We start from the raw sequence: 288,358 nt of genomic DNA on the forward strand, positions 1-288,358 counted from the left end.
GGTGGCCCATGTTCCGCTCCTTTCGCCACTGAGATACCCAGGAGAGCGCTGCAGTTCAGCAGGTTTCTATCCACAGATATCTGCATCCACATATAAATTTGTATCTGTGCAGGGCTCTAGTCATGAAACATTTTTTGTGAAAGGGGGGTGGGGCAGGGTTAGGGGTAAGTACTGTACCAATAACAGTTAAAAGCTACTTGCACCACTGGCTATCATAGGTCAGGACAGAGTCTTTTGCCTAGAGTTATAGACAAGGATAGACTCCTGCATTGCACAGAACCCCCTGGGGTTAGCACTGCAAGTTCCAAAACTCTTATTTGGTGCTTCTAATATTGCTTAATCCAAGTTACCATTTGAATCATCATATGAAGGAAATCTTAATTATCTTGCCTCGCTTTTATTTCAGAATATTTGCTAGCAATCAAGAGTGATGAATATTTGCTAGCAATCAAGAATGTTGCTATCCATGTTGCTGAATATAAATCTTAGGGGTTAAGGACTATATAAATGGTGAGATTTATTCAGAGTAAGTAGATCTTTTTATACCATACCCAAATGAAATACAAGAGAATCAAAATGTGTCTGTTATTTGCTACTCTTAATTTTGTTGAGGCTTCACACTGACTAGATCATTCCTCAAACTTTTTCCACAGATTATATACTTTTACAGACTAAAACTTTTCTGGGGTCATAAAAGAAGGTTTATTTTTATTACTAAACCAACATTTTAATAACTTCTGACCATGTAGTAATGCTATTGCATTTTATTCATAGAACTGTTTTGATTCTGAAGTCCTAAATTGAATCTATAAAACTATTATCCAACTAGCTAGCAAACAGCTGACTAGAAAGTCTCTGCTGTAGAGTGAATGAGGTCAGATGGGAGAGAACACAACAGAAAAAAAAAGCAGCAGCATTGCCATCTGTTAGTGATTGGGCTGGTAAACAAACTATTTAAAAATCCCCATAAATAGAAAAACCCTAATTATTAGAATGATGGGAGAGTGATCTCCAAATTAACCTTTTAAATGAAGGCTGTAATAAAACATTGCAGTGCTTATTTAGCTCTTTTAATCATTAATATGCCAAAAGACACTTACAATTGATTTTAGGCTATATCTGACCTCCAGTAAACATAACAAGATTAATGATTCCATCTCCCCCAGCTGTGGGTGGAAAAAGGTAGTTTTGCAAAATTTTGCAGAACAAATAAGTCTCCTCTTTCCTATCTACAGTTCCAATTAATCGGTACTAAATTGTTAGGGGGGATATGAGAGGTGACATACTGCATAACAAAGGAACCATGCAATTTATACAAGATTTCTTTTGGTACAATGCATCAGACCATTGAAATGGTTAAGTAAAAATAAGAAATTTGACCAGAGCTGATCAGAAAATATATCTACAATAAATTACTGAATTCTAATTTTAAAATGTTATAAGCTTGAAATTGGTACAGCTTATGACTGGCTTCTTGCAGCTTTTTGTTTCCAGTAGCAGCTATACTTCAATAATCATGCAACTATTTGCAGTTGCCATAAAACTGTTGTCTACCTGTGATCACATGCTGGTTCAATTTTCCAGCTCAAAATAAGGTATAATGCTTTCAGTTCACTCATTTAGAATGGTCTTCTTAACCACCATAAGAGCCAGGAAGTTCCCAGAAGAACAGCAGCACAAAAAAAATAAATAAATAAAAAAGAAGATATTGTACAAAGGCTTGGCAAATTCTCTTTATTTTTTTACTGACTGCAGAAACAAGCTACAGAGATTTCAGCAATCCCATGAGCTATGAACTTCTAGACCATCCTCTTTATTACAAGAAAACAAATCATGCAACTGGAATTCTCCTATTCAGGTCCTCTTGATACATCTATACATATTTCATAGCAGAAGTAAGCTTATCACTAAGGCACCAAAGATATTATATTCTCAGGCCATTTATATGCATAGATCCCTGTATATGTTAAAATATATATTTTGGTCCAGATTACATTGTGCAAGGGGAGTATCATATTTTAATTACTACACTAATTTTGCAGAAGTATTAGGATAAAAATTATTAAAAAGAAAACTGATGCTAATGATCACAATTCTTTATTTTTTCCTCGTCCCTCCATCAGTGATCAAAATAGGATTCTAGTAGCCATTCCTCTTTCAATCCATCAGATATATATAATTTATTATTTGTATTACAGAATGGGGGAGCCTTAGTAATTGACTGGGACCCCATAATACGTAGCACGCATTTATTTAAATTAACCCCTACAGTCCTATCAAATTTAGTAGAAGTGAAGCCAGACACACTTCAGGTGAAATCCTGATCTCACTGAAATCAATGGGAATTTTGCCATTTATTTCAGGGGGCCAGGATTTAACCCCCAACTACAGTGATGAGAACTAAATACATATCTAAAGAGAATCTACAGAAATTTTATAAGATTTTATACTGATTACTCTAAAACAGATAATTTTAACACAATTTATTTTCTGTCTTTTTAAAACCATTCTAGGGAATTCTAAATCAGGGATATAACTCAGTTAAATTCTGTAGAATGGTACAAAATATCTAGAGAAAGATGATAATTTTCTATTTAATTATTTAGGATTTCTCCTTAAGGAAACTGGCCCATGCCTAGAATTTAACTTAAAAAGGTCATCTGTAGGAGTGAAAAGGCAGTTCTCTTAACATGACTGTTCAGTCTTTGGCATTACAGGAACCCAATCACCTCAACGAGATGGCAGGATCATACAAAGCAACAAAAAGAATATGAACGGAGACCAGCTGATATGTAACAATGGAGGAATAGCCACATTGGATCAGACCTGAGGTCGATCTAGTCTGATACCTGGTCTCCCACAATGGCAGCACCAGGTGCTTCAGAAGGTGTAAGTAGTAAAATGTAGGATAATCTGCCTCCCACTTTAGGTCTTATCCTGATCTCTAATTGTGGTTGCCTCAACACCCAAAATACATAGTTTAACATCCCTTGCAACAAACGTGTTAGCATTAACTGTTATAACTCTAGATACACTTATGATTATATGTATCAAATCATTCAATGTTTAGCACTTATTTAACATATGCAGAATATATATATAATACTGCACTGAATTTTGCCAGCTGGAGTTCAAAACAAGGCTTTTTATACAAATATCCACATAGTAACATTTCATCTAATGATACACCTTAAGAACCTTTTCTGTATACAGATGGTTTTCTCATTCTAGGTTGATTTTCTTACTGGCTTTCCAAACCTTTGCAGCTCCAGATTTCTTGCAATTTTGTTCCTTCACGGCTCTTTTTTTTCTGATAACGTCCCCCCCACACACACACACTCACTTTACTCCTGCCCCTCTGCCTGACACGCAAACAACTTCGAAGATTCCTGTTTAATTTGGTCATTTGAAACCAGGCTCACTGTAGACCAAAGGCTCCCCTGCCTGTGAATAAACTCTAAGCTTTGTTTTAATTATTTGCTTTCTGAGGAAAAAATTACATTTGCTGAAAATAAACGGTCATATAATGTCATCCAGTTTAATTACTATGGTAGCAGCACACTGTGATGTAAATTAGAGGTACTGAGATTAGCAACATGCTGGTTGGTGAATAATGGGTTACTTTACTTGCTTTTTTAGCGGGATGTTTTCATTCCCTTTAGGGGATGATTTCACTTCTTCACAAGCTGGTTCATTATGAGGTGATCTTGAGGAAATAATTAATCTTTCAACATAATCTGTGTATTTAAATGATGAATATGCCTTGGCAGATTCTTCTCTGATTAATTAAAAAACATCTTTTTTTAAAAAAAGGTCAGGTAAATCAGCATTTATAACAAAGATTTGCCTTAGCAAAGGCTAAACTGTCTACTTAATGCCTTCCTCTCCCCCCTTTTCTGGTTAACAATTACCGTAGCAATGAAAAGGAAATAGCAAAACATTAATTAAGCCTTTGATAGCTACAAAGGAAAAAATACAGCAATCAAGTATTTCCAATAAAGTAAATACATTTTTAGACAGAAATGTGAAGAACATACCTAAAAAAAATCCTCTTAGCAATTATGTGTCAGCCAATAATATATCATTGTACAGGTTATATCTAATGAAGGACTCATGATTGCAATGCCATTCAAACTCTGGGCCACATTCTGGTACACTGTCAGCAAGCAGCACCTTACTCTGAGTAGTCTTACTGATTTAAATGGAATCATTGGAAAAGTAAAATACCACTGCACATAATATAGCATAATCTAGCTCATAGTTTTACAATGTCAGCATATATTCAAGCTAATTCCATGTGGATAAGATTCAGAAGAGAGCTACAATTAGGATTTGAGATCTGAAAAACATACTTTAAAGTGAGAGATGAAAGAAGTACAATCTCTTTAGTTTATTGAAGACAAGGTTAAGAAGTGACTTGACCACAGTCTACAAGTACCTACGTGGGGAAGAGATTTCTGATAGCAGAGAGTACTTTTATTTAGCTGAAAAAGGCATAACAAAATCCAGTAGCTGGAAAAGGAAGCTAGACAAATTGAGTGTAGAATTAAGGTGAAAATTTTTAACAATGAGAATCATTAGCCATTTGAAAAAAATACCTTGGGATGTGGTGCACTGTCCATCACTTACAGTCTTTAAATCAAGTCTTTCTGAAAGATAGGAGTTTCTTTGGCCTGAGTTATGCAGGAGGTCAGACTATTATCATAATGGTCCCTCCTGGCCTCTTTTGTACTAATGCCATCCCCCGGTGAGGCCCATATGGCCCATTTTTGCTATCACATTTTGTAGTTTATTGGAGAGTAAGTGAATCTTGATTTTCCATGCCCAGACAATATTGTTACAGGGCAGAGGAGCTCTGGAATGTTCAATATAATGTTGTGCAATCCCTCTCCTCTGCTCATTCCAGTTCATCTGCTCACCTTAGCATAACACAATCACAAAGGTAGTTTACCTAGTGCAAACGTATCCAACATAATACTAACTGCATCACAAGGACTTGTCACCCTCCAGTGTCAAGGAAAGACTATACAACTGAGCATCTCACCAAGTTTAAGTATGATCATTACCATTACACACATGAATTCTCAAATTTCAGAGTAACAGCCGTGTTAGTCTGTATTCGCAAAAAGAAAAGGAGTACTTGTGGCACCTTAGAGACTAACCAATTTATTTGAACATGAGCTTTCGTGAGCTACAGCTCACTTCATCAGATGCATACCGTGGAAACTGCAGCAGACTTTATATATACACAGAGAATATGAAACAATACCTCCTCCCACCCCACTGTCCTGCTGGTAATAGCTTATCTAAAGTAATCATCAGGTTAGGCCATTTCCAGCACAAATCCAGGTTCTCTCACCCTCCACCCCCCCACACAAATTCACTCTCCTGCTGGTGATAGCCCATCCAAAGTGACAACTCTTTACACAATGTGCATGATAATGAAGTTAGGCCATTTCCTGCACAAATCCAGGTTCTCTCAGGTGCAGGAAATGGCCTAACTTCATTATCATGCACATTGTGTAAAGAGTTGTCACTTTGGATGGGCTATCACCAGCAGGAGAGTGAATTTGTGTGGGGGGGTGGAGGGTGTGAGAACCTGGATTTGTGCTGGAAATGGCCTAACCTGATGATTACTTTAGATAAGCTATTACCAGCAGGACAGTGGGGTGGGAGGAGGTATTGTTTCATATTCTCTGTGTATATATAAAGTCTGCTGCAGTTTCCACGGTATGCATCTGATGAAGTGAGCTGTAGCTCACGAAAGCTCATGAATTCTCACTGGTTTCCATGGTAGTCATATCCTACAGAAAGGGCTGCAGAAACAGGGCTATCAATGCTGGTTGGACATATTCCTAGAGGTTTTATCACATGACAATATTTAGTTAAAGATTAATCTTTTATTCCTGGAAAACTCCAGGACAATCCTGGAGGGTTGGCAAACCTATGCAGAACCCTATGTTGGCAACCCTATGAGCACATGTAATAAAATATATTACAAGTGTATTTCTAATGTCATCATATTTTCAGACATGACAATCATGAAGTTCTTGTTAGAACAAGAACTTAACAATATGTTAACATGGTCTTTTTTGTTGGGAAAGTCAAACATGATTAGAGTTGGCTGAAATATTTTACTTGAAATTGTTTCGTGGATTAAACAAAAGTTTTGACAGAAAATTATCTGCTTTCCATAAAAGAATATTGACTTTTCTGCAAAAAAAAATGGTGACAGGTTTCAGAGTGGTAGCAATGCTAGTCTGCATCAGCAAAAACAATGAGGAGTCCTTTTGGCACCTTAGACTCCTCATTGTTTTTTCAACAAAAAACGGTTTTCCGATTTTCATTTTCTGAAACAAAAATCAAAATTTTCCAGAGGATGGAAAAACAAACATTTTCAGCTCACTCTCCTAGAAAAGAATAGATCTTTGTTCTCTTTACTGAGTACAACTGTGTATAAAGTATTTTCTCTAGCCTTGCATTTCAATTAAATTTAACATGATCTTGGACAGGGGTTCTCAGACTGGGGGTCGGGACTCCTCAGGGGGTCAGGAGGTTATTACATGGGGGGCGCCGCGAGCGGTGAGATTCCACCCCAAACCCTGCTTTGCCTCCAGCATTTATAATAATGTTAAATATTTTAAACAGTGTTTTTAATTTATAAGAAAGGGAGGGTCCTGCTATGTGAAAGGGGTCACCATTGAAAAAGTTTGAGAACCACTGATCTTGGACCTTAAATTTGGTACTGGTGACAAGTATTTTTTTCTTACTCATGTGGGTAAGACTATATTGAGTTATACTGACATTTTTTAAATGGAATACATGAGAGGGAGGTCTCATTGAATAGGAATTTGTTTACTCTGTTCTTCCCCTCCCCCTCATCACCTTTCTTACCCTTTCTCCTTGCGCTTAGACATAATATTTCACTTTTAATAATTCTCATCTCCCCCAAGTCATTTTAAAACCAGTTTTAAACTGGTTTTAAGAACTCCAGTAAAAATGTGTTTTCTTTCACAGCTGCTCTTTTACTGTGCATGAAGTTAGCTCTTTCTTTGATTGCAACACATACTGTCCTTGCTAACTATTATATTGTTAGAGATCATTTTTATTACAAAACAGTATTTTGGTGGAACAATGGTGTATTGTGATATGACAATTTTATAATAAGAAAAAATGTTCTGCTTTCCTCAATGTGCTAAGTAATATGTATATTTAATTATCTCCTGGGAAAACATACCACTGCAAATTTACATTTTTTAGTATTAAACATATTCTAGGGCTTCAGGAATGGCGCTTTCCATCCTAACAAAACTGGTTGAATGGCTTAACTGAACTAGCAGTACAGAGGATGTAGAACTACATTTTCAAAGGGGCTTGATTTGCAGAACATGCTACCACCACCTGCCCTGTGAAATGCAGCCACTTTAAGGTATTTCAAGTTGGGCACCCAAGCTCCGCAGCATTCAAAATCACAATTCATAGCCTTTTATGTCAACTGAATTTTAAGAGGTAATGTATTATGTATTTACTCATTCTAATCATAATTAGACAGTTTTAAATATTCCATATGCATGAGGTATGCAGTAAGCAGCAATGCAAAATAGCTATATGAATACTTAGGCCTGTTTACAATGAGCCTTTAAAAAGGCACTGAGAAGTCGAGGTCTCATATGACTGTGCAGCTGCATAGATCACATGCAAAATCAGTTGTGTGTGTATGAGATGGGTAATTGTGCGTACAATTTCCAGTTGTATGTGGGAAACTAACGCTGGTGCAGATCTAGCGCCCAGATGCTCAGCACAGAATAGCTAAGGGGAGGCATGCATATACTTCTGATTCTGGTCTGGCTGTTGCTGGTCTGGCCCCATTTACATCAGCTTCCCATACCCCAAGGAGCTGATAAAGCTTGGCAGGGAAGCACTGGCTGGGACTTTCTTCTCCTACCTGGGCCTATACACCGGCAGTAGCAATGGCAACCAATGCATTGGCTCAGTGTTACAGGAGAATTACCTTCACTGGCTACAACAGAGCTGCATCCATGTACTCCAGCAAATAGATTAGCACAATATCTAGAGCTGTAGAAAACAGGCCTGATTCCCAACTGCCTGGCATCTTTTTCAGTCACATCCATCCATGCAAACGGAGTGTAAAATGTTGCCAAGTTACATTGGAAGCATTTTGCATATGTATAATTCACTATACATGGTGAAAGGATTTAAAGAATCAGGTTTGTAGGGTGAAATCCTGGCCTAAATAAAATCAAAGGGATTTTTGCCAATGTGGTCAATGGAGACAAGATTTTATCTATAGTTCTTATCAATGGGGTCTGGATTTAATCCATAGTCTTCATAATTCAAACTGTATTACAATACATGTCAGCAGAGCAATATAGCGCAGAGGTAGCAACATGCAGTACAGCAGTAGTGCTATGCACTGTAACTTTGACCTTTTTAATGGTCAGTATTTTGACTGGGTGACTGTTCTATTCCTTTATGTGATTACTTAATTTTATTAATCTGTAGTATATAGTGTCATGGTCAGCTAATTAAATTAGAGCATACAGCACAGGACACAAAGTATCACAAATTTTCAAAATGTAAAAAAACAACGAGAACAAAGCCCTCTTGGACATAAAAATTCAGTGACGTCATGCCCTTGAGAACGGTGATAAAAGGAGTAGAAAGTCATTCAATAGTGGGATATTCTTAGCTCCAGGTTGATGACAAAATAGAAAAGAGAACTGACTTAAATCATTCGCATTTAAATCATAGTACACAATTCTATCGTTCTCCTCAAATGCATTATCGAACATATTAGCAAATGCCACGCACAGACACCCTAACATTTTACGTAGACATCTTGATTCACAGCAGGAAGTGTGACAATAAGTCAGAAAGGTTCTGTAATTCATCATTTTGTCATCACCATCATTTATTATCTTACTTTAATTACAGATCAATGGGATTCCTGAGAGAATATATGACTGAGCCTTAAATTGCAGGAACATTCCTGGTAGTGTTCGACTCTAACTAGGTTGCTTGCTCTGTTCTGTTTTGCAGGCTTTTCCATGTGCAAACTATGCCTTCACTATGTGCACTCAACTTCACACATGCTTAATAGTGGATAGGTTTGTGATAATTAACAGTAAGCTAGATCCTCCACTGGCATAAATTAGCATAACCAATTTACAACAGCTGATGATCTGGTCCACTTTTTTTTTCCCCTTCAGTGCATTATTTCCATAATAGAACAATGTTTTTATAATATTCTATTCTAATTAGTTACCAATGTTATGATCGAAGAAGGTACCATATCATGCTCAGGTTCACCAGCCTTTTTATTTCTTTACATACACGTTACACATAGCACATGCCAGTAGTTTGATATATTTGAAAGTGTAAATCTGTCAGAGGATCTAACACCACATTTCTCCTGTATTCATGTAGGTGACATGCTGTCTGATCTATAGTAGCAGTACAAGTGAATCAGTGAATTATTCTATTAATGAGTTTCTCCATATCACGATTAATGATCATTAAATGCAGGTGTTAATGGTGCTCACAGCCATTTTCATTGTGACTCCATAGTCAGCATAGATGAACTCTCTTATATTTATATTAAAGGGTTCTCAGTTAGAAAAAGTCTGACCCCAGAATACAAATATCACCCTGTTTGCCCTTCTCCACCCTGCTTGGGGAACCCATCTCAGATGGGATGGGAGTGCCAGGGAAGCCCACTCTTCCACTCTCTCTGAGCCTTTCCCCTAAAACTGCCCTTTCAGCCTGCCCCAGCTCCCTGTCTGCTTCTCCCAGCTTACCAACTTACCTGATTTTTGGGGGTAGAGGCAGTGACCCTTCATCCTCTTCCTCATAGAGTCAGAGTTTAATGCCATAAGGGGCCACTAGATCATCTAGTCTAACCTCCTATATATCACGGACTACCAATACCACCCACCATCTGCACACTAAACCCAGCAACTGAAATTAGATCAAAGCATTACAGTTCACAGGAGATTTTTATGTGCCACACGCAGAGAACAGGAGCGACCAAGGTTCACCAATTCCACAGGCCCCTGCAGAGGCAAGAAATTGGTTAAGTGAGACATACCTAGATGATCCTGCCCAAGGCCTCACGACACAGAGGAAGCTGATGTCCTGATGTCTGAGTTGGATGGCTGGTATCCTCTATCTTGAAGGCTCTTACAAAAATGACTGAATCCCCTTCTTCTCTGGAGGGAAACAAGTATGCCCACCATCCCACACGTTTTAGAAAAGCTCTCCAGCACAATACTTTTTTCCCCCCTTAGTTTCAGAAAACTCTGGAGTTTCCCTATTCTAGGGACAATACAAGGGCCAGCCAGGTCAGGGGGGACCAGGAGTGTTTCTGTATAGTAATTCTAAGGGCTACAGTGGGAGCAAGCGGAATGAGGAGGCATTGCACTTTTTATACAAGTAGGATCTTAATTCTACAAGCCCCTTCAGAACATGGAACAAGGAGAACAAGACATATGCTCCAGTATGAGGCTGTGAGTGGTGATAAGTGAAAGAGTAAGCACATTTCCATAAGTTGAGTGGCAGAGTCTCTCAAGCCCCTCTTTCACCCACTGTTTCACTCTTGGGATGGTGGGGAAGATGTGGTCAGAGAACAGGCATGTCTGAGGAAATATGGGTTTAATGCAATCCCCAACATGCAAATGATGTATTACACTATGGTCTTGTTACTAGCAAGGAGTTACTCAGCCAGCATACCGCACCACTCTTGTTAAGGCAAGATTGAGCTCCCCTGAGATTCCTGTTCTTGTCAAAGTTTTCCCCAGGCTTTTGCAATATGCTGTGAGACAGTTGTTTGTCTCATTGCTGTGTCTCTACCTCTGAGGTGGATGCATTTTAGCAAAGAGTGAAGTAATTCTATCCTGTATGCAGTTTTAAAGTATTTTGGGATCCTTGGTATTGTAGAAGAAGTACTAGTTGACAAATTGCACCGTATGCATTCTGAGCACCTCAGAAGTGCTATAAAAATGAAAAGTATTCTTATATTATAAAACAAAGCTCTGGAAACTGGTCAAAATTTGTTTAAAATTCGACTGCCTTTCATCTTCCCATGATTAAAGTCTTTGTACAACATAACTGGCACCTTATTATCTGTAGTCAGCAAGATAGATACAAACCACGCAATGGCTGGAAAAGAGAAATGCAGAGCTCTTTTCAATGTCAGAACCAATTCACGCAGACTTGTAGTAGGCCCTGAGTTTCAAATAGGTGGGGAAATGACAATCTTTCTTTGACAATCTAATTTTGAGCCAATAGGACTGAGGTCAAATGATTTCTCACACACACACACACGCACACGCACGTATGTTTCTTCACTGAATTGCAGCAGCTTCATATAAACCCTATAGGCATCAGTGGTATTCAAACCCAGACCACTTGAGCTAAAGGTCTAGCAATTGTAGTTGGAACTCAATAGCGGGTATTTCTACGAGCCATACTGAAAGCTTTCACACAAAACGTGGTTCAAACTCCAAATTCACCAGTGAAAAGCTGTGTCAAAATATGTATGATATTCCAGGTAGGTCAACTACAAATGTGCAAAAAGCTTTGATGGACATTTTGAGAATACAAGATTTTCAGAAAACCCTTGCAGCTTTACAAATGCAAGTCAAACTTGAACCAAAGCTGCTTTCAAGTACTTTTATAATTTGAGCTGCACATCTGACAGTAACCAACATGAACACAGAATACAAAAAACCTCTGAAAGTCAATAATTTAAAGTTGCAGTGTACAACCCTTATCCAAAAGGACCAATAATGAAATCCTCGTGCACATTTATTTTATTTTACATATATATGTAGTATTTTTATCAGTCTTTTGTTCCCAGTTCCTGTTAGTTGTGGTTCAGATGCAGTAGTCAACCATACATAAACACACTGTGAAGAGCAGAATGGGACGGGGGAAGATAGTAGGATAACAAATCAATTCTTTGCTGCATGCAACAGATAGACAAGCACCTCGTCTTTGCTTTGTTTAGATAAAAGCAGCTATGCAAGTGAAAAAGAAAAACATATTTTGAATTGTTCTTTAAAAATACATCTCACTCTTGCACAAGCAAAGCACAGGAATCAGAGAAGAGCTGTAGATTTACATATTATGTTTTTTGAATTTCAACATGTGCGTTAGATGTGGAACTAACATGGTGGCTAGCTGATCAGTAAGAAATTAAATGGTTTCCATTTTACATATTATATAGCAAAGTATTTGTAAAGGGTCATTATATTGGGTGTTGGGAAGATTAACAGGCCCAATTCTGAAACTCTTGCTCAATTTCATGAAAAAAATCAACTAAGGGTTCAGAGATTGTTACAGTTCTATGGTAACAATAACTATATTCTCTCATTTCTCTAGTGGAAGTTCTGTCTCTGACAGAACCAGTGAAGCGCTGAGCATGCATTTATCTGTACACGCAGGATTTCAGTGGGTAGACTCTCAGTTGTGTAGCTACATTACAAGTGCATGCCTCATAAATATATCCATACCCCTACATCTAAATACCCATTTTATATGTAAATACCACTAGAATTGGCCCTCAGTCCTTGAGACATCCAGCTCCCCGAAAGAGTCTTGGGACTAACTCTACCACCCTTATTCATACTTTAATGGAACAACCTGCAGAGTAAGCCATGATCAGTGTGTGTAAACATGGCCCCTTGAAAATATTCAAGTGTTAAAGAACATTACTCTACATACTTCTGGTACCTTTGCTTCTAGGCTCAGTAAAGAAGTTCTCTTAATATTGTTTGATTAGAGATTGTGCAAATATTCTGAAATGCTTAAGGCACTATATGCAAGAGCTATTTCAAGAAGCCTTAAATTGGGGAATTAATAAAGCTAATATGTTTATTGCTGATAGCCAATCATGTTGCTTTCTTCAGCAATAGAAGAAGATAAAATATTTGTTCTTTTGCATCCATTCCCACTATTGATATATCGTTAATGAGTGAAATAGGAACAGGAAGGGACACTGGGCTGTTTGAAGTTCTCCGTTTACAACATGTTTCTAGCTTACAGCTATGAATTGTCAAGAGATAAAGCTTTTCTTGATGTAAAAAAAAAAAAAGATAACTTGAATCATCGTCTAGATATATTAAGGCATATGTATCACCAGCCACAGTAACTGTAACTAGAACTGCATTTCACATTCACCTCCTTGGATAATATATGTTTTATTAGCCAGCCAAACGATTCACACTTACCTCCATGTCCCAACTTGGGACACAATTACACTAGCTGTATTACACAGACCACAACTTAATACCAGGACAGCTATATTAGCTATGGAATATATTGTCAATAGTGGAAACAAGATAAAAACATGGTAGCTGAATGAGAAGTTGTGTCAGCAGATGGTGCTTTTTTCTTCATCCATAGACACAGGACAAATAAAATGGACTCAGTGCAGTTTGATAGTAAGCACTGTCAACTCCCTTTGCTTCCAATGGGAATGGAGAGCCCTCTGCTCCTCTCAGGAGATGCTGAACCTTGCAGAATTGGACCCTAGGTAAAACATTTGATTGCATACAAAACAATTATTTGAAGTTACTCTGTTAGCCTGAAATCCTCAGAAAATCTGCATGTTAAAAGAAATCCTTTATAGGCACTTGTAAAACCTTCTGGAACCTTAATAGTTCTCTTTTAGAATACAGAATGTAAATGTATGGCAAATTTACATGACCATTTTGAAACAATTTACTTTTTCTGTGAAAGTGTCTTGTACTGTATTTGTTTCTTGAAATAAATCAACTTAAATGGCTTTTTCTGAAACTAGAGAAACAAGGAGCAAATTCTGTACAATCAAAATAAAACTGCATACAATTGGGTTTGTGATTGTTTTGTCACATTTTTTGAAAAGTTAGCTTGTGCCTGGAAAGCCTATTTACATGAATAAGTGACTGGCAATCTAATGTTTTCATGTTTTGCAGCAAAGCATTTTAGAAACTGTCAGAAACCCAATGGCTAGAAGTGGTACATAAAACCTCCACTTTTTAGTGCATCAAAGAACAGAAATTTGTAAAGGAGAGGAAAATTATGGGCCAGATCTGGGCCTTTGGTCACCCCACCTACCTCCCTTTCTGCAGATTGAACAGTGCAAAGTGGCTGTAAAACTGGCTTAGACAGCCACCTTAGGGTTCCCCTGGCCTGGGAGAATTTCTGCATAGTCCTCATAGTTGGCTCTAAGACACCCCCAGGGATATGTATGTGTCAGAACACAATGAGGGTTAGTGTGTTCCTGGCATCTTGTTTCACTCTAACCGTTGCCCTGGGCCACCATTACTATCCAACCCCCTAGTTCCCCAGTTCTAGATCAACCATGGATTAAGAAAGACTAATCTAGAAGTGGCTTCGCTTCAGGGAGGCCTTACATGAGTATGCATGCTCACACACACACACATATATAGTAAAGCAATGGAAAATTGTACAGAATTAAAAATGCCATATAAATGTAAGACATTTTTAAGATCATCATCTAATTCAACATCACTGCTGAGCAAGATGATGGAGATGGGGCAGATTTTAAGTGTACAACTGCATGCCTACTGTGCAAGTTCAAGTATAACAATTACATGCCTAAAACTTTTTGGAAATCTGATTGATAGCTACAGCAAAATTCAGGCAAATATTACAGATTGACTTTTGCCCCCTTTTTTCCAACCCTTACCACATTTCTAAAAATGTAGTTTTACTTTTACACTGAAATGTATGAAATAAACATAATATTTTAAATGCAATGTACTGCACTAAATTGGATGAAAAGAAAAAGAAAAGAAAAAAGAGTTAATCTAATTAAAAATAAAAATAAGCATTCCTCTTTTTTTCTGTATATGAAGCCAAAATGTAATTATCAAAGACATGCTGTACTAGGTGTTGTCTTTGCAAATGTATGTGCCCAGCATTGCGGTCTGTTTCCTAGTATTGTAGATATATTTAGGTGTCCATTTGTAAACATTTTATTTCATTGATTTTCAGTGTTCAGAGTCAGTTTCTAAGACTTTTAAATGGAGTTAATTAAAATCCATCAACTTAAAAACAATGACCTTCTTTTCGCTTTATAATAATTTTAATGGCAAAATGTTTGGTAATTTCAGGTCATTAAAAGAAAGTGCAAAGTAATTGGGAGAGAAGGTATAGTGGTTTAAACTTACCTCAGAGAAAGCGTGTTAATAAAAGTACACTAATACGTTAGTTTAGGCGAAACTGAAGGCAACTAAGTAATGGTCATCTATGTATATTTTATTCTGACGCAAATGAAAGCTGGTTTTGGTATTCACACTTTTTTATGTACTGCTGTGAATTCAGCACAGAGAGAGATAGTAGGTTGTAGAATAACTTCCCAAGAAAAGTGCTGGGCATTCCATCATCTGGACACTGAAAATTACAGCAGATACAACACTAGAAAAATGGAGTACGGAGTACTGTCATACACTGGCAATGAGATGGAGTGGTCACAACACGTCTTGTCCATTCCTATCTTCTAGGATTCAAACACAATCCTGTGACAGTTCTTTACCATCACAAAGGGCTGACTCTAAATAAAAGTAAAACTGATCGGTCTAGTTTCAAATACAATAAAAGAAGGTAAATGCTAGCTCAATTGCCATCTTGTAGAGATGCGAAGCCCAAACGAAAGTGGAACAAAGAAAGTTGTGTTAAACTGAAGGGTCCAGGCTTGGAGATTGTACATTCTCTGTGTACCACAAAGCACTGCTGTATGGTGGTTCTCTGTGATCCTTAACCCCACTAGAGTTTAGGAGAAGTTATGGAGCAGGTGTGCAGTTTGTTGCTTGTTGGGGAGATTTCATTCCTCTACAGCTATTGTGAAAGTGCCCAGAACAAATCTCATTTCTTTGTGGGGGGGACTCACATTTGATCATAAATGGTTAAAGAGTAAGTTAGTTTTTAAGACTATATTCAGTTCTGAACATGGTAAAAATTTACAGGGTTAAGGAACATTTGTAGAAGTTCACGAATATGGTCAAGATTCTCCCATTGAAGTGAAAATGAATCTAACTATGGAACAAACAATGCAAACAGTCATGATGACAAATCAAGATTAAGAAGATAAAACATTCATTGCTTACAGCTCAGCATCCTCTTTGTCAACACTGTGAAGCTGTAGATAGCCTGTGAAATCAAATCCAATTAGGGAACACACAGTGAAAACTCAAAACCAAACAAGCAGGCCTGAAGACAAGATATATACCTAAATATATCCAAAGACTGAAATCAAAGAATGTGAGGAGGAAGAGAATTCCATCAATAAAGCCATATCCAATATACCTCTTCCCCACTCTAAACATGGAAGTTTTCATAAAGTCATAGAAGGGACCACTAGAACATCTAGTCTGACCTTTTGTATATCACAGATCACCAATGCCAGTACATGCACACTAAATCCAACAACTAAATCCTGGAAGGGCAGACAGTACTCTTCAAACCTGGGCCTGTATCTCCTTCCATGCAGAAACAGGGCTCAGCCTCCTCTGTGCCTACTATCCCCCTTCTTTTGGGCCTTGCAAAGGCCCCTCTGTTAGTGTAAGTGTCTGTAAAGCGACTGGAAGAAGTGGATGAAGCTGGGGGAGTAGAGGAATGCATATTATCCACCTTAAGGCTTCACAGAGTTTCCATGGCTGTATCATCTTTTTCCACAAGCAACCTTTCACAGTGAGGATCCGCTTTTAACAGGGTTCCCAAAGCAGCTCTGGCCCGTCCTGATACCACAGATCCAGTGGAGCTGTGCTATAGGAGGACAGGACTTTTGTGGAGGCACAGGGTTCCTCATCCAGATATCACTGACCTCCCACTGCTGCCCCATGATCCACACACATACCAGGAGCTCTGAGCATTTGGAGGTAGATAGCAAAGCCTGTTATGTGAAGGTGCTAACTCCATCCCACCACATACCTAACCCATCAGAACATTATGGGGAATGTCCTCAAGTTTCCCACCAGCTGAGCCTCCTCACATGTGTTTTACTGCCAGATAGGACGATATATCCCACACCCCAATCCTACTGCCCTTTCTCATGCAAGGCTGCACACTGGTTTAAGTTTTAGGGTTGCAAGTTGGGACCATTGTATTTTTGATCTGTTATTGGATTGACTTTGTTTTATACAATGTGTTTGGCTTTTTTAGTTTGCTTGTTTTGTTTTTGTTTTTTAAATGTGTATGATTCCTGCACCTACTGTTTGAGGACAGGAACAGTCTTTGAATAAAAAAAACCTAGATAATTAAATATATGGACATAACAGCTCCTTTTCAAATGGACCTATCTATAAAATCCAGGCTTCAGAAGCAGAGGAGATCCCACAGACAGAGTGCATCACGATGCAAGTGGTAGAATCTTTAAATCAATCTTTTTCTTTGCATGAAACCAACCAAGAGATCTCTCAATAGAGGAGTAATGTGATCAGGAATTGTGTTTCTCATGAACAATAAGGAACTGAGAGATATAGCAGTGAAAAAGAAAGTCAGAGTAGAGACCCAAGCAAAATTTAAAATAAAAGAGCACTATAATCCTGGCACTTCCAAGCACTGGAACTTTATTCTTTTGAATAAGCCTCATTACTCTAATTCCACATTGTAAAACAATGTAAAATGCTGCCTTCTTTAGGGAAACATTTATAATCAAAATATAAGGAACTTCTTTGTCTTTCCAAAAAATGTTGTGGAGGAAGCAATGTAGAGTCACTCAAAACCTGCATCATAATGATCTACATGCCCTAAGGAGCATACTTTCTCAGCACTTTATATCGTTTTTATTAATGTTGACAATTAATTAAAAAGTATTTTCAATGTTTCTATTTTATTAATAGACCAACAAATGAGCTCTGTGGTTGCCAGTGTAATGGCCAGTACTTAAGCTGATGTAAACCAACATAGCTCTATTGATTTCCGTGGGCTTTTGAGGCTACTGCCTTTACATTTACTTCTACCAGAGTTTAGAAGTATCACAACTCCTATATTCTGCAAAGGATGGCTAACAAAAACTGCCAACTCTAGCAAAGTTGGACCTAACAGAATGGTAGGGAAGTGCATGTCATCAAACACAGGATGAAATTGTTACCTTAGCTGTAATGAGTCACTGATCTGGTAGCTTCTCAGGAGAGTCTGTAACTGTTGACATATAGGATGGGGAGACCTCCTATCTTGTTTCTGAAGACCTCTGATGCTGCAGATTTGTCATATTGTTCCAATACCCTATGTGACAAAGATATTTCCTGATTATGTTTTAAAGTTTTGGATGGAACTATTATACTGAATAGCTTTTCTCCCCATAATATAATATTAATTGCATGAGAATGACATTTTCCTTAATCTAGAGAAACTGCAGAAACTGAAATAAATAGGATGAAATTCAATAAGGACAAATGCAAAGTAATACACTTAGAAAGGAATAATCAGTTGCACAAATACAAAATGGGAAATGACTGCCTACAAAGGAGTAGTGCAGAAAAGTATCTGGGGGTTATAGTGTACCACAAACTAAATATGAAACAACAATTCAATACTTTTGCCAAAATAGTGAACATCATTCTTGAATGTACTAGCAGGAGGGTTGTAAACAAGACACAGTTAGTAATTCTTCCACTCTAATCAGCAATGATAAGGCTGCAACTAGAGTATTGTGTTTAGTTCTAGGCACCACAGTTCAAGAAAGATGTGGAAAAATTGTAGAAAGTCCAGAGGAGAGCAATAAAAATGAGAAAAGGTCTAGAAGAATATGATGTGTGAAGAAAGATTTAAAACAAACAAACAAACAAACAAAAAACGTTGTTTAGCCTGGAGAACAGAAGACTGAGGGGGGGCCTGGTAACAGTTTTCAAGTACATAAAACCTGTTATAAAGAGGAGGTGATAAATTGTTCTCCTTATCCACTGAAGATATGAAACAAAGTAATGGGCTTCGATTGCAGCAAGTGAGATGTAGATTAGACACTAGGAAAAACTTCCTATCTGTAAGGGTAGTTAACCAGTGGAAGAAATTATCTGGGGTAGTTGGGGAATCTCTGTCATTGGTGGTTTTTAAGAACAGGTTAGACAAACACCTGTCAGGTATGGTCTAGAGATAATACTAGAGATAATACTTAGTCCTGCAGGGGGCTGGACTAGATAACCTATTGAGGTCCCTTCCAAGCCTACATTTCTATGATTCTATTCTATCACATTGCAATCAAAAACTGCATTAAAAGAATGTTAAGGTTGCAAAACCAAGCACTCAAAAGTTAGGAAATGCCAGAATTCTCTTTGCCTGTTCAACCTTGATTTGGTCCATTTGTGTGTCTGCATTATGATACAGTCATAAAGTACGTGAGCACATACTATTTTTTTCCATAAGACTCCTACCTCATTCAGTGAATGCATAGTTATCGAATAAAATTTGTTTTTATCTAGCTGTTGCAATGTGAGGTCCCAGAGTCTATTTTATGTGCAAACCTTGCACTGAATGCAAAATTATGAATGTCCTCATGTTGTTTCTATGGTACTCACAACACAGTGTCTGAATGTTTCCCACACTCTGTGTGGCTCAAAAGTTTGTCTCTTTCACCAGCAGAAATTGGTCCAATAAAATATATTACCTCACCCACGTTCTCTCTCATACACATTAATGAGCTTATTTTCACAACACCTTTATGACAATAAGTGATTATTACTCCTATTTTACAGTTGGGAAACTGAGACACTGGGATACTAAGGCTGAAATTGTCAAAAGTATCTACTAATTTTGGGTGCTCAAATTGAGGTGTCTATGGACCGATTTTTCAGAGGGCTCTTGAAGTTAATAGAGCTATCCTGATTTAAACCAGCCAAAGATGTGACCCTTAATGTGTATATATATGTGAAAGAGGGAGGGGAGAGAAGGTACATGAACAAAGGAAAATGAACCTCCCCCCTTCCACCAAAACACAAACAAGAACATGGTGTCTCTGCTTATATGTTGTATCCCTTTCCACCCCTTGTTTATTTAGATTGCAAGACCTTTGGGGCACAGATCATCTCTTATATATATATTTGTACAGCATCTAATATATGGCACCCTGATCATAATTGGGTCCTCTATTCATTACTGTAACATAAATAGTAACTATAGCAAATGTCACCAAAGCTATTTCTAAGTTTATGCAGTGTGAAAGTAAGGTTGGATACCATAATGTATCCATCAAAGTCAATGACAAACAAGGAATATAGATAATGGTATTGAGATAGTCCTGTGAGCTACAATTCATTCTTTTCCGCATATAGAAAGTTAGAGGACATCCATTCCAAACCATAATGTCAAAGTCAATCATGCAGCGAAGGGAGAGTCAGCACTGGGTCAGTAGGTACTAAAAAATAGATGTGGGAGTTGTCAGCATAAATGGAACACTAAAGCCTATGAGCATGAATAATAGTGCCCTAAAGAAGCATATAAATACAGAATAGAATGGAAACCAAAATGATCCCTGTGTGACTCTATGAGCAATTTGGGACACACTAGAAGCATAAGGACAAATATTGCATAGTGAGAATTAGCATCTCAAGCAGGCCAGTGTATTACCAGACTTAATACAAAAATCTCAACTCATGAAACAACCTCATGGCCAATAGAACAAAATGAACTGGAAAAAATATATAAGCTCCAATTCATGGACACAACATACTGAACTATGGACAGGTTATCATATAGTTGAATAAGTACAGCATTGTCTATTAGCAGGCCATATATTCACCACTTATCTATTTCTTTACATTTTCAAGGCTGTACAACAAATCCCCACAACTCCCTAGTGAAGGAAACAGGTGTTTTCCCGTTTTTTTTTCCAGTTGGGGAAAACAGAGACCAAGCATTTATGTTGCTTACTCAAAGTCACACTGTGAAGCTACATTGGAAGTCAGAAATTTGTGGCTCCTAGCCTGCTGCTCTGTCCACTAGAGCATACTATCAATTCTACTACTTGTGAACTGATCAGATGCCCCTAAAGACAGACAGCAGACACACTCTCAGCAGCACTGAACTCTATAAATAGAACAATAAAAAGGAGAGAATGATGATCAAGATTTCTTAAAGATCATTTAAGACCGTTTCACAACACAGAAGCCTCAGGAAAAAGTGATATGAGAATTTAAGGAGTTCAAGCTGACTTAAAGCAACCAGGTTTGCCAGTGAATCCATGATTAGGTTTGTGGTATTAAACCTGAGAATTTATTCCATCCATCTGATCAACAATATCTAAGACAAATTCTTATATTAAGAAAGTGTGGGGGTAGCAAGGTAAACCCCCAGCAGTTGAACTTCAGAGGGAAAGGCGGCAAGAGGGGCAACAGAACATCCTCAACAGAGAACCTGTGGCTCTGTAGATGTTCCCGCTTATGATTCTTCTGAACGTAAACATGGCAGACTTAGGAAACAGTGCATGATAAAGGGTTTTTTTTTGGTTGGGTGTGAGTGTACATAGGCTATTTATTGTCATGGAGGCAAAGTAGAAGCAGGGCAGCACAGAGAGTTCTTTGGGTTAATGGCCAAATGTTGGCTATAGGTATTTATTGTTTGCTATTTTGCAGAAGCAACCAAATGCTGTTTGAAGAGCACAAATTAATGCCTATCAGGTCAGTGGCACTCAAGAAGAAAATGAATGGTTCTAAACAACATAGCGTCTGGCTGGCTTCAGCTCATATCTTTAACTATAATGCTTATACTGTATTCTACTTAGTTCATCCTTATCCTTAGTTCCTTCAGTTGTAAACTGAAGAGATACATCCATTGCCCTTCAGCTGTATTCTTAGAATCTCCACTATGCACTGGCCATCATACATGACAATGCCATCAATAAGGCGGTTTAATGCAAGATGGTGTTGATCTAATGACTAGAAATCAGGTGCAGAGATGGGGTAAGTCCTTTGCAGAAGACAGGTCATAATGAGTCAGATTCTGATACCCTTGTTCAGGCTGAATAGTACTTTATATCAGATATGGTCCCATTGAACTCAGCGGAACTACTTATGGAAGAAACTGCTACTCCGTCTGATTCCGAGTGTCAGAATCTGAGGCAACTATAGCAGAATATTTTGAAATGATTGTAAATCAGGGAAAAGGACAAGAAATGAATAAGAGAGCAAAAAATTAAATGATGAGGCAGAGAAGAGGGTGCTAGTGAAAGAAGAGAAGACCTAAGGCTATAACCCTGTCAGTAAAAGGGGACTTGATACAGATCTGGTGGTGAACATGTTTAGGTTTTAAAATATAATCGAAATGCTCTTAAGTTAATTCATTAGCAAGTGATCAAAAGAATCAACGTGATGAAAGTCAGTGAACATAACATATACACTGTAGGTAACCAAATCTAAAATCAGTTCAAAGAATTCCCCAGTGGATTTCAGTAAATTAATACATAATGTTAAATGGGTGATTAATAAGTGAGAGTAGGAAGACTAAAGAAAATGACATGAAAAGACAGGGTGTTAAAAAAAGAGAGAGAAAAGGTTTGTCAAAGACAAAAATGATGGACAGTTGTAATAACCCTATCCAACAAGTAGCTGAACAGAAATCTACCAGACAAACCTAATTAACAGGAAATCTGTTATAAATTCCCTGTGAGGCAAAATTCAAGACAAATATCTACAAATCTTTATCTATCTTCGGTATTTATAGAGACCCTATTACTGTAGTGTCCAAGCAGTTCACATTTTTATTTTGTATTTATGAAGGGTTCATGCAGGGTTCATGCACCTGAAAACATTCAGGGCACACCCTGAGTTTTGTGTAGGAGCAGTGCACACACTGCTCCTTCCAAGGACATGGACCATGGGAAGTCGCCCAGAGGACATGAACCGTGGGAAGCTTCCTTGGACTGGGCTCAAGGCCTGAGAACAAGGAATGTAGTAGATAGAAGCTGGTAAATAAGAATATTAATCAAAGTCATATTATTCCTTTTGTTGTTTCTTTTTGTGGTTGGAGTATGTAATGCGCATGAGTGGAGAAAGAATAAAAGAGAGGGTGGAAGACCTTCCCGCTTGCTTGCTAAAAGCTTTGTTTGTCTTACATTTGAACCACACAGTATTTATCCTCAACACACCTCTGCGAGGTAGGACATTGTTATTCATCCCATTTTAGAGATGGCAGACTGAGGCACTGAGAGGCTAAGTGACTTACCCAAAGTCACATAGGAAGTCTTTGGCAGAGTAGGGACTTCAATCAGAGTCTCTGAAGTCCTAGACTAGTGCCCTAACACCATCTTAAGATCATAAGAACAGACATACTGGGTCAGACCAAAGGTCCATCTAACCCAGTATCCTGTCTTCCAACAGTGGCCAATGCCAGATGCTCCAGAGGGAATGAACAGACCAGGTAATCACCAAGTGATCCACCCCCTTTCACCCATTCCCGGCTTCCGGCAAACAGAGTCTAGAGACACCCATCCCTGCCCACCCCAGCTACCTAAGGGCTTGTCTACACTGGCTCTTTACAGCACTGCAACTTTCTTACTCAAAGGTATGAAAAAACACCCCGCTGAGCACAGCAGGTTTCAGTGCTGTAAAGAGCCAGTGTAAACAGAGCACTAGCACTGGGAGCTACGCCCCTTGTGGAGGTGTTTTTTTATAGTGCTGGCAGAGCTCTGCCACGACTACACAAGCCACGTTAAAGTGCTGCCATGGCAGCGCTTTCACATTGCCAGCGTAGACTAGCCCTAAGAAAGATTTCCAACATGGACGTTTCTCAAGGACTACTTACTGGTTTTTCCTCATGCTAAAATTAACTTTGCACCAGAGCCAGCTTTAAGACAAAATTCTCACCTTATTTGTGTAGGTACATGATGGAGCCAGTGTTTTAGAACTAGGGTGATAAACAAATATGTCTCTCCATCAGTTCTGTTTCTACCAACTTACATTTGTGGCACCTCCTACGTTACAGTCCCAGGCAAAAACAGAATTATCAGACACAGATGAACACAATATTTTGGGAAGAGTCACAGTTTTTGTAAAGGGAAATCATGCCTCACACATCTATTAGAATTCTTTGAGGGTGTCAACAAGCATATGGACAACGGTAAGCCAGTTGCTATAGTGTATTTGGACTTTCAGAAAGTCTTTGACAAGGTCCCACACCAAAGGTTCTAAAGCAAAGTAAGCAGTCAAGGAATCAAAGGGAAGGTCATCTAATGGATCATTAGCTGGTTAAAAGATAGGAAACAAAGGGTAGAAATAAATGGTCAATTTTCACAATGAAGGGAGGTAAATAGCAGGATTCCCTGAGGAGCTGTACTGCTCAACATATTCATAAATGATCAGGAAAACAGGGTGAATAGTGGGGGTCACAAAATGTGCAGATGATACAAAATTATTCAAGATAGTTAAGTCCTGCGCTGACTGAGAAGAGTTGCAGAGGGATCTCACTAAACTGGGTGACAAAATGATGGACAAAATTCTGTGTTGATAAGTGCAAAGTAATGCACATTGGAAAACATAATCCCAACTACAGATAGAAAATTATAGGGCCTAAATTAGCTGTTACCACTCAATAAGAGATCTTGGATAGTTGTCTGAAAACATCTGCTTAATGTGCTTTGGCAATCAAAAAAGTAACAGAATGTTAGGGTTGGGATAGATAAAACGACAGTAAGTATCATAATATCTCTATATAATTCCATCATATGCCTACACCTTGAATACTGTGCACAGTTCCAGTTTCCCCATCTCAAAAAAGATACATTAGAAACGGAAAAGGTACAGAGACAGACAGCAAAAATGATTAGTGATATTGAACAACTTCCATATGAAGGGAGATGAAAAAGATAGGCACTGTTCAGCTAAAATGACTACTAAGGGGGAATATGGTAGAGGTTCATAAAAACCATGTATGGTGCAGAGAAAGTAAGTGTTATTTATTTACCTCTTCAAATAACACAAGAACCAGGGGTCACCCAATGCAATAAATAGGCAGCAGATTTAAAACAAATGTAAGGAAGTGTTTCTTCACACAAGACAAAATCAATCTGTGGAACTTATTGTTAGGGGATGTTGTAAAGGTCCAAAGTATAACTAGGGTTTAAAAAAAAAAGGTAAATTCACAGAAGATAGCTAATAGCCATTGATGGATCTAAGATTGTTAGGGATGCAACCCTATTCTCTGGGTGTCCCTAAACCTCTGACTGCCAGAAGCTGGGGCTGGACGACAAGGCCTGGATCAGTCAATAAATGATGTGCTCTGTTCATTCCCTCTGAGGCACCTGGCCCTGGAAGACAGGATACTGGGCTAGATGGACCATTAGTGGGACTCAGTATGGATGTTCTGATTTTCTTATTATTGCTCTCTAAGGTAAGGTGGGTAAGAAGGTAACTCCCCAATCCACATTAAGGGAATGAAAATAGAACAAAAAACTGATAGCATCAGGAAAGGTACAAATAGGGCTTGATCAGTGACATGCACTAATCGGGAAGAAAAAAATGTCATCGTAAAATAGCATAGCATGAGTATATAAACTAAAATGAACAACTGAAGCAAAATTGGTATAAAAATAATCAAAAGAAGAAACAAGTGTTTATTTCCAATAATAATGCTGAAGTCAGATAATAGCAGCTGTGGCTTCCCTTAATCCCAAGGAGTAATCATTCACACCCCTGAAGAGCAGCATCTCCTCCTGGAAGAAGTAAGTTTCACGCCTGTAGAATGGCATCTTTCATACACAGGGGGACAACAGGTTTCATACACACCAACTGTAAATAAACTGTACTCACCAGTGGAAACCATTGATAAATTAGGGTCATGGATTGTCTTACTCACTTGCAGCATTAGCCCTTATCATTTAGCTCTATTCACCAGCTGAATCTACTCAACACTCAGTCACTGCTTTTCACACAATCAAAGTTCCATATTACTTTTTTCCTTCACATTTCCTGCCCCCCACAATGCTTTCTTCTTCCTAGTGGGGATGTTTGTCTAAGTGCTAATGCCACGACCTTCTCCCTCTTCTTGTAATGTTTCTTCCTGAGAGATTTTAGCACCCAGCTCCATATCTCCCTGCCAAAAGCAATTTAGCTGCTCATATTGTGATTGCACTGAAAATGGTGATTGCTCACATGGTGATTGCATCTGTACTGTGACAATGAAGAACACTGACAAACACAATTGACTGACAGAGTCAGTGACAATCAACCTGAAAACAAGCAAAGAAAGCATAGCTCCATGTTAACAAGAACATTCAGAGGCAGTATTGCCAGCCCTTGCTATTGAAAACATCTTATACCCAATCTTCCTGTCCAGGTTGCTGCTGCAAGCTGGAGCATTAAATGTCAATAAAAGGTGCCAAAGTGTTTTAGGATGTGTGCAGTAAAATCTTCATATCAAATTTTGCTTGAGTGACAGCCAGATACCACAGGGTCTGTAAGAACATTTACAGTAACAACTCACTGTTAAACTTCAGCAACACACCAATCATCCTGCAATCAATAGCACAGGTTCCTAGCTCATTTTCAGAAAACCAACTTTTCATATAACTACAGCAACAATCTCCATTTGAGCTACAGTCAATATCACAAAGCTCTACAGCATACACACTGAACTTTTAAGTGAAAATAAGGCCTTATGGTTACTTGGCTAACTCCATCCCTTTCTCTCTAAGTGCCCCCTCCTCAGGTCTTGGTCCTCTAGCCTCTATCTGTCTCAGGGTGGAATCTCTTTCTCTATTCTTTCACTTTTGAAGTGCACCTACGCTGCAGTCAGTGGTGTGATTTGCAACTCAGGCTATACAAGCAACTATGTATGCACGTGTGCGCGTGGGGGGTGTGGCAGGCTTGGGTAGCCCATGCCACCACATCTCCACCTGTTTTTAGCAAGCTAGCTAAATTAACAGGGAAAGTGCTGCAACAGATAGCTTAATTTGCATAGTTGATTTACCCACAATTCCTATAGTAACACATGGTGAGTCACCATAACTAAACATGAACTTGGATGGGAGATTTGTGGGCTCCCAGAGAGGCTCTAAAGGAAAGAGCTCTTGCTTTTCCCCCCTATTTCCTGGCCTATTTCCAAGCAGCCAGGACTCTACTCAAGGGTCTTAAGGACTCTTTGTTTCCTTCCCATGGGAACTTTGTTCAAAAGATGATACAGAAGACAGGAGCTGAGTGGGCTCTGGTGAGCTTCCACCTACCCAGCACCATAACACTACTGATTCCTTCAACTGGATTAGGCAACAGCACATCCAGGCAATATCTCCCTTGGAACTGGAGACAGATCTGTAGAGACACTTACTACTCACTGATGAAAACTGTGTGGGGTGAGTGGATTAGGTGGTGTGGTCATGGGTCTGGGAGTGTAGAGGTTTATTTTACTCATTATCTGCATATCTAATTTGTTGTTGGGTTTTCCCAAGTTCTGTTTTCTCTAGCAAAGATATCCTTGTTTGTATACTCTCAGAGTGCTTGGGAATAGAGAAATGCTGCCTGTTAAGAGAACCTGGAAGGGAGTGCTTAGTTCCTGGGGTGGGGGCTTGAGATAGTTTAGTTATTTGTCAAGAGAGACCCTAGATACATTGACCCCGGCGGGGCCCTGATTGGTGCTGCTGCCTGCCTGCCAGAAGGGTTATATGTATAAACCATGACACTACAAAAACAATTTAACACCAGGAGCTACAAGTATCCTACATTAGCATTTGGGGAGAGAATAGGGCCCCAAGGGGACTTTTTTTTCAGATTTCTAATCTCATCAAAATTAAATTAATCTAAAACGTTTATGGAATCCATTTTATCCTTATGGAGAAGTCCTATGCAATTCCATAGAACTTTACTGTTCTACAGATGTTCTTGAACTATCCTATAAAATTAAATTAAGAACCCTATCCCTGCTATATAGCATGGTTCATAAAGCCTACAGAAAGAGCATCATTCTCTATTAAATTCTATAGGTTTATAGAATACTTTTGAGAGAGAGACGAGAGAGAAATTTTCAGTAATTAGAGAACAAGCACATCTTAAGCTTTCCAGTTAAAAATGGTTTGAGAAAGAAATACGTAACATGTATAAGATAGGTTACGTTTGAATTGGGGGGGCAGTATTCCTTGTCTTATCACATTAAATATTAGCTAAAACACAATGCCAGGTGCTATTCAAGTTATGTTTACATTTAATGGAAATCAAGATTTTCTATTGTGACTAAGAATGAGGTTTTATCTTTTACATATCAAATATATGGATTGTGAAGAAAAGGTAACAGAAGAAGAAATTACTTTTCTCATGAAAGTTAAATAAATGTATTAATTTCTTGCCTACAAATTCTGAGAGTAAAATCATGATATGAGATTTTTCTCATGATATGAGAAAAAATGATAAGAGATTTGAAACATGGAAACCCATTTTATCCAATACTTGTGGAAAATTAAATGGAATATAATTTGTTTCAGACTTTTTCCTACTACAAATAATCCATGACATGTTCCTGTCTGCTTGTTCCAAGTCACAGCTATGTTCCTTCACATGAAACATGAGAAAAAAACACACATGCATGAACACATACACACTGAACTGAATAAGTGTGTGTATACACACACACACACACACACACACCCCATCTTTTTTTTGGTCCCCTTTTAAATTTTCTAGAACTCTCAGCTGCGTGGACTTTTCACTAGCCACAGAGATACCATAATAAAGTACCTACAGTAACTATATGTGTACAACACCTCTAGAAACCACCAGAAATGTAGGTATGTATTCGGATTGCAAAATCTGGCCCAAAATGTAAGACATTGCAGCGGCAGTGGCCAATGATGACCCATACAAGTGCTAGGTTAGATAGCTACCACTTCATTTCAATGTAAAAGTCAACAAAAGATGCCATCTAAATATAATGTATCCCCGCTGCTGTGGAAAGAATGGAGGTAAAAAAATGCCCTGTCACTGACTTGCTTAAACCCAAAGTGGTCTAACTTCCCAGAGTCAAACAAGTTCACTTCCAAGTTCCAAACATGACCCTGATGAACCTGTTCAGGTCCAGAACACCAAGCCCTATGCAGGTTGCTGCACAACAAAATCCTGAATCTCATCATGAAGCCTCAGGCTTTTCTAGGAGTCCAATGTCCCAGACCCAGAAGGTGGGGTAAGGATTAATTTGCAGAAAAGAGCCCTTTTCAAATTCATTTTATCCCCCAAAATTCACCCCCCCACACAAGAATTCTAACCCCAAAACAGGGACTCAATCCCCTGCTGTCAGAACAAAGCACCAGAAGTATCAGTGTGAAAGAAACACACTTTCATTGATTTCAACTGTGAAAAATACATGCATATTTTGCATTGAGTAGCTCGTGTCATGCAGTGCAAACTATACAATTGCTTCCAAGTCCAAAAGTTACCTCCAGATTCCAATAAACCCCATGACATTCTTGTCAACACCACAACCCCACAAACACACAGAAATAACAGCTGAACTTGGCATTGCATGTGCAGTTATGACCATCTAAAGCAGAGTTGATGAGATATTTGTAGTGATGTGGCTAGAACATGGAGACACATATTTCTGGCCAATGCTCACTCTGAGGCTCTGGGGTTGACCAAAGGAGGACGACCATCGATTGGTGGGCACTGCAACACAATCCCTGTGATGTAGCCCATTTTCCTGCCCCTGTTCACCCATAATTCAAATTTGGCCAGGAAGGCCACCACTTCATTGCTCTCTGATGGATTGGAAACTAAAAAGATCATCATCATATCTTCATATCATAACTTGATATCATCTCAAGTGACCTTTAGCTTCAGTAGTAACAATTATGGGCTTATCAAGGTTCCTCCCCCACTCTGAACGCTAGGGTACAGATGTGCGGACCTGCATGAAAACCTCCTAAGCTTATCTTTACCAGCTTAGGTCAAAACTTCCCCAAGGTACAAAATATTCCACCCTTTGTCCTTGGATTGGCCGCTACCACCACCAAACAAATACTGGTTACTGGGGAAGAGCTGTTTGGAAACGTCTTTCCCCCCAAATACTTCCCAAAACCTTGCACCCCACTTCCTGGACAAGGTTTGGTAAAAAGCCTCACCAATTTGCATAGGTGACCACAGACCCAGACCCTTGGATCTTAAGAACAATGAACAATCCTCCCAACACTTGCACCCCCCCTTTCCTGGGAAATGTTGGATAAAAAGCCTCACCAATTTGCATAGGTGACCACAGACCCAAACCCTTGGATCTGAGAACAATGAGAAAGCATTCAGTTTTCTTACAAGAAGACTTTTAATAGAAATAGGAGTAAATAGAAGTAAAGAAATCCCCTCTGTAAAATCAGGATGGTAGATACCTTACAGGGTAATTAGATTCAAAACACAGAGAATCCCTCTAGGCAAAACCTTAAGTTACAAAAAAGATACACAGACAGAAATAGTTATTCTATTCAGCACAAATCTTTTCTCAGCCGTTTAAAGAAATCATAATCTAACGCATACCTAGCTAGATTACTTACTGAAAGTTCTAAGACTCTATTCCTGTTCTATCCCCGGCAAAGCAGCATATAGACAGACCGAGACCCTTTGTTTCTCTCCCTCCTCCCAGCTTTTGAAAGTATCTTGTCTCCTCATTGGTCATTTTGGTCAGGTGCAAGCGAGGTTACCTTTAGCTTCTTAACCCTTTACAGGTGAGAGGAGTTTTCCTCTGGCCAGGAGGGATTTTAAAGGGGTTTAGCCTTCCCTTTATATTTATGACAGGCCTTATATTCTATTTAGGGGGTGTTTAATACATTACCGGGTTAAGCATTTGTTGGGCATAGTTATAGACTTGTTGGGCTCAATAACCATGTGTGTCTTTTATTGTCGCCTACAATAGACAGACTAGAAATGCTCCTCCATACATTCTGTTAAGGATAAAGCAATCAGCTCTCATCAATCTAGAAAAATGGGGCTAGCTGTGAAGAACATAGAAACTAAGCTGATCCCTCATGCTTGCGATGCTGGTAGACCTTCTATATGAAAAAAGTAACTATAGGGTTCTGAATGGATTTTGGAGATGCCTAGCTGGATGGAGGCATGGCTAGAGTGTGGAAACCCCCAACCCTGAGAGGACTTACCTGAGACTATTTTTATCTAAAATGTTGAGCCTTTATTTCTTTAACTAAATGATCTAATCTATTAATTTGGAGGAAGTAGTAGACTCATAAGCCTCTTTCCATAGATCATCCATGAGAGGAGGGGAAAACCCACATTCTGCCCCCATAGATCACAAATTAATGCTGATGCTATCCATATTAAATTATGCTCGTTCTCTCTGTGTCATATGAACAATTCCCTATTCCGAATTCTGAAGGGAATAAAGGGGCAGCTCAGGAAACTTAATTTCTTGCAAGAGCTTTGCTGCTATAGACCTAGACAGGGGACAGGATGCAAGCAAGAGGCACAGAGACAACAGACAGATGACCAAACCTGTATGAATGGTGTTGCAACAACAGGAATTGCAGCAGGCCTAATTCCTGCTGATTCACAAAGCGAAATCCATGAGCTGCTTCACTCTGCTTGGACTTGACACATGTTCTGGCAAAGTTTTTATTCAGAAATATAATTTCAGAGTCCTAACTGGGCAGAGATGCATCAGTTGAAGAATATACACCACAAGAACGGCTACAATTGTATGAAATGTGTGCTGGAGGGACTTTCCCACCGAGCCATCTGAGTAAATTACAGAGAAGAAATTGAAGGAGTTGCTGCATACCAAACATCAAACCAATCAATACAGAAACTTTAAAACATCTTAATGAAAATGTATCATAACAAAGATAACTGTGCAATATTTCAGCTTGGGCTTTTAGCTGCTGTTCCTGACTACTGCCAAAAGTTATGACCAAAAACACTTCCCAAAAGGGCTAGATTGTGTACTTGGGTCTACTTAGTAAGGGACAGCACTCAGCTAGGACACCCAAGGAAGCCAAGATTTTCAAAAGCAATTAGTGATTTTGGGTGTCTCAATTTTTGTGTGCTCTGATTAATGGAGCATGGGTTTCAGAGGGCAGGTGCTCTGCACTTTCTGAAAATCAGGCACCTTTAAGGTCTCTCAGGTTGGGCAACAAAAACCAAGGAACTCCAAATCATTAATCACTTTTAAAATCTGTCAATTTGAGGGGGGAGGGGAGGATAAGGGGTGTGATTTACCTCAGCCCTTTTCAAGATGTACCTTACTCCACCCTTCATAACCAGACAGCTCCAATGGCCAGCTGATGACCCTTGCTGTCCACTTGCATTCTTGAGAACCAAGGCAGCAATCTGCACAGTCCTAATATGACCATTCAGAGGGACAGGAGAGGATATTGTTTCTAATTCCTCTTCTGGCCTACATTAGAACTGACAATCTAGACGATTATAAGTAGTCTACTCTGTTGTCACTGCATATATACAATCTCCCAATAAAGTCAATAGCAAAACTCCCCCTTCACTTCAGCGAGAAGGATGTGGCCATTATTTGGAACAAGGCAGCATTGTTTGGATCTGGGAGTTTAGTTCAGCCCATTATAGAAACAGGAATGTTTTTGTAAAATCCAAATCCAGGATCTAGGTTCTTATTCTGACCCTCATCCTCCTGGAGTATTTGTTTAGGCCCTTTTCTATTCCTTATGTATAACACTGAAAACTCAATGTGAAACAGTGGATTTGCTGAGTCTGGCTGAAGAGGAGGAAAACAAATCATAAATTGTTAGATGAGTAATGCAAAAAAGGGGGAAATAACAGAGAAAAATCCCATTTAGAAACTAGCAGGGAATGGGGATGTGAGAAGCCCTGGCTGGCTTCATGCAGGGAGGAGGATACCCCTGTCAGCCCCACAGCAAATCTTCAGCCTACTCTTTCCTCCTCTTTATCACACAAGTTGATCATACTGTTAAGACTTTCAATTGTGATGCAGTACATTTGTCAAGAACAGAAGATAGATTTCCTGCATGTGGCAGTTCATATGTTTCTTTGCCAAATACTTTCACCACTTTCCTTTTTGGTTGTGTAATTTATTTAGTTTTCTAATTTTGTAAAGTGCCTATCCCTAGCAGCTGTGGGTACCATGACAGCAACTACAAGATCATAATCATAAGAATTTTCAATAAACTATAAAAAGCCAGTCATGTCCAGTCAGCTCAACCCTGAAGCAAAACAATCAGAATAATAGAGTAAACAAGTCCCCTGCCATAGCTCATATCCACATTCACTCCCAAATGCCAGATAAACAAATGGACTAACACAGCATGCTCTGAAGGTCAATAGATGTGAGCTATTTTGGACCAAAGTGAAGTGAACTGTTGAGCAGAATCTTCTTGGATGAAGATTTCCTGCAACCTCCACTCTTTTAAATCAAGGTGCACTGGATGGAACATGACCATGACTGCACCCAGTGTTGCACAGAGAGAGATGTCATAGGTGTATCTCAAGCCATTTAGGGATATACCACTTAAGAACCAGGATTCTGAATTCTGCACCAGGTTCAATTTCCAAATGAATTTAAGGTGTAGCCTCACGAAGTGCACCAGAAGTCTAATCACAAAGAGACTAAGCACCCCATAAAAGAGACTCCTTACAACAGATTCTCTGATTCCCTAATACAACCCACTGAGATCTCTCAAACAGGACAAAATAAAACCACTCAAGAATAGCCCTGTTCAATCCACATGTGTGCACAGGAGAGTCAACAACAATTTATGGCCAGTGTGAACATATTCAGCTTGACAGATCTAATATAATCATAGAAATCTGATCATTACCCATCTAGGAGGAGATTAATGACTGAAGCTACATGGGAGGTTTCTCTGTTATCACATACCCATATCTGTAACAAGATTAGCAAAGACCAAGGAAATGTGAGACAGTTCTCTGTGTCTGGATGTCCCACCAAAACCTTCTCAATAATCTTATCCTAAAAGGGAAGTTTCAAGACTCGTCAATAGCTAGTGTGACAAAGCTCCAACCTTGTCTCAGTAGGTCCCGTACTTCCAGGCAGATTAGGCTAGCCTCAGAGGCTCACTGTGACCCTCCACGTAGCCCTTCTCCCTCTAGAGGCAAAGGTCACAGCCTACTGAGCCATTTTCATCATAAGCCAGAAAGGGAGGTGGGAAGAAGCAACCCTCCCTCACAGAGTCTCTGTTGTGTCACAGTCTCTGTGATTAATTGTGGAGACTGGGGGGAGCCCGGGCCCGCCCTCTACCCTGGGACCCTAATAGTAGCAGCTATTGGTAGCTGATCTTTTGAAACAGGACAAGAACAATTCCTTGGGCCACTTCCCCACAGCAGCCCCCACTTCCTCAATATCTACTTCACCCTTACCTTCCTTGTGCCTGATAGGATTTGTACTGCCCAGTTTTTCCAGTAGCACAGCTTCTTCCTACAGCTCCTGACACACATGGCTCACTGACTAACTGGGAGGCTTTTAACTAGTTCCAGCCAGCCGTTGATTGGCTTCAGTTGTCCCAATCAACCTAGCTATCTCCACTGCTTACTAGAAGGCAGCCGCGTAGTCAGGTGGAGGGAACAGGGGGAGTGATCCAAAAAAAAAGGCACCACCCACTGCGGCGCTTTTACTCACCCAATGACGCTCCGGCGGCAGGTCCTCACTTGCTCCGGGTGTCTTTGGCGGCACTGAAGGTCCCGCCACCGAAGACCCGGAGCGAGTGAAGGTCCCGCCACCGAGGTGCCGCCGAAGACCTGGAGTGCCGCCAGGTGAGTAAAAATGCCACAGCGGGTGGCGCCTTTTTTTTGGATCACTCCTCCTGTCCCCTCAACAGGGGAAAATTTAAAAGGTGCCAAGAAATTGACTAGGTGTCACTTGTTCTCAGTGGGGGAGCAGCCGCTGCCTCACTCTCCCTATAGCTATGCCACTGCTAGAAGGATCTTAATTGGCCCCAGGTATTTTGATTAACTTGGAGCAACTGCCATTTGGTTACCATGGTACCAGGGATTTGTTTAACCTGGGGCTAACATACCTGTTCCTCACTACTTTCCTATAGCCATCTGGCCTTGCCCCGTCACACTTGCCTCAGCCTACTAGCTCTTTTCCATGCACCAGTCACCACTGGGTATGGGGCGTGGGTGTGTACACACATCATGTCCAGTACCTGGTGGTGATTGGTGCATGGAAAAGAGCTAATAGGCTGAGGCTAGCTATATATATATATATATATTTATATATACACACCCACACCCACACACAGAGTCTAAACCAGCTGTGGAACTAGTACTTTCCCACTGCTCTTCAAAAATTAGGAGGGACATGGATCCAAATTAGAGCTGGTTCTCTGCAATTCACCTAACTCCAATACGTCAGATAGCAACAGCAGATGACTCTCAAATAGAGAGGATTTAATGTTTTCGCCCTCAAGATATTATCTTAACCAAATTACGGTTAGAAGATTTTTTTACTTTAATTTAAATGGAACAATTGACGAGGTATACCAGTGTGAGCACACACATCCCAGATACTTGGAGTTTATCACAGGTTGAACGGTGAACATTTATATGGGAAGACCTTGTTTAAAAAGTTGCAATACATCACTGGGTTCTGCACTTGAATTCACCACCCAGCCTGGCTGGGTTTGCCACAGCTTTGTTGCTCCATGTGGCTGGCCTGCCAGCCACAAACCTAGAATAGGGGTCATTTTACAACTGCACCCCTATGTTGGGTTTCCTTATCCACTACATAGATCCAATGACCCCTCCCTTTGCCAGCATCAACACTCCATTCCACACTAGCAAACCTGGAGCTGACAAGGAGCACACCTTTCTGGAATGCAGCGGGAATACAGGCCCCTTTTTGCATCCAGTCCATATGATGAGTCGCTCACATTAACAAATCAATGTCACACTAAGGAGATAATTAAAGGAAAAGGAACAGATTTTGCTGTCTGCCACAGTGATGTAAAACTAGAGTAACTTCAGTGAAGATATAGGTGTTACTCTGGATTTATATCACTCTAAAGGACAGCAGATTCTATCCTAAAATATAGAACAGCCTAACTCATTTTTTTAAAGTAGCAATTTAGTCATTCAACAGGGGGTGGGGGACAATTCACCTGACTTTTATTAGCCTTAGCTGAGAGACTGATTGCAAAAATTTAAGCTGCTAAAAATGTTAAAGGAGACCATCATTCCTAAAGAATCTTTGCAGTAGATGAACTAAACAGAAAGGAAACTTTCTATTGTAAGTCTGGCACGACAGCTTTACTTACCTTCATTGATTATGTAATCGTAGACTGCCACGTGCACACTAGCCGCTGTTACTATTGAAGCCTGTGATCGATGGTAGCGCCAAACTGAATTTTTCAAGCAACGCACTCCTGGGTTTATTATTCCTTATATACAGCCTGCCTTTAATTTTTAAATGATTCACTTCCACTTATCAGATATACACAGGTACACCACAGACCTGAAAATACTACTAAAGCTACTTAAATGAGTTGCAGAGTGGATTGAAATTGTTATTACAATGCATTGGCTCTGCTTATACTGGCTCATACTTAGGCCTTGGTTACACACAAGCTTAACTTTTAAAATGTGCAGTCCCTTTGAGTTCAAAGGGTGTGTCCACAGTAAACAAAAAGTGTATTCTTACCTCACATTAGCTGACAAATGGTAACTAACAGGTGGTAACATCCTCGTGAAGAAAGTGAAGACAGTTCATAGTTCTCATACAAGTTAGCAGGTTGAGATAAAAGACTATGGGCTTATCTTCACTAAATCGGAGTGGTCGTGATCAATGCTCCTTGGCGGGTCTGGTGAAAATGCGGTAAGTCAACAGGAGGGCTTAATTAATCTACTTCAGTGAGACGTGGAAGCTATGTCCACGGGAGAGCATCTCCCACCAATACAGTGCGGTGTCAACAGTGCTTTAAGTCTATATAAACTTGTCAAGGTTCCTCCCCCACTCTGAACTCTAGGGTACAGATGTGGGGACCTGCATGAAAAACCTCCTAAGCTTATCTTTACCAGCTTAAGTCAAAACTTCCCCAAGGTACAAAGTATTCCACCCGTGGTCCTTGGAATGGCCGCTACCACCACCAAACTAATACTGGTTACTGGGGAAGAGCTGTTTGGACGCGTCTTTCCCCCCAAAATACTTCCCAAAACCCTGCACCCCACTTCCTGGACAAGGTTTGGTAAAAAGCCTCACCAATTTGCCTAGGTGACTACAGACCCAGACCCTTGGATCTTAAGAACAATGAACAATCCTCCCAACACTTGCACCCCCCCTTTCCTGGGAAATGTTGGATAAAAAGCCTCACCAATTTGCATAGGTGACCACAGACCCAAACCCTTGGATCTGAGAACAATGAAAAAGCATTCAGTCTTTTACAAGAAGACTTTTAATAGAAAATAGAAGTAAATAGAAATGAAGAAATCCCCCCTGTAAAATCAGGATGGTAGATATCTTACAGGGTAATTAGATTAGAAAACATAGAGAACCCCTCTAGGCAAAACCTTAAGTTACAAAAAAGATACACAGACAGAAATAGTTATTCTATTCAGCACAATTCTTTTCTCAGCCATTTAAAGAAATCATAACCTAACACATACCTAGCTAGATTACTTACTAAAAGTTCTAAGACTCCATTCCTGTTCTGTCCCTGGCAAAAGCAGCATGCAGACAGACACAGACCCTTTGTTTCTCTCCCTCCTCCCAGCTTTTGAAAGTATCTTGTCTCCTCATTGGTCATTTTGGTCAGGTGCCAGCGAGGTTACCTTTAGCTTCTTAACCCTTTACAGGTGAGAGGAGCTTTCCCCTGGCCAGGAGGAATTTCAAAGGGGTTTACCCTTCCCCTTATATTTATGACACGCCCCCCAAATCTCAGCTAGGGTGAAACACTGGCTGGGATTTCTTCCTGGAGCTCTAGGAAAAACAGAGTTAATAAGACACATGCATCTCTAAATATACTACCAAGTACATAAAGACTAACAATATTTTCCACATCTTAAGGACGATTTTAACCAGTTGATTCTGGGAAACTTTCACGGGAGAGTGCATCAGCCACTTTGTTAGAAGCTCCTGAGATGTGTTGGATGTCGAAATCAAAATCTTGGAGAGCTAAACTCCACCGAAGAAGTTTTTTGTTAGTTTCTTTGACGGTGTGAAGCCACTTCAGTGCAGCATGGTCGGTTTGCAGGTGGAAACGCCGTCCCCAAACATATGGGCGTAGCTTTTCCAGAGCGTAGACAATGGCATAACATTCTTTTTCAGTGACTGACCAGTTGCTTTCCCTCTCAGACAGTTTTTTGCTGAGAAACACTACAGGGTGGAATTCTTGATCAGGTCCTTTCTGCATTAAAACTGCTCCCACACCACGCTCGGATGCATCTGTGGTTACTAGGAACGGTTTGTCAAAGTCTGGGGCCCTTAGTACAGGGTCAGACATGAGTGTCGCTTTAAGCTTGTTAAAGGCCTTCTGACACTTTCCGGTCCACTGAACAGCATTTGGCTGTTTCTTTTTGGTTAGGTCTGTCAGTGGGGCAGCAATTTGGCTGTAGTGCGGTACAAATCGTCTGTAATAACCGGCCAAGCCTAAGAAGGATTGAACCTGTTTCTTTGACTTTGGGACAGGCCACTTTTGGATAGCATCCACTTTGGCCTGTAGGGGGCTGATAGTTCCTTGACCCACCTGGTGTCCAAGGTAAGTCACTCTGTTTAGGCCTATTTGACTCTTCTTAGCCTTAACAGTTAGTCCTGCCTCCCTTATGCGCTCAAGGACTTTTTGTAGATGTTCCAGGTGGTCTGCCCAGGAATCCGAAAATATGGCCACATCGTCAAGGTAGGCGACTGCATATTCTCCTAATCCCGCTAGGAGACCATCTACAAGTCTTTGGAAAGTGGCGGGTGCATTTCGCAGCCCGAAAGGGAGTACATTAAATTCATACAGCCCGAGATCTGTGATGAAGGCTGACCTTTCCTTGGCAGATTCATCTAGCGGTACCTGCCAGTACCCCTTTGTTAAGTCCAAGGTAGAGATGAACTGGGCCCGTCCCAGTTTCTCTAACAGTTCATCTGTGCGTGGCATTGGATAGTTGTCTGGGCGAGTTACAGCATTTAGCTTACGGTAGTCCACGCAAAAACGTATTTCCCCATCTGGTTCGGGAACTAGAACCACTGGAGATGCCCATGCACTTTCAGAGGGGCGGATTACACCCATCTGTAACATATCCTGGATCTCCCGTTCTATAGCAGTTTTAGCTTGAGGAGACACCCGGTAAGGTTGGACCCTAATTGGGTGAGCATTACCTGTGTCAATGGAGTGGTATGCCCGTTCAGTCAGTCCTGGGGTGGCTGAGAACGTTGGCGCGTAGCTAGTGCACAGCTCCTGGATCTGCTGTCGCTGCATACGCCCAAGGGTCATGGAGAGGTTCACCTCTTCCACACCACCAGCACATTTCCCTTCGTAGTAGACACCTTCAGGCCACTCAGCATCATCTTCTCCCTGGGCTGTAAACTGACAAACCTTTAATTCTCTGGAATAAAAGGGCTTTAGAGAATTAATATGGTACACCTTAGGCTTTCGGTTGGAGGTGGGGAATGCTATGAGATAATTAACAGCTCCCAGGCGCTCCTGGACCGTGAATGGCCCTTCCCACGATGCTTCCATTTTATGGGCCTGGAGCGCCCTTAAGACCATGACCTGGTCTCCTACTTTGAAGGAACGCTCTCTGGCATGTTTATCATACCAGGCTTTTTGCTCTTTTTGAGCATCCTGTAAGTTTTCTTTAGCAAGGGCTAAAGAGGTTCGGAGGGTGTTTTGTAGGTTGGTTACAAAGTCCAGAATGTTAGTTCCTGGAGAAGGTGTAAATCCCTCCCATTGCTGCTTCACCAACTGCAATGGCCCCTTAACCTCACGGCCATATACAAGTTCAAATGGGGAAAACCCTAAACTGGGATGTGGTACAGCTCTGTAGGCAAAGAGCAACTGCTGCAACACTAGGTCCCAATCATTGGAGTGCTCATTTACGAATTTACGTATCATGGCCCCCAAAGTTCCATTAAACTTCTCCACCATGCCATTTGTTTGATGGTGGTAAGGAGTGGCAACCAAGTGATTTACCCCATGAGCTTCCCAAAGGTTTTTCATAGTTCCTGCCAGGAAATTAGTCCCTGCATCTGTGAGGATGTCGGAGGGCCAACCTACCCTGGCAAAAATGTCTGCTAGTGCCTGGCATACACTTTTAGCCCTGGTGTTGCTTAGAGCTACTGCTTCCGGCCATCGGGTGGCAAAATCCATGAAAGTCAGTATGTACTGCTTTCCTCTGGCTGTCTTTTTCGGAAAAGGACCCAGAATATCCACAGCTACTCGCTGAAATGGAACTTCAATGATGGGGAGTGGTTGTAGAGGGGCTTTGACCTGGTCTTGGGGTTTTCCCACTCTTTGGCACACCTCACAAGACTGGACATAGGTAGAAACATCCTTGCCCATTCCCTCCCAGTGGAATGACCCCCCCAAACGGTCTTTGGTCCTGTTCACCCCAGCATGGCCACTAGGGTGATCGTGGGCTAAGCTCAAGAGCTTGGCCCGGTATTTAGTTGGAACTACCAACTGTCTCTGAGGATGCCAGTCTTCCTGGTGTCCACCAGAAAGAGTTTCCTTGTATAAAAGTCCTCTTTCTACAACAAACCTGGATCGATTAGAAGAGCTGAGAGGCGGTGGGTTGCTCCGTGCCGCTGTCCAAGCTCTCTGGAGGCTTTCATCTGCTTCCTGTTCGGTCTGGAACTGTTCCCTTGATGCTGGAGACATCAGTCCCTCATTGGATTGTGGACCTAGGCTTGGTCCCTCTGGAAGCAATATAGGGGATGGAGCTGTTTCTGTTGACTGTGAACCGCTCTCCGCTGGTGCACTATGTTGGGATTCAGGCTCCGGCTGAGCCTCTTGTGTAGGGTTATCGGCTGCTGCCAGTTCAGGTTCAGTGGGGCCCTCTGGTGTTGAGGTTGCAAGTACTGGATTCAGTGCTGACACAGGGTCTGGTGTTGGTTGTTCGGCTGGTTCCGGTTCTGGGACTGGTTCCGTCTGGGTCTCTGGGACTGGATCCACTACTGCTGTTGCAGACATTGGCCTAAGGTCCAGGTCCATCACCTCTGACTGGGTCCTGATAGCAGTTTCCGGAACAGAGCTAGGCCTCACGGCTTGTTTAGCCTGGCTGCGGGTGACCGTTCCCACCCTCTTGGCCTGCTTCACATGATTGGCCAAGTCTTCCCCCAACAGCATGGGGATGGGATAATCATCATAGACTGCAAAAGTCCACATTCCTGACCAGCCCTTGTACTGGACAGGCAACTTGGCTGTAGGCAAATTGAAAGAGTTGGACTTGAAGGGTTGAATCGTCACTTGGATCTCTGGGTTGATTAAATTGGGGTCCACTAAGGAAGCATGGATAGCTGACACTTGTGCTCCGGTGTCCCTCCACGCGGTGACCTTCTTCCCGCCCACACTCACAGTTTCCCTCCGCTCCAAGGGTATCTGGGAAGTATCTGGGCCTGTGGACCTCTGGTGTGATTCCGGTGCAATGAACTGTAATCTGTTGGGGTTCTTGGGGCAGTTGGCCTTTACATGCCCCAGCTCGTTACATTTAAAACATCGTCCAGCTGACGGGTCACTGGGGTGAGGAGGGTTGCTGGAGAACGGGGTGGCAGGACGATAAGGGGTCTGGAGGGTTCTTTGGGAGGTAGGTGGGGCTTTGGGCGGCCCCCGGTAATAGGGTGTGGTCTGGGGTGGTCCCTTCTGGTCTCTGCTCCAACTGCGACCAGTTTTCTTCTTCTCTGCCACCTCCACCCATCTGGCTCCAATCTCTCCTGCCTCGATTACAGTTTTGGGTTTCCCATCTAGGATGTATCTTTCTATTTCCTCAGGAACACCCTCTAAGAATTGTTCCATTTGCATTAGGAAGGGCAAATTTACTGGAGATTCAACACTTGCTCCTGATATCCAGGCATCCCAATGTTTCACAATGTGGTAGGCATGTCGGGTAAATGACATGTCTGGTTTCCACCTTAGGGCTCTGAACCTCCGACGAGACTGCTCGGGTGTTATCCCCATTCTGACTCTCGCCTTGGATTTAAACAGTTCATACTTGTTCATGTGTTCTTTAGGCATTTCAGCTGCCACCTCAGCTAAGGGTCCACTGAGCTGCGGCCTCAGCTCTACCATGTATTGGTCAGTAGAGATGTTGTACCCAAGGCAGGCCCTTTCGAAGTTTTCTAGGAAGGCCTCAGTATCATCGCCTGCCTTGTAGGTGGGGAACTTTCTGGGATGGGAAGTGGTACTTGGAGAAGGATTACTAGGGTTTGTTGGGATATTCTGCTGAGCCTTTATCTTCTCCATCTCCTCCACATACTTCCTCTCTTTTTCCTTCTCCTCCAGTTCTTTGTCCCTCGCTTCCATAGCTCTCCTGTGAGCAGCCGCTTGGTGTTGTTCTGCCTCCCTTTCTTGTTCCTTCTTCAGCCGCATGAGTTCTATCTGTCTTTCATGTTCCCTTTGTCTTTCCTCAGCCTGAAATTTGGCTAATTCCAGCTGTAGTCGAGCTGAGGATTTGGTCATTCTAACCTCTCTGTTTTTAACTAACTTTACACCCGAGGTTTAGAAATAAACAAACAAAACTTGGCTGTAAAATTTTGCTGTGCTGGAATAGAATACCTATTCTCTGATAGTGATTGTCAGCCTACAGAAAAAGACAATTCCCTTGTCTCTGCTCTGGGCCCAACTTAAAGCAAAAAACCTCCAACTACTTGGAAACCTGCTTACCCAGCCCAAAGAAAAAGCAAATGGGTAGAACACACACCCCTTATTTACTTTTAGGAAGAAAAGAAAAAAAAAAACCTCTGGGTTGGAAGACTGTGAATTTCCCTGCAGGAGTTAAGTACCCTGCCTCCAGGCAAAGAAAACCTGCAATTCACAAGATAATCCCCTTTTGTCTCTGCTTGGCCACAAAGCAGGGAAAACCGAAGCTGCTTTCAGTTTCAAAGCTGCTTCAAAGCCACAGGAAAAAAAAATTCCTTTTTAAAATCTGTATTTCTTGTTCAAAAAATCTCAACTGGATCTCAAAATGATTTCAGGTTAATCCCACCACTATGCCACCATGTCAAGGTTCCTCCCCCACTCTGAACTCTAGGGTACAGATGTGGGGACCTGCATGAAAAACCTCCTAAGCTTATCTTTACCAGCTTAAGTCAAAACTTCCCCAAGGTACAAAGTATTCCACCCGTGGTCCTTGGAATGGCCGCTACCACCACCAAACTAATACTGGTTACTGGGGAAGAGCTGTTTGGACGCGTCTTTCCCCCCAAAATACTTCCCAAAACCCTGCACCCCACTTCCTGGACAAGGTTTGGTAAAAAGCCTCACCAATTTGCCTAGGTGACTACAGACCCAGACCCTTGGATCTTAAGAACAATGAACAATCCTCCCAACACTTGCACCCCCCCTTTCCTGGGAAATGTTGGATAAAAAGCCTCACCAATTTGCATAGGTGACCACAGACCCAAACCCTTGGATCTGAGAACAATGAAAAAGCATTCAGTCTTTTACAAGAAGACTTTTAATAGAAAATAGAAGTAAATAGAAATGAAGAAATCCCCCCTGTAAAATCAGGATGGTAGATATCTTACAGGGTAATTAGATTAGAAAACATAGAGAACCCCTCTAGGCAAAACCTTAAGTTACAAAAAAGATACACAGACAGAAATAGTTATTCTATTCAGCACAATTCTTTTCTCAGCCATTTAAAGAAATCATAACCTAACACATACCTAGCTAGATTACTTACTAAAAGTTCTAAGACTCCATTCCTGTTCTGTCCCTGGCAAAAGCAGCATGCAGACAGACACAGACCCTTTGTTTCTCTCCCTCCTCCCAGCTTTTGAAAGTATCTTGTCTCCTCATTGGTCATTTTGGTCAGGTGCCAGCGAGGTTACCTTTAGCTTCTTAACCCTTTACAGGTGAGAGGAGCTTTCCCCTGGCCAGGAGGAATTTCAAAGGGGTTTACCCTTCCCCTTATATTTATGACAAAACTACGTTGACTTAAATTATATAACTTGAGTAACTTAACTAGTGTAACTTACATCGACTTACTGTGTTAGTATAGACAAGGACTAAAGCAGATCCTAGGGTTGTATTAACCACCTATGCTTATTAGCCCTACAACTGTCTTATCTTCATGAGAATTTTACCTCATGTTAGTTACCACTTGTTAAGCACTTTTTCCCCCCTACCCAAGACAAAGTCAAAGTGAGTAAAATCAAGCAAGTTGAAAAGTGTTTGCAAGATAAGGCCCCGCATGAAATGGTGCTCTAGGAGGTCAATTTACAGATACTTTAACCACAACTCACAGTCATCTTATTTGAATGCAATTGTACTAATGCCAGGTATTCCTTTTGCAGACAGACACAGAGGGTAAGATAACAGATACAACATGTTTCCATTTCTGCAGAAATTATCATTCTGCCAAGTGGTCACAAAATCATTCCCCCCCTCCCAACTCCCAAAATAGCCATTTTCCCCTCCCATCTTTCTATGTCCTACAACTGGTCCACCTGAGATTTTTCCTCCTTGCCTCTTTATTTCTCAGTAGCTTCTGCACAAGGGAAAAAAAATTGCTTTTTCTGTGCTTGTGCAGAGCTATCACCCTTAAAATACAACATGGAAATCAGTGAGAGGAAAACTTCTGAATTTGGATTCAGGTATAATTTACGAGTTTGAAAACAAATATAACTGAATCTAAACAGCAGCCATTTCACTTTATTGTTGCAAAAAAAGAAATGACCTGGAGTTCTGCACAAGTCTAATTCAAAGCTAGTGAATGCCCTTTTATATCCCTAAATCAATGTTAAATTTGCTTATGAGAGCAGGTGCCAACTATGTGCCAGATTCTCAGCTGGGTGTAAATCAGCTTAGCCCCAGGGCCTCTATGTCTTTGTGTTTAAAAATCAGTGTATAGATGTTTCAAAACCATTAATTCTCTAGGACAACACTGTGATACAGTGTTTTTACTTGGTATTTCATCCATGTTTTGGAGAGAACTGAGAAGTCTGGTTGCCAATATTGTGTATTCTCCTCTCTATCATCTTGCAAGGTGACCATTAACCAGTTCTATAAAATTAACATTCTTTATTCTTGTAGGTAGGCAGTTAATAGTTTGTATAAAGTTAATAGTGGTTCCTTGATTTTCCAACTGAGTTCTGAGGTGTTCTACAGTGATTTGTAGATACAGCACCTGATTTCTGACAGTAGCCTGCTTTAGTAGCAATTAACTTAGAAGCCATACATAAATATCTCAAAAGGTCAAAGAAGGACAAACTGCATTGACAGTAAGTCTCAGTGAATGAAGGTGTGTACATCACTCCAACATGAGCCACTAGCAACTTCATATTTTCCCTACTGTGTATATTAAACCTGTACCAGAAAAAAAACCCATCAATTTTGTAAATCAAGAACTGGAAGTTTATTTACAATAAAAGAGTGGAGGAAAACACACAAGGAACTAGCACTAACAATAGTAATTACAGAAAATTCTATAAAATCTCAGCAGTAAGCAGAGCGTGCCAAACAGTTACCTTTATCTGAGGACTCTCTCTTATTCCTATCTACAAAATAAGCACTTTTATAGCCTTAATGCAAGTTCATTGAAAAGGAAAGGACCTTATCTCCTATGTATAAGGAAACAATCCCCTATTTCTCATGTCAAGGCTTCCTTATGATTTATGTGACTTGGCTAAACTGACGATAATGCTCCTATAACTCCTATCTCAGGTTCGCAGGTCTCAGCTACAGAGTTGCAATGAAGAATTCACATTATCTCCCAATTCATTCAAAAATTGTTTTTATTTCATGAAGACCAGAACCTTGTTGAAAATCTCACTTCCAAAACTACAGCTCCAAATGGAATCCTCTGAATAAGAGCATAATGGACATAGTCCCAGGATGGGTACAGGAATATTAGAGGTATCATCCAGAATTCTGTTCTTAGCCTTTAGCCATCATCCTCCATTCTTGCTCAGGGACAGCAGCTGTTCTGCAGTATTTTCCCACTCTAAAATTAGTGGATTTTCAATTGGAAATCCATCAGAAAGATGACTGGTACTAAGAACAGTTTAGCTTCTATACTGTTGTTCTACTTGACTCAGAAAATGCAATGGTTTGCAGCTTTGACCACACCAGCAGTGGCAGCACAGCTAATGACTGAGCCGGACTGTGGTGCAGGAAAGAGAGAAGGTTCCAAAATCCGTTGCTTTTCCCACAGATCTAAATGCATCAGCAAAGTCCGTGGCCCCCAGCAAGTGGTTGCAAAGTATACGGTCAGAATTATGCACTCTAGTCTAGTGGATAGAGTACTGGACTAGGAGTCAGGAATCCTGAGTTCTAGTTCCATCCCTACCATTGACCTGCTGCATGATCTTGGACAAGTCACTTCACCTCTCTGTGCTTCTGCTACCCTTTGCACTTTGTTGATTTAAATTGTAAGCTCTTTGGAGCAGGGACTGTGTTGTACTATGGTATGTATTTGTACAGCACCTGGCACAATTGGGAGTCAATCCTGGCTGTGGTCTCTAAAGTAGTAAATAACTGTAAATTTTGTTTGGAGAGCCTTAAAGAAATAATTGTTTTATGCACTGTATTGTGATTAAAACTCAATTTATTACAATGGAATCTACTTATACTGAACAAACATATATATTACACACACACACCTTCCTAGGTATGAAAAATGTTAAATGTTTTAACATTTACTCTGTTTTTCAATTATGTAAACTTAAGGAGCATCTACATTTAGTCAAATTAATGCCTTTATCCTTTTTTATTCCATTATTTGGGAAAAGGTGCTTGAATGCACAGCAAATGATAGGCCATTATCTGAGCAAGGGCAGCATTGTTACAGTTCAGAGCAACTGCACCAGCTTTCCCCCTCTGTGGTCATTTGAAGGCACCCAGTCAAGGCTCTTGGCTCCTCAGCCAACACCTCTCTGAGGTGGAGGCTTACTTCTCTCTGCCTCTTGGCAGGGTTTTTCCAGGCTGCACAGTTCCCTGCCCACACAGTGATATTCCCACCAAGCCAGACTGCTTCAACAGGCCAGCTTCTGTACTTAACTTTCTCCTTGAAGGCTATGAACAATGTAATTACCAGCAGTTATTAATTATCTCACAACTTCTTATAAACAAGCACATTTATTCTCCAGGAGATTGCATTATAGGGAAAACATATTAAAAACAATAAAAGTTCATTTACACATACTAAAAGCATACTGGAAGTCACCCATCAGTCTCACGGGGTCTCAGTAGGCCAAAGTCCTACCGACCCTTCCCAGGAAGAATTGGGCCCCTCCTTGGCAAAAGGCCCTGAGTCAGTTTAAATTCAGACTTTTTAATCAAAAAGTTCACTTTGGGTGATTCAGTTTGAACTCATATATGTGAGCCTCTTTCTGGAGGTATTACAACCTGCGTGAACTTGCCTAATCACCTACCACCCACCCACAGGCTGTTCTTATTCCTGTAGGAGCTGTGGCAATCTTTCACCAGGGAATTACATACAATCCCTGGCCCCCAATGATAAATAAACTTGATACAGTAAGATTCCCAAAGATATTGCAAGAAATTGCCATATCTGTCACAAGCACACACAAGCCCTGGGGTCTGATCCTTCTCTTCCACTGGTGTAACTCAGGAGCAATTTCACTCAAGTCAATGAAGCTGCACCACTTCAGTGCAGGGAAGACGCAGTGTTCTCTCAGTGGAGGGAAGACTCAGGAACATAGTGTTCTCTCAACAGGATAACACATATCCAACTAAATCTGAAGAGAACATGAGACGGACAATGATAGGGAGAAAAAAAGGAAAGCATAAACGGAAACCTAGATTATATTCACTAGCAATTGGCAGAATACTCACATTTATTTCAATATTAATACATAACTAGTGATTTGCCACACTTCAATTTGATTTCAGAACATTAAAAGCAATGTACACTGAATAATTTAGACTTTTCTAATTTCCCAGAATGGAACATTTCCCAGAATGGGACATGCTTTCATGAGGGATGAACTGAAGAATTGGTTTACATGGTATAAATGGACTGTGGTAAAGGAAGATTTCCAAACTCAGCACATCAATACACTTTAGAATTTCAGACTTTATATACATTGTTTTTCTTATTTTTCTCTCATGTAAATCCCTTGTTATTAAACCACAATGATATTCAATTACTATGCCAGAAGAATCTGGATCACTGGAAGGAAGCAAGCAAGCAAGCAAGCAAGCAGCATCTAATATGGAAAAAAAAAACAGGCTTCAAAAAATTAGACAAGCAGGAAAGAATAATAAACCTGTTCCTTAATTATTTGAAAAAATAAAACAACCAAATGTAATATAAAACAATTAAAGTCTATCCAATTTTGATTATTAGCATCACAATGAACATTAAGAAATTATAGCCATATTTCAGAGCCAAGGGAATTATTTAACAAACAATAACATGCTCCTTGGGTTTCCTTTGTATGCAAAATGAAGGTGCAATCTGTACAAAAAAGAACTAATCATCTGAAATTGCACAAATTCTGTGGCTTCCACATTCTTAAACCCAGCATTTAAGATGCATCAGTGTCAGAAATCAACTTCATTTGGAAGGGCTGGGGAAGCAGAAAGATTCAGTGAAATAAAGATAACATCCCTTGTTCTGATTAGCAAGTCAGATATAGATTGGAGTAGTTAACATGAGAGAGGCAGAGAGAAATGTGTTGCTGCTTTTCCCTTTGAAGTATGAGATTTCTCAGGTCGCTTTGCAGGAGATCAGAATTCAAGAAAAGAGAAGATCTAAGATGCTTAACATGCAGTGCATTAGAGGCTTAAATTTTTGGATTGCTAAACCTACAATCAGTACTAATCAGGCTATAAAACTTATTAATGAAACTAATTTACTAGTAGTATTAGGAACAATTATATAACACCAACAGCATGTTAGGTGTTTTTCAGACACAATAATTAATGTGCCCTAGTATAACACTTTACATGTTCCAATTATTTGTACCCAGAATGATGGATTAAATTTGTTGCTGTCTTGGAGAGGGGGCAGGCCATACAAAACATTGATCCAAGGGCTAGATGAAGCAACAACATGAAAACAGCCCTTCTTCGTTAAAAATGCTACGGAAGTCCAACCGATTAGGCACAGGTAGTAAAATAGTTGGTCTCAAGTTGCAGTGGGGGAGGGCGAGGTTGGATATTAGGAAACACTATTTCACTAGGAAGGTGGTGAAGCACTGGAATGGTGTCAAGGTTCCTCCCCCACTCTGAACTCTAGGGTACAGATGTGGGGACTTGCATGAAAAACCTCCTAAGCTTATCTTTACCAGCTTAGGTCAAAACTTCCCCAAGGTACAAAATATTCCACCCTTTGTCCTTGCCGCTACCACCACCAAACTAATACTGGTTACTGGGGAAGAGCTGTTTGGACGCGTCTTTCCCCCCAAAATACTTCCCAAAACCTTGCACCCCACTTCCTGGACAAGGTTTGGTAAAAAGCCTCACCAATTTGCATAGGTGACCACAGACCCAAACCCTTGGATCTGAGAACAATGAAAAAGCATTCAGTTTCTTACAAGAAGACTTTTAATAAAAATAGAAGTAAATAGAAATAAAGAAATCCCCCCTGTAAAATCAGGATGGTAGATATCTTACAGGGTAATTAGATTCAAAAACATAGAGAACCCCTCTAGGCAAAACCTTAAGTTACAAAAAAGATACACAGACAGAAATAGTTACTCTATTCAGCACAATTCTTTTCTCAGCCATTTAAAGAAATCATAATCTAACACATACCTAGCTAGATTACTTACTAAAAGTTCTAAGACTCCATTCCTGGTCTATCCCCGGCAGAAACCAGCATATAGACAGACACACAGACCCTTTGTTTCTCTCCCTCCTCCCAGCTTTTGAAAGTATCTTGTCTCCTCATTGGTCATTTTGGTCAGGTGCCAGCGAGGTTACCTTTAGCTTCTTAACCCTTTACAGGTGAGAGGAGCTTTCCCCTGGCCAGGAGGGATTTCAAAGGGGTTTACCCTTCCCTTTATATTTATGACAAACGGGTTACCTAGGGAAGTTGTGGAATCTCCATCCTTAGAGGTTTTTAAGGCCCGGCTTGACAAAGCCCTGGCTGGGAGGATTTAGTTGGTGTCGGTCCGGCTTTGAGCAGGGGATTGGATTAGATGACCTCCTGAGGTCTCTTCCAACCCTAATAGTCTATGATTTTATGAAATGAAGCCAAAAGGCAGCTCAAAATAGAGAGCCCAAGATCAGGTGCCTTGAGGCTGCCTGCAGGGCGTCAGTTGAGAAGGGATGATGGGAATGTCATTCCCTTTGTTATAATGAAGTGATCAATTTGATAACCACTGAAGGAGGACAGAAAGGCAGGGGTGGTTCTCTGCATTCATGATTACCCTAAGAAACCTGGATTCCTTCCACCAAAAATAACAAAGAGCGGGTTGCTATTTTTTTCTTTCTCTCTCTGAATCTGGGATATATAATAAGTACATTGTGGGTCAGCCCCTGAATGAGTCAATCACTAATGTTTAATGCAGAATTGCAGAGACAAAATCATACCATTCAGTTTCATACTGCAGAATCCTAAATGACAAATCTAAAATTAGAAAGTGAATTGTCATTTCTGATTAAGGGAAATAGCATGAAATCTAATAATTTGTTGGGGGTTATTCCCTATACATAGCAACCATGGTTGATGGCTTGTGGACTTGAAGCTATAGTAGTTATGTACCTAAGCTGCTTAGGCACTTTTGAAAATTGCAGTAAGTGCCTATCCACATCTTGAGATGCCTAAATATCTTTGAAAAATCTGACCCTAAATCATTACTCATTGTGAGGAGGATATTGCAATCTGCCAGTGTATATGCTGTCGAAAGCTGCAGAGCAATAAAACATAATGGGACAAGGAATAGCAACAATTGGAAAAACAAGAGGCTGGCAAGAGGTATTTTGAACAATCTATGGGTTCACACATCCTCTTCCATATAGGAACATAAGACTGGAAAGGACCTCCCAGGTCATTGAATCCAGACCCCCGCTATTGTCTCAGAATCCAGTTCATAAACTTATGAAGTGCCATTTTAAAACCACTTAGTTTTTTTTGCCTCCACTACTCCTTTTGGAAGGCTGTTTCAGAACCACACTCACACTCTCCAGTCTAAAACATATTCATGCCAGTTTTTTGTTCTTGGGCCAACCTTGTTCTGTGGCTTAAATAGCTTGTCTCTGGTCCTAGTGTTTTCCACTTGGTGTATTTATAGACAGCAACCATATCCCTCCTCTCAGCTTTCATTCTGTTAGGCTAAATAAGCCGAGTACTTTTAGTCCCTTCTTGTAATATAGGAAACACACATATTAGGCATCTGAGCTCCTTTATGCTCATACACATTGGAACTCCAAATTTCATGAGGTTGACTCAGCAGTCATGCAGACTGCTGCCCTATATCACAAGTGGGAACTTGTTTTGTCCTAAGAAAATTCAACATGATATAAATTCATATCGCAGCCTTTTCCCCACAGAAATTTTAGGCATGGTTTCTTAAGATGTCTATTATGTTTAAAACACTAGGCACTATAGAAAAGTGTTGCTGCTACCTGGTATATCATATAGCAGTTCATCAGATGTAAACTATCAAAAACTCGAGAGCCTCTGTTAAATCAATAAAACGAAGATAAGCACAGAATAATAAAAATATTATTGTTTGGGGGAAAAAGTTATTGTTAAATGTGCTCACTGTTTGGTTGCTGGGTACCTTTTGTAAAGCTGCTTGGGATGCAAATACCCTTAGGCTTCTTTTCAATATTCTTGAATCAGAGGAGAACCACATGTTTAGCTTTTCTAGTCTGTATGAAAAGCTGTAGCTTGAAAAAGTCATGTTTCCCTCCCGACACCATTTCTGAATCCCAAGGTATTAGCAAACATTGGCACAAATTCTGCCTGTGGATGGGTGCACAATAAGGTACCCACTCAACTCAATCCTGGTGGACATTCAGAACAATCTGTATTATCAGAGATGGCCAAACCTCCAAAGATTCTCACTGGTTCAATACAGATCAAGACAAACTCAGTGGGAGCGTGCAACAAGTATGTTGGGCCTTTTTCCAGTCACTGAAAGTTCTAGGACACATTTCAAACAAACCCTTTTATTAGAAGCTCAATTTGCTAAATAAATAATGCCTGCTAAACACTGAGAATTGATATTAGTGATTAGAATGCAAACTATAAAAAATGAAATATATTTTAAATGTTAGTATTATATCATATATTAAGTATTTACTCACAAAATAATACATCATACAATGCAAGTTATAATGTAAAAAGATGCACTGAAAACATGTAAATGAAACCCAAACTGGTTTATTAATTGGATGCTCACTCTACAGCATAATTTGATGTAAAATGAATTTAGCAAATCTAAGTACTGTGAACATAAATTTCTCCAGTGCATGAAAGAAACAATAGGTATTGTGATCCATCAGTCCAATTTAGTTCTGGAAGCAAAGAGTACATCCAAAATCCCCTACAATATCCCAGGTAAAGATGCTATCATTTATACACAATGTGCATATTCAGAATTATAGTCATAATGCCCTTAAAAACTGTCAGCTGTAAGCCGCCGTAATCAGAACTTGTACAGTTTCCCAAATCATTATTCTTATTTAGACCACTCTGTAATCCATCAAGATGTAATTTTCATAATTTTGGAGATGCAGAAATCCATTATTCTGTTTAAAAATGCAAAATGAATTCCCTTTCAAATTATAATAGGATAGTAGTTTCCCAGCCAATCAGAATGCAGGTATGCTGTGCAGTTTCTGAAGACTAAACAACAGTTTATTTCACAGCTAGGAAATTTCCTGAACTCAGGTTCGGTCTCATTTGCATAATCAGTATAGATTATTTTTTTTTAAATACAGCATGCTGTATTATGCAAATCTCTGTGCTCTGATTAGCTGATGGTCATTCTTAGTCAATTATCATTCTTTGAATATTCATATGTATCTACTCTGAATATTGTGACCCTCTGTTTTGTTTGACTTTCTATGCTCAGTGCTCAAGCTGTTTGTCAGAAATAAAGAAAACATTTCAATTTCTTACTGCCTTCAGGACAGACAAAAATGTTTCAACATTTACAGGAAAGGGGCAAAAAGGAAAGACGATGGGTCTGTCAAACTGCTAAAAGGAAAAGGAAAAGTGTGGTGGTGGTGGGGGGACTTTGAAATGCAAACCTATAAGAAATTAGAGGTGATACTAATTGTATGTGTATACTCATATCTTCTTAAATATTAGCCATGTAAACGGACAGTTTCTGTCTGTCACTATAGCTATTGATTCAGAGATCAAAAGGGAATAGTAACAGTTAGATGAATCTTGGGTGAAATAATGTCATTGTCTAGATGTCTCTTTAAAGTTTGTGATAGACTGCCTAATGGATAAATGGTCTTATGTTAATTTGTGTAGCTAATTACCAGTGATGCTTAGGAAATAGGTCTACTTCAAAGTCTCTATAATGGCTTAGTGTTCGCCGAAGGACTCCAACCTGTCAAAGGCGGCCTGGAACTGTATAAAGATGCTTTGGGTCCCAATCCTTTTTATCTTCGATCTGCTTGATGCTTCGTGCAGGGGAAGCTTAAATAGTAAGACTGAGATCTCCAGTCCTAATCTGGATTCACCCTGAATATGAACATTGGACCATAACCTATGGACCAATTCTGAAAAGAACTCTTTGCAACTAGAAAGCTCACTGTCTCTATTATGAATCTAATCTTAGAACTGTACTCCTGTCTGTATGTATACTGATCTTTTAACCAATACTCACTCTCTTTCCTTTTTTACTAAATTTGTGTTTAGTTAATAAGGATTGGCTGTAAGCATATATTTGGGTAAGATCTGGAGTATTCATTAACCTGGGAGCTAACGTGTCTGATCCTTTCAGATTGGTAGAACTTTTTAATATGACAAATAAGATTTTCAGTAATCCTCATCATATTTGACTTGGGTGTCTGGGTGGAAGCCTAAGGCTGGGTTACTTTAAGGGAATGGTGTTGTTTGCTTCTGGGTAGCCAGTGAGGTATTATAGAAGCTGTGTCGTGCTGGCTTGGTAAATTTAAGTAGTGGAATGTCCACCATCTTTGGGGATTATCTGCCCCATTCTTTGCAGTTCACCCTAACTGAATGACTTCAGTTGGCTCCCCTAGAATCCTGGTCATACTATGATATTTTGAAAGCATCTCAGAAGAAGAGATTGTTCTCCTATTGAGCTATCCTGTCCCACACTACACTCTCTTCCCTTTTGCTTCTCATGCTAACTCTTAGAACACGCAATGTTATTAGCACTGGCTTCCTCGTTCTGTATGTCCCCCCTGCCTCCTAACTGCTAAACTTCTAATCACATAATGCCAGAGGATATAGGTGGGGGGAAATTTTGGTGTGAGTGGCCTTGATTACACATCCATATGATGATCCATCTACATGTGCTCAGATTCAAATGAACAGCACCTCCACCAATATTCATGTAAAAGAAACTTGTCACAAAAGACTCAACAAAAGAGGATACAATGTGTGTGAATTAGGAGTCATGATTCAGATTTAGCAAACATGCTTGCAAACAGATCTTCCCATTATTCAAACAGCTCAAAAAATTTGAACTATAACTAGTTACATACTTCACAAGCTTAATGAACTGAAGTTTGTAAGGTGTTTTGAGCTACTCAGATGCAGTGTACAATCTAAGGAAGTGTAAACTCATTATTACACAGACTAAATGAGATCAGCAGTGATGTAAATTAGGGCTGTCAAGCGATTAAAAAATTAATCATGATTAATCCTGTGATTAACACATTAATTGTGATTAATCACTCTGTTAAACAATAATAGAATACAATTTATTTAAACATTTTTGATGTTTTCTACATTTTCAAATACATTGATTTCAATTACAACATAGAATACAAAGTGTACAGTGATCACTTTATATTTGTGCACTTTCATGATAAAGAGATTGCACTTCAGTACTTGTATGAGGTGAATTGAAAAATACAATTTCTTTTATCATTTTTACAGTGCAAATATTTGTAATAACAAATTAAAAACCCATAATGCTTTATAGAAATATGCTTATGAATGTAAATATGACATAATTGGAATATGTTTTTGCTACATATGCCATGTAACATATCTTTGAAAAGATTATGTTCTACTGAATGTATTCATCCTATTCGTATGCATGTATCATTTTTATATCTGAAGTTCTAAGCGTTGGCTCTATGCTTGTATTGTATTTAAAGTGTTTGCTGTGGAAAGCACCTAAAACAGATTTGGTCAACATAGCGTGAAGGGATTATTCAAGGAATTGGGAGTACTTGGCCAGCAATGGACCTTGATAGACGCCAATCCACATCTGAGCTTTCCTGAGAACATTCAGGTTAACACGGTGTCGACCTGTAAAGAACTGAGTCATGCATGGACATGTGACTCCAAAACCCCATCTTCTAGCTGTAATTCTACACAGGGGGAGACAGGAGTTTCCACCCACAAGAGAGGCTATATAAGCCCCTGGGAAGCCCCTCCATTTTGTTTTCAGCTGGCACAAATGATAGCCTCTCCACCCCATGGAGATGCCTGAAAGAAACTGGAAAAAAGAATAGTATCTACAGGGGTGTGAGTGATTGCTGGATCCAGACTAGGAGGAAGTCTAGTCTGTAAAAGAGGCTTATTGGAACATCTCTGATGGTGAGATTTACCTGCATTTAGTTTTTACTGTATTAGGCTTAGACTTACTTGCGTGTTTTGTTTTATTGTATTTTATTTTGCTTGGTAATTCACTTTGTTCTGTCTGTTATTACTTGGAACCACTTAAATCCTACTTTTTGTATTTAATAAAATCACTTCTTACTTATTAATTAACCCAGAGTAAGTATTAATACCGGGGGGAGGGGGACAGCTGTGCATATTTCTCTATCAGTGTTATAGAGAGCAAACAATTTATGAGTTTACCCTGTATAAGCTTTATACAGGGTAAAACAGATTTATTTGAGGTTTGGACCCCATTGGGAGCTGGGTATCTGAGTGCTGGAGACAGGAGCACTTTTTAAGCTGTTTTCAGTTAAGCCTGCAGCTTGTGGGGGATGTGGTTCAGACCTGGATCTGTGTTTGCATCAGGCAAGCGTGTCTGGCTCAAACAAGGCAAGGCACTGAAGTCCCAAACTGGCAGGGAAAACGGGCTCAGGGGTAGTCTAGGCACATCAGGTGACAGTCCCAAAGGGGTTTCTGTGATCCAACCCGTCACACAGGCAATATCAATTGAAGCCAAAGTCTGCAAGAGTAGTCTTCTCGTCTTCAAATGCTCAATGGGACTATGCATGATAGTAAAATTAAGCATGTAAGTAAGTGTTATCAGGCTTGAGACCTTAATGCTCTGAGGTATTAATCTCACTCTGCATGATATAAGTAATTCTCAATAGAAGGGCAACTGAGCTTCTAGAGTGTACCAGAATCACAGAAATGAAGGACTAGAAGGGACCACAATAGGTCATCTAGTCCAGTCCCCTGCACTGCAACACAACTAAGTATTATCTAGAGTCCAGACCATCCGTGACCGGTGTTTGTGTAAGCTGTTCTTAAAAATATCCAATGAGAAAGATTCCCCAACCCCCCCTAGGTAATTTATTCCAGTGCTTAACCACCCTGACAGTTAGAAAGTTTTTCCAAATGTCCAACCTAAACCTCCCTTGCTGCAATTTTAAGACCATTACTTCTTGTCCTGTCCTCAGTGGATAAGGAGAACAATTTATCACTCTCCTCTTTATAGCAAGCTTTTATGTATTTGAAGACTGTTCTCAGGTCTGCTCCCCCCGCCCCCGTCTTCTCTTCTCCAAACTAAACAAACCCAGTTTTTTCAATCTTTCCTCATAGGTCATGTTTTCTAGACCTTTAATCGTTTTGTTGTTCTCCTCTGGGCTTTCTCCAATTTGTCCACGTCTTTCCTGAAGTGTGGTGCTTAGAACTGAACACAATATTCCACTTGTGGCCTTATCATTGCTTATTAGAGTGGAAGAATTATTTCTTGTGTCTTGCTTACAACCCTCCTGCTAATACATCCCAGAATGATATTTGCATTTTTGCTACAGTATTGAATTGTTGATTCATATTTAGTTTGTGGTACACTATATCCCCCAGATCCTTTTCTGGAGTACTCCTTCGTAGGCAGTCATTTCCCATTTTGTATTTGTGCAACTGATTATTCCTCTCTAAGTGTATTACTTTGTATTTGTCCTTAAATAGAATTTCATCCTATTTAATTCAATCCATTTATCCAGTTTCTCAAGATAATTTTGAATTCTAATCCTGTCCTCCAAAGTGCTTGCAACACCTCCCAGCTTGGTAGCATACACAAACTTTAAACTTTGATGCATCCAACGAAGTGGGTATTCACCCACAAAAGCTTATGCTCCAATACGTCTGTTAGTCTATAAGGTGCCACAGGACTCTTTGCCACTTTTACAGATCCAGACTAACACGGCTACCCTTCTGAAACTTTGACAGTATACCCCCTATGCTATTATCCAAATCTTTTAGGAAGATATTGAATAGAACTGGACCCAGGACAGATCCCCATGGGACCTGAATTGATATGCTCTTTCAGCTTACAATGAACCATTGATAACTACCCTAAATATGATTTTCCAATGAGTTCTGCACCCACCTTACAATAGGTTCATCTAGGCCATTTCCTTAGTTCACTTATGAGAAGGTCATGTAAGGCCTGTATCAAAAGCCTTACTAATGTCAAGATAAATTACAATATACTGCTTCCTCCCATCAGTAAGACTTGTTACCCTGTCAAGGACAGATATTAGATTGGTCTGACATGATTTGTTCTTGACAAATCTATGTTGACTATTACTTATCACCTTACTATCTTCTAGGTGCTTATGAATGGATTGTTTCACTGTTTGCTCCATTCTCTTTCCAGGTTCCAAAGTTACTGACTGGTCTATAAATTCCTGGGTTGTCATACCCCTAGTTACAGATAAATACTATATTTGCTGTTTTTCCAGTCCTCTGGGATCTCTCTCCTCCTCCAGAAGTTCTCCAAGTTAATCACTAATGGCTTAGAGAACTCTTCAGCCAGTTGCTTAAATATTCTAGGATGTATTTCATGAGGCCCTGATAACCTGAAGACATCCAACTTATCTACATATCTAAGTAATTCTTAACTTGTTCTTTCCCTATTTTTGCTTCATTTATACTGATGTTCACTATATTAGTCATCCAATCACCACTAACCTTTTTGGTGAAAACGGAAAGAAAAAAGGCATTTAAAACTTCGGCCATTGCTGTTCTTGTTATTATCTTTCCTTTCACATTAAGTAATGGGCCTACCTTGCCCTTGGTCTTCCTCTTGCTTCTAATGTATTTGTAAAATGTTTTATTGTTACCCTTTATGTCCCTAGCTCAATGGTCCTCAAACTGTGGGTTGCACCCCCTCTAGGGGGACACGGAGGAATGTTCAGGATGGGGGGATGGGTACGGTGGGGCCAGTGCTAGCCCCCATGGGGAGGTGGGGAGGATGTACCACCCAGCCCCACTCTTCCCCCAGCTCCTCTGTAGCCCCCCTCCCGGCTCTGTGGTTCCTAAGAAGACATGAACTGGCCGGGGGGGGGGGGGGAGGGCGTGACCAAAAAAGTTTGGGGACTACTGCCCTTGCAAATTTAATCTCATTTTGTGACTTGGCCTTTCTAATTTTGTCGCTACATGCTTGTGCTTTGTTTTAAATATTCATCTTTCATAATTTGACTATTTTCCACTTTTTGGAGTTGAGAGGAAGGGAGCTCCATATGAAACAGGAATCTGGGAGCCTGGGCGGCAGCCAGGCTCTAGCTGGGAGCTCTAAGGGGAGCCCACAGTCTAGGCTCTCAGTGCTAGGCAATGAGGATCCAGCTTTCAGCACCATTGGGACTCTCTGCTGGGAACACCCCCTCACCCCCCCCACACACAATTTCAAAACAGGGATCCTACCAGCACTGAAACTGACATTCTTGTCAATTTCATGGCTCAGGATGTTAGCCACCCTGACAGTCAACAGGCAATGCAGTGTCTATACAGACACGGTCACCAAGGTAGGCCGATCTAAGCCTTATGCCTCTTGTTGAGGTGGATTTACTAGGTTGCTGTAGCGACTGAGTTACTGCAGCAGGAGGAACATTGCAGTGTTTACATTTACATAGTTACATCAGTGTGAGCTGCCTGACATCAACTTAACTTTGTAGTGAAGACATGCCCTTCGACTTGCTTCCCACTGGATCTTACCTACTAATACTTTGAGTTTACTAAAAAGTCTGCCTTCTTGAAGTCCATTGTCTTTATTCTGCTTGTTTCCCCTTCTGGCATTCCTTAGAATCATGAATGCTATCATTTCATGATCACTTTCACGCAAGCTGCCTTCCACCTTCAAATTCTCAATCAGTTCCTCCAAATTTGTCATGACAGAGCTAGCTTACATGGACATTTTGTTTTACAGGATTATTTAAAATAAACAACAAACAAATAAATGAAGTGTTATCTGATGTGCTAAAATTCTCAAAAAAATGTACTTATGAGCATAGGGTTTTAACATGCTCTCATTGAAGACAATGGGAAGTTTGCTATTGACTTCAGTGGGAGTAGAACCAGATGCTTGTTTCATACTATCCCAGTTAAAGGACATGAGACCCACACTGAATGGGCCAACTCTTGTTCTCACTTACTGACCTCAGTGGAATTGCATGGATATAAGGGAAGAGTAAACGTTGACCTGTTCCCTTCCCTCTCCCCTCCCCAATTTGGAAAAAGTTAAAATTATGATTGGAAAATATCGAAAAGGAATTCATGAAATGGTTGTGGCAACTACACTTTAAAATTAGGTTGTATTGCTTAACATTACATTGAACTGCAGAGATAGATGAGCTTAAAACATGTTCTGTAATTAACTCCCTGAAGAGAAATCTATTTGCATGAAAAAAGAAAGGGATTTAATTAATGGCCAAATATACTTACATTGACATATCAATATTCACAAGCAACTATTGCTTCATCTAGCATTGAAATCTGGGAACACAACACACAGTTGTTTAATAATGTGCAGCAAAACTATAGATCAGTTCTGGAAAGCAAATGAAGAATAATTAATTCCGTGGGTTCTCAGACTTTCATAATGTGGAACACAACACAGTAAACCAATCGTCTCACGGACGATCCATGATTTCATAATTAGAGAGAACTTCCTTCTCATCCACACTCACAAATAAAACCACCAGCTATGTAAATGACAGCATTTTCTTTCTATCAAATGTAGTTCTTGGCTTTCTTTTGACACTGCTTAGCAGCTGAAAAATACCAACATTATATAACCAGCTGGCTTTCTGTGTACCATCAGTAAGGGATCCAGGGACAACGCAATTAAATAACCTGTGACTTATGCAATTAAAATTACATGAGTAATTTAGATTTTGATTAGGTCCATGACCTAATTTATGAAGAGTTCTATAGAATCTTTAGTGACCCGTAGTCAGGTTCCTGATGTTATTTCTCACATAAAAAAGGACTTCAGCAGCACACTGTCTCAAAATATCATGCTGACACATTTAGTTTAGTACTGAATCCAAGTCAAGAGTGGCACACCTTCTGAATGACGTGCACTAAAGATATTGATCTTGTGTCACAACCTCCACTTTTGCAGCACAAATGTGAAAGAGAGAAATGAATGAGAGGGAGAGAGAAGTGTTAAGAAACTCAAGCCATTAGAAGATATGGCCCATGAAATATATACAAGTTGCAAGACTATTTCAGAAAGAGATAAGTATTTCTACCTCTTCCTACTTCTCCACGTGGGCATCAATGATACTGCCAAGAATGACCTTGAGCTGGTCACTGCAGCCTACGTGGCTCAGGGAAGAAAGATAAAGGAGTTTGAGGTGGAAGTTGTGTTCTCATCCATCCTCCCTGTTGAAGGAAAAAACCCAGGTAGGACCATCGAATTTTGGAGGTAAATGCATGGTTATGCAGGTGGTGTCGGACAGAGGGCTTGGGATTCCTCAGCCATGGGATGTTGTTCCCGGAAGAGGGATTGCTAGGAAGAGATGGGATCTACCTAATGAAGAGAGGGAAGAGTATCTTCACAGGCAGGCTTGCTAACTTAAAGAGGAGAGCTTTAAACGAGGTTCGCCAGGGGACGGTGACCTAAGCTCTGAGGTAAGTGGGATACTGGGAGGAAACACAAGAAGGAGGGTGCAGTCGCGGGGGGTCTCCTGATACATACTGAGAAAGCAGGACAATTGGCTAGTTATCTTAGGTGCATGTACACAAACGCAGGAAGCCTGGGAAACCCAGGAAGTCCTGGCACAGTCAAAGAACTGTGATGTGACTGGAATAACAGAGACTTGGTGGGGCAACTCACATGACTGGAGCACTGTCACGAATGGGTATAAACTGTTCAGGAAAGACAGGCAGGGGAGGAAAGGTGGAGGAGTTGCACTGTGTGTAAGACAGCAGTATGATTATTCAGAGCTCCAGTATGAAACTAGAGAAAAACCTGTTGAAAGTCTTTGGGTTAAGTTTAAAAGTGAGAGCAACAAGGGTGATGTCATAGTGGGCGTGTGCTATAGACCACCGGACCAGGAGGATGAGGTAGATGAGGCTTTCTTCAGACAATTAACTGAAGTTTCCAGAACACAGGCACTGGTTCTAATGGGGGACTTCAATCACCTGACATCTGCTGGGAGAGCAATACAGCAATGCACAGACAATCCAGGAAGTTTTTGGAGAGTGTTGGGGACAACTTCCTGGTGCAACTACTGGAGGAACCTACCAGGGGCCATTCTTCTCTTGACCTGCTGCTTACAAACAGGGAATAATTGGTAGGGGAAGTAGAATTGGATGGCAACCTGGGCAGCAGCGACCATGAGATGGTTGAGTTCAGGAGCCTCACAAAAGGAAGAAAGGAGAGTAGTAAAATAAGGACCCTGGACTTCAGAAAAGCAGACTTTGACAACCTCAGGGAACTGATGGGCAGGATCACCTGGGAGGCTAATATGAGGGGGAAAGGAGTCCAGGAAAGCTGGCTCTATTTTAAAGAAGCCTTATTGAGGGCTCAGGAACAAACCATCCAGATGTGCAGAAAGAATAGCAAATATGGCAGGCCTCCAGCTTGGCTTAACCGTGAAATCTTCGGTGAACTTAAACACAAAAAGGAAGCTTACAAGAAGAGGAAACTTGGACAAAGGACTAGGGTGGAGTATAAAAATATTGATCAAGCATGCAGGGGTATAATCAGGAAGGCCAAAACACAACTGGAGTTGCAGGTAGCAAGGGATGTGAAGGGTAACAAGAAGGGTTTCTACAGTTATGTTAGCAACAAGAAAAAGGTCAGGGAAAGTGTGGGACCCTTAATGAATGGGGGAGGCAACCAGTGACAGATGATGTGGAAAAAGCTTGCCTCAGACAAGGTCAGCTCCCACACAGCTGTCCTGGGCAACACAGTATGGGGAGGAGGTGAGCAGCCCCCAGTGGTGAAAGAACATGTTATGGACTATTTAGAAAAGCTGGACATGCACAAGTCCATGGGTCCAGATCTAAAGCATCTAAGGGTGCTGAAGGAATTGGCTGATGTGATTGAAGAGCCAGTGGCCATTATCTCTGAAAACTCGTGGCGATTGGGGGAGGTCCTGGATGACTGGAAAAATGCAAATATAGTGCCCATCTTTTAAAAAGGGAAGAAGAAGAACCTGGGGAACTACAGACCTGTCAGCCTCACCTCAGTCCCTGGAAAAATCATAGAGCAGGTCCTCAAGGAAACCATGTTGAAGCACTTGGAGGAGAGGAAGGTGATCAGGAACAGTCAACATGGATTCACCAAGGACAAGTTATGCCTGACCAACCTGGTTGCCTTCTATGATGAGGTAACTGGTTCTGTGGATATGGGGAAAGTGGTGGACGTGATATATCTTGACTTTAGCAAAGCTTTTGATATATTCTCCCACAGTATTCTTGTCAGCAAGAAAAGTATGGATTGGATGAATGGACTATAAAGTGGATAGAAAGCTGGCTAGATTGTCCAGCTCAGTGGATAGTGATCAACGGCTCGATGTCTAGTTGGCAGCCAGTATCAAGCAGAGTACCCAGGGGTCGGTCCTGGGGCTGGTTTTGTTCAACATCTTTATTAACGATCTGGATGATGGGATGGATTGCACCCTCAGCAAATTTGCTGATGACACTAAGCTGGAGGGAGAGGTAGATACACTGGAGGGTAGGGATAGGGTCCAAAATGACCTAGACAAATTGGAGAATTGGACCAAAAGAAATCTAATGAGGTTCAACAAGGACAAGTTCAGAGGCCTGCACTTAGGACGGAAGAATCCCATGCACTGCTACAGGCTGGGGACCGATTGGCTATGCAGCACTTCTGCAGAAAAGGACCTGGGGATTACAGTGGATGAGAAGCTGGATATGAGTCAGCAGTGTGCCCTTGTTGCCAAGAAGGCTAACAGCATATTGGGCTGCATTAGTAGGAGCACTGACAGCAGATTGAGGGAAGTGATTATTCCCCTCTATTCAGCACTGGTGAGGCCACATCTGGAGTATTGCATCCAGTTTTGGGGCCCCCCACCTCAGAAAGGTTGTGGACAAATAAGTCTAGTGGAGGGCAACCAAAATGATTAGGGGGCTGGAGCACATGACAGGAGAAGAGGCTGAGGGAATTGGGATTATTTAGTCTGCAGAAGAGAAGAATAAGGGGGTATTTGATAGCTGCTTTCAACTACCTGAAAGGGGGTTCCAAAGATGATGGAGCTCAGCTGTTCTCAGTGGTGGCAGATGACAGAATAAGGAGCAATAGTCTCAAATTGTAGTGCGGGAGATCTAGGTTGGATATTAGGAAACACTATTTCACTAGGAGGGTCGTGAAGCACTGGAATGGGTTACCAAACAGATGGTACAGTTTCCATCTGTAGAGGTTTTTAAGGCCCGAACTGACAAAGCCCTGCCTGGGATGATTTAGTTGGTGTTGGTTCTGCTTTGAGCAGGGGGGTTGGGCTAGATGACTTCCTGAGGTCTCTTCCTACCCTGATTCTATTTTGTGCTCTTAAATAAATGTCATAATAAAGCTACTCCTGAAAGTAGCTTACCGTGAAGGGCAATGATCAAGAATATTGTATCCCACAATATCCACAACTTTGAAGTTTATAGAGATCCTGCCATTCATTCTGCAACCCTTTCTGAAATACTTTGCAGTGGTAAGTTGCGCTACACTTTCAAAAGAGTGGCAAAAACTGCTGTATAGTACACATGTACCTTGGCTTTAATTAGAACTATAAGTTTTTCATTTTGATAAACAGTGAATTGAAAAAAAAAGGTTTGAAAAAAACCCTCTCACAGTAAACTCTTTTTCAGTTACAAAAAAAGATAACACAAAGTTCTTGCACAAAATGTTTGCCCTCAAACACCATCTCTAAATTGGTTCCAAACACACACACATTGTGATTCACCATTGCTTGACTTTCTATTCTCTCCTTTGACTTCAATGTTTTTGACCCACATAATATATTCGATCATGGATCCATGCCCCAAATTTTGAACAGAGGTGCACAATCTCTCCATTCATTTCCATGCATTCCAATTACAGATCTGAAGGTCTGTAGGTACATCTGGATCAACAGACCTTTGGATTAGAGGATGATACATGGCCAGTCAGGTGTGTAAAAGCCATGCTATAGGGACCCAGTTTTCCAGCCACTGCATACTACCAACTCCGGTTAAAGCAATAGCAGTTGCATGAATGCAGTGACAAGAGTATAGGGTTCCTTGTCCCTAAATCTAGAGTTGTAAAGTTACCTAGAGCTGATCAGGAATTTTTCAGTGTTTTTAGAATTAAAAATGCTGATACATAGAAAAACAAAACATTTCAAGGGAAAAGTATGGTTTTCAGTAAATTTGTCAATTAGAAAAAAATCTGATTTTTAAAAAAAATTATTGAAACAGCCCACTTCAACATATTAAATTGAAAAAAAAAATCTGATTTTCTGGTTTGAAAAAAGCTTTGTTAAAAATTTAAAGCAATGAGAGTAAAAAATAAAAATAAAAATGGTCCTAATCCAAATGAAACATCGTGAAATACAAGAAATATTTGTGGGGATGTTCAAATGTTATGAACTATGATTGAAGACATTAGTCCCTCAAAACGACTCTTTCAAACATAAATTGCTCACAACTAAAGATAGACTCAACCCAGGAAAACAAGTAGGAGCCCCTGATTTCAGTGTATGTGGGGAGAGAGGTTGATTCAAACTACAACATCTGAACTGACCTTGGAAAAGCAATTACTTTTCTAGATGGCCATAAATCAACATCATGAATGCCACTAAGACTTAAGTCATCTAATAATCCTAATAATTTCCAAAACTGGAAAGGGCCTGGATGTGACCCAAGTTGGCAGGAGTTTATTTTGCAAGATATCCACCATTCAGGATCTTTCATATACCATGTGTTGTGTAATAACTGCCTTTTTATTAAGATAATTATTTGCAGAGATTCTGCAACGGCCTCTAGTTTTCTAGCCATGTGCACACAGACTAGTGCCTCCTTCAATCTCTTCCCTCCAAATTCCATGCAGGTTGCTGCATAAAAGAATGCCAAAAATCTCACAACAAGCAGCTTGTATGATTTTGGAGCCATCTCCTCTCCATACCAGTTGGGATGAATCAAGCCCCTGAACACCACTCTCCCAGATGAAGTTATTCAACCAAGAACTGTCAATTTAATTTGATTGGACCAAAGGTTTAAAAGTCAAGAGATTTACAAAAATTGAATTGAAAAATGAAGTCTCAAAGGGAAGTAGATGATTGCAGGAATTGGATGGTGGCATATGGAGCCTTTTCGCTCTAGGTTGCTGATTGAAATCCAACTATATTAGCAGTGACTGAAAGCTGTTACCCTCTGATAGCAGCTAATTAGTTTATGTGAAATTAATTGGTTGTCTCAATCAGTTCTAGTAGTCTATAGTATAAAACCACTTCCACAACTAGCACAAATTGGGATATTTCTTGGAAAGAGCAGAGAGATTGAGAGAACTGTCCTCTGCTCCCTAAGATGGCAGCAGAATAATGTGGAGAAGCTTGTACTGATGCTGTGTGTGCTCATCACTAAATAAATACAGCAGTTCATTCTCTGGGGCAGTCAAACTGGTGCCTTGACAAGCTCCAAATTCATTAAAACAAATAAATAAGTCTTACAAGTTGAGAAGATTGCAATGACAACAATAACTTTTCATTTTCACTTGCTAAAACAAGCTGTGGCTCAAGGAGCAAACAGTTTGCTCTCTTTTGTTATATCTGTTTCCTCAAATGCTCAGTTTATAACCTGATTATTCAAATATATGGGAAAAATTAAGCAACCTGAAACCCTGCACCACCATATTTTCCTAGACAGCTGTAAATTAACATCATGATGAAGGTCACTGGGGAGATTTAATCATGTCTGATAATTCTCAGAAAATCAGCAATTTCTTTTATGTCTGTCCCTTGAGATCTTTTAGAGGAAAAAAATACTGGTTCTAAGACTAACAAAAAAACCAAGAGCAAACCATATTAAAACTCATATAGGGTGGCTTTATTGTGGGTTTAGCAAAATGTCATTGAAGCAAGTGGGTACAGGCATTGCATTTGATATAAGAGTTCTAAGAAACCATTGAACTCCTTTATGGAACCCAAAGCCAATCAAAGGCACATGTGGCAGAGGGGATTTAATGGATATTGTTTTTAGTAGAGAGGAGTGTGTGTGTGAGAGAGAGGGAGAGAAAAGGAGGAACACTACAGGAAAAAATACAGAGAAGAAGAAAGCCAGATACAGCCCCAAAAAGCACTGAGTGTGAGACCTGAGGAAAGCCTAGAGAGAAACCCTTGTGGAGCTTGGAGCTATGAGAAAAGAAACTGTCTCCTGCTATTGATCCCTATGGTGTTCAGAGAAACAGGACTTCATATGTTCTCTGTAAAATCAACAGAATTTCATCAAGATACCTGATCCCATCATCAATTTATCTTCCTAATGGAAACAACTCACAGGGTCCTGAACTTTAACTAACTGCTTGGGTCAAAAGGGTTAACTGTATCTTAGAACATGGGTATCGCAGTCACAAAACCCTCTGATTTCCTTGAGGACTCGATACAATTCCTGAGGAAGAGAATCTGTAAGAGATTTTCAGTGGCACAAAGCTATTAGAATATTCCAGATATGAACATTCATAACCAGATTCTTCGCATGGCTCCATATGAATACCCTCCAATGGGTTTATTGATGGGATTTCCTGGGCAAAGTTTAAAAAGCATTGGGGAATGTAGGTGTGAGAATCATGAAGCCCTTGGTGTGTCCTTTTCATGGTAAAACTCTCACTGAAGTCAGACTTTTTGCCTTAATAATTCTGAGAAGAAACTGAGAAAACAGTCATATATAAACAAACCATTCTTACACACAGTGGACCAAATCCTGAGTCCTACATTCAGTTATTACTCACTTCACGCTCAGGCAAAACTATTAGATATTATTTTTTCTAAAAGTGAATTATTTTAAAAATGTATGCTGCATTAATAAAACTATAATAAATATATTTATAAAGAAGGCATGTACATTCTTGCCTGTAAGGAAAGAAATTCCCCCTTCTGGGATTTGGGTTCATAGTTTTCCTTTGCCAACTTTAAAAATGCCTTCATATCAGAACAAGATGACAAGTTTGAGTCCATGAAAAATTGCTACACTATGGCAAAGCCTACTTCATTAATTACAGTATAGATCAAATAGACTAATGACTTATTACTGAATGAAAGTGATAGGGCCAAATTCTGATCTCCAGTATAATCCCCCCTCAAAATCAATGACATTGCATGGTTGTCAGACGGCAGAATTTGGCCTCTCATATTAATGAGGAAGATAACAAGCCAGATTGAAAAGGCAAAGAGAAAGAACAAAGGAAGACAGAATTTTGTACAAGGTTAGAGACAGGCTTGGCAGAATTTTATTTTTATTTTATTTTTATTTTTTCAATAATTTCAGTTGTTAGCTTTTTCCCCCATTTGTACTGATTTAAATGTTCACAGTCCTGCAAAATTATGGGTTTTAAGAATTTTTTCTCCTCATTTTTATCTAAATTTTCACAGGTGTAGGAAATTATGGGGGGAGGGTCAGAAAATTATCTAATTACAGTAGACATTGAGATTCAAAAAGTTAAAGCTTTATAACTGTTAACATGCAAATTGTTATCACATGTCAAAATATACAAAGCAAATGTCTCTAAATCACATTCTTATATGTTCTCAAGCAGTATTTTTCTTACTTTATCTATCTGAAATTTCAATTATTGATGGAAATATTTTTTGTCCATTTGTGGGTGTATGCGGAAATCAATGGCTACCAACATTTACTGATAACTAGGCTTGTGAGGATTAGATTTTTATACACCAATCAGCTCTTCACACTTGTGGTACAAAGTCCTTTGTCACATTGTGTAAGAATTCGATTTAAGAGCAGTGCTGGTGGTGAAGACAACATTTACAACTAAGCACAAATAGGAGAATAAGATAATTCATATTTTTAATTGAGGACAGAAAAGGACTTGACATTGGTATAATGTTTATATAATTTGATCATGCACTGTACAGAGAAAGGCTGATGGCGAGTCACTGAGCATACAAATCAGATTAGGACAACAAATGCGTTAAACATACAGATGTGGAGAAAAGTTTGGTTTCAAAATCGTGTGCCCTCTGGCACCTTCAGTGGTCACATGATATATTCAGTGTTATATTCCTACAGGCAAGCACAAGTTGTCACAGCTGGTGGTCACTGGCTCCTGGACCACACTACCTTCTTATTACAGTGAACCAGCGTTATGTAACATGCTCCAAAACATGTTATGCAACATTTTCATAGGTAGTACATGTGTAATACAGTCTACAAACCCCATACTTAGCAGAGGCAGAAGGACCAGTGGACCTTCTCCTGCCTACAGGCAAGCAGCCTGACCACACCCCTACACAGCTGCCAATCATAGAGGCTGGTACCCTCAAATAGTGGAAACAGGCCTGCTATAAAAGGAGAGCTCAGACAGGGAAAGGAAGCAGAAAGGCCTGGGACAGCAAAGGGGTCACACCCCTGCACCATCTTGCATCCAGAAACACCACCCAAAGGAACTGAAGCAGACCAGTAGGCCTAATTAGAGGCTAGAGGCCAAGAACTGTCCTGACTAGGGGATAGCCAAAGAAAGTCAGTCAGGGGGCAGTAGAGACCCCCTGAAAGAACACATCAAGGAACAGTGACAACAAGTCAATGTTCTAGGCAATATGACACTTTGAAATCGGTTTAAAATTTTAACAGCAAGTTTCTGAATATTTGCTATTCAAAGTCTTCTTTCTGCTCCTCCTTCATCATACTATTTCTCTGACCAGTTCCTTATGGAAGACCCTGTTGAACTGAATAGGGATAAAACCTTTAGATCAGAAGTGGGCAAACTATGGCCTGTGGGACCATCCTGACCTGCCCCTGAACTCCTGGCCCGGGATGCTGTCCCCCCTGCCCCGCAGCCACGCTGCCATGCAGCACAATGCTCTGAGCGGCAGGGGTGCAGAGCTTGGCCTGACCCGGTGCTCTGTGCTGCGTGGCGCGGCTGCCTGTCCTGATGCAGCCGCGCTGCCAGCCACCAGTGGTCCAGGCAGCGAGGTGAGGGGGCAGGGAGCGGGGGGGGTGTTAAATAGAAGGCAGGGGAGTTTGGGGGTGGTCAGGGGCATGGATAGGGATTGGAGCGGTCAGAGGGCGGGGAACAGTGTTGACTGGGGACAGGGGTCCCCGGGGGGCTGGATGGGGTGGCGGGGGTGGTCAGGGGACAGGGAGAGTGAATGGGGCAGGGATCCCGGGGGAGCAGTCAGGAAGGAAGGGGGATGGGGCAGTTAGGGGCAGGGGGCAGTTAGGGGCAAAGGGTCTGGGGGCAGTCAGGGAGAAGGGGTGGTTGTACTTGACGTATGCTGATAACAAAACTCTTTTCACAATTATAATTCTACAAGATCTATGTTGAACAATTGTATAGGTTGACTCCATGTGATCAGTTTGTCCAACCGCAATGAACTACATACAAGAACATATTTCCCTATTGTGCTCAAGATGGGGGGAACTAGTTTGATGCTTAAATATTGTACCAATAGGTGTTATCAAAATCCTAATAAATCCAACAGAATTGAGGAAACAGATTAGGTGAAAGATTGACAGACTAGAAATTGACCCTAATTTTTGCTAAAATTCAGAATGAACCTGAATCACATTTTGTAAGGTTGTAAAAAGTCCTGATAATCCTTCCCCCTCCCCTCACTGTATTTCATTATCACATATCTTTATAGCTACAGGATCCAACCCAGGATATGTGTTCCCAATTACCACAAGAAAAGCAACATTTTAGCATATTTCCTGCCTGGCCAATAATGGAATCACACAAGAAAGCTAGTTCTCATGAGACAATAGCCTGCTTTTGTAGACCCAAACACTTCCAATGAAGTTTAGGTAACTATTTGAATTTCTGAGTGCCTGTTCAAATTGAATTAACCTCCACATTTTTGAGGTTTGCCCATCACTAATTTTACTTTCTTTTCTTTCATTTTGTTAGATGTTTTCTATACACAAAAGCCATCCATATCTTTTGGACCAGATTCTCTGCTCATGCTGGGGGGAAACGAGGAGTAACTTGCACATGTGAGAGAAAAGAACCAGAACCTTTCATTTTGAAGGATTTTCTTTTACATAAGGAAAAACAACCAGGAAAGAACAAAGAAGTAAAGAACCTCCAGGGAGACCACAACGTACATCTCCTCTGCAATATGATGCACGAACTCTGCCTCTAAAAATGGCAGCTGCCTTCTTTAGACAACAGATTCCTATATGTAGTACACAGGAACAAAATCATAATTAAATAGCTACATTCACAACAGATCTTCCCATATTTTTGTTTTTTTTGTTAACAAAAGGTAGTTAGCATTTTGGAAGAATGCTCATTCAGTCGGTCACTTGAAGTGTCTCTGTTTAAAAATTAACACAGATACTTAACTTTCAAAGATGTTAGCATGTCATTACTTGTCAAGGTTTGATTCTTACAGAAGGTGTATTTGATGTCTGCTGCTGAGCAATTTTCTGTTCATGAATAAGACATACCATCTTTCATATTTCATCAGCCATATGCATATATTTTTAGCCATATGCATATTCTTGGGTGAATGTCCTTTTTTGTACAAAACACCATGTTAATAATGTTTAGGAAACATAAACCATGGCCCAGATCCTGTGATCAACAGGTTGTTCCATTGAAGCCAATAGCACTACTTGCATGAATAAGGGTTGTAGGATTTAACAAGAATATTTGCAGGGGGAACAAAATGTTAATGTCTTAATGCCTCTGAACCTATCAACGTACAACTAAAATGTTACTCTTTCAAGTGGAAGGGATTATACATCTCATTTTTCGGTAGTGTCTTTCTTGTGTATAATGGAGGCATTCAGGACTTGTCCACACAGGCATGTTACATCAGATTAATGTTCGTATTCACACTAAAGTGCCTTATGTTCACAAACATTTTTCCAGTGAATGATTTGGTGTTTTAGGTCACAGTAACGGATCCTCCTTGGAACATGATTAACTCTACAATGCAGTGTTTCTTCATTTTAAAGTTTGTGTGACTGCATTCCTAACTAATGTTTTTCTGGCTGTCCTCCCTCTTCAGACTGCACTGCTTCACATCTGGATTTCCTATCTTCGTAGCCTCCACTGCTCTGGGGTCATCTTGATCAGATGTCAGTCACTTCTGTGTTTAAATGCTGGCACACAGCCAGGTGTGGCTCGCTTTGATACTAGGTAGTGGTGAGTTCATATATCCAGAGAGACATACCCATTTTAGTAGTTATGCCCTCCCAAAGCTTCCATATGGATCCCTGCAGAGCTCTGGACTTGGCTGTCCTCTTTGGAGAGTTGCATGTCCAGTCCCACCTGGAGAAAAGTCATATGAATGCAGACATCTACAAGACACTGTCAGAGGAAATGACGAAGTGGGTGGGGCACTCTTAACGGTGGTCTCAGTGCTGAGTCAAAACAAAGCACCACAAGCAGAAGGCAAGGGACAAGAATTTGACCTCCTTTAACATCCTCACTACCTGCCCATACTATGATCAACTGGTCTGCATTTTTGCAAGTGATGCCACCACTGCACCCAAGAATGAAACACCAGACAAACCAGCAAGCCCCTAAAATATGATGGAAAGTATCCTCGACACTGCATATACCATGGGGCCACTTCACCTAGAATGGTCCCTTGAAATATGTGTTAACTATTTATGCTAAACAACCTGTTCCACCTTGCAGTTAGCATAGACACTCTGAGGGCTTGTCTACCCATACAACAGTAGCACAGCGCACCCCTGTGGGACTTTACTGAAGATGTTACTATGCTGATGGGAGAGCGTCTCCCGTCAGTGTAGTTAATCCACCTCCCCAAGAGGCAGTAGCTTTGTAGAAAAGAGAAGCTCTTCTGTCAACTTAGCACAATGGGCGGTGGATACCATAGGCTGGGGGAGGCTTTGCCTCCCCCAACAGCCAGGTGTGGCCCCGCACATGCTCTGCATCCAGGCTCCCCACTCCTGCTTCCTGCTCTGCATGCAGCTCCAGTCTCCCTGTGAGGTGGCCCTGGCTCAGGCCATGCTGCCTGCCCTCCAGGCACTTCGAAGATGGGAGGACTGTGGCCACATGTCGCCCGCCCCCGGCTCTCCGGAGCTGTGTGTGTGTGGGAGGGTGACTCTGGGCTCCAGCAGGGGGTGCAGAAGGGGCGGGACCAAGGGCAGGCAGGGCGGAGGGCTAGCCTCCTCAGCTGGCTCCCACGCTTAGCGCCGACTACACCTGGGGTTAGATCAGTATAACTACATCACACAGGGGTGTGGATTTTTCACAGTCCTAAGCAACATAGTTATACTAGTGTGTGTGTGTGGGGGGGGGGGGGTGTAGACCTGGCCTGAGTCACTTTTGTCACTTGCACTGTAGACATTACAGGTGAAATCCTGGCCCAATGAAGTCAACAGGAGTTTTGCCATTAACTTAAAATGGAGCCAAGATTTCATATTCTGTCTGTGAAGATGTTACGTTATGGGCCTGATGCAAAGGCTATTGAAGTCCAAGGAAAGACTTGCATTGACCTCAATGGGCTGAGGCTCGGGCCCTATGTAATAAAAGAAAATAGAACAATAGTCATCACCTATACTTTCAGATATCGGTGCAGAGACTTCTTTGTAGTCCTGACCTGACTGTGTTAGGAGCTGTAGTATACGAAGCAGCTCATTTTCACTACTACCCTTGACTTGTAAGAATTTTAAAAAAGAAAACAAATGGTCAAGATAATAAAATAAAATGTCCAGAGCAATAATTTATAGGAAGCAAGAGAAAGGGTTGAAAATATTGTAGATTTTTCTGTAAGAAAGTTAAAAGTGTTAAATCATTCCTCATGGTAAGGCTTATAAAAGTAAAAAGTAAATGGAGTTCCATGCTACATTTGTCAAAATGTCTTTGTGTTTAGATGTGGGAAACCTACTGAAAATATTTTGCACCTGATGGAAAATAAAAAGTCTGAATTTGAACCACACAGTAATAGGTTTTAGACTGAAGTATCTATTTCATTGTATACTGATATGATCTTGAGGCTGGAGCAGCATGTCTTCTTAATGAATATCCTTTATATATGTTTTCTTAAGAGTGAAATCCACTCAATCTGCATGAAGTCAGAGTATTCAGACTATGTAATTAGCAGAGAGAGGGGCTAGTGAGGTGAAATTCAAACCCACTCTGCACCACCCCCATTCCTTCGTCCAGTAGCTCCTCTGTGGCAGTGTTGAGGCCACTTGGATACACATGAATATGAATCCCAAGGATCCTCCTCTGCCCACAGACCATGCCATTTCAGACTTCCATGATTGCCCTTGTGGGGCCAATGCAGAGAAGTTTTCTATGATGCATACACACACACAGAGTACTGTATTTAGTTGCTTCACCACATTCCCCCTGCACAACCCTTATACAGAGCTCAGTAGATATTACCCAGAACATCATGGATGAAATCCACCTCTATGGTATATCAATGATGCTTCCTCCACAAACAGAGAGAGACTGTTAATTTGCAAAAGATTGGAAACAGCAGATATACTAACTCAAAGGCTTATAATAATTACAGTTTTCTCTTATCACTTAAGAGTCACTCTACATTAAACAATTACCTTTACTTCAAATTCTGTATGATAACACTACTTTATATACCCTGCTTTTATAGGTATAAGATCCACAGCCCCAACTTTAAGGTACTCACATCCATTCTATATTACTACAGAAAGGATTGGTTAGCAAATAGGAATTCCATTCTGTGAGTTGCTGTGCACTTCCTGAGTGAAGCTAATTATACTCAACTCCTCTGTTGTAGAAAGATTGCAAACACTTTCTAATGTCTTACAGGTCTCCCAAGTCATACTGAAGCTTTATAAGAAACTTTCTGGTGAACAATAGAAAATCAGTTCTAAATAATCAGCTTCATCTTCAGAAATACATTATGATACTAATAGAACTTTAAAATGTTGAAAATATAAAGTACCAGTCCAAATGAACATTATAACAAGAAAATAAAACACCCTGCCATTCTTTTAACAGAATTCTTTTTCTATTAAAGAAGGAAAATATGTTAAAAATTCAACACAGCTCGTTAAGCACAGTTTATACTCAACTTCAGGACAGCTGTTTGAAAGGCATTTAGGTGCCTAAAGATGCAGATAGGCACTTTTAAAAATCCCAATAAATGCCTAACTCCCATTGAAATCAATGGAAATTTGGCACCAAGGCGTTGTTGAAAATCCCATTACCCAGCTGCATCTCTAGGCATAAATGCTTTTAAAAACCTGTCCCTTAGCAGCCCAAGTTCTGTCCTTAGTTACATATGTAAAATCCAATTGACTTCACAGGTGTAACAGACCAGAATTTGGTCCAAATTTCATATTTTGTACATATACTTTGTACCTTTTGTCTGAAGCCCCCACAGACCAGGTAAGACCAACTCAAAGTGGCATCAGATCCTGCCAGAATAACACATGCAAAATCTTGCAAACATATCTCCACTGCTACAATGACCAAGATCCATGGGTCCTACACATGCTTATCACAACATATGCTGTACCACATCCAGCGCACTAAATGTCTCAAAAACAACTATGTGGGTGAAATCAGACAATCACTCTTGCTCCTGAATGAACTCACAGAGGAAAAGGATAAAAGACAAAAACACCATATCACCTGTGGGTGAAGATTTTTCACAGCACAATCATTCTATATGTGACCTATCAGTCCTCATCCTCAAAGGAAAGATGCACAAGGCTTCCAAAAGATGAGCCTGGGAGCTTAAATTTGTAACTTTGCCTGACACAGACTGAATAGACACACTGGATTTCTGGCTCCTTGCAACAATCTATAATCTTTTAACACCTCCCCCTCCAGCTGCCTCCCGGCCCCTTTCTTTCCCTATGATTGGAATGGTCCCTTAAAATGTGTGTTAACTACTTATGCTAAACAATCTATTCCATCTTGTATTTAGCAGTGACAGTGAGTAATTTCCAAGACCTGAACAACATCTCTGTGTAAGCTTGAAAGCTTGTCTCTCACCAACACAAGTTGGTCCAATAAAATATATTACCTCACTCACCCTGCCTCTTTAAAACACTGAAGTGTTATTTAAGCCTCACAATCACAATGTCTTTTGCAGCAGATGAGTAAACTATAAGGAACACTAAGATCACACAGTGAGTGTCGGAATGGAACCTTAGCTTGTTGTCTACTGTTAAAACTCATCCCAAGGGTAGATGCTCCTCATAGTACTCAGTGTAATAGCTAAGAAACCCAATGTGACCATGCGTTCATGGGAAAGGTTGCTATAAAGAACTCAAACCTCCAAGGGATGACTTGTGGCTAACCCCTTTAAGCGGCAAACTTTCATGTGAGAGATGCACATTAATGGAACCCAGCAGGGTTCAAGTACCGTTCTTACAAGTCTCCAGTTACAGTCACTGCATTGTAGTTTTCTCATTCTTAAACCCTGCCCACAAGGACCATTTTCCTTCTCCTTGAGTTCTTCAAATTTACTCCCTTGTTTTTTGTCCATTCTCATCGTTTTCTTTCCAGTTCTCTGATTTCCAACCCATTCCAGTTTAATTATTTACCCTCAGCTTATTACAGTTACCATTTACCTTAGTAACACTAGCCTCAATGTATGCACTGTGTGTAAAAGCAGTTATTTAACACTGCTGGTCAAAGGGCTTAAAATAATCAGTTCAATGTGAATCTCTCCCTTCTTCCCTTGAGAAAAAGAAACCAAAGCTTCAAATCCGGTTCACAGATTCCAAGTCCAGAAGGAATCATTGTGATCATCCAGTCTGTTATTCAACACATATGGCATATACACATCACATTAATGTTATGTGCACAGTATTCATTTTGTATCTCTTATATCTAATATGAAGGTTTAATAGTTATGCTAGATGATATTATACTCTTCTCACAATTCAGTTCACTCATGTCAAGTACCCCATAACACTTTGCAAAGCTGAAGTCTACTTTTGATTAATACAAACCTGTCAAAAGCAAGATACAGTTCTTGTTTGTTTTGGTATTTCATGGGAGGTGCCTTCAAGGCCCTTAGCACTTGGAATGTGGTATCCAAAATAAAAGATGAGGAAGGAACACGTTGATATAAGAAATAAGGTAAAAAGCTGATTGGTAGATTTTAGTCTTTGCTGCTGTATAAATTACTTTTAGACGGTAAACAACCCTGCTTTCAATATGACTAACTTAAGTACATACTTGGGAACAGACTGTGTGTGTAAGGTGAACTACATGCTGTGAGAACCACCTCCCAGAAGGATTAGTAACTAACTTTTTCATTTCTGTATTGTACAGCTTTGTCTTTAGATAATGATTTGGTTATATTGTCTCAAACATTTTTAATATCAAAATACAAGTGAAAAGTCAATCAATTGGCTATATTTTTAGCAATAAGTCTGACCTCCTATATAAAAAATTTCTCCAAAATAATTCCTAGGGCATATCTTTTATACTTCAGCAATGCTGTTTTGCTATGCTATGGGGACTGCTACACTGGTTTTCCTAATTTGTAAGCAAACCTGTGGGTGACAGAGTTACAAATTACATATTACACATGCTTTTGGAAGCCCTAGCCTCCAGCTTTGGGCTGGAGACTCTGGCTTTTTGGTCTTTTTCTAGATCACAAGTATCTGCTCCTGGTTAGAGACTCTCCAGCTTTCTGGCTTTTCCTCTAGAGTAAAGAATGTCTGGGAGGAGGAAGAGGACTGAAGGAGTAGGAAAAGGGATTACTGAAGGACTGTGTGAGACAGAGAAGAGAACTGGGAGGAGTGAAAGAGCTGAGGGTCATGACTGATGAGGCTTCTGTGACTTAGGTCCGAGTCTGACTGGACCATGGCCTACCCCACAACTATGCACCAAGGTGGCGGCTTAAAGCCAACCTTGCCTCCCCTATTGCAGTCTTGTGTAGGACACAGCTCAGAGAATCTTATGGCTGTTTAAGACACCTACAGTTCAATCTTGTGATAGGTGACCACCCTCTGAAAAGTGCTCAAAATCCTCAGCTCTAATCAACTTCTATGGTAGTTCAGGTCAGTGAGCATGTGGAATAGGTGCTCAGTATGATATGGCCCTTTGCTTGAGACATGTATCTTACAGATGAATGTGAATTTATCATTTTAAGTGACTACAAGTGGTACTGTACTGTGTTGAAAGATTTTTTTTACAGGTAATTCATGCTATATATCCATTTAAAAGTGTTTTTTCAGTTCATAACTGTGGTCCTTCATGTCATATGTAGGGGTCTCAGAAAAAAGGCAGAGGCTGCCAATGTCTTGGGAAGCAGAGTAAGCCGTGGCTTCCCAGTGTGTGCCATGCACCTGATGCAGTTTGTTCCTAGGACGGAGTGAGTGTCCAATAACCAGAGCAGAGAATAATGGGAAACATGCTGAAAAGGAAAGAAAGCTGACCGGAAGGGATAGAAGAGACTCTCAGATTCTAAGGCCAGAAGGGACCATTGTGATCATTTAATCTGTACTCCTGCATAACACAGGCCAGAGAACTTCCCTAAAAATAATGCCTAAGGCATGTTATTTTAAAAAAAGAATTCCAGTCTTGATTTAAAAAATGGACAGTGATGGAGAATCCACCACAAGTTGTTCCAATGATTATTCTCCACTGTTTAACATTTATACCTTATTTCCAGTCTGAATTTGTCTAGCTGAATTGTCAACAAATCCTCACCAGTCTTCTCTCCTAACAACTACGAAGTTATAATTGTACACCAGCAATCAAAAAGTTTGTTCTAAACCATGGAGGTAATAGAGCACCTGCTATTTTTAACAGATAAAAGATGCTTCTGACACACTATATTCCAACAGGTCACATTTTCAGGCATGGAAGTGTGGATGGGGAAAAAAAGGAAAAACAATATTCCTTGCTGGCAAACTTCAGTTAGAAAATGTCACAAACAGTGACAGTCTGCATCTCTATTTAACAAATAATGTGAAAGAAGCCTCTACATGTGGATAAGAAGTTAGGTAATGTTTATTGCAGACAGTGTATAGCGTATAAAGACATGAGGCCTGATTCCCTTTGCACTTGTACTACTGTAAATCTGGTGGAACCCAGCTGAAGTAAGTAGCGTGAAGGACAGAAAAAAACATAGTCAATTACCATTTTTATAAATTAGATAGTGAGATGGATGGATAAGGAACTGAATAAACTGGAGAAAAGCAAGCCAAGAAACTTCTGTCAGTTTCCTGGCTGATCAGAAGGAATTCAACATGATAGAATGGTCTAAAATAATATTTCCTTGAATGTGAACTGAAATAATGACCCAGCCAAACAAAGGAATCTAACGAAAGGGCAGTTTCCCTTTGGAAATAGCATACAGCCACAGACACACTCTCACAGAGACAGCATGCTTTATGAATGTGATGAAAAATAAAAATAAAGTGTGTAGCAAAAACAAAGGGAGTCATGGTGTCTTTATACAACCAAGGGGAAGCTAAGATTTACTCAGGCAAAGCCCCATAATAGGAGCACAGGAGAACACATCAAAGTTGAAAAAGAAATATGAATTGTGAAAGAAGTCAGTAATCAGATCTCCTCTCTTTTTATTATAAAAAGGTGGTTTTATTAATTTTATTTCTCTCTTAAAATTCTACAGCCCATTCTTCAGAGAAACTTAGCCAAAAATGTATCTGTTAACCTGCATGAGTATTAGATAGACTTGGCCAATCAGTGAACCAGAACCAATGCAGTGGAATGTATCATACAATGTGAAATATATGATTGGTTGCAAACAACTCACTAGTTCAAAATGGAACAAGAATATTTGTCTTTATGTTTTTGCAGTCATCCTAAAAATAGCATCTGTGTTCTTGAGCCTACAGATGGCCTAAAACAATGGTTCTAACTGCCCCATTTATTTCCAGGGATGTTATTCTGTAAATGAGTCTTGTTAATTTCACTTGACAATAGTCTTTCATTACTGATCACCTTTGAAGAGACAAACAGGTAACATGCTCATTCTGTTCTTTGAATGTAATGAGCCACAGTAGGGCAGAAGCAGTTGATGTTAATCACAAAAGGTTGCTAGAGTGGCAAACTCTCCTGGCCTTCTCCTCCCCGCCCCCCTAAAAAGTTTATTACCTCTGACCCTGCCAACAAGGGAGAGGTACAGAGGAGATACATGTCCCTGCCTCTTGTCAAAAGCTTCAACTGGTACCTAAGTGCCAAAAACCATATTCACACCCCACATATCCTAGACACCACCAGCCTCAATTGTCCTTTATCAAACTGCCCGAACCTCCATATTCTCCCTTGGCAACTTCTACAATTCAGTTGTTTATTTAAATATGCAAATTTCTGCAGGAGAACTGAACATTTCAAGTATCAGAGGGGTAGCCGTATTAGCCTGTATCCACAAAAACAAAGAAGTCCGGTGACACCTTAAAGACTAACAGATTTATTTGGGCATAAGCTTTCATGGGTAAAAAACCCACTTCTTCAGATGCATGGAGTAAGATAACTTCATTTTAATATCAGAGCAAATAATACAAGCAGTGCTGCATTGATCATATCACTGAGCTTTGTGTTGAATTCAGTAAAATCCTTCTATTTATCTGAACCTACAGAACATGTTGGTTTCTCTAGCATTCTGGGACATCAGAAAACAGCCTTCCCATACAGGTTATGCCCACCTTAGCACAGGGCATGCAACATTTGGATTATCATGCCCACATATTATTTAACATTAAGTATATGAGAATGTCTGAAGTAATATATACTATTAATTTGATCAGTCTTCAGAGCTAATATTATTTTGATTCCTTTCTGTTTTCATAAATTGAATACCTTTTTTAGACTGTATTAACAGTCCAGTCTCTTTTCAGCTCTGTTGCCTTTCACACTTTTAAACCTATTACTGTATTGCTTCAAAACTTATTTGCCTCTGAAGCCTGAAATTCCCAACTGTCAGACAGCAAAGACAGTTAGCAATTAATAGAATCCCAGACAAAACATCTGTCAAGATAATGGGTAGAGTGAGTTTAATATTCATTTTCTTGCACTATCAGACGCACAAAATACAGGTTTTGTCTCATCAGAAGGCTTGTAGCATGCTGAATTTGATTAAGACTAAGGGAATCATAGCTTCTTGATAGGTTTTTTCTCCCCTCTAAAATGCGGGAGGGGGGTGGGTTCTGAAAGGGAACATTTTACTTCTGTTCAATATTCAGATAAAGCCACTGGAAGACAGAGTGAGATGTTTTAGGCTGTGGCCCGATCAGTATGCTAATACTCAATCTTTCTGACTCTGCCAATGAACCCAAATTCTGTGTTTTTTCTGCTTCCCTGTTGTCTGAAATGGAGAACTAAATGCAAATGAACTGTCAGGGAGTCAATACAAATAAGACTGAAGTGAAGCTAATTGTTAGACAAATGTTTATGGAGGAAAGGAGCTGGGAGGGGAGTGGACAAAGAGGTTCTGAGTAGAGCAAGCCTTCTGTGTTCTGTTGCACTGAAATGAAATGCACTATGCTTATCCATGCCTTTGACACTTCCAGGCTGGAGAACTGCAATGTAATTTACCTGGAGCTGTCCTTCAAGATGACCTGGCAGGATCACCTGATGTGGAATACTGCCTACTCTCCACCACCCAGTTCATTAGAGCAGGCTGCCATATGTATATATAACCCCTGTGCTTTGTACTCAGTCCTCATTTAGTTCCACTTGTTATGTTTTGGGGCCCAGTTATCTGAGAAACAACTTCTACTCCTATGTTGGGAAAGAGAAATAATTAACGGTAGGAGGAGCTTCTCCTGTCAGTTCTCTAACAATCTGCAGGGAGTTTTAAGTAAAGGACATTCATTTAGGGAACTCTCTCCTATAGTTTATCAGACCCAGAATTTGGTGGCCACCCGGTTACAATATACAGTAAGTAGTTTAAGTCAGTTTTAGTCTGAATTTTCCTACGATGGATGGAGCCATCAAAAATAGCCATTGAACTACTGTAGTATCTGGTGGCATTGCTTACTTTAATTTACAATTTTAGCTAAAAATTTCATTATTTAAAACATCTAAAAGGTTTTCTAGAAAAATACTTACACAAACAAAATTAAAGTAAATAATATTGACAAACATGCTGGTTTGTATGTTGAATTAACTTGATTTTCCCCCTACCTTAGGTCTTTTCACACTGGAAACCAATGAACAACACTGATAAATACTAAAAAGAAAAGGAGTACTTGTGGCATCTTAGAGACTAACAAATTTATTTGAGCATAAGCTTTCGTGAGCTACAGCTCACTTCATCGGATGCATTCAGTGGAAAAACATACTGTATCTTTTTTACATGTCATCACTCTTCCCACAAAACACCCTCCACATACAACCTTCTTCATATATCATTTCAAAATGCCTAATTACATTGTTTCCTGGCCCTTTAGAAATGCCACAAGTTCCATATTTATCCACTTCAAAAGTTACCTGCTCTATTCATCTAGAAGTTTCCATATTTTTCCCAGTTTCTTCAGTGGCTAATGCTTGAGAATATTTTTACAACAGGTTTAGTCATGTCTCTTGCGTTTTGTAGATATATTCCCTCCCCCACCATCCATCTGTCTTATCAGTTCCAATTTATTTCAATTTGCCTAGATCATTGCTTCTAGCATGCATCACAATTCCATCCAGGACAGAAAATTTATAAAACAGTTGAACATAACATAAGTTTTCCCACACCAGTATTAAGTATTCAGAATGTTTTAGGGAATTTTATTTTATTTTAATGCTGAAATTAATTTAAATACGTTTAATCATAATGATTATTACATACACAGGGAAGCATCTGTTTTAGAGTATATTTCACCTCTGCACTATGTACATGATTGTGTGTGAGAGAGAAAAATTCTTGCAGTCCAATAGTTCATTATTAAATGGTTCTGAGCGATTAGAAATATATTATGCCTGCTTTCCACTTGTTTACTTCTCTGGAGAATGACTAGAAAGATCCAGCTGATAAGGACATATTGCAATTGATACAACATAGCAACAAAGTAAGGAGTCTGAACAGGCAAGAGTGTCACTAAGTGAATCACCTTTTGCATGAACTGAAAGTGGTTGAAAAATTACACTGATCAATTCACAGTTTAGAAAGGATATAATGGCATTTGTAATATTCCTGACACTTGTCCCAAGAGCTCATGTTTAACTAGGAATCTGAGATCAGCATTTGCTGGAGAGTATTTTTTCTCACAACAGAGATGTGTCTTTAGGGAATATGGAGGTGATATGGTGATCTGATTATTGAACCTCTGTGGGTTTTGCCCTGGGATACAGTTCTGAAGGGAAGGCGGCAATGGCAGTGGGGAATGCTGAGCAGCTAGCAGGATCCTTAGTTATTTCTAGCAGAGTTATTTTTAAGTTAAGGGACATCAACCATCCTTAATCCAAATTCTTTCCCCATTGCCTGTCTACTAACTCTACCTTCTACCAGTTTGCTTCTGTGACAAATTGAGTTGCTACAGGCATTTTGGAAAGCAAGCTAGGTTTGCATGGTTGCCAGAACAGAGAAAAGCATTTCAAGTGTCTACAGTTTTGTGGGACTGAACTAAACTCAATGATTTTGGCATGTTCCTCTTATATAACAAACTCTTAAAAGTTAGGCAGGCACCCCAGGCTAATTAAACAATATTAAAAATATAGACATTAATAGGACAACTGAAATTTTTTCCTAAACGATGGTCTTGGAGGTCCTAGTCTACACTTAGTTGCCTAACTTTAAGAGTCCATTTGTAAAGCAGTTTAAGAGCCACAGATGAAGAGCATAAATACAAAGTATTATTACTGGGTGCAATATATCAACAAGATTCAGCTAGAACAACCTGTTACGTTATACCCGCCATCAGTACAATTCCTTAAAAGGAAATGTCCCAATCTGATAGGTCATGAGATTGAAACCTCTGTACTAAAATGAGAATACCTTCTAAAATCTTAGTATATGGTAATGACCTGATTCAAAGAGAAAGGTTACCCATATGAATGTCTTGTTAAAACACAGAGCTTGCAGGACAGTGTATTCTGCTTTTCAGGATATATAATAAAGTAAGATTGTGAAAAATGATCACAACTGCCATTTACTTTTTTCATTTATGGTAATGAAATTACACAAGATCATGTTACCACACTGTCATAGGCAGTTATACAAATTTTAAAATCAGCCTTATATTCTTTAAAAGTTGTAGAAATGTTTCTCATTGCTGAGGCATACACTTAAAGCACATTTGTCTCAAGGTACAATTACATATATTACTCATCCATGTGGACATTATCATTTTTTTCCCCCTCATGGGATTTCTCCCCAACAATGACAGAATCATACAAATGTGCAGCTGGAAGGGTCCTTGAGAGGTCAACTAGTCCAATCTCATTTGCTGAGGCAGGACCACGTATATCTAGACCATCTGCAAAAGGTATTTTTTAACCTGTTTTTTAAAAATTCCAATGATGGTTATTCCACAGTCTCCCTTATGAAGCCTATTCTAACACCTACCTATTCAGATAGCTAGAAAATTTATCTATATCTAACCTAAATCGCCTTTGCTACAGATTAAACACACTACTTCTTGTCCTATTTTCAGTGGACCTGGAAAACAATTGTTCATCATCATCTTTATGACAGCCCTTACCATATTTTATATCATAACATATAAAGTGCACCTTCAGTCTTCTTTTCTCAAGGCTAAGCATAATCAGATTTTAACCTTTCCTCATAGATCTGGTTTTCTAAAACTTATCAATTTTGTTGCTTTCCTCTGGACTTTCTCCAGTTTGTGCACATTTTCTTCGAGTATGGAGTCCAGAAGCTGACACAATACTCTATCTCAGACTTTATCAGTGCTGAGTAGAGTGGGACAATTACTTCCCCATGTTTTACATGACACTCCTAGTAGTAGATTCCAGAATTATATAAGATTTTTTTGCCACTGCATCATATTAAATTTGTGATTCACTATAACACCCAGATCCTTTTCAACAATACCATTGACTAGCCATTTATTCCCCATTTTGTAACTGTGCATTTGATTTGTACTTCCTAAGTGCAGTACTTAGCACATGTCTTTATTGAACATCATCATGTTGATTTCAGACCAATTCTCCAATTTGTCAAGGTAATTTTGAATTCTAATCCTGTCCTCAAAAGTGCTAGCAACCCTTCTCATCTTGGTGTCATCTACAAATTTAATAAGTATACACCCCACTGCATTATCTAAATCATTAATGAAAACATTGAATAGTACTGGACACAAGACAGACCCCTGCAGGATCCCACGTGATATGTCCTCCCAGTTTGACAGTGAACCATTGATAATTACACAGAGTATGGTCTTGCATGCACTTTATAGTAATTTAATCTAGAGCATATTTCCCTTATTTGCTTGTGAGAATATCATATGGGACTGTGTCAAAAAGCCTTACTAAAAGCAAAACAGATCACATCTATGGCTTCCCCACTATCCACTAAACCAGTTTTCTTGTCAAAGAAGGAAATTATGTTGGTTTGGCACAATCTGCTCTCGACAAACCATGCTGGCTATTAATTATAACCCTATTTTCTCTAGCTGCTTACAAAATGTTGAATAATTTGTTACAGTATCTTTCCAGGTATCAAAGTTAGGCTCAGTGGTCTATAATTGCCCAGGTCTCCTCCGTTCCTCTTTTTAATGACAGTTAAGAACTTTAAAGTTTAGAATTTGTTTCCATTCCCAGCCCACCCCCTTTTCTAGGGATGGGGAACAAACTAGGTAGCACAGAAGCAGCTACTCTGGCTTTGCGCCGCCACATAAAAGGGAAATGCCCAGGTGTAAAGCAGCTGGAAGTGGGGGAGACATGACCATCTTCTCCAAAGTGTTCTGAAGAAAAATAACTTCCAAAAATCCACAGTACAGTTATGGGCAGGGCCTACAGAAGCCATTTTTTGTTATTAAGCTGCAGGCCACTGCAAATAGGAACGCCAGGATCAGCCCATGAAAGCTTATGCTAATAAATTTGTTAGTCTCTAAGGTGCCACAAGTCCTCCTTTTCTTTTTGCAGTAACACGGCTGCTACTCTGAAACATATGGAGAAACTGATGCTTCAGTCATGACAGAGTAGATTTTTCAAAACCACCAAGTGACTTAGGAGCACAAGTCCCATCAAAAGTCAATGCAACTTATTCTTCAAAGTCACCTAGGTGTGTTTGAAGAGGAGGTAAAAAAAAAATACCACCCAACGTGTTCATAGCATTTTCTTTTAGCAAAAAATGATCATTTGATAAGTTCAAAGACAATTTTACCCACACAAGAATTTCTCCCTAGTACAAATGTAAAAGGCTGCTTGTTTCTGATGACTATATACAGCTAGACTGGGTGGGTATACTTAAAAAAAAAAACACTACGTTTTTCATTGCAATCATTCCCAACCTGCTAAGCGACTGCTTTTATTTTGCAGACTTTTTTTTATTCTGAGAAAGAATATGGTTTTGATCTGCCAAAATGATTCAGAGTAGACATTTTCTAAATTACACTAGACTAGACACACTGGCGGGGCGGGTGGGGGGGTGGGGTGGCAGATTTCCAAAAGTGCTCAATACTCAGCAGCTCCCATTGTGGCACTTACGGACAGATTTGCAAATTAGCTTGGCACTAGCGGTGTGCTGAACTCTTTTGAAAATCCAGCCAGTCAGTTTGTTTCATAAGTGGGAATTGAGCTCTCTGAAAGTCCAGCTAACTGCAGATAAGATTTTTGCAAACCTGACTTTAAAGCGAGAATGGATACTGCACCTTTATTCATTTCTTTGGGTGATTCTGTTCTAGTTTTAATTATTTATGGTAATATTTCCTAATGTGGTGGTAAATTGGGGTGTCAATGTAGTGTACTTTGCAAAGTGTAAAGAGGACTTAATAGTATATGAACACTACAGCACTTAGTTTTTACAGGTTTGTTGAGAATATTGGAAGAGATTGCTGGTTTTAGCATAAAGTACCACGTTTGCAAATTATCAAGGTGGGAAACTGTTAGGTACTATTACAATTTTTAACTGAAATTTAAAGCTAAAAAAACTTGGTGCTCTCATTAGATGTACTATGGGATTTAAGCAGACAAAGTCTGGCATAGAGGTCCAGGTTTCAGAGAGTGTGTGTAAGTAGATGGGTAATATACAGTAGAGACCAGATATAATTCACCCAAATGTGGAGGGTCAGCACAAGGCATTCTACCCCCAGTGAACGCATGCAGAACTGACTTGCTAGAGGGTGGGCGGAACAGGAGCAGTCTTCATGACATGAAGCATCCATACTCCGTGTGTCCTCAAGCAGGGATTCCTAACCACTTTCATATAGGCTGGTACTGTAAGTCATTTACAGAGGGGTTACAGAACCCTCATTTAGCCAGAAACAACCAGTAGAATGGAAGATTTAGTGGGGCAGTGACGCCTACTATTCCATTGTGTAGACAGGAGTAACATCTGTGTATGGCTGTGCAGGAGACCATGTGGCCTGCCTCAACATTATGAGGGTAGATTTTGGTCCCTCAACCCCTGAACAGATTACTTGGGTTTTGTGTAGAACTAGAGAATTTCACTCCTTAAATTGAGCTGTACTCAAACAGGACAATAGTTCCCCTCCCTCTTCAGCCTGAGAGCATGATAAGAATTCTCTTCAGCCCTTGAAGGTGCAAGGGGCATTGGATCTTTGGACAATCCCATCTTCCTTCCCAGAGGGAAGTCATTGTAGTAAGGCCATACGTTCTCCTTTCCATCTGCAAAGAGGAGTCAGGGATTCCTCCTTATCTGTTATCCATCTGAGCTAGTGACATTTTTGTTTTCCTTCTCTTCTGCTCAGACTAAGCCAAGGAAGAGGGAGGATATTATTTGAAGCTCTAGACATCTGATTGAGGAAGAACCACACAAAGCATGTAATTAAGGAACAAAGGCCTCCAATCTAAGTGGCTGAAGTCAAGTCAAGGGCGTCCTTTGAAAAATATAACCTGTCAGACTCCATGAAAGTTTCCCAAAATTCAACCTATCACAACATGAATTAAATATGCCACCTTGTGCGTGTTATTTAAAGCAATTACCCTTGGATTTATACTGCACCTACAAATGCATCATGCAGACGTTGGAAAAATTTAATCACAGTGAGCAAGATTTGGCTCTTTATGTACAATTTCAGCAAGGTATATGCCACTTTTTTTTGGTTTTGGTTCCATTAATAAATGTAGCCATAATGGGTAGCTAACAATTTTCTGTAACTTTATGACTTCTAGATATCTGAGTTGAACTAAATTATCTTTATGGACTGTTGTATCATTTCAAATATTTATAGGAATAAAAGTTTCTCCTTCTGCCTCATTAAATGTCCCTTCATATCTTCAACATCATACAGCAGTTCTCTCTCCTGGCTCTCCACACTGCACTCAGATTGTGTTTATATTATCTGAGGTCTCTGTATACCATAAAGTTCATTTGCAGTGATGATGTAGCCATGTTAGTCTCAAGATATTAGAAAGACAATTTGGACCAACTTCTGTTGCTGAAAGAGGCCAGCTTTCTAGCTCTGTATAGACAAAAGCTTGTTTTTTTCACTGGCAGACATTAGTCCGGTAAAAGATGATATCTCACCCACCTTGTCTCTCGACCACAAAGTTTGTCCAGTAACATTGTAAACGCATTGAAAATGTTTTATGTGAGCAAGAGTCTTTTATATTTAATAAGAGATGGGGTGGCAGTGGGGGTGGGGGGAACACTCAAGTACTCAGATATTTTAGACAATTGATAATTTCAGTCAAAGACTTCTGCCAGATTAAGGACAGCCCAAATTCTCTCCTCCTATTCTAACCACTTTGCACCACTCAGGTGGCCCAAGTTACAGAACCTAGCTCTAACAAGGCCCATTGAGAATTCCTGAAGCACAGGGAAGGTCTCAGTTGGTACAAAGTGGTATAGTCAGTTCCTACACCAGCAGTTCAACCCCCTATTGTGGTATAGGGATCAAATTGCAGCATGCTGAGGGTGGCCAGAGTGCACTCGCATCATGCCAGTTCAAACCTGGTGTATGGTCATATAAATTCCATAGCCAGTTTTTGTAAATTAGATTCACCCCTACAATGCTCTAATTTACAACAATGGTTGGGGGTTAATGCAAATGCATCACAAAACACAGAAAGATGCAATGTATTCCCTGACTGCTTACTCCCCTCTCCTGTGACCAGGATATGCCAACTACAGGAGAGAATCTGGGCCTTATTGTTTTCCAAATGTGATAGTTACCCTTGAATTTTAATAGATAATATACTGCTATAAGGATAAGTGATATATATCATATATTCAATAGAATAAATAATTTTTAAATTAGGAATGTTAAATGATGCACTGAAAAGACAGAAAATTGCAAAAAATAAGGTCCGTGTACAACTTAGCTGTGAATTTTTGAGAGTGTCTAGTATAAACATGTCTATTATACAAACACTATTTTTAATAGGACCAGGGCCCCAATCTGAGTCCAGGATAGACTGCACAGTGGCAAAAAAACAGATGTTTATGTTGCTTTTTCATTCTCACAATTCAATGTGTAGTTTCCAAACTCTGCACTGTGTGTGAACTTTACTTTCTTTTGTAGGCTTGTCTCTGGCTCTCATTACAGTAGTATTTTCATAAAACTTTACTCTCACAACACCCCTATGTTAATATCCGTATTTTAAAAAGGCAGCTTTAAGGCACAGAGTGTTTCAATGACCTGTCCACGATCACACAGGAAGTCAGTGGCAGAGGATCCCATTTCAGTCTCTTAACCACTAAACCACTAAATCTTCTAACATCCTCCCCCATTCTTGACACAGCACACAACTTCTGCAGTGAACGAGGGAGGAGATAGCAGCCTCACTCCCAAGACATCATAGCACAACAGCAAGAAATGAAGTGGGGTGCTGTGGATTCCAGTCCAATCCATTGCACGTACCTGCTCTGGCCAATGTGTGTATGGAGTGAGGCAGGGGACCCATGGAAGACATTCTCTCGTCACGCACTGTATCTTCATAAAGATGCACCAGGGGGCAAACCTAAGGTTGCACATGAAATCTTAACTTGGTCACCTCCTGCTTTTATAAAGACAACAGTGAAATACTCTGCAGCGGGGAATATGTGCAACCAGTGAGGAAGCATGAGCACTGGCTTCTTTCCATCCAAACTATTCTACATGATAGGCAGGATTTCCATCCGGATCCCATATTTACTTCCTTCGTGAGTGACTTCCATTTGCCATCCTTCCCTGCACCTTCACTTATCAACAGAAAGGCGATAGCATTCTATTTGTAAGCTAGGACCACACACACAGAACCAAGAAAGATGACAGACTAAGCATTTCATTATAAAATTCAATGCATGCATGTAGAGCCCTCAATTCTGACCAATCACAATCCATAGTTATCTGACTATTGAAAGATTCACCTGAGACCTTAGTACTGTCTCCCTGTCAAATCTTAAGATACTACTTTGAAACCACTACGGTATTACAGCTATAAAAAAGAAACACATATAAGGCAACGAATACATATTTTTTTCCAATCTTTTAATTTTTGAAAATGTCTGAATACTTTCTTCCTAAACATGTAAGCCATCACTCCTAGGCTGATAAGGAACCTGCCAAATTTCAGCCCCAAAGGTTAAAAATGGGAACAATTGAAAATGAAGCCATAGAATGAAAACACTTGTGTAACTTTACCTATAGGCACAGGTGCAGCCTCTTACGATTACCATTAAGAAGAATGCCATACCACAAAACGGAAGGTTTTGTCATTATTTTAATTGTTAAATGAAAAATAAGAAATTAAGTCTGACATTAGGAAAAGCTCACACTTTTACATGCTCCCAGAGTCCCACCACTCCTTCTCCCTGCCTTCTGTACTGTGTAGGAGCTAGATATGAATCTCCAGCAGGGGACTTGTGGATGGGTTCCACTGCTAGAACCCATCAGAAGAGGGAAGAGAATGTGCTCAGAAGAAGGAAGAGAATGTGCTGTATGATGCTTGTAACTTGAGATGTGATTCAAGTCTGCATGCGCACACACCTAAAAAGAAAAAGAAAGGAAAAACCCACCACCAACAAAATCAGAGCCATAAATAAGGTTCAAGCCTTTAAAGTTCTGAGCACCATTAACACTTACAGAACTCAGGACGTGGGGTGCTCAGCACTTTCAGGATCAAGCCCACGGACAGTATTTGTACATAAACTTTAGTGAATTAAGAATGTTTGTTGATTTGGATCTAACGTGATGTAAGCATCTTATATGTCAATCAATCATTCAAAACCATACCTTTAAAAAACAATGAAACCATTCTAAATACTTGACAGAAAAGTCCTCCATCAGCTAGGGAACAGGAGAAAGTGACTGGACAAAATTGACTTGAGAGGTCATTCTGTTAGGTCCCTAAACTTTAGACACCCACATTTGAAACATTTTAGCCTTTAGCTCCAGGCATCATATCCTATTTTCTAATTCCGATTTTCCCTATACTTTAATATCATTATTCATGTAATGAGAATGACGATTATCTACTTTTATAAGAGTATCTGATAATTCCAACTATGAGAGACAAGGTGGGTCAGGTAATATCTTTTACTGGACCAATTTCTGTTGTTAAGAGAGGCCTCACCCACCTTGTCTCTCTAATATCCTGGGGCTGACAGCTACAAAACCACTGCATAATTCCTGCTGTGTTTATGTGAGGTTGTTCTTCTTTGTTTACATGAAACAACATACAAATCCATTGTTCATGTAAGCACAAAACACAAAGCACACATTTTCATAGATACAGCTCCATGATAGTTCACGTGTTCCGCTGAAAATAATTGTAAAGTCATAATCCTGAAAGAATCCATCAATAAAGGATTCAGCTGAGGTCATATCTCATTACTGAAATTAAATAATGATACTCAATCTATCAATTAATTAATTGTACACATGGAAAATTGCTCCAAATGAGAAGACATCTGAATAGATCAGATAAATCTTCCTATTTCTATCAACACTACATCAAATGTATTATTGTCAGTGAAGCATTTCCACTCCAACCAATTTTTTCCCACAAAAATAATCAGTTAGCAATTACTTTGGCTATTTCCAGTACTGAAATTGTAGAAATTGAATATATTTTATTCATGTTCTTTGCTCTGAATTTCTTTCACAAATATAAATATAAGATACAAAAATGTTGCTTCAATATGTCACTTGGGTTGTCATTGTGAAGTACGAGGTAGTTAAAAATATGTAATTGTTCCGCTCCCTCAAATTTAACTCTTTGGAGTCTGTATGTATTATACATCCATGTCTACACAGGTCTGTATACACTAGAGACTACGAGACTGTTCTGAAAGGCAGCGTTACTTTTTGCAGGTGCTATTTTGCTTCTGAAATCAATTGTAAGTACAAATATGAGCCCATTACTATTTAACTACCAGAGTTTGTCTGCAAATTATACATCCCCGTAAGTCCCATCCCAGTGATTCAGAGGAGCCAGCTAACTAGAGCTGCTGGTCCCCAACCTTATCTGTGGACAGGCGCTAACAATCTGACCTCACATAGGGTAGAGGAAAGACCACCCAAGTGGGAACCAGAGCTGTCCAGCATGACTTCTGCAGGAGGGAATATTCTGAGAGATTCTCCTTCCCAATGACAATTTCTTCAGGGAGGTGAGTGGGGGGAAGAGAAGATATCCCCAGTGTCCATCCACCAAGTTTGCTCCTGTCATAGTTGGTGCATAGGGGGGCATACAGGGTCAAGTGCCCCCCCTACCCCCGATTTCTGCTTGGTCTTCCACTCCCCACCCAGGCCAGGCTGCCAGGCTGAATACGCTGGGAGTAGGTGCAGTGGGTGGACGACAGAATGCCCCCTTGCAGGTAACTTTGGTGTGGCCAAGAGAGTGTGGCGGCCCCAGGCTGGGCTTAGGGTTGGGGGGTCACTGGGGAAGGTGACAGGAGCAGGTTCCCTGTCCATTGCCCAACCAGAGGGTAGCTAGGCCCAGAAGCATGTGTTCCTCGCTCATGTGGCCCCAGGAGAGGGTGGGATTGGATGCCCTGGCCCAGGGAGGTAGGGCTGGAAGTTCCTCCCAGAGGAGACATGTGGGGAGATCACATGTCCTCCCCTTTACATTTCCCCTACCCCCCTCCCCCAGTATCAAGAGGCACAAATTGTCGATGGCTCCTGTTGTGAAAAGGAGGTCTCTGCCCTCAAACTGAACATTCCCTTTTTCCCAAATATTTCCCTCAAAGGCAACTCTTCAAACAAAGAGACTCTTTTCCCTCAGCCACTGATTCCTTCCCTAATGATTTCACTTGCTCTCCCCTGCAAAATGCTTCTCTCTTACACTCAGGGAACCTCTCTCTTCCCTCCCGACATCCACTGGAGAATTACAAAACAAATAACTACTTGTGAGACCACTAGCAGCAAAATACAATCTACTGCATGTAAAAATAGTTCCTCCAATTGTGATCAAAAGTTCCTAGAATTTCAGCTTTGAGGAATATTGTACTGTTCTCAACATTTGAAACAGAAAACATCAGTTTTACATCTTATGGGCTCTATTGTGGTTTTTATTACCAAATACTTTGGCAGGAGGGTGCAAAGCAGCTCTTCTGCAGTGGTGGGTCCTACAGGAATTCTAGGCTCCCTAATTATACATTTTTAATTGGTGCCACATGTGTTCACCATCCATTTTAGTCATGACCTCCTGGACAGTATGGAGGACATGGTCTTACTTCAACCATGACACTTTGGGAATTCCTGTGCCATCTCCCATGCCGTGCCACCTCCCTCCCCAACACAAACTCTCACTTCACAAGTGCAGAGACTGTGGCTGTTCTTGCACAGATATACATATTAAGTTCATGGAATACACACACAGCAGTCAGATAAAAAATAACATGTGCCTGCTGGAAGATTACAACTTACTTCTTAGAATTCAGAACAACACACAAGAATACAAAACCACACACGCACAAAGCAGGCTGCTCCCTGAAGCAGAGAGGCACCACTCACTCAACCTTTCCCAACTTAGGCTTTCTGTCTGCTGACTGGCTGCTAGACCCAGATAACACTTCCCTACAGAGCTCCCTAATCTGCAGTCAGGACCAGAAAACCTCCTGAAATGTAAAGTAAGAGCCTACAAGTAACAGCTTTCAAGATACCACAGTGCAATGGAACAATCTTGCACAAATGCATACTTGCCTCCTTTCTCCTCCTCCTCCCGCAGTGGAGATACCAATAGAAAAACACATGCCTCTTTCTGGACATATTCTGACATTTCAATATCTCTCAGCTTCAAAACACTCAGCATTAAAATAAAACAAATTAAAAAGACAAAACAATCTGTCCAAATCTTGCTAGTTGTGGAATTTCCACTGAGAATGTGGCCATCCCAAAAAGTTCCCTTCATACCACAGCCCAAAATATTCCATTTACAAAGCTTAATCCCCATCTATACACACACACAGATACCTATATGTAGGTATGCTTTTGTTTGCATGTATATCACTGATGCCTTCCTAAGCATTTACACTTGGCTGGTAGCCTGAAAAAGTGGCAGTATTTAAAGAGTTAAAAAGTCATGGAAAAATTAAAATAATAGAATACATAAAATTCCTTTGATCTCCACATGCAGCACTTTAATGGATTACCTTCTTTTCACAAAAGGGGACCAATTATTTTTCTAGCTATCAGCCATCATAATCTACACAAACTAATAAGATTTCCACTTACAAAGTAAACCATCCATTCATCAGTTATTCATTTAACATGTCTTATCAAGGATTCTGCATCTAATTTTATGTGAAATTATGATTCCCCTTTCCAGTGGCTATGCTTTGTTGAAGGTACTTTCTTTTAAGTCAATTATTTCAATTTGATATTGCTTATAAAATGCTAACATTCAATAGACTGTATCTATACTAGTAATTCATGCTGTTGTATTCAGTATATAATCCTGTACTGAAGCTAGGGTGACCGGACAGCAAGTGTGAAAAAACAGTACTTGGGCGGGGGCAGGGGAGGCGGGGGAAAGGGGCAAAAGCCCCTAGTATTGGGATGGTACCAACAACATCAGGATGTCTGGTCACCCTAACCGAAGCTAAATCAATCATATGAATTGGAAAAGTTTACATTGCTGTTAGTAGGTGGATATAGAACAAATAAAATTGAAATATTTCTTCATGAACCCTGTGGAATTCACTGAGGCCATCACATATCTGGTTTTCAAAACTGATATAGGATCCAAACCAGCAAACTTTTCACATGGTGAACTCCCAGAGAAGTCAAGATGAGTTCTGTGAGTGCAGGGAGGAGGCTTACGGGATCAGGCTCATAAAGAAGGTAACAATTACTGTCATGACAACTTTCTCCGAAATACGTCCACAAAGATTTAGGTGCCTATCGATTGGTGGATTCCTCCTCCCACTTTTCAATTCCTCACTGAAATCCACAAGCAAGCTGATACCATGTGTTGCTGGAACTTCTGGGATAATACTTTAGTACTATAACTCTGCTCTGATTTACTGACACAGTCATGGAACCCCCAAACTGCACATGTACAGAGTGTATATCACACACACATCCATACCAACAGTTTCAGTTTCCAATCCACAGTGAGGACAATTTACCTGAAAATAAGGGTAGGTTTATGGACAGTAAATTGTATGCAATTAGCATTTACAATGATGTTATGTGAGGATAACAGCAGGCAATTATCCTCTTTAACAGCTGTTAAGTGGGGTTAATTGTCTTACATAGACCATAATTTCCCAGATTTTATACAGATGATTGAAATATCTCAATGTACAAATCAAACAAAATATGCTAGGTGAAAAATATTAAAATAGATGCATTAAACTAAAATACACATCAGAAGAGTAAGTAAAAACAGAATTGACGCATTGTATCCTTTAGACACAGAAAATGTTGTGTCTTGGGGAAAAAACAATTCCAGACTGAATTCCCTGTCATAGTAACTCCATTGACTTCAAAGGAGTTATGCAAGGAATCAATTTGGTCCAATATTTGCTGTTTGCCAATTAATGTTTTTATTTTTTAAAAAAAGTTACATCCAGTGATAATGATGGAAACATTAACAAATTATGATCCTGCAGATTTACTCACAAAAGTCCCATTGACTGGACCTTAAATTTACATTGAAATGTAATCACCTGGAGGATGACATACAGTTTCCTCAGTATCAGAAAAATCAGTAATACAGTGGAGAAAGTAGAGAAGAATAACTCAACCAACTGAAATTTCTGGGAGAATTTATTGGAAGATGAAATATATTTGTCCAAATTTAGCCAGGATACTGTTATGTAAAATGTCACAGAATAGCTAATCAGTGACGCCTACAGCTGTGTTCTTTTTTCAGCCACCGAGCCTGTCAGCAAAACATGAAAATAAAGTAATATATAATGTTTCTTATAGTTAGAATAAATATTGTCAAATATAATTAATAATGCGCTAATTCAGCCCTGGTGTAATAATAGATTTCAATGGGTGTACATTTAGAATGACTTTGGCAGTATACATTTTAATTTAATACATTACAAAGAAATGGACTAAAAAAATAAGAACTTCATATCAGATCTCTCATTTGACAAGGATAATAAAGCCTGTTAATAGTAGTAATGTATATTGCTTTCTCTTTGTGGAAACAAAGCACTGTCTTCTGGTTAGAATCTAAGAGAGCAATTTTTCATTATGTATTCCTTTATTATTCAAACTGTTCTATTGGTATGTTCCTTCAGTCCCTTGACAGGGATATTTTCAATACATTGTCTTAGTGAAATACCATACAAAAGTACTGTAAATGAAAAATAATGTTTCAGGACCTGATGAATAGCCAATGGAAGTTATTGGGAGTATGACAGATATGGCTATTTCCTGCAATATGTTTGGGAGAGCTTATTGAATTAAGTAGCATTGAAGTCCATTGTATTATAAATGCAAAATTCATGCCTTATTGTGGGATTGTATGTAATTACTCAGCAGAGGGTGGAGAAGGGAAAGGGGAAGAGATGTGGCCATTGTATTTCCTGGTAAGTGTTATGAGCTTCAGAGGATTATTTGGAACAATGGACCAGACAAGAATGAACATTTGGGACAAAAAAAAGTTAAGTGGGTATCCCAGGAAATCTCTAAGGGGGGAGATGTATGCAAAGGTATCGCCTCCACTTATGCAAAAACTCGGCCTTTTGCAGCTATGCCCTGACTAGGAGACCTTTGTCTGCTATCTGTTCCAGGAATCTAAAGATCGAAGTCTGGAGTTGTAGAAAGGGGAGAATTACATACTCACGATGTGCTTCTTCTGAGTTAACAGCTGTTCTGTAACAAGAAAAAAAAACTTCTTGGTGGGGTTTGAACTCTGATCACTGGCCAGATCCCTCACTGGAATTCAGTGGTGATCTCTGGAAAGCTTATTAGCACGTGTGTAAATTCTTTTAGATTTTCACGTTTTCTGTGTAATGCTTTTACCTTAAGAATAAAAGTGCTCACTTAGAGAGGGCTGTGTGGCAACTTATAACTGCTGTCAATTATGCTGTTTATAAGCTCTTAGGAGAATGCAGACATGAGCCATTTAGGCAGTCTGGCTTGCTGGGGAAACTCAGAGTGCAGCCAGGGAACTATGCAATCTGGAAAAACCCTGGTCAGGAGGAACAGAGATATGCATCTCCACCCAAGAGAGGTAACAGCTGAGGAACCAGGAGCCTGAAAGTGGAACTCTGGAGATAGATACAGTTGTGGATTGTGACAGGAAACCTTTAAACAAGCTTTGAATCAGTCCCTTAAATTGTGAAAACCCGAATGGAGATTCCCCTACACTATCCCATCAGGAAGGCTGGGTTTGTTACCAATGGAAAAGGGGTCCATCCCCAAACTTAGGTGATACATAGGAGGCCAGTTCACCTGCACAGAGGCCATTACCCTGTGGGCCGATTCTACAGTGCTTAGGGCCAGTTAGGTGCAAAGTGGGTGGAATTTGGCCCAGAATCAGTAGAAGAGGGTGTGCAAGAGTGAGCCTTTGATATGATTCATTCATACAGAGCAGAAAAAGACATCTGATGGAAAGGAGGGGAAACATGGCTGTACCTCAATGGAAATGAGTAAGGAACAACAGGATTGAGGGCTTTTGTTACTTTTATTTAAAAATTAATACAAATATTAACAACAGAACAAGAAGATGGAGCTTCTCTCACCTGCCCAGTTAGCATCTTATTTCATAAACCAAATGATTGGTCTGAGATCCTGCACATCTATATTCACAGCGTGGGTGATTGCACATTGATATCTCCAGACATTGCAGCGTGGTTTTTGTTTGTTTGTTTTCTTTTTTACTTAGTAGTTTTATTCACAAATGTTTTACCTATTTAAAATGTTTAACACCAAGAGCCAGATCCTCAGCAGCAGCAAAAAAAAAAAAAAAAAAAAAAGTTTTTTCTGAGTTTCCAGTTCTATAGATTTTTTGGTGACTTTATTTGAATGGTAACAAAAATGAACTTGCAATACGGTAAGGTGAAAAAAGCTGTGCAAAAGCTGTACATCTGCTATCTTCATCAGACCTGGCCACCAGACAAATGCTGGCATTTTTTTAGTTTTGGTTTGGCATGGGAACCCAAGATTTTTTAATATTGCAAAATTCATATGGGAAAGAAAATCCACATTCATGATTATACACTCCTGCACAGATAAACAAAGGCAGTGCAGGCTACTGTCAAACTAAATGGAGTTCTCCTTTTTGGTTTCTGAGAGTATTGGCTCCAGGGTGTAACATGTATTTTATTCTCCTTAAATCTTTGTCACTGTTTTACTGAATGTTAAAGAGATCCTGAGCATTTTTTTTGTAGATTCAATGCAAAATGAATAAACTCTTCTAACAACATTACTGTAGCCCCATTAAATGGGAGGAAGGGGGGTTATCTGATAATGCAAAGATAAATCTTTCTGATTATAAAAGAATTTCATACCATATCATGTAATAATTTATGTACCTTGGGCTGAGCTTTGTAGTGAAGTTTTGTGATCTCAAATTATTCCACCGTGGTTTGTATTGAGCAAGTAAATCTGTGACTAATTGTTTTTAAAATCAGATTTGTAATAGGTATCTGATACTGCTTGTACATTTTCAATTACACATGTTTCTGTGATTTTCTTTTCACATAACCACCACTTTTAAAATAGCTGTAAGAAACCATTACATTTCTTCACGGAATTAGGTAGATGAAACTAAAGCAGCCTCTATCCAGAACAAAGGCACAAGAGGCACATTTGGGTGGACACGTTTTGCTTGGTAATGTTTTGTGAAAGTTGGTGGGTCTGTAAAGAGAGGCAGAAAGATCAGAAAATCAGGAGATAGAAGGCAGCAAGAAAGCACTAAGCACTAAAGTGTTGGTAGCATGATGCCGAATAAAAAAAGGGAGAGAAAGTTTGGACTGAGTGCTATCTAGAAAGGGGCTTGGAGTAGCGTGCAAGAAACCGTGTCCTACTTGATTCATCCTGTATTCAAAGAAACAGGAATTTTATAATTTTTGTAAATCAACACGACTGCATGAAAGAAGTAAATGACAATATCATCAGTTTCTGCTCAATCCTCAATGGCCCTGAATTTTTGCTAACTAGTCAGGTCAAAAAGGTGTAATGGTATTTTTCCTCAGATTTTGTTTCATAGCCTTGCTTTCTAAGATGGCTTTTCACCACCAAGACCCTTCAAGAAGATCTTTACCTTTGCTGGTCATTTCAGCAACCTTTCAATTAACCTCCATAGGTTTTATTCATATTTTGCAAATGAACTAGATGAAACCTCAAATAATAATTCACTACTCTGTTTTTAAGAAAAAGGTTACATCTTGGATTTATTATAGGTTTTTTATAATTGCCAATGATAAATCATTTTCTCTCTCTAGACTACTCACACCATACCTAATGTATGGAATTAGACTAGAAATGGCATCAATTTAGACTTTTTACAGTGCCTCTAATATGCAAGGTATCCCAGAGAAGTTAGCAACGAGTTAGATACTGGAGGACAAACCCTCCTCTCGCTTACATATACATAAATCAGAAGTAACTCCATCAAAAAATGTACACTTGTATAACACCAGTTTAAGGGAGACAAAAATTAGATCCTGGTAACTATGTACAGAAATACTTATGTGATAGCTGCCGTGTTGACTGACGCCAGGTACCTCAAGAGTATGAGTCATGCTAAAAAGTATTAAGCCAAGCTCAAGCCAACAGCTGTAAAGAGACCCATATCCTCAGCACAAAGGGTGACACTGTAACACACGCTGACCAGCTGGATACATTTGAACACAAAACTAAATATTAAAAATGTTTTATTAAGAAAGCGTATGTTGGCAAGACTCCTGGAGCAATCCATAGGAAAGTGTGCCGAACTGAGTCAAATCCTATGCTGATTTTATTTCTCCCTATGTGCAAGATGCTCAGTTTAGTATCAGACACAGAAATAGATAACATGTAGACCCAGCCCAGGAATTTCCAACAAATTGACTTTTACTGCCACTTACTCAGCATACTCTTCATACACTACAACGCGATCTAGCAAGCTGTACTTCTAGTTTGGGGTATACCTGTACAAATAACTGAGTTTTTAGTTCACTGGCAATTCTGAAAAATAATACCAAAAAAATCATTTTGGGTTTATCCAAAAATGGAATTTTTCAAAATTTTTGGTCAGAGAATCAAAAAACCTTTCATTTCAGGTCAAACCATTTTGTTTAGATTTTGCATGTTTTAACTTTTAAAAAAAATAAAATTGAAGGAAATTTCAAAAGAAAAAGTAGTTTTGAATCAAACAATTGAAAAATTTCATTTCAAATGTGTCAAAATGAAACATTTAGACTTCTTTCCTTTTTTTTTCCCCGACAAAAACTCTTAAATGAAATCAATAAGAATTCACAAAACATTTTGGTATTGACAAATCATCATTTTTTGGAAGGAAAAAAAAAGGCTAAAAAAATATCATCCAGCTCTTGTGTGGAGTACTGCTGAGTCTTTTTAAAGGCACGGTTTACTGCCCTATGCTTCTGTGATTGTTTCCCCTCTCACCCCTTTTCTGTTCAAACTGAAAGGGACTGTCTTGTACTTTGTGTTTGTACTGTGCCTGGCACAATGAAGCCCTAATCACAGTTAGACCTTTTTGGCACTACTTTAAAACAAAAAATAAATAATTATCATAAATGAATGTATCTGTATGAACATACTGATTATGAATTCTATTAAGCGTTCCCCTCTTCTCATTATGAGATGGGATAGAAAGGAAAGTCTGACCTATTTTTATCATCCTTTCAATGCTGAACATTCAATTAAGTCCCTTCCAACTCTTCTTTTTCCATCCAAGTTAATCATTGTATTTTTGCACTTTATTACATGCAAGTCCTATCCTCCTCCTACCCATCAAATTTCCCTTTATCTGAACCTTTTCAGTGTCATATATATATTTGTCAAGGTGTGGTAACCAAAATTGGAGATGGTACCTTGATAATGGCATGACATTGCTAAATACAATGCCATTGTAATATAAAATATTTTTAGTGTTAATCTATACTTTCCTCTAAATTCCCAAACAGTCAGCCTGGTTTTCTAAAGCTGTCATTCCAGTTAATTATAATTAAACCAATTCAGAAGAGAGGTAGGCCTCATCTGCAAAATTAGATAGGATTTGGATTCAGACTTCCCAGATTTTCAGAAGAGAAATACAGATGTGGGGTTTCGGTTCAATCGACTATCAAGGTAGGGAAGAGCCATAAAATTCAGATTTGGGTCTGGTTTTGGATCTCAAAGTTGGGAGGTATTTGCATCCAGAGCTTAGGCTTGAGCCCATTTCTATTGAGAGCACATGTATTTATTTTGATTTAGCTATAAAGAACATATATTCCTTTCCATAGTTCTAGGTGCCCTAACAATTGGTTAGATTAAAAAAAAAAAACACATGAAATAAACTACCCACAGAGGTGAAAGTAAGCCGGTCGGGTCCGGTACGCCGTGCCGGACCAGACCAGCTTCCCCAGGCCGGCGATTTAAAGAGCCTGGGGCTCCCTGCAGTGGCCAGAGCCCCGGACCCTTTAAATCGCTGCCGGAGCCCCGGGGGAGCGGCGGCAGGGCTCTGGCAGGGAATTAAAGCGCCAGGGGTTCCTGGCCGCTACTGCGGCAGCAGAGCCCCAGGCACTTTAAACTTCCACCCGAGTCCTGGGGTAGCAGCGGCAGCCGGGAGCCCGTGGGGCTCCATCGGCAATTTAAAGAGGCTGGGGCTCTGCTGCAGTAGCGGCGGCCGGGAACCCCTGGCCCTTTAAATCACCCTGAGCCCCGGGGCTCCCAGCCACCTCTGCAGCTGGTAGCTCTGGGGTTGATTTAAAGGGCCTGGGGCTTCCAGCTAACACCGCCGGAGCCCCGGGGCCTTTAAATCTTGATTTAAAGGGCCTGGGTCTTTAAAGGCCTCGCCTCTTCTGGTTGAGGCCCCGCCCCCTGCTCAGGATTCCGGCATACTGGTAAGTCCTTTAAGTTATGGTCACCCCTGACTACCCAGCAACATAACACAACACAACTAAACTAACCAATCAGTAATTCAAACACAAAAGAATAGATCGCACCTCAAATTCCATCATCAATGCCCACGGCCCTTCCCAAGCGTACAAGCAAACAGATGGACTTTGCAGTTTGCCCTAAAAACAGCAGATTCAGGTTATATCAGAAACAAGAAGAAAGCAAACTCCACAGCTAAGGGTCGCTAGCCAATAATCTACTGTCATTGTAGTCCAGTGGTCAATGGGTGTTGCCTCCCCCCGTCTGGGCCCAAGCTACAGAGAATGAGAGTCTATTACCCTTCTCAACTAGAGAACCTGGCTGTTTAGCTCAAGTGATGGCAGCTCATCCTTTCAGCTTTGGTGGTCCCTGGTTCAGCCATCACACCAGCAGCTCTCTCTCTTTTGTACAGACCGGGCTACAGCTTGCACAACTCAGTGGACCACAGGATGACCAGATGTTGCAATTTTATAGGGATAGTCCTGATATTCAGGGGTTTGTCTTCCATAGGTATCTATTACCCACCACCCCCGTCCCAATTTTTCACACTTGGTATCTGGTCACTCTAGTTGACGTGTGGGTCAACAATAGTGCATGGGGAAGGAGGCAATCTCTCTGGTAGACAAGTCCCAGGTCATGTAGGATTTTTATAGCTGAGATCCAATAAACTGAACCTGGAAATCAGTTGGTCTTTGGTGAGCAGGAAGCTGGACGAAAGCAAGCTAAAAATGGAATAACAGCTCTCAGAACCATTGCTAGTGACACTTGGTGGAGAGCAGGCTGGGTAGGGCCTGGATCCTGGCTCTGATGCTGGCTAGTTAGAAGTGGGCTCTTTATTGAAGAGACAGCATCTCAAACTAGTGGTAAGGCCAAAGCTGCAATGTGGCTCAGTGAACAGTTTTGTTTTGTTTGTTTTTTTAAATTTGTTGGGACAGCATTTGAACAATTAATGTTAGAGTTAGTTAAGCTACTGAGCATTTCAAAGTACTCATATTTTATGGTGTGTCTGCATTGGTAGCAGTCAGATATTTCAAATTTTGATAATCTAATTATTACACTATCTTATAAAGCTAACAATTATCGTACAAAACACTAATATAGTCGATCTCCCAAATACTTTGAAGTAGAATAGTCATCACTGTGACGCTGGTGGACCAAGGCCAAGGCTTTAGGCCCCAGCCAAGCACTAACAAATTCACTGCTGGAAACCAGTCTGTTTCACCTGTGTGTTAGTATTATTAAGAGGGGTATTGGACTTATAATAATTTGTTTAGACTTTATGAAATGTTCACAAATTGCTATCCATTATTCTCACTTATAGTATCTTTACCACATGCTATAAGGTAATATATAAGTTTTTGCTTTGTAACTGTAAAAAAAGTTTGCTCTGAAAGGGTGAACGCAATCAGGAGGGATTGTCTCCGGACCATCAAAACAAAAAATGGACCACTTTGGGGCACCACAATACAAAGACTTTGTCAATTGACCTTTGCACCCATGAAGAGGCTATGTGGGAAAGGGCTTGTCCCACCAGTTTGAATTCTGGAAGAAGGAAATTAAAATAGCTGACAGGATTTTTTTTTTTAATCTTTTGCTGTTTGGACTCTCACAGGGCCAGAACTACAAAACAGAAGCAGAGATCCCCAGGGTCAACCTGTGTTAGTCCTAAAAGCCACTCAGAACTGACAGATTACTACAACTCTGTCACCTTTTGAAACCATAAATTGTAACTCATTTGTGTATGTGTTTCTCTGTTTTAAACTTGTAAAAACTCATTTCTTTTCTTAGTTAATAAATCCTTAGACAATTTACTACAGGATTGACTACAAGCATGGTCTTTGGTGGGACATCTAAGGTACAGATTAACTGAGGTAAGAGACTGGTCTCTTGGAATTTGGAGCAACCTGAATATTTTGTGATCTTTGATGTATAGCAACCAGCTATCAATAGGTCTAGCTTACCAGGGTTGTAAGATACACTGAAATGTCTGAGGGGACTGTCTCTGACTCCATGCTAAGACTGTTATAGTGTTTTAGGAGTTGACACTTGTGACACTTGGGTTGGTGAAATCTAATTATAGAACATACAACCAGCTTGGTGTCCCTGTCTGGCTTCTTGACTGTCTGCCATGAGATTGGCACTTGTGGGTGTGAGCCACTCCAGATACCATGACAACCACCATTACAACATTCATTTAATTTGAAACATACAGAGAGTCAATAGAAGTCATGCTATTTTTAGTAGTACATCTATAATCTCCAGACAGGGGGAAAAAATCTATGTAGATAGAGCACAGAACTTGATTGGATGAATCTAGTTTAGCAAGAATACTTCTTTGGAAGCATTTGCCTGCTTACTTATGTAAACATCTCTATAGTGCTCCGATATATTTATAGGCTTGTAGACATGAATCTATTCCAGCTTTTTTAATGGTTGTGTTGGCTGCTGTGTTTAAATTTTAGATTACACTTCATGATCAACATAAAGAGCTCAATAAGGTATATAAAAGAAAGCCAAATCAAATCACACTGATGGAGTTTATTAGGTCAACAAAATGCCCAGTGCTAGATGCAAAATGTAAATTCAGGAGTGAAAGCACTAAACTATTCCAACATAGGGTCAAAAAGAAAGATTCTCAAACAGTGAGATTAACAATTAAATCCCTGTATGGTAATGAAATCAATAAGACATTTAATAATTTTATTCAGGATTATAACTCCAAATTTGTAGACTATTTGAAAAGATTCAGTTTCTAAAACTGGATAACAGCTAATCTGGAGGAAGATGCACTTGCTGTGGAACTAAAGGCAGCTTTTAAACCCATAATAATATGTAAAACAAAGTCCTGGGGTGAGATGATTTCCCTATATTTACTTTATAAGGAATAAATAAAGCAAATTACTCCTTTTATTGTTTGCCATTTACAAGCCAGCCCTTAATAAAGATATTCAATCCCCAAAATTAGGATTCACTTGATCACCTTGAATGACGTACAAATTACCAACCCACATCTCCATGCAGCCAACATAGCAAAATTCCCGTGAAGGGCCTTAATCTAATCCCAATCAAATCAATGGGAAAGACTCCCATTGGCTTCAGTGGACTTTTAAACAGCCCGTCAAAAAAACTGCTATCACACAGAAGGCTTCATCTTTCTCGCTTTGAAGCCAAAGGAAGATTTGTAATTGACCTCAATGGAAGCAGGAACAAAGCTTTAGTAATAATGGAAAACTTGATCCATCCATTTTAAATAGGAGCTTTTAAGAACTGACTCTCCTGCAACACAATTAGTGATTCTGAACTCCATTAACCCAGTCCAAGGCAACCCTAGTTAAAGTTTATCAATGTCTTTAAGCTGCAGAACAGCAGTGACCTTGTCCAAAATTTGTGGCTACTGAGCATGTGCAGTACAAAGTGTCAGAAAGGTCAGTCAGGTGATCTGTTGGCTAGTCAAAACTCACTCATACTGGTTACAATTTGTTCCAAAGTTCAGAGCTATCAATCATACCTCTGAAGTAATGGTTGATACTGAGTATGTGTGAAGGAGGTAATTGCTTCTAAGACTAGAAAGGCATATTAGAAGACAGCCAGAGTGCAGCATAAAAGGCTGGCTGCCAACAGGCAGGATTTGAATTAGAGAAAGAGCATTGATCAGGAGAAGACGAACAAATTGGAACCCAGCAAGGGGAGCTAGCAAGAAGAAGTGCTGAAAGAACTGCTGGAAGGAGAGATCGGAGGGGCTGATCAAGAGGACAGAAGAACTGCTGGCAAAAAAACAGTTCAGAATTCTGGAAAAAAACCCAAACCCCCTAAAGCTGCGGTAAATATCAGCAGTGGCCACAACATCGGCAACACTGAAACAAAATAACTAACTGATGAAAGGAGAGAGATAAAGAAGCTGCTGAGAACAATCTGCAACTGTAACAACTGTAATCAGAGCAGAGGAGCTGAGCAGCAACAGAGATTAAATAAAAATACCAAAGGATTTGTAAATCAGCAACAGTAATTTTTAAAGGGATAAAAAAGCCTACCAGGTTTTTTTAAATACAATTTTAGTGTAGTATAGCATAGTATTTAATATGTGTATGCTTGAAATGTATTTTACTTATGTAAAACTTAAATTATACATTAAGAACTGTTGTCAGTGATTTGTTACAATCACTTAAATCTGGCCATTTCTAACAAAGCACTTCAACAACCCCTGAGGTAGAAGTTTCTGGAAGGATGGGTTAAGGGGGTAATAAGTAGATTATTCTAGGACTGTCCCCAAATCCATTTTGTCAGGATAACAAAACCGGTAGGTAACTGGATCAGGTTTTAAAATATAGAAAAAATATGCATTGTTAGATATAGAGCAAGAATACCTCCACCTAGTACCTAGAAAGCTAGCCCCTAACAGTAACAAATATCCACCTCAACAAACAATTGCTTACATGAGAAAAGTTTGCCTTTCAATATCAAGGGCCAACACACATGAAAGCTGCAGTGCGTCCATCTGAAACAATTCAGAGATTAAGCCTAAAGATGGGAAAATTTGCTGGATAGCCTGGACCCAGAAGGACATTTTAGAAATTGGGCAATTTTATTCCGAGGGCACATGTACAGCATGTTGCAGATGCAAAAGAAATTGGACTCAACTGTAGAAGTACTTGCAGTTAAGACACACAAACAGTAAGGTCCTAAGGTTAAATGGGAACAACTTGCCAGGTACACTTGAGATTCTCAAATACACTGCAAGGCTTCTCTCTATATAAACATTTGGATTATCCACAATGAAGTAACTCAGTTTATATGGAGATAGAGCAAAGGGTCTTTCTGAAATATGTACATGAGGAGAGAGAGAGAGAGAGAATCATATGAATCTGCCTGGCTCAAACAATTATATCCACATTACATCTCATGTCACAGGTGATGAAGAAAAACAAAAACAACAGCACTTCTAGAAACTGGTCTGTAGAAAAGATAGGAGAAAGTGAGCAGCTGAGTGTAAATCAGTGATGGAAATGTAGTGAACTGAATAGTTCACAAAGACCCATTCTTTGGGATTGCTGGATGCTTAATAGTTCTGTCCACAGGTTACTACTAATTTAGGCCTGCTGAGCAATAGGATGCTCATATATGTATGCTCATACATAGGCACACATTTCACTTTGAAGGATTATCTTTGGGGAGCAGATACCACCTTTGTTGCTATATATTTACTCAGACACCAAATCAGGAAAGCGAAAGTACAATTCCAGATGCCAGAAGGGGCCTCTGTGATCGTCTGGTCTGACGTCCTCGATAACCCAGGCCAGAGGACCTCTCCAAAATAATTCCTAAAGCATATCTTTTAGAAACAGTCTTCTGTTCAGGTACAAAACAGCATTGCTACAGGGAAGAACATTGTACAACAGTGCAGAACAAACACTAATCTACCTATTAAATTCTTTAGAAAACCACTAATAGTTCAGCAAGTGAGAGGCAGCAAGAAATAGGACCAGAAGAATGAAACTCCAAACAAAACTGGAAATAAGAAAAGGGGTAAGTACTTTGAGTTTCAAAACCAGCACCATCCCCTTCAGGAGGGGGAAAAAAAAAGTCACACCCATTCCCTGATCCAAGCGTGTTCACAAATAACTTTCTGTCTGATTTAGAAACTTTCCTTTATCTCCTTCTAAAAATGTACAAAACTGCACTGAGGATACCATTACGAGTGTCTACGATTCTTGATTTCTGTTTGCAGAGCATAAGCTACACGTGCAAACTTCAGTTAAGACAGAAGCTCGTCCTGCCACTCAGTAGCATTGTAAAAAACAGAAATAAAAATATAATCTTCATTATGTTAGAACAAACATGTTAAATATATGATACTAAGCTGTTCTATAAACATGTATGCTCATTATGGTAGGTTTTAGGTTTCAGTTTGAACCATTAACAATAACGAGATATTGTATCAATATGTGATATAGCATTTGCAATTTGCAGAGTCAAACATTTCCTTGGTTTCAGTAGTTCTGATTTTAATACACAACACTGTGAAGACTCATAGGCCACAAAGACAATAGAGTGCACTAAAATTCTCCAGTTTTCCCTCCAAACCTTTCCATGAAAGCTAGGATGTAGTGAGTTCCAAAATTCAGAATGTGACTGGAGTTTAGGCAGGTTCTTTTCCCCTCCCCTTCAGATTATGCAATCCCCTTTAAAATACCTTACATTGCATTTTCTACTCAGCTTTGGTGGGAGTCATTACCTGGCACAGACAGAAACTTGATTACGAAGGCTAGAAGACTCATTACTTTGAGAAAAGCTGACCATAACAGATAAAAACAGGAGTAAAAAGAAAAGGAGTACTTGTGGCACCTTAGAGACTAACCAATTTATTTGAGCATGAGCTTTCGTGAGCTACAGCTCACTTCATCAGATGCATACCGTGGAAACTGCAGTCTGATGAAGTGAGCTGTAGCTCACGAAAGCTCATGCTCAAATAAATTGGTTAGTCTCTAAGGTGCCACAAGTACTCCTTTTCTTTTTGCGAATACAGACTAACACGGCTGTTACTCTAAAAACAGGAGTGATCATCAGAAGATCTTGGTTCCAACCTTCCTCTGAAAGGCAACCACAAAACTCCAGTCTTTTGGGGGAGAAAGGCTAAACCTATTCACTAAAGTTAGGTGGGAGGGAAAGGGGAAGGGAATCCAATTAGATGGATTATGAAACCATATACCCTGACTCAGAACTTTTATCAGAGCACTACTTCAAGTCCTTTCATGGGGACACCCAGACAGAACAAGGCTAGAGCCCTGACAATTAGACAAAATGTAAGAAGAAAGATGGAAAGGGGACAAGGGAAGCTGAATTCCCTTTAGCTGTTTAACTGCTCCAACAGAGAAATATCTTTTAAAAATAAAAACAAAAATAAAAAAGGAACTCCTGTGTAACTACAGCATACCAGAAATGGGTTTGCATCAGAAAGGGGCTTGGCCAGATGAAGAATGAACAGATAGAGCTGAGGTGGAACAATGCATCCCAAGGTGCAGGTATATTTGAGAAGGCTGGTATGTTGGAAGGGGCCAATTGTGCTCCACTCTCCTGATTGGTTAGGGGTTGAAGGGTCTGGCCTTTCCACCTCTGGAGTTTTAACTGGTTAGGAAGCTGGCAAGAAATGCCCCCTTAACCTTCCCCACGCTGGCCTTCTTCACTGTGAGAAATTGGAATGCCACTCTACAGGAGGGGTTCAGTTCTGCCCCAGTGGGCAGAGATAACTGGCTGTTGTACACCTTATTGGCTATTTTGGATCTGTGCAACAAAGTTGTTATTGTGATATGTCATTTCTTTGGCACCACTCATTAAGATTACAGCACACCACTTCAATTGAAAGTAGGAATCAGACCCTTTCACGAAACATCTTGAATAAGCATTCTCCTGTTGTGTGTCCTGGCACAGCATTACAAGGGAGGAACTCATTGTCAATAAGTCTATAAGAATCCTACTTCACTAACATCAGTGCGAGAGAACCAGACAGGCAAGTTGACTCATCAATTCCTTTCTAGTCCCTTCTCCTGAGTTTTGAAAGTAGTTGCTGTTGGACATCCTCAGCCAAGCCAGTGAAATGGAGGAAACAATGCAATGTGACAAAGGCACTATTTTCAATTTAGTACCAGTACAAGTGTTATAATTTTTCAAACCACATCTACTGTATAGGAAAGAATAAGATATTCTGCAGTGCTATGCACTTTATTCTGTTCTGCAATTCATTTATACCAGCTAAGATGACTGAAGTGTTTGTGTGTGGATGTTGCCAGAATAAATAATCAAGCCTTGTTGATTTTTCAGGGCTTCAGATTTTCTCCAAAAACCCTTCAGGTTTCTTGGTGTTTCTAAATGTCACAACAGCACTGAAGGCTTTATGTCCTTGGCAGCCAGCCCTTCAGAACACATTACTCCATGGGGTTTCCAAATCACTCGATCCTACGTCATATTTGTCATTGTGCTTTCACAATTTTTGCTATTTTTGGCTCCATCATTGGAATAACTTGACACTGTCCTTGTCACAAAACAAGCCATCTCTCTGGATCGCCCCTCAGCCAGAACTGAGCTTGAGCAAAGACTGAACAACATATGCAATGCAGTAATGGCAGGCTCAGCTATACCAACAGGGCCCTTTCCAACAGAGCACTTGAGCACCTGCATAGTATGAGCAAGTCAATTCACTTTGCGGTCCAATCTTGCAAGCCCAATGTAAGTAGGTAATCTTCATGAGAGTAGTCTCATTGACATCGAAGATTATTTGTGTGAGCAAAGTTACTGACATATATGTTTGCAGGACCAGAGCCATAAAGTAGTGCAGAATGTGTCTGCCTGTTCATTACATTGGTCTATGCACAGAGCAACTAAGATCAGTTTTCTGCCTTGGTTGCTAGGTGACATGGCTGGTTTTACTGTGTTTGTTTTAAACTGTTTACCTAACTGATTTGGACCTAGCTACTTATACTACTTAGCAACCTAGCTACTATAGTCTGCTTCTCTCCAAGTGTGATACGGCTGCAGGTGTGACCAGTGGAGGCACTTAAACTGACAGCTGTCCAGTTTAAAAAGTAGATAGTTGCTGTCACAAGCTTCTTCAATGAGGGACCCCTGACATGGGAATCTGTCTCCCTCCTTGTTACAAAAGAACCTAGATTTGTTTAATTTTAAGGCACACCAAAAAGCTTATCTATTTTCTCAGACTTTTGGATAGGTTTTATATATATTTGAGTTGGGAAAGGAGATGACTGATGGGAGGTTATTTTATGGATATCAATATTAATAATCAGTCTGCGCTGATGTGCATAGACAGTTTATTATGTATTTATGGAAACTGTAACCCTTCTGTATATTTTAAAATATTTGTAAAAGTGCATGCGGCCCGACCAGTAATAATAGGTGCTTTAAAAAATGAAATATATAAAACAATGGCGTATCAAATTATGATTTGAATATTTATTAATTGATTAAAACAAAATTTATTGTACAAAATTAATTGCAGAATAGGAAAAATCATTTTTGAATTGCTTTAAGTTCAAGAGAGAGAGATCATTAACGAGTACAAATATCATTAAAGCTCAATAAATATCAAAATACAATGCTTTACTTGATTTTATTAAACTCAGTGTGCCTCTCTAGTAACCAGTAAATGTCTTGGAAAATTAGTGTAATTGCAGGAATCTGGATTTAAATTCCATTCTAGCTCCAACTCTTGTAACTGCAATACTAATACCAAGAAATCCCTGAGCCACAGTTAAGTTTATTTCATGCCATTAAACATTGGCACTGATTTTATCTGACATTTAATTCTGTGCAGGCAGTAACAGTTCAGTAACTCACATGGTAAGTGCAACTGTAAATATCTGAGCAGTGGAATTTGATTCATAGGAAGAACTACCACATTCTACAAAGAATTTAGGAAAACTGCCAAAACAATGGGATCGATGACCAGTCTATTATAATCTGTTTGATAATAGCCATGTACTGGAAAAATTCTTGCAACACTGAGCTTTTCAAAACCAACTAATTATCCTAATTACTGTGATATCAGCCTGTTGCTTTATATGATATTTGTGTGGACATGGGTCAATGATTTGACTGCTTTAATTTTAGGTGTCCCTATTTATAGTTATGAGACAGAAGGAAAACAAACAAACAATCTAATTCAACTTGATTCTACACACTGCCTTTCATAACCATAACATCTGAAAGTACTTCACAAAATGTCCCCCTTATATATGTACTTAGAGGATGAAATTCACTCCTCTACAGAGCGTGAGCACAACGCTTAAATTCCATGAAAGCTTTACAGAATATTAATTAGAAGATACAATCCCTGCACCAAGGAGCCTAGAAGAAGCTCTGCACAGATGGACACCATGTGGAATAGTAAGGGGACCAAGTAGGTCAGCAAAAGGTAGAACGAGGCAGTGGAGGTGCTGATATGGAGGTGGAAATTCTCAAGGAAAAAAGGGTGAGGGACAAGGAGGAGAGGAAGAGAAATCTCCAAGTTGAAGAAGCAATAGAAAAGTGAGGTGTGTCAAGTAACTTCAGCACATTATCAGCAAGCAAGTATCCATAATATGAAACAACATGAAATCAATTAGGGACAATGTTAATAAAAAGAGATAAATGGGGAAAGTATTATGTGTAGCAATCTATGATAATCAGAGACCATCCAGTGGACCCACCACAGAGAAACAAATTCTATCAGAGGAACAAAATCATACTGGTTTAGGAAAATAACCCCCATAATTTTCCAGTAAACTCTCAGGGAAATTTAATGGTACAAAAGGAAAAGAAGCTATTAAAAAAAAATGAGCTGGGACTCAACTTAGTCAATCTTTCCTGACCAGCCACCCTCAAAAAAGAAAAATCCAACAAGCCATAAACAGTGTAACTAAGTAATAAGGAAGAAGAGATTAGAGGAAGAGAATATGAAAATCTTCCAGTCTTGGATACCAAATAACTGCAACCAAAGCTTGCCAGCAAACACCTCCTACCTCTCCCATCCCCTTCCCCCACCCAAAAAAAACCAACAAAAAACAACAAAAAAAACCCCCACAGACTAGAAAACCTGAAGTTTCTGAACTGGCACTCACCTGCTAACCATTGCCCACAAATGTGGGGATAAGTTTTTAAAATAAATACTTATCTGTAGTAGACCCTCTCACATACTTTCTGAAAGATCTGAAAAGGCCACCAACACATTTGTCCGTTAAAGATTATGAGGGAGATTTTTAAAGTTAAGTGCTCAACTCCTATTTGAATGGATGTTGGGTACCGATGTCAGTTCTGTCTTTGAAAATCCCTCCTCTACATCAAGTGGAAAGAAGAATAAAAAAGTGCATACCCTGTCCTACACTCCCTACATGCTCCAAAAAATAGATCAATAAATTTACAAGATCATCACGGGACATAAAACAAGATATTACTGTAAGTCAGGGATCGGCAACCTCTGGCACACGGCCCGTCAGGGAAATCCGCTGGTGGGCCAGGACAGTTTGTTTACCTGCATCGTCCGCAGGTTCAGCCGATCACAGCTCTCACCGGTTTGCCATTCCAGGCCAATGGGGGCTGAGGGAAGTGGCGGCCAGCACATCCCTCCACCCACGCCGCTTTCCACAGCCCCCATTGGCCTGGAACGGTGAACTGCAGCCAATGGGAGCTGTGATCGGCTGAACCTGCGGACGCTGCAGGTAAACAAACTGTCCCGGCCCGCCAACGGATTTCCCTGACGGGCCGTGTGCCAAAGGTTGCCGATCCCTGCTATAAGAGAATATCATGCGGACAGAGCAGAACAATGACTTGTTCAGAAGGAAGAAAGGCGCTTCAAATACACTTCTACATGAGTTTAAGTGCCTTTGCTTCTGAAGATCAGATTTAATTTGATAAGGAAGTCTTTGAAATTCGCTGATTACTTAGTAGTCACCTTCTACTTACTTTGATTTCTTAATGAACTGAAAAATCTTTAAACTCAAAAGGTCTGTAGATCCCAGGTGAGCTGTTACGACTATTTCTGAACTAACTCCATCACCCTGACCATATCTATATAACTATAAAGTAGAAGAGCATAACTATAGATCATTTTGTGTCAGGAAGGCAAGAATATCTGGGCCTATCTAGCTTGAGTTTTGTTTCTGGAAACTCCAAATGCATGAGTAATGTCCAGTTGTCAAAGAATTCTGCCGGCTTGAACCCTTTTGGTAATCAAAGAACTGACATTTGGGTTTCAAAACAACAAAAATTTAAAGTTAGAAAATAGAACTCATGGGGCAGCTTGTTGAACTGAATCATCACTGTTTGCCTCTGAACCAGTACAGTATCAATCACCGGCACACAGGAGCATCCCACTGTTTCTTCACTGCACATACCTTGAGTCTTGAAAAACAGCAGATCTTTTGTTGAGAGCTTTCTGAGTTTTATTTCAGAACTCGTCCTCCTACCTATCACATTTGATCACCTAATCAGCAGACATGGCATCTCCTGTCAATTAATAGACACAACCACTAGCAGGAATCAAATCAGTGTCCCAAAAGAAGGCAAGATGGATTAGTATCTTAGAAGCTACAGTTGAGTGGGAAGCTGTCATAAATATAAAGGGAAGGGTAAACCCCTTTGAAATCCCTCCTGGCCAGGGGAAAGCTCCTCTCACCTGTAAAGGGTTAAGAAGCTAAAGGTAACCTCGCTGGCACCTGACCAAAATGACCAATGAGGGGACAAGATACTTTCAAAAGCTGGGAGGAGGGAGAGAAACAAAGGGTCTGTGTCTGTCTGTGTGCTGCTTTTGCCAGGGACAGAACAGGAATGGAGTCTTAGAACTTTTAGTAAGTAATCTAGCTAGGTATGTGTTAGATTATGATTTCTTTAAATGGCTGAGAAAAGAATTGTGCTGAATAGAATAACTATTTCTGTCTGTGTATCTTTTTTGTAACTTAAGGTTTTGCCTAGAGGGGTTCTCTATGTTTTTGAATCTAATTACCCTGTAAGATATCTACCATCCTGATTTTACAGGGGGGATTTCTTCATTTCTATTTACTTCTATTTTCTATTAAAAGTCTTCTTGTAAAAAAACTGAATGTTTTTCATTGTTCTCAGATCCAAGGGTTTGGGTCTGTGGTCACCTATGCAAATTGGTGAGGCTTTTTATCCAACATTTCCCAGGAAAGGGGGGGGTGCAAGTGTTGGGAGGATTGTTCATTGTTCTTAAGATCCAAGGGTCTGGGTCTGTAGTCACCTAGGCAAATTGGTGAGGCTTTTTACCAAACCTTGTCCAGGAAGTGGGGTGCAGGGTTTTGGGAAGTATTTTGGGGGGAAAGACGCGTCCAAACAGCTCTTCCCCAGTAACCAGTATTAGTTTGGTGGTGGTAGCGGCCATTCCAAGGACCACGGGTGGAATACTTTGTACCTTGGGGAAGTTTTGACTTAAGCTGGTAAAGATAAGCTTAGGAGGTTTTTCATGCAGGTCCCCACATCTGTACCCTAGAGTTCAGAGTGGGGGAGGAACCTTGACATGGTGGCATAGTGGTGGGATTAACCTGAAATCATTTTGAGATCCAGTTGAGATTTTTTGAACTAGAAATACAGATTTTAAAAAGGAATTTTTTTTTCCTGTGGCTTTGAAGCAGCTTTGAAACTGAAAGCATCTTGGGTTTTCCCTGCTTTGTGGCCAAGCAGAGACAAAAGGGGATTATCTTGTGAATTGCAGGTTTTCTTTGCCTGGAGGCAGGGTACTTAACTCCTGCAGGGAAATTCACAGTCTTCCAACCCAGAGGTTTTTTTTTTTTTCTTTTCTTCCTAAAAGTAAATAGGGGGTGTGTGTTCTACCCATTTGCTTTTTCTTTGGGCTGGGTAAGCAGGTTTCCAAGTAGTTTGGAGGTTTTTTGCTTTAAGTTGGGCCCAGAACAGAGACAAGGGAATTGTCTTTTTCTGTAGGCTGACAATCACTATCAGAGAATAGGTATTCTATTCCAGCACAGCAAAATTTTACAGCCAAGTTTTGTTTGTTTATTTCTAAACCTCGGGTGTAAAGTTAGTTAAAAACAGAGAGGTTAGAATGACCAAATCCTCAGCTCGACTACAGCTGGAATTAGCCAAATTTCAGGCTGAGGAAAGACAAAGGGAACATGAAAGACAGATAGAACTCATGCGGCTGAAGAAGGAACAAGAAAGGGAGGCAGAACAACACCAAGCGGCTGCTCACAGGAGAGCTATGGAAGCGAGGGACAAAGAACTGGAGGAGAAGGAAAAAGAGAGGAAGTATGTGGAGGAGATGGAGAAGATAAAGGCTCAGCAGAATATCCCAACAAACCCTAGTAATCCTTCTCCAAGTACCACTTCCCATCCCAGAAAGTTCCCCACCTACAAGGCAGGCGATGATACTGAGGCCTTCCTAGAAAACTTCGAAAGGGCCTGCCTTGGATACAACCTCTCTACTGACCAGTACATGGTAGAGCTGAGGCCGCAGCTCAGTGGACCCTTAGCTGAGGTGGCAGCTGAAATGCCTAAAGAACACATGAACAAGTATGAACTGTTTAAATCCAAGGCGAGAGTCAGAATGGGGATAACACCCGAGCAGTCTCGTCGGAGGTTCAGAGCCCTAAGGTGGAAACCAGACATGTCATTTACCCGACATGCCTACCACATTGTGAAACATTGGGATGCCTGGATATCAGGAGCAAGTGTTGAATCTCCAGTAAATTTGCCCTTCCTAATGCAAATGGAACAGTTCTTAGAGGGTGTTCCTGAGGAAATAGAAAGATACATCCTAGATGGGAAACCCAAAACTGTAATCGAGGCAGGAGAGATTGGAGCCAGATGGGTGGAGGTGGCAGAGAAGAAGAAAACTGGTCGCAGTTGGAGCGGAGACCAGAAGGGACCACCCCAGACCACACCCTATTACCGGGGGCCGCCCAAGGTCCCACCTACCTCCCAAAGAACCCTCCAGACCCCTTATCGTCCTGCCACCCCGTTCTCCAGCAACCCTCCTCGCCCCAGTGACCCGTCAGCTGGACGATGTTTTAAATGTAACGAGCTGGGGCATGTAAAGGCCAACTGCCCCAAGAACCCCAACAGATTACAGTTCATTGCACCGGAATCACACCAGAGGTCCACAGGCCCAGATACTTCCCAGATACCCTTAGAGCGGAGGGAAACTGTGAGTGTGGGCGGGAAGAAGGTCACCGCGTGGAGGGACACCGGAGCACAAGTGTCAGCTATCCATGCTTCCTTAGTGGACCCCAATTTAATCAACCCAGAGATCCAAGTGACGATTCAACCCTTCAAGTCCAACTCTTTCAATTTGCCTACAGCCAAGTTGCCTGTCCAGTACAAGGGCTGGTCAGGAATGTGGACTTTTGCAGTCTATGATGATTATCCCATCCCCATGCTGTTGGGGGAAGACTTGGCCAATCATGTGAAGCAGGCCAAGAGGGTGGGAATGGTCACCCGCAGCCAGGCTAAACAAGCCGTGAGGCCTAGCTCTGTTCCGGAAACTTCTATCAGGACCCAGTCAGAGGTGATGGACCCGGACCCCAGGCCAATGTCTGCAACAGCAGTAGTGGATCCAGTCCCAGAGACCCAGACGGAACCAGTCCCAGAACCGGAACCAGCCGAACAACCAACACCAGACCCCGTGCCAGCACTGAATCCAGTACTTGCAACCTCAACACCAGAGGGCCCCACTGAACCTGAACTGGCAGCAGCCGATAACCCTACACAAGAGGCTCAGCCGGAGCCTGAATCCCAACATAGTGCACCAGCGGAGAGCGGTTCACAGTCAACAGAAACAGCTCCATCCCCTATATTGCTTCCAGAGGGACCAAGCCTAGGTCCACAATCCAATGAGGGACTGATGTCTCCAGCATCAAGGGAACAGTTCCAGACCGAACAGGAAGCAGATGAAAGCCTCCAGAGAGCTTGGACAGCGGCACGGAGCAACCCACCGCCTCTCAGCTCTTCTAATCGATCCAGGTTTGTTGTAGAAAGAGGACTTTTATACAAGGAAACTCTTTCTGGTGGACACCAGGAAGACTGGCATCCTCAGAGACAGTTGGTAGTTCCAACTAAATACCGGGCCAAGCTCTTGAGCTTAGCCCACGATCACCCTAGTGGCCATGCTGGGGTGAACAGGACCAAAGACCGTTTGGGGGGGTCATTCCACTGGGAGGGAATGGGCAAGGATGTTTCTACCTATGTCCAGTCTTGTGAGGTGTGCCAAAGAGTGGGAAAACCCCAAGACCAGGTCAAAGCCCCTCTACAACCACTCCCCATCATTGAAGTTCCATTTCAGCGAGTAGCTGTGGATATTCTGGGTCCTTTTCCGAAAAAGACAGCCAGAGGAAAGCAGTACATACTGACTTTCATGGATTTTGCCACCCGATGGCCGGAAGCAGTAGCTCTAAGCAACACCAGGGCTAAAAGTGTATGCCAGGCACTAGCAGACATTTTTGCCAGGGTAGGTTGGCCCTCCGACATCCTCACAGATGCAGGGACTAATTTCCTGGCAGGAACTATGAAAAACCTTTGGGAAGCTCATGGGGTAAATCACTTGGTTGCCACTCCTTACCACCATCAAACAAATGGCATGGTGGAGAAGTTTAATGGAACTTTGGGGGCCATGATACGTAAATTCGTAAATGAGCACTCCAATGATTGGGACCTAGTGTTGCAGCAGTTGCTCTTTGCCTACAGAGCTGTACCACATCCCAGTTTAGGGTTTTCCCCATTTGAACTTGTATATGGCCGTGAGGTTAAGGGGCCATTGCAGTTGGTGAAGCAGCAATGGGAGGGATTTACACCTTCTCCAGGAACTAACATTCTGGACTTTGTAACCAACCTACAAAACACCCTCCGAACCTCTTTAGCCCTTGCTAAAGAAAACTTACAGGATGCTCAAAAAGAGCAAAAAGCCTGGTATGATAAACATGCCAGAGAGCGTTCCTTCAAAGTAGGAGACCAGGTCATGGTCTTAAGGGCGCTCCAGGCCCATAAAATGGAAGCATCGTGGGAAGGGCCATTCACGGTCCAGGAGCGCCTGGGAGCTGTTAATTATCTCATAGCATTCCCCACCTCCAACCGAAAGCCTAAGGTGTACCATATTAATTCTCTAAAGCCCTTTTATTCCAGAGAATTAAAGGTTTGTCAGTTTACAGCCCAGGGAGAAGATGATGCTGAGTGGCCTGAAGGTGTCTACTACGAAGGGAAATGTGCTGGTGGTGTGGAAGAGGTGAACCTCTCCATGACCCTTGGGCGTATGCAGCGACAGCAGATCCAGGAGCTGTGCACTAGCTACGCGCCAACGTTCTCAGCCACCCCAGGACTGACTGAACGGGCATACCACTCCATTGACACAGGTAATGCTCACCCAATTAGGGTCCAACCTTACCGGGTGTCTCCTCAAGCTAAAACTGCTATAGAACGGGAGATCCAGGATATGTTACAGATGGGTGTAATCCGCCCCTCTGAAAGTGCATGGGCATCTCCAGTGGTTCTAGTTCCCAAACCAGATGGGGAAATACGTTTTTGCGTGGACTACCGTAAGCTAAATGCTGTAACTCGCCCAGACAACTATCCAATGCCACGCACAGATGAACTGTTAGAGAAACTGGGACGGGCCCAGTTCATCTCTACCTTGGACTTAACAAAGGGGTACTGGCAGGTACCGCTAGATGAATCTGCCAAGGAAAGGTCAGCCTTCATCACACATCTCGGGCTGTATGAATTTAATGTACTCCCTTTCGGGCTGCGAAATGCACCCGCCACTTTCCAAAGACTTGTAGATGGTCTCCTAGCGGGATTAGGAGAATATGCAGTCGCCTACCTTGATGATGTGGCCATATTTTCGGATTCCTGGGCAGACCACCTGGAACATCTACAAAAAGTCCTTGAGCGCATAAGGGAGGCAGGACTAACTGTTAAGGCTAAGAAGTGTCAAATAGGCCTAAACAGAGTGACTTACCTTGGACACCAGGTGGGTCAAGGAACTATCAGCCCCCTACAGGCCAAAGTGGATGCTATCCAAAAGTGGCCTGTCCCAAAGTCAAAGAAACAGGTTCAATCCTTCTTAGGCTTGGCTGGTTATTACAGACGATTTGTACCGCACTACAGCCAAATCGCTGCCCCACTGACAGACCTAACCAAAAAGAAACAGCCAAATGCTGTTCAGTGGACCGGAAAGTGTCAGAAGGCCTTTAACAAGCTTAAAGCGACACTCATGTCTGACCCTGTACTAAGGGCCCCAGACTTTGACAAACCGTTCCTAGTAACCACAGATGCATCCGAGCGTGGTGTGGGAGCAGTTTTAATGCAGAAAGGACCTGATCAAGAATTCCACCCTGTAGTGTTTCTCAGCAAAAAACTGTCTGAGAGGGAAAGCAACTGGTCAGTCACTGAAAAAGAATGTTATGCCATTGTCTACGCTCTGGAAAAGCTACGCCCATATGTTTGGGGACGGCGTTTCCACCTGCAAACCGACCATGCTGCACTGAAGTGGCTTCACACCGTCAAGGAAACTAACAAAAAACTTCTTCGGTGGAGTTTAGCTCTCCAAGATTTTGATTTCGACATCCAACACATCTCAGGAGCTTCTAACAAAGTGGCTGATGCACTCTCCCGTGAAAGTTTCCCAGAATCAACTGGTTAAAATCGTCCTTAAGATGTGGAAAATATTGTTAGTCTTTATGTACTTGGTAGTATATTTAGAGATGCATGTGTCTTATTAACTCTGTTTTTCCTAGAGCTCCAGGAAGAAATCCCAGCCAGTGTTTCACCCTAGCTGAGATTTGGGGGGCGTGTCATAAATATAAAGGGAAGGGTAAACCCCTTTGAAATCCCTCCTGGCCAGGGGAAAGCTCCTCTCACCTGTAAAGGGTTAAGAAGCTAAAGGTAACCTCGCTGGCACCTGACCAAAATGACCAATGAGGGGACAAGATACTTTCAAAAGCTGGGAGGAGGGAGAGAAACAAAGGGTCTGTGTCTGTCTGTGTGCTGCTTTTGCCAGGGACAGAACAGGAATGGAGTCTTAGAACTTTTAGTAAGTAATCTAGCTAGGTATGTGTTAGATTATGATTTCTTTAAATGGCTGAGAAAAGAATTGTGCTGAATAGAATAACTATTTCTGTCTGTGTATCTTTTTTGTAACTTAAGGTTTTGCCTAGAGGGGTTCTCTATGTTTTTGAATCTAATTACCCTGTAAGATATCTACCATCCTGATTTTACAGGGGGGATTTCTTCATTTCTATTTACTTCTATTTTCTATTAAAAGTCTTCTTGTAAAAAAACTGAATGTTTTTCATTGTTCTCAGATCCAAGGGTTTGGGTCTGTGGTCACCTATGCAAATTGGTGAGGCTTTTTATCCAACATTTCCCAGGAAAGGGGGGGGTGCAAGTGTTGGGAGGATTGTTCATTGTTCTTAAGATCCAAGGGTCTGGGTCTGTAGTCACCTAGGCAAATTGGTGAGGCTTTTTACCAAACCTTGTCCAGGAAGTGGGGTGCAGGGTTTTGGGAAGTATTTTGGGGGGAAAGACGCGTCCAAACAGCTCTTCCCCAGTAACCAGTATTAGTTTGGTGGTGGTAGCGGCCATTCCAAGGACCACGGGTGGAATACTTTGTACCTTGGGGAAGTTTTGACTTAAGCTGGTAAAGATAAGCTTAGGAGGTTTTTCATGCAGGTCCCCACATCTGTACCCTAGAGTTCAGAGTGGGGGAGGAACCTTGACAGAAGCTCTCAAAAAACAACCACCCACATATTTTCTTAAACCGTGAGACTGAAATACATGGCAGAGAAGAATGCCTTGGAGATATTTGGTTGGATGGGGGCAGAAGGAATCATGGTCACCGTAATCTAATTTGAAAATATTAAACTTTATACTGCATGCAAGTCAGCAGTTTGACTGGAATTGAAAACAGGAACTTTGAAGAAGCTCCATCTAGTTCAAGATGCGATGACTGACTTATTGTCTAACACGTTACGCCAGTGCTCTGGTTACTTCACTAGCTCCCTTTGGAATTGTTTAATCCAATTCAAGGTCCTGACCTCAATCTTCAAATCCTTAAAAGGGGTGGACTGGAGTTACCCAAGCGTAACTTTGTCCTCCATGACCATGACCTACCAAGACAACTACACATCAGGTAAAATGGAATTGTCTGCAGACACACCACTGACATAGAGAACTAGCCCACAAAAAATTGTATAACACCTGAAAATATTTATAAACCTCTTTCAACAGAAATTATACTTTATTAAAATGTACATAGGATGAACTCTACCCTTGTGACGCATGCCAGAGCAAGACATGTGCACCACTTACAGCCCTATTTTGTGATCTTGAAGGACTTAGTCTTTGTACTGCCCCCTGCATGAAGTGAATTCCATCCTTAATGTAGTTTGTGTTCAGAAGTAAACATTGATAATTCTACTGAGCTTGAAACATGGGAACCTGTGTCAGACCATATTCTATGACCAGTTTGGAGTATCTTTCTCAATTCCTTTCTGTTCTGTTTCTTGGACTTGTCACAATAAATTGTAGTAGAGCCATTATCCCTGCTCCAATCCTTTCCTTTGGGATTTCTCCTCTGTGACATCTCTGGTAGATATAGCTCTGGACTGGCTTCTTTCAGTTCAGTTAGTGTGTTCTGGAACATGCACGTATTTTTATAGATGAAGATAAAATTAGTCTGGATTCCAAAGTGCTTAATTTGTTCTTTATGGTATACGGATATTCAAATTTGATTTCTCTCTTTCCTCCATTTGAGTCTTTTGGTATGCAGGTCTAGCTGAATCCAGGTCTATTTCTAGACATCAACTGATGGGTTCAACAATGGTGTATAGAAGAGAGTTCCTGGTGCCTGACTCATGACAGAAAAGTAACTCTGCTAAGAGATTACTGTGTAAAGCAGAAGGGAACCAATGAGTAGTGCTACCACCTTATTTGCTGGTTCAAAGATTGTTGAACTTGTGAACCATAGCCCATTTCACAAACATCTAGCAACCAGGGGTTGATGAAGTTTGCATACATGGACAGTTGACAAATCTTTCCACCAGACCACTCAGCCCTGCGCACCATACTATAAAGACACAATACTACAGTGAAAGGAGAATGAACTAGATTACTTAATCTGTTCCATCTCTAATGTTATAATTCTATATAGCCACAGACAGTACCAAGAATATTTACTGGCAAGGATATATACCCTTTCCTTCCTAACTTCATATGCATCAGTAACTTCTTTCCTTGAATAAAGTATTTAATAGGCAGAAATGGTACTAATGTATTGTGAACGTCTTACTATGTATAATGAATCAGTTCTGGGTCGCACTATGTCAGAACTGTATTAGTATGTTTGCCTTTGAATAGCATCCCATACAAGAGGAGTATGATTATAATGCTACATAATTTTAACTACAATTGTGCAGTGGTATGAAAATGTTTTTATAAAGCATAAATAGCTATTTAATTGCTGTCTGAACAATTACATTGCCATTTATGTCTTTTGGATGACAGTAACTGTATGCAGATTTTCCATGAAAAACTGTAAATCTCTAAAAGAGCCACTAGCAAATAGTTATAATACAAGCAAGGGGTAACTGACTGGATTTGTGCCATGTAAAAATGAAATAATGACCCCTCTATGGACAAAATTGATAAAATAGTGGTACCCACAAGTGCTGCTGCAGTTAAGGGGCTATCAGCATTTCAATTATGTTGCTATTTTCAGGGATTTATATGGTAACAACTGTAAAGATTTGCTCCAGGCTGAAATTTGACATACAAATCTTAGTCCTAGAAGCAGAATTTTAAAATGCATTTTTCAAAACTTTTATGAAAGTCTTTAACTGTGTTTAATTTTTGTAGACAGTAAAATATGTAGTTATTTTAGTGCAGTAGCTAAGTAGATAAGAAGGGATGAGAAATAGCCCTGATTAGGTTTAGCATAGACCCTCTCCCCACCTACCTAATCTATGTTTTATACCATCAGCACCATGGCATCTGGGCAACTATCTCAGTATTCTTATTAGGTATAGTCAACAGCTTCCTTAAAAGAGAAAAATAATTCAATCCAAAACCCAGGGCAGATAAATCAGGTCTTTAGATTCATTTAGATATTGATATACTCCAAATTATTCCTGCGTAGTTTGCAAATAATACTGTCTTTTCACAATTGTGAATAATTATAATTGCAACATTAAAATAAATTGGGTTGAATAGCAATAGAATTAGTATTTCCTTTCTTGTCTCTCTTTTGCTACCATATTTCCAAATTTTACATAAATATATACACATTAATTCTAAGCATGTATATGTGGATCACATTTTGCTGTGGTTACACAAAATTAAATACCACTACCAAAACATGTGGAACAGAAATCCGAAATCCAGCCTATATTTCATTGAGCTGATGACCAGAAGGGATGGTTAGATCATCTAGTTTGAACTACTGTACATCCCAGGCCATTACATTTCACCCAGTTACCCCCTACAATGAGCCCAATAATGAGGGTTAGATTAGAGCAGTCCTGAGGAAACAAAGCTAGTGTGTGCCACTGGCAGTGAACATGGTGCCACTGAGAGACACCAAAGGTGCCACCAATGATTGCAGCCCAAGCAATGGCAGGGTATTGATTAGGTGAGGTTGCCCAGATGATCTCAACAGGAGAACCACACTCAATGGTGCAGATGAAGGTGAAACCCCCTCAAAGGTCCCTGCCAATCTGATCTGGGGAGAAATTTCTTCCTGGCACCACATGTATTATCAGTTTGACCCTGAGCATGGAGAGCTTCCTCCGCAGAGACCTTCCCAAATCAACACACAGTTCCAGGAAATGATCTTAAAGAAGCTTTTAATATGAACATTTTGTAGGCAATTGTGTTAAAAAGTACAGATCTAAAGAAAATTTTTCTATATCTTCTAAGCTCCCAAACATTGGAACAATTAAAAATGATAGGACAGAGCCTCAGCTGGTGCAAACAGGCATAGCTTCACTGAAATGACAGAAGATATGGCAATTTACACTAGCCACAGGGCTGACCTGGGGATTGTTTGTAATGCCAGTTAAAATAAAATTTTACAAATTCTTAAAAATAATGGTTAGGATGAACCATCAATTTCCTTCAGCAGTTTTTATGCCTATAAATAGATAAAAACATAATGCACATAGTACTTTTTAAATGTTTGTCTAACTTTCTGGAGCAGTCTCGTCTAAGTTTTTCATCTCCTTCAGTCTCATGCACACTGAGGAAATGGAAGTGCATGCCTTGTAATATTTACCCTAGTGCTGCATTATCAAATATCCACCGTCAGCTCCTGTATGTTTGCATTAGCTTGCAGCACCACAGTTAGCTGATCATTAGTTTTTATCATCATTTCTGGTACACAGTGTCATCACCAGTCTCAGTTATTGTAACTGGCTGTTAATTGGGCTACCCTTGAAAAACTGAAACTGCGGTAGCTGTCAATCTGCTTCTCTATCCAGCACTGAGCATCACACACAGATGCTGGAGGCCTTCAATTCTCAGGCATGAGCATTCTTTCTTACTTACTGTAAACCATGTGAATACAAGAACTCTTCACTTCGGCCCTGATTTAGCACACTAATTCAGCAAAGCACTTAAACAAATGCACTTTTAGAAAAATGTGAACTGAAGTCAATGGGACTTAGGGACATTCTTAAAGAAAAGCAAATAGCTTAGTGCTTCCCTGAATCAGGTTCTTACTTCTGTAGTGGTGCATCACAGGAGTCCATGTGAGATATGCAGCCTGATTGCCACTAAAGTTATATGTTCTTTCTAATTAGGGACCACACTGTCCAATAGAACCTGAAGTTGGATCTTCAGATCCACTGTGTATGGGACCTGGAACAATAGTACCAGGAGAGCTAGGGTATAAAACTTGTAGGTAGCATTCACATTCCAGTTCTGAGAGGATATCACACACTTGTTATTTGAAGGAGATTTTCAAAAGGAGACACAAACTTGTGTACAAAGTCTGCTTCATCCAATTTCATACTTCAATTCTTTACAAACTTAGGGAGAATTAAACTTGGCTACTTCTCTGACTTCTAGCAGGATACACAGAGTGCATATAAAACTGCAACAGTGAAGGAGGGGTTTATCAATAAGAGACTTTGACACTAGGCCAGCCCTTTGCCCATGAGCTGGCATTCTGTATTGCCATTCTCAAGACCCAGCTTACTTTCCCAACCAGCAGGAGATGGAAAAGCTCTAGAGGCAGCATGTTTGGTCCTTGGGAGAAGCCAGTGCTTCAGGACACTCAGCAGAGACCCTCTAGCTGTCTAAGGAGCAGAGCTAAAGGACTCTGAGAGCACCTGGTGAAGTCTCATATACCATGATGGTATCAGTGTCACAGGAACCTTGACTGAGCAAGGGTGTAAAGCAGAAAAACAAGGGGAAATCCTTAGAACTTAAAAAAAAAAATAAACACAACAGAGCTGCTCTCAAAAGCAGCTGTGTGGAAGTGCTGAATATAGATTCTCTATACAGGAAGATCTTTTCCGTGTTGGAAAATAATACAATAAGGTGCAAGGTTTTCTTAGAGCCGCCTGAGAAATATTGACCTCATCCCAGAAGCTGCTGGGACAGTTTTGCAGCCTTGTGAGCAAGCCTCCCCTCTGCACCCTGCCCCCAGCCCTTTTGCAACCACATGAACCCAGAAAGTCAGTAACACCCTGCGGATCTCTACAGTTAGCATGGTGTTCAGTTGCATCAAAACTGCAGAGTCTCCCGTTTCTTGTTTCAGCCTTCTGAGTTGTGCTCTCCTTACTCAGGTTCAGGCCCAGTCTTGTGTTCCTTTAGCAGTGGTGTTAGACTCATGCAGCCTTTGTGCTCCCTGTTAGGATTGCAACTGGCTCCTTACACCCACTCCCAAGCCTTGAAAACCAAGGCTGAGCCAGCCGTAATCCCTCTTTGCAGTACTCCACAATGATTTCATTACTTACCTTTGGGGAGGAAACTTTCGTGCCCAGTCTAGGCAAAAGAGTGACCTTGTTTTTCTTTAAGACTTTGGGCAAAACTGGTTTAGCCACTTGTGTTAGTGAAGTGTACAATAAAGTGTCACAGCATTGCATCTATTCCTGAGACGGTTAGTGTGTTTTCACAGGTGGAATGACACCTAATCAAATTACTAATAGTGTAAAGCTCAGTGTAGCATAAGAGCCAGCTGTAATTCTCAGAATATGTTAGGACTTAACATTTCGACACTTTCTGCGACAAAAATAGCAACATGAATTGTTAACAGCTCAACTTAAATTCATGCCCATAAAATTTAATATCAGAGGTTATCAGAGGCTCGTTCACCTGCACATCTACCAATAGGATATATGCCATCATGTGCCAGCAATGCCCCTCTGCCATGTACATTGGCCAAACTGGACAGTCTCTACGTAAAAGAATAAATGGACACAAATCAGATGACAAGAATTAGAACATTCAAAAACCAGTCGGAGAACACTTCAATCTCTTTGGCCACTCGATTACAGACCTAAAAGTGGCAATTCTTCAACAAAAAAACTTGAAAAACAGACTCCAACGAGAGACTGCTGCATTGGAATTAATTTGGCAACTGGATACAAATAACTTAGGCTTGAATAAAGACTGGGAGTGGGTGGGTCATTACACAAAGTAAAGCTATTTCCCCATGTTTATTCCTCCCCCTGCTGTTCCTCAGACATTCTTGTCAACTGCTGGAAATGGGCCACCTTGATTATCACTACAAAAAGATTTCACCCCCTCCCCCGTCCGCTCTCCTGCTGGTAATAGCTCACCTTACCCGATCACTCTCCTTACAGTGTGCATGGTAACACCCATTGTTTCATGTTCTTTGTGTATATAAAATCTCCCCACTGTATTTTCCACTGAATGCATCCAATGAAGTAAGCTGTAGCTCACAAAAGCTTATGCTGAAATAAATTTTTTAGTCTCTAAGGTGCCACAAGTCCTCCTTTTCTTTTTGAGGATACAGACTAACACGGCCGTTACTCAGAAAAATAAATAATAGTTACTAGTTGTATTTTATTTTTAATAAGCCCTGGAAAATGTAAATCACAAATCTATTTCTCAATCCTTTTTCAGCTGAGAGTCTGTAATAGCCTTTTGAAATTGTTGCATTTGATTGCCTCCAATATGCTAGTGGTCTGTCAGAAAGCAAATTACATCGTTGTATACCCAAGCTGATAGATTTCTTTTACAATAGGTTTTCCACTAGTAACTTTTACTTTAATTAAGTTAGGGAACAGACTTCAATTATATCTTCCTTACATCAGACTACAAAGTTGATATGGTTAGTCTTTTTGCCATGTGGAGTAAAATTGTATTGTATGTGATTTGTTCTGGACACATTTGGTTAGCAGATTTCAAGGCCTATACATAGAAAACAGCTTTCCTAAGCCTAGAAAAACAGCAAAAATAATGGCATACAAGTCCATTTTACAACAGCCAACATGGGTTACTAAGACTAAAACAATTATGGCAAAATAATATTTCAGAAGGAGAAGCAGCAAGTCCTTTAGTTAAAGTGCCTTATGTGTTCTAACCCCTTGTTTTCAGCTGCTTATGAATTTCCAAAAGTTTTACCTAGTGGGCTGAGATTTTCCTAGCGTGATCTATGCCACAAGATGAATTTATGGGAGATTTTGAGCAGAAACAGTGCTGTTATTTCTGAGTAGCAGAAGAAAATAAACATGCACTTTTGCCAGTATATAAATTTTCTTGCCTTTTTTTTTTTTTTTTAACAGCTCTGTAACCCAAGATGCTAAAGGTTGATGGTAACATTTGGTAAGTCCTTCCTATGGCAGATGTGACTTTGCAAGTTCTGGTGAAAATTGGTTTTTACTTGTTTTTCACTGAGTTATGGCCTAATGGATGCTACACTTCACACACACAGACTGCAGTTTAGTGGGGTTTTCTTTCTAAGGCCCTAAACCTGCCAAGTTGAGGTGGATGGGCAGGACCTTACACCCACACAACACTTTGCTGAAGTCAGCGGGATTCAGTAATTAGGAGTCTGCTCAGGCAGATCAGGTTGCGGGATTGGAGCCTGTTCTTGCAGAATGTGTCACAGAAGATTGTGGTACAAATGAACTTAGCTTATTTGGAGTAAAATCAGCATAGGCTGCTCTGGCAATTTAAATTTATTTAATTGGAAAAAGGATTTGGTTAATTTTCTTTGCTCATATGGCTTAAAGCTGCATGGGAAAAGAACTGCCCTTGAATCCAAACTATCCATGAATAATTCAAACTGTCCTCTCCTTGTAGATTCTCAGATTTGCAGCACTGAGCTCTCACAGCGTATATTTCTTGGCCATTGAGTTCAAGGAGACCTGTGATGACATTGCAATATTAAGGGTGTGACAAGAATAGATTGGGTAAGCGCTGTGTCCAAAATTATTAAATTTTATGGGCATGAATTTAAGTTGAGCCTTTAACAATTCGTGTTGCTATTTTTGTCGCAGAAAGTGTCGAAATGTTAAGTCCTAACATATTCTGAGAATTACAGCTGGCTCTTATGCTACACTGAGCTTTACACTATTGGTAATTTGATTAGGTGTCATTCTACCTGTGAAAACTCACTAACCGTCTCAGGAATAGATGCAATGCTGTGACACTTTATTGTACACTTCACTAACGCAAGTGGTTAAACCAGTTTTGCCCAAGTCTTAAAGAAAAACAAGGTCACTCTTTTGCCTAGACTGGGCATGAAAGTTTCCTCCCCAAAGGTAAGTAATGAAATCATTGTGGAGTACTGCAAAGAGGGATTGCAGCTGGCTCAGCCTTGGTTTTTACAACAGAACCGCTAACCCAGGAACCTATCCTTGCAACAAAGCCCGTTGCCAACTTGTCCACATATCTATTCAGGGGACACCATCATAGGTCCTAATCACATCAGCCACACTATCAGAGGCTCGTTCACCTGCACATCTACCAATGTGATATATGCCATCATGTGCCAGCAATGCCTCTCTGCCATGTACATCGGCCAAACTGGACAGTCTCTACGTAAAAGAATAAATGGACACAAATCAGACGTCAAGAATTAGAACATTCAAAAACCAGTCGGAGAACACTTCAGTCTCTTTGGTCACTCGATTACAGACCTAAAAGTGGAAATTCTTCAACAAAAAAACTTCAAAAACAGACTCCAACGAGAGACTGCTGCATTGGAATTAATTTGAAACTGTATACAATTAACTTAGGCTTGAATAAAGACTGGGAGTGGATGGGTCATTACACAAAGTAAAACTATTTCCCCATGTTTATTCCTCCCCCCACTGTTCCTCAGACATTCTTGTCAACTGCTGGAAATGGCCAACCTTGATTATCACTACAAAAGGTTCCCACCCCACCCCCCGCTCTCCCGCTGGTAATAGCTCACCTTACCTGATCACTCTCCTTACATTGTGTATGGTAACACCCATTGTTTCATGTTCTCTGAGAGTATAAATCTCCCCACTGTATTTTCCACTGAATGCATCCAATGAAGGGAGCTGTAGCTCACGAAAGCTTATGCTGAAATAAATTTGTTAGTCTCTAAGGTGCCACAAGTCCTCCTTTTCTTTGTACAGCTTAGCAACCTTAACTATCTGTCATGTAATGCTCAGTTGTAAATCTGAATACAATATAAAATTCTGTCAGCGGACCTATGTTCAGCTCACTGAAGACAATATTAGACCAGCATCTATCTAATGGTCCATTAAAATCTTAAAACTCAGTGTGACAGTAATTCCATATTCTGGGGATTGATTTCCCCCATTCTGACATAAGTTTTGGAGTGTGTTCCTCCTAAACATGACTGGAAAAATATTGTGATATGATAACAAAAGAATATGAGGGCAGCAAGAGTTAATGCATTGAGATTTTTTTTTAAGGCCAAAAGAGATTTTTATCGTCTAGTCTGCTCTCTTGTATAATAAATCAGAATCTCATTGAGTAATTTCAGTTTGAACTATAATATATGTATTCTAAAGTATATGTTAAGATAGTTTGTGAGAGTACGAATACACTTTGCAAAGGGTGTTACAGCTTCAGGATAACTGCACCTGTATTTCTCTCCAGGGTGCCTTGAGGGCACCCACTTAAGACTGCCACCCCTCCTGAGCAGAGAGCTCTCTTGCACGTGCTCCACTAAGCAGTGTTTTAAGACTGCACAGCCCCTTGCCCTACACTGCGATATCCCCAGAAATCCCATCTGCCCAACAGCCAGCATCTGTGCTTTGCTTCCTCTGCCAGCAGTTACAAGTTATCACACGGTTCTTTCCAAGAAAGCACACTTATCCTTAAGGTAAAAGCATCACAGAGAAAACCCAATAAAAACAACAGATTTAAACACACACGAAACATATCAGGAGTCACCCATCAGTCTTATGGGGCCCTACAAGGCCAAAGTCTTTCCAACCCTTCCACATGGGTTAGGGACCCCTTTGGACAAAAGGTCCTGTCCATTTGCTAGATCAGAGAAAAGGCTCTATGTTAACTTAATTCCAGCCTTTCAACACTGGTAGAAGTGATCCAGGAGTTCACATTTGGTACTGGCTTGGTGAGATCTAATTATAGAACATACCACCAGTCTGGGGTGTCCACCCTTGCTTTCTGACAGTCTGCCCTGAGATATTCACTGCAAGCCTCTTCAGGGGGGTGGTACCTCTCAAGAGTTGATTACAACATAAGTGACTCACCTGAATCACCCCACATTGTTTCTGATCCCTGGAGAAACTGTTGTAATCCTTCCCAGTGGAGTTTCTTACAATCCCTGGCCCACAGTAATACATAAGAGTAACATAGCAGAGTCCCAATAAATATTGCATGAGGGAATTCCAGGAAATGAGCCAATTCTATTATGCTTACATGGGCAAATCCCTTCTGGCCAAGCTTCACTCAGCACAATTTTCACAATTTTTTTTTTGTTAGCTTTGATTTTAAAAGGAAAAGCAGATTAAATTTTATTTTGAAACTTAGCTAATTTACCTGAGAAATTCAAAGTAATTTTATAATACATGTATATACTATTCATATAATTAAGACTTCAGTGAAGAAGTCTAGATCACTTAAGTGTTCTTTGTTTTCTTCCTGGATACACTTTAAAAAAAAAAAAAAAAAAACATTGATCCTCCAGAGATATACAGAGACAAGGGGCAGTTTGAAGTCTGTGGTTTGTACGGCCTCTGATAGAAAAGCCAGGATGAGGCAATTTGGGTGCTGGAGAGAAGTCATTCTACTGTTCCATTAGATCACAGATTGGAGAGTTTTTCTGACATGTCTTGAGTGACCTTAGATTGGGGGAAGTGGGAGTGGGAGGGGCAGGGAGGAAGGGAGGCAAGGCAAGAAACAAAGAATGCCATGAAGGCTTAGCATTGAGTCTCGGACCATCTCAGTGACTGGCACCCAACTGAGCCTTCAGCATCCAGACAGCTTAGGCACCCACCCATATTTTCAAAGAACAAGCATCTTCTGCTATGAAAACTGACCTCTCTCTCTGACCACCCAAATTCACCCCAGAGTGCTCAAAGGTAGCACCTTGACAGCAGTTTGTGTCATTTTGGTCACAAATTTTTCTCTTCTAATTTTCAGCAATGATTATGTGGAAGATTTTGCTTTTGAAAAAAATGGAGAGAGATGTTTTGATTATTTTAAAAAAACTCTGGTTTTGTTTCTTTTATTTCCACCTAAATGTATTTTTCTTTTTTGTCTTCTATTCCACCAGGATATTTCCTAATTTCTCTCCACTCTCTCCTTTTTAATGCAGTAGAAAAATCCTTCTGGCTGCCCATTTTAATTAACATAATTCCCCCCCTCCCATCTTTTTTTTAAGACTGTATAATTTTCAATCATTTCTGGAATTTACTGACTCTGCACCAAAACCAATGGTCCACATTTGTGTTCCCTAAGCCCCCAGTGCTCCTGCACAAGCATTAAATGAATCATCACAGGATTTACAATTACTGTACACTGTATCTCTAAAGGGCCATTGAAATTTATTCCCATGTTCTCCAGGATTCTGCTGTGAGCAACTGGGGAGAGAGATCATGTGACTGATTTGTTGCTGAGAACATGCACTTTCCTCTATTAAAATTGTTTTCACTCCATTTAATGATCTAGTATTCTTTCTCCATATCTGTCTTTCTAGTATCTAGGTGGCAGCCATCTCAGACCAGTTTGTAGCGTATAAATCTTAATATTTTGATTTGATGAAGTATTGGCTTAAGGAAAGAGACAGGTTCCTTTCCCTAAAGAATAATCGCTATTCCAGTAGTTCATTTCTATTTGATCTATGCACAGCAATTAATATTTTAAAAAGTGATTTAGGAGCTGGGTCTTAGACGATTGTGAAAATTTCACTCAAACATCATTTCCTTTAAAGTTCTTCAAACCAATATAGTTCTCTGATAGTTAAGTCAAGGGACTGGTTATATTCAATACTACAGTCCTCAAAGGTCTTAGTTTGTAATAACTAGGGAAGCAGTGCATGTATAGTTGGGGTTTCTCATGCAGGGAGGAATACTGGACTGACTTGAAGATTACCTATCTTTGAATGTCAAAAACCCCATAATAGCTATTGAAAAAAATATATGTAGAGATGTGACCCTTGCCTTCAACTGACATGATCTTTACACCTAATGACTGAGAAAATGGTATGCTAAATGGCACCAGATTTAGGGCAAGGTCCTCAGCTGTTGTAAATTGTCCGAGAGCCATTGAAACCCCCAGGAAATACTCTGATTTGTTCCTGCTGAAGAAGTACTTGTAGTTTTTCTAAGAGGCTACAATATACCAGATGCTCATGGGCTAGCAAAGCTACAAAATTTGAATGGCATATTGACAGAGAGTGACAGCAAACAGGATGCCCTGATTGATAATCCAGTCTCTCTACTCTGATTTTCCAAACTATATAGAAACATCAATCGCTAATGATGTTTTGGAGAGTTAGTTGAGAGTGTAGAACTGCAGGAGCACCTCAAGCTATCTGTCCAGTGGATTTTATGACCAGAATAGTCATCACTGAGTAAAACTCACCCTACCACAAAGGTGTCCTGGCATGCTACCTCAAGATCAAAATTCCTCAGAGACCAAAGTCTAGTTAGAGGACCAATGCATACCTAACACCAGATGGCCCAGCTACCCATGTTTGGAACACAGAGAACCATTAAATTTATTCTGGAAGCGAAGGCTCAGGGACACTACTTGAGTCACAGGCCAAGGCTGAGGTAATGCTGAAAATCCAGAAAGAGACCCACTTTCATAGGTCATCTGCTGAGAGAACGCTGATGGGAGTCCAGAATATTTTGCCTGCAGCAGAATTATTGGAGAGCAGTAAGGCAGTAACTTGCAGAGAATGAAGTTCATGAAATACTGAGTCCCAAATAAGGGGTGAAGGAACTTATTTTTTTATTACTGTGATGTACTCTGGAATCTCTCTGGCCAAAAATGAGGAAGATGGCTTGATGAGCAGTAGCGGTAGAATTGGAGAAGCATTTCTCTTTCGCTCTCCCCCTGTCCCCCATTTATTTTATTATTACATTGGGAAAGGAAAGGGTGTGGGGAAATACCTTGAATGTACAATGCACATATTAGATGTAGGTGGTGGGTGGCAATAGCTGGCCTACTAGTAAGCCAAAAAACCCACAGGAGAAGGAACAGATCAGCTGCCTACCAGTAAAGACCACTGGATGGGGAGAGGATGGATGCCTGAATGCTTTGGTTGAGAAGGTATAAAAGTGCTTCAAAAGAAGCCTAAAGGTATGGGTGGAGCTTGGAATCATCGTGGGAGAATAATTCTGAAAGGGTAATCTCAGACCAGGCCTTCTGAGGCCTAAAACTTTTCTGGCTTTGCTAGACATTGAGTTTCAGTGTTAAGGTCTGCACAGCCCTACTCTTGATGTCTACATTTCAACATTTTCTAAAGCTACTGTTGTCATACTGAGTTAAAGGGAACACTCCTAAGTGTATTTAGTACACGGTTTTATTAGGCAGAAGCTCTAACCTAAGGGAAGGATAACCAACGACACTTATGTACATAACCTTTGCTAGCTTAGCAACTGCTGATTTAAAAGAACTGGCTCTTAACAGCATCCCAGAATTTGCCTAAGATCTGTGATGAACTGGGACTATTTCTTAGGAATGTTATGTGTTTTCCCAGTTCTATTTTTGCCTGATGAAATGCATAGAGTTAAATTAAAGAATGCTGTAAAGAGGGGTATTAAGAAACCTGAAAGGATAAAACTATGACACAGATAAGACAGGCACTTCATTATCTGCTGCAGAGAAGTTAAGACAACAATGGCTGGGCCATCAGTTGGGGAAAGAACGTACCTGACACCATCCAAATTGAGATGTTTTTCTCTTCCCAAGGCTAGAGCTAAGATTAAAAGGCCCTGGGTGGGGAGGGGGAGAACTCCTCTGGAAGCTGACAGAGGGACATGAGACTGAGATGCAGGTCTGCAGCCAACTAGTTATAACTTGGTTATATAAGTTATATAACCTAACTAACTCTTATAACTAAGTTATAACTCTTCCCAGACAGAAGAGCAGACACCCAGGCTAAATTTTGTCTATTTAGGGGCTTGAGGGGAATGCCAAGCATAGGTAAGACTATATGCATATAGGTCTTGTTATATTTGAATCTATTTCTCTAAGCTCTGTGTACTGTTCGTGCAAAATAAACCATACTTGGTTTTGGAAAAACTGCGTCTGTGTCACAGCATACTACAACTGACTGCAGACTCCTGAAGGAGGATTCTGGCAGACTCCAAACCCAGTTGGACCTATTAAGTAATGTGGTTGGCAATTAGTGAGGAGTAACCCAAAGACCCATTTGGAGAGGCCTTGGATTGCAGGATCCCACCCCAAAGACTTGTCACTGGAAAGGGGAGCACTCAAGGGGCTGGAAGAGGTTCTCAGAAGGGGCAGTCCACACACAGATTGTAACACTAACTATATGCACATTCTGGTAATTGGAATACTATGGAGCATCTGTAGCAGAGCCATCCTGACTTCCCCAAGTAATTGTACCTCAATGATCAGTTCCTTTGAAGTGCTAGATAGAAAAAGCAGGCAATAGCAATGTACCTCCGAATACTTCCCTTATTTAAAAAAAAACAAACACTACCACTTTTCACCTTTACTGCAAAACGTTGTACATTTTTATAAAGGCTAATTCTACTGTTGTCACAATTCACCCCTCTACTTCTGTGTCAGTCTTCCCGTCAGTGTTGTCTACACTTCTTCTTCCCCTCCTCCTTTCTACCGAGACTATGATTTATGTCTTCCGTCAAACTAGTGAGTACCTGCACAAATTGGATGGCATTTCTGCTATTAAGCTGTACGCTCCTGTACCCACAGACACCATCCTAGATTCTGATGTATTCAATATTCACTGTACCTACAACTATTCGTGCCATTCCTTTCAATGTCACTCTATATAGCAATGAGTTATTTTACACTGATTTGCTACTTGCTTTATATATTTATTCCTTCTACTCTAACTTACTCAAGGTGGTAAGAGAGGCAAGTTTTAAAACTACTCCCCCAGCACCTTGGTTTTCTGGGTCATCTTTTAACTTGGCTGCTATATGACTTACTATTTCTCATTTGGTTTTTATCCTGCTTATATTTCTAATTTTATTTTTGTGCTAATTATGAAACCTATGAGCTGACTTTTCCTATTTGCACACTTCGTTTTACTAATTTCACATTTATTGATTTACTGCCTCAGACCTCCTTTATAATAACCTCAGTGAGGTCATTCATATAATTTGCCTTATTTTTTATCTACCTCATCATTCAGATACCATCTGTTCCCTACATATACTGGAGAGGAACATATTTCCAATTTGCTTCAATGAGATCTATTTTATTCACTGCACTCACCATGTACGTCAGTCTAAACTAATTTACTTGAGTGAAGTCACCCATATTCTCTCCACTCACATTTCAGTGATATACTACACAGAGGCTTGACTTTTCTGAGGTCACCTGAACTCTTTTCAATCTTCATTTACCCTACCAAGTGCCATAGGAATGACACACAATTATTCTCAGTCATTATCTGATCCCCAAAAGGCTCCTTGGTAAATGTAGGTATCATTAACCCATTCCTCATGTAATACCACCAAAGTAAAAGGACAGTTCTAATATAAGCTTTTATCTCTCTCTCTCTCTCTCACACACAAAAGATGATACTACAGATGAATAGTTATAAATTATACGAAATACTACTATTAAAATCCTGTTAGTAATAATGGCTTATATAAGTTTTTATGTTCAGAAAAGAGCCTTTTGGCCAAAGCTTAGTAAACAAGTTCTTATTTGGTTTGTATATGGCACCTGGGTGAGGATAATTTTATTTTGAAAAATATGATGGTTACTTTATTTGAAGAAATCCGATTTTGTTTCTGAAATGCGTGTGCGTAGGCATGCACATACACACCTCTTCTTTCTCAGTGCATGTCAGAGAGAGAACATGGTGGTGGTGTGTGGTAGTCTAAAAGTTTTCATCTGCATGCACTTTCAAGCCTGCATTACTCTTGAGTGACAGAGCCCCAAGTTATGAGGTCATCCCAAATGAGTAACCAGCATCCCCTCCCTAACTTATACCAACAGCACTTACCATCATTAATTTCATTTTTGCCACATTTTAAGTATAATCTTGTTCTTTAAGATTCAATATTTCTTCTTTCAAATTGTCATGTGATATTGCCATTCATGGTATTCCTAAAATCTAAACAAAAACATAGGTAGCAAACATGTCCATTAAATAGGCATTATACAGTAAGAACCATGTTTTGCTGCCTGAAACACACTTTTGAATCCCAATTGAACCCAAACAATTAAATTCATGGGTTGCATATTATCCTGTAATTAGAGACACTGGCACCTCTCACTCTACATAATATATTATAATAATAATGCAAATACTCCTCAATTGCCTATTTAAAACATATTTCTCATTCTATAGTATAAAACATATTTCTCAGTATGTCTGGCATTTTACTAGACATACGAGCATCAGTATTGAACATGACGCTTATTAATTATGTTATAGGTTTATGAATTAAGCAACAACATGAGTTCCATGTCTGGCTCTGACACAGAGGTCTAATGTGACTTTATGGAAGACACTTCATCTCTATGTGTCTCTATCACCCCACTATAAAATAGAGGTAGTAATACTTGCCCTGTATAATATAATTCTGCCATGGTGAGGTACAGTGAAGTAGAACTGATAAAATAATAATAATAATAATAATAATAATTTGTGAACATTCGGTCCAAGTTTTTTTTGCATTGTTAAAAATCAAAATTGTCAATCCAAATTTTGAAACTGCATTTTGAAGATCACTGACAATATACTGAACTGCACCTAGAAGTGAACACAAGCCAGTGCACAGACTACTGCACAGGGATTTAAAAGTTTTAGCTGGCCCATTTGCTCAAGAAGTAAACAAACACATTGTATACAAGCTGGAATTATGGGTTATTCAGAATTGTGCATTATCCATACAATGCAAACAAAATTTCTTCTTCATTCTTTAGAAGTTACAGAAGAGGGCTAATTCATTGTATTGTTACCTGGAAATGTCCTTGGCATGATGTGATGACAGAATTCTTGCAGAAGGATTCTAAAATTCAAAATGAGTGGAGTCTTCAAATGGACTGACACAAAACAGTGTAAATCTTCTATTAAAACGTCCCAAGAGCCTAAGAATTTCAGACATAGTGCGTTTGTCTAAATGACATGCAGAAAAGCACCGACTTCCATCTAAACATTCAAATTCTATTCCCACAGAGGAAACTTATGAACAGAAAGTACGCTACAGATGCTATCCAGGTTCTAAAGAGCAGCTGCTGATCCACACATGGTAAGGACTCCTGTGTTATAAAATGTACAGTATGGTAGATACCAGGAGTGCAGATGCATTACTATGCCCCCATATATAGATACTAGAATAATTCCAAATTCTATAATATTCCAGATGTAATCATCACACACCTGGATTTTTTTAAAATTGACAAGCAAATTCAAGCACATTTCGAGCATAATCACCACAGGAAATATTTCCATTAAAGACAATCTCACTCATCACCACTTTATTCCAATACACAGTGCTGAAACTACTTAAATACTATGCAGACAAATCTCAGGAAATGATTAAATTAAAGTTTCACAGTGAAGAAATGTACCAAATCATGAAGAGAAAAGAAGAAGGCACAAAAGATCCCACTTTAATAATGATTTCTTAAAAGATCAAGCCTTGCAGGTATAAGAAAAATCTAAATGAACGAACTATGCAGATTGTTACTGTAACAAAAATAAAAAGCATATTTAAAATACTGAAAAGGAAGAAGAATCTTGAATTCTAAGCCAGATGGCTGGAAATCAAGGCTTTTATGTTCTTTATTCTGATAAATCCTACTATTCGTTGAAGCTTTAGTTTTGTAAAGTGGAAAAGTCACAGACATTTTGGCACTTGACCGATGTACCCAGACATTGTTAACAATGTACATAGGGTACTATCAAAAGCAACCATTGTAAAATTGTGTAGCAAATGGTTACCAATTTATCAATCACGTTTAGACAGTAAGACCCAAACCATGAAAAATCTAGCCTGGGGAGTGCTATTTTCACTAAAGGGTCTGCATTGACGGAGACCTTAATGTGGAATATGCTACAAATAATCCATTCAGACCAATGGGATATTTTTATTGTTTTCACACTGATGATTAATAAAAGACAAATATTTTTAAGAACATTATGTGTGAGTCAAAGAGCTACAACACCTCCATTTACACTGTAGATTACAGATGTCTATAGTAGACACAGTTGTCAACCTCTTCTAAAAATCACTTATTGTAAGATTATTCTTTTTGCAGGTATGAAGGTGAGGATTCTCCGATGTCCTCCTCTTTATCAAATATTAAAGAGGGAATTATTATATCATAACATAACTGTGTTGTCTGCCGCATCACAACTGCACACAAATATGTACATGCAAACTACGGCATCTCAGTCTTATCAAACATGGATGTACAAACAGTAATTATGGTATATAGATTTAAAAACATATCCCAAATGAACTGCTCAGTTGAACATGAGTTTGGTTTCCTGCAAACTAAAAGGTTGAGTCTGCCCCTTGATTCAAATGATTTCCTTTAATAAAAGCACTGTAATGTTGCAGTTTAAAAATTGCATGTATCCATTTCTATAAGTGAACGTATTCTTAATTTATTTACCCCAGGGCCAGATTCCTGTACTCTTAGGCTACACAGTGCCATATTTCTCTTTAGTGAGGCTACATGAAGAGCAAGGTACCCATGCTCAGTGGGTAAGGGCACTAGAACTGGTCTGAGACCATTTCTCCTCTTAATTTTACATGAGCAACCCCACTGTGACATCATTGACATTGCATAGATTTAGCAGGAAAAAAAATGGCCCATTGACTTTTTGCATTGGGGCAGATTCCTCCCATTAATTTTATACAAGGGAATTTGTATGCTCATGGCTAAATACATAAAAGGAAGGAAGTTCAAATCTCTTTGCATATTACCAGCACAAATCTCTTGATTGGACACTTTTTCCCTGAGCCTCATGTCATAGAAATAAATGGCTGAATTCCCATTTGCAAAGTGAAGTGGCAAGTAACTCAGTTTTTAGCATAAAAGTAATTCAATTAGATGGCTCATCACCTTAATTGTAGAATTTTTCATCACCACCACCAATTTCAAGATTTGAGATCCAACATCATTATTACGCTGTCTTTAGTGCATTTAATCTCTATCACATTACTTTCCTAGACTTAATAACCTGAAGTAAGTTAAAAGTAGGAAAATACTGGCTAATTAAGACATTAATGGTCGTGTTTACTATTTTTAGAAGTAGAAGAACTAAAAAGTTATATGAAGCTTTTACGAATTAAATTCATAGATGTATAATGATCCTACCCTTAATTGTAAGTATGTATTGAATTAGAATTTTAAAGAGAACACTGTTTTGACACATCATCCAAACTGTGTCCTCGCATACCTCCTATTTCACTTTGATTAATTGCAAGGGGTGTAAATCAGGTAAGGAGACTTCCTGAGTTGTGCAAGCAGAATGTAGCCCGGGGGCCAAAGCATGCGTTCCTCCTTTCCTGATTTGGTACAAGAAAGGACAGAGTGGTGGGGGAGGAAAAATTGGCTACTTCTGGCACTGAGCTCTAAGTACACTATTTGGAGCAGCTCCAGAGCTGTTCTAACATAATGCCAACTTGTAACGGCCTTCTATGGGCCATGATGACAGCAAAGAATAGACTGATTGCAAAGCACTCTGCTTATGCCACCTCTGAGCCATCTACTCTTCTTGCCCACTCCTGTCACATCCTGTGTAATGCGTAGTCCCATTATACTAATCTCTAGGATAGAGATATTCTTCAAGATAGGCATAAACAAGCCAAATCTTACCAGACAAATTGGCCCACTGTGGATTTTATGTATACATAAAAGAACTAATGTCTGACTTTAAGCCACAGCTCACAGCTAGTGGTAGTACAGAGGGACACCACCAACCACCGCTGTTTGTGCTGACTCAGACTAAATACCACATGACTTCAGCCATGTGACCATCCCGGCTCCAACCTCTAATGGAAGCATGACAAGTTTCCACACATTTTGTCTGGCATTCACACAGCAGAAACATTTCAGGGCATGTTTCTGCTCTTACACCAATTTTGTACAGAAGCAAACCTCATTGACCTCAATAGTTCCTTATACTGCTGTAAATCAAGAGTAAGAAAAAAAACCTTTGAAATAAGCTTTGCTGATGTGAAAAAAATGCATATGAAGGGCTTCATGTTAATCAAAATTCCTCCAACTTGTAGAAAGCTAATTAGTATTTTTTTAACTACTGAGTCAAAAATTGCACAAAATTGCTGAATTTAAGAGTAGACAAGACTCAAACGTCTGTAACATTTGTAGCATTAATGATACATAACCACTACTAAAATATGACAATGTGATCAAATACTTTAGGCTGGGATTTTCAAAAGAGTCTAAAGGAGTTAGGTACCAAGGGTCCCTGATCTCCTTTGAAAATCCCAGCTCTCATTTAATGGCTACACTGGTACGAAGGAAGCCAGATTTGAAGCATCTAGCTTCAGATGTTTTTCCAGATATCCAGATGCAGAATGTCATCGAGCCTCCTATTGTGTGGTTGAGTAGGGTCACACTAAGGACAGTACTCTTTTCTACAGACATCAGTGTAATACAGGGGCACATATTTCTGCTTGAGCAAGATACCAAGATTTTTTAAAATTTCAGCAGGACACAGTATATAAAAAAAGAGACCCATTCCTACAAATTTTCTGGAAGTGGAAGTCCCATACAAATAATTGGCAGTTTTCCAATATATTCCTTCAGCTTTGTTCTTCCTGTTCCCTTTTCCTCTGGTAAACTGTAGTGACTGGAACAGGAAAGATGAGGCACTGAGGACAATACAACCATGTTCACTTGGTGTGTCTGACAAGAACAGTGAGTGATGCTTTACTGTATACTGTCAACAAGTGACAAAGGACAGAAGCAAGAGTTATCATCAAAGAACAAAAGAGAGGCAGCTTGGAAAGGGGATTGAATTGGGAATTAAGAGACTTGGATTCTATTTCTGGTTCTGCCACTGACCTGCTATGTGACTCTGTGCAAGTCATTTCACCTCTCTGTGTCCTCTCCCATCTTTTATCTGCTTTGTGTGTTTATACTGAGATCTTTAGGGCAAGAATTCCCTCAATGTATGTTTGCAAGGTGCCTATACAATGGGCTCCAGATCTTAGCTGGGACCTCCAGGCACCACTGTAAAAGAAATAAAACAAAAAGAACGACCCCAGCTCACATCCTGTATAAAGTTAGAACAGTCTTTAGATTTATCTTTTAAGCTCTGTGTTCATATAAATTTCTGCTCAGACATTAAATTTCACAGCTACAAAAAAGAATATATGAGCCATGGCCTCTTTCTGTGCTACAACGTAGCATATTAGCTTTGAATATAAAGTTGTGAAACAAATTTATTTATTCTTTTGCACACTAATAAGCTGCCTCTCCCCAGGGGATTTGCTTTTTAGTGTATTCATAAATTGCAGTTCTTTTGTGCTTTAGTTTATCTCCCTTTAAGATAATTCATGAGAGCTTGCATGCTTGTGTAGCATGATCATAGATGTTTAGAGAGCTATTCATCATTTCATTCTGACCGGTCCAGCATCATTGATTGTTTTGTGAAGCAGAACAGTTCTAAGGGAGGTCCATACACTTTTCAGAATAAATAAATCAAACTTTCCAACACATCAGGACCTTTACTTAACGTCACCAAACATAGACTGATCAGATAACCACATAGTGTCAGATTTCAAAACTCAGACACTGCACCAAAATCATTAGGGATTAGAGTATAAACCATGTGGGTAGTTGTGATTAGCTATTTTTAAAGCTATTAAGCATCATCGTGATCACATAGTGAGGCACTTAGGAGTTGTGGGGTCAGAAGTGGAGCTGGCGAGTTAGTGTGCATGCACCCCAAAGTGGGATTTTCAAAAGAGCAGGGCAGTTTTCTTTGCATGCTTGGTCTCCATTTTGCCATCATGATTCCAGCTTCTCTGGCAGTCACTGCAGAACCACCAGTTATCTCCTGGGCATTGGCCACATTGCTCAATTTGCAACAGACCAGGTTCACAGATAACTATCCTTCTCCTTTGATAAACTGAATGAAAAATGCATGAATCATTTCTCCCAAAGTATTTTTGCTACAATTACTATGGACAAACTGCACCAAAGGATCCCATCCAAATCTGCACTCTAAGATCAAGCATTGCTGTATGATGGTAAGAACACAAACTATTATCTTTGCTGAATAACCAAATTGGCAAATAGATGGCATGGTTAAGATGGGATGACATTTGCTAGGTGAGTCTTACACTGACTCTCATCTGACACTCCACCTCAGGCAGCAAGGATAGCAAGAGCAGAAACCTTGGGCTCTGGCAGCATAAAACAGCTAGAAACATACCCTAAATTGTCAGCAAGAGATCTCCCACCAATCTAAGGGAATCCCTAAGGTGGTATAGAACTAGCTTAAGGCTACCTACCTCTCCTCATCACCTCCAAAGAGGTGGTGTCAGGGCAAGCTACAAGTAAAATGAGGCAATTCTCTGTTGGCATAACAGAGCAACCCATAGGCTGCTCTATGTTATGTTTGGGGATGAATCAGTCCCTGGCCACCTGAGGATCAGGATAGATGAAACATTATTTAAAGTCACAGTGGACTGTAGATGCTGCCCACAAGTGATTTTCAGCGAGATGTAGCTCAGTTTGGGCCCATAAACCTAAATACAGGAAGTTCAAATGCACTACTGTGTTGCTCACCAATACAGCCACACTCAGTCATTGTGGTTGATGTGGCCATTTGATGTGGGAACCAGGTCAGATAGCCCTAAATACTGGCTGATGCCGTAGGGTAAAGAGAGCAGAGAGGTACATGGCTAGGGCAAACCATGATCCCTAGCCAATTATATTTTCAAAAAGAAAGTGTGGTGGGCTCATGTGTGGTCATATCAAACATATTATAGTTTAATACAGAGTGTTATTACCTAGACTACCTCAGTTTCCATGCTTGACCCATGATATTTAATAGGTGCCAGTTGCCTTCAGGATGTCAACACCTGCTTTTAGGGTGCCAGACTTAGAGGAGGTCAAGATAGTGAAACAAATGACAAAGCAATATCATACTCTTGTTCTTCAGGGACACGTCTGGTGATGTGCACATCACTTAGAGATAGGGACTATAATGGAGGAGTTGATGGGGTAAACACTGTGGAAATTCCATAGGTACATACGTTCTCCTGATGCACCTGGTTAGATGAATATCTTTATATTATATTTTATATATATATATACATATGCATGCATCCTGGTCTGATAACCCCAGACTTTGATTATAAAGGCCATTTGGTTATTATAAATTTTACCTTTGTGTTACCTTTATGTATGGTGCCTTTGTATTCTTACTGATTCTGGATTATTCAAATTACTTTAAAGAAATTTCCTATATCCATTTATACCTAAGAGTCTACAAATGAAGCATTCTAGTTATAGAAGTTTGGTAGACTCTGCTCAAGTAGAGATTAGGGAATTCAAATAACTCTACATGAGTGGATGCAGCAAATTTTTACACATGCAAATCAGTATAATGCATGCAGCTTATTTAACAGACACTGGATCATAAATTCAAATAAATTAACTGAAAAATTGAAAAATCAGAAATAAAGCACCTTGCTGAACGCCAAAGGATGAGGATATTGACTTCAACACTTAATTTATGATACTATCTTCCTTAATCAGCTAGAGGAACTGCTACTGAGTGCATGAGGCACTTGCTCTCCTCAGAGCTGAGCATGCTGCTAACACAACACTCCCAACCCCAGGTGGTCTAGAGAACATGAGATTGTGACTGTACTTAAGCCCAAATCTCTGTGGGACAGAACAGTCCAAATACCAAGGTCCATCTTCTTTCGTCCCTTTTAACTAGTTAACTGGCCTTTTCTAGCTTGCTTAGAAGTGAGGCAGGAAAAGGAAAAAAGAACGGGCACTTGTTCAGCAATATGGTTTCTCTCAGGTTGGCAGCTCCGACAGGTCCTGTTTTTCTCCAAGCTGTTTGTTTGATGGATGGTGTCCCAGTACAAGTGGACAGAGAAACTGCTGAGGTGACAGTAGCATGCCCTTAACTCACGTTTGGTTGATGAACCAGAAGAACCTGCAGAGCCTGACAGAGCAGAGTGAATAAGACAGACGGATGGATTGGGGGGGTGGGGGAGAGAGCTCAATTCTGGTCTCACTTACAGCAATGACATTCCACTGCTGTAAAACAGGTGTAGGTAGGAGCAGAATCAGGCCCGTGGTCTTTTGTGATTTTATCTTTTTCCATTATATTTAGGATTTGTGAGACTGAGCTTTGTTATATGGAATCCATTATCCTCTCCTTATGCGGGCACAGTTCCCATTAGTGCCAGAAGGAGTTACTGTACATCTGCTTATTGAGTGGAGAGCACACTCCCCTGTGGCAGGAGGCTTGGAAGATGGACTTCCCTGAAGTAAAGAAAACTAACAAAACTATGCAGCAAAATGCTTGAAATTTTAAAACACCTTTAGGTTATGATTACACAGCACTGGTCCTCCAGAAAAGTAACAGGGCCACATTATACACAGCAACATTGTTACTTGAAGTAGCCGGCAGTGGCTCAATGCATTTGGGGTAAAAGGAGAGAGCCCCTTGGTTATATTATAAATAAGACAAGCACAAACATGAGGCTTGTTTGCTGATTTACTATTTCCTGTGTTGCTTATTCAGAGCTTTTAAAAATCATTCAGTAGAGTAAAAAGAGATCTGGCACCACATATGGACAGTAACCAGCTCCAACCACATTCTTATAGGGCTTTTGTCCCCCACAGACTGCCAAATTTTGCCCTAAACTACATCAGTGTTATGCCAATGAAGTCAATGGGGTTTCCTGACTGTAAATGGGGAAAAAAATAAGCCCAGTGAACCAGACTCTCAGCTACAGTCAATGGGCAGAGCACCATTGAAGTCAGTGGAGCTATATCAATTTACAAGAGCTGAGGATCAGGTATCTCAGGTTTAAGCAGGTCTCAAGTTTTATAGAAGAGCAGTAGACATCTTATTAGCGGTGTCTTTCAAAGCATTCTACTTCCTCCCCACATGGCAGAACTACTGGGCTTCCTCTTAAAAGATGCTTTTTGCTGTGATCAGCAGGCAGATTACCCAAACTCATTGAGTACTACACTGTCCAGCATATTGCGGGAAGGAATCCAAGTTCCAGCCACTCCCTATCCATCTGCACAGGAAGTGAGGTACAGGGAAGTAAAGCACCTTACACCCTCTTATTCCTCTGCAGGAATGAACGGGCCACAAGCCAACCCAATATTTTCTTTTTCTCCTGTTACTGAGGAAGCAACACACCCTCACATCTTCGTATAACAGAAGGAGTCCATGCTGGGGATTTAACACTTCATTTCCAAGGGCTGTCATCTGAACTGGTCCAAATTTTTCTCAGCAAAGGTTTACCAAAAGATGACCTATCATGGACACCAAGGATTTTTTCCATGGAAAAACCTTAATGTTCCTCTCATGTTTAATTTCCCCCCATAACCAAACAATCACCAAAATCAAAACATTTATTCAATACATTATTGAATTATTGATTTTTTTCCCACTTACTGAAAAATGTGGTTCAGTAACCGAACATTTTGACAATGATTTTAATAAAATCATGTTTTGCGTCAATGAAAAAAATGATTACTTGAACCTTGTGAAATGGAAACAAATTTGAAGTTTTTCAGAAAAAAATGGAACGGTTCCAGTTGTCATTTAATGCCCCGATCTTTTAGTCTGATGTGCATGTAGAAGGTGCATGATTTCAGATGTAAGATCCTCCCACCCATTCAAATTAGATGGCAGGATTGGGGCAGAAATGACCGATCCTCCTCTTGCTGCACTGCCACTTAACTTTCCTTAATGGTATGGGCAGCCTTGTGTGCCATGTGCATAAAGAGAACACAGCTCTGTTATACTTGCTTTAAATGACGTGTATGAAATATTGCAGGGGAAAAGTTACTGCTACCATAGATGAGATTAGGAATGTATGTTTTTCTATAGTCCATTAGGTAATAAGTACACATATGGACAAATTGCCAGCCAAATTTCATTACACATATAATCATATCAGTTTTAATTTACAGGAGCAGAAGCAAGCATCTTAAATGATCAAAAATAATAGTAATATGATAAAATTGGCTATTATATGTATGCTAAATGTCTTCTTGGTACTAAAGCATTGCATGTACCAACCTGAAGTCCAGAACATTTTCTGAGGTCAAACACAAGCCAAGAAATAAAATATTAGAACAGAAATGCTTAAGCAACCTGATTTTAGTAGTATGAATGATGCCATTTCATGTGTCTTCCTGAAATACAATTAAACTAAGCTACAAATGAACTTAATAGTTTCTATTGTCTTTCACTTCCACTATCCTATTATTTTTCCTCTATCATTACAGCTACAAAAAGAAAAGGAGGACTTGTGGCACCTTAGAGATTAACCAATTTATTTGAGCATAAGCTTTCGTGAGCTACAGCTTCACTTCACTTGGTTAGTCTCTAAGGTGCCACAAGTACTCCTTTTCTTTTTGCGAATACAGACTAACTCGGCTGTTACTCTGAAACCTGTCATTACAGCTACAGTACATCTGTGTGCAAAGAACAGCATGCTTTTGAACCATAGGAAGAAAACATCAGTCTCTGTCAAAACTTGAGTGGGAGCTATCATTATTTTGGCTAGCAGTTGTCAGTGCCAGTGTGTTTTGTTAATCGAAACCCTTTGCTCTCAGCTTTCTGTTCAGAATTTTAAAAAGTAGTGGGTGAACTGGGAGGAGAAGAGCTGTGTTGCAAAACCCCATTCAAACTCTGCTCACCACCTCAGTGCAATTGAACTCTTTTGCTAAAATGATCAGAAATGAAATAGTTAATGTTGGCACTGATGTTGTTAGGCTTAAGAGTAAACAGCCAGCATCCCAATGAAATGAAGGTGTTCAGTTTACACAAAGCTATTATTTTTGTATTACAAAAGACCTGAAGCCCAAACTCAGTAGTGCGAGGCATTGTATAGACATATTAAAAAGATAGTCCCTGCCCGAAAGAGTTTACAGTCTAATTACAGGATGAGAGACTTCAGGTGGATACAAACAATAGAGACAGATGGAGGAAGCGCAAGGTAACAGATGACTGAGATCCACATAATAAGCAATGGCCACAATAATAGTTGCCTAACCATAATCATATTGTTTATAGGCATCACAAAAACAAATGAGAGATTTTATGTATTTTGTTATAGTTCCATCTGTCCACTCTATTTGAAGAAATAGTCTGCAGTGAAGGTAAAATTGGTTAAGCATCAGAACTGAGTGAAAGCTCTTTCCGTCCACAGGCTCCCCTAGATTGGCTTATATCAAAACAGAGATCATTTAAACAAGGTTTCCTGAACAAGGAGTAAACTGTGTACTTCCCCAGAACTTCCAGCATTTTCAGAAACAATCCCCCTCCCCCAATAACCAAACGAAAAGAAGCCAAACTTTTATCTCACCAATTTCTCCACAAACTGGTGCAAGCAGTTTTGTGATATCAATCACAGGAAGATTACTCAAAACACAACTTCTGTGAATCTTCTAAGTATTTTTCAACGATTGGAATGATCATTTCAGTCTGTCTGCAGACTCAAGAAAACGATGTATTAGCAACCACAAGCACCAAACAACAGGAAGACAAACTCTGAAAGAATGTTAAATAGCAGCTATTGAAGTTAAACATTTTTTAAATCTGTAGGACCAGCTAATTTGTATCCAAGAATATTAAAATAATTGTCTGATGAGTTCTCTGAACCATTAATGTTGATTTTTATGAGCTTCAATTTTCTCTAACTCAAACCCTCCCCAAAATGTATTACATTGGTTAATAAAATATCTCATGATTTAGTAGGTGCCGGTATGATTTTTGAACACTTGGGGTTGGCGGATGGCCTCATTCTGTGCTGCACAGGCAGATGCAGAATGGATCAGAGAGGTTTCAAATAGTTTATGGGCAGCTAAGTTATGCACGGGCTTATGCAAGACAAGGAGGGCTCTGTTGTGGTTTGTATGTTCCCAAGAAAGTTTATCATAAGCAAGTTCCTAATTTTTCTGCATTTAGCATTTTCTACCACACCTAAATTTAGTACCAGCTTGTTTGTTTCCTAAAGTTTTCTGACTGGTAATGTAAAATCCAAGGAACATACAACCTAGTTACCCTTCATGTTCTTTCATGTTCCTGAGGCTTCTTTGACTTATATGATTTTAAGAGACTATCTCTGGAGTTTTCCCTTTTATCAGGTGATGACACATTTTTTAAGTAATTTAAAAATACTTGGGGGAAAAAAAAACAAGAAAACTTGCTTGTTTGGGAAGAATAAAGAGAAGTTCAGTTGGTCCTGTCATTCATTTAAAAGGCTTTTTTTTTTTGAATGACGCTGTCTACAGTATGTACGCCATAGTCAAAATGGATTTTTATATCTGGTCAAAAATATTTCAAGATAAACATGCAACAGTTATCTAAAATTATGACCACACTGTGTGAATCTTCTGCTGGGGATAAAAAAGGAATATATTATAATTGTTACATTGAAGAGAAACGTTCACTTACATCGCACACACAAATTACATAGTTGCATGTCCGAAGTGAGAAGCTGCTTATGCAACTGCAACCAAATTAAAGAGAAAAATCAAGTAACACAATTTTAATGTCCTTTGTGTGTTTTGTGTATGCTACACATTTGACCATTTATCATTAATTGTTAATTAAATGGATGTCCCCTTTTTGAGCTAGATTATTTCTGGATGAGATAGAACTAGGGAACCAGGGAGCCAGTTACAGCTCACCAAATCTGAAAACTAGCTACAGTGAGACAGAGCTGCCCGGCAGCAGCTTTAAGCTGCACCACTGATGGTAAGTTCTAACCTGTATGACTGATGCAGGAATGTTGTGGTGGAACAGAGCTCCCATGCAGCCCCTCTGCTGCCAGTATGCTCCCTTTGTCAAGAATGGGGGCAAAGGCATGAACCCAAGCACACTGAAGCCAGTATGGAGTTCCCCTCCACCAGCAAAGGATTCTCTACTGACCATTTGTGGTCAGTCTCCCCAGTGGCGTGAAGGGACCAAATCTCAAAGGAGGATCCACTTTGCTCTTTCTTTATGTATGGTACTAAGTATTTATATACAACCTTGTGAAGGTGTGTGTGTGGGGGGGGTACACTTCTCATTAACCTATTTCACCATATCAAAGAGCCAGTCACATTTATTTCCTGGATACTCATCAGAACTAGAACACCACAACAAATATCATTACTGTCTCTGAAATGGAAGTGGAAGATCTGATTTGTAAAGTGCATCATTGGCACAGGATCAAAGGCGAGAAAAAAAAACAAACTACCAAACAGAAGAGGAAAGCACAGAATAAAAAAAAACAACAACTTGGTTTAAACACTCAATTTTTGCTTTCTCTCTTATACTCAGTGCTTCAAACACTTGTTCAGTATAAACATAAGATGACAGTGAATCAAGAGATGGAATCAGAGTTAATGTCACATTTCCTGAATTACAAACTTGTACTAGACAATATTTACTACTAAATACTCGTCTAATATAAACAGTCTTATAAAAATGTAGACACCACTAATTGCTCTTCTTTAAAATGTATGCAATATGTTATCTACATTTTCAGAATCAGCTTAAAGACCTTAGTTTCATAGGTTCTATCACACAATGCTGGTTTACCATCTTTACAGAACCTATGTTCTCTGTGGAGCATTTTTAATCTCTCAGTAAAGTACCTTGACATCTCTCTCAATGAGGCTGATTTATTAAAGTTCAAAACACCACAAAGATTTCCACCCAACCTTCCTAGCTGGCTCATACCCGCAGTGCAGGGTTCTTAGTCCTGTCCCTGCTGTGGTTCTTCTCCAAAAAGCTCTCTTCCACCCCTGCGACGCCAGCCACCTTAGGTGGGTCTTGCTCCCTCCAGGCTCATATTTCTCAGGTCCTTTGCCTGGGAGCTGCACAAGAGTTCAAGCATCCTTTGTATTTCTTTGAGACTCTTTCTCATTTAACTCAGTGTGGTTCTGAGTCACAGGTTTTACTTGCATGACCCCTGGACTGATTGCCCTCATCTGGCCCAGATGAGGCTGAATCCCAACTCTCTGGAAAGGACCAGCTCCCCCTGTGACAAAGCTCATTAATGAATCTGTATCTTAGAAATGATGAGATAATAGCTTTAGCTCAAAGGTTTAAGAAATTCTAGTTTTATGTTTCTGATATGTAATAGAATATTTAAAATACAGCTAAGACTTCTCTTAAATATTAATATTCACTCAATTCATAAAAGTCTAGTTGAACCCTTTGCCCCACTTCCTATGAACTGTTTTTCTACTACATGAGAAAACTTCATCATATGGACAATTAAGTTCCCTGAATATTTTGTTCAGTGTTTTCTCCATAATTTAAATCTCTCTCAGATGCTTTCCTTCTAGACAATATAACAAGGCAGATCCTTTAAAAAGAGAAAAATATCTGAATTCCTTTCCAGGAAAAAACAAAAAACCAGTTACTTCCCAGTTACTCCATTTACTAGAACTTGATAAAGTTTCTGTATTTTGCAGTTATTTTCTCTTGTTTATGTGTTTTATGATAAATGCTACTGAATGGCTCTCGAGGAAGTAATATTTTATTTTTACTGTTAAATGTTAACTATTAAAAGGAGTTGATTGATCTGTGCAAACTCATACAACTAATTGAGACATCTTCGATCAAAGGAACTGAATTACTTATATTCCAAATTCAAAAGAAATGTAAAAGTAAAAACAATGCAGGTCTAAGAGTGTGGTTACCATGATGCAATCACGCCTTTATAAGAAAGAGGATCAAGTGCACCTTTATGCATCATAATACAAAAGAGTCATTAATTATCCTGCAGGGATCACATCTTATTTCATGCTAAAACCATCATCATTAGACTACAATTATTTGGGCAAACCAACCTGTGGTGATTTTGGAAGGTTATTCAGGTGTGTTGAGGGCCTGTTTGTCCTTGGAAGGAGTTTAAGAAACTGGAGCTCTTTAGCCAACATGCACTTTCTTTGAACAAACAAATCCTTCTGGCTGTTTAGAGCACTTTATGTTATGTACGATAAGGCAATAGGTGCCTGTAGTATTAGCCATCAAAATAACAGAAGCAGATTTTTTCACATGGAGAGTTTTTATATTGTACTTAGAAGGAATGAATCAGAAAGGTGGCACTGTGTGCCTCTGGAAAGATTTAGCATTTTTTAAATCTTGAGACTCCGTATTTTGCATCAGCCACAAGAGTTCTGATTGCTTTTGGAGTGGCAAAGATATGAAACTAATAGCTTTATTGGAATAAGTAGCAAAGATGGGAAGCTGCAAAAAGAGTTGTCATGACCGCTCCAGCTCATTTGCAATAAAGAAGTTGGATCAACAGTCTAGACTAGAGCATAGAGGTACTTCAGTGAGAACAATAGGCAACAACCGCTGATGGGCAGTTCAAACTTGAGCTCCTTCATTAAAGAAGGTTGTTCACTGAATTCTAGTAGGTTTCCTTTTGTGTTGCAGAGCAGCAAGACACATCTGTCTGATAATCAAAATCACATGGCTCAAGCACACTCAGCCAGTAGAATAAATGCTGTGAGGGGGTTGTGTAAGTTTTGGAGAGTCTAATTTATGGGAAAGGTGGTGCAGTGAAGAACAGGGATACTAAATAACAAAAGCATGGACATTAATTTGGGTTGTGGGGGTGGGAGGGCGGTTAGGAGAACTCTCTGCCTCATGTGGAACAACATTGTTTTATTCCACTGACTTTCAGCTAGATGAGGAGAATTTCAGAAGTGTTATATAGGATGAAGCAGTGAGATCTGGACACAGCCTAGATATGCAAAGCAATGGAGAGCAAGGATTCAAAATGAACTGCAATGTTATGGGCTTGAAAGTCACAGAGTGTCACTGAGCTACAGTTACTATACAAAAGGTATTTCCTACTATACCATGGTTTGGGAAGCAGCTAAAATTATTCAAGACAACCCACACTTATCTCTGAGGCTGAGGGTTTTCAAAGGAGGCAACAAACTCCCTTAGGCCTCTTGAAAATCCCAGCCTAAATGCTGATTCATTCTTTGGTTTCAGTAAAGTTATGCAAATATATGTATATATTCATGACAGAACACAGAATATGACAATGACTTTTTCTTCAAATTAATACATTAAACAGTTCCTATGGCATCTCTGCCTGTCAAGTACCAACTCAAGAAGCTATACAAGAAAATAACTTTTTTCATAATTCTGGAATAAATTCATAGCTAATGAAAGAACTACCATGATGTTCCACTTGAAACTTAATTCAAATGTACAACACTGATTTGCTCATAACTGGCATGAGTAAAGTGAAGAGATTTCACCATCAGCAAGACTGAAATCAACATCTATGTGCCTATCAGAAGCTAAACAAAGGGGAAACGTGTCTTAATTTAGACAGACACTTGGGTTTCCAGACATTTCAGTCTCCCATATAAAAACAAAAATTACTTTTGTTGGATTTTAAATGTGGACTGCCTATTCCAAATACGACAAAGACGTATGAGATCAAGACATGCAAATCCTCAGGCCAATGTGACTGTCACTCACTGAAAGCAATAAATCACAGGCAGCATTATGATTTTCTGTTATTTTCATAACATGGCTGAAGTAGCTCTGGAAAAGTAGGGCTCACACATCAGACTCTTCAGGTGGGAGCCTAAAAATGCCTGTTTCTGGAAGACTTTACACAGCCTTTTAAATTCAAAACATGTTGGCGAGCCCAAGGAAACATCTTTTAATTACTCCACACAATTTCCACAACGAGAGGTGAGCAAAAAAAAAAAAAAAAAGGACTTCTGGCTATGAAGGTGAGGAAGAGGAGAGAACATTCTTACCAGCACATGCTTACACTCTTCCCTCCAGCAACATGAAATCTTGTTGGATAGTGGCACTGGGTATATTCTAATCCATAGATGGGGAAGGTGCAAAGCATGGGTAGAAGGGTGCAACTGAGCAGTTAACCTGGCAGTATGTGGCTGGGTATCCCCCCCACACTGGAGCAAAATACTTCATAAAGAGTCCGCTCTCTCCCCTGAAATAGATTCTGGGGCACGCCATGGTCACCTGCTGATTAGAGTCCTAGGCACTCAGAGCAAAAGGGAAAAGACAGGAAGCAATGCAGAAGCAAGTAGCCTCTGTGCCAATTCCTTTTGCTTTCAGTAGATTCCTTGGTCTTTTCTTCTGGGTTTAAGGGAGGAACTCCTCATTGGGAGCTGCGGGCAGCCGCACCTGCGGACAGTCAATGTAAACAAACTGTCTCGTGGCCCACCAGTGGATTACCCTGACGGGCTGCACGTTGCCCACCACTGATCTAGTTCCTAGTTAGCCTTAACCCACCCTATTTCAAGAACTTTATAGTCACAGGCCTAGATTCTGATCTCAGTGGAATTGCTCTATACTACACTAGTATAAATGATATCAAATCTGGCCCACCTGATTCTGTAGGGTGAATCTCGCCATTCATTTAAACCATACAACACTGCTGGTTTCACAGGGAAAGGATTTGGGCAACAGGTAGCAGGATTTGTCTCGTAAGGAATAGGAATGTGTCCTCTTTGTTTTAATGTGACTGAGTGGCTAAATGTGAGGTAATGAGTCAACCCTAGACTAGAGCCTGATGAAGTTACATGCAGTGATGAGTTATTCCTGTATTAGGAAGACAGAAGCTGTCTGATGACTCTCAGAGTCGGTATATAAATCTTAAAGGAGAAACAGCACTTCAGCCTGCTCAGTGTTGTTTCATGACTTGGAAGTCTCCTCTGCTTGATAGTGGGGACAGATTCCAAAGGCTTTAGCCTGCACCAGCCCTGCTTTTGCACCAGCCTAGCTTCCAGCCCTACTCTTACCTTGTTCCAACCCCGCTCTTGATTCTGACTCTTTATTCTGCCTCTGACCACGAAGCCCAACTGCCACTACTTCAACCCCTAGGTCCAAACATCCTCACTTCAGTTTCTGACATACCTTCTACACTACACATTGTGAGCTAGCTTTTGGGATTTTTTGGGAAGCATTTCTTACAAAAGCAGTTACACTGGATTTACACTAGTGTAACTGAGATCAAAATTTGTCCCTCTGGGTCCTATTTCAATCTTGGTTTAAGAGAACTCCTACTGTGTATACAGCCAAATAACAGAGCTCTATTTAGCTAGAGTAAATAATTTGGAACAAGGTCAATTGTGTCCCTGAGCTGGTGGTAAGGATGCTAGATAGAACTGTGACTGAAGCACGGAGCCCACAGAATACATTCCTCCCACTCTAACAGTGGATGGGAAACATCCAAAATCTTAGAATCACAGGGTTAGAAGGGACCACAAGGGTCATCTACTCTAAACCCCTAATCTAAATGTTGGCTAATAGGCATGTACAAAATCCCCTGAGTGCTGACTATCCTATCTCCCTTTAGGATCTACTTTATATATAGCAGCCGCATCAGCATACAAGCCTCAGAGGAAAAAAATGAATTTAATAGTTTAGCTTCTCTCTCATAAGAAAGGCTCGCTGAAAACATTGCATGCTGAAACCAAAAATGTTTTGGATTTTGGCAGTTTTTAGCTGAAAAATATTTGGTTTTCATTTTTTCAAACACATCAATTTTCCACAGAAATTTTTAACAAAAGATAAACTTTAACCGACATTTGTGGAAAAAATCACTTCCATTTTCCAACCTGCTCTTTTCTCTTTTCTTTCTTTGTTCCATCTGGTCTTGTCTACAATAAATCTCTCTCTCTCACACACACTCACACACAACCATGATGTTAGACACACAATTTTGTCCTTCATGTGGAGGACAGTAGTCATATTTAAGAGCATATTAGCTGGTCACAGTTAACAGAAGGACCCATGGAACCACATAGGAGAATGCCAAGGGTTGCACACCTATGTTCTAAAGCGGTTTGAATCATAGGCTGCAAAGTTTGAGGAGGCTGTAAGCTGCTAGTCTATCTCCCCAGCCCATGAAGGACCGGACACTACACCCGGAGTCGGGTTCAGGCCTTTTTCTCAGGGCTTCAGCTTTATTAATTGCATCAACAATCTTTAGCAAGACCAAAATAAAACAATTCAATTTAAATCCAACCTCTAACTTTTCCCTGACTCCAGGGTTACCTTGCCAGAGTCCATCTGCCCCCAAGAGCTTTCTCTCGATCCTCATGCAGGCCATCTGACTGGGACTTCAGAGCTCATCATAAAGACGACCAGCTTCCTATTGGTATCCACCACAAATGAGCACCTGATTCTACAAAGATTGAAAGAACTCATCAGGAAGTCCCTGATCCCCCCAGCTGGATCTAATAATCCCCTATTGCAGGGCTCCAAACACCTGCTCTTGAAGGGGGTGCTGCTTCAGAAAAGTCTCACTGGCCCTAGGGACTCCCCACCCCTAACAGGGGCAGAGAAACCTTTTTATTTTTACACATTTCCTTTTCTCAAGTATCTGCTATTGATTTATGGTTATAAAGTTTGTTCCTACTGAAAATTCTTTTTTGTTATTGAAGTTTCATTTGCTAAGTCACCCCACCAGCTCAGAAATAGCTTCCTTCCATAGGGCACCAAACCATGCTCCTAGAATGATATTCAAATAGCTTTCGCTTGATATGAACTTTCAAACACCACTGTAGCTAGAGCAGCACAGTTTGGTGCTCCACTTCAGACAAGCTTCTCCTCAATAGCCAAGATAACAAACTGTCCTGTCCACTGGCAGGATTTCTACATTATTTCTAAATGAAACTGCAACACTCTTTAGTTAGAATCATGTATAAGGGTCATTTTTCTGAGAAGAACTGACGCTATCATGTTTCATGAGGCTGCGCGTACAGGGTCTTAAAATGAAATCTAACAGAATTAGGTGGCTACAACTGTGAAAGCCAATTAAATGGTCCAAACCCAGCCATTTATCTTCAATATTCCCAAGTCCCAACTTAAGTCTTTGCAGGCAGGTAGGCAGGTCATGGGCACCATGTGAATAAGGTGTTGGTACCAATGAATTGATGGATTGCAGGCACAGTTTTTAAAATTCCACTTGTCCTGGAGACAGAAATTTTTCAACAGGAGGTTAAATGTTTATTGAGTGGAATTCACCCTGTTAGGGAGAAGAAATGTTGAGGTTTCAGGACTGTATTCTAGACAAACTTAAATATATATCTGATCTCATTCGCTTGAAATAAAGAATATTTTCATGGATTGATAAATTATTGACATAATCAAATCTTGATCACAACTATATTTTCCATGCTTGGTTAAAAAGGAAAGAGAAAAATCAGTACACATGAGAAAATATAAAACTATATCACAATGAGAAAAAATAAACTGCTATCTTGGCTGTTCTTTTTCCAACTAAGTTACGTAATTTAGCATTTCTTATTGCTGCCTCACTGTTCCACTTCACTTACACCAACAGATGAAGCTGAAAGTTTGTCACATTTCCCCCATCCATTCCATCTGACACAGAATCTATATCAGACACAGGGGGGAAAGCTTGGCAGACAGCAAGCAAGAAAGGGAACAGCTGAGCTGCAGTAAAAGCCATGTTGAATTTCACACAGGTCTGAGTGGAAAAGCGACCTGTGAAATGTGGATCATCTGACAGGTGCAAGTATCATTGCCATATCAGACATACTCCAGCAGTTCTATGCAGTCCTGTTCCACCCTTCCCCTGCCCCCCATTAGCAACAAATAGTTAATTCATAAAATAGGGAATAAGTACCAAGAAATCAAATTTTGAGGTAAGAACAAGCCACAAAATAGAGAATAGAGAAGAAAATTGGAGGTAAAAATTGCCCTCAAACAAACTGAAAACCAACTGTCAAATTCCCCCAACTACTCTGGCTGAATACAAGTACATAGGGTAACTCTGTGTAATTCAGAACAGAATTTAGTTCTTAAAAGTTAAATATCTTGGTAGGAAATCATGTTACTGTTGACTTTATTATCCCCGTTTCTTTCCTTTGATTTAATTCCTTTAATATTTAATTGTGCAATTCTTCTGATCCAACTGGAAGCAACTCATTTTCACATTGATAAAGGGTGCTTTGTAATTCAGTAACAATGATATGTGGCTCTAAGAAGCACGGATACACTTCTGTTTTTGTAGCTGCCCAGCAAACACAAAGAAATAAAGCAAACTATTTCTAAATGTAGTCACTGGTCTTTATAAAAGCCTGCATTGATTAGAAAACCATTTCCTGTGAATTCCCGAGGCATCCAGCTAAATTGTATTGGCATGCTTACAGATAGTAATTACAAGCAAACAAAAGGCAAAAGCAAAAAGGTAAGGCCATTCAAAACTAATCTCATGAATGTAACATCTTGAGGTACACATTGTCCAAGAGCCACCTGCCCAAATCCAGTTCAGCAACAGGATTTGTGTTTCTACTTCTTATGCAAGGATTTGATCTTGCACCCATTTGCTATTATGGTTATCTAGTAGTACTGGAGCTGAGCAGGGCCACTGCCGTTTCATTCCATTCTCAGTAGGTTTGTCCCATCTGAAGGTTTGTTTAGATTAGGTTTATGTTAGGTTAACATCTTTGCTACCCCGACCTAACCACAAACTTTACCTTTGTGTGGATACAAGTTAATACTTTTATCTTGATCTTGCTCAGTTAGGTGGACTCTATGCTCTCAAATTGCACTGAGAGGAAGGTTAATACCTGCATCGACACAAGAGGAAAAGGTCATAACCTAATGCTGCCGACTCCTCCTAATCTTGACAAAATGGGAACTTCAAGTTTGAATAAGTCACCATTTTTCTCTTGTTCCAAGTCAACATAATCATAAATAACTAGCTTTCATATAGTATAATACAAAACCTGTAAACCAGGCCAAGATTGTTCAAAAGGGCTGTAAAACCTGGTGAACCTCGCCCAAGTGTCAGGTTCCAGACAAACAGCCCAAGTGAGTCTGTTTTACTTGGCTTGGGGTTTTCACTGTGGAACTATTACACAGAGCTACGTGGAACCTAGTCATCTGAGCCAAGATACAGTGCAACATCATTTACAGTGAAGCAGAATGGAAGTCCACACTTGTACAGTGCAAAATGCACTTCCCAGGAGAGTGAATGAGAATACTGCAAATGGTTCCACTGTGGCATTGCCTTTTGAAAAGATAACACATTTGGTTGGTACTTTCTGGCATTTTGACCGCATTTCACTATTCTACATCAGCGATACCAGCCTTGAAGAGCTTGAGTGACAATTTTGCCAACAAATGCAGCTCCGTTGTATGATGTGACATTCCATTGTTGCAAGATAATGTGGTTGCCAAAAGCTGTGATGCCATGATACAAACATTACAATGCAATGTCAGGTTGTAACTCTATGTTTATGAATTATCTTCTGGATCTCAGGACTTCCAGTCGCCACAGTATTTACTTTCTCTGCTCCTTCCTGGCTATTTACTTGGAGGCAAGAGTTCTTCTCCTCTCCTCCTTCCTGGCAGCTTGGAAGAGCAAGAAGAACTCACGGCAGCTTCTATCTTTGTCCACAGCAGTAAGTGCTGATTAAGCCAATGAGTTGCACAAAAGTCACATGTGGGGTCCCAAAAAGGCAAAGTATGGCTCTGCAGGGTCTGAATCTCCACTGCCATGCACCTTGTGTGATTATTAACATCAGTGCAAAGTGAATGCAAAATATTACCAAATCAAAATGATAGTGTTTTACATCCCCTTTATACTAAGGTAAACAACTCACAGCCTACAAAGCGATGGAGAATTGGGCCCAGAGACTGAGTATTACTATTATACATACTGAGGCCAGGAACACTCAGTCTCTCTTCTGGGGTGAATGCCTAACAGACACAAACAGATTATCACAGATCCTCAAAGTTTTGGGGGAGCAGAGATAATTGAGTACAGCTGCACACAGCAGTCTGAACACTTTGCTGAAGTTTATCCAACTCATTCCAGAACTCTCACTAGAACACATTCTTCTATCAGATTTCTGATATCTCTGGGTTCTGAGTCAGATAAAGCTACAGCCAAAGGCTCCCTTACTTCTTCCACTGGCTGACCTCCAGCCATGCAAAGGCACACAATACACTTTTACTGCATGAAGAAATGTCCTTTTCCTCCCCTCTGAAAATTTGTTGGGGAACAAAGTTTATGACTTTGCACATGGTCATTTCCTTCCAATTGGGGAGGGGTCAAAGATTAGCTTTCTAATCAAATGAGAAATGTGTGCCTGTTATCTACACCTGGGTCAAACTGGTGTGCAAAGGTGTCAATCAGGACAGGACTCAGTCTCTGTATTTACTTTTATCTTTTTTCCTTGTGGTTTCACTGATGAGGTAAGCCCTTTATTAAAATTCTGTCACTGAATTGAAAGCATTACTACTGGCTTCAATGGGAACAGAGTTAGGCCAATAACTCCTTTCCCAGTATTCAAGACATAGGGACCAAACCTGTGAAGAGCTGAGCACCTTCACATTGGTCAGGACTATCAATGTGTGGCATCCAGACCTGTTCTTCAGCTTCGAGCTTGAAAACAGTCCCAAGCGGTAAACATCTGAGCAAAGATGAGCCTATACAACTAGCAGTAATGTGAAAGGTTGGACACCTTGACAATACGTTGATGTTTTCATTTGACATGGCCCTAGGAATAGCAAAGGAATTTTTTTTTAGTATGGCTCTTATTTTAATAGCAGATAAATATGCATGATCTTCTTTTTATGACAGATGTCAAGAATACTGAAATGTAGTATAGGGAAGATAATTTTATTGCCACAGCAGCAGGAGACACCTCAGGTGATTAATGGATCTCCCTTTTCTAGTTTACTTTTTTTGTGTGTGTCAGATTACTGACAGGAAAGAAGAAATGTCAAAATGGGTGAATATGCATATGCTGCTGTGCATGGTATTATGACTGCTACAGAGATTACTCATTTAGACTAAAATTAAATACAAAAACTGCATATAAATGTTACCATTTAGACACATCGACAAATGCCAGAAAATTCAAATGCAAAACTAAAACACAGGATCTCTGTGCAACACTTGTGTAAAAGATTAAACAAAGATAAAGACTCATCACAACTCACAAGCAGTGATTTCAGCTTGAGGTTTGACATTCCTAAATTTTTGTCAGTATGTCTCACAATGGGAACATTGGCTAGACATAATTCTGTATGGAATTTTCTCAGAAGTGATTACAAAAGATGAAAGGGACTGATCCTGAGTACATGCTGTGCATACTTATTACCCTTGAATGATTTTGAAAGGGGAGTGAGTACAAGACAGGATCTGGTTATTTAATATGGTTTTGTAACATTTAAAAATAAGAGTTTTTTCTTCTTATTGTACATTCAGCAATACATATTTGATGTACACATTGTGCCTTTAAAGACATAGCTCTGAATGCCCACTCCCCAAGTCCACCTAGTACACAGAAAGGCTACCTTTCTTCGCATATTTGGGGTAATGTGCTTTATGGGGGTGGGGGGTGAACCAAGAGGAATCCTGTGCTACTCATAACCACAGGAACTGTAATTGTAACTCATTCTCGTGTGGAGCAAGCATGGGGTGAGACTTCTTTCACCTTTCCCTGACTCCTACTTGTGGAGTTCTAAGCTGCTGATCAGTGAGCTGTAAATTCCTATCTGTGCCTGATTCAGAGAAGGAGAAGTCTGTTATAGCCCCCAGGTACAGAGCCTGCCTCATTAGCTGAAGCATAGAGATTTATGCTTTCAGCTCTAGAGGTCCCTTGTTCAGTCTCTAGTGTGTTGGTAATCACATAACTGGGGGCTTGATCTGAGCCTGTTGAGGCCGGCATCAGTTGAATAATTCACGTTCATGTGGTGTATTGAAAACGGCACTGAAATTGCATGCTCTCACTTGAAATGCTCAGGAGGTTTTCCTGATCCTGCTTGCAGACTAGGAAGCTCTGTGGAGAAGCATGCATTTTGTGCCTAGCAGCAGTCTGTCTGAAAACAACCTGGGGTGAGTTGTGCACCTCTGTTTTAGGGAGCAGCCTGCTTTGGCTCTCTGTTTTTGGGTTGTGTTATCGTTCTGAATTCTAAGAAATAACGTAGGGTTATTTTACAACCTTCCACCTAAAATATTTATGTTTTTATTTAACTTTTCTGTGTTTATGTCTTGAACGCAACAGTTCATTGACACGAGCAAGAGTTTTGTCTCAGTAAAGACTGTGGGGTGTCACCCTAAATATTTATCTAAATGAACAACAGAGGAAGCTACACTGATGTTTTTAAGTAACTAGTTAGAGACACACTCCCGAAACCTGAACACTCCTGAATGTTGGGAGTGAGGATGCAAAATACAGACCTAATCCTGGATCCAAATGTAGCAAATTAGGATTTGTTTCTATCATGGCCCAAATCAGAACCATAAGCTTGTGGGGTGTTCAAAATCTGAATTTTGCCACTCAAACCCATACACATAAGAAGGAGTTCCTTTTTCACACTGGAAAGGAGTTTCATTCTTAACTTTCACTTTTCTTTTTTGTTGTGAAAATGTTAATTGTATTAGCAACATAGCTTCTGAATTTAATTATTCCAAAGTCTATCAGATACCAAAGGAAACAGACATTTTAGAAAAGAGGGGGATGGATTGTCCCAGCCCTTATTTCTTGCAAACTGAGGTTTAAGCAAGAGTAAAATTCTCCACTGATAAATCATCTACTGTACAAGGAAAGGTAAGTCCTGCTTACAGACCTTGACATACCCTGGCTTTCCTTTATGGATATGTTCAAAATGTTAACACCAAACTGGTCCAAGTGATGCCTGGGAATTTCAGTTCAAAGAAAGGAATATCTTCTGGAAAAATGATACTCTATACCTCCTTTTACATCTGCAGCCTGGATCTCCTCTCCTCCTACTTACATTTCCCTTGGGTAAACACTTGTCATCTTAACTGAAGAGGGACAGCCGGATATCTTTCAAATCATTGGATACAAAACTCTTCCTTGAATGAGAGTATTCCACTCCAACTAGGAGTCAATAGGTCAAATTCTGCCCACAGCTCTACAACCACGCTGAAGTCAATGGGGTTCCATGAGCATAAAGGATAGAATTGGGCCCAATAAATTCCTTCTGTTAGCGGAAACAGATTCAAATGGATGTTTCTATGGAATAATAGCCTTCACAGTACATAGAATATCCATTTCCATTTTATCGACAACTAACCAAGGAGAGAGAAAAAACCAATAAATTGAACAAAAGTCTAATTATAAAAGTAAACTCATAGCAATGTCAGCCAAAGTTCAGCCACTTCCTTTGCTAAAGATGTTAGTAGTCACAGTACACATTGTATGGCAGCCACAAAAGCACACACATTTGAAACAAAGGAAGCTATGCATACTTGCGTGACAAATACTCATTAAAGAAACAAATTACACACTGCCAACAGAATACTGTCTGCCTCAAACTTCTATGGTATCATGGGTTTTTAGATCAACCCACTTCATATGTCGAGAGTATTTGAGCTCGTATAATTGGCACAAAAATAATCCTTTTGTTTCCAGTTTGATAGAATCACTTGTACTGCATCCAAGAACCGCTAGAAGATTAAGTTAGTAATGAGATAGTACCTTTCCCCATTCTCGTTAGTTTGTCAGGACAAATAATTGATGTGCCATTTTCTGTTCGTGCCATGAGAATGGATTAACACTGTGGTATTTTCACTTCTCAAGTAACAGTTTTCTGAGATGTTTAAAAACAGACTTAACAGGCTAAGAGAGACCCTTTTCTCTCCAGAAAACAAGTGAGATTATCTGGCTATTTTTTTTCCTGTTTATATATTTTCTTTTCCGAGTGTACTGTTTTCTACTAAAAGAAAACAGTATTTTTATGTTGGCTCATATAGTGTTGTACAATGTTGACCTTTTCCACCACGTGTATTTGTTTTAGAGATGTCCCAGGTACCAAAGATTCCGGTGTCTGCAAACATGGTATTCTGCTGAGCTATAGCGAATCTGGGTATTTTGTTACCCATGCAATAATTTGTCTATGAACAAAAATGTCATAGGACAACCTTTCAGATGCTGCAGACACAGGTTTCTATAACAAATGTGCCCTAACATTTATTTTGCTCCTTTGGACACTTAACCTGCACTAGTCTCAGGCTACTAGTCCATTCACACTGGGATGTACTCCAACATTCTACACAACTCAGCATTTTCAGTCACTCTTTTTAAAATCAATTTGTTACAAAAATGTTTGTTTCTTGTCTCCTGGAACAATATTCGTCTCAGTTTTGCATCAGTGACAGATTTAAGGTACATGTTTCATGACCCATCGGGGTAGAAATAGAAATTTTATACCACTGAAAAGGAGAGAGATTCCTAGCTTTCCAAGCAAAGCACACAGTACTTGCTTTTAGCCCTGATAGGGAGTGAAATAAAAGACTTTAGCATAATACATGGAAAAGCTGTTTTTCTTTAAATTGTAGCTATCTCGTTTCCCACTGTCAAAGTAACACCGATCTCTGACAATATGGTTTTATATATATATATATATTCTGGAGGAGATACTGGACTCCCTTTCTTGCTATTTTTCATAAACACGTGGAGGACTTTTCCCACAAGAGATTAAACAGCAAATAACTTCTCTCTAGTTTTTTTAGACCATCCTATAGAATTCCACAGAATATTATATCCCTGATCTAGATTTCTATAGAGTAATTAAAACAGAAAACCCTACTGAAAAGATGTTGTTCTGTATTAAATGTTATAGGTTCTTACATTAATATAAAATTATTACCCTTCTAAAGAAACCACTTCATGTCATCTCTATTAAATTCTATAGTTTCCAAAAGGGATATAAGAAATGAATATCAAAAATATATAAATTGATAGAGTTTATTTGTGGAGTTCAACTGAATTGTTGTGCAATAAACAAAAATATCCAAGATTGAGTTTGAAACTATTAATATAAAGACAGTCATGAAGTTTTAAATATTCAATCTGAAATTTATCATGCTCAACCTGATCCATCTTCACAAAGTGATATGAAAACTAGTGTTTTATGCCTTTGGGTTATTTTTGAATTTGCACAAATTTACTCAGTTTTCCCTAGTGAATAGTACTAGAGCTTGATCCAAAGCTCATTGAAGTTAATGGAAAGAATCCAAAGAACGTTGGGTCTCAACCCATCTTAATCAAACTGACATTAGTTCAACAATCCATACCACATAGCAAAGCACATACTTAAATCAATCCTAATTTGACAAAGCACTAAGCATGTGCTTAAAAGTAACATGTTCGTAAATGCTTATGTGCTTTGCTGATTTGGGGTATGTATCCCTGTCATAAATATAAAGGGAAGGGTAAACACCTTTAAAATCCTTCTGGCCAGAGGAAAAACCTTTTCACCTGTAAAGGGTTAAGAAGCTAGGATAAACTCCCTGGCACCTGACCAAAATGACCAATGAGGAGACAAGATACTTTCAAAGCTGGAGGGCAGGGGGGGAAGGGGAGGAGAGAGAAACAAAGGTTCTCTCTGTCTGTGTGATGCTTTTGCCGGGAACAGAACAGGAATGGAGTTTTAGAACTTAGTAAGTAAGCTAGCTAGATATGCGTTAGATTCTGTTTTGTTTAAAGGGCTGAGAAAATAAGCTGTGCTGCATGAAATGTATATTCCTGTTTTTGTGTCTTTTTGTAACTTAAGATTTTGCCTAGAGGGATTCTCTATGTTTTGAATCTGATCACCCTGTAAGGTATTTACCATCCTGATTTTACAGAGGTGATTTTTTTTTCTTCAATTAAAATTCTTCTTTTAAGAATCTGATTGCTTTTTCATTGTTCTTAAGATCCAAGGGTTTGGGTCTGTGTTTACCTATGCAAATTGGTGAGGATTTTTATCAAGCCTTCACCAGGAAAGGGGGTATAGGGTTTGGGGAGGATTTTTGGGGGGAAAGATGTTTCCAAGTGGGCTCTTTCCCGGTTATATATTTGTTAGACGCTTGGTGGTGGCAGCAATAAAGTCAAAGGCAAAAAGGAAAATAGTTTGTACATTGGGGAAGTTTTAACCTAAGCTGGTAAAAATAAGCTTAGGGGGTTTTCATGCAGGTCCCCACATCTGTACCCTAGAGTTCAGAGTGGGGAAGGAACGTTGACGATTCCTATTTCACACTCCCATGTTTTTGCCATCTTCAAGAGTTTAGGGCTGTAGGCAGTGATCAATTCATAACCAAGTGCCACAGTATGCTTGCTCTTTAAAGGTCGTTATAGAATTTTGTCCAATTCAGGAGCATGAGGGATTACAAGCACTCCTGAGAGATGTGTGGCACAGGACTAGTGTTATATTGTTTTGAATATTTAAAATCACAAATGGTTTCCACAATGCTGTTTTCTTGTATTATCTACGAGTTACTTATGGTGAAAAAAGCAAATCAGTTTTGCCAAAGTGTGATTAAGGAAAAAAAGTTTTCCACAAATCTCTCAAAACTGAGAAAAGTCCCAGTATTGTTTCCAATGGAAGAGGAATCCTCAGTCTCTTTGCTAGCCTTTCATGCATTGCATCAAAAATTAGGAGATGATCAGACACACGGTGAGAGACTTGTAGGTACCTAGATAGCTTACCATTATCAACACATGAAAAATGTTCAGCAATTACAATTTCAGCAAGGTATATAAGTACCTAGAGTGATGGTTAGATACTGATAAAGATCTACTGGTATCTAATTTATTTATCTTTTTTCCAGATTTTTATCCAGTATCCACCAATTTAGTGTCTGAGCACCTCACAATTATTAAATAAAGATATAGCTTTCTCTCTCTCCTCCATCCACAGGACAGCAGTTTGAATTTTCTTTTAAAATAAAATTAAGGGAAAGTGCACAGTAATCCTTTTGTTTTGCTTTGTTCTGAAAGCCGTGAGCTTGACGGGAATTCTTCTCTCTTCTGGAAGCAAGTTCCTCAGTCTAAGTTCAGCTGTTCTGAAAGTTCCACGTGCTTACAAGCCTCCCTTAGAGGTTAACAGTCTCATTGCTCCCGTAGAACACAGATATCGTGAGATGTCCTATCAAGGAGGGAGGGAGGATTTTATGGCATGAAAGGCTTGAATATCCAGATCAATACATTGGATTTGACTCTGTATTCAATGGGGAGCTAGTGCAGTGCAGAGCACTGAAGTAATGTGCTTACATTGGCTCATGTTCATCTGCTGCCTCCTATGCTACCTCTATGCCAAAAAGCTTTTCCTCTGCTTCTGTCAGAGTGGCCTCCCTTATTATGATTAGAGACAGTCACTCACATAGTACTAGGTTATGGTTTCCTAGGGCGTACTTGCGGTGTTACATATGTTTTTTTATAGCATATTTCTGTGAGACTATGCAGTAAAATGAAATTGCCGATGTGACATGGTAGAAGCTGATGAGAAAACTATCTCCAAAATAAATGGCTGAAGAAAGGTATTTGCCAATGATGAAAGAATATCTAAACAGCATTTTGTTTTCCAATGCATACTTTTCTATACAGGTCAAATCCTCACAAAGTAAAGCAATCCCCTGCCTGGGTGTGCAATATCCAAGAATTTTGCAGCAACACATTTCAACTCAAATAGGTTCTTCCAATTATGAGAAACTTCCCATCTGCTGCTCGAAACAACTCCCCCTGTGAAACTGAAGTTTCCATATCCCCTAAGCCAGAGTTCATGCTATTACTCTGAAACCTAAACATTTTGTCATTTTGTTTTCAATCAGCCTGCAAGGGCTAATTCCTGAGTCTCAGGTTACATTGAATACTTAATATGTTCCTTCAAAAATACCCAGAAGACGAAGGTACAGTCAGGAAAATTTTCAATCAGTATAGGATGTACTCAGGATCATTTACACCAAGAATATCACTCAAAGGGCCAGATATTTCAGTGCCAGCTTTGGTTTCAGGGAGCAGGCACCATTATTTAGGGCCCAAAACTGCAAAATGAATGAAGTAAGGTGGATCCGTGTGCTTGTAGGGTGCCCCGCTGACTTTGGCACAGTTCCATACAGGCAAAGGGCTCCATCCATATGGACTTGGTGCAGGATCAGGACCTTAGAATGCAAGCTCTTTCAGCATGCGCTTCCCTTTATTATGTGTCTGTATAGCAACTTACACAATGGGCCTCTGCCCTCCACTGGGGCTTCCAGATGCTAGTGTAATAGAAATAGTCATAATAATTTGTCCTGCAGGTTTTTTCCTGCAATTTAGAAGGAAAAGCAAACTTTTATGAGTTTATAGGCTCTGCTGTGAATTCAGCTCCATTTCGAATTCCTGTCTTTGCTACTGCTATGAAACAACCCAGATTTTTTTTTCCTTTACAAGAAAAAAATATATACTTGAGAAACTTAACAATGAATCAGCTGAAAACCAAATAATTCAGAAATTCATAGAAGTTGGACTTATAATGATCGACCTGCAGTATAGTACTTTCTTGGAAGATAAGTTATGATGAGCCAATTTCAAATGATAGCATTAAAACATCTCTGAAGGTTTAGAACACTGTACATCTGTGAGATGTAGAGTTCTGTACAGGAATAAGAAGTGCTGTGTATTAAAACGGTTGTCTAGCTATTGTTGGTAGGTTATCAGGATTATAATGAAACACTGCTATATCATTGGAAAAGCACAGAGGCTAAAAATAAAAGATGCCTTAAAAAGAGCAGATCGAAAAACAAAAGGATACTATTTTTGAGGGTTCATATTCTAATCTTTGCCAAAAATGGGTTTACTGGCAAGGGATGAGAACATGGTGGATCTAGATGGGTAGGTTAGTGTACAATGTGAGGCCCATCTCCTCAGCATCATTTCCCCCCCTTCCACAGACCCTAGAGATATCTTCTGAGAGATGTGTGTTTTGGGCCATATATTGTGGGTGGTAAGGGGACAGCCTCTTTCTTCAGCATCATTTATCCCTTACTTAGACAGTGAATTCCTGTATGTCTTGTTAGCGAGGACCTTGGGAGAATGAATTCATTCCCCCTCTGCACTATAGACCCTCCCCAACACAGTGGAGGTTTTAGGGCAGCAATTGGAGGAAGAATTTTTACATCAGCATACTTACAGGGTTGCCATGGAGCTAGAAGAAATCAGAGAAGCCTTTTTGGATGTACAGAGTCTTTGTGCAGATGGTTTTATTTGTCTCGGAGGATTCAAAGCATAGATGTCAGGAATCTGCTGGCTTTGTGGGACAAACTTCCACGTACCCTTCAAGTAGGGTACATCTATACTGCAATCACAGGGTATGATGGCAGCTGTGGTGGACCTACCCAAGCTAGCTTTAATCTAGCTAGCTCCAGTCCTGGAGCAGCTCAGCTGCAGTAGTACGTGCTTCAGTGTGGGCGTCCCTGTGACTAATTATCCAGGGTTCAACACCACAGCTTCACTTTTCTGGAACCCAAAATAGCTAGATTAAAGCAAACACAGATATATCTACTCCATTTTCAATCACAGTCCATGATTGTAGTGGAGACATACCCCTGGAGTTGAAGGGGGAAGAGGGAAAAAAGAGAAAATTCAGATTGTTCCATGTCTACCTGAATTGACTGTAAAGGGCTTAATCTGGGTAGATGCCAATGGATCAAAAGTAATCTCTCACATTGTTTTCTAAATTTTGTTTTCTCTAGCTGGGATCACCACTACTTTTTTCTGTAGACAAATATTTGACACTCATGCTAGAGTTCGATGAGGGGAAAAAAAGGAAAATATGTTAATCATCTGAAATACAGACAAAACAGAATAATATTTTGATTATGTAACATTGTGAAGTTGGACATAAAAGGAAAGCCTAGCTTTTTTACATTTTTACAAATAGATACATATAATACTAATTATGAAATACAGCAGTTTGAATCAGAGATCTTTTGGTGTTTTTTGTTAATGTGGGGTAAAATAAAAAAATCTACCAAGGAATTCTTTCGGTGGGACAGTCCTGTAGAAGTAGTAATATCCAGGACATAATTTATCACTGCCCACAACACACACACACTCTTGCCTCTTATTTAAATTCCAAATTCGGAATTGTATGGATAAGATTCCAAACAATGATGTACTATCTAGCCACTCATGTTGCCTCAGTGAAAGCAGTTACCAGCAATCTCAGCTTTCAGTGCTCTTTTAGAGAAAACTGGAAAGGAAGAAACTGTTCTTGTTAATTTCAAGGCTGACCCATCCCAATAGTATGGACAGAATCATTTTGAACATATAACAGTTCGCCTACCAGAGTTCCGAACTTTAATAAACAGAGTTGCGTTAATTTTGGTGTATGATTAATTCATGAAGTTCACCATGTTGCAGAGATCTGGGACAGAAGACTTGCCACCGATAAGTACTATAAAACTTTGTTTTACAGAAGAGTTAAAAAAACAGCTTTGTAGCTCATGATGCATATATTAGTGTTGCTCTGGGGCTGCAGTAACTTGCCCTCTTTTCTTTTTCAAAACCTTTCAAAGTTTTGGGGGGTTACTTTTTTCCTTAAAATAAAAAATACATATTTTATGTACCACAGTGAGGAATGCCCTGAGGCTTATCACTCAGGTGTGTACCGCATCAAAGAAAGGTCTACTTGTACATAAAGGCCAGGTCAGTTAATAATTCACAGCTTGAATTATGTAACAAAGTACTTTCTAAAAAATTTCCCAAATAAGATACCTGCTGCTGACAGAAAAGGAAAGATCTGGTTTTTGTTTGTTTTATTATGAACTATCTCAGCTAATTTCGTTTAAACTACACAGCAGCCCAACATTAAAAGAAGTCAACATTATGTGTCTGGATTTATTTGCTGGGGTTATAAAATTCTGGTGGCTCTGTAACTGAACAGATATATAGCAGAAGGGCCAGATTAGTAAAGAAAAATCAATAAGGAGAGTGTCAGTTCAAAAATTGAAACAGCGTCTAAGAGAAATCTGATTAACTAGGAACATAATGGGGGTCTAGTTTCCTTTCAGTGGGCTAGAGGGGGGTATGTGTGTGTGCGTGTGTGTCCCTTCAACATTAATGGGATTTGGATACTTAAATCATCTTCTAAGTCTCTAATGGCCCTTCCCAGCTAGCCATCTAGACTGATTGCATTCTGCCTAGTGGGCATTCCCCAGGTGTAAACATATTTGTAATAGATGCATAGACAACATTCCTAACTTCAGATACCAAAATGATACATGCATACAAATAGGACAATCATATTCAGTGAATCATATCCTTTTCAATGATACCTTACATGACCTATCTTGCATAAAATAAATCATAGTTACGCCATAATCATATCATAATAATATTACTCTGAAGAATATGGGGTGTAATGCCACATGCAGTAATTGCAATGCTGTGCAAAGGTATAGAGTTCTCCCCTGTGCCCACTACATTGTTAGTAATAGGATTGGGCGACTCAATCCCCACCCCTGAGAAACCATGAAGGAGGAAGAAGCCATTGCGAGGCATATTATTCCCAGCATACTCTTGGGGAAAAGTGGCCAGTGGGTGCCCATGAAGATCACTTCAAAAAATGGAGGGCATCATCCACTCTTAGGAACAAACAAGAAGTGGTAATTCCTCTGGGTTCTGCAAAGATATGTATGACAATGTATAGGGCAAGGTCAGCAAGTCATGGATCACAGCTGGGAAAGGAGATAGATCATATGTCCCCTAGGGCAGGGGTTCTTGGTAGTTGCAGCTCCTGTAAGACTCAGAACTCTAAGCAAGCCTGCAGGCATAGCTCAACTGCCAAACACTGCAAACAGATCAAACTAATTGTATAGCCACAGGAAGTTGGTATATGCATGAAAGAGGATATATTACAATATTATCTAATCAAGAATCTAGCAACAGTACTGGCAGACATGATAAGAGGACTTTACTTACTGCTATATTCATGTCTCTAGGAGCATGGGTGTATCATACAGCATTGTACAACAAAGTCACATCCAGAATCTGTAGTGCACAGTGAAAACTGCATGGCTTTGCTTTGATCAATAAAGTAACTGTACTGAGAAATTTGCAGCAGTGTGTATGGTGAAGGATCATCACAGCATCTGGCTGGGGAAATATATTGTCTTGACAATGCACACAGTCAGTATACAAGTCCTCGGGCTATAACTTTTAGAAAAAAAATGGAAAGAGGCAGGATTTAATCTTCTTTAATTTACATTGGTACCATTCCTGCAAACTGGCATGAACAGATACTGTCCTGTTTCTAGCAAGGCATACAATCATACCTTGTGCAGCTCCCATAATCTTTCTTCTGTTAAAGCCACAGTGATCACGGACCAAATTCTGTCCTAAATCACAAGCTGCAAAATCATACTTTAAGTTACATAGAATGTAAAGGCTTTATCTTGAATGTATAGAAATCATCTGGAATACTTCCACTTAAGTCAATAGAAGCAAGATCAGGCCCTAAATCAGGCACAATTTAGCGATCATTGTTCCAGCTACTGCCCAAAGACAAATCTCTCCTCCGATATACCTCTGAGTTTCTCATCAAAGTCAGAAGGACTTGTATGTGCATATGGGCAGGAAAAACTAGTTCCAGGACCATGCCAAGCCACAAAGGGAGGATGCCCCACATGGATGTAGGATAGAGCTGGGGAGGGGCGGGTAGAGTGGTTACAATCTTTCATAAAAAACTGGAGAAGCAAATACAGACTCAGTTTGCCAGATCTGCAAACATTTGCTTTCTTAGTAAATCTTTCACATGAGCAGAATTGGAATAGTCATGAATGAATTAATAATGCAAACCAGCCAGAATTTAATGACAAAAGTTATTTAACAATTAAACAAGTTTCATTTCACGATGGACACAGAAAGAATATGTAAATGATAATGACCAAACAGCCCCACCTAGCAGTATTAGCTGTTAATGTGCAATTCCAAATCAAACTTGTGAGCAAAGTTGCAGAGGGTGCTAGAGCTCAGGAGACATGGGTTCTGTTCCTGTTTCTGCCACTGACTCGCTGTGAGACCTAGGGAAAGTCCCTTCAACTTTCCGTGCCTTAATTTTCTCATCTGTAAAATGGGGATGATGATAATTGCTATTTATGTAAAGGGCCTTGAGATTTATGGATGAAGTGTTATATAGGAGCTAGGCATTATTAAATAGCTCTTATATAAGTGCTCATTAACAGGGTTACTAGTCCATTTAATAAGGAAGATTTAGTCCCATCTAAGATTTTTAAGAAGTTTACCACCCCCCCCCCAAAAAAAAACAACAACCCTGATTATTTTTCACCTATGCATTTTCCACACCAAGGCTCCCAAGTGAACAGCTAACACTGCCTTTTTTGGGGGGGGGGGGAGAGGGAGGGGGAGAGAGGAAGAGGAGAAATAACAGTATACTTTCATTTTTAATTTTTTTGAGGTGTAAAATCTATTTCCTTTCAGGAATTCATTCCTGTCTCTTGGGATTTGTGTACTGAGGTTTGGAGTGATAATTGTTTCTGCCTCACCTCCAGAAATTTCAGCTGTTTGTGTCTGGAGTTTACATGGATGAGTGACTGGAATGAATAATGCAGTATAAAGTCAGAAAGACAACATATATTGGTATTTAAAAAAAAAAAAAAAAAACTAATCGCAACTTTTCCCCTTAAAGGAGCTGCTCACAGGAATGTTATCTATGTTGTATTCCATTCAAAATTATATAATCCGCATTCTGTTTCTTCACTCTATTATTTGGGGAACATTTTCAATTTAGTGCAGCGTATGGTGTATCTTTTCATTCTTGAGACTTAATGCCATTAATGGGAGTCTAAAACCCATTCACCCATAACTAAATGGAGTTTCATTATAACCCAGTTTAAGTATAAATAGGTGACACAGTATCTTCTCACCCCTTTCCAACAGACCATTAATGTGACAAGTAATTTTTCCCTACTAGAATTCAGACTTCATTTCTAAAGCCACTTCTCTGTATTCTTCCAATTTGTTAGAATGGCTACAGAGAACCTTGAAGGAGATACAGGAACATTTGTCTGCCATAAGAATTAAAAAGGACTAACCTACCTACTTGTCTATCCTAGGTGTTGTTCTGCCACCATCATAGAACTTGAGCATCTTCCATGTAAAATCGATTTTCAAAAGCAAAGGCCTTAGCGGACTTTTTGGAGCTTTTGGGCAGGTAAGCATATCCAGGCAAACACATGCCTCGCCCTTCCACTCCAAGCTCTGAGCCTGATCCAAAGCCTACTGAAGTAAATGAAGTGACTCCTCTTGACCTGAATGGGTTTTGGATCAGGCCCTTTTCGTGGGTTGAAAATATGGACCCCAACCCCACAATAGTATTTTGAAATCTTAATTGCCACTACTATCATGAGTAGTAGTTTAGCACGTTAGCACGTTCAGTGTGAGGAACAATTTCAAATATCCATTTTACTTTTTCCATCATTTATCCCATTCAGCTTTTCACATTTTACTCAACTTGGACAGATGACATTTGACTGGTCATTGCTACTTTTTGGTTCCCATGCAATATTCATATATTAAAGTTATGTCTTTGGGCTGGGTTATTGTTACTGCAGGATAACATTTACATTAACATAAAAACAAACTTGTTTTTTCATTCTTATTTTTATATGTATTTTTAAGTCTCACTAAAATTGTACAAGCCATTGTAGGGTTTGTAAATCACAGTTAGCCCCATCAACACTCACCCCAATCTTTTCAAATGTTGTTGCTGTTGTTGCTTAATTTTTAGGGTAGGCGCTTTGCCTCTGAACTGGATGCTGCGGACAAATGAGACCAATCTACTGAATGACTCCACACGGCTTCAGCTATATCTAAGTCTACAGACGTTCTTCTCAGCCCAGTCTCGGGGTGGTCCACATTGGCAACGTTAAAGCGCTGCCATGGGAGCGCTTTAACGTGGCTTGTATAGTCGCATCAGAGAACTGGCAGAGAACTCTCCCAGAGCTCTAAACAAACCACACCTCCATGAGGGGCATAGCTACCAGCACAGCTCCCAGTGACGGTACACTGTCTATACTGGCATGTTACAGCATTGAAGCTTGTAGCGCTCGGGGTTGGGGGGGGGGAGTGGTTCACACCCCTGAGCGAGAAAGTTGCAGCACTGTAAAGTGCCAGTGTAGGCAAGTTTCAGGAACTAGGCATGAGGCCTTCATGCCTGATCTTAACCTAAAAAAGAAGGTTAACCTAGGAAGCGCAGTCTAAAGGAGTAGGGTTTGGGAAACCAAAAACTCTTGATTTTTGATCTTCACCTGATTCACTATGCAGCCTCACTAGCTCTGCCTCAGTTAACCCATCTTTCATGAAAGAATGCAACAGATGTGTTCTGAGAAATAATTGTTAATGTTTGTTCAGAGTTTGTACCAGTGAAGCACATGCTAGGTGCTATGTACTATTATGGGTATATGCCGAGCCTTCTTTTCTACTGGCACATACATCCTCTAAAGTAAGACATGGAAGAAGAGAGACAGTTAAACAACCACCATTTTACTTTTGATATTCAATGCTGGCCACTAACTAACATCGAGGTGTGTAGGTGCATTTATACTGCATATCAGATATATGCTGTCTGCTGAATGTACTGGGGGTTGGGGGAAAAGGAATTCTTCATTTCCATAACCCTATTCAAGCAACTGAAGTCTAATTAATAGTCTTCTTCACTGCCCTCCCCCCCACAAAATGTATGGGCCTGAAAGCAACTAAGATGTTATAGGGCACAGTGTAATGTGTGATGTGAACTGGTGCATAGGCAATGCCGTCAGACAAAAATTATTGGTTAGCACAAGAGAAATTTTCTAGATTTTCATATCAGTAATCAGTTGCAAAAACGATGATATAAATGCATCTTTCACAGATAGGGCTGCCACTTGCCCTGGTTTTACCAGAATCATCCCTTTGTTGAGGTAACTGTCCTGTAAAATCTTTAAAAGTGCTCAGTAAACTCTGCCAGCTGCCCAGTTTTATGGGTTCAGGATCATCCCAAATGACCTGATTTTTTGTACCTCAGAGGTGGCAACCCTACTCAAAGTGCCTTACCTGGTCTGGCTTCTGGCTAGTTGCTGCCTCAGTTTCCCCACAGGTCCAAGGTCTAATCACCTCCCCAGACTCTCCACCACATGTAGGCTGCTAGGCTCTCTCCTCAGCACATGAAGGACTCATTGCCACAACCAGAGTCTTTTTCCAGGCACAGTTTTGTTCTCCAAACATAAAACTTAGGAAAAAACATCAAACAGTTGCCCAGCCCACCCTGAGCTCCAGCATCCCAGGGGCTTTTTCTTTTTGCATCTGAGTCCCTCCTATTTCAGGGCCTACTACAGTACCCCATCTCCCTCCTGCAACTCCTTCTCAAATAAGGGCTTTCAGCCCTCTACAGGGATCACCCGAATCCTTCCCAGCTGGGTTTCATCAATTGAACAGGGCTGGCTGGAACTAGGCCCCCTGGCCCTGAAAGGGAGAACACCTTGTCACAGTGCCTGACCTTATTCCAAAAGGTGTTTCGTACAAAGCAATAGCTATAAAACTGAGTTGAAAGGAAATATTTTAAAACAAATGTATAACAATAAGGCAGCAAATGCTTAACTGCTGCTGAACATTAGCAGTACGCCCAGCTGAACACACCTTCTGTGCTGCTGAGCATACTGTGTCTCCTTTTATTTAATTGACATTCAGTAGGTCATTAGTTATGGTAGTAGGGCCAGTTAAATGCTTAAACAATGTAGCTGTAATGCTGGCAAAATGTACTGTTTGATTTTTAAAGCTTTATGCTTATTGAACCAATGTACACCAAATGAGGACCTAACCCCCTTCTTCTGAGTTCAAACGGTCTTGAAAGAACAACAAGATGCACAATAATTTTAACATGTAACATACATTTAGGAACAACATCCTTTAACACTGTAATCTCAGCAAATACAATTCATGTTTTATCTGATATATGTATGTGTAGTATGTTTGTGGCTGCATACACATGCCCTATACAATTGTAACCAGAACCAAAGTTAAGGCGTACTTATTTCTATTTGTAATAGATCTCTTTGTTCCAGTTCCACTGATGCAGTAGCTCTCACAAATGAACGAATGAAGTAAATGAACATTAAGTATTCTGAAACATGAGAAAAGATGTTGTCCTAATTTCTTTTTGGGGAAAAAAACGTCTGAGCCTACCAGGTTGCATGTTTAACCCACACACACAAAAAGAACCATCACAAGAAAATAAATGTAATGGTGTAAAATAACATGTTAAATTGGTGTATGAATGTTGGATATAGATAGATATACACAGAGATTTGCCAGTGATGGGGGGGGGAGGAGCCTGTGTTCAATTGCAAAGTGCTCTTTATGAGAAAATAAATACTCTAGGCCTGGCTCTGCATTACCTTGGGTAGTCATTCACACCAGTGTAAACTACTACCATTCGAAACTGATAACATCTTAAACCCATTTTGCAATGGTGTAAATGACTCTAGATAGTAGTATGGTATAGTGCAGGGGTAGGCAACCTATGGCACGCGTGCCAAAGGCGGCATGTGAGCTGATTTTCAGTGGCACTCACACTGCCCGGGTCCTGGCCACCGGTCCAGGGGGCTTTGCATTTAAAATTTAATTTTAAATGAAGCTTCTTAAACATTTTAAAAATCTTATTTACTTTACATACAACAATAGTTTCATTATATATTAAAAACTTATAGAAAGAGACCTTCTAAAAATGTTAAAATGTATTATAGGCACGCGAAACCTTAAATTAGAGTGAATAAATGAAGACTTGGCACACCTCTTCTGAAAGGTTGCCAACCCCTGGTATAGTGGATAGAGCCCTGGACTAAGATTTAGGAGACCTGGGCTCTATTGGCACCTTGGGCACTGAGCACATGCTGGGTGACCATGGGCAAGTCATTTCACCTCTCTGTGTCTCGGTTTCCCCATCTGTAAAAGTAGAATACTACTGACCACCATGGTACTGGACTTTGAGATCCATGAATGAAAAGCACTAAATAAGAGCTAAGTATTATTACACAATGAGCAGGCAATGGAGAAAATACAAATCTGGTTTGGGTCCAGTTCTTTTCCTCATCTTGCTGGAACCTGTGGAGCTGTAGGGGGTCTTGTGTTGAGTACCCTGTTCGGATTTCCAGAAGATAGGGTTACAGAGTGCAAGAAGCACCTGCTTAGGCAGATCCCAAATATGATTACCCTGGGGTAGAGCTTATTCAAATCAATAATAAATCTGTCTCAGATAGTATGATTCATTAGCTGAATGGGTGAAAAATTAACATGGAAAACATCTCTTTAAAATGAATAATGTATTTTTTCAAACAAATTAAATGTTTTATGAAATATTTTCATTATTTTCAGAATGTAACCTTTCTCGACAAAATGAAAAATGGTTGCTTTTCAATTTTCAGGTCTATTCCCTGTATTTTTCAGTGGCAAAAGGGAAGGGGAAAAAGGGGGGGCGGAGAAATAGAGGAAAAAAAGGGAAATTAGTTGGGCCGGTCAGAGAAAGTTGATGGGAAGGGACTGAAAAGAAAACTTTACAATAAATAACACATTCCAAACTAATGGTGAAATCTGGTTCCACTGAAGTCAATGGGAGTTTTGGTCTGATTTCAGTGGGGCCAGGATTTCATCCTAAGTCACTAAGCAAAAAGTTCTGCCTTATTTCATCTTCAGATCTCTCAGTTAAGAGACTTCATGGGGTATTAGATGAAAATGTAGGTCCTGATTAGGTTTCTAGATTGAAGCTTGAGGACAAAAATACATAGATGGCTTAATACACTCACATACCTTTTGTCTTGAGTTAAAATTCAACAGGAGAAAGAATTATACATCTGTATATGGTTTGGAGATTGAAAATTGTCTCAGCAAGTGTTCCTAAATTTACTAATTCTTATTTTCTTCCACAAGATTGTCACTGTACAACAATGCATTGGTTGGATCTTTTGTCTGATGGAGAGTGCTGCTGGTGTCAAATTTAGATGCAGCCTGCAAACTTACCACAGTCTCTCGCCATGAAGTTGTGAAGTGCTGGATGGACATCTAAAGAAGCCTCTCCTGCTTTTATTTTTAATGATTTCCTGCCATTGGTACCACACTCCCTATTAAAAAGAAAAGGAGGACTTGTGGCACCTTAGAGACTAACAAATTTATTTGAGCATAAGCTTTTGTGAGCTACAGCTCACTTCATCGGATGCATGCAGTATTTTCCACTGCATGCATCCGATGAAGTGAGCTGTAGCTCATGACTTATGCTCAAATAAATGTGTTAATCTCTAAGGTGCCACAAGTCCTCCTTTTCTTTTTGCAGATACAGACTAACACGGCTGCTACTCTGAAACATTCCCTGTTGTAAACTATGACTTTGTGGTTCCAATCCCATGCTTTACCTTGAGGGTAGTCTTTAAAGCACACCAAGTACCAAACCATCATATGAAAAAACTGGGGAAAAAGCTCATTGTCAATTACAAAGAATGAGTGGCTGAATTAGCTAACATTGTGCGCATAGAGAACATGAATACTTAATCTACAGAAAGAATAACAGAAATCTATGGAATCTAATTTCAAGTTTTTATAGGCGTCTTGCTGGTGTGTTACGCAGCATCTTTGCTTTAGGGGTCTCATCCACATTTTCTTGTTGCTTCACTTTTGTAACTTTCAGTCTTTTTATTTTCCCTTAGCATTTCTCATGTATAAGAATTTTCTTTAAATGACATTACAGCAGAAAGACAAAACAAAACACTCCATGGAAGGATCATGTACATGCAGATGACTTTGGTTTTAATGTTTCATGTTGGATGCTGTATTTTGCTGCATTTAAATTGAGCTGGCTCCTTTTGTAGGGATGGGAATACAAATATAATAATTCTAGGATTTTTAAAGGGTGATAAAAATTACCCCACCATATTATATTCCCAGGAGTCTTGCTGACATTGCAGCTAGGATTTTGATAACCAACTGTTTACAGCAGGGAGCTGATATGTAGTAGCTTTGTAAAGATGAGGATGGATCTGGATTTCAATATTTTGTGTTGTGTTCCATGGTCAATAAGTATGTAAATATTTGAACGCTACCCATAGTGTTTGTTGATCTTTGGGAGCAGGGGTGCTGGAACAATTTTTACAGGGGGAAAGGGGGGTTAGGAGAGCCACTGAACCAAACTATATACCCTGTATATAATGGAAACCACTTCAAGCTGGGGGTGCAGTAGCACCCCTTGCACCCCTAGTTCCAGCACCTATATTTGGGAGGCATTTAAGTCACTAGATCAGGGTTTTGGGAGTTTATTTTGGTGAAGGATGCTTGAAGCAGGGTTTGCACTGAAGTAAATACAATCTTCCTTGTAACAAACCCTTCACCTCCTTTCATGTCTCTCAAAGAGACAAGGATTTGATAGCATCCCATGTTCTTTGGAAGTGCTGCTAAATTGGGTACATCCCTGCTCTATTTTTTCTAACTTTGTTATCATCTTTTAGTTGAAAAGAGTAGAATTTCCTGGCCCAACCTGTTTAAACACAGAAACAAAAATCATGCAATTCTTCTTTCATTACCCATCTTGCCGGGCTCAAAAATTGTTAGCCAAATACCCTGAGGTCTACTTGACTAGAGCATTCTAATTAATGTATGCCAAGATTCTCAAGAGTCCCGCACAACCCTTGTTCTTTATGGGTATTGTCAAATTGTTAATGGTGGGATAACCAATATTTGATTAGATCTAAATGCAAGATTACTATGGGTAGCATCAAAGAAGTGAAAATCTTCATCTTTTGGATCTCATTCAATTTGTATAGCAGATAGGTTTCAAGGGTGAAATTTCTGACACTACTGAAATCAATCGCAAAACTCACAGTGACTTCAGTGGGCCTGGGATTTCACCCTACATCTTTGTCAGCTCCTCCACAGGTATACAGTGTTTCAATTAGATGCTAAATAATTATATTCTATGGTGCAAAGTATGGGAGATTGGTAATATCTCCATGTGGAACTTTAATTTGTTTTCCTCATCATAGCCTCACCTGAAAGCCATTGTGGGTACACAGGTCTGTCAGGAGAAAACTGGAGTCCAGGTACATCATGTTTACTGGGGCCCCATATCCTCCCATTTCTCTTTATTTACACGGCTCCTACAGATATTTTTGAGTCTCCAGTATAATTCATTCACACACACACTGCACCCCACTCCCCATGAGTCCTGTGGGCAAAGGGATCCATTTCACATTTGCTGTTGATGAGAAATTACAGCAAATTTAACTAAATTTGGCTTTAAGATGCAGGATTGTAATGACCATCAAGGGAGGCACTGTAGTCCTGCTCAATAGTTTATGTTCCAAAACCACAGCAGTTTTGAAACTGTCAGAGAAACAACACAGGGCCAAACTGTACAAACCAACTCATGTTGAGCATTCCGATAAGTGAGTCAATGTTGGAATTCACTCAGGTAAATGTTACTCAGCATAAGAAAGGGCTGCAGAATCTGTAAAACTCGTCCTGTGCTGACAGACACAAGGAACCACTTTGTACACAAGACAACAATTTATTTCTGCTAACCTCAGACAATGAGGGTCACAGTTTTGGCAGCCCTTCTGCCAGTGATCTGTGAAGGAAAGCAGGACACTGGCAGGGAGAGACTGGAAAACTATTTGAGATGAAGAAGGAGGATTTGATTAATAAATGTTTATTTTGACCAAGATTTTCAGAAATAGGTGCATACAATTAGGCCACTAAATCCCTTAGGCACCTTAATCAGTGGGCTGATTTTAAGAGGAGCTGAACAATCAACAGTTCACTCTGAAATCAATGGGAACTTCTTCGGGTTCAACGCTTTTCAAAAGACAGCCCACTTAGGACCTTAACTTTATATTTAGAAAACCTTATCCTCTGATTTTATTTCTTTCAATCTTTGGAAGCAAACTCTCCATTTAAAAAAAATGTTTTTTTCGCCCTTTATAATATCCTGTTATGCTTTTAGACACTTACAAAAAATATAAATATATAGACCTGGGAAGTTAATTACGTGGTTGCATGAATTACTTTTTAGCGTCATATATATGACATTACTGCAGTTTTTCTGAAGGTAATTTTGTTGCTATATATACTTAGTACAAAATCCAGTAGATTAACTATATGGGTTACACTTCATATTTACAATGTGATTAGGGGGAGGCCACAAAAGGCCAGATTCTGTCACCCTCAGTCACGTGCAGTAATATTTTACTTCAAGTTGTTTTGTTTACATCAGTAGGGCTAGTAGAGAAGTAAGGTGACAGAATCTATCCTAATGTAATTGCAGACACTCGACTGTATGACAAGGATGTCCAAACTTACTGAGCCTCTGAGCCACATACGAAAATTCAGATGTTTGGGAGACAAGGCACACGTGCCTCAAGCCCCAAACCCCAGCAGGAATGCCCCTGGGGCTGAAGCCCCAAGATCCTCGCCTCCCGGCTGGGCAGAAACCGCTACCCCACCACCCTGCTGCAAGGCAGATGTAACCCAAGCTCCCCCCAAGTCTGGTAGGTGGAGAATGGGGTGGTGGGAAAGGTTAGAGCCGCATGTGGCTCGCAAACCAGAGTTTGGCCACACGTTATAGAATGTAACCCAGTAAGATATTTTAATATTTAGTAAAATTCCATTCTGACACATTTCTAGAATAGTTCTCAGATTGTTGAGGCCTAAATGTCAGATGCAATATAGAACACAGACATCAGACAAGGTGTAACTTTCTGGTCATTGTTATGTAACCCCCCCTCTGTACCCAATAGGCAATGGATGTGAGTCTGTTCTAGTTCTCAGCTGAAGAGCCTGATTCTTTAGCTCAAGCTGTGGTAGCTCACATCTTTAAGACAGGCGGCCTGAGGTTCAATCCCTCATGCGTTGGCCATCACAAAGGCATATACAAAAATATGGGAAGTTTAAAATGTTGTGGGATTTGTCCCTATACGCTCAAATTACAGGGGTCATGACTCTGCATTTCTGATGTAAATAATTTAAAAAACAAAGCAGATAAATTTATGTTTTCAATGTAAATTTGTGTCCAAAATGAGGAAGCAGTGACAAGCACAGTATCATTTCACATGCACAAAGGAATTGTTTTCCAAAATGAAAGAAAGAGAAATATAATACTGCTGTCCTTGAGCTGTGCATCTAACTTTCACAGCATCAGGGGAAGTGGTGAATCTTTTTTACCTAACATTCTCTCGACATATGTTTTAATCTTTCTTATAAACTGAATGGTTTACTAGCATAGCTTCCAGAATAGTTGCAGCATAAATATTTATAATAATTGTCATTGCTTTTTGCTTGCATTTTTATATGAACACATTTTGATGATTTAACCCCGTGTGATACCAATCAAAATAACTGATCTTGTGTTGTTGTTGCATACCTGTTCTTCATCAGAATCATATATATGGCAATCACTCATGCTTCTAATAATGATGATTTTTTGAGGTCTGTATCATACACCAACATGAGAGCCTGTCAGCTTGACATTTGTCATGTGTGTCCACTTCTTGCTATCTATCCACTCCGCATGTGTTACATAAGTTTACTTTCAGTTAAATCGTCTTCTCAGCTGTTGTCAATTTCACCCTGATTTCTTTACATATGAACTGTCTATTTGGCATTCCTTGGCTATTTATATGTCTCTATGAATTAACTCATTATTTGGCATTATTTAGCGTTTTCTAAAGTATAACATACAAAGGAAGCTTAAGCAAAAGCAGTTCTGAATTTATACATACAGCATGCCATCTAGTGACAGAACTGCGGATACCAAGAATGAATTGTATAAGGTTAAATTCCAGCAGAAACTATATTTATTTTTCTCACGAGGGTACTCCAAAATTAAATGCCCCAAAACAAAGGCAAATACAAATACATCTCCTCATGTATATTGGTTCTATAAATAAAATAAGCAGATCAAAACCAGGCAGTCTCTACAACAGGTATAAAAAGTTTTATAATTTGTTTAAAAATTGATACTAAGTTTGTTTGTTTTTAAAAAAGTTCATGGAAAAACAAGCAGTTTCCTGTATCTCATCCTCTGATAAATGTGAACATTAAAATCTGACAAATTGCTGGATATTTCCCTAAAGTTATTGTAGCTCCATCCAGTATTACCCAGCACAACATTAAATACCATTTTAGTTTAAAGGACTCAAGTAATCATGTAATAAAATTTATGTTGTAAAAGTGGTCAAGGTGTAAATTTTTAAAATTCACAAAATGTTGACCAGTTCTATTAAATTTTACATCATATCCATCATTTCCCATAATTTAGCAAAAAATATGGTATTTGTGAAATTCAGGTACTGCTGAATAAGAGTCCACTCCAACACCCATTAAGTTTTTCCACTGGTTTCAGTATGTTAGATCAAGTCCTAGCTGTACATTTTACACCTATATAGAGGACCAGCACCAGGCCAAGACAGAAATCAATTTCACCCTAAACGTACTGTTCATATCAAAAGAAAACAAGTCAAATTGAATTACCAAACAGTGATTTTTCAAACATTCTTTACATGGGATAAGTTCTGCACATCTGTGCAATAGTGACATGTAACATGACAGCACCTATTGACCCAGAAGGTACCTCTTAATTACCACATAGTCACAGGAAAATTCAGCTGGCTTTTTCTGTTTCCTGAACTAGAGCTGAAACCTAAAATTCTATAGTATTTGGCAAGTTATTATCTAATTAACAATCCTGTAAGTTTCACTTCATACTATTTCTGAAGCTAACCCAAACTGTCTGAGGCTTGATTTACATGCTTTCTAAGGGCCAAATCCTCAAACCACTGAATTTCTCAAGTAAGTTTGAAAATTGTATTCCCCAGAATCAGAACTGCAATGTCATTCATTTATAACTCTCTATATTCTCACTGATAGTGGCTTTCACCAGTAACTCCATTATCTTCAGTGGACTTTCTCTTGAAGCTATGTCCTGTCTCTTGATGATTAGGTAATATTTAATTTAAACATATTATTAGAAATATTTTAATTTCCTATTTTCTTCATCTATAAAAGACCTGATACTAGTCTCTTTCTGTTTTTACCAACCAGTAGAAGTCAACTTCAGTGGAGATACTCCAGACTAAAACTGGTGTAAAGGATACCAGAGATAGGCCCATATCTTGTAACTATCAATAAAGAAAGGGTTAAAATAGAACTCAGCTCTGCCACCATTGAATAAACTGCAACATTCCCATTGACTGCAATGAGGGCAGGATGAGACCCATAATAGCTATGCATAAGAAAGTGTGTTAAGGGTACTATGGTAATCAAAACTCTGAAGTTTCTGTGGTAGGTTTAAGCCAGACCCTTAATATTATTCCAACAGTTTTATTCTTATAGAGAAATAGATCAAATCTGACAAATGAATTAGCACAGAACATTTAATTAACCACCATACCTTGCATATAGCCCTTCATTGTCTGAACACATTTGTACTGAGATGGCGCAACAAGTAAGCATTTTAATTTCTTTTACACCCTTGGAGAAATATGTTTAATATGTTGTGAAGTCTAAGTGAGATTTTACCAAACTCCTTAATTTCAGAAGATGGGGTGTGTGCAACATAAAGTATTGTACAGAAAGCACAAAAATTGAGGTGGAGGTAGAGAAAGCACAAAAACATTAAATACCAGTTAAAGCAACAAAATAATTAAAGTATATGTGGAATCTGAGAGTTCTATACGATGCCCAGAGATGTGTGCTTGCAATATTAGATTGGAGCCTGTAAATGAGATGGTCCTAACAAAGCAAGAGAGAGGAAGACTAGTCTTGTGTTTAATTGTGTTTTATGGGATGCCCTTTATTGATTCTATCACAGGCTAGCTTAGTGACTTTGGGCAAATCACTTAATCTGTGTCTCAGTTTCCTCATTTGTAAAACAGAGATAAAAGTCCTTCCTTTCTCCCACCCTTTGACTGTCTTGTCTATTTACACTGTAAACTCTTTAGACAGAGATTGTCTCTTATGATGCTTGTACCACAATGGGGCCCCAACCTTAGTTGGGGGCCACTTGGATGGAACATAATACATTTAACAACAATAATAAAAACTTTCCTCTTAATGATACCAGAGATGAGATACCAGTAGAGTTGGTTGGAACATTTTAGCAGAAATATGTTGTTTCATCTAAGTGGAAACATGTCACAATGATGCAGGGGATTCCACAAAACTTTCACCGGGAAGGTGATTGTGCCAGAGATACTCAATATATTGGCCTGGGTTATGGAAGACCAGGTTCAACTCTCTGCTCTGCCTGATTTGGAGTGAGCTGGGATGGAAAACTGTGGTCTGACATAGGCACAGTGACTCAAACTTTGGTCTTCTACATCCCAGGCCAGTACTCTAATCACCAGACTAGAATGTGTCATGCGCACACCTCTCTCTCGTATTTTCATGACCAAATTCTATTTTCATGACCAAAAGAGTTTGTTTTCATTTCAGTGAAGAATGAAAACAAATTATGGAACCTCAAAATTTGCCATGAAACAAATTGTTGTCCTACAGACAGAGTTAGACCCCCATTCTCTGTGCAAGCTCTCCATTGCCCTGCTCCCTTTGCAAATGGTGTAGCATTATATGCTCATGTAGGGGGCTGCAAAGTTTGCCTCTCCAATGTTAACACAATTCAAGAATAAAAAACAATGGCAAAATCTAGGTCACGTCCCCCTCTCATGGATGGATTAGAAGAGAACAGTTTGTTACTGTTGATGCTAATGGAGCTACTACTTAAGTTCAAGTAGTAGAAGTCTGTTTTGGAGCTAAAGGACATGGGCCTTCACTTATGACCCATAATGAGGAGTGGGATGGGATCATGATAATGATATATGTAAACATATAAATCAAGCAATGGATTCATTGTAGTACTTCATGGTATATTTTCAGTTACATGTTCTTTAGGATGTTCTTTAGTGTTCACACATGACTATCTAAATGTATTTCATGTTATAACTGCTCTGGTGCTGGTTTAATTCTTATTGAAGAACTTTAATATTCATATTCTGATAAGTTATTATGTATCAAAGCACTCTTAAAATAATTGCCAATATACCAAAGGCTCATAATAGTTCAAACACAGAGTACTTTATAATAGTACTTGAAGAAACAGCTTTCCTGTGATAGTTTAGATTAATGCTAGCAAAAATAATAATAATAAAGATTCATGTAATTCATGAATAGCTCTGTGAATTAATTCTGCAGCAAAGACTCTCCTGCATGAGTTTTAACTCATCCTGTGCCATATCAAAATGTATGAATGCCCAACTGAAAGCATATCCCATACTGAGCATGGTCTTGTTTAGTTATTCTTTGTTTCACTAGAGATATGACAGCCCTGAGGTATTGAAGAGAATCCAACTAACCCGACTGTGAAGGAAGATCCTGAATGCAACTGAAATTGTATGGATCCCTTTGTAGAGAGGAGGTAGGATGCTGGGAACCCGCAAAAAGGTCTGCATGCTTGGGAGGATGACACCCTTGCAGTCACACAAACCCAACCTCTTTTCTACAGCCCATTTGTTTGGGCTTAAGTGTGGCTTAGCTGTAAAATACCTAAAAATACTTACAGCATCCCATAACAATTTCTAGTGGTCTGATCTTATATGGTGCTGAGCGCCCTCACCTTTCTTTGATTTCACTCACGGGGGGACACAGATGTCCACAGACAGGTACATATCAGGTCAGGGAGGGATAAAGTGTTCAGCGAAAGATGCAATCATGTTTCACCTCTGCAAGTGGCATGGAAATCTACACTACATTCTGCACTCTCCCTTCAATGTGATGAATGATTATAAGCCAGATTGTAATGGCAACAAAGGGAAGGAAAACAAATTTAAGGTTGAGGGCAAAAGAGTTATTATTTACAGAGTTGCAAAAGAAAAGCTAGTCTGTGTTCCCACCTGGACTCCATCAGTGTGCCCAAAATGTTACCGATTCTTTCACCTACACACAATGAGGAGCACAGTATAAAAACCATGTAAATGACAGCACTAAAATAGCTCAAAACTGAATTCCATATTAGTTTAACAATAAAGGTCAGCATTTGGATGCCTATTTTAAATGTCCAAACCTACATCCTGGGGACTCTCACCCAGGATATGTAACCCACTGTCCCTACACAACCCCCTCCAGCTTTACCTGGTGATGGCGTTCTGCAGGTGGAGAAACAGCATGTTCAGTTCTTGAGTGCATTAATTTCTCTTCCATTGCCTCTCTGAAAGCCTCGGCGCTCCTTGGATAAGGGATATCTATCCTTCTCACACCACACTGCACTAGAGTATTGCATAGACCTACTTCCTGGGACTACCATTCCCTCTGAAAGTATTCATCAAAATGGCTTCTGCTAACACTCCTGAATATATGAGGTAGGCCTAGCCAATGAGCCAATCAGTACCCAGCACAGCGTGTCTCAACCAACCCATGGAAAGTGGAAAAGCAATGAGGATAACAAACGCTTGCTGTTAGGGAATGATTGTGAAAATATCCTCAGACATGTTCTTCATCAAAAACTGGCAACCTTTTAAAAAAATCTATTTCCATTTCATAAAAATTCTCAAAACCAAGAATTTTTGTCAGGATAAAGAAAACCAAAACATTGTTGCTATATTTCATCCAGCTGCTCTGTGTAAGTTTTGTTCTCAGAGCTTTTCCTGTTAGTTCTAACATACAAAGCAACTTTGATTTTTTGGAGTGGGTAAATGAAATAAACCAGAGAGTATTTTACGTAGTATTAGTAAACCACAAACATCTGAAATAGCAAAGTAAGCCCGAAGAGAAGGAAACATATATGCTGTAGTCGTACTCTTAATGTAATTTGACAAATAAAATAGTATGTGGCCTCTCCTGTATATCTTACACAGAATAGCTCCGTGTCTGGAGGGAAGTGCTGCTGCAATGCAGAGTTATAATTTTATATACTTATGGTGAAAAATTCCTAGTGCTATATGGAGTTCAATAGATTTCCGCCAGTACATTAATCAAAGCATCTTTGCCCACTCACACTATGTTGTGGCATTCATATGAAGTGCCAAGACTGTTCATGATTTCCAGGTGGCAATTATTTTTGGTTCTGATTAGGAGACAGGATGAAAGAAAATGCCAGCAGACAGGAAAATGGTAAAATATTCCTGACCGTGCCTTCACTGCCTGACTTTCAGAACCAAACATTCACATGCGGGCTTGGTTTTACAACCTTTTGCAGTAAAGGTGTCTGAGAGATATTTTACCACACTCTGAAAAGAGTACTGTTCAGATACCCTTATTTAAATATTATGGTTCACCTGGAAGAAAGGGATGTTTTACATAGCATTAGCATTTCTACATGGCATTGCATTTATACACACGGTATAACATTTGCTAATGACACCATTGTCATAAAGCATTTTTTTTAAACAAGCCAATATATTGGAAATGTACAAAATGTTTGTATGCAAAATAATGTAGTTTTTCCTATGAGAAAAGAATAGACATGTGTGCCTTGTTCACAAAGAAACATGATAAGCAAGCTTGATTGACACACCAATGACTGAACTGTGGACTGCCAGAACCAAAAGCACAAGCTGCTACAGTTTGAGCTGACTAACCAGGCTTGCCTATTCTCTGTAGGTCAGCAAGGACAGGGACCTGTAACACATGCTCACCTCTGGATTACACAAGCAGGCTTTATAATAAAACTTGTCTGTGTGTTTCAAGTTAATGAACTTCAGACTTGCACAAGTTTATCTGCATGCACCTGAAGTTGGAAGTCTTGCTAAAATTTCCTGTGAGATTTTGTGTATTTGCCAGTTCCACTTCTTTCAATGTAGGTGCAAATCAAAAGGTGAATACGCAGCCTTTCCAAATGTTCCAAAAATAAAAAATGGGTTGGTTCATACTTAGGTACTTCCTACTTATTTTCAAATCAATTTGCCAGTCCTTATCAGATTAACAGAAGGTAAAACTCACCTCAAATAGGGCTTGAGTGGCACTTAAGCGGTGGATTAGCCTTGTATCTGCACTCTTCAGTAGGGTGAATTTCACTCAGTACAAAAGAAATATTCCTGTATTACTCCTTCTGAAAGCAAAACATTTTTTTAAACATGAAGTGAAGTTTTAGAACTAAAGACAGACACACTGAGACTTTAGTGGAACTATGCTGATTTACATTGGATGACTTTGCCCGTAATGAGGACATGGCATGTGGATCCAATGCCAGATCCAAAGTTTCCCAACATTTGGAGGTGGGCAGTGCTAAAATTTAGATCTAGGTTTCCAAATTTAAGTCCGTTATCATTTAAAATTCCAGAAAAGGTTTAGTTTTCCAATGGGAGGGAGTGAATGAGCCCTATGTTGTTATTATTTTAAAATTAAAATGTAATATTGGATTTTACAGTGGGATTTTCATAAACTTTCAAAAGACTGGACTGTTTGGGCAGGCTCTGTAAAGTTTGCCCACTTAACTGAGTTTTTGAGGTCTCTTTGCCTATGTCTTCACTGTAGAAAAGGTGTGTTCTTAACTCGCTAACTCAGGTTAAAGTATCAGTGAAGACACAGCAACTTGGCTTTTCACATAGGTTAGGAGTTAGAATTAAAACCAGCTATTTTAATCTGAGTTAGTTAATGCAGGTGAGGCAACCCAAGAACAGACCTTTTTTATTAGCTGTGAAGACCTACCCTGTTTCTTACCTTTTCCTACCTTCTTCTGGACTCCATCTTTTTTTAGTCCCTCTGCCCAGACTATTCATCCTTCAACTAGTCCCTCTTAACATGCTGGGCATATTTTTTTCTATGTACTTATGTAGCCCATATCACTGTAGTTTCTGAACACCTCGCCAACGTAAATGAATTTATCCTCAAAACATGTTTATAAAGGAGCTATTATTATTCCCAGTTTACAGATGAGAAAGTCGCTCACAGGAAGTCTGTGACACGACTGTTAGACCATCTTTTATATCATTTAGATAGGTATTCCATTTTTGGGTTTGCAGGTAATCTCTCATGGGCTCATGACAGGGGCTCATGCCAAAATTCCCTCTGACATCAGTTTCCCCCATGTATTTTGTAGGCTATCAGGAAGCCTTGATAACAAGGGAGAAGTTGGTGAAGGGCTTATTGAACCCAACCCAAACTTTAAAAGCATCTGTCAAAGTTAGGATTGAGGCTGGGGGCAGTTAGTGTTTTCCAGACTGGGTTTTCTTTATTTATGAATCAATTGCTACAATTCACATTACATTCTGCTATTTCTGGTAAACAGCGACAATAAAAGGAAATGAACAATGCATCTTGAATCTTTTCAGGATTCTCTTCAGTGTCTCCATCTGCTCTAGTATCCTGAAGCAGAACAGGGTCCCAGTTTATTGTAAAACAGTTCACTCTTCTTCATGCTCCAGAAATAATGGTACTATTTTTAATTCTCATTAGAAATACAGGCCATTCTAGTTTCAAAAGGCACTAAACATTAAATAAGCAGCAGTGGCATAGGGCTACCTCCTACAGCCATTTTGGTCTTATTCTGTCCATATGGCAGGAGCAATGCTCAATAGCAACAAAGAAATGCAGGCTCCCTATCTACTTCTCTACTTGTAGATATGGTTCGTTGCATAGACCAAAGCAGCAATGCTACCGGTAGAAAAAGGACCATAAAGATAAAGATAATCACTAAATCCATCTCAGGCACAGGCACTGATATTGCCTTGGATGGAAAGATAAATCAGGTAAGAAAGAATATTACATAAAGCATACATATGCAATACCCAGGTGGGAGAGACAAGGGTGTTTTATGTTGCTGAGAGCCAAGTAATTTTATCCCCAAAATAATACAAATGTAGTCGAGAGAAACAAGAAATTGGAGGCCAAATCTTAACCATTGTCTCTCAATGCCAATTCAAGGAGGAGACTTCTACTATTGTAGTCAGATGGAGTTGTTCGCCATACCTGAGCAGAGACCATGCTTAAAGACAAGCAGAACAACCAAAATTATGAACTACGACTATTTTATTAGTAAGTAAAAGAAAATATTAAACAGAACAAAACAGAGTACAAACAATTAAAAAAATGGTTACTTCAGTTAGGATATGTCTACACTAAAAACCAAAGTCAACCTATATTAGGTCAACTTACAGCCACCACAGTAATTACTGCAGTGGTACACATCCACACAACTCTCCTGGGGTCTGTGGTGTGCATCCTCACCAGGAGTGCTTCCATTGACCTCAGAGGGGCAGTGTAGGGAGCTGGCCACTCCCTGCTGGGAGCCCGGCTGCCCCACCGGCTCCCAGGCTTGGGTGGGGTGCCCCCCTTGGTTCCCCGTTCCCCGCTGGGACAGGGGGAAGCCACCCAGGGCATCTCACCGCTCCATTACCCTCCAGGAGTAGGAGGGAAGTTGCCTGGGGCTTTTGCCTCCCTGTTTCCCACCAGGAACGGGGTCCAGCTCCCCAGGCTTTTTGCCTTGGCTCCCAGCCAGGAACGGCATCCAGCTGTACAGCTTTCCAGGGGAGCTAGAGTCTAGCTAAAGTCTAGAGTAGACTAGAGCTACAGTCTAGCTGCCTGGCTTTCTTGTCAATTTCACAGCTCTGCTGGAAATTGACATGAGAGCTAACAGCCCATATAAGTAACACAGTGTCTACACAGACAAACTCCACCAACATAAGCCCTACACCTCTCATGGAGATGGAGTTATTATGCTGGTGGAGAGGGGCACTTACATTGGTGGGAGGAAGGCTGTATGTACGCTGACATAATTATGTCGACGTGAGCTGCCTTATGTCAACCTAACTGTGTAGTGTAGACCAGACCTAAGTCTCTTCTGTATGCCTGTTTGTAGAGCTTTGACAAGAGATTACTCCTTTGAGAGTGGGCCTGCCTGGGGCAGAGGGCTTAGGGGGCCTCCTCTCTCCGTAAATTAAGACCAAAGTATATTATTCCCCGAAATTAGTAATGAGATCACTGAAACCATTTATTGATGGGTAAAGGTGGATCATCTTAACTAAGTCGTATGAAACCAAAGAAGTCTTTAAATCAATTACACAGAAGAAGCCAAATAAGTGGTTTCCTTCAGAAAGCAAATTAATTAAGAATTATTATCAATTATTTGTATCATCACAGCACTTAGAATCCTTCGTCATGGACTGAACCCCAGTTTTCTTGGCACTGTACCAATATAGAAAAAAAAAGACAATCTCTGCCCCAAAGAGTTTACCATCTATGTATAAGACAAGAGACAGAGATGGATAGACAGACAGACATAAGACAGAGGAGTATAAGGAAACAATGAGACAATATTGGTCAGCCTGATCTTACATCCAAATCAAATCCCACTATTTCTCTCTTATCAAAGGTAGATCTATGTCTCCACTCCAGAAATGCATGGTTCAAACAATTTGGTATTTAAGATAAGCTACTAGTATCTTATGTTATAATAGGTTTCAGAGTAACAGCCATGTTAGTCTGTATTCGCAAAAAGAAAAGGAGTACTTGTGGCACCTTAGAGACTAGGTGCCACAAGTACTCCTCTTCTTTTTATGTTATAATAGTATTTTCAATGCCCAATTAAAATCACTACAAAAATTTAATTCCTTCTCAGTGCTTTAGCTAACTTCCATCTTACTAAACTGTGTTGAAGTCCTGGGGATGTCCTCATCTGAATTAGAAAATTGTTCCTTCTTGATGCTTCTTTGTCATTGCTTGTTCTTACTGGCTGTTTATTTAAAGAGGTGAGACAAACTGGATATTCTCTGTTGAGTACAGTGAAGATGAGGAAAGGAGTGGAGAGAGCAGGTGAGCTGCTGCCCAATTCAGAGAGTTTTTATAACTCTCTTTCCTCTAATTTCAGGAAAGGAAGAAAACATCCCTTTCACTCAGTTGTCAAGATTCAAAATTAGCTACTTTCGTTGGCTCCATATCTTCATGGGCCTTAGTAACACCTTAAGCTCATGAATATGTAGATTGTTTAATGCATAAGCAGCACACTTCTAACAGAAAAAGAGTACTTGTGACACCTTAGAGACTAACAAATTTATTTGAGCATAAGTTTTCATGAGCTATAGCTCACTTCATCAGATGCATGCAGTGGAAAATACAGTGTGAAGATTTTATATACACAGAGAACATGAAACAATGGGTGTTACCATACACACTGTAACGAGAATGATAAAGGTAAGCCAATGCCAGCTGGAGAGCGGGAAAAAAATCAAGTGATAATCAAGGTGGGCCATTTCCAGCAGTTGACAAGAACGTGTGAAGAACAGTCGGGGGGGGGGGGAATAAACATGGGGAAATAGTTTTACTTTGTGTAATGACACATCCACTCCCAGTCTTTATTCAAGCCTAATTTAATGGTGTCCAATTTGCAAATTAATTCCAATTCAGTAGTCTCTCATTGGAGTCTGTTTTTGAAATTTTTTTGTTTTAATATTGCGACTTTTAGGTCTGTAATCAAGTGACCAGAGAGATTGAAGTGTTCTCCGACTGATTTTTGAATGTTCTAATTCTTGACGTCTGATTTGTGTCCATTTATTCTTTTACGTAGAGACTGTCCTTTTTGGCCAATGTACATGGCAGAGGGACATTGCTAGCACATGATGACATATATCACATTGGTAGATGTGCAGGTGAATGAGCCTCTGATAGTGTGGCTGTTGTGATTAGGCCCTATGATGGTGTCCCCTGAATAGATATGTGGACACAGTTGGCAACGAGCTTTGTTGCAAGAATAGGTTCCTGGGTTAGTGTTTTTGTTGTGTGGTGTGTGGTTGCTGGTGAGTATTTGCTTCAGGTTGGGGGGCTGTCTGTAAGCAAGGACTGGTCTGTCTCCCAAGATCTGTGAGAGTGATGGGTCGTCTTTCAGGATAGGTTGTAGATCCTTGATGATGCACTGGAGAGATTTTAGTTGGGGGCTGAAGGTGATGGCTAGTGGCATTTTGTTATTTTCTTTGTTGGGCCTGTCCTGTAGTAGGTAACTTCTGGGTACTCTTCTGGCTCTGTCAATCTGTTTCTTCACTTCAGCAGGTGGGTATTGTAGTTGTAAGAATGCTTGACAGAGATCTTGTAGGTGTTTGTCTCTGTTGAGGGGTTGGAGCAAATGCAGTTGTATCGTAGAGCTTGGCTGTAGACAATGGATCATGTGGTGTGGTCTGGATGAAAGCTGAAGGCATATAGGTAAGTAGAGTGGACAGTTCGTTTCCGGTATAGGGTGGTGTTTATGTGACCATCGCTTATTTGCACTATAGTGTCCAGGAAGTGGATATCTTGTGTGGACTGGTCCAGGCTGAGGTTGATGGTGGGATGGAAATTGTTGAAATCATGGTGGAATTCCTCAAGGGCTTCTTTTCCATGGGTCCAGATAATGAAGATGTCATCAATGTAGCGCAAGTAGAGTAGGGGCATTAGGGGATGAGAGCTGAGGAAGCTTTATTCTCAGTCAGTCATAAAAATGTTGGCATACTGTGGGGCCATGTGGGTACCCGTAGCAGTGCCGCTGATTTGAAGGTATACATTGTCCCCAAATGTGAAATAGTTATGGGTGAGGACAAAGTCTAACAAGTTTCAGAGTAGCAGCCGTGTTAGTCTCTAAGGTGCCACAAGTACTCCTTTTCTTTTTGCGGATACAGACTAAAATTTATTTGAGCATAAGCTTTCGTGAGCTACAGCTCACTTCATCAGATGCATGCAGTGGAAAATACAGTTTACAGGGAGATTTTATATACACAGAAAACATGAAACAATGGGTGTTACCATACACACTGTAACGAGAGTGATCAGGTAAGGTGAACTATTACCAGCAGGAGAAAAAAAAAAGCCTTTTGTAGTGATAATCAAGGTTGGCCATTTCCAAACCTCTGGAAATGGCCCACCTTGATTATCACTACAAAAGGGTTGGTTTTTTTTCTCTCTCCTGCTGGTAATAGCTCACCTTACCTGATCACTCTCGTTACAGTGTGTATGGTAACACCCAATGATATTAGGAAGATATTCCAGTAGAAGCTTTGCATTTAGATAAAATATTTACAAATATACATCTGTGACGGAATGCATATCAAAAGAAGCTTGTCATCTCCGGTATTTAAGTAACAACTAAAGTTTGCACCAAGAGGAAAGATGAGTTAGATAGAAGTAAACAAAACCTTCTGTAAAACTTTGCCAACTATCAATTTTTCTGTAGTTTCAATTATATAGAATTTTACAGTGTTCATAAAAGAAATTACTTTCAATAAGAATTTTTTGGGGGCTTAAGCTGAGGTATTTTTCTATGAAGAGGAAAAGGGGGGAAAAGGCCTGCTTTTATGACTTGGCTTTATAGCATCTAATAACATCTCTTATTCACCGCTCTTCTTTGAAGTATCTTAAATAAATGGCATTCTTTTATTCTTTTAAAGTCTGGACTTTTTTTCTTCTAAAACATAAATACAGCGGACCCTCACTAGAGCGTGCAAATCTTAAAGTTTGCTCTTTAAAGGTAAGAGGATCTCTATGCACACTGGTATCTTATATAAGAAGAGGTGTCCTGTTCTTTGATAAGATCTCTTGTGAGTTTGCCTTTTGACTAAAGTCCTTGGCTTTATGACCTGCTATTTGCAGGATAGTTACAACTTGCCACTAAAGACTTCTATTAAATATTTCATGCAAAGCACAAAAATCAATGCTGATATACATTTTCAAACACAGAATAAAGGAAAATAGTGTAGCAAATTAAATCAAAATAGATATTATGAAAGCTGCATTTTAGGGATTGAGTGCAATAAACATGGTTTCACAGCCAAAGAGATGTCATATTCTCTGACACTTGGCTCTAGCAACTGAAAGCAGAAACCTCCTGGAATTTAATTAAATTAGCCTGACATTTCATTAAATAAAATAAGTAACCAAAAATGAGTTATCGTGTCCAAGCATCTGGGGTATAAACATATTGGGAAGTATCACTTAAAATTGAGTAAAGATGCAGGCAAGTTTAGCATGACTTAATATAAAATAAATGATAATTTTGTTAATAAACATTTTTGCATCAACACTGAGGTTTTTCCCCTTCATCCACCTGGTCTGCTGGAGGCCCTGATTCCTGAACAGACCAAATTCAATGAACATTTTTAAAATATTGTGTACAGAGAGCATGGAAACCCTAAAAACTGAACTTGCATCTGAAAAGGAGTGATCACTAATGGCTTTATCCTGACAGGTGCTGAACTGTTAATTCCAACCAAAGCCTAAATTATTAAAGCTTCTATAAATCAAAGACTCACTGTAATATACTGCAATAGAAAATTGGCTTAATTTATGCTCAACATACTCAGGTGTCTTAGAATGTTATGCCACTTGGCTAGCACCAATAACAAGAAGCTGGAGACTGAGTAGATCAAAGACTAAGGGCAAACACTAGACCCCCTTGTGAGCGATTAAGGACTTGGCATTTTTACAGCATTTGATTAATGTTGTCTTTAATCATTATTAAGCATCACTATTTCTCTTTTGTCCCCAAAACAAATGTATTTTGTAAGTTTTCACAGATAACTGTTCATTCTCCCCTGGGATAAATCCCTAGGTACTCAGATTCCTACATCTTCTTTGCTTCATGGAAAAGAAATCTCCCCTAACTATTAAATTCTGCATACATCAGATAAGAGATTAAGTAGATAATTTATGTCAGTTTATATGCTTTTGTCCAAATCTCCCTACTAAATACCAATAACAATCAGGTTGGTGTTTCATGGGCAGAATTAAAATCAACTTTAATTTAATTTGAGCTTCTCCCAAGAAACCCTTTTATTTAGTTGACATTTTAAGATTAGACTATTTCTGCAGTCTACTCTGAGGAAATGTGAAGATTTCGGGGCTGCTGAAGGAAGGTAACCAAGGAGGGATCTATGCCAAAGCCACACTAAGGCTATTAAGTCCACACCATGGCTGAGGAAGTCTAATCTCATAGGATGGAGTTGAGCTTTGGCTGTTCTTATGTTGAGTCATGAACAGACCTAAATGCCATGAGTGAGAAATGAGTTTGTGGGTGAAAAGAAACCACTGGGAAAAAAGAATGTCCATATGCTGAGTAACAGGCATGCCAAAGAAAAACAAAACAAACCCCACCCACAATGTTAATGCAGAAGAAATGGGATATACTCCTTCTTGAACAACATGTTTGAAAAGAAACATGTGGTGAGAAGAAGCAACAAGGATGGATTCCCATACAGAGAATCAACTCGGTAATTTTATTCACATTATATATTTGTGAATCTTAGTATTTTTAACTATTTGAGCAGCTTGAAGATGAACCTCTTCTACACCTTTCATTAATTTATATGCCTCTATCATGTCCATTCCTATTCAGCTCCTCTCTAAATAGCTCTAAGCTTTTAAATCACCTTTCATATAGAAAAGCCTTTCTGTGCATTTAATCATTTTCATTGCCCTTCTTGGGATCTTTTCTAAATCTGCTGTATTTTTTTGGAGGTGGGAAGATCAGAACTGGCCATGGTGTTCAGGGTGAGGGTGTTCCATCAATTTATATAATGGCATTATAAGATTTTCAATATTAGTCTCTATCCCGTTATCTCGTCTTTTAAAGTGCAGAAAAACCTCCTTCTTGGCTTTTTATTATTTTTCACCCCTGCTGTGCGCTGAGCAGAGGTTTTCATCAAGCTGTCCATGGTGATGCTTAGGTCCCTTTCCTATGTGGTTACAGTTAATTTAGAACCCATCATTGTATATGAGCCGTTCAAATTATTTCCTCCATTGTGAATTCACCTTGTCTATATTGAATTTCATCTGCTATCCTGTTGCCCAGCTTTCCAGCAAGGTTTAGCTCCGTTTGAAGTGCCTGAGAATGATCTTGAGATTTCACTAACTTAAAATAAATAAATATAGTGTGTTAGCCACAAAATTTTCCTTGTCATTGTTCATCAGATCATCCAGATCAGGCACACACTGCTACTTATACAGTTTTTTGTCAGATGACACAATTTTGCTAGCAGCTCAGCCATTTCACTCTTAAACTCCTTCAGAATTCTTGGATGGAGACCATCTGGTCCTGCTGACGTTGAAATGTCAATGAATAGTTTGTTCCTACACCTCTTCATTTTTTGACACCTCAGTCTATGAAAGAGCTTTACTTGTATTACCTGCAAAGATTAGCTCAGGGCAGTTATATTTACCTGCGTCTTAAAATTGGCTCTGAGCACACATTTTACTGACAGTATCACCTAACAAACTGTCGAGTTTCAACCTTCTCCAATGGCAAATGGTGGCACACAGTTCTTCAGGATAGTCTTTGAAAGGGTCAGGCTCAGTTGGGCCAAAGTCCATGTCCTTTGTTTGCCTAAGTCAGTCAGAGAAGATCCTTGCCCAGAAAACATAAGTGAGTCATCTCCTGACACTGCCAATGACCGCACCGCACCTCACCTTTGTACAGGGGGAAGTTTGGCTGACCAGCCGAATAAGGGGAACAGTGCTTTACGGCTGTGGGGGGGGGAGAGGTCAAACTGCTGCAAAAGGGGACAAGGGGCCAGCGTGGCGACACTGACTCATCCCCTGGGAAATGGATGGGCAGAAGAGTTTAAGGGGGCAGTTCTGTCCATGAAGCCCCCTTTTACACAGAGCAGGCTGAGGCAGCACTTCCCCCTTTAGGTGATGAAATACCAGGTTTGGTCACGACCTGCTGTGGGCATTGTGCTAGCCACCCCTTTTTTAGCAGGGGTGGGAAGGAATTTTTCTCTTACCACTAGACTGGCCTAGGTGGAGTTGGGTGTTTTTCACACTCCTCACAGTGGGTTCGGGGAGGACTTTCTTCACGCCTGGCATGACGGGTGGTAGGCTACTGTGTCACAACTCATTATGTAAGTGTGGGGTGGATGTCCAGTGCAGGAACTCCATAGGGAAAGTATACAGTGACCAGATAAATGGCTTGGAAAATGACTTAAAAGGGATGTTTGGGGACTCCTATGAATGGTACCGCAGGGAGTCAACACCCCACCCCACTTTCTTATAGCCCACCTTAATCCTTCTATGAGGGGTGGGGGTGGATTGTTAGATCCCAGCAATGGATTGTCTGGGGGACCTGGATGGAAAAAGGAGGGAAACTGGTGGAAGCCCCTGGGTAATTATTGAATGAACATAGTGTTACCTGCACTGCACACTTTTATCTGCCGGGTAGTCCCAGACATCTAATAATAAAGTTGCAGCCTGATTAAAATCATATCAAATATCTACTGTTCTTCTTTCTGTGTACCTGGACAATGGGCAGGTGGAAGGCTTGATAAATTAGTCAATTTAGAGATTATGTTGCAACTATCTGAGGGCTAGGATGTCCCCAGAGGCAGCTAATGTTTGGAAAAAGCCCACTAGAAGCATAACAAACTAAATTTTGACAAGAGGAATTCCCCTCATTAGCACCAGAGAAGAAGATCAGCATCTGCAACACTAAAACCTATAAAAGGAAACTTTGTTAAACAATAATTTTTAAATAAAGTAGCTTCTTTATTTTTTAAACAGAGAAAAAAAACGTGGAATATGGTACGTCTTAAAGAACAAATGCAATGAAAACCAAAACATGCTACTACTATCCTGTTCTCAGTGTACTATACAATTGTAAACCTTTACATAAGAGCATAAGAATGGCCATACTGGATCAGATGAAAGGTCCATCTAGCCCAGTATCCTGTCTTTCGACAGTGGCCAATGCCAGGTGCTTCAGAGAGAATGAACCGAACAGGTAATCACCAAGTGATCCATACCATCACCCATTCCCAGCTTCTGGCACACAGAGGCTATAGATACCATCCCTGCCCATCCTGGCTAATAGCCATTGGTGGACCTATCCTCCATGAATTTATCTAGTTCTTTTTTTGAACCCTGTTATAGTCTTGGCCTTCACAACATCCTCTGGCAAAGAGTTCCAAAGGTTGACAGTGCATTTTGTGAAGAAATACTTCCTTCTGTGTGTTTTAAACCTGCTGACTATTAATTTCATTTGGTGACTCCTAGTTTTGATTTTATAAACCTCTATCATATCCCACCTTAGCTGTCTCTTTTCCAAGATGAAAAGTCCCAGTCCTATTAATCTCTCCTCATACAAATGCCGTTCCATATTCCTAATAATTTTTGTTGCCCTTTTCTGAACCTTTTCCAATGCCAATGTATCTTTTTGAGATGGGGCAACCACATCTGCATGCAGTATTCAAGATGTGGGCATACCATGGATTTATATAGTGGCAATATGATATTTTCTGTCTTATTAGCCATTTCTTTCTTAATGATTCCCAGCATTCTTCTAGCTTTTTTGACTGCCACTTCACATTGAGCGGATGTTTTCAGAGAACTGTCAACTATGACTCAAAAATCTCTTTCTTGAGTGGTAACAGCTAATTTAGACCCCATAATTTTATATGTATATTTGGGATTATGTTTTCCAATGTGCATTACTTTTCATTTATCAACATTGAATTTCATCTGCCATTTTGTTGCCCTGTCACCCAGTTTTGTGAGATCCCTTTGTAGCTCTTCACAGTCTGCTTTGGACTTAACTATCTTGAGTAGTTTTATATAATCTGAAAATTTTGCCTCCTCACTTTTTCCAGAACATTTATGAATATGTTGAATAATAATGGTCTCAGTACAGACCCCTGGGGATACCACTATTTACATCTCTTCATTCTGAAAACTGACCATCTATTCCTACCCTTTTTTCCTATCTTTTAACTAGTTACTGATCTATGAGAGGACTTTCCCTCTTATCCCATGACAGCTTACTTTGCTTATGAGCCTTTGGTGAGGGACCTTTGGTCCTTCTGAAAATCTAAGTATACTATATCTACTGATTCCCCTTGTCCACATGCTTGCTGACCCCCTCAAAGAATTCTAGTAGATTGGGGAGGCATGATTTCCCTTTACAAAAAACATGTTGACTCTTCCTCATCAAATCATGTTCATTTATGTGTCTGACAATTCTGTTCTTTACTATAGTTTCAACCAATTTGCCCAGTACTGAAGTCAGGCTGCAATTGGTGGGGTTACCTCTGGAGTCCTTTTTAAAAATTGGCATCACATTAGCTATCCTCCAGTCATTTGGTACAGAAGCTGATTTAAATGATAGGTTACAGACTACACTTAGTAGTTCTTCAATTTCACATTTGAATTCCTTCAGATTTTATTCACACTTGGGTGAATACTAACTGGCCCTGGTGACTTATTACTGTTTAATTTATCAATTTGTTCCAAAACTTCCTCTAATGACACCTCAGGGCTTGTCTACATTACCCACTGGATCGATGGGCAACAATCAACCACTGAGCACTCTCCCATCGACTCTGGAACTCCACCAGGTGAGAGGTGCAGGCGGAGTTGATAGGAGAGCGTCAGCTATCGACTTACCGCAATGAAGACACAGTGGTAAGTAGAGCTAAGTGCGTCGACTTCAGCTACGTTATTCATGTAGCTGAAGTTGTGTAACTTAAATTGATTCCCCCTTCCCCACCTCCAGTATAGACCAGGCTTTAGTCTGGGACAGTTCCTCAGATTTTTCACCTAAAAAGAATGGCTCAGGTTTGGAATCTCTCTCACATCCTCAGCCGTGAAGACCAATGCAAAGAATTCATTTAGTTTCTCCACAATGGCCTTATCATCCTTGGCCTTTAATTATGCACCTTCCCAGTCATTCTCATTCAAGAAATCTACCTTTGTAAAATTAAAATAGCTTTAAATAGAATGGATGTCAATCTAAGCATACATTTGAATCCTCTTTTTTTTTTTTTTGGTCTGTCTTTTCTGTTCTTTTAAACCTTAAACAACAGCAACAAACACACACACACACACATTCACCTGTTTCCTAAGATAAAGAAGCCTCATGATTGTTCTTTTATATTAATTAGAAAGGTAGTTGTAATAGTTTATAGTTCATGGCCCTTAAAGTTTGTGCACATGTTGTCCCCTTTCTCTGGACCCATCAGAGGATGGTCTGCTCTCTGGGGTAACCAATGAGCACTGGCAAGCCAGGTCTCTACTATCCCTTTGGAGCACAGGGAAAAAATAACAGCCTAAGGGTATAGTTTCCTATTTCCTCTCTTCTTTGTGGAGATTCACATTAAGGGGGTTTCCAAGATCATCTATAGCTGAAGAATTCCCCAGCAGTGTAGCACCACATAGGCCTCTGCATGGAAAGTCATGGCCTGTTATTGATCTCTTGGGTATCCACTCAGAAAGAAACCAGCCCTTGTTCTCCCAAGTTTACATTTTGACATAGCCCCAGCACTTCAAAGACAGGAACGGTTGCAAGACAAAGATTACATAGTCATTACAGCCTTTACACAAAAGCAGTATATCAAAATGAAAACTGTGCCGGTGCCAAGTAGATGTTAATGAATAGTATCTGGAAAGGTTAAATATAAATATACATAATTATAGCTTTCTAGTGACAAGAAATTATTAGTTTCTTTCTGACTCACAAGGCATAGCTCCAAAATACTAAACTGAAATAAAAGTATATATTTTATCCTGCAATCATAATAGGACTTGGAGAGCTACAATTATAGCAATCAGTTAGAAAAATGCTGAATATACATCACAGATAGTACCCTCATCCAGTATTATATTTTTTCCTCTGATGAATGTATATAGACTAGTCAGATAAACTAAGCTGAATACTGGAATTTAAAAATGGTATCAAGAGATCATTTCATTTATTTTACATTTTAAAATTAAAAGATGAATTATCTGTACACAAATACATAAAGAAGAAACAGCCTATAAATCAAGCACTCAGGGTAAGGATCTAGTTTCATTCACGTGCTCTGTGGAAAAAATAAGCTTGCTAAGAAAATTCACTGAATGCTTTCCGTTGCATTTGATTGTGAGAGGGGTAAATTTTCCCCTTACCCGGTGGGGAAGGAGGGATACATTCTACCAGCTCCACTATAACAGAGTCATTCAGAGCTAGCATTTGCAATTAAAATCAAAAGATAGTCCATGAAATTTTGTGACTACTTTGCAGCAGTGACGCTGCCTTTAGTCTTAGGAAAATCTTACTTTTACTATCGTTTGTCCAAACTACAAATAGGCTTTGTACCAGAAATAAAATACACTGTACTTTAAAGGAGGTCTTCTCCAGAGTGATGTTTAACCACATTTACTTTGACTGGTTCATCCAGCTGATCTAGGGTGTTGTAATGTAATCCTAATGTTCTGTAGGGCCCCCCAGCCCTCTACCCACAACCACTGCCAATCCCTAACAGGGGTACACAAACAAAAATATTACAGGTTACAATTAATAAGAGATATGTGCCTATATGCCCAGGACAGCTTTGAAGGTCACAACCAACATGCATAATAAAAGGAAAAATGTGTGTCTTCTCCAATAAGGGTTTAAAACCAGCTGAGTCCAGTGGCAATACTTTGCGGGACATGGTAATGTGGATAATAACTGAGATGGAAGGGAGAGTAAAGCACAAACAACTGCTTAAAAGAGTGGTCTTTGTGGAAAAGCAGTGATGTAACTCCTTAGAAAAAGGCTGCGTTATTCTCCAGCAATATCCTGACACTTTGTCATAACTAGAGCTGGGCAAAAAATATTTGTAACAGTGAACCATGAATTTGAAAACTGGTTTTTCACTGAAAAAGACAATTTGCAATTTCACTTAATTGTTTCAGCTGAATTAAAAAAAAAATATGCAAATGTCAAAACGACTTGCATGGGTGTTAGCACATGGGGAGCAGAAAAAGGGTTCATGCCCAGCTGACGTGACTTCTTTAAAATTTGCGTAAACATCCTTGGAAAAAATGCAATGGAATTGCCAAACTCTGTTTATCAGAATAAATCAAAATTAACATTGTAAATCCATTGACAATAAAGGCCAGAAAATCTGCAACCAGTAGAAATTAACTTTACCCTGCTCCCCTATCAGTTGTGCTTTCCTTTAGGCATCAGCTGGTGGCAAACTCCCAGGGTAGGAGCTATATAGCCTGCTTTCTCTGTCCCACTTCGCTGACCCAGCTGGTGGCAAACTCACAGGCAGAATTTATTTTTAAAAAAACAACCACCCTACAATGCAAATTTCCAGTGCTCATTCCTTTGTTGTTGTTGTTGTTGTTAATGCAATAAATCTTCAAATCAAATGCATTTTTAATCTACATGTGTGCTGATTAATTGCCAATGACTTTAAGAGATGAAAAACATTAATTTTGATTACCAGCTCCTACAGCATGCAAACGCTTCCCTGCTTAAATTTAGATTGTATTGCCTGAACAAAGTAAAAAAAAAAAAAACAGTCCATTAAAGCCAAACTGTGTACATGCTGTAATGTGGCTGCTAATGCTCACTGCAGACACAGTAACTACCAGCTTCTGTTGCTTCTCACAAATCGATACCCTTCAGTAACTCTCCAATACATTTTGGGCATCAAGAGTGATATAGTAGCATGCCAGCACATTGCTGTGGCACTTTGATTCTAGATGGATAGAAGGCTGTTGGCTGACTATTAACTGGCAGATAGAATTATTTCCCATGTATTTCTGGGAGGGGCTTCCTAAAGGGTATGGCAATACAGGACCAATAATAGAACAGAGATATGCACCCCCTCTTATACATTTGGATCTGGTAAAACTGCAAAAAGAAAGTTTATGTGTGTCGGGTCACTTTCATCTAACGTAATTTCTTCCTAATGAAAAAATACAAAATAAATAATAATTTGGGCAAATTCATTAAAAAATATCAGAACCAACACATTCATTTTCCAAAGGGCAGCTAAGTAACAGACCCATGAAGGGGTTGTTTTTAGTTTGAGTCCTAGATGCACTAAAAATTAACCAAGTAGTCAGTATCTTATTGGTATCACTCAACCATTCTAATTCTTATGCTCCACGGGGGCTAAATTCTGTACTCCAATACAAATACAGGGACCCCAGGACACACACAAGGACAAATATCAGGGCAGAAGGAATCCAGATGTTAGGGTGCTAGTGCAAGACTTAGGGAGTCCTAAATTCAATTCCCTCCTCTGCCCAGACGTCTTTGGGCAAGTCACTAAGGCTATGTCCACACTTACGATGGTGTGCAGAATACAGGCACTACACATGTAGCTACATACAACTGTGATAGACCGGCTGTGTCCACACTTGTCACTGTGGAGTATAGTACACTGCAGCTTGCCCCACCAGAGCCTTTCCATACTGTAAGAGTTTCTCACTGCAGCAGAGAAAGACACAGGCAGTGGGATAAGCAGTGTAGACATGGGAACATGGCTTGGGAGTGTAGAGAGCTGAGTAGGTATATACATTATATACACCTGGGGGTTCAGATGTGTGGGCACCTAAGCCATGCCTCAGCATCTACACTGCCAGTTATACTAATGCTAACTGGTATGCAAGGTCTGTACTCTACAGATCACCATAAATGTAGATGAACCTTAAATCTCTGTGCCCCAGATCCCAATCTGTAAAGGGAGATAATAGTACTTTCCTCCCTCACAAAGGAATTGTGAGGATAAATTCATCAAAAATTGTGAGGCACTCAGATATTATCTGGCCACTTAAATACTCATGAAAGACAGATGGTTCAAGAATCTTAACATTAAAATATCACTTTCAAACAAAGTAATCTAAGCTTTAATCAGAGTAGGTTAAAGCAGCATAGAAATGATATTTTCATACAGAACCTAAGGCAACTCACATCCAATGCTCCAGGTCAAACATAATAAAACAATTAGACTTTAAGAAAAAAAATTAATTGCATTCACAAATTAATGAAAATTCACAGAATTACCATGCTTAGTAGAAAATAATAGCTTCCTTACACCAAAATGTTTCTGCATTTTGAGTAGAAATGGGGAGGAAATGGTCTGATGAGAGTTTTCAAGATTTTTAATTGTTTCCCCCACCTGTTTTGGGACAAAGATTCTAAATCTCAAAAAAATGTTTGCAACCTGATAATCCAAAAATATTTTTTGAAATGTTTTGTTTTAATGTTTTCAAAACATTTCTTTCTGATTTTGACCTTTTTAAATTTTTTCGGCTTTTTCATATAAATCAACTAAAATTTCAAAACAAAAATTCATTTAAAACCAAAAACTCAAAACTTTCCATTTCAAAAATGCCAAAATGGGACATACCAACAATTTCAAAAATTCTTTTGCAAACATTTTTGCAAAACTGACCCTTTCCCATAAATAGTTTCAGGTTGGACAAATCTGTATTTTCAATGAAAAAATATTTTGTTAGAAAATTCACAACCAGCTCTAATTTGAACAACAAGTGGGAGGTGGGACCAGAAGAACATAAATTAGAGAAACAAATTACACATTGGATATACTTTCTGTAAACTCGGGATTTACTGTGCTAAATACAGTCTGCTAAAGCCATGATCAATTATTGGTCTAATTGTGCAACCCTTGTTCACACAAATATCCCTTACCCATGCAATTAAACCCATTGTACTCAGTGGCATGACTCATGTTCATAAGAATTCAGTGCTAACACTGAGGTTTTTGCTTTACCAGTGTAAAAACTAGGAGCTTGAAGTTTATTCACCTTCCTGTGAAGCACCACACCTGGGCCACTTTCATCAGGTAAAATACCTCACATGAAGAAACACTAAATGGGAAAAACTATTTTCTTGTAAAACTCTGTAGATTTTGTTTTGGGCTACTTTATTTGTCCTCTTGCTTAAACTTATGCAGTTAGTTAAGGAGGCTCAGAAGGGATGGCTGCCACTGGACCAACTACAGATAGACTTCTCTGATGTACTTTTAAGCACTACCCTACTCAGGAGGAAGTAAAGAGTTTTGCTGGAAAGCTCTGCCAGTTATTGAGACTGTGTGGACTCTACTATCTCTGAGCCCAGTCAGGTCAGCTAGCCAGTGCAGAGGGGGGCAGTACCAAGGCTCTAGCTATTTCCCTTTTGCAGGGAGCTGTCAGCATTAGTCCTATGGACCCCTCATACTCCATGCACAAGCATTCTGATTGTGCCTAGCCCCTGCACAAAGGGTGAAGGAAGTGAGGAGAGGGACCTTGCACATCCACATGAAGTGAGATGCAACCTCTTATACTCAGTATCTTTCAGCTTTATGACCTGAAGTCTCCTGAGGTCTCTTCCAAACCTAATCTTCTGGGATTCTAAGTCAAGTAGCTGATAAAGGCCTCTTTGTGCTCTAAAATACACACATTACTTTACAATTTTGAGTTAGCCATTTAAGTATTAAGCAAGTTATTGTTATAGTATTTATGTAACTGCTATTGTAATTTTGCTTTGTGCATGAGATTAACAAGTTGCAAGATATGAATAAAATAATTTTTAAAATGCCCCACATTCAAAGTCTATTTGAGCAATCTTCTGTAACAATTGTAATGAAAATTCTTCAAACTATTCCATCTTTCCCAACCATCCTCTTTTGCTTTCTCTGTATTATTCAAGATATTCCTCTCTTACCCACTACCTACTAAACAGCCCACTCAAAGATATGAAGTCTCAGTTTGTCACACACATGACTTGGACAGATGTCCTGTGCTGTGCATTGGACACATGGTCTCTCTCACTGATTTACAACACCTTGTTCTCTCAGCACAGGGAAGCAATATATTATGAAGGCCCAATTTGTCAACTCAAACGTCATTATAAATTACTGTGTCCTATGTAGCACAGATTCATCTCCCATAAACCGCTTCTATTGAGAGCTTAATGAGGAAGTGAAATTGTATTCTTCTGAGTCTGCCATACTGCAGAACCCATTGTCATTATTAATTTCAAAGCATCAGGTCATCAACCAGCCTAGAGTAGTATTTCTCTGTGGTTCTGACGTCTGTTGTTTAATGCTGTTAATGAACTAAAACTATTCTATTATACAAATAGTGAAGACAGCTTTTTTTAAAAAAAAACATGACAAACTAAACTGCTCTCTGTTCCTTCTTGTCTTTTTCTACAATGTTCTGAACAGCTGTCTTGAGTTTTAGGAGTTATGTCAGCACAATAAATGTGAAAATAATCTCACTTGTTAGTTTCTTATGTCAACAAATGTGACAAGTCAGGCTTTTTTTATAGCTTGCCCATATGGAATAGCTTATCTCCCATACGTTTGCACACATTTGATCAAATGTGTGGCACATAAATGTAAATTAAACAGCTCTTTTGTCTAAAATTGACTATAGAGATACAGCCTATGTGAGGGTTGTGAGAGGACTACCTGCTTATCTTTACTGAAGAGTGAGGAATGGAAATGACTAGCTGTAGAACTTCTCGTGGGCTATGACACGTCTTCACTCAGCAGCAAGGATAAATCGAATTATTCTGCTCCTCAACCTTCCACATATCATTATACAGAGAGATTTACAATAGGAATTAAATTATGAAGAAAATGTCTGCAGTTTACATAGGCTAGTGGGATTTCCATCTATGTCTGCCTCCTCAGGTGCTGTTTATGGGTCTGTTTCCTGTAAGTGACATGCAAGAGTTATTTCCAATGGGGGTCTCTCTCTCTCTAATTCATTGTCTTACGAATTATTTTGAACCGCATGGAGCAGTCTTGCATTTCCTTCTCATTCCTGGGGTTTTAAAAGGGAAGGAATGCGAAGTACCAAATTCAAACATGTCAAGGAAGCTGCACATGAGCAGAGCCGAAAGATTTATCCACAATATTGGAAGTAGAGGACGGTTACAGCTGGAGGAGTGGATTGGTGCAGCTTATTGTCTACTGTTTGGACACTAGAGCTTTGGTGAGGTTTGACTGTTTCAGGTTTTTTTTTTTCCCAAGACACCGCTCCCCTTATTTTTAAATTGCTTCATGGACTTATTTAGCCACCCGCTGCTTCACACTCAGCAGTGGCTTTTCCCTCTGCCTTCACACACAGTTTCCCCAATACCCAGTGGGGAAGACTCCTCCTCCAGAGCCCATGCCAACTGGGCAGCCTCCTTTCATCTCTCTGAGGGCTGAAAGTTTCTCGGGGGTCAAAGTGAGCCGAAAGGGGCCGGTACGAGGTACCGGTAAGAACCCGCACCGGCCCATACCCAGCCCACATTAAAGCGCTGCCGTTGTCCCTTCTCCCTCTTGGCAGGCCGGCCGGTAGGGTCCGCACCGGCAGGGCTGCCGACAGGGGATGGCAAAGGGGGCGGGGACATTAAAGCACTGCTGGCACATCGCTTTAAGGATGGTCCTTTGCCGCGGCAGCGCTTTGATGTTGCTGTGCCCACCCCCGTCGGCAGGGCTGCAGACGGGGGGGGGGGAGCGCAGCAATGTTAAAGGGCTGCTGCGGCAAAGGACCCTGCAGCGCTTTAACGTCCCTACCTCTTTTGCCCACCATGGCCGCCGACGGGCCGGGGCGGGGCGGGGGGGAGACAAAGGGAGCAACTGCCCCGGGGCCAGCGATTTAAAAGGGCCCGGGGCGCCGGACGCTGCTGCTGGGCCCTTTAAATCAACACAGGAGCCCCGGGCGGCGCGGGCCAGGCAGGCTGGGAGGGTTGGCTCAGGGATGCTGACCCGCCCCTTCCGCCCGAGGCCCCGCCCCTTCCGGGGGCCAGAGCCGCCCTGGCCCATAATGGTAAGTGCGCTCAGCTACTTTCAGCCCAGCTGTTTCTCCATTTCTTTTCAAATTTCCCCTGAAGACCCATGTTCTCCATTACACCTCAGTTCACAGAATGACCTATCAACCCTGGCAATGTGTAAGGAGGGGGCATAAGCTCAGGGCCACGTGAAAAGGAGGAGGAGCAGAGCTACCAATTTTGAGGAGAGTAAAGTCTGGTCCACAGGGGAGTTGGCCCACAAGTGACTTACTCCAGAGGCAGCGACTACGGAGCTCTTCAGCAAGAGGAGGAGGCACAAGCAGGACTCAGTCCCTGCCCTCTAGCACTTTTCCACAGGTTCTGGTCTCTATGTCCCCACAAGGGTACCATGTACAGTCTCCCAAGCCCTGCTCCAGTTATGTTGCCCTCCCTCCTTCTCCTCTCCCCGGCAATATTCCCCTCAATTGTCCTTCGTTCTGAGGGATGTCACTCGTTTTAATCCCACAGTTACATTTCACATAGAATAGGTGTATCCCTTCACTTTTACTGTTGAAAATTATTTGCGCCAAAAAAAGAGAATCATGAAACTGAAATTACAGAAATTGTTGTTTGTAATGCACAGGAATGAATCATGCAGCAGTTCAAGTTGGTGTCCTTCATTTTGGATTTTAAACACATTCTGTACCATGTTTTGGCCTTGGCAGGGTGAAAGGTACGTGCTGTACACTTGCAGAGGGCCAATCATAATTTTGCTCAAAAGGCATTGTACAATACGGTAAATCCAATATCATTCTTTAGAAACAGGAGCCTTTTTGTTTGTTTTTAAAATAATACTTACATGTTCTCATCCCTTAGAAAAATCCAAAATCATTGCTCGTAACTCAGCACTCCCAAATTCAACAATAAACTGTTGATCTTCATGATACCAAAAAACATTGCAGCAAGGAAATGGATATTTGTTTCAAGCTTTATTATTTAAAAGTAACAGTAAGTACAATGTGATTTAAAAAAAAAAACTCATCTTTTTATGCTTTTCAGGTAAGTCAATTCAAGCAAAGTTCTCTAAAATAACTGAATTTAGGGTACCAGATGGCTATCTGAAATAGCACGTATTTTAGCTTCCTGTGTAACAGCCAAGCTGATTTAAATCAACTAGAGGAGAGGTATACTTTAATCAGGTCAGCTGACAGTTATTAGATCAAACCTGATTGAGATTCAGACATTCAGCTAAATCAAATTTACTCTGAATCTCAACATTTTCCCTGTATAGGGACAAAGTGAACAGAACTTTTAAAATATTAAAATTATTCCCATTTTGAGAACAGGGATTAGTACAGAATGCCAGACCTTTATTTTGCTTTTAAACCACTTCATAGGATTAACCTGAGACTTTGTTTTTGTGCAAAAAATGTAGGAAACAAAATAGGACTGCTTCGGACTATATAAGTTGCTAGAGTTATAAAAGATCTGATTTTCCACTGCCTTGCACCTTGCTTAGTCTTTTACATCTGTGCAGAATGGTTGTAAAATGCTACAAAATGGATTGGTAGCATTTTGCACTCATTTTGCACAGAAGTAAATGACAGCAAAGCTGTAAGACAGTAGAGAATCAGACCATAATTTACATTTAATATAGGACACACTTCTTCCTGAGTCAGTACTGACCCAAAAGTATTATACCAACACTATTATCCAATGTAACATACACAAACTACAATGTGTTAGCATCGTGATATATGTGAAGGCCAGTCTAGAGGTTCTTTGCTGCTGGAGGCTCTGGCTCTCAGATAAGATCTAAAACAGAATCCTGACTGTTATGGTCACTAATTTTCCATGAAACTTTGGTAAAAGTAGATTTTGTGGCCAAATTGCTATACAGGTAATTACACTCTGCCTATCAAAATATCCCCACCAATTTTCTTTAATAATGGTATTTGTCATCACTTTTTGTCCTAAAATGTTGTATAGTGTTGCTGTGAACTCTGAAACAACAGCTGTGTTCTACTCCTGCGGTGGGGAAAGGGAACACTACCTATCTGTTCCTTACCTTGCAACTGTTCTGAGTAAAGCTGGTCAGAAAACAGAACTTCCATCCTGATGGAAAATTCCAACATTTCAAAATTTGTTTTAATCTTGAATTGGGCTGAAAGATCAAACTATTGAAGTTTTTGATAGAATGGAAATTCTGGGGAAAAAATGATTTGGTAGTTTTGAAACATTTCACTTTGACATTTTCAATCAAAGCAAAACATTTCAACATTCCTGAAATTAAAATATTTCAGGTCATTTCAAGTTGTTGAAACAACCTGAAAACTTCATTTTAAGTCATTTCAATATTAAACTGCATTTCCTTAGCATTCATTGGCTTACAGGTGTTGTACATTTCCGATCCCATTCTCCAATATGAGCTAGACTCCCTGGCAGGAATTACATCTCCCATAATGCAGTCAGAGTCATGTAACTCCCAAGATGCATCATGAAGCTGGATAGTTGCATTTCATTGTAGGACATGTAGTCTTCCATTGCATCCACTCCTGGGCCTCTACTGCACAATTAATTTGATCTGGTGCATCCTACAATAGATGCTAAAAATATTCTCTAGAGTAGTGGTAGTATCAGGAAGGGAGTTCACAGGTCCTACTTTCCCTTTCACTTCCTCCTCTGCTGTAGGTTGGAGTATCCTGTCTAAATTTCCTCATCAGTTAAATTAGTATAGTACTTACCTACCCCTCCAAAGGGTGCCATGAGGGTTGATTAATATCTTTACAGTGATTAGAGCATTTGGAGTGTTAACTAAAGTGCTATGTATAATCACTAGGAGCTGACTGGAGACTGACAATTCCATTTAGCAGCAATGTTAGAGATTCTGAAATTTGTTTTCATTCTGCACTGGAACAAACCCAAAACTTTTCCAATTTAGTGAAAATAAAATTGTGTTGAAATGTCTGTTTATGGATTGAAACATGAGCTTTTCAATTCAGGGTGGGATTTTGGATACAGCGTTTTCTGATCACTTCTGTCCTGAAAGCAAGTGGAGGGAGAGAGAGAGAGACTTACCCTCTATAGTCAGATAGTTAGGACACTGGCCTAGAGAACCCTAAACCCAAAAAAGATTCCCCTTGAAAAATTTGTCAAATTCAGTATGTTTCCGCCAAATATTTTGGCTTCAGCAGAACAGCATATTTCAACAAAATTTAGTTTAGTCAGTAATGTCTCAATCAGCTCTAATAATCACCATTCCTACTCTCTTCTCTGTCCACTATAGACTGCAAATTCATAAATAACTACAATGCAACCCTTCAATCTCAAAGACAGCAATGTGAAAGAGAGGCTGTCTGGTGAGAATAAAGGAGTCATGGCTCCTTTGAGAATTCCCTCCTCCTCCTTCAGGTCAGTGGAGTAGAGAGGGAGGGAGAAACATAACCTGATCTAGGAGTGGGCCAGAAGGGCTCATGTAAGCCACTGTCCCCTACACAACAGGGGAAAGGTATATATGCACTGTCCTGCTGGACAGAGCCCTCTGTCACTAACTGCTAATGTGTCCTGGTGTCCAGTGAAGGTACACAATCCGTAGGAACTCTGGTTCCCTGATAAACCAGAATTGGAAATGGTTTTAGAGGAAGGCATGCCCTAAAGAAGCTGGGAATGTAGTTGGGGCTCCTAATGTTTGGCACAGCAAGGAGACACCCCCATATACACACTTTTCCTAGCCTTTAATACTTCATACAAGGTATGGAGATGGGGCGCCAGCAGTGACAGCCCTCCCCAAATAGGTGGAAATGATTCAAGAAAGAATCCTGACCTGCACTATATAAGTTATTGCTGGAGAGTTCCCAGAGAAGCTAATAAAATTGTGGCCTAATTAAACCACTTCCCTCCCGTCTTGCCATTCTTCCTTCATGTCCAGGTCAATATGTCAGACATCATCCCTTAGAAAAAATACATTGAATATATTTTAGCATGGGGGTATCCAGAGAAATGAAATGAGCAAACATTGCCTTAAAATCCAACAGTGACTTAATACGGCCACAGTCCTGATGCAGGAGTGCTTGAACCCTTCACAACCGGTAACACTTTCACTTTCTATTCTTGCACTTTGTCTCAAACCACACACCCCAGCAACCCAGCTAATGGGGGATATATATACACATATACGCACACGCAATGCAATATAATATACGTACATGAATAACATTTGGGGCCAAATTGAGGAATCCATCTAAATTATAACCCAGATTCCTAAAAGACAATGATGAGCTCATTAAATCACTGAGTCCAATGCCACCTCATCCCTTCTGCTGTTTCCCTTATTAAATTTTGGTCATAATGAGATTGGGGAGGTTCTTATTAGTATGTATGACTACAGGTAAATAACAGGAATTGTTCAAGGATATTTTGAGTTGGTAAAACATGAACCAATTAAATTAATCTGTTTTTATTCCTCTAATCCTGTGAGGGGCAGTGCATATGGACATTTATCTTTGAAAGAACATAGTTAGTGACAACATTATTAAACAAAACATTCTGTAATTATCTGCAGGCTTTATTTATTTATCTTGTAGTAGGGCTGATTACGAAGATAGTGAAGCTGGAAAAGAGCTGCATGTATTCATTTTGGTTGGAGATGAATCTGTCATTCCTCTTGAAGTAGATTAGATTAAAAACTTGTCTATGTTTGATTTGGTGTACTGTAACATGCCCTTATTAAACATGCATTCTTAGAATGACTATATATTTCACAGTGCCATTAAATTGCACCACCTAACATCCTTGACTAAACAACAACAACAAAGATATTCTGAAAGTATAATGAATTTGTGGAGTTGTATTTTTACGCAGTCATCCACCCAAATTTCCTTTTACACTTGCATTCCATTTCAAAGTTGTTTCACAGATACTTGCGTCTACTAAACTTCCACACAGGGTTTGTGTTCATTGAAACAGTTAGCTGGAGTGAGTACACTTGAGTTACTTCACTAACCTAGCTCGAGTGAGAGCTATAAGTGATCACACTGCAAAACAACTTGAGCTACACAGAGTAATTATATCAGCAGTGGGTGAATTGTTGTAACTCAAGCTACTGCATCCCCACTGCATTACTATCTCCAAGCAGCACTCAAACTTCAACCCATACCCCATGATAGTCAGCTAGCTTGACCTTAAAGCACCATTAAATTAAAAATAGGCACTTTTGCTTGTGAACGTGACCTGCATTAGGGGCAAAACTTGAGTTACAGCTTGAGCTAACAATGCAGTGAATAAAAGCCCTTAAATACATTATGGAACTAATCATATGAGCACAAGCTACTTCTATGAGTGAAAGTGACAGGATCAGGTTCTAAACCAGACACTGAAGAGTTTGAATCTGTAGTTGACCCCCAGGCACTACGCTGTAAGAGACTGACAGTCTCATGTCTATTTTGTGTTAAACTTAGTTGCAACACTTAAAACAATAATGGAAAGTAAAATCAAAAAGTTCAATGCCAGAAAAAGTCACCTTTTCTCCCCCCTCCCCCAAGCCCCCCAGGTCTTAACATTGTTAAGCGTTGTCATTGTGTATGCCATGCTTTGATACAAATTAGGGTTTCAGCACCTAGGAGCTGCTCTTCTTCCCAATGAGTCTGTGGGACTTTTCAGTGAAAGGAAGACTGGATCAAGTTCTCTGTGAACATTTTCTTATACTTTATAGACCAAGACTGTGCACTAGAATGCAAAGAGCCCAATCCTATGAGGTTCTGAGTCAATGAGAGTTAAAAGCTGTCATAAATGTAAAGGGAAGGGTAAACCCCTTTAAAATCCCTCCTGGCCAGAGGAAAAATCCTCTCACCTGTAAAGGGTTAAGAAGCTAAAGGTAACCTCGCTGGCACCTGACCAAAATGACCAATGAGGAGACAGGATACTTTCAAAAGCTGGGAGGAGGGAGAGAAACAAAGGGTCTGTGTCTGTTGGTATGCTGCTTTGCCGGGGATAGAACAGGAATGGAGTCTTAGAACTTTCAGTAAGTAATCTAGCTAGGTATTCGTTAGATTATGATTTCTTTAAACGGCTGAGAAAAGAATTGTGCTGAATAGAATGACTATTTCTGTCTGTGTGTCTTTTTTGTAACTTAAGGTTTTGCCTAGAGGGATTCTCTATGTTTTGAATCTAATTACCCTGTAAGGTATCTACCATCCTGATTTTACAGAGGTGATTCCTTTACTCCTATTTACTTCTATTTCTATTAAAAGTCTTCTTGTAAGAAAACTGAATGCTTTTTCATTGTTCTCAGATCCAAGGGTTTGGGTCTGTGCTCACCTATGCAAATTGGTGAGGATTTTTACCAAACCTTTCCCAGGAAGTGGGGTGCAAGGGTTGGGAGGATTTTGGGGGGAAAGACGTGTCCAAACTACGTTTCCCAGTAAACCCAGTTAGAGTTTGGTGGTGGCAGTGGTTATTCCAAGGACAACAGATAAAATTAATTTGTACTTTGGGGACGTTTTAACCTAAGCTGGTAAAAGTAAGCTTAGGAGGTTTTCATGCAGGTCCCCACATCTGTACCCTAGAGTTCAGAGTGGGGGAGGAACCTTGACAAAAGCTCTCAGCACCTCATAGCTGACATTCAGCAGCGCCTTGCAGAATTAAGCTCTACAAGTGTTACAACTGGATCCTGCAAACCCAAGGGACCACTCACATGTGAAAGAGATTGTAAAAAGTCAGGCATTCATATTATATTCTTCAATTAAGGTAATGGCCAGAGAGTGATTTCAAGGATGTTAGTAACACCAGATTATTGCACGTGAAAATAAGTGGTAGCTTAGTCTGTTCAAAAAACTCATTTATTCTGTAGCAAGTATCTTCTGTAGCAAGTAAAAGCCATCTCATACACTGAATAAGAGGTCACTGCAAATGGCATGAAAGCATTTCAAGGCTCAGAATTTTGTACCTGAAGAAATCAATTTCAAGCAATATGACCTTGAAAAAAAGCTTACGTTTCCTGTACAAATACAAATGACATATTTATCCTGTACAAATATTGCAAATGAGCAGGTAGTTTGATTCTATTATTATAAATAGTGAATGTAAATAAAACTAAATTAGCTGTTCCCACTCAAGAAAGAGATCTTGGAGTCATTGTGGATAGTTCTCTGAAAACATCCACTCAATGTGCAGCGGCAGTCAAAAAAGTGAACAGAATGTTGGGAATCATTAAAAATGGGATAGATAATAAGACAGACAGTATCATATTGCTGCTATATAAATCCTTGGTATGCCCACATCTTGAATACTGCATGCAGATATGGTCGCGCCATCTCAAAAAAGATAGATTGGAATTGGAAAAGGTTCAGAAAAGGGCAACAAAGGTGATAAGGGGTACGGAATGGCTGCCATATGAGGATAGATTAATAAGACTGGGACTTTTCAGCTTGGAAAAGAGACAACTAAGGGAGGATACGATAGAAGTCTATAAAATCATGATTGGTGTGGAGAAAGTAAACAGGGAAGTGTTATTTACTCTTTCTCATACCACAAGAACTAGCAGTCACCAAATGACATGAATAGGCAGCAGATTTAAAACAAACAAAAGGAAGTATTTTTTCACACAATGCAGAGTCAACCTGTGGAATTCTTTGCCAGAGGATGTTGTGGAGAATGTTGTGAAGGCCAAATTCAAAAAAGAACTAGATAAGTTCATGGAGGATAGGTCAATCAATGGCTTTTAGCCAGGATGAGCAGGGATGGTGTCCTAGCCTCTGTTTGCCAGAAGCTGGGAATGGGCGATGGGATGGATCACTTGATGATTAATTGTTCTGTTCATTCCCTCTGAGGCACTTGGCATTGGCCACTGCCAGAAGAGAGGATACTGGGCTAGATGGACCTTTGGTCTGACCCAGTATGGCCATTCTTTTATTCTTATATACATGTAAGTAAGCTAAATTAGGATTTCAAGTCAGTTTGTGACACTTGAATATGATTTTTGTTCAGTTTCCAGGATATATGGGTCTAAACCAAACCACAGATCTAAACAACCCCCAAATTTCAGGGAAGTTTCTTTCTCCTGAAATAGATCTGGATCCTGATTTCACTGCTAGTTTCTATTTCTGTCCAGGGTGAAAACTAAATGTGATGGCACTTCTGCCTTCATAAAGCATCAATTCCAAAGAAACCCTGCCCTTGAGGAATTCCCACCATGATTTCAACCCATCCCACCATCAACCTCAGCCTGGTCAAATCCACACAAGAGATCCATTTCCTGGACACTACAGTGCTAATAAACGATGGTCACATAAACACCACCCTATACCGAAAACCTACTGACCGCTATTCTTACCTACATGCCTCCAGCTTTCACCCTGACCGCACCACACGATCCATTGTCTACAGCCAAGCTCTACGATACAACCGCATTTGCTCCAACCCCTCAGACAGAGACAAACACCTACAAGATCTCTATCAAGCATTCTTACAACTACAATACCCACCTGCGGAAGTGAAGAAACAGATGGATAGAGCCAGAAGAGTTCCCAGATGTCACCTACTACAGGACAGGCCTAACAAAGAAAATAACAGAACGCCACTAGCCGTCACCTTCAGCCCCCAACTAAAACCCCTCCAACGCATTATTAAGGATCTACAACCTATCCTGAAGGATGACCCAACACTCTCTCAGATCTTGGGAGACAGGCCAGTCCTTGCCTACAGACAGCCCCCCAACCTGAAGCAAATACTCACCAGCAACCACATACCACACAACAGAACCACTAACCCCGGAACCTATCCTTGCAACAAAGCCCGTTGCCAACTGTGCCCACATATCTATTAAGGGGACACCATCACAGGGCCTAATAACATCAGCCACACTATCAGAGGCTCGTTCAACTGCACATCCACCAATGTGATATATGCCATCATGTGCCAGCAATGCCCCTCTGCCATGTACATTGGTCAAACTGGACAGTCTCTACGTAAAAGAATAAATGGACACAAATCAGATGTCAAGAATTATAACATTCATAAACCAGTTGGAGAACACTTCAATCTCTCTGGTCATGTGATTACAGACATGAAAGTTGCGATATTACAACAAAAAAACTTCAAATCCAGACTCCAATGAGAGACTGTTGAATTGGAATTCATTTGCAAATTGGATACAATTAACTTAGGCTTGAATAGAGACTGGGAGTGGCTAAGCCATTATGCAAGATAACCTATTTCCCCTTCTTTTTTCCTACCCCCCCCCCCCCAGACGTTCTTGTTAAACCCTGGATTTGTGCTGGAAATGGCCCACCTTGATTATCATACACATTGTAAGGAGAGTGGTCACTTTAGATAAGCTATTACCAGCAGGAGAGTGGGGTGGAGGGAGGTATTTTTTCATGCTTTGTGTGTATAAAAAGATCTTCTACACTTTCCACAGTATGCATCCGATGAAGTGAGCTGTAGCTCACGAAAGCTTATGCTCAAATAAATTGGTTAGTCTCTAAGGTGCCACAAGTACTCCTTTTCTTTTTGCGAATACAGACTAACACGGCTGTTACTCTGAAACCTATTTTAATCAGAACTTTCAAAGTTGATTAAAGAGATGGATATCCTCTGGACAGTAAGATCTATCATTATTCTATATGAGTGTTATTCCGTGTACATTTTGGTTACACAAGACAATGGATGGCTGGACACCTATGCTGATTCTGTTAAGTGCAGTAGGTTTACTTTTAGATGGGAGATTTGGAATCACAGATAAACATGAGCATCTCTATTTCACTATGATTCTGAGGCTTAGCTTCTTTTGCTATTGTCAGGTGTTGCCTCCAATCCTCAGACCTAGAGGTTGGCAGGTAGGTCGCATCTAGGCATAGAGGCCAAGGGTGGCAATGGAATTGAGATTCAGGGGCAGACCAGAGTCAAAAGTGAGATCAGAGTTTGTAGAAAAACCAGAAGCAAAACTGTAGCCAGAGTGAAGGTGCAGGCCAGAAGGCCGAACCAGGTGGTCAGAGTCCAAAGACAAGCCAAGTCAATATCAAAGGCAGAGTCCAGATACAGGCCAAAGGTCGAAGTTGGGTAGTCAGAGTCTGATGGAGGATCGGGGGAGGAGGCAAGGCTGGTGTGGGTCACTGATGGGGATGGAGTGAGGCTGGAGTAGGGCAAGGACAATACTGGGACAGGACTCCAGTGGGGCAGGGGCAGGCTAAGAGCCTTAAGAGTCTGATGGACAGTGAAGTAGCAGGAGAATTCCTGGCCTGATAGCACTGTTGCTGTGAAGTTCTGGTGGGATTGTGGAAACAGAACATAAGAACATAAGAATGGCCATACTGGGTCAGACCAAAGGTCCATCTAGCCCAGTATCCTGTCTACCGACAGTGGCCAATGCCAGGCGCACCAGAGGGAGTGAACCTAACAGGTAATGATCAAGTGATCTCTCTCCTGCCATCCATCTCCACCCTCTGACAAACAGAGGCTAGGGACACCATTCCTTACCCATCCTGGCTAATAGCCATGAATGGACTTAACCTCCATGAATTTATCCAGTTGTCTTTTGAACCCTGTTATAGTCCTAGCCTTCACAACCTCTTCAGGCAAGGAGTTCCATAGGTTGACTGTGCGCTGAGTGAATAAGAACTTCCTTTTATTTGTTTTAAAACTGCTACCCATTAATTTCATTTGGTGGCCCCTAGTTCTTATATTATGGGAACAAGTAAATAACTTTTCCTTATTCACTTTCTCCACACCACTTTTATATACCTCTATCATATCCCCCCTTAGTCTCCTCTTGTCCAAGCTGAAAAGTTCTAGCCTCGTTAATCTCTCCTCATACGGGACCCGTTCCAAACCCCTAATCATTTTAGTTGCCCTTTTCTGAACCTTTTCTAAGTATATCTTTTTTGAGATGAGGGGACCACATCTGTATGCAGTATTCAAGATGTGGGCATACCATGGATTTATATAAGGGCAATAAGATATTCTCCATCTTATTCTCTATCCCTTTTTTAATGATTCTTAACATCCCGTTTGCTTTTTTGACTGCCGCTGCACACTGCATGGACATCTTCAGAGAACTATCCACGATGACTCCAAGATCTTTCTCCTGATTAGCTGTAGCTAAATTAGCCCCCATCATACTGTATGTATAGTTGGGGTTATTTTTTCCAATATGCATTACTTTACATTTATCCACATTAAATTTCATTTGCCTTTTTGTTGCCCTATCACTTAGTTTTGTGAGATCTTTTTGAAGTTCTTCACAGGCTGCTTTGGTCTTGACTACCTTGAGCAGTTTAGTATCATCTGCAAACTTTGCCACCTGAGCCTGGGGGTCATCTGACCCAGGCTCTGCTCAGCAACATGTCAGTACTGCATACCTGAGGGCTGAGTCTCTGAAGGCTCTGTGAAAGTCGTAAGTGAGTGCAGCTGGGTTGTTGCTGCATGTCCGAGTGCTGATTCACTGGAGCACCTAATGAGGCTCTGAGGATAGCCAGCACAAGCCCTCCCACATCTAAACCCCTCCAAGCCTAAGGGCAGGAGTCACTAGACTCGGGCATTAAAAAGATTATGGGGGACAACAAATGAAAAAAAAACAGGGATGGGAGTGAGAGTCAGAGGTTCAAAAGCAGGGATCCAGAAGGGACACCAAGAAGAGAACCTCGGACAATGTCACTGCTCCTTGAAGGCATCCAGGAAACCAGTGGACGTGGCCCAGAGGAACTCTGTCCAGAGATGTGACTTAAGGGAGGATCAGAAGTAGGCCCCACAGTTGCAGAGCACCAGCTTCTTCCTCCTGGTATGGTAGACAACCACCTTGGCCAGCACCAGGAGGAAGTAGAGGAGGCGGCCCAGGGGTGGGCAAACTTTTTAGCCCGAGGGCCACATCAGGGAATAAAAATTGTATGGTGGGCCATGAATGCTCACAAAATTGGGGTTATGGTGCGGGAGGGGCTGAGGGCTCTGGGGTGGGGCTGGGGATGAGGAGTTTGGGGTGTAGGAGGGTGCTCTGGGCTGGGACAGAGAGGTTCGGAGGGCTGCAGGGGTATCTGGGCTGGGGCAGGGGTGTGGGAAGGGGTGCAGGCTCTGGGGTGGGGCTGGGGATGAGAGGTTTGGGGTTCAGGAGGGTGCTCCATGCTGGGATCGAGGGATTTGGAGAGCGGGAGGGGGATCAGGGCTGGGCAGGGGATTGTGGCAGGGGTGTGGGAAGGGGTGCAGGCTCTGGGGTGGGGCTGGGGATGAGAGGTTTGGGGTTCAGGAGGGTGCTCCATGCTGGGATCGAGGGATTTGGAGAGCGGGAGGGGGATCAGGGCTGGGCAGGGGATTGTGGCATGGAGAAAGGCTCAGGGGTGCAGTCTCTGAGCGACACTTACCTCAAGTGGCTACCGGAAGAAATGGCATGCCTCTTCTCCAGCTTCTATCCGTGGAGTGTCCCCTGACCCTGCTAGAGCACCAGAGCGGGGCCATGCATTCTCTCTCTATATATATATATATTCTCTCTACATATATGAGTGCTGTAGAAACCTGGAATGAAGGAGAGTTGATAAAGGGAGAACTGTGAAGCCAGGCAGTTGGAGATTAACTTCTGAAAAAGGAGGTTGAAGAGTTTCCCTATATCTCAAATTGAACATTTCTGAGGAAGAGAGACAGTAGCAATCTTTAAAATCTGTAAGTGACCCACTGGTGGGAAGGTACTCTGGAGGAGACCTAGTTTACAAGTCATATTGCTGGGCAACTGGTGGGGGTCCAAATACGGAAACTTCAGCTGTCAGTCTATTAGCATAAGCATATGATTCTGCTGAGTAGTTACTTAGGGAGTCCTGGAAGTCTTCCAAGTCTCGTAGTGACTTCAGTGGCTTTTCTTTGCACAGTGGCATTTTGGGATTGGATCCCTAGTGTTAAGGAATAAGCTTGGGTTTTAACGATTGTCTGTTATTTGTTTTTAATCATTGTTTCTGTACCTTTTTAGTTTTTGTACAGTTTTTCACAAAATACCTTAAAATGTTGCATAATCTCTTAACATTCACAAGAAGCACTTCCCATTTTTTCACAGTTGCACTTCACATGAATTTTGTACCCCTTTCATCTTTCCAAACAAAACCTCTGATGTTGGCCTGAAAGAACTTACCATCCAAAAATACAATTAGCTCAGCCCTTTATGATGAACCACTGAAACAAATCAATGCAATACTTGGGTCTAGCAGTAACCAATTACTTGAAAAAGGTAGCCAAGTAGAAACTAGTAGGATACCAGTACAGTATCACATAATTGCTTAGTTTTTTTTTAAATTTCCAAAGTGAAAGGTAGTACATTAAGAAACCTAATTAGATATTGATTTAAATAAATTTAGCCTCCTGGCTACTAAACAGTATTTATTATTCTGATGTACATTAAAAACAACAAGGGAAAGCCAAATATTTTTGCCTCCTTACTTATCAGAAAACCAAATTAAAATGAAACCCTCAGGAATACAAAAATCAGATTACAATGAAATACACTGATATTACTTTGCCAAGGTAAACAAAGATAAATAATGGGAAATAAATATGTGATAATACTGAGAATTTAAAAGAATTCTGTCTGATAGATTACACCTTGGAGGATAGTTCCATCAATGGCTATTTGACAAGATGGTCAGGGATGCAACCCCATGCTCTGGGTGTCCCTAAACCTTTGACTGCCAGAAGCTGGGACTGGACAACTGGGGATGGATCACTCAATAATTGCCCTGGTCTGTTCATTCCCTCTGAAGCATCTGGCACTGGCCACTGTTGGAAGACAGGATGCTGAGCCAGCTGGACCACTGGCTAACTCAGTATGGCCTGTCTTGTGTTCCTATTTTCTACTATCTATCTGTGTATTAACTATTGAACTATGTAAATTATTATTCAGTTCTGACATTTGATATATGCAAATAAGTCCCCTTGACTTTAATGGGAGTTTGAACATGTACATTCCAAGACAGATTTTGGCACTAACATTTTAAAAATAGTTTAAGTTTTAATAATCTAGGCCCCAGTTCAGGAAACTCCCTATTTAACAAATGAATTAAGCATGTGCTTAACTTTAGGTACACACTTAAGTACCACTGATTTCAGTAGGACTCATTGCAAATGCAATTACATGCTTAAGATACTTTCATTCAATTTCTCCTTCTAGGACCCAGTCTTACACCCATAAATGTAAAAGGGAGCTTTGCCAAGGACTTCAGTGAAAATGGGATTGAATCCATAATAATACTTAAAAAAAATAAACCCAAGGGAGAGGAGAGAACACACCACTTCTGTTGCCTTTGCCTTTCATTTCTTGCTTTCTAGCATTCATCTATGATGGTTTTGTTAAATATTTTTTGGTTTACCTCTAACATATAGTTTAACAGTCTCCTATATTTTGGATGCTTCTTCAATAGCAGGATGGGACAATAGTCAATTAAGCTTACAGTAAAATAATAACCATTACACTGTGTCATGGAATCTTTGTACAGGTGTATGCAAGTGCATAAGGAAATAACTATCACCAATCTGATGGGAATCACTATCAACAAACTGAAGTGACAGTTGCAACAGAAATAGCTATTATTTATGCCAGTCATTCCTTGAAGAATTCCTTTCCAGTGCACAGTTTTAACAACACCGAAAAAGTGCCCACTATATTTCTAGAGACAAACAGACACAATCCTGAATCTACTACTCAGACAAAAGCTTCTTTTAATTCAGTTTTAAATCTATGGGGGGTTTTGAATAAACCCCATCTCTAAATAACATAAGAGGAAAGGAATTAAAAAAAAAGTACAGCAAATAAAACAGCCTTTGATATATATTGATGGATATTTCCGCTGAACTTCAGCTATACAGTTACACTTGAGAGATTCTAATTTACAGTTTATAGGTGATCTAAAAGCAGAGCTGGAAGTATAATAAATGTTCTGAAACTATTAATCATATGAATTTTGGAAGAAAATATTGAACATTGTTTAAAATTATAGGACAAGATATGCAGCATTCCCTAGTTCTTCCTGTGTTAATTTACACTAAAGAGACACATTACTTGATTATTTCACTGCAAATAAATTGTAGATTAAAGGAACATTAATAATAACTATAAATATCAAAGTTAGACACTGAACTAATTAGACAAACCACTGGGCTACAGAGTGGATAATGGATATTAAACATATCCAGTCCAACAGTATACAACAAGGCAACTTGCAAGTTTCAAGAGCAAACGTATGGCAAATATGTCGTCATGTTGCTTAATGTACTATTGGAAGGTATCAGATACAATGGTATCAGAGCATGGAAAATAACCTATATAGAACAGAATAGAAACATATGCCCTGATCCTACAATGGGATGCATGCCAACAGATTCCTGTTCAAAGTTCATTTCAGTATGTATGTGATACTCCCCAGGAATACCCAGGATTGCGAGGGACCGCATCACCACCTGTCCTTAGCATGAAAGTATTGTCTGTAACGGATGTGGCTCAGCTATCTGAAATCACCAGCCTCTGGCAGCACTGTCACGGGCCTCACTTTGGTAGCAATATGCATACACCAACCCCCAAGTCCTCAGAGCACACCCTTCAGTGTCCAGTTCCTGTTCCCCTGAATGCTCTATAGAGTTACCAGGCCTGCTGTTCCCAAAGGAGCAAAACACATTAGCTTGTATGATTCAACTCAGGATCAACACTTTAATGCCACAGCACTTAGACATACTTACGGTGAGAACAAGAATAAGTGTATCATCAAAGAACAGAGATTCAAGTGATAGTGAGTAAGATTATAGGAAACAAATGGGTACAATAAAACAAAACCATAACATACTTTCTAGAGACCAAACTTAACTAATAGGTTAGCGTCCTGTCTAAAGAAGTTTATTTCATCCAAAGTTCTCTCCAGCGTTTTTATCCAAGCCTGGATGAGACCCCTTTTCCATAAAGGAAACTCTCTGTGCATGTACTTCCTTAGTGAAGGATGATAGTGTATCTTCTTTGTCTCTTAAAGGTAGTGGGAAAAAACTTTTATGTGCACCTTAAAATATGGACCCCCTTCCTCCACACAGTTTTTCCCTGTTTCCTGTTGGTTTCGTTCTTTGAAGTTCCAACAATCAATTAACATTCAGTTCAGGCATGTGATAGGAGATCCATTGTGAATTATGCATTACTTAATTTACATGTAAAGAGACAGCTAGACAAACATTCCTTGTCTCCCAGCAAACCTTTTTTTCACATTTGCTGGTGATCAGTCCCTAGACACAGACCTTTAAGAATATAATTGTATATGAATAGAATTGTCACTGTATATACAGAACTCATTATACAACATCTGTACATGCATTTCACAATCATATTGATGGCCAGTATGACACTTAGAGATTTCATGGGATACTCCTTGGTGAACTAGAATGTACATGCCAGACCTAAGAAATAAATTGGTTAGTCTCTAAGGTGCCGCAAGGACTCCTTTTCTTCCTGTAACTCCTCATTACCCCCTTGCACATTTGGCATTAAGAGGTTCTTGGGTCACAATGGGTGCCACAAAAAGACCCAAAATAGATACTGTAGACACTTCAAGATAGAATAGCATATTTAAGGAAAAGATATCCTAATATTGCTGAGTCATGAAGAGAGAGAGAGAGCACAGGCTGTTGGCGGGTGGGGTTATAGGCAGATAAAGGAAATCTTAGTAAAAGAAACATGAAACTATTATGTATTTTGGTGGAGGTTTTTACAAAGTATCCCTATTATTGTATGGAATTATAAGAATGAATTGCTGGTGTAAAAATAAATCCAAAGAGATAGTATGAGAAAACTATTTTTTTTTCTTTTTATATGAAACTTTTAAAAGATTATATTGACATAATTGCTATTTCCATCTATTGGAGAACCTCCGCCTACTGTTGAGGCACATATGAAATGCAAAGGTGAAATCCTGTCCCCCTTGACATCAGTACTGCCATTGGCTTATTGAAGCCATATTTCACGCCAACTGTTGTAATTTTGACTACCATAAAATGGCACTGACATGTCTAAAGAAGGGGACAGGAAATGCTAAAGAAACTGCCAATTGCTGTCCACGTTGTGGGACTTGCTCAGAGTTGAATGGCCACTCAGATTGGGTTGCCAACCCTCCAGAATTGCTGTGGAGTCTCCAGAACATGTGATGAAACCTCAAGGAATAAATTCCAACCAAAATTAGCAACCCTACTCCCAGAGTATGTCTACACTGCAATTAGACACATGTGGCTGGCCCGTACCAGCTGACTTGGGCTAACGGGCTCATAGTAAGAGCTTAACTATGGTGCAGACTTTTGGGATTGGGCTACAGCCCAAGCTCTGGGACCCTCCCACCTCTCAGCATCTTAGAGCCGAGCCACAGCCCGAACATTTACACCACAATTAAACAACCCCTTAGACTGAGCACTGCGAGCCCAAGTCAGCTGCCACAGGGTTTTCAATGGCAGTGTAGACATACCCTCAGTCAGAGGGGTAAGGGTAGGATGTAACACAATTGGAGGATTGCTGAGAGCTATTTACGGTCTCCCAATAGGCATGCTACAGGAAGAGTAAAACGTGTTTTAACTCTTAGCTTTTCCTGCATACAGGTCCTTCTAAACTCCCTCCCCATGTCATCTTTTTCTCATCATGCCTAAGAGTTTGCCACTTGGCACAAATACTCCAGAAAAAAGCGATGACAAATTTTTCACATTGTCTTATCTAAGTTTGTAAACAAAGTAAAGGAAGTGATTAAAAATGTTGATAGAAAAACTTCATTTTTATTGCTATTCTATTAATTTCTGTTTGGGTCTTAAGCTATGCTCATTACTGGGTTTCTTTTACCCTCCCATTGCAAACACTATGGTACTTTGGATTTGCTGTAAACCATCCACACGATCACTTAACAAGGCATAACATTCATGGACTTGATTCAACTCCCTTAGAAGTCTTTGAATTGACTTCCATGGGATTTGGAACATGCCCTATATATAAAAATGCCATATTGGTGTTACAAGTATTGATTTAGCAAGATTTAAACATCTCACATACAGATTTTAGCCCATTTTCGATCACTGTTAACAGTGTTCTCTGTGCAGCAATACACTGAAGGAGACAGAGGGTTATGGGGGTTTTGCTTGTTTGTTTGTTAATTGGAAATATAAGGAGCTTGATATTCTCGGTATGAAGCAGAGTTTTCGGCTGTCACATACTGAGGGATGAAGGCAATTATGTAATGGCACTTTGTTTATTAAAACTGAAGACTTCAAGTTTCACATTTTCCAATAATGGTGGCTATTATGGAGAGTAAGGGCTAAATTCTTCTTCTGACTTACCTCCTGTGCAAATCCAGGGATTTCAGGGAAGATGCAGAGTGTATAAGATAGGTCAGCAATAGATTCTAGTTATTCATTCACTGTTAGAGAATCAGATTGAATCTGCCTTTCTTCTTTTAGCTCAATTTTTGTTAATTAAGGTCTCCATAGTACCTGCACCATGTTGTTATTATTGATATGTTAACCTTTTAATTCAATGGCGTATGTCTCCTTTCTAGTTTCCTTCAACACATAACAGAAAACATTAAAATAAATAAAAATGACCATCTGCCATAAGCTTTAGAACAATATCAGTAGTCTCCTAGTTGCAAGACTAAAGATGAATAGAACAGTTTTGCAGGGTCTTTGACACTATGAGGCCCATATACCAGATACACATTCAAACTTTAATGAAGGTGGTTGTTCTGAAAAGTACTTCTCTGAACACTGATTCATGTTCTGTATTCTTAGGTTATTATATAACCCCCATAGCTGTGGTATCTTAGCACTTCTTGTAAAATCCTAACTTTCTAATACTCTGATGTTAATCCTAAAAGTGTCCTGCCTTCTAGAAACAACTGTTCCACATAGCAATGTGGCAACCAAAACTAGTTTAGTTATTGCAAGTTATTTTTGTAATGGGATATGGAGTCAGGTTGCAACTTTCATGTGTTAATTTCCCATCCTACATATGGCAATTCAACAGTTCACTCCATATAGTATTTTCATTTTCTCCTGATGGGTTTTCATCTACTCATAAATTTCAAGGCGACAAGAAACTATTGTGATCATTTACTCTAAACTCCTCCGTAACATAGTCCATAGAATTTCACCTACTGAGTTCCACAGCTAGGCCAATAACTTGTGCTTAAAGTGGAGCATATTTTTTTAAAACAAATCCAGTCTTGATTTAAACACCCCCAAAAATGAAGGATTTACCACATCCCTTGGTAATCTGTTCCAATGGTTAATTACCCTCGCTATTAAAAATGCATGTCTTTTTTCCAGTTTGAACTTTCCTAAATTCAGTTTCCTTTTGTTTCTGTCAAATTTGATGGTGATGTTACCCCAGGGTCTCTAGTAAACTTGCTGTTCTTGAACACAGTGTATTAGTTATAAGTTATTATTATTTCTCACCCAAGAGAGTACAAGTGTAGTTCAAGTTCTCCTTCTCCTTTCCTATTTTGAAAGTAGCCTACCCAGAGAAGAAATACAGAGGGAGCTGTAGAAGGCAAAGGAAAATGATAAACATATTCTTTTAAAAGGTATGTGATTAAGTATTAAATTATGTGCTGAATGACTCAGCTGGCATCATGCTTGTCTTTAGATAAAGGTCGTACATTTAAGTCCCACTACAGGACTTGGACTTGGACCCAATATTTATTGTTTATTACAATAAAAAATAGTACTGCGCTGCAGTACTAGCAGGATGCTAAACTGCTAAATGTGCAGTCCTTCAGATATGCTAGCATTTCTAGTAAGGGTTTTGGCACAAATAAAGGAGGCCATATATCTCATACTGTGGTTTATTGAGCCTACCTGTGTGCTTCTTGGAGACAAAAACAAAACTCTAATAAGAGTTAAATGGAAGCAGAGCTGGGCCCACGTATGCCCCTTAGACTGTGTGATGTCCCATCATGTTACAGTGTGATCATGCATATGCATGTGGTTGTATTGACAATTTCAGTCAAATCCAACTCTCACCGAAGTCAACGACAGTCTTCCTGTTCTCAGGAGGTGGCTAATATAGTCTAAGGTGATGAGGGAGGGAAGGGAAAAGCTCCTAAATTTCTGAGGGAGTGTCTTTCCCCCCTCCATCTCCTTTTCTTTAATTTGCCAGACATCATAATAATCTCTCTCTCGAGGTTGGTCCTTCAGTCATCTTCTGCTTCAATCTTCAAAATTTTCCACAGGTGGAAGTGAACAACCCTCAATGGATCAAGGGATTTTTAGAAAAACTTCTTAGTTGTGGCCAAATCCCCTGAGAGCAGGGTGAATGGTCCACTAGCATACTTCCTGGGCATGCTCAGGAGACTAGCCGCTCAGAATTCAGTAGCCCTCAGAAGCTCAGCTCTGCTCCTAGTTGTGCAAAGGGCATGACTAAACTGAGAGGGGCAAGTTAACCCACTCAGCCAACAGCCACTCATGGGTTGGTCTAGATCCACCACACCTGGAAACCTCAAACGTCCATGAATAGAAATAAAATAAAAAGGGCAGTGAGGTTTGAGAGAGAAAGATGGGCTGATCCACATAGCATTTGCTATTGGGCTTGGGAGGTAGGACAGAACAGAAGAAGGGCTGACTGGGCTGTTCCAGGGCACAGCAGAGAGGGAAATTTGAGTGAAAAGGCCTCTTCAGGTTTATCCCAGTGGTTGAGACTAGAGCCCTGCATCCAACCATGATATGTTTCTATCTCCTGAGACAAATGAGGGAAAGCACTCACTGTCCCAGAGGGGTTATATATTTTTCAGGCCAGGAAGTTACATTGACATCATTCCTCTGCATGTTAGCACCATGGGGCTGAAGTGAGGGGGGAACACAGACTGCACCTGTTCTGGAGAGGTCTTAGAGGCCAACATTGAGCAGTCGCCCAGAGATCCTTGAGTCGTTATAGCTCTTCCTATGAAGATAGGGGTAATGCCTGCAGCGGTCCTGCTCAGACACTGCACCTCTCCCCTTCGTTCTCTCCTTGCTCCAACTCCCCCAGTATGGCTGCACCTGTAGAAAACAGAATTAATGAGAAACATTGGTATTATTTAATATGAATTAGTAGGACATGATTCTGGAGCACATTTTCATACGGTCTGCAATCTTGTGCACCTCTGATCTTGGTCTTCCCTAAAGTATATATTTTTTATTTTTTTCTAGAGAATATAAAGTAACTGGTAAATCAAACCACCAGTGCGATCCTGATCTGTTTTTCTCAGTTCTCATGCTGTTTAAATAGTCTCAACTGGGCTGCAAGACTCCAATGAGGGTAGAACACAACCCATCTATTTTTCCCATCTTGGACATGCCGGTGTTTTTTTTCCAGCACTCATTCAACCCTGCAATTGAACTCTAAAGAATTAGAACCTGCTGATTCAGATAATGGTTTGGCAAGATTAATTTTTGTTCCTGCTGAAACTGTGTCATTATTATTGTATTATTGATTTATCCCAATAGCCACACTGCTCTACTGTGAGTATATACTTGCAAACAACTCTAAACCCTATATAATATTGACACTATATGGGTGACAGGCATAGCAGATTTTCTTATATGTATTTGTATCTGCCTGACTCCTACATAAAGCTTCCATGGGAAAACTGCAGAATGCCTACGCACATTAATTTTTAGTGCAGCAGGCTGCTAAACCTATCATCTCACAAGAATGTCCTTTTATAGCCTTGTCAATCAGTGTATAATTAGCTGAATTTACATGCAGAACAGATGGGAATTTTGGAAATGTTTCTTTTACTAAATGTATCTGAGGGGAAAAAAAAGAACCATGACTTGGGGATTTAATATATATGTATTCCAAATGTGATGCCAAATTTAATTAAGTTCTAAAAATATGTGCAATAAAAATGTTCAGCAAAACATGCCAAGCATTATTAATTTTTAAAAATGCAATTGTCAGTATTACCAAAAGAAAGTAAGTAAATAAATTTTTTTGTTGTGAAAGGTAAATATAGAATTGTTTATGTTTACGACCCCAGAATGCTGTCCTCTTCAAGTGGAATTTTGAAGACATTTAGGGACATTCCGGTGTATATCCCCTACAAACACATCTTCAAAGGCACATAAAGGTCAGAAGAACTAAGATAAAAGGACTGTTAGACAGTTACTTAATGTCAGGCCAGTGCCTGACTCTTCATGATGTCTTGGTGACTACTTGTCCTAATTGAAGTGGAAAGGTTTCTATGGAAAAAACAAGTAAAGGCCACACCAATTCTACTGCCTATGCAAGTTGGTGGGTACAGGAAGATACTTTAAGATAGTCACTCATACTCACTACAAACTCTTCTGCACTATTTTTTTTGGGGGGGGGGGGTACAGTAATACTTTGCCCTACAACCTAGGCTATATCCGCTGTAAGTCTGAGCCTGTTATTCAAGACAATTTTAAAACTCCAGTTGGCTTTCATAGAGTTCACAAGTGAGTTGAGTTTTAAACTCTTCATAAAATCGGCAATCTTCTCTATAGATGCTAATGAATTAACAATCCCAATCAATTTTAACTGATAGTAGAAAAGGGATTTTGCTGATATCCCTCAAAGTCCAACTTTAGGCTTCCTGTTTTTGAAAATCTTGTCTTATATTATATTCTTAGGGTTTGATCCTGTTTCCATTGAAGCCAGTAGCTGTTCTTCCCTCCGCTCACTAACTTCAATAGGAGCATGATTGGGCCCTTTATTAGCATGTATTACCATAATAATAGGTAAATGTTATATGATGTCTTGTGTTTTACTGATTAAATTTGATCAGGAAACTGAAGGTTAAAGGAGATGGCTGTGTTTATTATAGATATTTAAATAATTATAATTATTATAATTAAATAATTACTAATAAGATCCCAACCATGGTAGTAAAATATTAAAGTGTTAGAACATACAAGCTGATGAATACTCTGCTCTTTCTCCTTAGTGTATAAATGAATTATATCTTGGCAGCAGTTTGACTGTAGGGTCCTTGGAGGATGAGTAGAAATAGATGGAAGAGGCTTGCTTGGCTGTTATATATATCAAAGCAAATTACGGGGGTGATGGGGGAGAGGAGTTACTCCCAATGAGATTGACCACAATGATAGTAAAGCTAAGCATGTGTATTTAAGTGCCTGTGGAATTGAGTCTCTAGGGTATGTCTACACCGGGATGAAAGATGCATGGCATGGCTGTGACTGGCCTGGGCTGCAAGACTAAAAATTACTGGGTAGATGGTCAGGCTCGGGCTGGACCTTGGGCCCTGAGTCTCTCCTCCTTTGCATGGTTCCAGTGATTTGGCTCCAGCCTGAGCCCAAACATCTACAAAGCAATTTTTCAGCTCCAGAGTCCAAGCCCCACAAGCCCCAGTTAGCTAACCTGGGCCAGCCACAGGTTTTTATCCCTCTGTAGATGTACCCCAAGTGAACAAATAAAGTAAGGGCTATATTCTGCATTCTTAGGGCACCGAAAACTCCACAATGAGAGTTTTGGAGTTGTAGGGCATGCAGGAACCATGTCCCACAACTGTAATTTAACTACTTAAGAAAATAAATAGCAGTAAGTAATATAAGACTGCAGACTACAGCTGTACAAATACATGATTTTTAAATTTGCTGGCAGTTCTGAAAAATAAAAATAAAAGGTTTTGAGTAGACCCAAAATGAATATTTTTTAAAATGTCAGTGAGAAAGAAAGAAAGAAAGAAAGTTTAAGTTCAGGGGCAAACACAAAAGTTTAATTCAATCTGAAAAAAAAAAGCTTTGTTTCATTTTGAGATTTTTTTTTTAATTGAAGGAAATTCCAAAACAAAACATTGTACCAATTTGAAAAATCTAAACCATTTGCTTAGAAAACATTGAAACAAAATATTTTTATGGTTACAGAATTTGAGGCATTTTTTTTTCAACTGAAAAAAACAAAAAATTCATCACAAATTTGTGAAATGCTTCGATCACCTTGAATCTTCATTTTTTGGTGAAAAAAATTTCCAGTTGAAAAAAAAATCACCCAACTTTACTTGAGACCTCACTACCAAATCTTTGCAAAGAAGAGTGGCTAGACTTCTAGGTTTTCCCTGTGAATTATTGTGTGGATGGTTAACAAAGTGTTAAGTAGTGAAGTTCTACTGAAAAGAGCAAATTTCAAGGAAGAATTTCAAACATAAGATTGTGTGTGGCCCTTACGTAATATAAATAATAATAAAGACTCATTCCCAAATAATATTTTATTCACGTGGCAAGGACAAATATAATGTTAAGGGTGTTTTTGTCAACATTGAGACAAGCAACTAGAAAAACAATCAACCAAGAATACTTGTTTTCCTGTATTTGATCACGTTCTTGCAACTGGGGGGAGGGGGGAGAGAAGGAAGGAAGAAAGAAAAAGAACAGAAAAAAAAATTCCTCAACCTGAAGTGAACAGCAATATTATTTTCTTTGTAAGGAACAAATATATTAACTACAAAATAAGCTTCTGAAATTTTATTTATGTCTTATACCATGCCCATCACAGTGGTATCTGAAGGCCTATTTGAACTGAAAGTACTTAATTATGGATTAGTGGGAATTATTCTAACTGCTATTGTAACAAATGCTAATTATATGGGAAATGAGTAAGATGGCTAATGGATTATGAGTTTCCTAGATAAATGCCTTCTTTAATCTATCAAATTCTAGAAGGGTTTGTTTTTTTGACTGATGTATGGTCTTTGCTATCAGTTATTAATTACTAGAGCAGGAGTAAGCTGTTCAGTGGAGACTGAACTCTGGTAAACTAACGCCTGTAAAAGGTTACACGAAAAATGCTGGTTTACTACTTTGTTCACTTATGGCCTTATATCCAGTTCATTTGATTATGCTATCACTTTAAGATACAATTTGACCACAAACATTCCTATTCTTTGTCCAAACTATCCCTGCCTCTAGAGGCTTACATTTGTAAGAGTAAGCTTTGGATGCTTGGAGGATGCAATGAAAGAGATGTATTAGGAAAGATCAAATTACAGAGTGTTCTACCGTTGGGCTATATTCTATCCTAAAATAATTTCATTCTTATAAGAGCTAAGGCTTTTTGGATTTGTCACTGTAACACATGCCTTTCTCCTCCCACTTCAATGTTGCATTGACAGTGTCATTGTGGGAACCTCTCAAATCAGTATTGAAGCAGGAGTGGGCACATTTTAAAGTGCCAGGTCTAATTATTAAACAGAGCTCAATGTTCCAAATGAAACCAGCTCTTGAGACTGAACATAATAGTGTAGCAATGTGCTCTGTTGCATTCAATATATCTCAGCCAAGTCTAAATTAGCCCTGCTACGTAAACTCAAAAGCAAGAGAGAGAGCAACCCTGGTTACTTTGGCCGTGATATAGTTGCTCTTTGGGTGGAGTGGTTAGAGAGTGATGCAAGATGGCTTCTTCCCATCATGTCTGAGGACCTTGTCCCAGGCTCATAGCAAGGAACAGAGCCCTACACCTGTCAGATCTTCTAAATAATTGTGCTTTGTACTTGACCAACTGTTGAGGTATATATTTTAAAAATAAGAGAACTTTCACAACAGGTAGGTTTTCCCAAGTCTCCTGTAGGTCTACTTATATCTATAAAATGTTTTATTAAATTTCTACCTACTATATCTACATCATAACTGTTAGATGTAAATATACCCTGTGAAACTTGCCTAGTCAAAAAGGGTCATATGATAACCTCAGATACGTCTACACAACTCCCCACTGTAATCAATGTGGATGGCACTTGCTTATCCCAGTATAGCCCCAGAGCACCCACGGAGTTGGCACCTAAGGATTTGGTAGGAAGGTGACAAAAATAGTTATTATTTGTTTATAAAACAAACAAACTTTGGGCCAAATTTGCTTTCAGATGTGGATACTCAGCTCCCACTGAAGCCAATAAGCTTCTTAGTGCACATGAAGGTGAAATCCATCACTTGGACATGAACCTTGTACTCTCTTCACAGTAGTTAATTTTACTCAGTTCACAGAACTTCATTTTTTCAAACTAAGTGCACATTTTTTCATTTAAATCAAGTTTCAGTTTGGTGTGTGATGATGTTGCTGTGATATCTTTTTATATCTGATCATTGTTAAATGCCCTCAAATCATGTGAGGGCGAGGTCACTGTTTGTTTTTTTGTTTGTCATTCTGAAAAGATCAAAGTTGGAACCAGTGCCCTGTAACACTACTGAGTTACACTTCAGAAGTAATCACGAGCATTCAAGACTGAGACCAAAACTTTGTAAAAGGAGCATTTCACTGTAAACATGTGAACAAACCACTGAACCTTGTTCATTGTGAACAAACCAAAAATTCTCTTGAAAGGGGAAATTTTGCCTGCAAAAACTGCCTCTTGGTTTCATCAGACATTTTTAGGTGAAACTACTTATGTTTAGGTGAAACATAAAACTTCAAAAAATAGTTTTTTCAAATCATATTATGGGGAAAATAAAATACAAATAAAATACTCTAGACATAACTATAGTGATAGAAAAGGAAATATGGTTAGAAAGGTTTTGAAATGATTGTGCTTCTTTTTATATTATGTATAAAACACTGAAGCATCTAGCACTAAAAAAAGCATAGATTGATGCAAGCCAATTGAAAAGGCCAAATAAATGAAATAAGCATTGAGGTTCAAATTCCACCATTGGGTAATACTCTCATTCAAGTCAATAGGAGTTTTGCTGGAGAAAGGATGGCAGAATGTGATTTTGAATGATTGCATGGCCAAGGGATTTTGAGGAATCCAAAGATCTTGTAGCTATCTTTTATGTTTTATCGGGGGTTCAGCAAGAACTTTCCTGTCTTGGGATTCTGATCTTTGCTAAATTTCCTTTAATCTTCTGAGATTTTGCTTAGTTTAAATTTGAAATCAAGTGAAACTGCTGAGTTGCACATTGTCCACTGGATATCCAGAAGCTTCAATGGAACTCTACAATTCTCTAAAATGGAATTCTTCAGTGAAGTTCTAAAATTTATAAATTTATAAATTTCAGGTTCATAAGCATTAGTTAACCTTGACTGAGTTTTGGGTTTTGCTGTAACAAAACCTGAAATGAAGGCAAAACTCAGCTATAGTCTGATCCACAGTGGAAGTTTTTCCCTTGACTTCAAAGGGCTTTGCATATGGGCCCCAGGCTTGGGGGTTTTGTAGTGACAGTTTTGCACTGCTCTAGTGCTCTGTGACATTGGGACTGAAAATAGTTACAGTAAAGTTGCACGTAAATGGTAAAAGAAACACCATAATTCTTTTGTCACTGATGTTGAAATGCCACACAGCAGCTGGAATTCTTTGCCTCTGTTTTTGGCATACACATCCTTCTACCTGCTGGAGCAACAGTATAAAAAGTCACAGGTGCTTTTTGTCTGTGCCTATTATTTGAATATACAATATGAGACACCCACTCACACCTCCACCCACACAGACCACACTCTTGGAATCATACATCCTGCCATTAGCAGAATCATACATTGGGAATCATCTTTTAAAATAACAGGGCTTTTTGATCATTTGCATCCATATATTTTAATGAAGTCATATGAAGTGAGATGTTAATTTATAGGGGGGAAAGCATTGCAAATTTAGCACAAAACCTTGGGGCAAGCAAGATGCCTCATGAAATCTCCAAGGATGAAATTTAAATTTTCCTACTGAGGTAAACATGACTTGACAATGCCAATGAACTTTGAGAGAAATGACAGACAAATTACATGTTTTTACTAAGCCATATTGAAACCCACATTTCTAAAAGCCATACTGTCAGTAATTGTAAATACTGCAGCCTTACACTGAAAGGAATGTTCCTGCATGCCTGAAGCGTACAAAATCCACAATACTTTGAATAAAATTCAGGTTGATTATGATAAAAAAAAACAAAAAAACCAAGTACTGAAATATTTCTAGTCACAAATATATAATACATGTCATTTGTCAATCAACCCTCCTCCCCTCCACCTACACAATATTCCTTTCCTATAGGTATGAACTTTCAGGAGGTTCTTCCCATGGTTTCCCTACATTCCCCAGTATTTCCTTCTTTGTTTATTTGAAAATTATTTAGATATATGATTTATGTCAGTGGGAGGAACAAAATGGCATTTGGAATTTGGCATCTTCTTATCTATTTAAATATGCCAACATTTTCAAAGCAACTTGTGATTTTGGGGACTCCACTTTGGACACTTTAAGTAGGGGTGTGAAAGGCTATAAGAATATTCCAGGTAAACCAAAAAGCAAAGTGTATAAAATCATGGTTAGGCCAGTACAGATCAGAATGCTGGCCACTGTTGAAATGAGAATGCTGAGGTGAACATTGGATAAGGCTACACAATGAAAACAGTACCACAGATACTGTTAAGTCCCCATCACAAAAAAGCTGAGGAAGTATCAGCTAAGATGGATGGCTCCTGTGAGTCAACAAGATATGATGGTCAGACAGTACAAGAGCTAATAGTCATGGGATAAAAACCATGAAGAAGACCTAGAAAGAAGTGGTTTGAGATGCAGAAAAAGAACATTAAGAAGGTTGGTGTCACCTTGTAAGACACGCTTGCCAAGAAGGCTTGGAGATGAAGAACAAGAGCCACTAAGCTCACCAATTCTCATTTTCATCAGAAACTTTGCAGCTGAAAAATGAAAACTTTCCATTGTTATTGTTTTGATGAAAAGTTGAAATTTTCCATGGACAGTTTTTTTTCCATTTTCATCTAATGTTTTTCCATGGAAAAATACCCATTTTCTGACCAGCTCAAATGAATGTGTGTATATGTATGTGTAACTGTGAGAGAAAGAGTGTGTACAAACACATATATTCATTTCATAATACAATGCATTGAAACACCTTTAAATTGTGAACTAAGCACATGTGACGAAAGTTCTGTACCTTGTATCAGAAATCCACACTCTGATGAGCAAGACTCTCCAAATTTCCAATGAAAAAGTAAATAATCAGATGACCTCAAACATCTCCTAAGATGGTTGTCAGTGGAGCTGACACAACCATACATTCCAATTGAGGACAGGAGCCCCGTATGATTTCATTTTGGACATAATTTGTTTTATGAGCTGAGGCAGCAGCATTGCATACTTCTATGTGCAGGTGGTAGAACAGGTTAGATTTCCACCCTTCACCCCACTCTACCCAATGCATATAAAGTCTATCACCACTACTAAAAAAAGAGTGCAGAGAAGTGAAGGTTGAGTCCCTAAAAGGCCATTAAGTAGCTTTTGCAGTGTTTTTTCCTGGTATTTTTCCCTTACTCTTTTCATTAGTGTTCTTTTATCCTTTTCCATCTAGCTATTATTGATTTCCCCACCTCCTACCTTTCCAATGAAGCTAAATTAACCCAACTGCTTTGTTTAACAGTATCTCCCACTCCCAGCACTATCAGTGCCAGGTTAGGTAACTGTATGATATTGGCATGTCTTGGGTGCACACTGAGACTCAAAGCCAAAGGCTGACATTACCTCCCACAGTAGAGGTATACTGCTAATGCCAATTTCACTGTGCTGAAAGCAGCTGCAGCCCAAGTGTGAGTACTTCAAAGGCAGAACATGCCAGATTTGAGATGGCTCCTATACAGCTCAGTGCAGCCAAACGTGGAGAATTTAGATTCCCAATAATGATAGTGCTTCTTATTCATATTTTAAGACAATTAGATGCATGATGCCCAATTCCGCAACCAGGAAACATGCTGAGTAATATTTACTCACATGAATAGTTTAATTGAACTGAATGAGACCACTCAAATGAGCAAGTGCTATTCAACATCAGAAAGGGTTGGAGAATTGGGTTCAAAATATTTCCAAAAATATTTTGATCACCCAGTAGAAATATACACATCGCATTTTGGCAAGGGCTGGTCAGAAGAACATTGTTTTGGGTTTTATTTCTGTGCAAAAGTTAGAGTTTTCATCAGAAACCTGAAAAAAAATTTAGATTCCTGGGGGAGGAAAAATATCAATCCAAAACTGTAGAAACCTAAAACTGCTGAAAACTGAAAATTGAAAGAAAAAAAACAAACACAGAACAGAACAGAAAAGAAATGAAGGGGAAAAAATCAGCCAAAACTTTAATGTTCAAGTGGGAACGCAAATGCTTTCCCTCAAAACTTTCATGTAGTCAAAAACCCAATTTTTAGAAAACTCTGTCAGCTGTAGTTTCAGCCTCTCTCGTGTTTTCTCTTTCACTTTGTGCTGTTCTAAGATGCCAGTGCATCACTTAAGAAGATCATCAGACCCTGTTTCTAAAAGTTTCATTGGATATTAATGAAAGCAATTGTACAGGTTCATCTATCTCAGTTTTTAAGTTAACTGAGCACATAAGCTTCCATTGGGCACCTTCAAAAGGTTACCTTTTAAGTTTTGTTAGATAAGTTATAAATCGCACAAAGCCAGTTAAAATTTTGGCTCATAGGAAAAACTTAAAACACCCACTGAAATGCATTTCTCTTACATTGTACTCCATGCAGGAATTAGTGGGTAAGATTCTAAGGCCTATGTTTTATAGGAAGACAGACTAGATTACCTGATGATGCCTTCTGGCCTTAAAATCTATGAATCTACATTTAAATTCTCACTTGAACTTAAGTAAATTCCCCCTAGACACATGAACCTGTAGAACATTTTCTTTTAAAAGAGATTGCTAGCTAGCCACGTGTGCTTTACGAGTCTCTATCAGTTCTATTTAACATAGTTATCAAAGACACTATACTTATTTAGCTTATGATAGCAGTGCATTTTGGTGCTAGAGATAAATGCAAAAAGAAAAGTTATGGAAGAGCACAAACAAAGACCAAAGCTTACAACTTTAATGTGTACCACAGAAAAATAATAAATCAACAATAAAAAACACATTTTCATGAAGAATTGCCCATAAATGTACAACTGAATGTATACAGCCACTCCATTTTTAATAATGTGGCCCTGAAAGACTTAAGATATTTTTCTTTGCTTACCACTAGGCTTCGAAGTATTTGATTTTTTTCAGTAAATGTCGATAAACATTGATTTCACCATACACACATAAACCGATAAAGAGTATTTCAATCCATAATAATCAAAATTTACAGACTGGCAAACTAACAAAAATGCGGCTTGAAAACGTATAGTTTCATTTAAACCTAAAATTTTGACATATGATGCTGACCGTTTGTATTTTACTCGTTATAATGCTTTAACTTTCTGACTCTCATCATCTACTGTCATTTATTTATTGTCTGACACCCCCACCCCATTGTCTGACCCACCCCATAATTTCCTGTAATTGTGAAAATTTAAATAAATATGTTTAAAAATAAACTATAATCCAACAAAGTTATATAAAAGAAATCAGATTCTGCTAGTCCTTCTTCCCACCCATGGAAATTCATTCATATGACTTGAAAATTAACACAAATATAGAGAATAGCTCTGTGAGATAGTGGAATGATTGAGGCAGCAAAATATGAATAATGCTAGTCTGCATTTGTAATCATGTTAAGTGAGCTGTAGCTCACGAAAGCTCATGCTCAAATAAATTGGTTAGTCTCTAAGGTGCCACAAGTACTCCTTTTCTTTTTGCGAATACAGACTAACACGGCTGTTACTCTGAATCCTGACATTAAAGTCAGTAGCATTTTTACCACGGGCCTCAGTGGGCTAAGATTTCACCCAGAGTTTTGCTCAAGGGTCACAGCATTGTGTTTGCCACAAGAATGCAAAATAATAATTGGTATAATTTTTATTTCTGTTATAGTCACGCCTAAGAACCTACATTAAGGCTGAAAGCCCCAGTAGGTGCTTGGTACTATAAAGACAGAAGACAGACCTGTAAATTCTCTGAGGCAAGGACTGTGTAGAATAGACCACTCAACAAACTTGCCATTTGCTTTCCCAAAGCCAGGCATCAGTGATGCCAGCCAACAGAGCAGGTTTTGATGAGGGATTTACAAGGCAATGAAAGAGGGGCTTTACAAGGAGCTCCTCCCATGTCTAAGGGCAGCAGGGGAGAACAGTTCATCTTAGCCAGAAAGACTTCCCAACATGGGAGTTAGCCAAGTCCTATAACTGTAAAGTTGCCAGGCGTCTGGTTTTCAACTGGAACGCCTGATCAAAGAGGGACCCTGGCGGCTCCAGTCGGCACTGCCGACTGCGCCATTAAAAGTCCAGTCGGTAGTGCAGCAGGGGCCTGGGGCTAAGGCAAGCTCCCTGCCTGCCTGAGCTCCACACAGCTCCCGGAAACAGCCTCTAGGTCCTTGCAGCCCCTTGGTGCATGGGTGGCCAGGGAGGCTCCACGCACTGCCGTTGCCCTGAGTGCCGGCTAAATGAGCTTTCGTGGACGAATACCCACTTCGTCGGATGCATGTAGTGGAAATTTCCAGAGGCAGGTATAAATATGCAAGCAAGAATCAAGCTAGGGATAACGAGGTTAGTTCAATCAGGGAGGATGAGGCCCTCTTCTAGCAGTTGAGGTGTGAACACCAAGGGAGGAGAAACTGCTTTTGTAGTTGGCGAGCCATTCACAGTCTTTGTTAATCCTGAGCTGATAGTATCAAATTTGCAAATGAACTGAAGCTCAGCATTTCAGAATAGCAGCCGTGTTAGTCTGTATCCGCAAAAAGAAAAGGAGTACTTGTGGCACCTTAAAGACTAACAAATTTATTTAAGCATAAGCTTTCGTGAGCTACAGTCCACTTCATCTTCTCTTTGAAGTCTGGTCCTGAAGTTTTTTTGCTGCAGGATGGCTACCTTTAAATCTGCTATTGTGTGTCCAGCGAGGTTGAAGTGTTCTCCTACAGGTTTTTGTATATTGCCATTCCTAATATCTGATTTGTGTCCATTTATCCTTTTATGTAGAGACTGTCCAGTTTGGCCGATGTACATAGCAGAGGGGCATTGCTGGCACATGACGACGTATATTACATTGGTGGACGTGCAAGTGAATGAACCGGTGATGGTGTGGCTGATCTGGTTAGGTCCTGTGATGGTGTCGCTGGTGTAGATATGTGGGCGGAGTTGGAATCGAGGTTTGTTGCATGGATTGGTTCCTGAGTTAGAGTTACTATGGTGTGGTGTGTAGTTGCTGGTGAAAATATGCTTCAGGTTGGCAGGTTGTCCGTGGGCGAGGACTGGTCTGCCTCCCAAGGCCTGTGAAAGTGATGGATTGTTGTCCAGGATGGGTTGTAGATCACTGATGATGTGTTGGAGAGGTTTTAGCTGAGGACTGTACGTGATGGCTAGTGGAGTTCTGTTGGTTTCTTTCTTCGGCTTGTCTTGCAGCAGGAGGCTTCTGGGTACACGTCTGGTTCTATTAGATTCTGTAACCAGGGATATATTTCTGGATAGGTAGTATAGCTGTGTAAGACTTTCAAAAGACCTGGAAAATCAGAAGGTTTACTGGGACAATGGGGGCCTGATTCAAAGCTTATTGAATCAATACAAAGGCCCAGATTGATTTCAGTGGAGTTTTAGATAGGATCAGGAAGAGAGGGATCAGTGGGCCCTGGAAGGAGGAAGAGATGGAGATAAGAAACTTAGTAGAGTTTTGTACTTTGGAAGTGGACATCCTTTATTTTGTCTCACCCACTCTCTCTGATCAAGATAGGTGAAAGCTTTGACGTAATTCATGAGGAGACTGTATTCTGCTGACGTAAAAACAAACAAAAACATCAAGTAAAGGAAAGTGGTCTGAGGAGAAATGGATAATGAAAAGAACACTTTGGGCACCACCTGTTATTTGTAATTACTACACTCTATCTGTGTATTTTCCCTTTTCTCAGTTCTATAAGTGTTAATTGTTCCCTAAATAAATAGTTGGACATATACAGCCACAGGGAGGAAGGAAAGACAGACACAAAGAGCAGCCCTATGTGCTGTCAGTGTCAACTAAATTAATTTTTCCATTGGAAGCTTGGATCTGACTTAAGAACTCAAAAAAGTGTTTGACAGTTCATGCCATCTCCCTTAGGGTAAGTATCACCCCCATCACTTCAAAGAACGGAAGCCCGGCATAGCATAACAGAGATCTGGAAAAAGACCAGCAACAAAGCCTTAATGACCGACTGCAATGTTTTCTAAAAAAAAAAATCTGTTTCATAGAATTGGGATTTTGACTAAGAGTCTTCCAGTTAAAAGGGAAACACAGCCCTGTTTTAATATGTGTTGGGTACAAGAAAAGATTTTATTATACAAAGCCAGATCAGAACTAGAGAGAGTCCCAACCTGAAAAATTTGGATCCAGTTTTGGTTTGTATTTCAAGCTCCCTCTTCCTTAAAGTTTGAAATATCTGGATTTGGGTCCATCTCTCTTCAATGACAAATTATGAAATAAAGCTGCATTCAAGTGGAGTACAAATGCTAGAGAAAGACTTCTTTACACCTGTGACTATGGGGACAGAAAAATATACAAGATTCTGCATGACCCTATGCGTAAGAATCATATCATCTGTGAGGAACGTGTCAATGTCAAAATTTTACCTGTTGTTTTTTACTCCTATCAGGATAATTCCTTTACTGCATTGTTTTTTCTCATAGTGTATATTTGTTCCCTTCTCCAGATGATATATATAATACATACATGCTATACTATTTATAAATCGAAAGACAGAGAATGAGTGACTAATATTGGGTCTATAGTGAATAATTATTCCTATGTCCTTAAAACAGCTAATTGCACCACCATATTTTTTTCCTACCTCCCAACCCTTAAAAACAATAGCCCCTTCTGTAGCAGCTCTGGAAAAGGCAATTGGATAAAGATGATCCAGAACAATCACCACCCAAATGTAGCATTTCTATCAATGATTTTGCCTTATGAGCATGAATATGGTAGTGTATTAATATTTTGGCTTATCTGTGAGCACTGGCATTTAGGGAGCATTGTTGGTGCTCAACAGGTTTTGCTGCAACTGCAGGTCAGTAACAGTGTAGTTATTAAAAAGCCTGCTTGATATTCAATCAGAGTGTGTGAAAACATAAAAACAATAAGTGTGTGTGTGAAAACAAAAAATCCATGTTAATAGAAAATCAATGTTAAAAGAATGCTATTTAGGTTGTAAAGCTAAGTATTCAGAAGTGAAGAAATGCTAGATTTAAGGTTGCCCAAGTAACCTTAGTTCAGTCCTCTTGTGCACATGCACTATGATACAGTCTTTAATTTCTTGATCACATGCTATTTATTATTCTTCAGATTTACTGTCTCATTCAGTGCACAGGTTGGATAGGATTTTTTGTTGGTTTGTTTGGCTTTATGTCAATTCCTGGTAAGTTTGCTAGAGCATAGAGCTGGATCTGGACCATTTTGTATAAAAACATAACAGAAAAAGGAAAAGCATATGGGCCCAGACTGGGCCATCTAGCCGTGAGATACTTGTTCCAAAAGCAGTGCCAGCTGGAAAGCCAGTCTCACTTGTTGACTTCCTGCCAACTTGCTGTCCAGTAGTGCAGTGAGTGGGATCTCTGCTCCCTGACTCCATCATCATCTTCTCTTCAGGCCCGCCAACCTCAGACACTACCCTGTCTTCTCCACTCCCCACCCAACCTAACAAACCTACTGGTTCACCCTCCTTCTGCCTCCTCTCAAGCCCTCCCGCACCTAACAGCTCCCCATGGACACCTGGAATTGTAATGCCTTCCTTTTCGTCCTGTAGCCCCCAAACCCAAAGCTTCTCTGAACCATAAGCTCCCCCTTATTTGAAATCCCTCCGTGATCCCAACAGTTTGCCCTTCCTCCTGCTCCTGATCCCTATGCCTCTAACCATTCTGGGCTGTAGAACTTCCCTTTAAGGATGCTCTAGGGATAGATACTTCCAGGACAGTCATCCCCCCTGCTGAGAGCAGAATCTTCTATTTCTTTTGTGGGGGAATCTCTGCCTGTCTTCTCGCCTCCCAAGAAGAATTTAGAAGAAACTCTGCAAGGGGAGCTTGATAGATCTTCCCAGAGCCTGCACAGATTTTACTATTTCCCCCATATACCCAACCTGTATATTATGCCTTGCACAGATACATCAACAAGTCATGGAAACATCTGACATATTGGCACAATATTATTTACAAGAGGCAAGGTATCATTTTTGATGGACTCAAATTCTTTTCCAATCAACTAGAAATTCCAGTCAAGCACTTTCCACAGTCATATTTAGCTGTTCTGTGTACACTAGTCTTCGAATTATTGTTGTTGTTCCCCAAAAGAGTAATCATTCAGGAATATGGGAGAAACATAATCCTTCATACACTTAGCTTTTGTTTAATGGAGCAGTTTGGGAAGTCAAATAAAGTTTAGCTGTTTCTGCCATCTCTACTTCTTAGACAGTTCTTAGGTTTAAAACAATATCAGGCGGTTTAGAGCGCTCCATAAAATCCCAATTTATGACCAAAAAAATTCTGTTTAGTTGTCAGAAACCTATTAATTCAGCTGAAAAGAGTGACAGTAATTGCAGCTGGCTAAGGGTTGATAAGAAAACGCAGTCTACTAATTTTTAAAAAAGTTACAGACTGGCAAAGTCATGTCAGACAAGAGAATAATGATAGATACACTTGGTGTTTTCTAATTCAAAAAAAGGGAGCGGATTCATAATATTTACTACAATAATAAAAAAATACATTTCCTAAGAGATAACATGCAATCCCTTTGTATCTGGATCTGTCAGTGTCTATTCAGAGATAAATTGACTTGTTGCATATTCAAATTGACCCTGCTGGCTCAGTTAAAAATTAAACATAAATAGATGACATCAGAGTTGACCTAGTAACACTGATAGAGGTTCTGGGCTTCAGGCAATGAGAGTTTGGCTTCTAAAATAATCCAGATTTCTAACTCTAGAGAAAACAGAATCTAACTATGCAAACAAGAAAACCAAACAGAACTCACTTAGCCCACCCCCTAGCAAAGTTGTTGAAGCACAATAAAGAATGAGTGCCTCCTGCTGCCTTGTGGAGGGACTAGCACTGGCAATGATAGCAGCTCTATATAATATTAGAACATAGGCGATTTATCACTATCAAACCTAGATTGAGTGGAAGCACTCCAGAGCAATACAGAAAATCGAGCAATATACATAATCAAGCTCTAATGGTTAACACAAGCTTTTCAACCTAGCATGGAAACATTTTCAGGGAGTAACATGGTTTGACTTGAGCTCTTGCTCTTTTTAATCTAGAGACTTTCAATAGTTTTAAAATGCATTTTTTTTTTGCTTCTGGTGGGCTGTCTCTAGCTTCCCTCTTGAAATAAAAGCTTAATTCCCCCCATACACCCATAATTTTCATGCTCATTTGACAGGACATAGTAAATATTGTTGCAGAAGTACTGCTCCATTCAATAATGACAGGTTTCAGAGTAACAGCCGTGTTAGTCTGTATTCGCAGAAAGAAAAGGAGTACTTGTGGCACCTTAGAGACTAACGAATTTATTTGAGCATGAGCTTTCGTGAGCTACAGCTCACTTCATCAGATGCATACCGTGGAAACTGCAGCAGACTCTATATATACACAGAGAATATGAAACAATACCTCCTCCCACCCCACTGTCCTGCTGGTAGCCTCAGAAACAACTCTGACATCATAATCAAAAAGGCTGACAAAGGAGGTGCTGTTGTCATCATGAATAGGTCGGAATATGAACAAGAGGCTGCTCGGCAGCTCTCCAACACGAGTTTCTACAAGCCATTACCCTCTGATCCCACTGAGAGTTACCACAAGCAACTACAGCATTTGCTCAAGAAACTTCCTGAAAAAGCACAGGATCAAATCCGCACAGACACACCCCTGGAACCCCGACCTGGGATATTCTATCTACTACCCAAGATCCATAAACCTGGAACTCCTGGGCGCCCCATCATCTCAGGCATTGGCACCCTGACAGCAGGATTGTCTGGCTATGTAGACTCCCTCCTCAGGCCCTACGCTACCAGCACTCCCAGCTACCTTCGAGACACCACTGACTTCCTGAGGAAACTTCAATCCATCGGTGATCTTCCTGATAACACCATCCTGGCCACTATGGATGTAGAAGCCCTCTACACCAACATTCCACACAAAGATGGACTACAAGCCGTCAGGAACACTATCCCCGATAATGTCACGGCTAACCTGGTGGCTGAACTTTGTGACTTTGTCCTTACCCATAACTATTTCACATTTGGGGACAATGTATACCTTCAGATCAGCGGCACTGCTATGGGTACCCGCATGGCCCCACAGTATGCCAACATTTTTATGGCTGATTTAGAACAACGCTTCCTCAGCTCTCGTCCCCTAAAGCCCCTACTCTACTTGCGCTATATTGATGACATCTTCATCATCTGGACCCATGGAAAAGAAGCCCTTGAGGAATTCCACCATGATTTCAACAATTTCCATCCCACCACCAACCTCAGCCTGGTCCAGTCCACACAAGAGATACACTTCCTGGACACTACAGTGCTAATAAACAATGGTCACATAAACACCACCCTATACCGGAAACCTACTGACCGCTATTCCTACCTGCATGCCTCCAGCTTTCACCCTGACCACACCACACGATCCATCGTCTACAGCCAAGCTCTGCGATACAACCGCATTTGCTCCAACCCCTCAGACAGAGACAAACACCTACAAGATCTCTGTCAAGCTTTCTTACAACTACAATACCCACCTGCGGAAGTAAAGAAACAGATTGATAGAGCCAGAAGAGTTCCCAGAAGTTACCTACTACAGGACAGGCCTAACAAAGAAAATAACAGAACGCCACTAGCCGTCACCTTCAGCCCCCAACTAAAACCCCTCCAACGCATTATTAAGGATCTACAACCTATCCTAAAGGATGACCCAACACTCTCACAAATCTTGGGAGACAGGCCAGTCCTTGCCTACAGACAGCCCCGCAACCTGAAGCAAATACTCACCAACAACCACATACCACACAACAGAACCACTAACCCAGGAACTTATCCTTGCAACAAAGCCCGTTGCCAATTGTGCCCACATATCTATTCAGGGGACACCATCACAGGGCCTAATAACATCAGCCACACTATCAGAGGCTCGTTCACCTGCACATCCACCAATGTGATTTATGCCATCATGTGCCAGCAATGCCCCTCTGCCATGTACATTGGTCAAACTGGACAGTCTCTACGTAAAAGAATAAATGGACACAAATCAGATGTCAAGAATTATAACATTCATAAACCAGTCGGAGAACACTTCAATCTCTCTGGTCACGCAATCACAGACATGAAGGTCGCTATCTTAAAACAAAAAAACTTCAAATCCAGACTCCAGCGAGAAACTGCTGAATTGGAATTCATTTGCAAATTGGATACTATTAATTTAGGCTTAAATAGAGACTGGGAGTGGCTAAGTCATTATGCAAGGTAGCCTATTTCCTCTTGTTTTTTCCTACCCCCCCCCCGATGTTCTGGTTTAACTTGGATTTAAACTTGGAGAGTGGCCAGTTTGGATGAGCTATTACCAGCAGGAGAGTGAGTTTGTGTGTGTATGGGGGTGGGTTTTTGGAGGGGGGTGAGGGAGTGAGAGAACCTGGATTTGTGCAGGAAATGGCCTAACTTCATTATCATGCACATTGTGTAAAGAGTTGTCACTTTGGATGGGCTATCACCAGCAGGAGAGTGAATTTGTGTGGGGGGGTGGAGGGTGAGAAAACCTGGATTTGTGCTGGAAATGGCTTTTAGATAAGCTATTACCAGCAGGACAGTGGGGTGGGAGGAGGTATTGTTTCATATTCTCTGTGTATATATAGAGTCTGCTGCAGTTTCCACGGTATGCATCTGATGAAGTGAGCTGTAGCTCACGAAAGCTCATGCTCAAATAAATTCGTTAGTCTCTAAGGTGCCACAAGTACTCCTTTTCTTTCTGCTCCATTCAACTGGCACACACAACAATCTTCCTATGCATCAACTTTCCCGTGAAACAAAAGATCACATCTCTTCAACTTCCTTTACTTCCTCTTTCCTTTTAAAGTAATCTCCAGAAAACCCCCCCACAAATAATAGCTTTGATTTGGGCGTTAGCAGATTAGAATACTTATTAAACACTGTTAATTAAAAAATAGCCACAGTGTTCTAGTGACACTCACAAAGCTATTTAAGCTGGAAAATTTGATCTTTACACAAGAGTCTCTCTAAGTAATATCTGTCTCTGTTAATTTCAACTCCCAGTAATTAAAAATATATTAAATACATTCTGTAATTCTTATTACTACTCTGTTTTTAATTAGTGGACAACTTCTGTCCTTGTCCCCACCTGAGCTTCTGCTCTTGTTCCTTAGGTCCTTGCCATCAATCATTCCTGCTCCACAGAATCTTTCCCAATCTCTCTCAGAACTGCTTATTCTTCTGGGGGGAAAAATCTGTACATTCCCCTCATTCCCATTGCTAACCATTATGTTGTTTGCAACCTCCTTTTCATCAGCACAGTTCTGGAGGATTGATTTCAATTTGGCTGTCATCCCCTCTATGACTTTGTGCACATCACTTCACCTCTCTCCCCAGACTAGTCTCACAGCAGTGACCATGTTTTCCTAACCGTTGTTAAATCACTATATGCAGTACATATATGGCACTATATCAATGATATTTATTATTAAAATAAACTTCCCTTCCTTGGAGAAAGTTTCTGAAACTTAGTCAGCTGTGACCAGGTGAGACTCCTTTGTGTTCTGGTGCTTACCAGGATTCCTGGGTTTAGTGGCCTTCTGTGGTTGCTCCCCATGCCAACAGGCTGAAATCTGCCGTGTCTAATGTTCCCTTACCTTCTGGGCATGACTGACCAATGGGAAATCTATTTTCTATACTGTCATAAAAACCTCCTTTGCTTCATGTGGGCATGAAGAGTTCCTTCAGGTCTATGAATGTCAAGAAGTCCCTTGGAGATACCTTTTTCTATATAATGGAATTTAAGGTGTCTAGCACAACTCTACGATAGGATTATCATCTTTCTTTTTATCCTAGTTTAAAAGAAGTATGGTTGGATGACCTTTTCTGAGTCCCTTTTTCTGGCTCTTTGTGAACTGAATCTTCTCTGTGGAGGATGAGCTGAAAGAAAAAGACATACTTTCCTCTTTTATTTATTTATTTATTTATTTATTTTTACTCAAGGAACACTGCAAAGTCCATCTGTTTTCTCAGGCTTTTTGCAGAGGCCTGAGATCTTTATATTAGCTCAGATAAAATAATTATATCAAAGATATGGAGCCTCATGCTTCAGGCCATATGTCAAGCACTAGCTAATTGGAGCAAGGAAGACTCTTTCCCTTTGAGCTGGTGGCTCCATAATTGCCTATAATGGGTTTTTGCACCTTCTCCAACAGCTACTGTCAGAGACAGGATATTGAAATAAGTGACTGATGGTCTGATCCGTTATGGCAATTCTTATGTGGAGAGTGGGATGTTTTTTTCTTGGGTGGCTTGTTGGTTCATGCTGTTCTATGGATTGGGATATACTGTTGGATTCACTGCGTTTTCTGGCATTGTACAGTATGGATTGGATTGTGGTGTTTTTGGTTGTTGTTGCATTTATTTATTTATTTTAAATTGTTAAAATCCATAGAGCTTGAGATGGACGCTTGTTTCACATAAGGCTAGAATGTAATACTCTTGTGCACATTAAGTAGCACTTTATTCCGTAAGGACCCCCCACCCCCCCAAAGTAACTGAGTGGACCTTCTTGTGAAGAATGATGCTTCTTGAGGAGAAGTTGGGCATCAGAGATTGGCCCATAGATATAAATAGATATTTTTAAAATCTATTTTTTGTTGAAATGTGCAGGAATAACAAACAATGTGCTGCAGATAGTCTGTGCTCTTCAGAGTGGTGAGTGGGAAAGCATTTTAAGGTGTTTATCAAAGTGTGTTCTCTCACTTATTTTTTAATTCAGTTTCTCTGGCATTTATTCCTCAACACACACACACTAGTTCTACAGTAGTTATAAGTGTTTGTGAGAGGAAGAACCTAGGCTGTTAGAATGGATAAATGAATAAAACATAAATATTGTATATAGTACCTATGGCAAAACGTTTCTTGGAGAAAATACCTGACAGGTGCAGATATGAACCTTTACAAACCCGTAACTATAAATATCTGCATAACAAAATGAGAAAAATCTACTGTATATTTACACTCTAAAATACATTCTAAGATAAACAGGAACAGAACAGGACAGCTCTTTACCAAATGAACTGAGAATAACTGCTGCCATCTGACAACAATTTCCATAAATATAACTCAACTGATAGAATACAGAGATAAGAAAGTTAAGGATTTTGATTTGTTCATTTCAGTGGGCACTCAGATGAGAATTTCAGGAAGAGCCCTGAAGTAGATTTATGTCAATCTACTTTATGATGCACTTTCTACAGTGAAACGTTCAGGGCACTATAACTGAAGCCATACACATGGCATCCAGTAATAAAGATGAGAGTTAGACTTCTGCAATCTTGTTATGTCTAACTCAGGACATATGAACTAAATGCACTGAAAGTAGCTTAGTGTCACTATGAATAAAATTGCATGGACAGCATCCAAGTAGTAAAATGACTGGACTGAAAAGAAGTAAGATCTTAGAAATAAACAAGATGTGAATGTCTGGACTGTCTGCGGAAAAGATTATCTATTCTAAGCAAACAAGCCCATTGTAAATTGATGTGCCCAAATCCCTTCCACAAAACGAAGGTAAGCTGAGAATACTTAAATGTATGGTAGAACATCCCTATTATTAGTTTTTCCTGTTAGCAATTTACAGGGCAATGAGCCATGTCCTCCCAGCATATGTTAATGGTTAATTCCTCACTCCATCCTTCACAGATTGTCTAGCATGTCCCTATGTATATGTCCAGCCTGTTTTTAGACTAGGCACTATACTTAATATGCAACAGCAAGGTCTAGTTGGACATCTATGCCAGTCCTGTTCTACCCCAGCTCATCTGGTGAACTCCTTGGCTCACCACACTCAGATGCACCAAGCTGGAGCTGAGTGATATTTCCACTAAACCTCAGATTGAAGAGAAGCACTCCCCAATCCCAATCCTTGCCATGTGGCTATCTGGTGTACCAATTTCTGTCATCTGCAGGCCACCTCATGGCACCACTGGACTATTGATGAGCCTAATATTCTCCCAGATTCATCTGACTCTAGTACCCATGCAAACGGTCACACTCATAGACTATCTCAAGACAACAATACATGCACTATTGCAACCAAGGATTTCACCCAGACTGTTTCTGGACCAGCTCACATAGCTGACCACATTTTGGGCCTGATCATCAATTTAGGCATGGACATTAGGAGAATGCCCTTCCTGCTTTCAGACCAGGATAAGTCATTGGTTAATCTCTTACCCTCAAACATGAAGTCTGGCAGGCACTTCTCTTTCTTACTGATTTATCTAGATTTCTATGACACTAAACCAAAGAGGATCCACCCCAATCTCTGAGCATCCTTGATAACACCTGTCTCCTCAAATATGAATACCTTGGCAAAAATACAAATACAACAACATTTTAATAAACCTCTTCATGAAATGCCCACCCAGAGTCTCCCTTCTATTCCTCCCACCCCCATTCTTCCCCATTGTCTCATGTGCTAGATGGAAAAGATGGGCCTTGCAGCATGTCCTCAAAGTAACAGACTTGGGTTATTATGGAATCATGGAGAGAATCAAATTCCAAAGGAGCATCCAAATGGAGAACATGATCCCAAGAGCTGCCTCTCTCAGACCAGCAGAGAATCTAAGCCTTGATTTTTAAAAGACAATAATGAATATTAACAAAGCTGCCTTTCCTTTAAAGGCTTCTTTAGAACTGGAGGTATCAATAAGGAAACATTCTTAATATATTATCTCAACATGACCAGAGAAGCTACAGCATCTGATTAGAGAGAAGTTAAGTGCAAGTATCATCTAACACAGTGATACTCAGAGCTTAGCTGTTCAGGAGACAAATTAGCAATCAACATTACTCAAAAGAGCCATAGTAGTGTGAATTCATTGTTTCATTTACTACAGTATTATATATTCATATTTAAACAGTATGAGAGTGGAAATATTTAGTTATATTAATAATATATATTATTCTCTCAGCAAAATGACTGACCAAGTATTATTATTTATCAACTACGATTTGTTAAAAGCATCCTGAGTGATTAATAACTTAGATTGGTTAATAATTAAATCATAGTGTTTTAAAATCATGTGCTGCAAAGAATGTCAGGAGGCATATTAAAGAGCCACTTTGTTACACATGAGCATCAATCTGAGTATCACTGATCTAGGAGAATTGACAGGGTATAGAAAGCTTAGTGGTAAACCGAGGCAATTATAGACAGAAAATTGTAGGCAAAGAGGAAGGAAGAAATGCTGTTCAGAATGTAAGTTGGGAAATGAGTTACAAGTCCACCCAACTTAGGCTTAATTAATTTGTACCTTTATTTATAAATCTTTAGATAGAATTATTGTTACTTAAAGTTTTGGGATATATGTTTATTCCAGTCAATGCACAGATAAGACAGGACGGGCATCTGCCCAAGTTACTGAGTTCTCATATACCAGGAAGCCCTCCTCCATTATCATGATGGTCATTCCAGTCTCTGATCCCTGGACGGATCCTTTCATCTTGCTCCTTCAGTTTCTGGGTCAGTATTTCCCCAATTTGGGCTTAGTTCACATGGCTTCTTATACATTTTCACATTACATATTTATTAGCATTTTTTTAATCAGAGTTAAGAATTGTTTTATGTAACCTGTACAATACACATGCACAAGCTTGAATTTGCATAACTTTTTCTGTTTACCCTTTATCATTTTAATTTTATACTATCTTGCTCCTGTTTTTCCCAGTATTGGGACATTTAGCATTATGTTTATATATTCATTATACTAATTAACTTTCTTTTATTTAAATTTTTTCAACACAGTATCAAAACATCATATTTGTTCTGTCAGCAATAAAGAAAGCAACAAAATTAGTCTATGTAAGAGAAAAATTGACAAGATAACTCATTATGCCATGCAAAAGGTAGGACATGGCCTCAGCATAAAGTATTATCCCATCCACACTCATTGACTATCCATAATTATGAACTATTAAAGTATAACTAACAAAACTTATTTTTACCATCAGCAATTCTTCATCTTTATATTTCAATATAATAATTTAGCATATATCATAACCTTTAATTTTTATTTGAATAGGACATTTTTGTGATCTTTATTGTCAACATTTTTATCTTTTTCATAGATTTTCAGGGGACTTCTTACTAAAAGTCCAACATCATGTTTATAAATTATGAAATAAACTTTGACAGTAATTTTGCTCATTGCTTTTTATTCGGACCTTAATTATTTTTTCTGCAACAAGTTGAATGGCGGGGGGGGGGGGAGAGGCAGGGAAGTGATCTCAAACAAACTTCCATTCATCCTTAAGTAGGACCTGAGAGAGGAACACTGCACCAGACATTAGTCAGTCATATAAAACCTTCTGGAAATTTCAGAATATAGCCTCACCATAATTAAATGAAAGGTAGAGGCCAACTTACCCTTGACCAGACATAGTACTGAATTTTAATCACTTAATAAGCATTTGACAGCCTGCACAGAGGAGAATTCTTGGCGTAAGTTCTGATAAAATGTCACCCTTGGGATAGCTTGGTGCATAAAGTTCTTTTAAAAGGGTTGTGTTACCATAATATAAGGTCTTCATGACAGCAAATGTGTCAAGTGTCAGGAACTCATTCCAGAATTTGAAAGTGTAACATCTTTACATAATGATAATCTGTTTCTTCAAAACAACTCAATCACACAAAGATGAAGTATTCAAATGGGGGTGCTGCTACTTTTTTCTGGTGGGTTTCAAGACCCAAAATATATCTATTTTTAGTTAAATTACTGAAAACATGTCCTTGTTAATAATAGAACAAACATTGAAACTCCTTAATATGAAAGCTTAGTGTCATTTCACATTTTTTCTCAGAACATCTAACAACAAGGGAGTCAAGAGAAACACCTATGGTGATTTAAAACAATAAATTTAAGGACAATAGAAGAGTCACACATCCATCCCAAGCCTGATGAGAAATATAAACATTTCATTCTATCAACAGCAATGTGGATAATGCATCTCAGAGGACAATCAACTCCTAGGTGGAAAATACTTCATTAAGAGGAAGTTATGTTTTGAAATAATTACACATTTCTGAGGGAGGACCAAGGATAAACTAAGAGACCACATAGGTCTCAAAACAAAACAAAACATGCATTAAAAGTTCTTTTAAAAATCCAAATTTATAGAACTGGAGTGAACAGCTGATTTATTGGGCCCAAATATGTCACATAATTTTTATCTGTCTTCTATGTGGATTAGATAAGATATGGCAAGTCTATCATATTTCCACCAAAGATTCAGTAGATGAGGTATTCTGGGTTTTGGCTGATGCCCAGTTGTATGTGGGTGATGAGTAGGTAGGACCTACTGAACTTGGGCCAGCTTGGAAGTATTTCCAGACTTTGCTGCCTAAACTGGAACTGTGGAGAGAAGATGTAATGATAAAAATAAATAATATTTTTCAACTCACCTCATACAAGTACTGTAGTGCAATCTCTTTGTCATGAAAGTGCAACTTACAAATATAGATTTTTTTTTACATAGCTGCATTCAAAAACAAAACAACGTAAAACTTTAGAGCCTACAAGTCCACACAGTCCTATTTCTTGTTCAGCCAATTGCTAAGACAAACAAGTTTATTTACATTCACAGGAGATAATGCTGACCTCTTCTTATTTACATCACCAGAAAGTGAGAACAGGCACTTGCATGGCACTTTTGTAGCTGGCATTGCAAGGTATTTACATGCCAGATATGCTAAATATTCATATGCTCCTTCATGCTTCGGCCACCATTCCAGAGGACATGATTCCCTGCTGATGATGTTTGTTAAAAAAATAATGCCTTAATTAAATTTGTGACTGAACTCCCTGGGGGGACAATTGAATGTCCCCTGCTCTGTTTTACCCACATTCTGCCATATATTTCATGTTATAGCAATCTTGGATGATGACCCAGCACGTTGTTCATTTTAAGAACACTTTCACTGCAGATTTCACAAAACGCAAAGAAGGTACCAATGTGAGATTTCTAAACATAGTGTGACAAAGTTCTCCTCTGCCTTGGTGGGTCTTGTGCTTATTGGCGGATTTTTTCACCTCAGAGGCTCACAGCAGCCCTCTGTTTGGCCACTTTCATGGCTCAAATCTGCTGTTCACTCAGTTAGCCTCATCACTGGCCAGCATGGGGAAAGGAAGAAGAACAATCCCCGCAGACTCTGCTGATCCACCTAGTGGATCGAGGAACAGGCCAGAGACCTTCCCCTCTGGTGGAACCCACAGTCCAGTTCAACTCCTCCAGTATCAAGTAGGGAGTTGGCTACAACAGTGCCATGAGAACGCCTGTTCTCACTTTGAGGTGACCTTGTAAACAAGAAACTGACAGCATTATCGCCTGCAAATGTAAACAAACTTGTTTGTCTGAGCCATTGGCTGAACAAGAAGTAGAACTGAGTGGACTTGCGGGCTCTAAAATTTTACATTGTTTTGTTTTTGAATGCAGGTTTGTTTTGTTTTGTTTTTACATAATTGTACACTTGAAAGTTCAACTTTCATGAGAAAGACTGCACTATAGTACTTCTATTGGGTAAATTGAAAAATACTATTTATTTGGTTTTTTTACAATGCAAATACTTGTAATAAAAAATAAATATAAAGTGAGCACTGTACACTTCGTATTCTGTGTTGTAATTGTAATCAATATATTTGAAAATGTAGAAAAAATCCAAAAATATTAACAGTGTGATTAAGTGCAATTATTTTTTTTTGATTGCTTGATAGCCCTAGTGGATTTGAATACTAAAGGATAGCATTAGGTAGCATGTTAAAGCATGTGTGCACACGTATCTACTGTACCATCAAGGGATCTTTAATTCAGTAGTGAATATAGGGAGCTCCAGGAGGAGCTATGTGACCCCTGCAATGGAAACATACACAATGCATTCATGCAGTACAAGAAGAGAATGCTCCGCTCCATCTACCTTATTCTGAATACTAGCCAGTGCACAAGGGAGAATTAGCCATAGCCCTGCCGCTTTCCACCTTGCCTACCTTGTCAGCTCCCAGACTACTGCACTGGGCAGCACAGCAGGGGGAGGAGGTGACCCGCCCTCTGTGGAGAAAGAAGTGGTTCGGGACTATTTAGAAAAGCTGGACGAGCACAAGTCCATGGGGCCGGATGCGCTGCAACCGAGAGTGCTAAAGGAGTTGGCGGATGTGATTGCAGAGCCATTGGCCATTATCTTTGAAAACTCATGGCAATCAGGGGAGGTCCCGGACAACTGGAAAAAGGCTAATGTAGTGCCCATCTTTAAAAAAGGGAAGGAGGAGGATTCTGGGAACTACAGGCCAGTCAGCCTCACCTCAGTCCCTGGAAAAATCAAAATTCCTCAAGGAATCAATTCTGAAGCACTTAGAGGAGAGGAAAGTGATCAGGAACAGTCAGCATGGATTCACCAAGGGCAAGTCATGCCTGACTAATCTAATTGCCTTCTATGACGAGATAGCTGGCTCTGTGGATGAGGGGAAAGCGGTGGACGTGTTGTTCCTTGACTTTTGCAAAGCTTTTGACACGGTCTCCCACAGTATTCTTGCCAGCAAGTTAAAGAAGAATTGGCTGGATGAATGGACTATAAGGTGGATAGAAAGTTGGCTAGATTGTTGGGCTCAACGGGTAGCGATCAATGGCTTCATGTCCAGTTGGCAGCCGGTATCTATTGGAGTGCCCCAAGGGTTGATCCTCGGGCCAGTTTTGTTCAATATCTTCATAAATGATCTGGAGGATGGTGTGGATTGCACCCTCAGCAAGTTTGCAGAGGACACTAAACTGGGAGGAGAGGTAGATAGGCTGGAGGGTAGGGATAGGATACAGAGGGACCTAGACAAATTAGAGGATTGGGCCAAAAGAAATCTGATGAGGTTCAATAAGGACAAGTGCAAAGTCCTGAACTTAGGACTGAAGAATCCCATGCACCGCTACAGACTAGGGACCAAACAGCTAGGCAGCAGTTCTGCAGAAAAGGACCTAGGGGTTACAGTGGACGAGAAGCTGGATATGAATCAACAGCGTGCCCTTGTTGCCAAGAAGGCCAATAGCATTTTGGGATGTATATGTAAGGGCATTGTCAGCAGATCGAGGGACGTGATCGTTCCCCTCTATTCGACATTGGTGAGGCCTCATCTGGAGTAGTGTGTCCAGTTTTAGGCCCCACACTACAAGAAGGATGTTGAAAAATTGGAAAGAGGCCAGCAGAGGGCAACAAAAACGATTAGGGGACTGGAACACATGACTAATGAGGAGAGGCTGAGGGAACTGGGATTGTTTAGTCTGCAGAAGAGAAGAATGAAGGGGGATTTGATAGCTGCTTTCAACTACCTGAAAGGGGGTTCCAAAGAGGATGGATCTAGACTGTTCTCAGTGGTAGCTGATGACAGAACAGGGAGTAATGGTCTCAAGTTGCAGTGGGGGAGGTTTAGGTTGGATATTAGGAAAAACTTTTTCACTAGGAGGGTGGTGAAACACTGGAATGTGTTACCTAGGGAGGTGGTGGAATCTCCTTCCTTCGATATTTTTAAGGTCAGGCTTGACAAAGCCCTGGCTGGGATGATTTAGTTGGGGATTGGTCCTGTTTTGAGCAGGGGTTGGACTAGATGACCTCCTAAGGTCCCTTCCAGCCTTGATATTCTATGATACCTTTGAAGGTTAGGTACAGAGCCACTAAGATACTTAGGTGCCACTGTGATCCACAAATCCCCTGCTTGCCTGCCTAACCCTAGTGCCTAAGTTCACTGAGCACCTAAGTTTGCAAGTAAAAGTTCTTTAAGCACCTACATTTCTGCCTCTGATCACATGAGCTGCTACCTCCCCTCTAGAAGTCCAAACACCTAGCTCTCACCTACACCCTAGTGTGATACACAAAGCGGGGAAGATCCCTTTGGTTCAACTAATATAAGTCGAGAGAGGAGCAGGCCTCCCGAAGTTACCAGAAAGCTGGTGTGCATCTAGATTGTTGGAACTAGGGGTGCTGGGAGCGTGGCAGCTCCTCTCTGGCTTGAAGTAGTGATAATCAAATACATAGTTTCTGTTTTCAGCACCCCCAGTATAAAAATTGTTCCAGCACGCCTTCATGCATCTCCCTCTCCCTGCTAAAAGCAGAAGGAAGTTCCCCCGCTTTCCCTAGCTTGGATAAGCATCACTTCCCCTTCCAGCTCCCTTTGGCTGGTGCAGTGAGAGTACCCCTTCCTGTTTCAATCAATTTTAACTACTGCCAGAAATTACTGTACTTACTAATTGAATTTCTGCAACTAAAACTAAAATTAAGACTCACACTTTTCAGTGGGCAATGTTATCAAATAATCAATCTACTTTCCAAAGCGGCTTATTCAGTTGTGAAGTTTATACAACTTTGGTCACAGTGTTACATGTGTTATTTGTAAGGACTATTGTACTACTGCTATTTGTAAGGACTTTAGCTGAAGCTCAAGAGACGAATTTCAATTAGCAGCATACATGCACCTGAAATATAAAGTGCCAAAGAAAGGAGGATCTCACTCTTTCCCTATCTTGTTACACTCAACCATGAGAATTGATTTGTGTGGTTCCTAATGTGCTTTAGTGGGAGTTTTAGTCTTGAGGATGAGAATCCAAATATCTGGTTTAGTGGTTGTGGGGGGGGGGGGGGAGAGAAATTCCACAGCCTGCATATCTACTCTAACCTTTAAATAGTCTGTATTTTCATTGACTGGCCATTTCATTTCTTTGCAGGCTGCTGGGGTTGCATAAGAAGAGAACAACAATTGCCAGTTAATCCAAATACAGATCACTGTAAAGGTTGAAGTACTAGAGCATCCTGCCATTTTGTATACACTTCTGAAGGATTAAAGCTCTCATTCTTGTGACAAAAAAAAAAAAAAAAAAAAATGAAGTGAGGACAGTAAATGACTGAAAATAATAGGGATATAATTCTTTGAGGATTCCTGGTGGAACAGACATTTATTGATGGGAAACCATTAGACAGAAAACAGAGTAAAATTTCAAATCATTTTATTTATTTACCAGTCAACAAATGCACAGCTAACATGCTATATGCCATTCCACTGGCACTTTGGAGACCCAAAGTAGTCCACAGCTCCAGATTTTGGGCTTGGCATTTCAAACCAGCAGGGACTGGGGACAGCAGAAGTGAAGCTTAGTCTTTGAGTGGGAGAGAGTGTAAAATGCGTCACTCAGTGGAAGCATTCTGAAGTGGCTGCCACAGATAGACAGTTGAGCATCTGTCAGCTTTCTGCGCCACAGGGTCTATGTTGAAATGTAAATGCATATTCCCAGGATGCTTAGTTTAGCCTGCTAGAATGAACTGTATACCAAACAGAGCCAGGCAAATGGTTTGCAGCAAATAATTATTGGATGAATTTCACCTCTTTCTGTGGTGGTAGTGGACAACTCACAAACAGAATTTTCTCAGTTGAATTCATAATTTAAATGTGTCCTTGGATTACTGTGTTACCAGAACCCTATGCCATAGGCCTGGCACTATAGTAGTTGAACGAGATGGGTAAGGGCCTGTAACCACACCAATAGTAGGGCATCATGAGCTGCCATCCTCAGAAAGAGGACTTTGGTTTGGCCATTGGTTAGCACTAATTATGAGCTGTATATATAAAGTAGGACACTTAATGAATTACATCTAGCATCTTACCTCCAATAATGAAAACAAATGCTATACATTAAGGATAACATTCTTAACTTTTAACTGAGGAAGCCAAGTCCCATTTTCAAAAGAGAATTAGGACCAGATTTTTGAAGATATTTAGGTATCAATCTGCATATTTAAACACCTAATGGGATTTTCAAAAGTGCCTAGAGCCTAACTCATACTGAAATCCAGGTGCCCAATCCCATTAGACCCCTCTTCAGGTTTCTAAATATCTCTAAATCCGGACGGGAGGAACCTAAATCCTATTCAGTAAGATTTTGATCCTAGGTGCTAAAGACACTTTTGAAAATGGGACTTGGGTTTCTAAATCCCATAGACATTAATTTTGCCACAAGTCACTATGCGTTTGTGAAATTTGGGCCTGCTCTTATAAGGCTTTACTCATCCGCGTAATGCTTACTCAGATGAGTAGTTCAAATACAATCACTGGGACTAAGTCACATAAGTAGCGATCGCTCACATGAGCATGGCTGGATCAGGTATTCCTGATGCTGCACTGGGAAGCCACCTTCTACCAGAGATTAAAGTACAGAATTATAAATACCACTATTGTGATACATATCAAATCAGATTCTATTTTCATAATTTGTATACTCAGGGGGTAAAGTCTTACAAGGATATGAAATATAAACAATGAATTTAAAAACCATCTCAAAATTTGAGAACTTGAGCAGACCTACATTTTTTTTTAAATGGGGAAGGTTGGCTATCTCCTGGGCTTTAAATGCTGTGCTGTGGCTGTCTGCTTAAAAAAAACCTACTAACGTGACTATTATATTTTAGCATATTTCCCAATGGAGCTGTTCAGGCTTCAGACTTAAAAAGCTGTCCACAACTTCTGCAAATTTATTTATCCCTCAGGATGGTCAAACTAGCTGATCAAAATTTTAATGAAGTATTTGCACTTCATTTATTTTTTTTTCTCCTCTTTAGCAACTGTTAAAGTTTTGGAAGTAATCTTAGTTTATTTATTAAGAAGCCAAAACCAATGCCTTTGATTAGAAGAAAACCTCTAAAAGGTTTATATAAGACAGTAAACTTGCACTTCAACCTTTCCACCTGGGAATTTTTCACCCAAGTTTCAACTCTATTGACAAAGCTGTGACAATCCAATTGGAAATACTGAAGCAGTGTACACTTAATGAGCAGGTGAAAATCAAGTATTACTCCAATCTTAATATATTACACACTGAGGGGCAATTTCCCATGTTTATGTATATTTGTCAATGTGTGTGACTATACACACACAAAGTCAGAAACAGACATTATATATGTTAGCATACAGTCCTTAAAGTGAATACAATTCAGGTATCAGATACCTCTATAGGAAAAATAACAGTTTCATTGGCATCGATTTGGGATGGCCGCACTTTTCATGAATGACTTAATTTAGACATGCAGCCCACCCAGACAAGAAAGTCCTGATAAACACTTTGAATGAAATCCTGGTCCTAGTGAAGTTAATGGGAATCTTGTGTTCAATGGGGCAAGGATTTCACATTTTGTGTCTTACCACAACATTGAATAGTCTGTATGCGCCTTTTAAAAAAATCTTTTGTTAGCAGTAATATCAGGCCCAGACCTTAGGAATTTGGTGAGAGAAACAGACACCGTATATGTACACATTCCTGAAATGCATCATACTGCAAAATTCCCCATTGATTTCACTGGAAAGAAGAATTAGGATCTAAAAAACTTCTCTTTTTGCAGGCTGCAGCAGTTCTCTTCTGAACTCATACTATTGGTTCCATTAGGTCATGTTTTAGGAAACACACAAACTTGTCTTCGTTATTTTATTCCCAGTTCTCACCATTTATATATAAATGTCACACTCTTGACTTTGTGTACTAAAAACAGATTTAGCCAATATGGTCCCTGCCCACAAACTTGCCATTATTTACTGTAAGGACATCTAATTAACAAATTTTGATATCTTTCCTAGCCTTTAAGTGACTGAAGTCTTGCTGTATCATTCTCCTATCACAAGGCTGATTTTTTTTTTTTACTTTCATTCCTGTGTATTTGTTTTCATCCCATTTCTATGAGCTGAGTTTTCCCTCAGAGATTCCCCACAGTAGCTTGTTCAGAGAACAAGTCCCCCTCCCCCCCCGCCCCACCCCACCAATTGGAAGGAAATGTAAAAGTCCACCTCCAAACTGGATGGATTTGTAGATTTCTAAAGCCATATGCCCACATGTCATGTATAGCAACTGGAGAGGCTACTGCTTGGTAATCCTGAAAATTTGGACCCAGTAATTTAGATGCTTAAATATCAATTTAGACCTTTAGACAGCCATGTTTGAAAATGTTGGCATGTGCCTATTGTATCTCACAGTGCTCCTCTTGTATGATGTGAAGCAGGGACTGCGGGTGAGGACCCTGTGGAGTGCAGTGCAGTCTGTTCTTTCCAAAAGGAAAAAAACCTTGTTCTTCTGAAGTATATTTATGAGCCCCAGGGAGAAGTCATCTCAGGCAGAGAGGACTTAGCAATGGGATTTATTCATATTCAGAGACATGAAAATCTCAATTGTCCCAACCCTCTAATCTGATAGCATACTTAACAGCAACCCCGAGAGCCCCCTTCAGCACTTTGCTTGTAATACACTAATGGAAATAAGTCCTTACAGTGTCTAAAATCCAAGTCCCAGATACCCCATTCTAATTTGAGAGAATATTCTCCCTAGATAGTCTGGGGTCAGTCTTTAATGCATATGGGAAGGCAAACATTTGTTCATCTTTGTACACAGTACACATTGTTGCTATTATAAAATACACAGATTAGTTGGTCATTTTGATCAAACACCATGTACAACCAAAATATAATTTAAACCTACAGTCCTGACTGAAGAACTTCAGAGAACAGAGGAATTGCCATTCTGGAGCAGACCAGTCTCCATTCCATCCTGTCTGTCTCTAACAGTGGTCATTATCAGATATGTCTGCAAGACACCGGTCATGGACAAGTATGATGGAGAGGAAGTTTTCTCCTAATCCTCATTAGTTAGTGGTTGGTATGTGAACAGAAGCATGATTGTGTATCTCTCTGAAAAGACAAAGGATTTTTTTCCCTTTAATGTGGATTTGAGCCAGTCAGAAAAATTCCAACAAAACATTTTATTGGAATTTGCCCATTCACTCAAATTGAGAAGTTTCATGGAAACAGTTTGATTTCAACAAAGTTCCAATAGACCCAAGGCAGGTTGTCATCAGAAACGTGCCTGGTTTTCTGCCAGCTCAACCACTTAACTCATCAGCCTGCTAAGCCAAGAGCCCTGGAGCTTGGGATCCAGAACTACCAGAGCTCTAAACTATCAAGGATGCTGTGCTTTCCAGGCTCCCTGTGTTCCTAGGAGCATGAATGGCTGGTTGCTTTGGAGACAGGGATCCTGGAAGTCCAAGCTGCTGGAAGTTGTGGGCTGATATTGATGTGATTGCCAGTTTTACTGCTGCCCACCACTGAACAGAAGCAGCAAAATGGATCAAACTCTTGTTAACTTGACAAGAGTCTGTTCATTTTTGCAGCTACCGAGGAAATTGACAAAAAAACATGTCAGTTTCAATAAGTACCTGCGAAGGCTTCTATATTCCTTAGCTCTGCTACCAGGCAGTCAGGAGTATATTTAATTCTCGGAACAAAATATTTTAGTATTTCAGTTCTAAAAAAGTTTGAGCTTTGAGCATTTCAGCTCAATATAGCACAAAAAATATATTTCTCAAAACTCAAAAATGTTGGCAGAACTAAAATTAAATTTTCCAGCTAGCTCTTCTATGGATTTATTATCCATATAAATATCTAGACCATCTGACCATCCTTTTGGAAATTCTATTAAGGTTTTGTCCCCATTGTTATCTAGTGGGGATACATTCCATAAGTTAATTGTGCTCTAAGAAAGCAAATTCATTTGTTAGTTTTGATATTCTGCTTTTCAGTTTCATTGAAAGTTTCCTTGTTCTTTTATTATTAGGAGGGCGAATATCAGCACTCAATTTCCCTCCTCTATACCCTTCATTATTTTGATATATATCTCTAACTTGTCTCTCCTCTATGGTATCATGTTCCAAATTTTTCAGTATCGCTTCACATTAAGTCCTCCCATTATTCTAATTATTTTTGGTGCTTGTCTCCAAAGCACTTGTATTTCTCCTATATCCTCTTTTTCAGATCAGGTGACCAGAACCAAACATAGTATTGCAACTGACAACCTACCCTTGATGTAAATAGCATTATATTTCCAGTTTCTTATTATAGTTTAAGTCTTATACATACGAAGATTGTTTGCTATTTTGAAGAATGCTGCACATTGAGCAGAGATAGTCTACAGCTGCCCACAATTATGTCCAGATCTTTAAAAGTTAATTTACAATCACCCACCAGTATGTATGAATAGTTCAACATATTCTTTCCTAAATGCATTTTCCATCCCTTTTGAGCTGAGAAGCTGGCCAAAGTTGGGGTTCCTGCAGCTTGTTTCCACTAGGAGGAGAGATGGTGAAGTCAGATATCTTTGATACAGTCCTGTTTGTTTACAAATAAAGTACAAAGTCCTGTTTCCCTGAACACAGAAGGAATCAAACAGGAAACAGTTTATTTACTGATAGTTCAAAGCCCCTTTCAGCCAGCACTCAGCCCCAAAAGCGCCCCTTGAAGGCTTTTCTCCTAGCCACACTCAGTGCTTGTTCAGGCTATGTCTGGACTCCCTCACTGCCTTCTTTCTGCTTCTCTGGTGTTTCTCCCCTTATCTCTTTCACACAGATGCACAAACCTCCAAACAATGAAACTCCTCTACCCAATTTAAAATGGTTTTAATTCTTTAGCAGACTCACCTGTGCCTTTGTTTTGGCTGGTGATGTAGTTTGAGTCCCCTATTGTTTCTTAATTTATCAGGAATGAAGGATGGTTGTTACACTCCGTTTCAGTGAAATCTTGCCCAATGCAAATGCAATGTTGTGCATTGGTCAGCCTTGACTTTCATATGCCTGTGTGTTCCCCATTCACTTAAGTTTCTCTTTAGGTCCCTCTGAAGGTCTTCACAATATTCTCTAGTCTTGACTAATAATAGATTTAGATCTACAATTTTTGCCACTAGACTGCTCACCCCCTTTTCCAGATCATGGATAAATGTACTACACAACACTAGAATGCATACAGATCTTTGGGGCATACCACTGTCAATATTTTGCAGTGTTAAAAATTGTCCACTTGTTCCTACTTGTTGTATTTTGTGTCTCAGCCAGTTTCCAATCTATGGCAACCACAGACAGCACTTTACCTCAAGAGCTATAAGATAGCCTTTTGTGAGGAAATATTACAAAGGCTTTTTCCAAAATCCAACTAAATTATGTTGGACAGGTTTCAGAGTAACAGCCGTGTTAGTCTGTATTCGCAAAAAGAAATTGAGTACTTGTGGCACCTTAGAGACTAACCAATTTATTTGAGCATGAGCTTTCGTGAGCTACAGCTCACTTCCAGTTCACCTTTATCCACTATTTTGTGGACATGCTCAACTACTCAGATTAGAGACACTTCACTAAGATTTCTTGAGTAAGCACCTTTAGAATATTTTAATAATGTACCTCCAAGTCAACTCAACATCAGGCTCAGTATCAATGGAATAGAAATATATATTAACATTGATTTATTTTATTATAAAATAGAAATATAATTTCTGCTGGCAAAGAAAAAACAATCAGTAAGTGCCTTTGAGAAGAAACATTTTACCAAGGTGTACCATCTACACTGGTATCCAGGAAGATAGTTATGTTTACAGTATAACTAAACTCTCATAATTTCATTAATATTAAGACAGACACTAGCAATACAGTATTATTTGCTGAAGTGAAGGGCAACAGTAGCATTTGTCTGGAGCTTTTCCCCCTTCCAAAAATCTGAAGGATTATTGAAAAAGTAATAAATCCCACTGGTTTCAAGTATGTGCATAAGTGCTTTCCTAAATAAGGACATTTTCTTGCCCCAGGACCCTATACAGTATATGGTCCCAAACCTGCAAATATGGGCATGCTTAACTTTACTACAGTTACTAGCATTTCAATGAGACTACTAACAATAGCAGAGTTAAGCACGTTTAAGTGTTTGTAGAATTGGGGTCTAGTGATTGTTGTAGCTCAAACTTTAGAGGACATGTCGCTAACGAAGTTCCACTAAACAGACTAGAAATTAAACCCTGCATGGATTTCTTACCTGGATAATTTGTGATGATTCTTCTTCCCTGTCTTAGTTCATTTGAGTAAATTAATATCTACCTATATGATGATACAAGGCAAATTACAATCATTACTGAAATTATCTCCAGTGAAACAAAATGGAAATGGTTTACTTAGCTGTTGAGAGAGGAGAGCTAATTGCAATGGATTAGAAGAGAACTATTAACACACACCGTTTTCTTTTACGAACATCTATAACTATTCATAGTATTTTCTTAGAGATTCTATTTTTTAGACTGCATTCCTCTTCCTTCCAGTAGCTTCTAGGCTTTTGCCTATTAATTCTGTAAAGGCAGAGTAATTGCACAATATTTTTAGCTCCTTAGGTACTACTTCCATAATTATTAATAAATCTGAAAGGCATTTATATAAAAATCTCACTACAGTTCTTTTGAAGCATTTCAGTTTTGCTGTTTAGATTAGATGCTTTCTATGCATGTAATCCACCCGAGATGCTTTTTACTTTTCCAGTATTATGAGCAATTCCTCAAGAAATGTGGAAGAGTTTCTAGTTTCTTTCTATAAAGTTTCTCCAAAGACAGGATTAATACATTAATATCCTTGGCCAGCATTTTCTTATACCATCACATTAAATTCTTAAAGCATCTTTCTTTGAATTATGAAAAGTGATTTTGCTCTGTTGGAGGTAAAAGAATCAATCTCCAAAAGAGGAAAACACCTTTTAAATTAAGCATTAGCAAGGAAAAGATTGAATTTAAAAAAAAAAAAGTCCTATAAAAATACTTTTAAAGTGTCTCTGATTACAAGACTTTAAAAATCCAAGGACCAGTCTAACAAAGGCAAAATTGGCTCTTATTCAGACATGTCAATGTTGTGTGCTGCAGTCATGAGAGTTTCCTTTGGGTATCTGTGCCTTGGGACACAGTTTAAGTGCCTAATTCTGCAAATATTTACACACACGCTTGTTGTGTCTTTGCACTTTACACAAAACCAAATGAAGGAAACCAGATGGGCACAGTGAGGTTCCAAATAAGAGTGCTTACTAAAAATACACAAGCATGCCAGGCCAAAAAAATTGCAGGATTGGCTATGGAGAGGAATCTGCCCCAAAGGGGGCATGGCTGGTGGATCTGTAAGCCCCATCACTTTTATATCCCCAACCTGCCTCCTGTTTTCTGTGGCATCACAGGAAATCATCAATGCAGCATAACTCTGCAGTGTGTAGAGGCTACCTGAACTGTAAATCAATGGGTACTAGAAATTAGAGCTGTTCAAACACCAGAAAATATTGGTGTAAATTTTCATTAAAAATTGTTTTTTCTACTACCAAAAAATAAATTTTGGAAAATGTTGGCTCTGTCTATTGGAAATAGGTAAATTTTCACCAGACTCCTGAAATCTGTGATTAGAATCTACCATGGTGCATACAGCTGGCCCATGTTACTTTGTTTATAGACCATTATTTTTAATATGTTGTTTTTAACAGCACACATTTGGTTGAATAACTTATACATATATCTAATTGACTATTTTTAGCAACTGTTGGTATTGCTCTAAGGGGAGGCCTCAAGTTATGAGTTTGGGGTGTGACCTGTTACCCCCCACCTCCCTCCTGCTGTACTGGGGTACCCCAGAGCCTACCTGTTCCACCAGCCTGGGCTCCCTTACACTGTCCTGCTGAGCCAGGCCCTCAAGCCTCTTCCCACACACACAGGTAAGGACACACTCAGCTGCAGAAAGACAGATGCTAAAGTCAGCACTGCATGGGAAGGCTTCAGCTAGGGAATTTCCCAGCACTCCAGTGCACACCCCCTCCAGAATGTAAACCCAAAATTAAGTGCCTTGCATAATGACAGGTTTCAGAGTAGCAGCTGTGTTAGTCTGTACAATTTTGGGTTAAAAGAAAATGAGTACTTGTGGCACCTTAGAGACTAACAAATTTATTTGAGCATAAACTTCCACTGTAGCTCACGAAAGCTTATGCTCAAATAAATTTGTTAGTCTCTAAGGTGCCACAAGTACTCCTTTTAACCCAAAATTGTACAGTCTTGCACTGCACAGAGAACTATGTAGTGTAAGGTCATGAAATTTGCCCCCTCCCTCAATGTGGAGGCAGATATGCACAGCTTCTGTCCCGCTCCCCCCGCTATGAATGCCACAAACTCATTTTAGAGAAAAAAAAACAAACAAATTTATTAACTACAAAAGAGCTTTTAAGTGATTACATGGGTTAGCAACCAGATTAAACCAGAGTACCTATCAAATGAAAAAAAACAACATGCAAACTAAGTTTAAGATACTAAAGAAACTGGTTACAGGTTGTAATTTCTCACCCTAAATGTTGTTTTAGGGAGATTGTAGTGGTTCTTGAAGGCAAGCTGCTGTTGCTTGCAGCTTAAAACTCTAGGTTATTTCTTTCACAGGCCAGACACCTTTCCAGCCTGGGCTCAGCTCTTCTCCCCCCACTCCCGTTTGTCTTTGTTTCTTAGATGTTCACAGCAGTCATCTTGGGTGGGGATTCAGTGAAGAACGATCACTCTGTATGTCACTCCTCTGCCTTAAATAGGTTTTACATATGGTGGGAATACTTCATTTTCCAGTGTGGTCCCCACTCTCCAGAGGAAAAATACTGGCATTCTATAATGGAGTCCAGTTCCAGGTGACTTGCTCACATGATCCTGTAATGTCAAAGCAGCCATGAGTCAGAGGCTCTTTGTAGCATCTCAGGAAAGCTTCTCAAGAAGGTGGAAGATTAGCATCTTCAAAGACTTATTGTTCTCTCTAATGGTCCATTGACTTGTTTCCAGCTAGCCAGTCAGACTGATTGCATTCTGTCTGGTGGGCGTTCCCCAGATGCAAACACTTTTGTAATACAAATGTATATTCAATATTCCTAGCTTTAGATCCAAAAATGATGCAGGCATACACACAGGATGATCATATTCAGTAAATCATAACCTTTCCAATGATACCTCACATGAGGTATCTTGCATAAAATAGATTAGGATTATGACACAATCATAATATTACTATGAGAAATATGGGAAGCAGTGTGTAACTGGGGTGTAGACTCACCAGTGGTGTCTCCTGCTGGTCATCTCAGTGAATTAGCTCACCAGCCCCTGGAGCGCCCTCCTCAGGGCGGTGTCTCACCTTGCTGCTGGCTCCCGTGTCCCTCCCAGGACCCTGGTACCCCTTTCCTCTGGGTGCTATCCCCTGGCAGCACCCCACAGTTCTGGGTCTCCACCTCCCACAGGAATCCCCACACCCACTATCTCTGCCTCACCTCAGTCATCTGCTCCTGCCAGTCACCAGCTAGCCCCCATGCCCTGGGGCAGACTGCAGTATGAGCTACTCATCACAGGCAAGGTTTGGACCTGCTATCTCTGCCTACCGGTGGCTACCCCTGCACCTAACAGGCCTCCCTAGGCCTGCAGTTTTCCTAGGCCAGAGCTCCCCAGCTCCCTTGGCCTTTCCTCAACCCTTCTCCAAACTAGGTCCTCTATTCCAGTCTCTGCAGCCAAGTCCCTCCCTCTCAGAGCTAGAGAGAGAATACTCTCTAGGCCTCTGGCTCACAACCTTTATAAAGCCAGCTGGGCCCTGATTGGGGCGTGGCCCCCAGCTGAGCCTGCTTCCCCAATCAGCCTTGCTGCCTTCCTTCTACAACAGCCCTCTCTCAGGGCTGTTCTAAACCCGTCTGGGCCTGAGCTAGTGTCTACCCTGCTACACAGTGTTACAGGGAGTAAAGCCAGCTAGGAGTTTTTCAACTAAAACTCTTTTTTGAACAATGCTGATTTGTCAAAATTGAAACTAGTTGTTGAGGAAAATTTGTTTTAAACCAATTTCTCAACTTGAAAAACATTTTGAAATTGTTGAAATGAAATGTTTTCTACATTTTCAAAGCAAAAAATATCCGGTTTTATTTTAAAATGACATTTTGTTTAGAAATGTAAGATAATTGTGGTTTTAAACAATAAGAAATGATTGAAAGTGAAATGAACTGATTTGCTCGATGAATTTTTTAAAATTGTTTTGCTTAATTAATATGTTTGAGATTTCAACTTTTCATTCTGATTAAGGATGGGGAAAAATTTGAAGTTACAAAATGTCTGCATGAACAGGGAAACTTTCTTGCCTGGCTCTAGTTGGGAGTAACAGTGTAAATGAAGTAATGTTGTTAAGGTCGGGACTATGTTAATACTTCTGATAAACCTCTGAACATGCCCAGAATGAATTAGGTGTTTCTAGAAGTCTGACTGAGCTGGATACTCACGTAGTAAATTAAAGGCACATGTATTTTTTACTTTCCAACCTAACTTCTGAGCCCTTCTTCTTCTGTATATAGATGCACTCAAATGTTCTGAGTACAGGATTGGGAGGCATGTCCAGCTCTGACACTTTCAGACATAGTATAAGAAGTATCATTACTGTTAAAGTCAACATAATTAGGCTGAGTTTGGCACATTCACCCTCTCCCTTCCACCACTGAATTCTACTGATTCATTGTGTGAGTAACATAGGTTTTTGTTCTGTTTTTTACAGTGTTGTCCCAGTTGGACATGTGGCCTGTGCCTTCCCAATAAGATTCTCGGAGGACAATCCGGTTGACTCAGCCAGGATGTCTATTGGAGAGTATACCAGAATGAGCTCGTGGCACACTTTGAAAGAGTGCAGTATTCACTCTCTCTCCTGTGCAGCTTCTGAGCCCCTCTTCAGAGCAAGAAAAAGACAGAGCCATGGGTATCACTCACCCTATTCTCTGTGCTGAATGAGACATCTCAGAGCCTTGCATGTTGAAAGTGTGTGTGCAAGAGTTGAGATTGAGGCTACCATTTCTACTGATAAGCAAGAGGATGGAGAAAAGTCTCTTTGCACGTTCTCCTCTGCTCTTGCACACAAATGCAAGGCAAGCTCCATATTCGGCCTAGTATCTGCCTCAGTTTCCCATTCAGTAAAATAGGGATAAGAAATGTGCTTCCTTACCTCACAATACAGAAGGGTAAAGAGGATTCATACTTCTAAGCTCAGAAGATGAATGCCACTATATAAATGCTACATGTTATTAATATTAGAAACAATTTCCTAAAAGACATAGGATAAACTGGAGAAAGAGAAATATAGTACACTGTTCAGGCATAATCCTCACAATTCCCACAGTAAAATCAGGACAATGTCCTAATGAAACTACATGGCAGTTACAGTACCACATAGCTTTGCTTTTAGCAATTAATGAAAGACCTAATGCAACCTAATTCAAGTTCCTTTCTGGTGAAGCATGCCAGCTGCAGTCCTGGTCCAATTATTGCTTTTACAAAGGGCTCTAAATCTGTCAACAAGCAAAAGTGTGAACTACAGTGTAGTAACACAGTTAAGAAGGTGACCCAGTTGTTACAAGAGCAGTGTTTCCTCTTTCAGGGGGAGTAATGCAAACTGGATAAGTAACAGTATATCAGTCAGCATGAGTAGGATTGAGGTTAAAAGTCATCATTATTACACAGAAATAATTACATCCAGATTAAATATATAAGAAATGCAAAATTAACAGTTCTGTCAAATGGAGCCATGTTATTCATGATATGTGAACTGGCACAGTCCCTATCCTTGTACATTATTACAGAACATGCTGCAATCTGTTTTAGAGACCTCAAAGAAAATTAAGATCCAAATTAGCCAGTCACCTGTCTAATGGGCGGACATATGTCCGATGGGCAGGTAAGGTATTAGCAATCATACTTTTAACCCCCACAAGCACAGCCACCATGAAACAGCCTGACAGCACTCCTGACTGTTCATTGATATTAGTACTAGAAACAATACTGAAAAAGTATTGGTGTTCAACACTCATTTCCCACAGTGTCACTGCAATACAATAGTAGTAAAACACTCTTCATGGTAATACAGTATCTACCCAATTCCTCTATATTTTCAATAATAGGGCTAAAAAGGCAATTTTTAAATGACGGGGGGGATGGGGGGAAGGGGAGAGAGGGAAGAAAGCTTCCTGCAGATGTTTGTATGTTTTTTTTTAATATTGATGAGGCTGAACAGGACAAATAGTTTGATATATCACATTTTATCATGGGTTTTTTTTGCTCAGATCTTTAAAAGATTTGTGCTTAATACCTTAAATATCTCTACAGAGTATTTGAATGTAATATTGCAAAGTTCTGCATTTGAGGAATTACCTGCGTATATTTATGTAGTATATAAAACAACCCTTTTTGGTATACAGTGTATAGTTTATTTTTGCAAAAGTTGTTACTATAATGTACTTGATTCCAGACCAGACTTTTAGAACAAATGAAGTAGAAACAGACATCCCATGTTTTACACAAGACCACTTGGAATACTAGGACAGTAGGACTATTTACTTATTGCTATGAGTACCCTCAACCTGGATCTATCTATTTATTATAGAACGAATTGTTCACCTTATTACTGAGTCTTACTTTATTAAGTCAAGGCTCCAAATAGTTATCTGGGAGATGTAGATATGTTTGATCAGTGTTACTAGGTTATTGTTTTCCTTTTTTGAACCAAGCAGCTAATCAAAGTTTGAGGTCTGGAGATGTTCCAGCTGGAAGCAGAAATCAGTAAAATCTGCTATCCACTTTGATGCAATCTTGTTTATTTACAAGGAATGTCCAAAGTCCTGCTTCTCTGAACCAAGAACAAGAAAAGCTGTTTCTTAGCCTACACCAAGCCTCATTAGCCAACAGACCCCCAAAGCTCCCTCTCTAGCTTTTTCCAGAATCATAGTGTGTTCACAGGCTACTGCCTGGCTTTCTTGCCTTTTGCCTCTGCTTCTTTCTCTGTTCTGGTGTGTTTTCAGTATCTGTGTGTTGTGCCTCCCTTCCCTCACCCCATGCCTCCCTCCCCTCCTTCCCTTCCCCCCCGCCCCAACAAAAAATCTCAGCAAAATCTCCTGGATAGGTTTACATGCTTGTTTTGTCTCAGGTGGGTTGTTATCCTTACAGTTATGTTAACTGAAAGATGAATTCACACTTATCAGTTTCAATGAGGTTTTACCTTGCTATGGATTGAGTTTTCTCCCAGTTCATAACATTTTGTTAATGGCTCATGCAGGAGGAAAGGAAAAACTGCTCTCATGCCTTCCATCTCCACGTGCACCCTGTGGTGTGAATATGCCATAGAGCAGCATTTCCCAAACTTGGGATGCCATTTGCTCAGGGAACACCCCGGCAGGCTGAGCCGATCTGTTTTCCTGCCGCGTCTGCAGGTTCGGCCGATCGCAGCTCCCACTGGCCGTGGTTCGCTGCTGCAGGCCACTGGGGGCTGCAGGAATTCTTGGTCTATTGAGCAAGTTAACATGTATAGATCTAAAACCTGAGCAAACCTTTTAGTAGAATCTGTAAATTGGCACATGCATGTAAAACCCACATTTGTGAATGGAAATGGGCATGTGTGTGAACTGCAACACTGGATGCTCAATTAACAGATTTTCCCTTTTAATTTCCTGATTTGCTGATGAAACTCTACCTATCTAAGTTGGTGCACATGTAAAATTATCAGGTAAATTCACTATACAAGTCTTATACACCCCTTAATGTTCCACGTAAGTCCTATTTTGAACTTGGTGGGATTTCTCACATGTGTAGAGTTAAGATAGTGCAGAAATATTTGCAGCATTGGACTTTCAGTTGAACCTAAGTGATATATAGGCCTTATAGAGGTCCTGTGGACACAGGGGTCAATTTTCCCCTGGGTGGATTATGTCACAGGCCCTATTTAAGGGCAGCTTAAAATTTATCCCTTATATTTCATTGGTCTGTGTGAAATTCAGCCGTTATTTTATTCACAACAGGAAAGGTTATCCCAATTTTATATTTGCTGGTTCTTGAAACTGGAAGAGCTCAGAACTATTAAAAGAATCAGATGAGAAGAGTAGAATTTTTAATTGAATTATGCAGGAGGTCTTCAGAAATTGTTATGTATAATAACATCACAATACTTAAACTGGGGAAAAATATGTATGCCATCCTTTCATACACCTTTTATTTCTTATTTTCTAGTCAGCTCTGGTGAGAAATTGAGAGATAGCAAAACCAACCTCCTCTTAAATGTAAGTATTTCATGATAGAAAATCAGCTTGGCATTTCTTTAAAAAGTAGAGATTTTAAGCTTTGAAAATTTAGTCATTGCACTCATGTTAATATAATTACTGTATGAGCCCATACTATATTAGGTTTTATATAAGATGTATTTGACTAGACAATCTGCAACAGATGAAAGCTAAATTCATGAGGCCCTCTACAGCAGTAGTTGTATTTTACAAAATTTACATTTTAAAATACATTTACAAACTAGCCCCTAGTTAACCCATGCAAATGTTAAAAAAAAAATTGAAAATGTTCAAATGAATAAGGTTTTTGATGCTGTGATAAAAGTTCATAACGAAGGGTTAATTCCTCTCCGTCCTTCCACACATGCTAAAGATAAAAAATACAGCAGCACAGCCATGTAATGGAGAGATGCTACAGAGGACTTAGCAACCATCTGTACTTCACAGTGTATTGTTTATTGGTGGCTTTCTAAATGGGACAATGCAGTGGGTTTTTGGGCTAGGACAATGGATCCACACAGAGCAAAGATACATTGACTCAAAACCCCATGGAGACAATATCATGGGTCATGTTCACTAATTCTCCCTATATACAGGAGGTAGGAAACCTGGCCTCCCTAGCCTGGAACATGGTCTCTAGGTCCAGTTATGGGAAAGAGAGAAGTGTTTTCATCTTCCATAATAGCCACACAGCTTCCCTACACACAGCTTTCCCAGGGTTTTGCACAGGCGCTCAGGATTTGGCACTAAGGCTAAGTATGTTGAGTCGTTATGCTTTTACTTCACAGCGATCTGTATTGAGGAATAATATTCCCTGGCTATTTTCAAATTGTATTTCAGACATAACCTTTAATTTGATTTTGAAGTGATTTTTAACAACTTCATACTTATTTCCAGATAATTTTAGATAGGATTTTTAATGACCTTATTAATGGCTTCTCAGGTATCTGCATTTCCTCAAGTAGTTTTGCACATCTCTAATTGTATACTTTCAGACAGTCCCCCTTTTATGTTGTATTATGAGGGCTAATGAGACTTCAACTCAAAACAGTAATGATCTGACTGAAGAGAGCCTGAGAACACAGTCACATAGACAAATCTGAAATGCAATACCTAGACATTGGAGATAATTGTTTGCAAATGCTTCTGAACTTTCAAAATTAAATTCAAACATATTCCTACGAATACAGAAAAAGCAATTAAATAGGCAACGTTAGAGCTTTTGTTATTTGTTTCCTTCCACCTCTGCTATATCACAGCAACTTTGTACCTTGATCACTACAACAGATTCCCGTTTACAGCATTGATCCTTCCAGCAGTCTGTCTGCAAGTCATTCTGACCGACATTTGGTTAGTAGCCTACATTATATTAATTGATGGTGTCAGTTCAATTGCTGGCGGACAAGTACCCATATAATAATTAGCATTCTCAGTTTGATACCAAGGATCAAATGGTCACAGGGACTGAAATATTTCTTGAACTTGCAGAGATGCATAGAATACAGAAAATCTGACCTGACCACAACTTGACTCATAACAATTATTTCCTAGAAAAAACATAGCTATGGATCCAGAACGTGTCATTATGAATGGTGTGGAGGATGCTTTTTGCTTGACATTTGCTCTTTTTTCAAAGATTATTTTGACAGCTTTGTTAAAGGAAAAAATACTTAATCCCTTCTCCCTCATTTTTAATGTCCATCATCCCTTTTCCCATTATTCCTCTTTTACCTTTGCCATGATTTATGCGGGACATTTCTTTTTTCTCAGTCCCCATCCTCTCTGTCAAATTCCTCCTAAACAATCCCAACCCAATAAAAATGTAGGGATTTTTTTTTAAAACTACAGCCAGATCAAACTGATTTTAACCTCAATTAATTTACTTTTTCTAGTATACCATTGCGTAAATCTGAAAATTTTCTTTAACAGCATCATCTTATACAGCATGACTACCTTCCATAGCACTTTACATGTGAGCTTGAGCACAACTAATCCCTGAAAATATATAAATCAAGCAGGATAAAGCAGCTGGGTGAATTTCAACAGCTTTCAGTTTCATAAGGTGAACAAATTACCTCTGGTACCACTTGCTATAGTGTGTTTCACAAATTGGTACAATGGGAAAAGGGTATCACTTTTATTATTTATTTATAAGTGGCATACATTCTGCCTTCTTTGCTCATACTGAGTAGCCCAATTGACATAACTGGGATTTAAACAAATGCTTAAGTACTTTCCTGGATTGGACCTGCTTGTGGAGTATGGTGCTTGTCTTCTTTTTTTAAATGCAACAAAATCTGGTCCTTATTTTTCCCTTTTCCAGAAACCATCAAGATGGCAGATTTGAAATGGCTCTATGTCTGATGGGAATATTTTCAAGTCACTCTGAATGGGATTGGTAGAGAAATTATGTAGTTTATCTGCCAGTTTTCCTGCCCTTGGTGAAAGCCCTTTGATTTTACATTTATCATCAGCTACATTAATGGTTAAAGTGCCCATTAAACTGCCACATGATGCACACATTTTAAAGTTACAGTGCATCTTTAACATCTCCTGTAATTGCTTGGAGTTTCCTAGAATTGCAGGCTGATATAAACTTCCCACAAATCACTGCACAGTTATAGGTGTTTGGAATGTTCCTTCCAGTCAGTTCTTCCAATTTTATTTAGGGAAACTCCTTGTGACTCAACTCTTTTGGTTTTGTGTGAATAAACTAGACCTTTTTTTTTCCCATGGCTAGTTGTATACATTAAGGGTTCTATTATAATTATTTTTAACTTGTCTCATTAAAGGTCTGAATCTAAATTCTATGTGCACTCATAATTTTCATGGAGTTTCTGGATGTGATTATGCATAGATGTTCACAGATTTCAATTGTGGTTTTGTATGTATAAGAAATGCAGCATGAGGTCCTAAGGTAATACCTTTAGTATTCAATAGCTGATCATTTTCTGTTCTTTAGTCCAGTCATATATTTACTGGGGCTCTGCAAACTCCACAGATTAGGTTTACAAAGGGATTTGTAAACCAAGATCCTTACTTTGGTTTGCAGTGGCTGGAAACAATTTGTGCAGGTTACTTGGACATTCTAGGCTGATGAATTCAGACCTCCAGAATCAACTCTTCTACAGTTGCCGCCACTCTACCATCTTCCCAGCAATCCCCAAGCACACTCTTGACTATATCAGAAGAAAGGAAGATTTGTGAAGGAACAAGGAGTGCTAGTTGGAGTGATGGAGGTTCATTAACTTCCCTCTTCCCCTGGCCCTTTATGAACATGTGTGGTGGTGCTTTGTGAATTCATCAACCGATGTCTGAGTTCTAAACTATTTGAGGTTTCATGTGAATATTTCACACAGCTCTAATATTTAATTCCATCTCAGATTTGGATTCTCCTTCCACTCCCTTTTTAAGGATCAATTAGCAAGGTGCTCGACACCTCCAGAGGTTACTCAATAACTTGTAGAATTGAGTCCTGCATGTCTATTAATGAGAATATGTTGTTACCTTATCTTCTCATTTCTTTTTCAATTACCATAGTAAACTTTGGAGAGTCTGTATATTGGATATTTTTTTTAAAAAAATTAAAGAATTACACATGATACCAAAGCACAATCTATGCATTTTAATTAGCCATTTTATCTCAGCATATCAGATAAGACTTGAACATGTAAAACATTGCTTCAAAAGATGAATTACAATTTCTCGTTAATGATGTCGGTAAATGTTAGTAGTTCAAGGTGAAGTCTTACAGCATTTATCTGTCTAAAGTAAGTTGATACCATTGGCAGCATATAGTTACTTTTAGTTTTCTCACTTCTAAGTAGATTCCTTTAGCGTATGCTGTTATCAAAAAAAAGTATGGATAAAAATTAACTAATTACTGTATGTTGGCACAGTAATATTAGCATTTATGGGCAGGTCTGAGAAACAATATTTTGCTAGTTCCCTAACTCCAAATGTAACTGATTCCGGTCTACATTATAAAATCACTATTCACAGGGCTGGATTAAGCATTTGGGGAGGAATATTAGCAATACGATTTTTTAGGATACATTCTAAACATTAAAAGTTTGTGTATAAAATGAAGAGACAAACTGTATGTATCAATCTCTTTTGGCCACATACCCCAACCTCTTTATGCAAAGCAATGGCTAGATCCTCATTCCTTTCAACCCTGGTAATCAGAATTTTGCTGAAGAAAAAAGTTACTGGACTCGAGTTCCAATCCCACAAGCACTTATACAGATGCTTACTTTAAGTAGTTTTAGTGCCAGTGAGACATTTTTTCCTCATAGCGTCTAGTGTAGACATTGTTTGTGAGAAAGAAGAATTTTGGAGACTGTGTAATTCTTAAACCAACACGAAGTGGCCACTACCTAAAGACTTGATATCCCTTAAGAACAGCAAACTTCCTCCCTGTCTGTATAGCTCAGAAAGCCTGCAGAACTTCAGTTACTGTGCAACTGCTTTCTGCTGTATAAGGCCCATAAAGTCCCACAGTGACCTACTTTCACATTCTGGCAGAAGTTTTAAAAAAAAAGGAACCAAGTGAACATTTTTTACTTATTCTTGCACATTCTTAAGCTTCTATGGAAAATAAATAAGTCTAAAATCCTATAATTCATTCTTGGACACCTGAGGCAATACAACATGCATGTTAGTACATTGTATTTTCACTTCAAATAGCTTTGTAAGAGTCTTATCCAAAAATGAACTGCAAATGTCTTTTTCTGCATCACTTTTCACTATTGTAAACAAAGATTTAAGAACTGATTTTAAGACCTACAGTAAATAGGGTTTGTATCTGAATATTTACTTTGAATATTAGGGATTTAAAATAATCCAGCTAAGAAAGGCAAATAAATCAACTCTTTAGAACAATGAGGACATATTCTTAATCAGAGCTTTAAGGGGAAAAATGTGTGTTTTAGAATGTAGCATATGATTTATTTCTTCTGTTTTGCTATGGGAGCTGAGATTAAGATAATATATGATATAATGGTCTCATAACCACTGGCATTTTTAAAGCTATCCATCAAAAACACCTAGTATAAGGAAGAAAGGACCATGAAATGTGCAGATTTGTGGTGTAGTCACATTTACAAAGCGCATAATTGTCTAGGACAGCCCAGTAATCAGAGCTAAGGTTTAAGAGGCTTTATTATTAATTATAATTTTATGGCAAAAGCTGAAAAATATTAGTATGTAGCAAAGTAAAATTCTCTTCAGGATGGGAAGGAAACTCTGAACAAAGAGTTAGAAGAGTCCCAGCTATCAAACAAGTTGGCTCAGCAAACAAGCCCTTAACATAACTGACATACATTATGTCTTCTTCACCTGTCACTCACACACTGATATAACTTCATTGCCTTTACCTACATCAGTGATTGAAGGGGAATCAGGCCCTCAGAACAAAGGATAGCCAAGCGGTTGTGTGTGTTGATAATCTCAGAGCCAGCTGGAATCACATTTGACTGGAAGCATTTAGTAATAGACTAGAAGTGAGTAGGCTGACGGGGAGTCCTGTCTGTGTGTGCTGGCAGAGAATTGTCTGAAGAAACTTGAATGCAAACCTATAAGTGAATTGATTCAGATACTGCTGCCTTTGAATGTCTCTCAGTAGAAGAAATGATTTGCTACTTGTTAGTTTATTGGCATTTTATAGCCCCTGTTACTGTTGTGTCTGAGCACCTCAGACATATAAACGAATTTATCCTACAAGACCTTGGTGACGACGGGAAGTATTACTATACCCATTTTATAGATGGCCTTTTCTACACTTAAAATACTTTGATGGTATAGTTCTATCAGCAATACCCTCTCAGTACCAGTACAGGTCCACTTGAAAAAAGTGTTTTTTGCCAGTGTAGCTTATTTCACTTAACCAAATCAGAATAAACTATCTGAGCAAAAAGCCCCTTTTTGCCTGTAAAGTTAGGGTTTCATAGTGGTATAATGCTAAATAAATAGTCACACTCCTAACTGACACTGGCAAAACTTTTAAGCATAGAGCTGGCCTAACTGACTTGCCATGTCACATTGGAAGCCTGTTTCAGAGCCAGGAAAGGAACTAAGGTTTCCTGAGTCCCAGACCAGTATCCTAAACACAAGATCGTATTTGAATCTGAACTTTTTAGACCATTCAGAAGCCATGACAGTAAAAATAAATCAGAACATTTCTACTGGCCTCATTTAAGTTTGAAGAACCACCTCAACAAAATACTACCTCAGATGGAGCCATCCTCTTCAGAGGGAACCAATTCCCTTTAATCAGCTCAACGTTATACTGTGTCCATTAGGGATCCAGCCAGGAGCTTTACTGAGATAATTATAATGCTGTCACTTTAAAACTCTAACAAACTCATGGGTACCACAGGATTGACTCTCTCTGTCTCTCTCACACCACACACACTTTGTGTTTTCTTTATTTGGTAAAGGAGAGAATGAAAGTGCCTGTTTTAAAAGCTTTCCAAAGCCAGCCCCTACATGTCCCATCTATGTGGAAAGAAATCTCAGATGGCAGCTGAAATGTCTGGATAGAGAACAGTGCAGTTTTTTATGACTACAGAGAACTTCGGGCTTGTGATGCCACTACATTGTTTTTTTAGAAAACACACCGTCATTAATACTCTATTTACTGTTATGAGGTCTTACTTGATAGATAGGTTGAATATTTCCCTAACCCTCCATCTGTCTATTATTTGTTTGATAAAGTCAAACAGAGTAAGCAGATTTCACAATCAACTGTGGAACTACAACCCACTCAACTAATTTTATGAACAATCTGGATCAAACTATCCTCAGCATGTCTTAAAAAAAGTAATTATAGCAACCAAAAGTCTGTGTACTAAAGATTTTTTCAAATATATTTTCATGGTTATATATATTTCTCCAAACCAATATACAAAAGAAGTCATGCTTCACACTCTTCTGATAAGTATATCTGTATTTAATTTTATTTCAGGATTCAAATAAATATTGTGTTGAGATTCTGATAGAATGCTCTTTCCCTTCCCCGCCCCCCGGTTATAGCTTAAGAAACAAACCAGTGAATGAAAATTCCACATATAATTCCATTCAAATTTGACACACACACATAATCAATCTTCAGTTGACAATCTGTCTAAAATGCAAAAAATAATCCTCTATTCTTGCTTTGAATCCTCTTACGAGTAAAGCTGCAGCAGTAGCTTTGCTTACTTTCAAGCACCCATCTAAATTAATCATTTCCCCACATAAGCTTAACTGGCACACAGAACAGTACGTAAAGTATTCACGTCCTCCACGATAACTTCCTCTGACTTTCAATCTATCCACAGCAGTGACAGTAATTAAGTTACTGGTCCAAATCATAACTGTGATTTAGAAAGCAAAACAATCTGTGATAGTGTTTCAGAATCTACTTACCAATGATTTGGATTCTTTTTAACACTCATCAGCTTTGGCCAGTAAATTCACATTTGTGCTGTTTTGCTTACTGTCCCTATTGTTCTGCTATATAAACATGTCAACAACATTTTCGAAAAATTCAGCTCACCAGTTATGGTGGCAACCAGTAAAGGGGAAGCCTAAAATAACCCACAAAAAATCATGCCACCATGCCATAAAATTAAATATAGCTGCCTTTAGCACTGAAATTCCCTACAGTTACCTGCCTCATGCTCTTGTTTCCTGAATAACATGGATACAATCCCATGGAGTTAAATTAGGCCCTATATTCTTAGATGTCTTGTAGATAAGAGAAGAATTTGGCCCAATATTTTAGGAGGAAATTCCACACTGACCATTTCCACAAATGGGGATTGTACATGGTGGACCAGATCTTCAAATGGTGTGAACTGATGTGGATCTATTAATTTCAATGAAGCTATGTCAGTTCACACCATCTGAAGATCTGGCCTCGATGTCCAGGATAGAATTTGGCCAATAAAAATTGTGTGTGAGTAAGCCAAAGGTTGAGCATCACAGAAAGAGATAAAGTGCATAGTTTGGATCCCTTTAACTGCCACTTTCAGATCAGAGCTATTCTGACACATGCAGGTAACAGCAACTCCTGCCAGGAGCTGTGTAGCTCAATACATCCACGATCCTAAACATTTCCTAGGGGATAGTGAAGCAGTAGTTTAAAAAACGCCACTTAGAGAGACACCAAGTTTTGTCTCTGTACCACATCAGCATTCAGCAGCATTCTTGAAAAATGCAGCAGGGAAAAATACCTAAACAGATAAAGGGGAGATAGTAGATCAATAAAAAACAAAAGAACAAACCAGAGAGGTCAGAGCATGGTTATGGTCAGAAAGGTAACTGTCAATATATCATCATAAAGGTCCCTTATTTATTCATCATCAATTACCTGTAGAATAAATTTGTTTAGGTTAAGCAGTCAAAGCAGATTTTGACTGCTAGCTCAGACTCATATGAAGTGCTGGGTGAATAGTGCAAAATCTTTTCAGAAAATATTCATTCAAATTTTAAAATTAATTCACTTTAGCCATGTTTTACCCCCTACAGTCACCTTTTGTGAACATTCAAGCATACACAAACACACATTTCAAAATCTAGTTTGTGCTTGTCTACGTGATATTTGCAGCAGAAGTATCTATGTACTTAGCCAACCAGAGAATCAATACCACAGTGACCACAGACTGTGGTATCAGACTATACAGAAAAATTCTCATCACTTCAGTGATACAGGACCTGTCCATTAGTATGCGAAGCCCAGAAGAGCATACAAAGGCTGGCTTTAAAAATTAAGGACCAAATGTTCTGCTGGTGTAAATCAGCATCACTCCACTGAAGCCACTGAACTCTTGATCTGGTCACAAAAGATACTATTGACATTATGTCTTATTCTAAGTATAGAGTTACATATTAGAGATCAAAGGAGTTATGATACCAATCATTTGTGTGTGTTTCTGTGCACGTATGAATTGAGGTTCAAACATCCAAGGTGGGAGATGGTGAGGTCAAGTTTTAGTTTGTTGCATAACAGAGAGATGGAGATGAACTGAGCACCTTTAGAAGAATTCTTGAGGATTGTTATTTTTTTAACCCCCTGACCATTTATAAAGTGATCGTTTTTGTAAGCATAGGAAACATGCCTATCAAAAATAAAGCCATCTAGACCTCAATCAGAATACTGAATGCTAACTGCTTTGTTTTACATAACAGTTACTAGTGCAGAGCAAATGCTTTTTCTAGTAGTTTTTTAAAGTGGTAGATATCACAAAGAAAATGTGATCTAAACTGGACATCATCAGTTCCTTTTCTGAGGATGAGCACAGAATGAGTTTTAAGCCCTTGAAGTAAAATAGCTAGAGATTTCCCCTGGGCTTCTAGGTCCATTAATCTCCCTGTCATTCGCATACAACTCTTTCATATCTTCCTTAGACCTAGTGGCAATGGAAAACTTGAAAGACTACAAAGGTAGCATAGTTAAAATAACAGATTGCAAGGGCAAAGCTGAGCACCCAGCTTGCCTCAAATGATAGCTGGGCTGGATGATTTTTTAATTAAAATATAACAATATGTCCCCTAAAAGTCATGAGAGCAGAAATGGATTTTTGCTTATCTGAATCACCTTGATTTCAATGGGAATCACTGCTAAAATCCCATGATGAACCTTCATGCTTCTTTAATATCAGTAAAGGGCTTGTCTGCACTGGGAATTATTCCAGAATGTCTATTCAGGAATAGTGTATTTTTCTGGTTTAACAGATTAATCTAAACAGGAATAAGGCTCTCTTAATCCAAAATAAGAATATTCACAAATAGAATCATTCAGGAATAGCTATTGCACTTTAAAGTCACACCCTACCTTAGTCTGATTTAACTTTCAAGTGTAGACAAGCCCTACGACTCTGCAGAGAGTGCAGGCAGTTCAGCAAATGGCACAGTGAGCCTCCTTCCTGCATGATGCTAACACTGAGTACTTGCACATCATAAGAGCTTGCACATTACTTCCCTCCAGGTTAATTTTTACAATGTCTGGATTAATAGGACTGTAAGGTTTACTATAATGTGACCCCAAAACCGCTTAATGCTAATTGGCAAAGGGACACAGAGAGGGTGCATAGAGGTTATAGGTATCTCCTGATTCTGGTATGTACATTCCGATACACCAAAGAATGTTGTGTAAGGTATGAAAGGAAAGCTGGCATCATTCTGGTTATGAATATTGTCATATAATATATATACCGCTACTGTGTAAGGAGTTATGGTATTATAATTTGTATCAAGGTGTTAATCCCCAGCAGAGATGAAAAACTGATTTCCTTCCAAACCAGAGATGTTTATCCATCTATCTATTGAAATGTAAATTAAGTATTGTCTCATTCACAATCACCAGTCTAAGCTAAATGCAGATGAAGGGTTGTGAAATTTAACAGGGAGAGAAGAACCCCAGGGGGAAATGAGCTATATCTGGGAGAGCACTTCAAAGGTTTACTGGGCTATAATTGCAGGACAAGGAAAGTACCCTCTAATCCTGCAATTAGGAAATGGATGGACAGGACATTTACATTAATGAAAACAGGTTTCAGAGTAGCAGCCCAACCAGCCTTGGTTGTAAATGCTGCAAAAGGCTTTGGGTAAGGTAAGATTGCTCTAGACAGGAGGTTAGCCTGCTAAGTTTAGCCTCTAGAATGCGTGTATTGATTTTGTTTTATATGTAACCCTTCTGTTTCCATTATCCTTACTCACTATCTCTTGAATTTTGATCTTTGATAATAAACCTGCTGTCATATTGTAGAAGAAGCTGATCCTGAGTACAATCAAAGAAGATAGTGTTTGCATTGTCTCCCTGGGGATAGAAAACCTCATATTTCTGTGAGTGTGCAGTGGATAAGGGGCTGGCTACTATAGGGGAATGCTTAGAAGGGACTTGGGGACTGGGACGCAGTCAATCTGAAAGGCAAAGTAAGGGCTGGCAGTGCGCAGAGGAGATTGTTTTGTTACAGATGTCAGGGAGCTGGCATCCAATTATGCTTTAAAAAAACAAGAAGCAGCAGCAAGACATTTCCACTATTCTTTGTACACCAACAAAGTAAGGGCCAAATCCTTCAGGAGGATTGGAAGGTGGCAACATAAACTATTACAAAGTCCCTTTTATGAACCCTGGCTATAGCTGAGAAATTAATGTATATATAATTCGCATATTTCCCACTTTAAAAGTTCTCTGGCCACATGTAGTTGTTTGTGTGTGTTTGGTGTGGGAGTCCAAAAATTACAACTGGCATTTGAGCAAGTGTAACTGCTTATCAAATTATTAAAATAAGAGATGTACAGAAATAGTTCTATTTTCCAGGCACTTTGTTCTTGGACCAAAAATGAGTAAATTCCCTTTGAATTTTCTAAAGTTTGAGAGGATATAGACACTTCAGCTTGTAATGATGGCGGTACTGTCACCACAAGACCTATATTATTTCGAAGGCAGAGTGAAATCGAGTCA

Source organism: Eretmochelys imbricata, chromosome 9 (assembly GCF_965152235.1).
Source record: "Eretmochelys imbricata isolate rEreImb1 chromosome 9, rEreImb1.hap1, whole genome shotgun sequence".
Lineage (NCBI taxonomy): Eukaryota > Metazoa > Chordata > Testudines > Cheloniidae > Eretmochelys > Eretmochelys imbricata.